Below are 275,801 nucleotides of genomic sequence, written 5' to 3'. Positions count from 1 at the left end.
TAGCCCAGGAACAATATAATAGCTCTCAGATCCCTGTGGCCACCTTCTGTGTTATTTACTGGAATTCACATTTAATAAAGTTATTAATACAATCACAATATCTCAGAGCCCACAGTGGGGAAAAAATCTCCTAACATTCTGGCAGGTTGAAGCTCTTGGCCTTAAATTAGATTTTGTGTATTTCCAACAAACTCTGGCTTTCTTCATTCCCCTTTTGTCAGGAAAGACTATACAACATGTGCCTTCCTGACTGACCACAGGTTTCTTTACGTATGAGGCAAAATCAAGATACAGGAAGTGCTTAAATAAAAGAATTGGGAAGACTATATAACAGTACCTGTTGATGGAAAGAGATGCGGAGGGTAAGTTGAAGAAAGAGTAGACCTTTCCGAATTTCTCTGAGTACTTGGAGAAGGGATTCATTAGTTCAGACCAAGTTATGTGTTCTGAGATGTCTGCAGGGACTCAATGACTCACCTTCATCTCCTCTCTCTCTCTCTCTCTCTCTCTCTCTCTCTCTCTCTCTCTCACACACACACACACACACACACACACACACATTCAGAGTGGGGCTGGAGCTCAAACATCTGGGAATCTCAGGAAGGGTCTCATTGGGAAAGAAATTGAACCTTGAAGGAAACTACAAATTCCAGTAGGTAGAGATGAAAGGAGGGTAGATGGGACCTGGACTGGAAGCTGATTGATCTTGAAAACCTTAATAACCTGCTTGACTTCCTTTACTCTCAGCTCTCTAAGCACTATAGCTAGTTCAGCCCAGTTTAGGATGAAGCCTGGTCTTAGATGGTGGTAAGCTATAAAAACCCTAAGCTGCAAAACCCTCTCATTTTACAGATGAAAAGACAGAGGCCCAGAAGACTTACCCACAGTGGTATAGGTGATTAGAGGCAGATTCTGAAGTCATAATCATGCATGTCTAACTGCCCAGTATAAATCCTGCCCATATCCTTCTGTTAAACAGCCACTGACATACTGGAGGCTTTCCTCCAGACCTTTTGACATTGTAGGGATACCAACAGAATACATGGGCTATCCAGCATGCCTTGCCAGGCTAAGAAGCCTCTACTGGTATTCACATGGCATTGTCCTGAGGCCCCTCACCAGATTGAATACTCTCCAACTTATGACTATCCTCCCTAAAATGTGGCCCCCAGTCCTGAATACAGTTCTCTCTATGTAGTGTGACCAAGAATGAGCTAAGGTATGCTGTCCCCTACCCAATCCTAAATGCTAAGTGTTCCTTAAAAGAGACTAAGTTCCCACAAGCTTCTTGGCTGCCATTTTAGGGAAGAAGATACAGTTCCATTCTAAAGATTAACAACGAGTTAACTGTGTGTGATGACTAACTTTCATAGACTTGGCTCTGCTCAGCAACGTAAGGATCAAAGACACCTCCACATGCAGAGAAAGAACTTTGGAGTCTGAATGCACATGGAAGCAGACTATTTGTTCTCTCTTTTTGTTGTTTTGTTTCTTCTTTCTCATGGTTCGCCCCATGGGTTCTAAATCTTATTTACAATATGACTAACGTAAAAATTATTTAAAAAAACAGTAGGTTAACTGGTGGGAAATGGGTTAGATGAGGGGAAGGAGGGAAAAGATAATGATAAGAAAGAACTGTAGCGGGCTAAGAGATTAAAGGCAAGGAGGACTAGATGGAGTGATAAAGGTAACTTTAGCCCAGAGACAGAAGGAGAGGCTGGGCTTTCCTGCTGATGTTTTTAATGGCTTCATACGGAGAGTCAACAACAAGGAAGGTGAAACATTTGGGACCCATGACAACTATTAGCTCTGTAGTTCAAGATGACTTACTACCTATAATAGCTACTAGGGATACTTGGACTATGCATCTCCACAAAGTCCATTCCCCCTAACTTTACAGCAGAGCTACGTAGGCTCAATAAGGCACTTAGGTGACTGGGTTTGATCCACGTTGCTCTTTGGGGAGGCCACAGTGAAAGGAGATCAAATGTCCTGAACTAGGCTCATCTTTCCCCCTCAACTTACCTCTCCTCTCAATTTGTCTATTGCTTTTGAAGACCCCCATCATCCTGCCAGTCACCCAGACTCAGAACTTTGGAGTTCCTGACTCCTCCTTCGGTCTCATTTTCTCACCCCTAATTCAACTATGGTGCAGTCTACCTTCCCAACACTGCTGTGTCCAGTCTTGACCCATACTCCCACTACCCTCATCTAGCCCCTCATCACCCTTCTGGACTATCAAACTGGTCTTCCTTGTCTAGTTTCCTCTGTCTAATCCACTCACTGGACAATTGCCAAGATGGTCTTCATGGTACCCTTCTGCTTAAAAGCCTTTTGTGCCTCCTAATTGTCTATGGAATAAAGTAAAACTCCTCAGCCTGTGGGTTCTACAGGCTTCCCTTGATCTTTCCAGCTATATTTCACATGACTTCACCTCATGTATTTCATGTTCTAACTGAAATGGATACTCTTAAATTTCTCAGTAAAGTCAGAGACAAAGCCATTTACTTAGAAGGGGTTGGTGGTGAGAATTTTAGGAATGAGGAAGTTTTTTAACAGCTACTACAGAGACCTGGGTAGATAATCAATGAAAGAAAAATAAAATAATTTCCCTACAGCAATGTGGATCTAGTTGAAATGAGATCACATTCATTGGTAGTGAATTCAGTTGTCATGGTTGCATTTCTTCTGGAAGCATAAGCATAGGAATAAGAGAAGAGAAAGTGGGCGTAAAGGAGGGTTAAGCATTGGGAACTTGTCACCCACAAAATGACAAAGTTCAAGACTGAAGGCAGAAAAGTGAGGCCCGAGTGGGGACAATGGCCTGGGAGGACAGATAGGGATCGCAGGTTGTAGCAGGGACAAAGGAAGCAAAGAATAAGCATTTATTAAGTGCCTGCTATTAAGTGCCAGGCTCTTTACAAATGTGATTTCATTTGATGTCCACAACAACCCTGTAAGGTAGGTACTGTTACGATCTCCGTTTTATGGTGAAGAAAACTGAGGCAGACAGAGGTTAAGCAACTTTGTCCAGGATTGTAAAGCAAGTGTTTGAGGTCATATTTGAACTCAGGTCTTCCTTACTCCAGGTCATGTGCTCTATCCACTGTGATACCCAGCTGCCCTCATGAAAATTTGGATTTAGGCAAAATAAGGCAAAGAAAGAGATGAAAAGACAGGTGATTACAATCAAAGAGGGGAATTTCAGAGTTGAAAATCATGGAGGTGGTACAGTTATGGATGATGGTTTGATATCAATTTAGCCCTGCCCAGTGGTACTGGAAGGTATCTGGCACCTGTCTCGATCCATTGTCCACTCATCTCAAGTCTTCATTTTCCCTCAGAATCTCAACTCGCCAGACTTACACACATGACAACAATTTATGCAGCAGGATATTTACTTAAAACGGACATACATGGAAACAATAAGAAAATGATAGCTAACATTTATATAGTGTGTACTATGTGCCAAGCAATGAGCTAACTACTTTACAATTATCTCCTTGATGCTGACAACAACCATGAGGGGAAGGTACTATTATTATCCCAATTATGTAGTGGAGGAAACTGAGACAGAGATTAAGCGACTTGCCCAGGGTCATTGAGATCACATCTGAACTCAGATGCAATGCCTCATAAACAAAGGACTGGAAAAATAGCAGAGGATTTCACATTCAACATGCCTGACACAGAATTAATCATGTGTCTTCTTCAATGTCCCTATTTCTTTTGAAAGAATATCTTATTTTCATACATATATCCCCCAGTAGAATTTAAGATCCTTGGGGGAAGGTACTATTTTATTTTTGTCTTTGTACGCTTGATGCCTGGCACAGTACCTTGCACATGGTAGGCATCTAATCAATATTTATTAAACTGAATTGAAGAAGCAATGTGGTACAGTAAAAAGAGCACTAGATCTGGAGCCAATGACCTGTGTTTGAATCCTGTCTCTGGCAAATCCCCGTATGTTTCCAACTTCAGTCTCTCTCATCTGTAGAATGAGGGGTTCAGCTGGATAACCTTTGAGGTCCCTGGCACCTCTAGATCTAGGCTCCTCTGACCCTATGAAGGAAGGCTCTGAATGGAGTCATTATAGATAGAGCATAAGGCTGCAAGGTAAAAGATGTGCAGAATATGTTACACCAGAGGGCACTATCGGTGTATATATAGATGCTTAGGAAAACACCTTTGCCGTATAATTACAGTTCATGCTATGTGCTGCAGCTAATGGACAAGATATTTCTGGGGACTGATTAAACTTCATATAAACATTTCCCACTGAGGGAGCTAGGGGAAATCCAATGGCCAAGGTCTACCCCAAAGCTGTAGACAACATAATTCCTTGGGAAAGGTTAGGTTCTCATCTTCCCCTCTTTCTAGCTTCCTCCTCCCTACTCCCCCCCCCCCCCAAGACAATCAACAGAGTTAGACTTAGACTAGAAGATTTCCCTCAACACCCCGGCCAGTCCTTTCTGTAATAGATTCTGATTCATCCTGGATATACAGAAAAATAAAATAAAATTGAATTTCACCAGTCACATCATTAAAATGCTGCTGAAGGTCAACAGCAAAGTTAATAAAGTGAGGATTATTAATGTCTACTTCTAGATACCAAGAAATTGACCTAAGTGGGAAAATACTGAGTATAAATGTGTCATTCATTCATTCATTTATTCAACTGGTAGACTGTGATAACAAAAAATAAGCATCATCCCTAACATTACTTCTTAGAAATATTCAGAAAGCATTTTTTTCAATATCCTAATTGAAAACCTTTGGATTAACCTGAATCAGAAACTTTATCAGTCCTTCTTTAACTATCAGTTCAGAAACACTGCCAGGCACTAAAATATTTACATCACTAGTTTCTAAATCCACTCCTAAACTTCACTTTCCTCATCAGCTCAGGAAAAATTCCTCCTCAAAGTGATTAGCAATGAATGATCTGTCTGTTGTTCAGCTGTGTCTGACTATTTGTGACCCCATTTGGGGTTTTCTTGGAGGAGACACTGGGGTGGTTTGCCATGTCCTCCTTCAGCTCATTATACAGGTAAGGAAATGGAGGCAAGCAAAGTTAAGTGACTTGCCCAGGGTCACACAGTAAATGTCTGAGTCTGGATTTAAATTCAGGAAGAGTCTTCCTGATTCCAGGCCTCGCACCCTATCCACTGAACCATGTAACCACCTCCAGAAATTTATCAATGACCCATAAAAAAGGATAGGAACCTAATAAGAATGGCAGGACAATTTTATTCAAGTGAAATGGTTAAGAAATATCTAAATACTACAAAAATTGCAGCAGCATCTCTAGTCTCAGGTATTGGATCTGCACCCAGGCCCCCATGGAGCACACACAGGCAGCCTCAGGACACAAGTCTGGCACATCTGGGTGGCTTGTCTGGGTGTGGGACAGCCCTTCTCTCCTTAAAACTCTTACTCTACCAGAAGAGAGACAATAAATAATATTTAACCTTGAAAAAACCCCTGAAGTTTGCTTGTGGAAGTGGGCTTTGGTGGGTTGAAGCTTGTGGGTTCACACCGTGAAGTGATGCAATTTTCAGCATCTTTATTTTTTCGAAAGACAAAATCAAGCATAAGTGCATTAGTAACATATCAATCGTGTTGGCACAAATGTGAATTTTCAAAGTAAGCATGGTAACAAACACAGGGGTATCTCCACTCTCACAGAAAATCTGGCCCAGGCTAAAAGTACTCTGGCTGTATACTCCCACTCCAAAGCCTGGCTCAGGAGTCACTATCAGTGTGTTCAACTTTACTAGTCAGACAGAGAAAGAATTAGATCAAAGCAAAGTCATTAAATCACAGAGAACAGTAAGAAAAAGTGTCAAGATCACCCCTCCCCCGTAAACTTGGGGCTTACTCTCCCACAAATACACATTCCATAAGTGGGAAGAGGGAACAATCATACGGAAGAACAACTATGGGGGAGGGGAAGGGAGAGCCTGGTGTCAGGATCATGTGCGGCCAAGGCACCCAAGGGAAAGAACCACTCATTTCGGATTCTGGAACCCAGCATTTTCATCGGTTCCCAAAGTGGGTGATACCGCCCCCTGGGAGGTGATGGAATGATGGGGGGGTAGTAGCCTCAGGTGCAATTGGAGGGCATTGAACAAAAATAAGGGGGCAGTGGAAGCATAAGGAAAGAAGAGACGAAAATTTTGAAAAAATGTACATTTCATCTATTGTGTAACAGTTAAAGTCATAGTGATTGCATTATTTTCCAAATAAACACACAAAATACAAGTTATAACTGACCAGTGGTCAAGTGCCCCGACAGGTCAAGTATTGGCAGGTGAGTCAGCTGCACACTGTCCAGAAGTCCATCATGCACGGGCAGGAAAATGTATATGGAATGGCTTATTTACAATATGATACTATGAGGTTGAATGACACTATTGCATCATTAAAATTTCAATGCAGGAAAAAGACCACATATTTACAATAAACTGTTAAATTTAAGATGCATCATTGGAGATAAACCTGATTTGAGAGACACTGGATGAAGACTCAGAACCTATCTCTCCTGTGCACTACCAGTGCGAATATTGGTTATTTAGCCTCCTAGGACTCAGTTTCCTCATCTGTAAAATGGTCTTGGACTAGAAAGCCTCTGAAGTTCCTTTTTAGCTCTACAGGACAGCTAAGGTTCCATGATAATTCTACTGAAGCGACTCCCATTTACTAGAAGGTTCAAAGTCTCTGTCTTGAACTAAGAAAGTCCCTAGCTAGGGGCTGACTAGGGTTAGAAAGGTCTCTTTAACACCAATCAGTTACTGAATATCAATTTGCTTTTTCCCACAAGCCATTTTTGGGGAGCTCTATTCTAACACCAATAAAAGTTTGTTTTAACACAAACAAGCATTTGTAAGTGTAAAGCATTAGACAGCTGAGTAGCTCAGTAGATAGAGCACCAGGTCTGGAGTTAGGAAGACTCATACTCCTGAGTGCAAATCCAGCCTAAGACACCTACTAACTGTATGACCTGGACAAGTCACCTTGAATGTTTCAGCAACTCCTCTGTAAAATGAGCTGGAGAAGGAAGTGGTGAACCACTGCAGTATCTCTGCCACAACTAAGTGGCTACAACAGCAAAGTACCAGAGCTTCCCCTAGACTCTAAATCCTCAGGGTATGCCATGCAAATGAACTAGCTGGAGGAGGCAAGCTGGAATTGCTGTGAGCTATAATACTCCACCCCAAATCCTTTGTCCTAAATTCTTGCTTTTCACATGCAAATGTGGTTTGCTGTTTGCTACAGATCTCTGGCTTTCTGCTGTCCTGAAAAAGCATGCAGAACGTTTATTTAAGAAGTCAAACACCTAGGGATTTAAAAACCAGAGAGGACATTGCAAAATTACAATTTGTAGGTCTGTATCCCTGGTTTTCCTTGAAAGGACATTAGACCTCTTAATCATCAGCTCCTAAGAACTGAAACAAAATTTGGTTTTTCCTTCTTGTTCCTGTTTCTGCCCTGTCCCTGTTCTGTTCTGTCCCTGCCTGAAATGAATGTTAAAACCAAGCTCTGGGATTTAATACCCAGTATAGAGTCCAAGGGGCACATCTGCTCCTTTGGGTGGGATCCCCAATCCTTTATAGAATCTGTTTTCTAGGTGTCTAACCAAGTATCATAGGCAGTTAGCCAATTCAGTGGATAAAGCTCTGGGCCTGGAGTCAGGAAGACCTGTATTCAAATTTGATCGCATACATTTAGTAGCTGTGTGACCTTGGACAAGTCACTTACCTCTGCTTGCCTCAGATACTTCATCTGTAAAATGAGCTGGAGAAGGAAATGGCAAACCACTCCAGTATCTGCCAAGAAAACCTCAAATGAGGCCACAAAGAGTTACACACAAATGAAATAAGACTTGACATCTGTCCTATCCATCTTCAATTTCATCGTATTAGGTTCATTCAGCCCGTCAAGATCTTTGGATCCTAACTCTGTCATCTACTGTGTTAGTTATCTCTCTAAGCTCTTGATTATCTGCATATTTGTTGGACATACCATAAATGCCTTTATTCAAGTCATTGATAAAATCATCTAACAAATCTTTCCAGCAAATTTCTCTGATAAAGATCTCATTTCTAAGATATATAAAGAACATACTACAATTTATAAAAGAGCCCTTCTCCAACTGATAGTCAAATGATAAAAATAAGTAGTTTTTAGAAGAAATCTAAGCTTATCAATAGCCATATGAAAAAATACTTTTAAGTTACTAATAATTAGAAAAATGCAAATCAAAAAAGTTTCAGCTACAAAGCGTGGAATCCAAAACTGACTCCATTGTGTTTGTTTTTTCCATTTTTCTATTTTGTGAGCAAGGTTTTGCTTTGTTGTACATAACATAATTATGGGGAAATTAGGGGCAGCTAGATGGTGCTGTGGATAGTGCTGGGGCTGGAGTTAGGAAGACTTCTCTTCTTAAGTTCAAATCTGGTCTCAGACACTTCCTACTTGTGCAACCCTGGGCAAGTCACTTAACCCTGTTTACTTCAGTTTCATTATCCATAAAATGAGCTGGAGAAGGAAATATCAAAGCAATATAGTATCTTTGCCAAGAAAATTCCAAAAGAGTTGGACAGTACTGAACAACAACAAACGAGGTGTTGATTTAATTCTGGGAAATTGGGGTAGTAGGAGCTGACCACAAGATGGTCCATACATCGTGTGGTATGTTTTTGTAATAACCACAGAATGTACCAGAACATTCTTGAAATAACCACAAAATTTGTAAAATTCTGGCCAATCAGAGAGAATGCCTACATTACTCAAGACTATGTAAATTGATTGGCTCATCATTATTGACTATAAGAAAGCTTCCTTAAGTGCCAAATGATGTCCTTGTGCCTACTGAAGGGCCTTGGATCCAATTTATTATGCAACTGGAAGCCTTGCTAATGATATGCTTCAGTCCTGATCAGTTTCACTCTCAACAAAAGAAAATGACAAATGCTGGATGGGCTGTTGGAAAACAGGGACATTAATGAATTGTTGGCGGAGCTATGAACTAGTTCAACCATGCTAGAAAGCAATTTGCATCTATGTTTCAAAAGCTATTAAATTGTGCATACTCTTTCACCCAGTGATGCTATTTATAGGTTTTTACCCCAAAGAGATCAAAGAAAGAGGAAAAGATCTCATATGTACAAAAATATTTATAGCAGTTCTTTTCATGGTAGTAAAGAATTGATGAATGCACATTAATTGGGGAATGGCTGAACAAGTTATGGTATATGAATGACAGGACACTCTTTTGCTATAAGAAATGATGAGGCAATCATTTCTAGAATATATAGAGAACTGACCCAAATGTATAATCATACAAGTCATTCCCCAATTGATAAATGGTCAAAGGATATGAACAGGCAATTTTCAGAGGAAGAAATTAAAGCTATCTATAATCATATGAAAAAATGCTCTAAATCACTATTGGTTAGAGAGATGCAAATCAAAACAACTCTGAGGTACCACATCACACCTATAAGATTGGCAAACATGACAGAACAAGAAAATGATAAATGCTGGAGAGGATGTGGGAGAGTTGGAACACTAATTCATTGTTGGTGGAGCTGTGAGCGCATCCAACCATTCTGGAGAGCAATTTGGAACTATGCCCAAAGGGCTACAAAAATGTGCATACCCTTTGACCCAGCAATATCGCTACTAGGACTATATCCCCAAGAGATCATAAAAATGGGAAAGGGTCCCACATGTACAAAAATATTTATAGCAGCACTCTATGTAGTTGCCAAAAACTGGAAGTCAAGGGGATGTCCATCAATTGGGGAATGGCTGAATAAATTATGGTATATGAATGTAATGGAGTACTATTGTGCCATAAGAAATGATGAACAAGAAGACTTCAGAGAGGCCTGGAAGGACTTATATGACCTGATGCTGAGTGAAAGGAGCAGAACCAGGAGAACTTTATGCACAGCAACAACCACAGTGTGTGAGAGCTTTTTCTGGTAGACTTAGATTTTTGTAATAACACAAGAACTTCTGAAAAAAAAAAAAATCCCAATGGTGGACCTCAAGGCAAAATGCCTTCCACACTCAGAGAGAGAAATATGGAAGTCACTCACATAATGTAGCAGATCATGTTTGTGTATGTGTATCTGTTTGTGTATCGTGTTCTGATTTGTTATACGGATTCTTTCATTTATCTTAGTCTGACTACATAGCATGACTATAGTGAAAATATACTCAATAGGAAAGTATATGTAGAATCTATACAGAATTGTATGCAGTCGTGGGGAGGGAGGGAGGTAGTGGGGGGTGGGTGGGGAGGGATAAAATCGCAATTGTATGGCAGTGATTGTTAAACATTAAAAAAAAAAAAAAAAAAAAAAAAAAGAAATGATGAGGCAGATGGTTTCAGAGAAACCTGGGAGGACATATGAACTGATGCAATGTAAAGTGAACAAAACCAGGAGAACAATTTCTACAATAATAATATTGTGTTGCAAATTTTGTAAAACTTAGGAGCTCTGATTAACACAAGCACTGACCACAATTTCAGAGGATGGAATTGATAAATGGTCATGGGATATGAATAAGTGGATGTGAATCCAACAATCAATAGCCATGTGAAAATAAATGCTCCAAAACCGAATGAGAGAAATGTGAATCAAAACAATTTTCTGGTACTATCTCTTAGATAGTTAAGGTTGATAAAAAATGAAAATGATAAATGCTAGTGAGGGATGAGGGAGAGATGTGGGAAACAGGTCCTTCATTACATGATGAAACATGCTACCCACATCCAGATAGAGAAGTAATCTACTCAGTGAGTGTGTGTGTGTGTGTGTGTGTGTGTGTGTGTGTGTGTGAGAGAGAGAGAGAGAGAGAGAGAGAGAGAGAGAGAGAGAGAGAGAGAGAGTGAGAGAGAGAGAGATGGCTAACATAAGACTGTTTTGCTTGACTGTACATGATTGTAATGGGTTTCATATTTCTTGCTTTCTCAGTTGGAAGGGGCATGGAGAAAAAGGTGAGAGGGAAAAACAAGAAGCTGAACATAAAATTTAATTTAAATGATAAAATAAAATTGTTTAAGAGCACAAATCCCCAGGATTCTTTGCCAGAGACTTCCTTTCAAGGCAGCTAAGTGGTGCCATGGATAGAAGACTAAGCTTAAAGTGAGGAAGACGTGGGTTCAAATCCCACCTCAGGCTTGGGGGGGGGGGGTCGCTCTCTTAGTCATTGCTGGCAAAATTCTTCTAGAGCCCTCCTTAATTGGTTGATCCTTCACCTGGAAGATGGTCATATACCTGAGAGTCAGTGTGGCTTCAGAAAGGGTTGAGGAACAATTGATATGGTGCTTGTGGTCCAACAACTGCAGGAGAAATTCCAGGAGCAGAGCAGAGGTCTGTACACAATGTTTGTAGATCTGACTAAGGCCATTGACAGTTAATTGTGAGGGCTTATGGAAAATTATGTCAAAATTTGGTTGCGCAGAGAAGTTCATCAGCATTGTATGTCAATTTCAGGATGGCATGTTTGCCTGGGTTCTGGATAGTGGACAATGCTCTCGTGCCTTCCCAATCACCAATGGAGTGAAACAGGGCTGTGTGCTTGCTCCCATGCTTTTTAGCATGATGTTTTCAGCCATGCTGACAAATGCTTTCAATGAGGATGAATATGGCATCAAGGTCAACTACTGTACTGATGGTTAGTTCTTCAATTTGAAAAGGCTACAAGCCAAGACCAAAGTGGAGGGAGTGTTGGTGCATGATTTTCTGTTTGCAGATGATTGTACAATCAATGCAGCCTCTGAAGCTGAGATGCAACAAAGTATGGATCAATTCTCTGCTGCCTGTGCTAATTTTGGCCTAATAATTAACACCAATAAAACACAGGTGCTCCATCAATCACTACCACACCATCCATACATGGAACCATAGGTTACAACAAATGGAGAAGTTTTGAATGTTGTGGATAAGTTCATTTACCCTGGTAGTGTACTTTCCAGGGATGTACACATTGACAATGAGGTTGATGCATGCATTGCCAGAGCTAGCTCAGTGTTTGAGAGGCTCTGAAGAAAATTTTGGGAGAGAAGAGATATTAGAAGATATTAGAGATATTAGAAGAGATATTAGACTGACTACCAAACTGAAGGTCTACAGAGCTCATTGTTGTACGCCTGTGAAACATGGACAGTCTACCAGTGCCATGCCAGGAAACTGAATAGTTTCCATTTGAACTGTCTTAGGAAGATCCTGAGGATCACCTGGCAGGAGAAGGTACCAGACACAGAAGTCCTTGCTTGAGCTGAACTGTCAAGCATTTAAACTATGCTTCAGAGAGTGCAACTCTGATGGGTTGGACATGTTGTTGGAATGCAAAACGTACACTTGCCAAGAAGATTATTTTATGGAGAAGTCGCATCGGGTAGGTGATCACATGGAGATCAGAAGAAGAGATACAAGGACACTCTCAAGGTCTCTCTCAAGAACTTTGGATTTGACTGTGCAACACAGGAGACACTGGCACAGGACCACTAAGCATGGTGTGCCCGCATCAGAAAAGGTGCTGTGCTCTATGAGCAAAGCAGAATTGAAATAGCACAAAGTAAATGCAGGATGTGCATATTTAGGATATCCACCCCAAATGTTCACAGGGACTATCCGTGCCCAACCTAGAGCATTCTGAGCTCTTATTGGTCTGATCGGCTACAGTCTGAAACACTGAAACTTCACTTTATCATGGTGATGTCATTTTGGTCCTCTTTGAGAATGAAGTGACAACAACCAATTAGCATTTTACTCATCTCTAACCCCATATTATCAACTTTTTTATCTTGTTACTATTAACCTGTTTATCTCATCCTGGAGGCTTCCTTTCCCAGGGCTTCAAGTCCTCCTCTTCAAATCCTTTGCCTTTTTCTGACTGTCTGCATGAGTAGCCCCCTCTCCTTCCCTTTGAGACCTTCTCTTTCTCCTTTTGTTCTTTTATCTATTTCTCAGGTCTTTTCCACATTCATCTCTGACCTTCACAACTCTAAAATACTTTATATTTCTTCACAAATCTTTTTTCTTCTTCTTTCAGCCCTTCTGCTCCCTTATCCACACAACTTTCTCTCATTAAAGATAGTCTTAGAAGATCATCAGCAGCAGTGAAACTCAGGCTAGTATAATTATGTGGTCCTTTCAATTACTGCCCTGAGGAAGCAGTTGAAGGCAGCTGGATTTCAACTAGATGCTGTATTCCTTCACCTTGATTTCTATGTTCACAGATTTTCTTTTCTTTCATGGGGGACTTGACCATCCCTGTCCCCATTCAGTTTTGTTTCTTAGTGCTATTCAAGTTAATAAACATTAATTATGTACCAGGCAAAGCACTATCCCTGGGAAGCCAAAGAAAGGCACATAGTGATCCCTGCTCTCAAAGAGTTCAGGGTGTAATGAGAAGACATCATGCAAACAACTGGGCATAGAGAAGGCAGATGGGCCAAGAGAGTTATTGAGTAGATGCACATCATCTCTGGAGCCTTTCAATTGTATATTACTTCTATCCAGCCACTAGGAGGAGTCTTCAGCTTCTTTCTGATTTGAAACTACATGGTACCTACCAGAATTCCCCAGGAATTCCTGGTTCCAGCCTACAGCAGGACTGCTTGGAATGACTTTCTCTATCAACAAGCATCCTGGCACCCAGGAGGGCCTGCCGCATAGGTTCTTAGATCTGCTTTTTTAAAAGGAAAGCAGCTACACCCATTCCTATTGAAAACACTGGAGAGCATAGGAATAAATGGAGCCTTCCATAAAATAATGAGCAGTATCTACCTAAAACCATCAGCAAGCACTATATGTAATGGAGATAAGCTAGATGTATTTCCAATAAGATCAGGGGTGAAACAAGGATGTCCATTATCACTACTGTTATTCAATATGGTACTAGAAATGTTACCTTTAGCAATAAAAGAAGAAAAGAAATTGAAGGAATTGGAATAGGCAAAAAAGAAGCTAAGTTATCACTCTTTGCAGACGATATGAAGATATACTTAGAGAATCCCAGAAAATCAAGTAAAAAACTACTTGAAATAATGGACAACTTTGGCAAAGTTGCAGGTTACAAAATAAACCCACATAAATCATCTGCATTTCTATAAATTACTAACAAAGTCCAACAGCAAGAGGTAGAAAGAGAAATCCCATTTAAAGCTAGGGTAGACACTATAAAATATCTAGGAGTCTACCTGCCAAAACAAACCCAGAGACTCTATGAATGCAATTACAAAACACTTTTTTGCACAAATAAAGTCATAGATCTAAGTAAGTGGAAAAACATCAGCTGTTCGTGGGTAGGCTGAGCTAATATAACAAAAATGACAATTCTACCTAAATTAATTTACTTATTCAGTGCCATACCAATCAAACCACCAGATAATTATTTTCTAGAGCTAGAAAAAAATAATATCAAAATTCATCTGGAAAAACAAAAGGTCCAGAATATCAAGGGAACTAATGAAAAGAAATGCTAGGGAAAGTGGCTTAGCCCTACCAGATCTCAAATTGTATTATAAAGTAGCAATCATTAAAACCACTTGGTACTGGCTAAGAAATACAGGGGTAGACCAGTGGAACATGTTAGGTACTCAAGGCACAGTAGTCAATGAATATTAGTAATCTACTGAAGATGGCGGAGTAGAAAGACGCACATACACATACCTCTGAACCCACAACCCATAGAACATCTGTAAATAGCAACTCACTGCGAATTCTGCAGGACCAGAGGCCACAGAACATTGGAGCGAAGGAGATTTCTGTTCCAGAGGGACCTGCAAACCTCTCGCAAAAGGTTCTTTGCGCCGCGGACTGGGAGCCAAGTACAGCCCTGCCACGGCCACAGCACCGAGAGGAACAGATCCGAGCAGGCTTCAGGGACAGAATCTCCAGCAGCCGCGCGGGTCCCTCCACCCACAGGTGACGGGGGGTCGGTGAGAGGGTCTCTTTGGCGTGTTGAGAGGGGAGTGGGGTGCCCCCATAACTCAGGCCCCCTCGGGAGGCAGAAGCGGAGGTGGGAGCAGACAGGGGCTCCCAAAGCAGGCAGGAGCCTGGATCCATTGTTGAAGGTCTCTGCATAAACCCCCTGAGGGAACGGAGCCTGTGAGGCGGCTCTGCCCTGACCTGAGCACCTGAACTTAATCTCACACTGAATAGCAGCCCTGCCCCCGCCAAAAGCCCTGAGGCTGGAAGCAGTATTTGAATCTCAGACCCCAAACGCTGGCTGGGAGGACCAGGAGGCGAGGTGGGTGTGAGGAGAATATTCAGAGGTCAAGCCACTGGCTGGGAAAATGCCCAGAAAAGGGAAAAGAAATAAGACTATAGAAGGTTACTTTCTTGGTGAACAGGCATTTCCTCCCTTTCTTTCTGATGAGGAAGAACAATGCTTACCATCAGGCAAAGACACAGAAGTCAAGGCTTCTATATCCCAGCCCACTCAATGGGCGCAGGCCATGGAAGAGCTCAAAAAGGATTTTGAAAATCAAGTTAGAGAGGTGGAGGAAAAACTGGGAAGAGAAATGAGAGACATGCAGTCAAAGCATGAACAGCAGGTCAGCACCCTGCTAAAGGAGACCCAAAAAAATGCTGAAGAAAATAACACCTTGAAAAATAGGCTAACTCAATTGGCAAAAGAGGTTCAAAAAGCCAATGAGGAGAAGAATGCTTTCAAAAGCAGAATTAGCCAAATGGAAAAGGAGATTAAAAAGCTCACTGAAGAAAACAGTTCTTTCAAAATTAGAATGGAACAGATGGAGGCTAATGACTTTATGAGAAACCAAGAAATCACAAAACAAAACCAAAAGAATGAAAAAATGGAAGATAATGTGAAATATCTCATTGGAAAAACAACTGACCTGGAAAATAGATCCAGGAGAGACAATTTAAAAATTATGGGACTACCTGAAAGCCATGATCCAAAAAAGAGCCTAGACATCATCTTTCATGAAATTATCAAGGAAAACTGCCCTGAGATTCTAGAACCAGAGGGCAAAATAAATATTCAAGGAATCCACAGAACACCGCCTGAAAGAGATCCAAAAAGAGAAACTCCTAGGAACATTGTGGCCAAATTCCAGAGTTCCCAGGTCAAGGAGAAAATATTGCAAGCAGCTAGAAGGAAACAATTCAAGTATTGTGGAAATACAATCAGGATAACACAAGATCTAGCAGCTTCTACATTAAGGGATCGAAGGGCATGGAATAGGATATTCCAGAAGTCAAAGGAACTAGGACTAAAACCAAGAATCACCTACCCAGCAAAACTGAGTAGAATACTTCAAGGGAAAAATTGGTCTTTCAATGAAATAGAGGACTTTCAAGCATTCTTGATGAAAAGACCAGAGCTGAAAAGAAAATTTGACTTTCTAACACAAGAATGAAGAGAAGCATGAAAAGGTGAACAGCAAAGAGAAGTCATAAGGGACTTATAAAAGTTGAACTGTTTACATTCCTACATGGAAAGACAATATTTGTAACTCTTGAAACTTTTCAGTATCTGGGTACTGGGTGGGATTACACACACACACATGCACACACGCACACACACATAGAGACAGAGTGCACAGAGGGAACTGAAGAGGATGGGCTCATATCTTTTTTTTTTTTTTAATGTTTAACAATCACTGCCATACAATTGAGATTTTATCCCCCCCATATCTACCTCCCACTACCCCCCTCCCTCCCCACAACTACATACAATTCTGTATAGGTTCTACATATACTTTCCTATTGAGTACATTTTCACTATAGTCATGCTATGTAGTCAGACTAAAATAAATGGAAGAAATCATATAACAAATCAAAACATGATACACAAAAACATACAGATACACAAACATGATCTGCTACATTCTGCGAATGACTTCCATATTTCTTTCTCTGAGTGCGGAAGGCATTTTGCCTTAGAAAACCACCATTGGGATTTTTTTTGGGGGGAAGTTCTTGTGTTATTACGAAATTCCAAGTCTACCAGAAAAAACTTTCGCACACTGTGGTCGTTGCTGTGCACAAAGTTCTCCTGGTTCTGCTCCTTTCACTCAGCATCAGGTCATATAAGTCCTTCCAGGCCTCTCTGAAGTCTTCTTGTTCATCATTTCTTATGGCACAATTGTACTCCATTACATTCATATACCATAATTTATTCAGCCATTCCCCAATTGATGGACATCCCCTTGACTTCCAGTTTTTGGCAACTACAAAGAGTGCTGCTATAAATATTTTTGTACATGTGGGACCCTTTCCCATTTTTATGATCTCTTGGGGATACAGTCCTAGTAGTGATACTGCTGGGTCAAAGGGTATGCACATGTTTGTAGCCCTTTGGGCATAGTTCCAAATTGCTCTCCAGAATGGTTGGATGCGCTCACAGCTCCACCAACAATGAATTAGTGTTCCAACTCTCCCACATCCTCTCCAGCATTTATCATTTTCTTGTTCTGTCATGTTTGCCAATCTTATAGGTGTGATGTGGTACCTCAGAGTTGTTTTGATTTGCATCTCTCTAATCAATAGTGATTTAGAGCATTTTTTCATATGATTATAGATACCTTTAATTTCTTCTTCTGAAAATTGCCTGTTCATATCCTTTGACCATTTATCAATTGGGGAATGACTTGTATGATTATACATTTGAGTCAGTTCTCTATATATTCTAGAAATGAGGCCTTTATCCCCAAGCTTAGCTGTAAAAATTCTTTCCCAATTTACTACATCCCTCCGGATTTTGGTTGCATTGGGTTTGGTTGTGCAAAAACAATGTAATCAAAATTATCCATTTTGCATTTCATAATGCTTTCTATCTCTTCTTTGGTAAAAAATTCTTCCCTTCTCCATAAATCTGATAAATACACTATTCCTTGCTTCTCCAGTTTATTCATGGTATCAATCTTTATACCTAAATCATGTACCCATTTGGACTTTATTCTTGTGTACAGTGTCAGGTATGGGTCTATGCCTAATTTCTGCCACACTGTTATCCAGTTTTCCCAGCAATTTTTGTCAAACAGTGAGTTCTTATCCCAGAAGCTGGGGTCCTTGGGTTTATCAAACAGAAGGTTGCTATATTCCTTGCCTACTGTGTCTTGAGTGTTGGGCTCATATCTTAAAAAAATGAAATCAAGCAGTGAGAGAGAAATATATTGGGAGGAGAAAGGGAGAAATGGAATGGGGCAAATTCTCTCTCATAAAAGAGGCAAGCAAAAGACTTATTAGTGGAGGGATAAAGAGAGGAGGTGAGAGAAAAACATGAAGCTTACTCTCATCACATTTCACTAAAGGAAGGAATAAAATGCACACTCATTTTGGTATGAAAACCTATCTTACAATACAGGAAAGTGGGGGATAAGGGGATAAGCAGGGTTGGGGGGATGATGGATGGGGGGACATGGGGAGGAGGGAGCAATTTGAGGTCGACACTCATGGGGAGGGACAGGATCAAAAGAGAATAGAAGTAATGGGGGACAGGATAGGATGGAGGGAAATATAGTTAGTCTTATACAACACAACTATTATGGAAGTCATTTGCAAAACTACACAGATTTGGCCTATATTGAATTGTTTGCCTTCCAAAGGGAAGGGGTGGGGAGGGAGGGAGGTAAAGAAGTTGGAACTCAAAGTGTTAGGATCAACTGTCGAGTAATGTTCTTGCCACTAGGAAATAAGAAATACAGATAAAGGGGTACAGAAAGTTATCTGGCCCTACAGGACAAAAGAGAAGACGGAGACAAGGGCAGAGAGGGATGATAGAAGAGAGAGCAGACTGGTCATAGGGGCAATTAGAATGCTTGGTGTTTGGGGGGGAGGGGACAAAAGGGGAGAAAATTTGGAACCCAAAATTTTGTTAAAATGAATGTTAAAAGTTAACTAAATAAATTAATTTAAAAAAAAATTAGTAATCTACTGTTTGATAAATCCAAGGGCCCCAGCTTCTGGGATAAGAGCTCACTCTTTGACAAAAGCTGCTGAAAAACTGGATAATAGTGTGGCAGAAACTGGGCATAGATAGACTAATGCCTGATACAAGAACAAAGTCCAAATGGTTATATGATCTAGGTATAAAGATTGATACTATATATAAATTAGGGGAGCAAGGAATAGTATATTTGTCAGATTTATGGAGAATGGAGAAATTTTTGACCAAAGAAGAGATAGAGAACATTATGAAGTACAAAATGGATAATTTTGATTACATTAAATTGAAAAGTTTTTGCACAAACAAACCTAATGCAGTCAAGATTAGGAGGGAAGCAGAAAACTGGGGAAAATTTTTTTGCAACCAGTCTGTGATAAAGGCTTCATTTTTAAAATATACAGAGAACTGAGTCAAATGTACAAGAATACAAGTCATTCCCCAATTGATAAATGGTCAAAGGATACGAAAAGGCAGTTTTCAGAGGAAGAAATTAAAGCTATCTATAGTCACATGAAAAAATGCTCTAAATTGATTAGAGATGGAAATCAAAACAACTCTCAGGTACCACATCACAGTTATCAGACTGGCTAACATGACAAAACAGGAAGATGATAAATGTTGGAGAAGATGCGGGAGAGGTGGAACACTAATTCATTGTTGGTGGAGCTGTGAGCTGATTCAGCCATTTTGGAGAGCAATTTGAAACTATGCCCAAAGGACTACAAAAATGTGCATACTCTTTGACCCAGTAATATCGCTTCTGGGACTCTATCCCCAAGAGATCATAGAAATGGAAAAGGGTCCCACATGTACAAAAATATTTATAGCAGCACTCTTTTTGGTGGCCAAAAACTGGAAATCAAGTGGATGCCCGTTAATTGGGGAATGGATGAACAAGTTGTGGGATATGAATGTAATGGAATACTATTGTGCTATAAGAAATGATGAACAGGAAGACTTCAGAGAGGCCTGGAAAGACTTATATGACCTGATGCTGAGTGAAAGAAACAGAACCAGGAGAACTTTGTACACAGCAACAACCCCAGTGTGGAAGGAATTTTCCCGGTGGACTTAGCCCTTCACAGCAAGGTAAGGACCTAAAAAATTCCCAATGGACTTTTGAGGCAAAATGCAACTCACATCCAGAGAAAGAACTATGGAATTGGATCACAGAATGAAGCAGACTATTTTCTCTTGTGTTTTGTTTTGTTCTGGTTTTCTCATGATTTCTCCCATTCTTCCATGCAACATGACTAAGGTGAAAATGTATTTAGTAAAAATGTATGTGTAGAACCCATATAAGATTGTATGCCATCTCAGGGAGAGAGGAGGGAAGGAGTGGCGAGAGAGGGGAGAAAATCTAAGATTTATGGGAGTGATTTTAGAAAACTGAAAACAAATTAATTAAAAAAGCAAAAAAAAAAGCAATAAAGCATTTTTTGAATTAAAAAAAAAGAGAGCAACTTTTGAGGGGTCAGCAATCACTTTAATCAAACACATATACCAACAGAGAAAATACAAGCAGGACCAACAGACAGGGCTTCCAACTGTCTGATCATAAGCAATACATACATCATTACCAGAGAGAAGCACCAACATCTAGGTTTTCAAAGTCAGGGAGCTTCTTAAAACAACTGCCCAGAGTCTCATTCTGGCACACAGACCTTCCCAAAAACTAAGTCCCAAAGCAAAACCTCACCTCAAAGTGTATATATTCTTTTCAGAGCTGGAGGGCAGGAGACCTTGAGACCCAGTGCCTCACTAGCAATCAGCAAAATGTGTGGGCCTTCATACACGATCAAGCTTCCTTAATAAACCCACCTGAGGCTTATTAATGGGTGAGGAAGATTTTAAACTCCTCCTAAACTTTCCAAATACCTGTTGTAGTCACCTCTCCCTCCTGCAAAAAAAAAAAATCAACCCTTAAGTTTTTCTCAGTCTCCTAGAGATCCATAGAGCTCATTTGTGACAAGCTGCCTCTGCTCTAGACATCCCTCTTTCCTCCTCCCCACTCCTATCCTTTCCCTTTTATATCTGAAATTTGTCATGCTACATTTATCTGTGCTAGAAAATTTCCCTGAAAAAATCTCCTAGATAATCCCCAGTGTCATGCTTTAGAGATAAGAGTCAGGAAGCCAATCAGATGTGACTGAATGAGATTCCACTGCTTCTTATAAAACCCCTGGCCAGGAGGACAGACCCCAGAGGGTGACAGAACTGGGAGTAACGATCCATCAATCAACAGGTATTGACCGAATCCTTCTTAAGTGCCAGGTCCTGGGCATACAGAGACAGAAATGAAGCAATCCTTGCTCTCAAGGAGCTGATGTTCTGTACAGAGAGGTAGCCTGTACTCAGATGAGAATATACAGGATGGATACATAATAAATTCAAGGGGGCATGTGAGAGAGGGCTTGCACAAAGTGGCAGGAGCAGAGTTTGGAGGAAACAAGGGCTTCTAAGAAAGGAGATGGGATGGGAGTGATCCTAGGCATGAGAGACAGCCAATGCAAAGACCTGCAGATGGGAAACAGCATGTTGTATGTGAGGAGCAGTCAGAAGGCTAGTTGGGTTAGAGTAGAGAGGCCAAGAAGGGGAGTAATGTGGAATAAGGTTGAAAAGGGGAGTTGGGACCAGTAAGGAGCTCTTGGAGTTTGCTGAATAGGGGTATGAGGTGCTCACAGCTGCGTCTCGGGAGAATCACTTTGGCTGCTGTGTGAAAGCCAGACTGGAGAAGGAAAAGGATTGATGCAGGGAGATCAGCTGGCAAGAGCCTTGCATAAGTCAGTGTGCCAGGTCCAGAGGGCAGCCTCTAGCATGGTCAGCAATTCTCCTCTCTTCTTGCTATGATTTGAAGAGCATGGCACTACCTGCCCCGGCCCCCCGATGACTGTAGTGACTGAGATCTGATCCAAGGGTATTTTGGATCCCTCCCTCTCTTTATCACCACCCCACATGCTCCTGGTTGTCACAAATTAGGCTTTATGCCCTTCCCTTGTGTGAGTTCAAATGGGCCCATAGTAAAGATCGACTGCTTTTTAGCATCACTGTGAAAGTTTTTAAGCCTCCAAGCAGCTGCAGCAGAATAGGACACCTGTCATAGCAGCTTTTCAATAGGCACAATTTACATACTCATAATAAGAGACAGTTCTGACCCAAAGTAAAAGGGCAGGGATACTCATTCTCTTACCATGTGAAAGAAGTCATATATATAATAGCTGCTTTTGTTGAGGGAAAGAGAAGATTGATCCAAGCTGGGATGATAAGGCAAAGGTTCAGCTTGTTTGGAAAGACTGGGCCACGGGTGCCTCCTGCTATATATATAAGCTGAGACTCTTTGGCGTGGGGGAGCCCGGAGAGAATCCTTAACACGGCTGAACAGTTTTCTCCTCCTATTTCCCCAGCTGATCCTAGGAATCCTGTCTCTCTTCCTTTGTTATCTTGGAAGCTGAGCTACAAGGCCACATTCCAAGGGTGACCTATATGCAAGAAGTGGTAGAAGGAATTTCACCCGGGAAATGTGGGCTGGGATAAAGATATGACCTGGTCACCAAACAAAAGTAGGGGGAAGGTGAATGGAAAGCCCAAAGACTGCAAAGATACCAAAAGAGTCACAAGACTTGTGGCACACAGAGAGGATCCTGGAGGAGAATATGGACAAGGGCAGCACAGGATGAGAAGGCATAGATGGGTTAAGATCAGCACTCACAGATGAAATAACAGTACTGCTGAGATATTGTCTCATTTGATCCTTGTAACAACCCTGGGAGGTAGGTCCTATTTTATTACAGACATTTTACAGATAAGGAAACTGAGGCTGGAAGAGAACTGACTCATCCAGGGTCACACAGGCATAATTTGAATTCAGTTCTTTCTGAGTCCAAGTCTGAACTCTACCCATTATTGGCTATATCTGCCTATATTAGAGATATATTAAAATGTTAAAGTATTATTTATAATGGTAATAGCTAACATTTATCTAGTGCTGTATGGCTTTCAAATGCTTTACCTATATTAGCTCATTCGATTTAATTCTCACAACAACCCTAGAAGGTAGATAGTTATTATAATACCCAATTTATAGATGAGGGAATTGAGGCTCAGAGAGGTTGTGATATTATTTCTCTCATTCTGCTCATATAGAAAAGTCCTAGGACAAATTGCTATCACATGATTATTCTTCTACTGTTTTTCTTATGTAGACCGTTACCCAGTTAGGTTAAATGTTGTTAAGTCATTTTGCAGTTGTGTGCAAGTCACCGTGACACCATCTGCAAATACACTGGTTTGCCATTGCCTTCTCCAGCTCATTTAACAGATGAAGAAACCGAGGCAAACAGGGTTAGGTGACTTGCCCAGGGTCACAGAGCTAGTAAGTGTTTGAGACCAGACTTGAACTCAAGAAGACTCCAGGCCAGTCGCTCTGTGCACTGGTGACACCTATTTGCTGTTAGGTCAAATAATAGTGGTTTTTTGTCATTGAGTAAAAAGGTTGAAGAAGCAGATTTCTGGCATCTAGGGAGTACCACAGGATCCAAAGTGGTGGCTTGGGTTCACATGGATCCTCAGACACTCACCAACTGGGTGTCCCTATGCAAATCATTTCCCCTCTGTCTGCCTCAGTTTTCCAAAGGGTTGATGTGAGGCTCATTTAATACATCTTATTTCCTTCCTTCCCTTAATGGAAGTCTTCAAGCAGAGGCTAGATAACCACTAGTCAGGTAGATCATAGTGGGGATTCTTTTCAAGTGTGGGCTGAACTGGAGGACTGCTGGACTCATTCTGTGAGTCTGTGAAGAAGGAAATTGAGTTAAGTAGAGAACCTACAGGGAGAGGGAGAGAGAGAGAATAGAGAGAGAGAAGAGGGGGGGAGAAAGAGAAAGAAAGAGCAGAGAGGGAGAGAAGAGAGGAAAAGAAAAAGAGGGAAAGAGAGGAGAGGAGAGAGAGAGGAGAGAATACGCCCACCAGCAGATATCTGAATCCATGAAGTCCCTTTCACCACAGTGTGCCAGCTGGACTCATATACTGCCCTCTTCTGCCCAGGTGATCTGGTACATATTCCCACACCAGTCTCATTTCTGTTTTTCTCCCTTTGTTGTTCCTCACTCAATTGCTCTCTGTCTCTGCACAGGTTATTGAATTTCTTCATCAGTATGTCTAACATACACGGCTCCACATTTCCCACATTCATCAATACTAAGATAGACTCTTGTAACCCAGGTGTCATACTGTGGTCATGAGTGTCATTTCACAAAGTTTCACACCCATGAGGTTAAATTTGCTTCCTTATATCAGGATCCTTTATTCATTTCTTAGTACTTGTATACAGACATCTGTGACCACAAACTTAGGTGCTGGTGTCTTCTTGATATGTTTTCCTATGAATGTCAAACTTGCCAGAAAAAGAAGGAATAAGAGGCGGGCTTAAGTATCTTCCTGAGCACCTCACATAGGGACTTATAGCACAGAAAGGACCTCGGAGGCCACTGAGACCAAGCCCCTCATTTTGCAGGTGAGGAGGTTTGGTGCTGTTCAGTCATTTCTTTGTGTCATTCAACTAGTATGTCTGAGGCAGGATTCATGACCTGAAAACCTATCGCTCTAACCATTATATCATGCTTTTTTTTACTGCTTTCTCTAACACTGTAGGAAAGAATGGGTAGAGACACAGATGAATTAGTGTTAAAAGGAAGCTTGGTGGCCCAGTGGTTAGAGTCCAGGGGGGCTTGGAGCCAGGAAGACCTGAGTTCAAATCCAGCCTCGGAAACCTGTGACCTTGGGCAAGTTACTTAACTTCTGATATTTGTAAAATGCTTAGCACAGTTCTTGGCACATAACAGATGATTAAAAAATCCTTGTTTTCTTTCTTCCTTTAAAAGGAAGTATGGTCTTGTCCAATGTCTGCCTTGCACAGAGTCACAATAAATGTTTGTCAAAATGTCAGTAAAGCAGAGAGTTCAGTTGGGACTGGAGACTTGAAAGCATGTAAAGGATTTGGAACAGTTACTAGGGAGAGTGTCCAAGGCAATCAATGGGAGGTTAGTAAAAGGAAGGAACCACACATTACAATAAGGGTATAGCTAGATGGTATAGAGACAGGACCTGGAGGCAAATAAGCTCAAATCCAGCCTCAGTCATTTACCAGCTATACGACCCTGGACAAGACACAACTGTCTGCCTTGGTTTCCTTATCTGTGAAATGAGGATAATATTAGCAGCTGCCTCCCAGAATTGTTGGGAGGATCAAATGAGATAATACATGTAAAGTGCTTTGCAAACTCTAAAGTACCATGTAGATGCTAGGTCAGGAAAATGTTCATACCCTTTCATTCTGCTTTCCCATTATTAACTTATTTTTTTTTTCAGGATGAAAAGACCTATTTTTTACAAAAAAATATTTATAGCAACACCATTTGTAATAGCAGCAAGCTAGAAACAAAATGTGCTCAACAATTGGGGATGGCTGAACAAACTGTGCCACATGAACATTTTAGAATAAGAATGCACCCTAAGAATTTGCAATCACAAAGAATTAAGATGTATGGGAAAACCTGTATGAAGTGATTCAGAGCTGAGAGAGCTGGACCAGAAGGGTATCTCTACACTGATGACAACAGTATTGGTGAAAACAACGTCAAACACCAGCAATGTTACCCTAATGGGAACAATGATGTTACATTGTAAAAGCAAAAGCCCAGACTTCCTCTTTATAACCCAAGTGTGTGGTTGTAGTGGTAACTGTTGGGATCACTTTTTCTCATCTTCCTTAACTCTTTTCCAGGAGTAAATGTCTCTTTTTTTGTTTCTTCTTCCCCCTTTGATACTGTTTTGTTGAAACAAAATTTATCAAAAAGAAACTGGTTATAATGTTGCAAAGAAATATCAGTTAGTGTTTATAGAATAAAACTTTATGCTCCCATAACTTTAAAAAGCAGCAGAATCTAACATTTTATATGTTTCCTTATGAAGGAAATAAATTTCCCATTTACTGAAGGACTTAATTTTTCTCTAATCATTTTCTATTTCTGTCTTGATAATAACTGTTTCTATTATAATGAGGCTTTAAAATTTGCAAAATGCTTTATGTTCCATTATCATCCCTACTTTAGATCATGGAGGGTGGCTGTTTGGAGTACGAATGAGCTGAAATTTTAACTATGAGGAAAGCAGACAGATACCTAATTGTTGTACACAAAAACTGCAGAACTTCCTTTTCCCAAGCAATTTAACAATTAATTAACCAAACTTCCCCTTTATTCCTGGTAATCTGTGTAAATAGGGTGGTCTGTTCCAAGGAGAGATTCTACATGTCCAAACTACAAAGGATAAAACAATGGGGAAGGGATTAAAGGCCTGAGGACAGCTAAAAGTGAACTGAACTGATCATTTAAAAGTTACCAGATACAGATTAAGTACTTCGCTTGAAGTAACGATTTAGCTTTTAACTTTATTATCCCACTTCCTGTGTAAGTCATGGGCTACTTACAGCACTTACTTGCCCTTGTGTGGGCTGGTTCTGTAGCCAAAGGACCTGGGCTCCATGCAGACCTGGCTGCTTACTATCTCTACATCTTTGGGCAAATCACTTTATTTCTCTAGACCTCAGTTTCTCCATCTGTAAAAAGAGAGAGTTAAACTAGATGGGCTCTGAGGTACCTTGCAGCTCCAAATTTATAATTAATAACTGAGACAGTGGCATTCTAAAAATGCCACCTACCCTCTTTTGTTCTTTATATTCTTAACGTTTTATCGTATATGGAGCTATCGACACATTGTTAGCTAACTTAGATCCCCCTTAACAAGGTGTTGTTACATTCATCACTGTCATGAAAGCTGACCACGTCTTGAATACTTGGTTTATTCATTCATTCAGTCAGCATTGATCTTATGCAATGCAGTACATGAGGGAGAAAATAAAAAGAGACAGGACGAGGCCTCTGCCTTCAGAAAGATTACAGTTTAGTAGGCCTGATAAAACAGGTACACAAATACCTGATGTAAGTATGATAGGAGCATTTGAGAAATTAAAAGTATTTTAAAAATCTTAACATTGAACATCAACAAAATAATTGGGAACATTTCTATAATGACTTAAGATTTGGAAAATGCTTCACAGATATTATCTCATTCAACCTTCACTACAACCCTGAGAGGTGGGTACTATTTTTAGTCCATTTTATAAATGAGGAATCTGAGGTAGACAGAGGTTAGATGGCTTGCCCAGAATTTACTGTTAAATGCAGCTCCTTAGATGGTACTGTGGAAGGCTGGACCTGAATCAAGACTTGAGTTCATATTCTGTCTCAAGCACTTATACCATGCTTGCCTCAGTTTCCTCATCTGTAAAAATGGGGATGATATGGGTATCACTATCTGTTTAAAAAGGGGGGGGGGAATCAGAGGTCTATAGCTTCCCAGAGCTGTAGTGAGGATCAAAGGAGATAATATTTGTAAGGTTTTTTGCAAACAGCGCACTAGAGAAAAGCCTGCTAGTATTATCATTAAATAAGGATGATGTGCTGATTGGTTTTGCAGAACCTATCTCCCATTCCTGTTCCTTCCCATCTTGGCTTTCAGAACTCCTATTTCCTTTAAAGATTTGGCTCAAGGGTCACTTTCCTTAAAAAAAAATCCTTCCTGGCTCTATAAATTATTATTGCTTCTTCCAAATCATTCTGTATTTATTTTATATTGATCCTATGTTTACTTATCTGTGAACCTAACATGTTGTATCACCTTCATACAGAAGTCCTTACCTTCTTTTTGTGTAGTGAATTTCTCTGACTTCCTGGTGAAACCAATGGATTCCTTTTCACAATCATGTTTTTTTTTTTTTACCTGACTTTAACATGGAAGGAAATGCTAAATTTCAGTTATAAAATAAATTTATGAAATACAATTTTTCCCCCATTCAAGTTCATAGACCTCCTGAAATCTATCCATGGATCCCTGAGACATCCTTGGGCCTCCGGTTAAGAATCTCAGACTTAGCTGAAGGTATGTTCCTTGAGAGTAGAGATGCCTTTGTATACTCAATATCTGGCACACAGTAGGTGCTCAATAAATGCTTGTTGAGAATAACCTGAAAAGACCTACATGAACTGATGCTGAGTGAAGTGAGCAGAACCAGGAGGACATTGCACACATTAACAGCCACATTGTTCGATGATCAGCTTCAATAGACTCAGCTCTTTTCAGCAAGGATCTAAGACAACTCCAAAAGACTTATGATGGAAAATGCTATCTTCATCCAGAGAAAGAACTATGGAGCCTGAATGCAGATCGGAGTCTACTATTTCCACTTCTTTGTGTTTTTTCTTTCTCATGATTTTTCCCTTTTGTTCTGATTCTTCTTCTACAACCAATGTGGACCAATGTGGAAATATGATTAATATGATTATACAGGTATAAACTATATCAGATTGTTTGCTGTCTTGGGGAAGGAGAAAAATTTGGAACTCAAAATCTTATAAAAGTGGACGTTGCAAACTATCTTCACTATCATTACGTAATGTAATTGGGAAAAAAATACTATTAAATGCAATGAAATATATGCTTGTTGATTGATAGCTGACCTGGATGTAGTGTTTTATAGTTCATATGCATCATTTTATTTTATCTAGCCTTCCTGGGAAGCAGGTATGCAGGATGTTTTAAGTACTTAATAAATGCTTAATTGATTTTAGAGGAGGAAGAGCCTGGAGGCAAGAACACTGGTTAGATTATTCTGGTAGTTCAGATTTGTGCAAGAAGTCGCCTTCTCTCCCTCTACCCCCAGCTATTTTCATCTTGTCTCCTCCATTAGACTAGGGTCCCAGAGAGCAGGGACTGCCTCAGCTTTCTTTGCATCCTCAGCACTTCGCATGCTGTCCAGCACAAAGTGGGAACTTAATGTTTGTTGACTGGTGGTAGTGAGAATGATTAAGGAGACAGATTTATGAAACACCATGGAGAAGGAATCACCAGGAGTTAAACATTGACCGAAAGTCTGTAAGGAGGGATAAGGGTTCTGAAAGAACCTCTCAGCTTCTAAGCACTCACCAGTGACCAGGGAAATGATAGTGCAACCAGCAGGGCAAGGAGCAGGTTTTGGAGAAAAGATGATAAATTCAGTTCAAAAGGAATTGAGCTTCAGGTTTTATGGGTGGCCGTAGCCAAAGACCTCACTGCTTAGTGGCCAGTTGATGGGTAACAATGCTCTCCGTCCTTAGCTGGGTTGGTCACAGGAAAGCTGTCTATTGCCAAGCTTTTAAGATGGAGCCTGCCATATTTGTGCACAGGACCTACTGTCAGAATTTCCCAAACCCTGCATTAAAATGGGGGATTTAAGTACTTACTGGCTGTGATAATGTCCAGCTGGACATCTTTAGTACTGTACTATTGAGGCAGTTGGGAGGTCAGCAAGCATTCATTAAATGCCTATTGGGCCTCAAGCACTGCTGATACAGAAAGACAAAAGACACCTGGCCCTCCAGGAGTTTATAATCTAATGGGAGAGACAATATGCAAATAATTGAGGGAAGACTGACATTAAGAGAGGTTGGGAAAGGCTTCCTGGAGAAGTAGGATTTTAGTTAGGACTTAAAGCCAGGAAAGCTAGGAGGTGGAAATGGGGAAGGAGAGCATTCCAGAAATGGGAGACAGGCAGAGAAAATGCCAGAAGCCAAGGGAAAGAAGCCTTTCAGTCAGTGGGAAAGTCACTCTTCTCATCTATAACTCACAGAAGATCAAGCAAAGTCATTCCCAGGCCTTTGCTACCTTCCCTCTTGGTTCCCAGTTAGCAAAAGATGGAATGCTCTGGGTCAGATGGAGTAGAAATGGCCTTTAGGTAGCCAGTTGAAAAACGTGGTTCTGCAATTGAGGAGAAAGATTTAAGATCTGGAAGCTAGATAATGCTGCTAATGCACAACTCCCTCTTTCTTTCTTTCTTAAGCTAATGTACTTCTCTCCTCCCTCCAACCCTCCCAGCTAGCCTCTCAATTAACTGTTCTTGTACCACGGTTTGTGGAGTCTTTCCCCAATCACTGGGCACAGACTTTGTTTCCAATTCTTTCCTATCACAGAAAGTGTTGCTACAAAGAGTCTGGTGTGTCTGGGGTTTTTCTTCTTATCAATCCTCTCCTTGGAGTGTAAGCCTAAAGTCAAAGGGTAGGGACAATTTATTAATTTTATTTGCAAAATTCTAAATTGCTTTCCAAAATAGTTGTACTGATTCACAGCCCCAACAACAATGCCCTGGTGTGCCTATTTTCCCACAATGCCACCAAAATTGGGTTCTTACCTTTCTTTTCTTATCTTTGTCAATTTGCCCGGTATGAGGTAAAACCTCAGGGTTATTTGGCTGTGCTCTTTGGCTCTTATTAATTCAATAAATGCTTGTTGACTGACTGATTAACCACAGGATGTGAAGCCTTAGAGATGATTTAGTCCAAACTCCTCCTTTCGGATGGAGGCAGCAGCAGAGTTTTGGATAGGGACCTTGACTTGGAGCCATGTTCAACTTTCTGTTGGAGACTACCTGTCAGTTTATGTTAAGTCAGCAAGCACTGTAGAAAGTGCTTAGGGTACATCAGGCCCTGGGGTAAGTGCTGGGAATATAGATAGGAGCAGAATGAGAATTCCTCCCCTCTAGGAACTTACTTTCAATGGGGACATTTTAAAAAAAATAATAATGATAATGATAAGGCCAGGCATCCTCTGATTGGAGGTCCAGTGTTCTTCATTTCATGCTACTCTTTTAAAAAGTAGGGAAGTAACAAAAGTGAGGAGGGAGGAGAAGCATGAAGAGGGGGGTGAGGTAGGGAAGGAGAGAGAGAGGGAGGGACAGAGAGGGAGGGATGAAGAGAGAGAGAGGGAGAGAGACAGAGAGAGAGAGACAGAGAGACAGAGAGAGAAGGATGGAGGGAGGGAGGGAGAGAAGGAGGAGGAGAGAAAAGAGTGAGTTTAAGAGTAGTATGTTCCAGGAAGGTTATTTATTTTCTTTCTATATGGGAGATCTGATGGTATTTGTAGGCAGAGAGGAAATAATGAGTGTAGAAAAGGGGAGACTGAAAACTGTAACAAAGGAGGTGTGATTGAAACAGATCCTGAGGAAGGCAGCTGGCAATGGCATCAAGAGCACAGGCACAGCAAAGGACAGGAAATATGTTCCCTCCCTTCCCTCTTCATAGTCAGAAAGAAGACACAAGGAAGTTCTGAGATGAGGGCTCTAGATTTTGATCTGGAAGAGCCCTATAGAGCTACTGAGTCCTGCTCTCTTTATTGTACTGATCAGGAAAGTGAGATGCAGAGAGATTACCTAAGCAGTTTGTATAGAGAGAGTCAGCATTTGAACTGAGGTCCCTTGCTCCCAGTCTGCTGCTGCATGACACTGCTCAGTCCTCTTAATAAGTTAATAAATAAAGAAAACAAATTTTATATAATGCTTTTAAGGTGCGCTATACTCACAACTCAGGTGCTCTTGTTGTCCCTGTTTTATGCATGAGGAAATTGTGGCAGTTAAGAGGTTAAGTGCCTTGCTAGAATCACACAGTTAGTGTCTGAGACAGAATTTGAACTCAGGTCTTCCAGACTTCAGGTCCATCATTCTACTACCTAACTGCCAATAAATGCTTGTGGTTTTTTAAAAAGTGTTTATTGATGCCTTAAAAAAAATCACTATAGTTTTCCCCAGTATTCCTCCTTCTCCCCCTCACAGAGAGCCAGTCTATATAACAGATAGTACTTTTTTATAGGCCAAAAAAGAGAGAAACAAATCAGCATAATTGATCAATACATGGGAAAAAATCTGAAAACATGTGCAATGCCTAACAGCTCTGCAAAGGATTGGGGTGGAAGTGTCTTTTCATCTCTATTTTCCAAGACATGCTCATTCTTTATAATTTTACAGCATTGATTTTTTTGGTGCCTGGGCTTTCCATTTATATCATTATGGTGCTTATGTATCTTGTTTTTGCGATTCTACTTCCCTTCATCTGAAGTAGCTCATGTAGACCTTCCCTTGCTTCTCCATACTCATCAAATTCACCATTTCTTATAATAGTTATGTTCCATTACTTTCACTCCATGATTGGTTTAGCTATTCTATCAATGGAGATCCACTTTGTTTCCAATTCTGTGTAGTCATAAAAAGTGTTGCTATAAAAGATGAATGGTCTCCTTGGGTTATGAGCCTGTAAGGTCAAGGGGTAGGGATATTTTATTCACTTTATTTGCAAAATTCCAAATTGTTTTCCAAAATGGTTATACTGATTCACAGCTTCAACAACAATGCAGTGAACTATGATTCCTCTTTCCTCTGATACTTGTAGGCTGTGGCAAGTCCAGAAGTCAACAAGCACTGTAGCAAGTACAAGGTTCTAAGTGTTAAAAATACAAATACAAATGTCCATGAGGAACTTCTATGCATTGGGGACAGATACTACATAAAAGGGAGCTTAGAAACTAGCAAAGGGTATCTGGCTGGGGGCATGGTGGAGAAAGTCTGGTGAGGTAGCAGCACAACATGGGGAGGAAAAAAGGCTGGATGACTTGGGTCTCCCCCTTAAAATGGAGATTTCAGTAGGAACCAGTCACATGGAAGGAGAGGCTGCTGAGGGCAGCAGTGCCTCCAACAGGGCTAGAGGGCACTTCCAAGTAGAGGGATAGAGATGTCACTTCTATAAACCTCTCTGGGATAACAAGTGGCAAAGAATGTGCTGCTGACCTGCACGGGGAAAAGGAAGTAGTGAGTATCAGTGAAATCTCAGGTCTGGTCCCTAAAGCGCAGAGAAGACTGAGACTAGCCTAGCAATTACACAATTTGTAGATGGCCATTTCCTAGAAAAGTGACTCATGATAAGGTCTGAAAGAAGAAAAACAGTAATAGAAGCATTTGGGACTTTAATAGAGTGATGGATTAATTCCTAAAAACACTGCCATCAGCAGCCATAGGGGCTCCTGAGATTATCAGCATAAATTTATAATAGATAAAACTATAACCCTTAGATAGGAACTTCTCTTCAAGTTTCTTTAGATCCTTCCATTTGAATGAATAGAATGAATGAATGAAAAAAATATTTTCTATCTGCTGAGTACAGAGACTATAAATTAAAAAATAGAGACAGTCTCTGCCTTCAAGGAACATATTTTACTGGGTGGAAGTGATTCATATGGATGGGTGGGGGATGTCCAAGGAAGAGAGTTTTGGTATGGAGCATCACGAGGATGGTGAGTGGATCCATTGAACACTCAACTGACATGCCTTTTCCAGATTTGATGGTAGTACTAATTTGATTGTTCAAGCAAACCACAGAAAGGGGGGAGGCCAGTATTCACAGTAGGCAAATGGCATGTGTGGGTGTCTAGATGAAATATGATAGGAAAATGAGGCCCCTGTTGACCTTCTGGTTCATCTGAGTTGTATTTTATTTAGGTTGCAATTGCCATCTGTATCTGAAAGCTTTGGGGCAATTTCATCCCCACACCCACTACAACTGTCAAGTCAGGCCCTTAGCTTCTAGATATATCTCCCCTCCCCCCCACCCCCACATTAGGGTTCCAGGGTAATTCTCTAAGGCCAAGATTTTGATCCCTCACCTGTGTGCCTCCTTCTAAGATTATCAGCTGAGAATCAATCTAGTAAGTCAGCCTTACTGTGGTGGTACAAGAGTACAAGGTACATCATCCCAAACATCTGCTGCACACTCTCCCACAAGTACTGAGGAGTTTAGGGGAGAGTGGGCTCAAGCTTAGAGAACTAAAGGGTAATTCACAGCTGAAAATCCCTTTGTATTGTTTATGGAGTGCTCATTAAACATGGTGAGTGTGTGGGGTCTTCGTCCTTGCCTCCCAGTGCAGACGCTACTAACGGCTGACCCTGAAGTGACATTTAAGACATTGATGGGAAGTATCTAAAATTCCTCCTCTGATCCAAGTTCACAGGGAATGGGGGGGAAAGGAGGAAGGAAGGAAAATTGGCTGAAACCAATGTCTCTTCTCTGATCTCCACTTCCCATGGAAGTTCTTCCTTGGTGGTGTGCTAGAAAGGCATACATATTTCTATTTCTAGGTAGCCTCCCATTCCATCGATCTTGATTCATTCTTTTATACAGGATCCAGAGGGTATAATTAAATACCATAGTCATCAATTGCAACACAAGTTTTTCTTATGCCATTTCACCTGAAGTAACTTTTAAAGATGTTTCAAGTTTAGTCTAAGGTCTTCTCTTTGATGTAGTGAAAGCATCAAGCTAAAATGCGGTGGCTGCTTCAACCCCAATCTTACACATCTATCCACTTACTTTAGATTTTTTTTTCTATTCTTAGACCTGATTATTGTCCCTAAATTTGGGGTATTTTAGTACTTAAGCTGGAAGGCTCTATTTACCTGGATACTGTAAGTTTCCTCAGGGAGGGAAAACCCCTTACTTCTGAGGTATAAGGTATAAGACATCTATATTAGGGAGTCACAAGAGATGTTAACGTTGTTATTTGCTCATGAGTCTATTTTTATCATACTTTTAGAATAATTAAAGTGAGACAACTTTCAATTTGCTGACTTAATGCTTAAGAGAAACAGATGATAAAATTTAACATCTAAGTGGGAGCTTAAGTTAACTATATTTTCTATATATTTCAAGTTAATGTCTTCCTCCCTGAATATTCCAGATTCTACCCACTATGACCTATAGATTTTACCTTATCAGTAGACCTTGCCTTCCTTTGAAATCCTATAGCAATTGATACATTGGCAAGAACTGTGGACAGAGTCAGGATATAGGTGGGGATCTAAATCTATCTCTGTTACTCAACAGCTATGTGACAAATCACCTCTTTAAGCCAATAACTACTTTTCTCAGGCAAATTACCTATCCTTAGTCATCTTTGTCAATTTTCTGGTTGTTTGGTAAAACTTTGGTAATGTTCTAGTTTACATATTCCTTATTATTAGTGATTTGAAACAGTTTTTCACATGACTGATAATAGTTTGCAATTCTTCTTTTGAGAACTGTTTGCATCCTATTTATCCACTGTAGAATGCTTTTTTTGTTTTGTTTTGTTCTCTTTGGGTCATCAGTATGGGATCCTTTGCAGAGACATTTGTTTCCAAATTATTTTTCCTGAAGGAACAGCTTTTCACTGTTCAAAAAGTCTATAATTATATATAACTGAAATGATCTGTTTTATCTTTTTATGATCATTTGGCCAAGAACTCTTCTCCCAGCTATAGATTTAAAAGGAAATTTATCAAGTTCTCTTTTAATTTTAATGGTGTGACTTTGGGTATTCAGTAATATTAATTTACAGCTTATCATGGTATATGGTATAAAATGTAGGTCTACACTTAAGTTTCTGCCAGATTCTATAACATTTTCCTAGCAGTTTGTCAAATAGGGAGTTTTCCCCAAGTAATCTGTGCTCTTGGGTTTATTCAACATTAGGCTATTTTTTTATGCTTCTTCTCTTGGTCTGTTGCCCTAATCAGCTTTTTAATTCTTTTTTTGCCAGAACCCCATAGTCTGGCTGATTCGTGCTTTCTACTTAATTAGACACCAGGTCTTCCAGTAAAGCAGGGCCTCCACGGCGGGCCAGCTGGGAGCGGGGCCATGCCTCTTGGCTTTGTCCTTCAAAGTCAACTCCTTCCCAAGTTGGCTTCCATTTCATCATCCACCTGCTCCTGCATCCCTTCACTTCTGCTACCCAATGCAAGTCTGCCGAGGATCTCGCCTTTCTGCGTCCGCTACACGGATAGGACCCAAGTCGACACGACCCTGCCCTTCAAATAATGCGAGGCCCACCAGGGCTTGGCCATTCTTCATTTCGCCCAAGATGGCGGTCCGTACACGTTCCAAGACTAGAAGGCTCCGTCTGCGCCTGCGCCCCCGGACGCCACCTGGCTCAGCGGCCTCCGCTCGCGTCCCAGCCCCGCCCCCACGAGCCGGGTGCCCTTGCGTTGGGCCCGCCCCTCCCGAGTCGACTCGCTCCGCCCCCTCTCTGAGTACGCCTGGAACCGCACGTAGAACTCTTTCCTCCGGCAGCTTTCCTCTCTCCCCCCCCCGAGATCCTTCCGCCCTCTGAGGCGAGTCCTCGATCCTAAAGAGCAAAAAGGGATTAGCCCCTAAAACTTTACAGGTGATTCTTCCCAGGGGGTAACCACGACTTCCTTTTCTGCTTTCCACAAAGTTGAGAGCTTCTGTGGGGGGAACTCTTTTACATAGTCCGCGGGCCCCCCGTGGAGAAAGAATAGGCCGCCGGCGGAGGGATCTTTCTGACTCCGCGCAGTCAGTCTGACGGGGGAGGGGGGGGTCGTACTGGAGTTGGGAAGGGAGGGGGCGGGAGGGACGCGAAAGGGGGGTGGGGGAGCCAAGGAATTGTTTTCCCCTTCGCCACGCCTCTTAGTTCGCAACCAGTATCGGGAGCCGACTCTCCTCGAGGCCCCGCCTACCCCCCTGGCGCTGACCAATCAGCGGCGGCAGCGGCTGGAGGGGCGGGCACGGGCTCTGTGCGTGTCTGGCTAGAGCGTTTGGAGCGAGCCGGAGGGAGCTCACGGTCGGAGGCGCCGCCGTTCGCGGAGCAAGAGCGCCGACTGAGCGGCCCGGCCTCGGGCGCCGGGGGCGGCTGGGAGCGCACGGCCCGCGGAGGCCGCCGAGGAGGACGAGAGTGCGGGACTCCGGCCGGTAAATCCCCGGCGGGGCCCGGGCTCGGCCGGGACCGGGTGGGGCGGGAGGGGACTGCCTGGAAAGGGCGGGGTGCGAGGGCGGGGCGGTTGGGCCGCCTCCCCGAGGCCAAGGGGCAGCGCCGCAGCTCGGCCGGAGCGGTTTTAAAGCCCGGCGCGGCGAGAGGGGCCCGCGTGCGTAGGGCGGCGCCCGGGGCGGGGGCGGCGCCGCCTCCCCTCCCCCTGTCCCCGTCGTCGGCCGCCCCTCCCTGCGCCGGCTCGGGCCCTCCCCTCCCCTCCCCTCCCCCGGGCGCCCGCCGCCCCCGCGCCCGTCCGCCCGCTCCCCCTTGTTTTCCTTTAAAGGGCGGCGGCGGCTGAGCCGGCGCCGAGCCCGCCCCCCGCACGCGCCCGCCCTCCGCCGACATGGTGCTCACGCTCGGAGAAAGTTGGCCGGTGCTGGTCGGGAAGAGGTTCCTGAGCGTGTCGGCCTCCAAGGAGTGCGGGGGCAGCGGCCACAGCTTCGACGTGGAGCGCGTGGACGAGTGGCCCTGGGTGTCGGGCACCATCCGGGCCGTGTCCCACATCGACGTGACCAAGAAAGACCTGAAGGTGAGCGGGGGGCGCGGGGCCCCGGCCGCCTGTCCGAATGGCCGTTTGTTGGTCGGTCCTTGCCGAGCCGCGGGCCCCGACTCTGCGCAAAGGCGGCCCCTTGAAAGGCGTTTAAGGACGTTTTCCTGCAGCGTTTTTTTGGGGGGGCTTATAAAGTGGTAAACTTCGGAGGCGTGTTCGCGATTAAGCATGACTTTTAGGGGGCGGAGCCTGCCTGTGCTCCGTGTCTCGGGGTGGGCGTTTGTCCATATATGGTGGGTCAGGGGTGGGGGCCTGACTGCATAGGTTGAGTCTATAGGTGGGTGGGGAATTTGCCCACATATGGTGGAGTAGGGGTGGAGCTGCCTGGTGACTGAGGAGCTGCAGAATGGGCTTTGAAGTGCCCTACTTTGAGATCTCCCGGCTGGGGCCCCGGGGGAAAGGGGAGCACCAAGTGCCCGTGGGATTTACCGGAACCAAGCTAGGACCCTTTTATCAGTTAGAACTCTCCCAAGACGAGCGGGTTCTGGCATTCGCTGATGGAATCATTGGTGTGAAAGGATTCTCTGGAACACAACGGAGTCGAAGCCTTTGTACCAACAAAGAATCCTTTGTGCAAAAGTAGCTGGCAATAAGTGCCTATTACAAGCTTTCCAAAATGATAACTTGGGAAGAAGCTTCTTTCGAAAGGGAGGATCTATTAACTTTCTCCTCACTTCGACGTCTAATCTTAATTTTTAGAATTGTGGTAACGATGGACTTTTCAATATGTTTACATGGTAGACTAATGAGAAGATAACTTTCTGTTATGTCAAACCAATATTCAAAGAAAAAGTCTTGATAGTTTTAGCGTCCATCGATTCCTAGATGCTATATTAATCAAACATTTATTAAGTTCCTACTTTGTGTGAGGCATTGTGCTAGGCACTGGGAATAGGAAGACAAAAATTTAAAGTTTATCCTGAAGAAACTTATATTCTGTTGGGCAAAAGAGTCAACATATACTAAGTGCCTACTACAACTATAAGCTAGGCGCTGTGCTAGGTTCTGAAGATGCAAAGAAGGAAATAGTCCCTACTCACAAGGAATTTGTATTCAAATGAAATAATTGTAAAATGTTTTGCAAACCTTAAAGTATTCTTCAAATGCTCTAGCCATTATTTCGTGGGGTATACCACACTCACATATACATATATTTACAGCATCAAGACAGAGCAGTTCAGTATAAGGCTGTTTTGGGAGGGAATAGGCACTAGTGCTTGGGGGATCCGCAAAGGTTTCCCTGGGAAGATGGTGCTTGAGCTGCTTATCTTGAAGAGGAACCTCTGAATTGAAGAGGGGGATGGAGTGTCCTTCTGAATAACAAAGAAGTGCATTTGCTTGAGAACCCAAGTACTGGAGCCCAAGTCTTGACTTAGGAGATGGGAAGGTAGATTGGGGCTGGGTTGTGAAGGAAAGGCTTTAAAGGTAAAAGAGTACTTGATATCTTATCCTAGAGGCCATAGGGAGCTAGTAGGGAAGTAACCCTAGATGTGACTGCAATGGGGAAGGTGGACTTGGGTGGGGAGGGTCATAAAGTGGGAGACCAGGCTGTTGGCTAGAGGTAATAGGAGTTTGTGGTAACTGAATTTAATAAGGGCTCAGATAGATGGAAGGGATGTTTTGAAGTTTGACTGAAAGTTTGTGTATACTGATTGGCAAAAGTTAGAAGCCTAGGAGATTGGAAATGTGGTAGTGCCATTGACAGAAATAATGAAGTTAAGACGAGAGGAGGGTTTTTGAGGAAAGATAACGAATTTGGTTTTGGACCTCTTGAGTTTTAGGTTTCTCCAGGATCATCCAGTTTGAAATATCCGCTAGGCAAAGACTAAACTTAGGGGGGAACCAAGGAGGAAGAGTCTTACAGTCAGGGTATGATGTGGATGATGAATTACCAAAAAAGACACAGAAGAGGTAGGAAAGAGCAGAACTAGGAGAGAAGGGTGTTAGGAAAACCTGGGGAAGCGGAGAGGGTTTAACAGTGTCAGTTGTGGTAGGAAGAATGGGGATTTAAGTTGCCTGTTAGGAGGCTATTGATTACTTTGGAGAGAGCAGTTTTATTTGAAGTTTGAAGAGATTACAAAGGATTGAGGAGTATGATAAGAGAGGAATCAAAGGCAGCAAGTATAAGACATCCTTTTCAAGGAGTTTGAGAGGAGAGGTATAAAACAATATTAAGTATATAGTATATAATAGAAATTATTGTAATATTAAATGACAGTTTGAAGGAATGGTAGCATCCAAGAAAGGTTTTATAAGAATGGGGGAGACTTGTACATGTTTGGGGTTAGTAAGGAAGGGACCAATAGATTAGAAGAGGTTGAAGATTTGAGAGGGTGGATAGGTGTTTGAGGATGCATTTTGTTGCAGAAATTGAAAGGAATGGGATCAAGGACACATGAAAGTGACTGAAGGGCAATCTCTGGAGTAATTTGAAGGTGAGTGTAGGGCTTTGGAGCTGAAGAGAATGAGGGGAAGAGTTCTGATCAAGTGTTCTCTTGTCTTCTCAGTAAAGTTAGAAGGTCCTTATCTAGGGGATTGGGGGGGGTAGAAAGGTGTTGGAGGCTTAAGGGTTGAAAAGGTTTGTAATAATAGTCTTAGTGGGGAGTGAGATAGGGAATGTATTTGGGTGGAATAAAAGGTTTACTTGCTGTATATGCATATGTAATATGCAAACTTGGGGGTGGAACCAGGAAGGGCTTCTTGTGTGTAGGAGATGGCATTTGAGCTCAACCTTGAAAAGAAGCTAATGATTTCAAGAGGTAAAGTTGAGGTATGGGGGACAGCCCACAGGGAATAGCCTTTAGTGCCAAACTGAGGTGCTTGTGTTGGACCCTAGAGGTAATAGGGAGCCATTGGAACCTTCTGATCAGGGGATTGGTCCGGAAAGTCACCTGTGCATTAGGAATGCCTTTGGCCAGTTGGTTGGAGGATGAATTTTAAAGATGAGACCACATAGCCCTTGTCGTCAAGGGGTTAGATTGTATCAATTACATGCCTTGAACCTTACTTCATTTTATTTTTTTTCTCTTTTTTTATGCTTATGTATCTGCCCCCTCCTAAAACCATTTTCTTCTTATTCTGGCGTGGAAGGTAAGTTGAAGATCTCTTCCCAAAGTTATAGTATTTAGTGTAAACAGATGGGCTCAGCACTGTCTTGATATTTAGCTGTGGGGCCGTTGTCTTTGAAATTTAGCAGTGGCTACCATACGTCTTAGAAGTTTGCATCTGTTTGAATCAAATGGATTTGATTACAGTTGATTAAATATTGTCAATATTCTAAGTGTAGGGATCCTTTGGATACCAGTTCAGATGGAGAAGGAGCCTTGTGTTTTGGTGAGTTGCATGTGCTGGAGGGGCTCTTCGTTGTTCATAGGTTTTCATTTGTTAGTGACTGGAAGTGGATGGAACAACTAAGGGAGTTGTTGTAGTTGACTTAAGTTAGAAGTTTACCAAACAAATTTATTGGGTTGAGTATGGAGATGACCAGTTTTGATCTGTATATCTGTTGTAATTTTACACGATAAAAGTGTTTCATACTTACATAACATACGCAATGACCTTGTCAAGACCACCGTGTTACACTGGGGGGGCCTGGTGAGGATGAAGTTGGACTAGCAGCATAATCACTACTAAAAAAAACAACTGAACAGCTAGCGTTTATGTATATATGTATATAGCTAGCAAATCTTACAGATTTGTTCATTTGACTGTCAGAACAACTTTGGGAGGTAGGTGCTGTTGTTCAAGGCCCATTTTCAAGGCCCTCCAACAAGGAGACTGAGACAGACTGGTTAAATGAGTTGCCCTTCATCACAAAGCTGGTGCTAAGGTGAGATTTCAGTTCTGCCTTCCTGACTCCAAACCCCTTTCTCTATCCACTGCACCATCTAACTACCTTAAAATTCTGAATCATACCTCTCCGATCTCATTTCCTATCCTAATAGAGGAAAAGAACATTAGGTTTGGAGACAGGACCTTGCTTCAAGTACTGTTCTTGCTGTTTGCTAACATTGTTTGTGACTGTGGGTAAGTCACTTGAATTCTTTAAACCCCGATTTACTCATTTGTAAAATAGAGATAATTATGTTTGCAAGATTACAGATATCCAGGGAATTGAAAGAAATTGGGCTGTTTGGTGGCATTATACCCCTATAGCATTAGCTGTCAGGAGCTACATCGCATGCAAGGGCCTTTGAACAACTGGAAACAAGTCATAGTGCACAGGGCAATGAAGAGGCACGTGATGAGGGGGTGCAGGAAGGTAACCTAGAAATCAAGGAATTGAGTGTTAGCAGGAGAAGATGGACTGGTGAGGAAGGGTGAGGGCTGAAGTCTCCACAAGCATCCTCAAAATGTCAGGAGAAATTGAAGTCCCATGCCCACATGGATGACCTCTGAGGGGTTGGCTTTTGGGAGGACTTGGACTCACAGAATGGGTTTTGGTGATCTGCAGGGTTAGAGGCAACTTCTGAAATGATGAGATCGTAGACTTAGAGTTGGGACGGCCCTCAGAGCCCATCTTGTCCAACTTCCTCATTTAACAGATGAAGAATTTGGGGCTAAAGAATGATATGACTTGAGACTAGGGTAATGGGGCTGGTGTCAGAGGTAATATTGCATCAGAAACCTCAACTCTAACAGCTTTACATTGCTTCTGGAAAAACTATAGCTTTGACTATATGAATCTTTGTTAGCAAGGTGTTGTTTTGCGTTTTAGTGTACCATCCAGATTTGTGATAGCTTTTTTTCCAAGGAACAAGTGTCTAATTTTATGGCTGTAGTTGCTGTCCACGGTAATCGTTGAGCCCTGAAATATAAAATCTTACGCTGCTTCCATTTCTTCTTTGTTTGCTAGGAAGTGAAGAGACCAGTTGCCAAAAATCTGATGGTTTGTTTTGTTTTTGTTTTTAAGCTTCAAGCCAACTTTTACGCTCTCTTTCACCTTCATTAAGAGGTTTTTAATTCTTTACTTTGTGACGTAAATGTGGTATTGTCTTCTTGTCTGAGATTGTTGATATTTCTCATGGTAGCCTTAATTTGGACTTTTGATTTGTCCAACCTGGCATTTTGATTGTTGTACTCTGCATGTAAGTTCATAGCCTTGTCCTACTCCTTTTCCAATCTTAAAACAATCAGTTGTTCCATGTTCAGTGCTGTTTCTTGGCCAGTAAATAGGTTCCTCAGGAGACAAGTAAGATGATCTGATAATCTCATCTTTTTGGGAACTTGCCACATTTTGTTGTGATCTACACAGTCAGAGGCTTTAGTGTGATTAATCAATGAAGCAGAAGGCTGTTTGCTTTTTCCATAGCCCAGAAAATGTTGGCAATTTGGTCTTTAGTTCCTCTGCCTCTTCAAAAACCAACCTGCTCTTCTGGTAATTCTTGGTTCACATATTGTTGAAGCCTAGCTTGTAGAATCTTAAGCATAACTCTTTTGGCAGATGAAATGAGTGGTGTGTTGCCTTTCTTTGGAATGTTGTTATAAAAATCAGTGAGAAATTGAGGCACAAAATCCAAATATGATTGCCAGTAAGTGAGATCCTGAGCCCATCAGTGGCCAGGGATGCAGTCAAGCAGACAGAGTAGAGTGGTCTTTTATATGATTGGTATATGTGTACAGTGGGTTTACATTCAGTCTGATTTATAGGACTGGATTTTCAAAACTCATGACAATGGAGAAAACAGTTAATCATCCTACTCTGGATAGGGTGTTAAGAATCTGGTGACTTTCAGGTTGGCCAGGTAGACCCATTTTAAAACTCCAGGGATTCATCCCTCTCTTCCTCCTGTTCAAGCCCAAGGAAATGGAGAATTTACTCTTATTAAGAAGTCAGACTTTCTCATGTTAAATAGTCAAACTGTCCTTTAAACCAAAATAATTCCTAAGTCTAAATAACTAATACAGAATAAAGTGAGGTATCAGTTTTCCTTTTCACAAGGATTCGGACATAAACTGATCTTTTTTAATCTAGTGGCCACTGTGAAGTTTTCCAAACTGGGTAGTATATTGAATGCAGCAGTTTAACAGCATCATCTTTCAGAATTTGAAATAGCTCAGCTGGAATTCTATCACCTCCACTATCGTTATTGTTGGCAATGCTTCCTAAGCCCTACTGGACTTCATTCTTTAGGATGTCTGACTCTAGATCAGTAATCACAGCATCGTGGATATCGGTGTTGTTAAGGACTATCTTGTATAATTCTTCTGAATAGTCTTGACTACCTCTTCTTAATCTCTTCTATTTCTGTTGCCCCTGCTATTTTTATCTTTTATCATGGCCATTTTTACATGAAACTTGCCTGTGGTATCTCTAATTTTCTTGAAGAGATCTCATCTTCTACATTCTGTTGTTTTCTTATTTCTTTGCATTGCTTCTTTAAGAAAACCTTAAAAACCTTTGTCCTTGCTATTCTTTGGAATTTTGCGTTCCCTTGGGTATATCTTTCCCTTTCTCCTTTATGTTTTACTTTTCTTTTTGCTTCAACTATTTATAAAGCCTCATCAGACAGCCAGTTTGCTTTCTTCATCTTCTTTTACTTTAGAATGGTTTCTGTTGCTGCCTTCTGTACAGTATTGCTGATCTTTGTCCATAGTAAGTCATACCTATTTGATCTGATGGTTTTCTCTACTTTCTTCAATTTAAGTCTGAGTTTTGCAATAAGAAGCTCATGACCTGAGCCACCGTCAGCTCCAGGTCTTGTTTTAAGTGACTATATGGAGCCTCTTCATGTTTGGCTGCAAAGTATATAATCGTTGTGATTTCAGTATTGACCATCTGATGATGTCCATATGTAGAGTCATCTTTTAGGTTGCTGAAAAAGAGTGTTTATTATGACTAGTGAGTTACCTTGACAGAACTTTATTATTCTTTGCCATGCTTCATTTTTGTACTCCCAAGGCCAAACTTGCCTGTTATTCTAATTATCTTTTGATTTCCTACTTTAGCATTCCAATCCCCAAGACATCTTTTTTTTATTTATGGAAATTGTAGATTTTCATAGAACTGATCGATTTTTGGCCTCTTCAGCATCAGTGGTTGCAGAATAGACTTGTATTGATGTGATGCTGAATAGCCTTGGATTTGAACAGATATTCTGTCATTTTTGAGCCCCAGTACTGCTTTTCATATCCTTTTATTGACTTGAGGGCTGTTCCATTTCTTCTAAGGGTTTTTTGCACATAGAATCTGTAATGATCATTACTCACTCATTCCCTATCCATTTAAGTTTGCTGACAGTCAAGATCTTTCCATCTCCTTTTTGACCACATCCAGCTTACCTTGGTCTTCCAGGTTCCAATGCAATATTGATCCTTGTAGCATCGGACTTTTGTCACTAGGCACATCCACAGCTGAACTTCCTTTTGGCTTTTGGCCCAGTCACTTTTTTCTTTCTGGAGCTACTTGTAGTTGTCCTCTGCTCTTCCCTACTAGCATTTTGGACACTTTCTGTCCTGAGAGACTCATCTTCCGAGGTCATATCTATTATCATTTTAATACTGTGTATGGAGTTTTCCTGGCAAAGATTTCCTGAGTGGTTTACCATTTCCTTCTCCAGTAGATCACCTTTTATCAGAACTCTCCACTATGAACTGTCCATCTTGGGTAACCCTACATAGCTCATGGTTTCTTTGAGCTACTCAAGTCCTTTGACCATGACAAGGCATTGATCTAGGAGGGGCTGTGTACCATTAGAGCTTGTGAGATTGCATGTCAGTTATGCCTTGCTTCCTACTTGACCAGCCTTCCTTCAGTTCCCATTATGAGCTCTTCTCATTTGCCTTACACTGCTTTTCTTGAACAGTACTTTGGCAAGCTGCTTATAGTCACCATTGCCAGCCCCCTACTGCATCAGTGGAAGAATATTGATATTAAATTTGGGCCTTTGAGGGAGAAGCTTGGGACCATTTAAAGCACTGTGATGTTTCCCCAAAGGTCAGCCTAGTCCTCCTCCTGGTTAGTTTTAGGCTCAACTCATTTTTCATCTTGATGGAGAGAGTGAGTGTGTGCACACACACTTTTGTAGACATAGCTCACTGTCTCTGTGTACTGCTGGAGGAACTCAAAGGGTTGTCCACCCCAGTTGCTTATCACAATTTATATAATAAACATTCTTTATCCATTTTTCCCCTTCATGAGCATCTAGGTCAAACAAGAGTTGTAAGTTATTGTAGATCTTCTTTATTCTTTTGGAGGCCCTGTAATATTCTTGGACTTGATACACCTAGCTAAAAGTCATCTACAAACAATCTGGACTAGCAGTGGGAGTTAGGAGGTATGCAACCTAACCATCCCACACAGGGAAACTTTCTTTGACTTTGTGGCTCTATGTGTGTGACTGATAGACAGATATATGTATCTGATAGGGGAGCAGTTTCACCTTCTTTCGTCTGTTACGAGGTCTCCCTGCAGCTTCCTGGCTGTCCCCCACCCCCAACCCCTCCCAGTTCCCCTTTGTCTTCCCTCATTAGAATATAAGCTCTTTGAGGGCTGAGGCTGTCTTGCTTATTTTGTGTCTCCAGAGCTGGCTTGTAGGGAGCATTTGATATATGAATTATCTATTCATATATCTCCCACATGTTCTTGTTTTACATCTTGCTATTAATAATTAAGGGCTGTCAGAAGCTGTCTCAGCTCCATCTTTTTAGGCCTTTTGTATGATTCTGACATGTTCATGGGAGACAGCTTATTTGAGGAGAGTCTTGCTCTACCAAATCAAATACATGTTTGTAATAAGCAAGCACAAAGGGATCAGGTGTTCTCTCAGCCAGGCAGCCAAGTATTGTTGAATCAGATGTGGTTTGCTGTAAAATATTGTTGGGAAAAACCTGCCTGTTCTTTTCTCTAAACATGATCGAAGATACCTCCTCCACTCATGTATCAATTTTGTAAAGTCTTTTCTAGGGAGAGGCATGTCATCAAACTGCATATTTCCTCTAATCGTTGCAGGGCTACGTTCTGACCAGCTTTTGTCCATATCCTTCCATAATGTTAGTGGAAGCTTTCCTCCCTTTCTTGAATTTACTATGGGATCAGCTCATCTTTTAATTTTTTTAATCATACATTGCCTTAATTTTATTTTAGACTCCTACTTTTTGAAGTTGTTTATTAAATGCCGCTGCCTGTTCACATCCATTGTATGCTTTATACCCTTTGAGTAACCATTCACATTTCTCCCTAGTTGGAGGTTGGTGGGTTCCATGTCTGTTTCCTGACATTTGTCTGGTCATCCTTTTTTTGGTGGGAATTCTTTAATAAAATAATGTAAAAGTAATATTTTACATGCTATATGTAATTTCTAGTTCGATTCCTTCATTTTACAGGTCTACAGTCCAGACAAATGTCATGTGACTTTGGGCAAATAGTTTATAGTTAGAAGTAGAACTAAGCGTGGAATCCAGGTCTCCTGACTCCTGTTCTAGTGTTCTTTCTGCTGTCCTTTCCATGCTCCATTCTAGTAAATTCAAATTTGGCTAGATCCAAAGAGAAATCTAAAGGCTGTTGACCTTATAGACACTGCTGCTGAGGAATCTTTAATTGTAGCTTCTTAATACTATTGTGATTTTTTGGTTTTTCTTAGTACCTTAAAATATTTTTTCTCTGAACTCAATAGGTATCCTGGAATTGTATTGCATATCTGTATCACTTTAAGACAGAATTATTCTCATACTACAAAGATAGAGACTGGACCTAGAATTTCATTGGTATAAGGAAGCTTCTGCTGGTGGACAGCCAGTACACTCTAGAGAGTTGCCTGGACACAGAAAGGCTAACTGATTTGCCCCCAGGTCACATGGACATTGTGTCAGTGTGGACCAAGCTCCCAGGCCACGTTTTCAGCCACTGTGCCCTGTTTCCTCTCTAGTTAGAAAAAGAATCATTCCCTTATTTTTCAGAGAATGAAACTGGTCCAGAAAGGCTGAGGGCTCAAGCTCCTACATGTGGTTTCAAAGCCTAGGGCTCTGCATTGTAAGCTTTTTTTCCTTTGTATTTCTGAAGTCTTTGTCATAATGCTTGTTTGTGACTTGATTTTTATCTACAGGTCTAATAACTTCATTCTTTTCCCACCTACCTGCAGGATACTTCTGTTGGGCTCAGCTATATGCCTACTGATTTAGACTGTCCTTGTCCACTTCCGCTTGTCTTTTAATGGAATCAGCAGCCTCTCAGACTGGATGTGTTGGCATGAGTGCGTTGAGCATCACATTTCCAATGTTTCTTACATTTAATCAGTCTAAAGTCTGGTGTTTTTCCTTTTAAGACAGGCCTTTTTTCCTTAGATGCACTGCTCCAACCATATTTTGGCTCTAGAGCATTAATAGATTCCTGTAACAGCCTTAATTAAAGACTCTCGGGATTGGAAATTTCTTAGAGGCCATATTGTCCATCTCATTTATCAGCAAGCATTTACTGATGAAGTACTTGTTTGTGGTGCTAATAGAAGTACTGGGATGAAACTAGATCAGTCCTTGCCCTCAAGAAGCTTATGTTTTAACTAGGGAGAACAACATTCCCACAAATAAGTCCTTGCAGAATGTGTACAATATAAATACACAGTGATTTGGAGGGGCTTGGAAGGTAGGGAGATGGATTCAGGAAAAGTATTTAGGAGGAAAAGGTATTTATCTCTTGCCTTACTTGAAAAACTTAGTGCCAGGGGACGACGACTTCAGAAGGTAAACTACTTTGGGTATTTCAAATTGTGAGAAGCTTTTATGGCAAGCCTACGAAGCCGCACTCTACCCTTTGATCAGAATTTGAGGGACTGTGTTGGGCAATTCTAATTCAGCTTCCGGGTGATGACAGCTTTTGGATGAATTTGGACTAGATGCTCCCTAAGGTTCCTTCCAACTCCCAAATTTCCTGTTACCCATGCTTGGCAAGTTTTCTCACCCTCCCCTCTTCAGCCTGATTGCTCCTGAATGATTGAAAAACTGTATTAGTGAGTAAGGTTTACTAAGCACCTCTATGTCCCAAATGCTGCTATACTGTGGGAATGCAAAGGCAAAAGGCAGGCCTACTCTTGAGGGGTTCACTGTCTAATGAGGGAAGAAAACACTTTAAAAAAGCAGTTGAAAGGGGGATATGGAGAAGGAGAGGAGGAGGAAGGGTGAGAGGGAATGAAGGCACCTTGCAAGGGCCTGTAATCAGGTGGGAAAAGCTCTATCTAATGTCTGCTCACTCAGAAGGAGTAAGGGGGCCCAGGGCACCGGGTACTGCTCCGTGCAGATGCACTGGGTTAAACACTAACAATACAAGCAGGCAAGCCCCTCCCGCCAAGGTGCTCACATTGAATGGGGAAGACAATAATGTGTATAGAAGAGTTAGACTAGAAGAGTGTGTGTGGGAGTCCCCAAAATGTAGAGCTTTGCACTGAACACAGTATTCTTGCTATGCTCCAGTTAAGGCAGACTATAGCAGGTCACCTTCCTGGACTGTGTTGGAGACAGTTCAAGATGGCTTTAGCTTTTTTTGGCTGCCTTGACACATTGTTGTTACTAAATTGCCAAGTGCACACAGACGACAGCCGAAGCCAATACATATTTAGACTACCAACTTGCTTTTGAATTCTTGTGAAGGATGGTGGATAATGCACAGTATTGTCCCATAAAACAGAGAGATACATTAGTGAGTGAAAGTAGCTTTTTAAGTTTGGCAACATCTCCAAGGTGACTAAGGGTGAAAATGGAAGTCCAGCAAGCAAAGAAAAATAGAAAAGATATGTAAAGTATTGTAACAGTTTAATCATCAAGCACCAAACAGTGAAACTACCACACTGGATGGAAGAAACAACTATAGCAGCCAGATGGAACAATTCCTGTGTAGAGAAAGGAGGAGACACAACTGTGAGACATGACTAAAGCATTGAGGGATTGATGTGCAAGATATCCTAAGGAGGGGAAGCTAGCAGAGGCATAGAAAACATCTTGGACCTTCCTAATATAAAAAAAAAGTGATATGAGAAAACATCAGTAAATAGTCATATGTGCCAATTCTCTAGGACATGAAAATATCAGAATAATCTGTACATAAATTGAGCATATCCTTGATTCACATATCAGGGGAAAATCAGCTTTTGTAATATGGATTGAAAAGTGGACCACATCTTTACAGTTGATTGAAAGATAAAGAGACTATAAGGTCTCATTTGTGTTTATTGTTGATTGTGAGGAAAAACATTTAATTTGTTATAATGAAATACTGCCTTAAGGACTTTTTTCTGAGGTATCTCCCATTTGCATATCAAAATCATTCAAGATTCCTTGAATGATATAGCAGAAATAATCCTGTTCGGTGCCTGTACATAAACGGATACTGAGATGTGTGCTCACCAAAGGTGTGAAGGAGGAGAGCCAAAGGTCCACCAAATTCCCATTTATAGGTAATATTTGTACTTGTTGCATGAAGCCCCAGCATCTTGCAGAACATTCTGGAAGAGAGCTGTGACCGCTGGTATGTAGCCTGACCACCTACACAGAACAGAATAAATTGTTGAAGGACATCTGTTGCCACACTGTGCAGTTTGTTTGGGTGGACAGCCTGTTGGGATTGTCCTTCTGTGCAAGTGGAGGTGAGGTCTGTGTGGGGGGCAGAGAGAACAGGGGACAGTGCTTACCTAGGTCCACAACTGAGGAAGAGGAGTCTGGATCTCTGTCAAGAAATTACAAAGTTGGCTTTTCCAGTGATTCAGAAACAAAATACTAACATTCCTTCGTGTGTTGCTGTATGGCAATGAGCCATAGAATAATGCAGTATTCTTTGAAGAGTTAAAATGAATGTCATACAGTGGAATATTGGGGAGGCATATGGTGGGAGTGAGTAGGCTGTAAAACAGAAGTGAAAGTTCATCAGGAAAATATGATAGGATGATGGGGTGATTGTACACCAAGGGGGAGAGCATCTATCTACATTCTGCCCCTTTACTGTGGTTAATACAAAGCATTGTGCTGGACCATCTTCTCTTTCTGTTCTCTATCTTAGTGATCTCATCAACTCTTAGGGGTTTATTTTTAGTATCTATGAAATCGATTCATCTATATATCTAGCCTTTCTTTTCCTAGTTTCAGGCAGGGCAGCTAGGTGATACAGTGGATAGAGCACCAGTACAGGAGTCAAGAGGACCTGAGTTCAAATCTCACCTCAGACACTTGACACTAGCTATGTGACCGTGGGCAAGTCACTTATCCCCACTTACCTCATCTTGGGTCATCTCCAGTCATTCTGATGGCTCTGGAGGAGAAGTGAGGCTGATGCATAGCCCTCACTCAAAACAAAGTCAAGTGCAAGTCATGTCATCATTTCTCTGATGGCATGGTCTTTTTCAGCAATGAAGGATGAACACACCTAGTTTCAGGCCCATTTCACCAGTTGAATGTTTCAAACTGGATGTGTCATAGGGACAACTACAAAACAGTTCATTATTTCATCTTATCACCAAACTTTACTATTGTCTGTTGAAGACATGACCCATCCTATGGTCAAAAAGGTTCACAACCTCTGAGTCATCCTTGACTCATTTCTCCTACCCTACATAATCAGTTTGCGAAACCTTATTGATTCTACCTCTCCAGTAGATCTGAGATCTGTTTCCTCTCTGCTCACATTACCTACATTGTAGTTGAAGTCAGTTTTTGCCTTGTAAGCTTCCTAAGCTTCTTTGTTCCAGACTCTCCCCTTTTCAGTCCATCTTCCATTAGCTGACAAAGTGAGTCTAAAAGCACAGGCCTGGCTTTGTTGTAGAATTTCTTTTTTTAATTAAATTTTTTTTTCTCAATTACATGTAAATAAACAATTTTAACATTTTTGACATTCTTTTTAAAAATTAACTTCTAAATTGCTTCCCCGCTCCTTGAGAAGGCAATCAATTTGATGTAAATTATAAGTGTGCAGTCATGCAAAAGATTTACATATCAGCCATGTTGCAAAAGAAAATGCAAACCAAAAAAATCTTCAGGGTTCAGTCTTCATTCAGATTCCATCAGTTTTTCTCTGTGGGTGGGTAGCATTTTTCATCACAAGTCCTCTGGAATTGTCTTAGGTCACTGAATACTGAGAAAAGTCATTCACAGTTGATCATTGTACATGATTGCTGTTGTTGTGTGCAATGTTCTCTTCATTCTGCTCAGTTCATGTAAGCCTTCCCAGGTTTTTCTGAGAGCATCCTGCTTATCTTAGAACACAGTAGTCTTATCACAATCATCTATCCCAACTTGTTCAACCATTCCCCAGTTGTTGGATATCTTACTTTACAATTCTTTGCCACCAGAAAACAGCTATTATAAATATTTTTGTACATATAGGTTCTATTTCTTTTATTTCATTCAGTATAGACCTAGTAGTGGTATTGCTGGGGCAAAGGGTATGCACAGTTTTATAGTTGTTTGGGCATAGTTCCCCATTGCTTTCCAGATTTGTTGGATCAGTTCACAACTTTACCAGCAATGCATTAGTGTCCATATTTTTCCACATCTCTTCCAAGATATGTCATTTTCTTTTTCTGTCATATTAGCCAGTCTGATAGGAGTTAGATAGTACCTCATTTGTTTAATTTGCATTTCTTTAATCAGTAAGGTTTTGGCTCAGAGCATTTTTTCAGATGTCTATAGATAGCTTTGATTTCTTTGTCTGAAAACTGCCTGTTCATATCCTTTGACCATTTATTAATTGAGGAATGAATTGTATTCTCATAAAATTGACTCATTTCTCTCCACATTTGAGAAATGAGGCCTTTTTTTGAGAAATTTGCTGTAAAATTTTTTCCGTTTCTTATTTTTCTTCTAATCTTGGCTGGATTTGTTTTGTTTGTGCAAAAATTTTTAAGTTGGACATAATTAAAATTATCCATTTTATATCCCATAATGCTGTCATCTCTTTGGTCATAAATTCTTCCCTTATCCATCAGTCTGATGGGTAGAAATGCCCATGCTTCTCTAATTTGCCTGTTGCGTCACCCTTCATGTATAAATCATGTACCCATTTTGACCATATCTCAAGTATAAAGTGTGAGATGTGAGTTTCTGCCTTACTACCTTCCAGTTTTCCCAGCAATTTTTGTCAGATTTGTTCCAAAATCTTGGATCTTTAGGTTTGTCAAACTACTAAATGAATTTTACCCTGCTAAATGAATTTTAATGAGTCATACCTTTGTCATACATACATATATATGTATGTATCTGGCAGTTAACCCTTCACAATCTGCTTCCAACTTACCTCCCCAGGTTTATTGTACATTGTTGCCCTTCATACATCCATTACAGTCATCCTGATCTATTTGAATAGATTTTTCTATCTCCCATTTCACTGCCTTCAAGCTCCTATATTTATTAAGCCCCAAATTTATTTGATGTTCTGCTCGGTGTCGGGGATATAAAAACAAGCATGCAGTCATCTCTGCATTTAATGTTACAGTCTAGTTGGGAGATGAGGGTTGTTTATATATAAAAATACAAAACAGAGAAGCTGTGGAATAGTTCACACGTGTAGACTAGCTATAGTCCTGTAAGAAGAGCAGTAAGCAGGCCTTTTTAAGTGGAATATAGGGTGTGTCAAAGGGAATAAGGCTCAAAAGCTAGGCTGGGATCAGCTTCTGAAAGGCTCCAAATGCCAAAGGCATTCATATTTGATCCTACAGGTAATTGGAGAGCCTGGAGTTTGGGTAGATGGGGCGACCATTGGCAGACTTGCATTTTAGGAAAATCACTTTGGCCCTGGAGTGCAGAGGTGGCCTGGCACCTAGTAGGGGTTTAAATTAATGCCTGATTGATTTGATTGGGCTGTGTGCCTCAGTAGTGGAATGCCTAAGTTCAGGTATATGGATAGTTTCTTTTTAGTGGCTTTCCTTACTTCCAAATCTGGAATAGTTGAATCATTTCAGTTTCACCAATAGTGTTAATGTGCTTATCTTCCCACAACCCTTTTTAATCATCATTTCTGTTTGTTGTTTTTTTGTTATTATTTGCTTTTCTCATTGCTGTTTTGTAACATTTTCTCCATACTATTGTTGATGAACAATACCAGTGTGTTTAAGAACTAGATTAAGTCTTCCTTTCTTTAGTTACTTGCTGATCGCCATTGTGACTTTTTTCACTTTGTCCCTTGTACAATTATAAGACTGCTTGTAGTAAAGAGGTCAGTTTTTGTACTGTCCCACACACTGTTGGGTTGACCTGGGTGGCTAAATCGTACCTACAGTGCATAGGGTTTTTTAAACTTTGAAATAAGGGGATTTGGTGAGGTGGTTTTTGAGGTCTTTCCCAGCTCTAAAATTCTCTCATTTTTGTCATGCATCCTAAACTAATGAGGAGAGAAGCCCATTAGGGATTGGAGACAATCCACAGTGTCAGAGCTGGAGCTGGGGTCAGGAAGACATGGTATCAGATCCTGCCTCAGTTACTTCCTAACTTTGTAGTCCCATCATTTCCTTTAATTTTTCTGAGCCTCAGTTACTCATATGGAAAATGAGTGAGTTTGCCTCTGATATCCTTTCCAACTCTCAATCTGTAATCATATGACTTCTACTTTGAAGTCTGTCTGGGGTTCATAAATGAGTGTTTAGGAAGTGTTTGATTCAAAAGTACCATCCCAGATTTAGAGTTGGAAGGAACTTGACAGGTCATTTCATCCAGTACCTTTTTACAGAGGAGGAAATTGTGGTACAGAGGTACAGTGACTTCCCTAAGTTACATGATAAATAACTAGTGCTTTAGAAATAATAACTAACATTTATATAGGGCTTCAGTTTTTATGAGGCATTTTATTACCTACATTTGGTTTGATCTTCACAGTAACCTGCTATAAGATAATAATAAATAGCTCACATGTTTTTCAGCACTTTACTCACAACAAGACAACCCTCTTAGGTACAAGTATTTTATTCAAAAAAATTTTTAAATCAAAACCAATCTACTTCTTCCCCCATATCTTCCCAGAGAGCCATCTTGTAAACAAAAATGAGAAAAACAGTTCAGCGAAAGTAACCAGTCAGTGGCGATAGAGGCAAATTTCCATACCTCCTTTCATTATATGCAAGTCTTTTATTAGTCCCCTTACAGGAAACTCAAGCCCCTACTTGGCTTGGACCCTCCTGACTCATATTTTCTTGCACTGTGGCTCACATTGAGGTTGGTACTATTTCACTTTTTCCAGATGAGGGAACTGAGGCCCAAATCAATTACCAAAGAGACTCCTCACTTAGGGTAAGGCTTAGGAAGTGATTTGTCCACAGTCACAGGTAGGAACTGGTAAAGAGAGGTTCAGAGCCAGCGCTTTCTCCGTCCTCAGGTCACTAAAATTAAACAGAAGAAGATTCTGAAAATCGTTGGCCGTTAGTGTTAAGATTTGCAGGTTTGCTTCAGTAGTATTTGCCAAAACCTGTCATATGCCATGTGATTATACTTGGCCTAATGGAGAAAGAAAGGTGATATTGGCCAGTAGCCTCAAAGAGTGTAGAATACCCTAGGAAATTCTCCTGGTACATGTCACTTGGAGCCCTATGGACCATACTTTGTTTTTGGGTTTTTTTTAAATTTGATTGACTGTGAAGTGAACTGGAGTTTTTTTTCCTGATTTGAAGGTTTTGCAGACCAGAAATCCTGGTTTACTTTCCTTATTCATCATGATCAGGGAGATATGGTGTAATAGTAAATAGTGGGGAAAGAACAAGGAAAAATAAAGGGAGAAATATGTATTTGAGGGTGTATCTAGGGCCAGTAACCAGGGAGTCTTTTTCTATACTGTTGACTGGTTTGTGTTTTACTGTTTCAATTAAGTTTTCTCTTCCCTCTTCCCCCTCTTTCCTAGGTATGTGTGGAATTTGATGGAGAATCATGGAAGAAGAGAAGATGGATTGAAGTATATAGCCTTCAAAGGAAGGCATTTTTAGTAGAACATAACCTGGTTTTGGCTGAGCGGAAGTCTGCTGAGATTGTGCAGTGGCCTGCAATAGTGAGTAGAAACCTTAGGAACTTGTAACAAATGATGTCGTCATTGTATTGATTTTGGAGGAGAGAATAGATATTTGACAGTGGCTTAGCCTAAGGCCCTACTTGACTGCTGAGCATACCTCTATCTTGAATATTAGTGAAAATAACTCAAGGTACGTTTCTTTCTTGTTGACAGTAAATGAAATTCGGGAATCAGGTTCAAAATCATTAGGAAATGTTTTAATTAGGATTTTCACTAACTTTTCTTCCTTTTCCAAAATAACTTATTTTAACTTCATATATAGCTTCTTAAAATCTAGGATTTTAGTTTGATAGTTTCTTGATACCTTGTAGATCTTCATTACAGTATTCTGCTCTCTAAAATACGAAACCTATGCTGGTTTATGGAGCCTCAAAATTTGGTTGGGCTTCTATGGCTCATGCTCAGGTATGTCATTGCTCCATGTAGGTATTTGCTCATCTTGTATACCCTAGCCTTCTCTGGACAGGGGTGTGGAGGCATATAGAATACAAGGCCCATTCTGAGCTTTGGAATGATTGCCTTTCCAGGGAGTTCTGTGTTTCTGCCACATTTGAAGTGACTGAAGGAAGTTCATGTGTGATTTCAGAGGAAGGAAGAATTACCAGGGGTCAGATAGTCAGATCCTAATTATCAAAATTTATAGAATTTCAGAGGTCATCTTGTCCATAGCTGTCTCTTCTCTACTGTCTAGTTAGTCATCTCTGCATGATCTGAGTGGTGAAATTTGTGCTAGACCTTGAGGGATAAATAGAATTTAGATAAATAAAAAATAGAATTGGTATGTATGGGGATGGCCCTGGAGAATAATGAGCCAATACAATATTACTAGTGTGTGTGTGTGTCAGTGTGTCCGTCCGTGTGTCTGTGTCTGTGTCTGTGTCTGGAGTGGGAGATTTATTGCAGTCTTAGGTATTGGATTTGTATTTCAGTAGGTGTTTAATATAGTGCTGCAGAGGCTAGATTGAGGCTAGGTTGTAGAGGACTGTAAAGGTGGGGTAGAGATTACAAAAGCAGATTCCATAGGAGCCAGTTAAGGACTGGGAGAAAGGGAAGGAAGGGCTTACAGAACCAGGAGGATGGACTATTAGACCAGCTCTTCTGTGACATAGAAGGAGCTCCGCTTTCTTTGGGCCTTTGTTTCCTCACCTACAAAATGAGAATGCACTAAATCTAAATGAAGGCTCTTCTAAATCCTGCAAATGTAATAGGAAGATAGACCAAAAAATCAGCAGAAAAGAAAAGGGGGAAACAGCTAATGGTTCTGTTTTAGAGGGTAGAATGTAGAGGTCTCCTTCGAAGTTTGGAGACCAAGGATGGGAGCTCCATGAGGACATGTCCCCAGGGCCTCTCAAGGTGGCCCCAAACTGTTTGACCTGAACAAAAGGAAGCTGGGGATGAATGTTCAGGTAGTATAACTTTTCTGATGGGAGACAGTCAATAACTGTGTGTGGCATTGTGGAAGGAGAGGTAGGGATATGGTACCAGAGCAAGCAGCCAGCTATCTGCTACATGTTGAAGAGACTGAAGTTAAGTGGAAGAAATGAAATGAGATAGAAAGTGCTTCATTACACTAGGTGAACTGTGGTAGAGAAAGGAGAATGGGAGAGATGGTTAAGTGGAAGCCATGTGGGCCTGGGTATAATTGATTGTGGGGCCCTCCTAACTCCTTTTTGCACCCCTTCTTGTTTTTCTTTTTTTGAAACCATTTTCAGTACAGATCTGCACAGAAGCTTTAACTTGCTCTTGTGTTCTGACCTGGGCCAGTGTCACCCTTTTGTGTTGTTAGCCTTTTACTCCTGTTCCTGGGGACTCACCATATTTGTGCCAGGCTTGGTGCTGACATATTTATCAGCTTTAGCCCCACTGCAGCTCAGGACTCTCCAACTCCAGATATATACCCCCAGCCTCCATCTTCTCTAATCTCCTCCCCGGTACTCGTCATCTTGGGTTTTGCATCTTTGATGCTTTCTCCTGTCACCTAGGTGTGCCATTCCCTGTTAGTACCCAAATTCTAAAGCTCTGTCTCCAGGGTAACTATCAGCTGGTTTGTTATTTGGCCACTGAATGAAATAGGTGTAGTAATTGAATCTGAGATATGAACAAATAGACTTCACTATCCCTCAATATATTTTTAAATGATACCGACCCAAGTGAGTCTTGAAGAATATTTGGGATATATTTGTAGCTGGTGGAATGGGAAATTCTTGGTAGAGAGAGGCTCTTGAATAAATTCCTTTGCTTCACTCCTAGATTGCCATACATTTTTAGACCCCTTCCTTAGAGAAGGTGCTAACTGAAAAAGTTCCCAGAGCAGGTAGGAAGGAGTTTGTAAGACTGGTGAAAGGTAGAGGTACCCACCTACCCCCCCCCTTTTTTTTTTTTTTTTTGGACAAATTAAGATGTGAGGTCATCCTCCAGACAGAAAAGATGAGGGGATGAAATAGGGTGCTTAGTGACAGTTGGGAGCAATATCTAGGGAATCCACATGAGAGAAATCAAAGGATTTATACACGGTAGACACTTAATATTTGTTTTAATTAATTGGAAGGACTGCTAAGCAGCAGTTTTTAGACCCAGCAAAGTTGGAAAGCCTGATGCTGCCTTCCCTTCCCCCCCCCACTTTTTGGTGACTATGCTCTATAATTTTGTTACTGAGTTCTAGCAAGCCTCTTGAGGAATTGAAATAAAAATGGGCACTAGGGCTGATAATCTCCTTTCGGATGTATGAAGTAGACGTGGCAGAAAGTTGTAGTCTAAAAGGGACCTTTAGAATTTTTTCCCATCCTTTTATTTTACGCAGGAGGAAATTGAAGTATGGAGAGGTTAGATGAGTGCCCCAGGGCCATATGAAAAGGGCAGGATGCAGCAAAGCTGGTATTTGAACCAAGCCACATCTTCTGTTTCTTTTCATTGGGAGTGTAAATTGAGGTGCCCAGTAAAGGCTGGGGGAGGGGGGAAAGTGAAGGTGATTAATCAGGTTCAGAGCATGGGGGAGGTAAGGAGGAAAAGGTAACAGGTAAAGGTAGGCAAAGAAAGGAAGTATCACATTAGAGACCACCTGTTGGTGTGATGACTCTTCCAAATGTAAGGCTGCTGCTGGTGGATGCACAGAATAGCAGTGGGGGCCAAAGACTGAATGTATGGTGAAGTGACTGATGCTATATCAGGAGATGGAAGTGGAGAGGAAGGAGGAGCCAAATGCCACCCAGAAAGATGGCAGAGCACTTGGATTGGTGAACTTGAAAGCTTTCTACAAAATGATTGGCATGCAAGTTGAAAATTTGAAGCAGTCAGTTCATAGGTTTGTTTTAAATGTGCTGATTGACATGGCATGGTCATAGGAAAATCTAACTGTTATGTGACCGTTTGCTTCATAGGTATTTGAATCTAATAAAGTTGGCTGCAAGAAGGAAAATATATTGTGGACTAGTTTTGCTTTAAAAAAAAATTCTTCCTGTTTTCTGTGATTATAGGCACAGTAAAATATTAGTTTTCTTTTCTCTTATAATTTATATAAAAAAGCTGTAATTATGCTTTGAGCCTCATAGTGTCTCTCCTAAGTACAAAGCTCAAGTGTTAATTGTCACCCTCATTTTTCAAATGGGGAAACTAATTCAGAGAAACAGATTCATTTGATTCAACATATTCAAATTCACATGACTAGAGTGACTGACTGAACTTGGGTCATCTGTACTTTTTCATATCTTGTTGCTCATTAGTAATTAGTGACATCTTAAGTCACCTTTGCCTGATGATTTTGTGTAGGTCCTTTGAACCCCACCTTGGGTAATAATTTTTATTTTCACTTCTCTGGACATGTCTGTCATTCATGTGTATGAACATAAGGACAAAAGAAAAGGGATGAAGAGGGGAAAAAATGCATTTTTAAAGTGATTGTGCATTTAACTTTAGGAAACATTTCCATTTCTCTATCATGTGATTCTTTGTTCTTTCCTGCATTTCCATAACTACTGCATCAGTTTTTCTGTTCATGAGGATCACAGATTCAGAGCTGCAAGAGATCTTGGCCCTCATCTAGTCTAACTCCTCATTTTTATCTAGAAAGATCACTCAGCATTGTCCAGGTAGCCCAGAGCAGAGCCAGGATTCTGGTTCAGAGGCTGTGCCCTCTCCCACGACTTTCATTAGAACTTGTCCTGAGTCTTTTTTTTTTTCTTTAGAGAGAGCTACACTCATGCTGTCCTTGTTCCCTTTCTTTTAAAGAAACACTGTTGACTTTTAGGGCAGTCTTTTCAGATGGATTTTTCTTGGTTTTCTAGATACAGTTGAGGGAATTGACATTTTTAGATATTAGAAAAGAAGACTTTAAGGAGAACATGATCACTGTCTTCAGATATTTCAAGGGCTATTTTTTACACCTGCAGGAAGGCAGGTTTTTGACTCTATATAAGAATTTCCCCAAAATTATATCTAAATAAAAATAGACTAGACTGTCTTTTGATACGAGAATTCTTAGTTGCTGGCAAATGCACATTAGTGTTGTCTGTATTGAGAATGATCATTGTTTTAGAAGTGGAAGGGGATACTTCAGTCTTCCATATTTTAAAGATGAGGCCTAGGGAAATGAAGTAACTTGATTAAGGTCACACAGCTTGTTAATGTTAATAGAATGAACTCCTCCTGATCTCCTTTTAAGTCTATTATAATATTAAATCAACACCTAATTTTTCAATTCTAGCATATTCCTGTTTTTCTTTAGAATTTGACTTCATTGATTCTAGGTTCTTTGAACTAACAGTAATTGTGTCTTAAGACAAGACCTTTCAATTTCATGTAGTCAGTAAAAGAATAAATATTTAGTAAGCCCCTACCAGTTTCAGGCTCTGTGGAGATACAAGAAGAGGCAAGAACGTCCCTGCTGTCAAAGGGCTTACAGTCTTACCCTTCTAATGTCTCTCACACAGAGGCCTTTCTTGCCCCTGCCACTGCCACTACACCTCGTGCCTGGATTACTGCAGTAGCAACTGCTGGATCGCCCATTCAGCGCCTTTCTCCATCCTTATCTTGTCCTGCATTCAGCTGCTAATACAATTTTCCTAAAATGCAGGTCCAAACATTTCACCCCCTTGCTCTCTCAGTAAGCTCCAGTGGCTGCCTGGTGCCTCCAGGATCAGATACAAATTGCTCTGTTTGGCGTTCAAAGCCTTTCGTAATCCAGCCTCCTTCCTATCTTTCTAGTTTTCTTATACCTTATTCCCTGACTTGTATTCTTCAATCTGGTGTCACTGATCTCCTGGCTGTTTGACAAACAAAACCCTCCTTTCTGCTTTGGGCATTTTCTCTGAGTGTTTCTCATGCTCTTACCTCATTTTTTGCTTCCTTGGCTCAAATCCCATTATCTATAGGAAGCTTTTCCCAACCCCTCTTGATTCTAGGCTTTCCTCTTTCAAATATATCCTATTTTCTTGTAGTTCATTTGTACGTACATGTTTCTTGTCTCCCCCACTAGATTGTGAGTTCCTTGAGGGTAGGAATTGTTTTTTTATTTTTGTGGGTTTTGAGGGGTTTTGTTGTTGCCTCTTTTTGTATCCCTGGTACTTAGCATAATGCCTGGCACACAGAAGATGCACAGTGTTTATTGACCGACTCTATCCTGAACTCTTTTCTCTATCTCTTCCAAGCGACCTTTGTTATTAATCCCTCTCAGATCTGTGCTGCCTGCCTATGGAACATTTCAAACTAGATGTCCTGTAGACATTTCAGACTCTATGTGTATAAAGAAAAACTCACTGTTTCCCTCTTCAGCCACTTGTTTTCTGAACTTCCCTCCTACGACTGAGGGCTCGACCATCCTTCTAGTCATATGGGTCCTTCTCCTTGGTATAATCATCTTCTCCTTACTCATGTTCATTCCTTGCTGGGGTATCGCCAGATCTTGTTGGTGCTTTGGCCAGGTTTCTCTCCTGTGTCCCTTCCTGTGCACTCAACATACTTCATCCCTCTTTGATTTGTTGCCTAGACTGTTAGGAGAGCCTTCCAACTGAGCTCCCTTTGTCCATCTTCTGCTCCATTTTCCACACCACCACCAAAGTGCAGGTCTGATGGATTCTCTGCCCCTACTGAACAAACATGAGTAGTTTGTTTTTGCATCAAAGATGAAATAAATAGAAACTTTTCTGTTTGCCATATAAATAAAGGTCTTCCTATCTTGTCCATCTCTGCCTGTTCGTTTTTTTACACTTGACTCTGGGTCCCAACCATATTGACCTATTGGTTCTTCTGCACAAATAACATTTTACTCTTCTCTGTTCTGCTTTTCTGGCTTTTCCCCTTACCTGGAATACCTTACCTCCTCATCTTGAAATCCCTAGCTTCTCCAAGAGGCAGTTTAAAGTGCTACCTTCTTCATGAACGCCCAACTACCTTAAATTTATTTTATATGTTTTCCTTATATACTACTGTGAGATTCATATCCTCATTATAATGGAAGCTTCTTTATAAAATTAATTGATTTATTTAATTAATTTATTTAATTTCAACATGCATTTCTACAAGATTTTGAGTTCCAAATTTTCTCCCCATCTCTCCCCTCTGCCCACCCCAAGACAGTGCATTCTGATTACCCCTTCCCCCAATCTGCCCTCCCTTCTGTCACACCCTTCCTCTCTCTTATCCCCATCCCCTCTATTTTCTTGGGGGGGCAAGAAATTTCTGTACCCCGTATAATGGAAACTTCTTAAAACTCTTTCACTTGAATTTTTATAGCCAGAGCACTTCAAACATATGATCAATTGACTGTATCAATAAAATTATCCAGAAGCAACTTGGTATTGTGGAGTTAGGAAACATTGAGTTCTGATTCAGGTTCTTGTAAGTAGTTGTGATGCTTTAATAAAAATCAGTGTCTGTGATTATACAATGATATTGTAGTTTAAAGTTTGCAGAGTGCTTTTCTTAATAAAATTGAGTAAGAATTGAAGGTTTGTAAAAAAAAAAAAAAAAAAAAAAAAAAAAAAGCTTTTCTGAATTGAATGTCACAGCCACACTGTGGTGGTGTTATGACCATTCTAGAGGCTAAGAAAGCAGTGTGATATAATTGCAAAGAGAGGCTGGTCTCAAGGGGGCAAGTCAAGTCACTTAACCTCTCAGTGCCTTAGAGCATTGGGGTCAAACTCAAACAGAAACAGATCCCTGCAGGCCACATATTGACTTAGAAACACAAGTTAGCATTAGGTTGTAATGCCTTTTTATTTTTGTTAAACATTTCCCTGTTAACATTTTAATCTGGTCAAAGCAGGTAAGTTTGACACCTTTAAGACTATTAAGTTGCAGAGAAAGTGCAGGCCTGCATTGGTAGAAGGAGAACCCTCATTTTAGACCAACAGAAATATAAGTCTGTTCCCTATCCCTTATTCTACAGAAGAAAAAAAATCAAGGCTCATCTAAGTGGCTTGTCCATTATCACAAAGCTAGGTGAGGTGGAATTTGGGCCCCCTTCTCCTTAAACACTCATGACATCACACCACACTGCATTCTGGTTCCAAAAGTCTGACTTTTACTTACTGGTTTAAATTTTATTTTAAAGGCCATAATGTTTCCTTTAACCAGTCTTATTCTGGTTTGGAATCCATGTGCACATATGCACATTCATTGTTTGTTCCTTTTGGTTTTGAAGACATTTATTGCTTTTGCAGTATATAAATTTGCAATTAATAAAGCTATATTATGATTTTCTTTTAGTAGTGGAGAATTGCCACTTCCTGATTTTCAGAATGCTAATGTTATTTATAGTGATACCCAAATCAAGAAGCGTGTGTAAATTTAGCTTTATTTTTGTGTGGTTTAGCTGTACAAATCTCTGTTGGACAAGGCTGGTTTGGGATCCATTACCTCTATTCGTTTTCTTGGAGAAGACAGAAGAGTATTCATTGCTAAAGACCTTCTGAAGCCTATACAGGTAAACTTCAAACAAACTATGACAGTTATTAAAAAGTTGATCTTAACTACTAGGTTCTAAGCAGTGATTTATTATAATTAGTTTATAATGAGTCAGAGCCATCCTTAAGCTTTAAGGCTTTATAAGTTGAGACTTTGCTTTTGGGTTCTTCCCCTCTGCTGCTGATATTATTTTGGGAGCGAGCAGATGGCAATTATGAGAGCTAGTTTCCCCAGCGTGTAAAGACCACAGGCTCATTTACATAGAATATATAGAATTCCACAAACCTCCCTTTCTCCCAATAAAATGGAGTGTGAGGATTATTTTTTCCTTTTTTTGTGCATCTTTTTTGTTACATGCTGCCATTTTACATCTTTTTCCTAAGATTGTCATTTTCATTTTTATTTGACTTTACCTATATGCTAATATTGGAAGAATTACTGATTTGTCAGGCCTTGGGAAAAGTTTCTTCGTTTACAAAGTTAATTAGTTTATTCTCTTGTTTCTGGCAGTTCAGTCAATTTGAATGTCAAACTACATTAACTATTTACTTTTGGGGGCTAAAGAACACTAAATAAACATCAAACATATAAAATCTACCCAAACTTATGAGCCTTTAACATGGCAGAAACAAAGGAATCATGAAGGAACAGACAAGCACACAAGATGCTTGCTTTTGTCCTTTGTCTGTTTTCCGTGATGGTTGAAAATTTTAAAAACTCCCACCCTCCACCCACCCCTGCCCTTCTTTCACTTCTTCCTCCCCTCTCTTTGCTGCTTACTTCTCATACCTTCTTTTTGTCCACACCTGAGTTTGAAAGCTCCCAATAATCTTGTTTACACCTTCTCTCATTACTAGCTCTTGGTTTTGGACCCTGGAACAGGACCCTTTGCCTTTTTCCATCTAAGCTGATTGGCAACTCATCTGTCATTTCCAGTCTTAGGGAGTGGTAGAGACACTAACTGATAAAGGAACTGATCCATGGTCACAAATAGTATATTTCAGGGAAAGAACTTGAACCCGGGTCTTTTGGTAACTTAGTTCTACTATACTGTATTCTGCCTATTCTTTCTCACGTTACTTTGGCTTCCAGGCCAGTTGGGCCTCCCTGGTAGTATGCCCCCATCCCCCACCCTGGCCTTTGTTCATATCGTTTCCTTGAATAGAATTTTTCCTTCCCTCTTCCTAGCTCTTTAGATAGCTCTCTGTTATCCTCCTAAGTTTCTAATGATCTTTTCTGTTCAGATCTTTTTTATTTAAAATTGTTTTATTTGAAACTTAATAATTCCCAGTACCAGCATTCAAATGAAAAGAAGGTCATTCCTGATACCATAAGTCCCAAATTAAAGGTTTTTTAAAAAGGAAGATATGTGTGTGCACACACATATATACATATTTAACAAACCTGGCCCATTTACACCCCTGCTTCCCGCTGATCTTTGGTGAGCCTTCCTCCCTTTGGCTTTCCACACTTTGCTTGTATATCTTAGTTGTATTCCTGTTTGTATTCTCCTCCCAGCTCAGAAGCTCCACAGATGGAGCCAGCATGTCTTGTGCCTTCATTTCACAGTAGCGTTATCACCTGTCCAGCACTCAGCTGCTTAATTTTAAAGGGCATTGATTTTGTAAGTTGAGGAAAAGATAGATGAACATGCTGCGTGTGCTGTGCCTTGGCAAGGTTGATAGTACAAGTCCCTGAGCAGTCTTGTCCTACGCTTTAATGTTGGGACCAGACCTGTCACCAATTTAACACTGCCTTAGATTTGAATTGAACTAGGCCTGGATTGGGCAACTGGCGGCCTTAAGGCCACGTTTGTTCTGTAAAATGTGGATTCAGTCAAAAGGCCACACTTAAGGATCTAGAAGGCCACAGGTTCCCCACCCCTGAACTAGACTTTGAGTATCTTTTTTAGTCACGTTTCAGTTTCATTATCTCTTGCTACCACATTTTCCAGTCTCAGCCTTTCCATATTGTCAAAAGCTGTCAGCTGCCCTGGAACAACTCCTCCTTTTGGCTTCGGCATTCCTAATTTAGGAATTTGATGTCATCTATTCCGTTTGCTATTAATTTCTTTAGTTTGTTTACTTCATCATTTTGATGTTAGCAGACATTGTTTCTATTAGTCTGCCTAAGAAACATGCAAATATTCATTGGAAAGTGAACTTTATTCTCTTGGGCTCAGTGCTTGGTTTGAAAATAGTTTAGCTATAGGAAGTAGGTATTAACCATATTTACTAAAGAAATCTCTCTCGTCAGGATGTAAATGGCCTTCGACTTTCTCTTATGGATCATCAGAATATCAGTAAAGAATTTCAAGCCTTGATTGTGAAACATTTAGATGAAAGCCATTTATTACAAGGTATGTATCTGTATGACTTGGATATTGAGATTCTGAGGTTCAGTCCAAGCTAATTTTTTGTGGTTTTGTGGTTGACCTCTCTCTTCATGATAGACTTAACAAAAATTACATCGTAGCCCACATCTCCTTTCTTCTTATGCTTGATTTGTCCAACATTATTTAGAAATTCTTCACCTGTTTTTTTGATTGCAAACTTAAGTACTCTGTGGTAAAAACCTCAGTAATTCATTATTACTAGGAAGGAAATTGAGAGCATCTGAAATTGTCAAATTTAAGTAGTTAGAAGATGAACATGTAGCTCATCTTGACTGTAGAGCAGCAGGATGAACCTCAAAATGCCAGTCTCGTGAACTTAATTTAATGGTAAGAAGTTTGGTGTGCGTGCTACAAAGCATGACTGTCTTGTTGTAGCAGTTTGATAATAAAAATAAGTTGACTGAACCCACTAAGATCCCTAGACTAGGATTCCTCAATCAACCCAACCAGTCTGATTTGCTAATTTGAACAGTGCTTCAGATGTATTAAAACAATCAAATCAGATGTGTTTTGGCAACTCTTTAGGAAGTCTGTGGGAAAAGGGAAATCAATAAAAATCCTGTGTAACATTGACTACCTTCGTTAGAACACACCTCTTCATTCCATAGATCCCACATCTGGGGGGATTTGTATTTCACTCCATTTTTTCTACACTTAAGGACAGTCTCTAATATGATAACTAAAAGCAATTTCTCTTATAGTCTAGATGTTGTTAGATTAAGAATCATACCATTTTTATTTGATTGTTTTTAAAGAAAAGAATGAATGGGCTAGGAAGCTGTTAGCTCCTTCTGTCAGCCCTGCTATGATCGTGTGTTGTGCCGTTCTGAAGGTTCTGTAACTTAAGAAATTATAAACTTGCAAGTTTTGTCGGTATTTAAAAGGAAGTTCACGTAAGCTCATTTGGCTGTTACTTAGGAAAATGATGAGATTGTTAACAAAGCTATTTGGAGTTATTATTTTAATTAAGTATTTACATAGGTATTTTTAAAAGGGAAAATTGGTAATTATACAAAGAAAAGATCTTGTAACATCTCCTTTGTTAACAGAAGTCTTCTTATGAGCCCTGGAGGAAGCCAAGGAAAAGGTTGTAGTGAGAAATTGGTGTTCATGGAATAAATAGGCAAACTTTAAGATTCAGTTTTTCTTTTTTTCTTTTTAAGGTGACAAAAACTTAGTTGGTTCAGAAGTAAAAATTTATAGTTTGGATCCATCCACACAATGGTTTTCAGCAACAGTTGTAAATGGCAACGCGACCTCAAAAACACTTGAAGTGCGCTGTGAAGAGGTAACCTGCCGTTCCCAGGATTGGGGGTGGCCCTCATCTGGAGCATTGAGAAAAATGCAGAGCCCTCATGGTGGGGGCAAGCATTTGAGTCTCCTGCTATGCTGTGTCCTGCTAGCAGCATCAGGAATGATCTTGGAGCTGCTGGCCAGATCTTGTGTCTGCCTTGCTGACACTTCTCTCTGTTCTGAGTCACTGGCTTCTTTTAGTCCCTTGTCACTCCTCTCTTGGACCTATTTTTAAAAAGAACCTCTGACTTGTGCCCAGCCATCCAGGTGGTTTCTCTAAAGCAGAGAGATTGGAGCTCAGGAGACAAATCCTGATCTTAGAGCAAAGACAGGCGCTCCCAGGCATGATTGAAAGCCCTTTACAGCCTGACCTTTCTTTGCCTGCCCAGCCTCACGTCCCTCATCCAGCTGTACTTCCCCTCTGCATCTGCTGTTGCAGGTTTCTTGGAGACCCAGCCCAAATGCCACTTTCCACATAAAACCCTTCCTGGCCCACTCCTCTTCCTACAGGCCTTCCTTCCAAGTCACCTTGATGCCCATTGTCCCCTTGAGAGATGGTGTTTCTTGGGCAGGGCCTGTTTCCCTTTTGTCTCTGCATCATTGGTGCTTAGCTAGCACCTGCTACTTAATTAATGCTCCTTGGAAGGCTGAGACTTCAGCTTGAGGATTTCAGTAACAGGCAGTTTCCTAACAATCCAAGGATGCTTCATTGTGGTCCACAAGTTTCAAGATGGTTACTGACCCCTGGGAGAGTTCCAACTTGTATTGTGACCTTTAAGTTCCTCCACAATTGGCTTTTGCTCAGTAAACTAAAAACATTTCCCCAGTGTAAAAGAACTCATTTAAACTTTATACTTACTCACTCTTTTTGTTCCTTGTTTAAAGATTCCAGCTCTAAAAATTGTTGATCCAGCACTGATTCATGTTGAAGTTGTACATGACAGTCTTGGGAATTGTGGTAAGAGTTAATTGCTTGGTTCTTCTCATGCATGCCTTGCCTTTATTTGGATATTAGAAAAGAAAAAGGAGACTGAAAAAAGTTTTTAAATAATACTTTATTTTTTCCCCAGTTACATTAAAAAAAATTTTAACATTTGTTTTTTAAAATTTTGCATCCCAGATTCTCTACATCCCTCTTCCCTCTCCCCTCCTGAGACCATAAGCAATCTGACAGAAAGTCTTGACTTTTTCAGCAAAAGCTAAAAGAGTGAATGCTGTAAAACGAAAGTCTTCTGAGAACAAAGGAGGCCTTGTGTCAAAGCATCCAAGATCTTGCTCTGAGGTAAGCCAGAATTTCTTTTACTAAGAGATTTTAAAAATGACAAGTGACTAGGTTCAACTAGCAGAAGCTAATTATTGGTTAATGTTTGAGGACTTCTCTTTTGCCATGGATCGTGGCTATAATTCTTCCATATCAACAGGTAGTGATAAAACAAATTTCTGTTTCTTTTTATGAAAAGGTCTTTTTGCTGGCAGCCCTCGGTAGGCTTGATCTTCAGTATTTCGAGGTGTTTTCTATGAAGATTGATCTAGAGATATGCTTTTGGGATCTGATATGAGGAAAGGTCCTTAGCTGGAACGGACTAGTAAAAGGAGGTCTAGTATTATATAACACATTCCTGTCTTCAAAAAGCCTGCTAACATTCAAGCTTTAATAGCTTAAAAGTACACTATGCCTTTAGGAATGCCCTGTGTATTAAATGATTTGCCCTGTGCCTTGTTCCCAATAGCAGTATAAGGCCTGTATCTGAAGGTTCCTTCATTGAGTATATTCTAAATAGTAGTGGTGATCTTGAGCCATGAAATCTGATGAGAACTGTGGTCAAATCCAATTGGAGAATCACTTTCACAAAGTTACAAACTAATTTTGTGATTAACCTGTACCAGGACTCAAAATTCTCTTTTGTGTTCAACTAGTTTTTTGTTTCAGCTCATTCTTTTTTTTTAAACAAGAAATATTCTAATGCCAGGATTTTAAAAAAGTTACCCAAATATATATATTAACTATACAATGTAGGTAATCGCTTATAAAGTCATTATCAGAAGCACTTTAGTGCTTGATCCCACCCTGTAGGAACTTTGAGCTACAACTAGCTACACTAATACAATTCGGACAGTTCCTTGGGTAACAGCCAGGGTTTGAATGAAGGGCAAGGAGCAGTGTCCCAGGCAGAGCCTAAAGGAAATGGTTACATGTGGAAAGCAGGGGGATAGCCACAGCTCAGACTTGAGTGTGAACCTAGGGCTTTTCAGAGGGTGGAGTGCACACTGGTAACAGAAACTAGAACCAGAAAGTAGTGGGATCAGTTTGGCTATTCAGAACTAGACAGACACCAGGAATGCAGGACCCTAGATGCTCAGTCAGGAAGAGAGCTGACTGAGCCAGGAATTCCTAATTTATTGGGTAAACTTGGGGGTAAAATGATGGGGTGAACAGGATAGTTCCAGCTGATAATGACACAATAGGAAGATAATCAAGAACTATTCAAAAGTCTAAGCAAGCAGTTGATAGAAGGGAAGATGGTGTGCCCCTCGTAATTAGAGGATTTTCCTATACTTTTATATATTCTAATAAGTGCTTACATCAAGCACATACTATTATCTTTATTTGGTAAGAAAACCAGGATCAGAGGAGGTTGTGTCTTGAAAGATCCCACCGGGAATGGAAGAAGCATTGACAGCCAGCTTCTGAAGAGATAATGACATACTTCCTAGGAAGAGGAACCAACTCTCCCAGGAGCCAAGCTCAGAAAGTCCATTTGGAGCAGTGTCTAATTCATTGTGTCAGGAACAGTGGCACTAATGTCATTAGGTGTCCTAGTGAGTGTGGTTTTTGTGGGAGTAAGTGGCATCATTGGTATAATCTAGTTGCCTGTGTATGTGTAGGGAAAGGAGTTGGTGGAAAGCAATTTCATCGAAGCTTAAGTTGAGTGAATATGGTAGTCTTCTCAGTGTGGTGTTTTTATTTTATTTTGATGTGTTAAGTTGCAAAATGAGATCTCTACCTGAGGTAAGGTTGATAGCATGAAGAGGTTTTAGTTAGGGATTACAGTGTCTTTGGCAAAGGAGATCATGAAGAAAGTGTCATTTGGGTCTTAGATTATAAAATTCAGTGAAGAGGCTGTAGACTGTCAGTGAATCCACTACTATTTTCGGGATAAGCTATGTAAAATGTAGAACTAAATCAGCTTGAGTTTGTTCTGTGCCATAAAACAAGCCTCTGCCCCCCTCTTTCCTCTGCTCTAAAACAAGGAGCTTAGACTAGGTGTCTGATATCATTAACATAGGTCAGTGGCAGGCTTGTGGTCCCACAGTGGGAATGACGGACATTCAGCTTAGGTTGAAATAGTGCAAATCTTTTCATTGTAAAGGTGTGTCAGAAGTGCACATATGGTGAGTGTGCAGTTAAGAGTCTGTCATTTTCTGTGAAACAGGTTTTGTTGAGAGAGGACTAAGTGGGGAGGAATCACAGAGGTTAATTTGATGGCATTTGTTGATAGATTACAGTCCCATACTTTGTATACTTTAGAGAAATTTGTTGGAAGCTCCTTCCTCTAAGATTTCTTTTGGTTTTCTTTTGTACTATCTTGAGAAATTTCAGTGCTAACTATTTCCTGAAGGTCTCCTGCTAGACTAGACTATTCCTCAAATGGATCAAGTTTGCTTGGTTAGTGGGGAAAGAATCTGCTGAGGAATGTGAGTCAACAATTTCCCATTTTTAAAAGTGAGATCATTTACTCACATTGTCTCTGTCTGCTGGCAGGGCAGAACATGAATAGTATAGAAGACCACCAAGAAAAAAGTTCAGGTAAGAAATAGTAAGCCCTTCACTAACTAGACACGTGCTTAGGTTCTTGTTAAGTATATGTGAAAAATGAATTCAGGGATTTGCCTACCTGTCATTGTTGATAAGCCTGTGGAAATGTGAATATTAGTTTGCTCATCTTCTGTCTAAGTGAAAATCATTCGGTTTGGTTGGGTCTGGTCTATTAGCAGAATGATGACATTTTTCCTGCCTTTTCTTGTCCTTGAATCCAGTTCTTGGTCATTTGACTCTTTGCTTAGAAACAGCTGAGCTCAGTGGATGTGTGTCTCTTAAATTTTTCAGGAAGAGATTATCCACAATTGTTTCTCAGTATTGGCCACTGACGATAGTTAGCTCTTTATAAGGAACAAGACTCAGTTTAGGTTTGCACTTAATTTGCTAGAGGATTGGAAAAAGAGAAAGCACTGGAACAGATGAATGGCAGTGCCATACCCTAGACAGGGTTCCAAAGAGGATCATCCTCTAGGATGTTTGAACTAAGTAACATTGGGAGTGACTCGAGATCATCATTAGGTGGCTAATACAGGAATAAGTAGCATCCTACGATCATTGCATCTTAGAGCAGAAATAGTTTAGATCTGGTCCATTGAATACTGTCTTTTTATAGGTGAGCACCCTTGAGGCCAGAGGAGGTGAGAGACTGACTCGAGAAGCACACAGCTAGCTAGATATTGACCTGAGACTTGAGTTCAGATTTTGTGGCTCCCAGTCAGTTCAGTATTCCTTCCCCTTAGGAGAATAACTGAGAAGTGCTAAGAGATAAAACATGCAGCAGTGGTAAGAGTGGGCCACCTCCAAGACATAAAAGGATTTGATTCCCTAACAGTGTCACATGAACAAATGCTTTCAATTATGAGCAAAAATTTGATGATTGTTTTTAAAAAAATCAGGTGTAAAAAACTTTACATACTTCTGTGCAATAGCAATATACCTAAGGTACTGTGCAGCTCCCAGGGGGCATTTCTTCTTAGGACTGGAACAGATGATGCCAATGAAATATTTATTGTCTGCTTAGTCAGCGTTTGTTCTGAATTCAAGATCTTCTTTAGTACTTTAAACTTTTCTTATTATAACCTTATAGTTAGAAATAGTGAGCTCCCTGAAGAGTCTTGGAATTTTTTCTTCTTTAAATTTATTCTATAACAAAAATGGCACATTGATGGGGTGGGGATAGAGAGCTAAGTCAAAGTGGTGGGAAGAGAGGTTTGTAAGATTTCTGATCATTTAAGGCAGGCAAAGGTGGAGGTGGAGCAGTTTATGCGTTAGCCCCATGTCACTTAGCTGGGAATTCGGCTTCAGTTTATCCTCCCACTACTAAGTCCTTTGGTGCTGGGGAATACTTAGAAGTGTGAGTTCATTGCTAAGTTTAGAATGCTTTTGGGAAGCTGAGTCTATCCTGCTTTTGGGTTGGGCAGCTGTCACTATCCTTGTTGACTCTAGACCACTGAGGACTCTCATCTCTACCAGCCTACCCTGTCTTTTGTGAACCAAGGTTCTTTAAGGCTGTGTCCATGTCTGTTAACCCTTTGTGGAATCTGTTCTAAACAGTATCTTCTCTCTGCCTTCTATTATTATCTAATTTTTATAACATAGGAGTTAATCAACACATGATTGCTTTTTTTCCAGAAGCCCAGAGGGAAATCATAATGCATCATGATGCATGTTGTTGGAAGATTCAGATGTTGTAACAATCTGATAGAATTTTGAAAACTTCTGGGCAAAGATGCTTGCCATCAGATAAAAGAACTTGATTGGTTCACAGTCTTGTAGCGTGTGCTACTTTCAGTTACATTGTAGTTTCTGTTGTAACAACTTCTGGTGGTTAGTGTTTTTGTCCAATTTTGGGGATCATTTTCAGAAAAGTCTCGCTAGCATGATGGTTTGGTGTTGGTGTCTTTCAGGCATCTTCCAGTCCAGGTCCTGTGCAGTCCGTTCCCATGGCAGGTCTTAGAGAGGTACTCCCTGCATGCAGTGCCACAACTCCAACTAGTAAGAACCTCAGGCAAAGCACTCCTCAAGCAGCTAATTCTCCACCAAATGTTGGAGCAAAGTCTCCTCAAGGGTAAGTTGGTTAAACATAAAAATTTCAAAGAGAGTGGAGGCCAGAGAGGATAATATACAATAAAACGTCTAGCCTTCCTAAGATAAGGGAGACGAGAATAGCACTTGAGACATGCTCATCTTTGGCTCTGGAATCTATAGCAGTTCCCTGAACTGCCTTAGAAGAACAGTGTTCTTGGTTTGAGGAGTTGTTTTAGGAGCGGCACTTCCACTTATTCCTTCTCTGTTCCTCTTCTGTTTATATCCTTCAGAGATCATGCACAGAGTTTACCCGAAGGATTTTCTTCCTGTCTAAACACACAGACAGAGACACCAAGAAAGAGTGCAGACCTGGAGGTGCTTTGTCAGCAGCCAGCTAAAGCAGAAACAGAGGACTTAAAAAACCCAAGCGAACCCAAAGTGAACTATACTCAGCTGAAGACCTTGAGCCGACTTCCCTTGCCCAGCACACAGAATTATAATGAAAGTGACAAGAAAAACACCGTTGAGTCACCAGTCAAATCCTCTGCGGGTTTTCCTTTGGAGGACTTACCACCGCTTACCCAGCAGCTACCGGAGCCTTCTCAGGAAGTATTGGAGGACCTGGAGACTTGTGAATCACAGAAGCACCTGGACTGTAAACCTTCCACGTCAGATGTTTGTGCTGCCCTGGCCACCAAGCCTTTGGCCCAAGCACCTCTGAGCAGCCAAACTGACATCTCTGAGGGCAGGAATCCTGAAAACTCTTCCTTTGTATGTCCTTCCCTCTGGGGGACTGCGAAAGAGACTGCCCCTGCTGTGAGACATGAAAACGATAGCTGGCATGCAGGGAGTGGCAGCAAAGTCCAGAGTGGTGAGTCCTTCTCCGCTTCTTGGGTGATAGGTGTATCTATTTAACTATGACCTCTTCATCTTCCTGAGCTGAGCTACGAGCTCTTTTAGGTCAGACTGTCTTACTCATCCTGTTCATTTTTGTGTTTCCTCTTCATGCCCCATGCCTTGGATATGGTAAACACCAGAATGCCATTGAGTTCAGCACATTGAGCACTATGCTAGGATTGTCAGAGTTGAGAGATAACAAGAGGAATATCCTTAAATAATAAAATCAGAACAGCCTGGAATAGTGAGAAAGGATACCATTTGGGATCAGAGGGCATGACTTCATGTTTCAGCTCAGTACTGTGGGCTCTTGCATATTCACTTCTCTTTGGGTTTTCAAAACCCCCTCATCTCTTATTTCTGTCTAAAATTTCCCAGGTCAGTCTCCTTTGTTGATTCATCAAGCGCAGCATGCCCCCCAACTATGTTACCCAAGGCTTAGTTCGAGGCTCCTTCCTCACTCTACAGGCCTGTCCTTAGCAGGTTTTAAGGTACATAAAATTCAGTTGTAAAAATATTTATAAAGCTATTTATAGACCCTAGGTTTAGAACCATTGTTCTGTCCTCTCTATGGGGGCATGACCTCATCAGCTCCCATGGGTGTAATTATCTGTATGCAGACAGTTCCTAGCTCTAGACTTCCCTCTTGCCCCTTGGCCATTTTAAAGTCAATGTCCCAGAGACTCACCATGTCTCCTAGTGAATTTTTTATCCCCTCTGCTGCTGCCAGCCTTCTCAGGCTTCTGTGACATGGGAGTTACCCTCCTACTTGGACTCCTGCATTTCTCTTCTCCAGGCCTGCCCACCCCCACCTCACCCCCTTAGGGGAAGCTTGTTTGGTTTAGTGGAAGACTAGTGGTGCTATAAATGCAGGAGGAGAGGGAGGGAGCACTAGCATCTGATGCCCCATAGGTGAGGAGGCTTTGGTGGTAGAGAGCCCTCCAGTCACTTTGAAGAGAGAGCAGTTTTAGTGCCATGATGAACATGGAAGACACAAAGGGGAAGGGGTGGATGCAGTGTGTGTGGACAGCTTTTTCAGAGATTAGCTGAGGAAATGAAAAGAGTCAACTCAGCTAGCATTTGTGAAGTGCCTACTATGTGCCAGGCACTGTGCTCAGCACTGAGGATCCAAAGAAAGATGTTCACAATCTAATGGGAGGAGATCAAGCCCTGTGTCCAGACAAGGGATAGACAGGATAAAATGAAGGGAGAAGGCATTGCCACTGAGATGAGCCAGGAGAACATGGGGGCTCCAGCTGGGCCTTAAAGGAAGCCGGGAGGCAGAGACAAGGAGGGAAGAGACTCCTGAGTGGGCCTGGGGCTTCCGGGAAGGGGGACGGCCAGTGAGAATACAGAGACTTTGGGCAGTCAGGGGAGATCAGAGAAGACCAGAAAAGTAGGTGCCATAGAAGGCCAGTTTGCTGAAGGGTTTTTGAGGATGGGAAGGCGTGATCATCTTTGGAGGCAGTAAGGAAGGAGCCAGGAGCTTGGGAGAGGTGGAAGATATCTGGAAAATGGGGAGTGGTTGAGGCTGCCGTCTGTTAAACTGAATGAGTTGGGATAAGGGATTAATCAGATTTGGTGTTGTCAGAAAGCAGGATTGGGGGTTGGTGGGGGGGAGTTGTTGATAGTAGCAGACGATGCCAGAGATTTTGGAGAGAGACAGAGAGATTGTGTTCAGATATGGGAATGGAGAATTTGTAATCAGGGAAGGAGGGAGAACTCTTGTGAGTAATGGTGAAATGTGGTGTGTGACTGTCCCTAGATGGGGCCAGGGTACAGTGAAGGATAGTCATTGAGTCTAAGGAGGTGCCAGTATTGGAGGTGAGCATGCCAAATGTTCTAGTCCCCTAGTACAAGGACCAGCATAGGGAGGAGAGGATGATGGGGAGCCTGCTGCTGATCTCCTTAACCAAAAGGGGAGAGTGACATGGGTCAGCTGCAGTTTGGACTGAGTGGCCTTCAGAGGAGTAGAGTTTTCCGAGGATCGGTCTTAGAAGTGAGCTATACAATAAGGAAGTGGAAAACCATGGTGCACCCTCCTTAGTCCTGTGCAGGGGGGAGGAGGAAATCTCACCTCTAAAATTGTTATTCAAAACCATTTTGAAATTAGCTTTATGAAAAATCCTTCGATTTCAGTTTTTAGTAGAGTTTTTTGAAAAGCGTGAGTGTACATGTTTTTTCTTGAGGTCTTCTCTGCTGCATCAACTGAGAAATTATAATGAAAAATTCAGCTCCTCAGTTGTCCTTTAATTTCCCAGACATACCTGTGGAGCCATGGGTGAATATCTTTTAGCTGTATTAGAGAGAGAGAGACAGAGAGAGAGAGAGTGTATGTGTGTGTGGTTTATAACTTTTCAGACTTTAATTCTAAGTTTTCAAACTTACACCATACTTTCTATAGCCTGCTAGCTTTCCCTACATTTATAGTCACTCTATGTCCCTTGAAGGTGGTAGGGTGCGGGTCGAGGGGTGCAGGAATCTTCTTGAGTGCTTGGGCAGGAGGCGGGGGGCCGGGCATTAATGACTTGTGCTATCCTTCTGAGTTTCCTCTCTTTGTTACCTATTTCCTGTTTTTTTTCAAGCTGTAAATTGTGCATCATAATCCATTTTTCCTTTTTGTTGTGTACATCACAATCTCCCTTTTCTCATTTCAGGTTTATATACATTGGAGTTCTTTTTGAAAAATTAAATTTGCTAATGGTTTATCAGCCTTAATTGGTTTCTTAAAAATAATTCTTAACTTTTAATTATTTCAATTATTTTGTTTTCGGTCCCGTTAATTTCATCTTTCTTTATAATTGGCACTCACTGCCCTTTTCTCTTTAGGTTATTTTGCTCTTTTCCTAGTTTACATGTAGACTGAGTTAATTCACTTTACCTCAGAATGCAGGCATTCCCTGCTTAGAAATTTGTTTCTGAAAATGACCAAGAACTCCTTATCTTGGATCTTGGTTTGTAATATTCGTTGTAATTGTTTTTTCTGTCTAATTCAGATGTTGAATCATGTTTTTCTATTCCATGTGCCTCTTTATTATTGATTTTAATGTATTGTGGGCTGGCAACAAAGTTTGTAAATTTAAAATTTACTTAAGAGTTTTTTTTAATATTCTGTATATTTGAAAAGAGTAAATATTCCTTTCTTTAAGTTTTCTATATGGCTCTAAGTCTAGCTTGTTGATCAATTCAAGTCTTATGTAGCTTGCAAAATTGTAAATTTGCCTGTTATTATTTAGTAGGTAGAAACTTAAAATAGAACTTTTTATCATTTCATCATAATATCCTTGAGCTATTAATGTACTCTGATTTGAATTCATGAGACTTAGGCTTTTATTATTTCCATCTCTGAGGCTGCAGGATTCATTTCAGACCAGTTTTTCAATTGAAATATTTTGGAAGCTTCTTGTCTCAGCTTGCTTCCTGCTGCCAGCAAATAGTTGTATTCTGTTTTAATCAGTCTCCTCACTGTTTCTTCCTGTGGGTGAATTCACTTCACATTCAGTGTTAAAATCGGTAGGATTCAGTGTGTCTAACCATTATTTTCTTAAAAGAGATTGTATGTGCATTTCTTTTATTTAAAAAAATAACTAAACTTAAAAATAAACACAATTCCTATACTTTATGCTGTTATATTTTAAGTTTGACACTTCCTCTCTCTCCCATCCCTAGTTAATTGGCCAGTTATTTCCACTTTCTTAACACGCTTTCTTTTATTTTTTTTAAAAACTGGACTTTGAAATTGTTGTCATTTTATTATTGTCTTTTGTCTGTCTTGGTTCATCTCTCCTTCCCTCATCACATCTGATGTTTTGTAGTTTTAATCATGTAACATTCTTGGCTTATTTCTAATCTTCAGGGACTTGGATCTCAGTAGTTATGTTAACAGATACTAAAGAGTTTTGTACAAAAGTTCTTATCTCTTGGGATGGATTTTTAAGATGAATGACTTTTAAGTATAGATCTGAATGCTTAGTTTTGCAGGGGGACAATCTGGAATCAGTCGTTAATGATGTGTTATATATATTTCATCTTGTCCTTTTTCTGCTTTAGTGTAGAATTGCTTTCTTGTGACTTGAAGGATTTTTTTCTTTCTCGCTATGGTTTTAAAGTGTGATCACAGCTGACATAGCACCACAGGGCTTATATGCTTTGCCAGGATTAGTTGAATTGTAAATTTCTTATTTGATGTTTAGTGGCTTATTCTGTTTGCAGTGTGTTCTACATGAGTCTGGGAAATTTTCTTAATTTTTTGAAATAGATTATTTGCCTTTTCTCTGTGTTCTAAGACACTGGTAATTCTAAGATTCCATATTTTAGCTGTGACTCTTGTATGTTACTAGAAGGCCAGTTCAGTAAATTTCTACACTTGTCCATCTTTTTGGATTTTATTGGAGTCTGCTCCTTTTGGCTACCTGAAGGTCAGCTGTTTTAAATCTTCCTGAAGAGTGAGTGAGAGAGAGAGAGAGAGAGAGAGAGAGAGAGAGAGAGTGTGTGTGTGTGTGTGTGTGTGTGTCAATTCTTATGTAGTTGACCATGTCTTTAAAAACATTACATTATTGTACATTTGTCTATGAGATATTAGAAGTTTTCTTGAGTTTTTTGTTTTTGTTGACATTTTCAGGAAATTTTATTTTTGATGGTCTGTTGGCTTAATTTTGCAGAGCAGTGTTTCCTTGGCTTCCTTTTTGACCTGGGGCCTTCATCTTTCTGGAAATTCAGAATAAGAATCTTTTTTTTTTATTGGTACCAGGTCAATTGTTTCATTCGTATAATTTATATTTTGTCACATGTTGACAATTCACATGTTAAAAAATTGCATATTCTTATATTTTTGAGGGACTTGTGTTGAGCATCATGAACATTAATACGTAGACTCCCAGTTTTAAATAGCTTCAGTAAAGGTTGAACAATTATGAATCTTAATGTTAAGTTTAGCTTTCCTTAAACCACTATAGATTGAGAGAAAACAACACACCTCTACCATCAGAGGAGTAGTCGTCTCTTGAAGCTGCGCTGTCTTTCCACTTGGCCAGCATATGAGAAGTCGGGAATGGCAGAGGGCTGGCAAGCAAAGTTGGGCATTCAGAAAATAGACAGAAGAAAGGAAATGTTTGCCTTCTGCCCTCTCCAACTCACTGGTCTTTGACATTCAACATGGCGTGGACATTCATTTTCCTAAACTTTCTACTTTCTTTGGAATATTTACTGAATTAGCTCTTGATTGTGTGGAACCCTAAGCCTCAGTGCCTGCTTGATAGGACTTTGTGAAGTTTTCATCAGTTTAACTTCTCTTAAACAACCCTGCCTGGCCTAGGCTGGTGCCTATCTTAACAGAGGTGGGCATAACCTCTAACCCAGGTTCTTTTTAAGTGAGGTTTTGAAATGCACAGGGCTACTTTGATTCAGAGTGAAAGCTCAGAATTATAGGCATATATGATGGAGGTCCAGTGGGACTGTATTTAGGTTAAAAGAAATTAGTGAAATTGGCAGAAATCATTTTGTTGGAGTCCATCTCACTATTTCCGTCTCTCCCTTCTTCCTCTGTTCATAATAAATAAGTAGACACTCAGAGTAGGGAAGTGACTTGCCCAGCCTAGTTTCTCTTGCTTCCTGTTCCTCAAGTCTATGTTAACTTGTTTGTTTGCCCAGTTAATCTATCCCTTCTCTAGATAGAATTCCTAGAAACAAGGTTTTTCCAGGTCTTGGTTTCCAGGTCTTGCCCTTTAGAACTCAACCCAAAAGGGTCAAACTTTCTGGGTCCTCAGTCAGAAATAGAACCAAACTAGGTTGGGTTGTAAATTTTCTAGTTTCTTCATTTCTAAATAGGCCTTTTCCTATATTTGGCCTGAATTATTCTGAATTTTTCTCTCTTTCTTTTTATGTCCTTCTGTAAAAAAATCTCATTTCATCCTTTCTTCCCAGTTTGAATCTATTGTTATCTTTCTTCAGAGGAAACCCGTTAAACACTTAATGCAAACAGCTATAATATGTGAAGGAGGAGAGTCATGGACCTATAGAGCACTTTTTTTAAAAGAGCAGTTTTGCGTTTCATTGTTAATTTTTGTTTAAATATGTTTAATTTATGTTTAAATACCTATAGAATAAATGTTGTGGTTTTTTTCTATGGGAATAATGTGGTACTTGGAAAGTGCTTTAGAAAGTACAGGTTCTTAATTTGAAGAGTTTGGTCTGTAGTTTACAAACAGATTAGGCAAACTCTCATAGGATTATGTCATTTCTGGCTGATGAGAACTTTAGGTGTAGTTTAGCTCCCTCATTTAATAGAAGAGACTAAGGTTTGGAGGGAAGTGACTTGCCTTAAGATTACCCCAGTGATAGGAGTCAGAGCCTATGACCCAGTGTTTTCTGCATGATGCCTGCTTTCTGTGACATACCTGATCTTCTGCCATGCCATTTTTGTCCTAGAATGTCACCCTGAGGCATCTTTCCTGAGCTGTGAAACACTCAGTAATATTCTAGTGCTTTGTATAAGCAGCATTGATTTTCTGATAGTATTGGATAGTGATGATTGGTGGATTTGGCTCCATAAATGAATCAGAAAGAGGCAACAACATCGTTTCAATAATTAGGCTCCCATGGATCATTAAAAAGATTTTTAAAGCTGGATTGATGCACAACATCTGAAACTTCGTTGTGAGGAGCCATCTGTCTCAAGATAGTACTTAGCTGAGTTGTCAATCACGGGTCCTTCATTCTTTGTCTTTGTTTTCATAGTCACTGCTCGGAAATCAGTGTTGATGGACCCAGCCAAGGTCAAGAAACTGCAGCAAAGTGGTGAGGCCTTTGTACAGGACGGTGCCTGTGCAGCTATTACTGCGAATCTGTCCAAGTGCCGTGAGTGCCGTCTGGATAGCTACCGGAAGGACAAGGACTCCCCTGTCTTTTGCAGATTCTTTCACTTCAGGAGGTGAGCCCTGTTGGGAAGTGGGCAGAGCAGCCTGATCTCTGTGGTACAAAAGACTTCATTTTCTGCTGCTTTTTGGAAGATAGAATTCTAAAAATTAAAATTCAGCTTTTATCTGGGGAATTTAATATTTGGCTCTATATTCTTTTTCCTCTTTCCATTTCTGTTTTTAAAATTTTTAATTCCTGAGTGTAGAAAAAAATGACTTCCTTGTTTATTATTGACAGGAATTTTCTAAGGCCACTTCTTTCTCTGAACTCCTATGGGTGTGTGTGTGTGTGTGTGTGTGTGTGTGTGTGTGTGTGTGTGTGTGTGTGTGTGTGTGTGTGTGTGTGTGTAAAATATATATGTATTTATAAGACAATCCTTTATGTTGGTGCATTTGACAAGCAGAATTCTTTTTACTAATTATTTTTTCCTATCATTAAAGCACACAATGATTTTATCTGTGAAATAGTGGCACTGAAGGTTTTAGCTGAGAAATTATTCCATTTTAATGAGGATAGCAAGTTTGGACAAAGATTCATTGCAATTTTCTTTTCTGAGAATCTGTATAATAGTTTTTGATCATTGTTACTATTATACCACCTGGAAATTTATCTATGTAATATTAACAGGTGAGTGTAGGGGCTTTAAATTTTTCATTTTTCCTCTTCTAGGAGGAAAAAGTACAATCTGTTGCCTTTTTAATGGCAATCAAAGTGGCTAGATAAGAGTAGGAGCCAGAAGTCATAGAAGTCATCATTGTCACTTACCAAAGGATCATGGTGCATGTTTCCAAAGTAACTATTTTGGCTGGTCAGAGTGATGATTGAGTCTGCTGTCTTGAGCTTTTTTGTTTCCTTTTCATATCAAAATATCTCTCTCATTAGGCATCCTTTTCTCCTCCATTCATAAAGTAACATTCCTCTTTTTAAGACCAAATCTTCTGTTTTCTTCACACCATCACCCATACCCTGGAATCTTGTCCTGTTAATTTATACCTCCACCTTCTAGCAGCATTAATAATCTACTCTTCTATTATCAACTCCTTTCCTCTCTGCTTTTAGATAGGTTTAGGTCTCTGAGCATCAGAGGAATCTTAGCTTCACTCAGCTCTCCATGGTCAGCCTCCTGTTTCTCTTTCCTTTCGGTGAGGGGTTATTCCTCAGCATTTGTATCCCCTCAGATGTCATCCTCATCCAACTTTCATCTCTGACAGTTTAGTCACACAAAGTTCTATGTCCCTCTTGCTGAACCTTGCCATCTTGGATCACTGAAAGATTCAGCACATCTGGGACAAGGGCTGTCACCTCTTCTCCCCAATCAGACCAGTGCCTGTCTTAACTTAGCTGTTTACTTTCAGCCATCCTCATTGCTCCTCTTCTAGCCATCCTCCCAGAAACATGGACTACACCTTAGCAGTTCATTTCTGCAGAATGTCTTTCACCTTCTTTCATTTGTAATTTTAGCTTCTTTGGTCCTCAGACCTTCAAAACCTTTATCCATCCCACTTTACTGAGAAAATAAAGGAAGGAAAATGAGACCCTTTTCATAGTCAGAGCTAGCCCCTCCATCTGGACCTTGAGGAGTTTGCCTGTCTTTCTCTGCTGCCTATAAAGATGCTTGTGTGGCCTTGACAATCCCCTCAGAGTCCTCGGAAGAATCTTTTCCCCTCTCCTGCCCGTCCTTCTTTATCACCCACTTATGAGTTCTGTCTCCAGCACTTGACTAAAATAGTTCCGAGGTCAACAGCATCTTTGAACCTTAAGCTTCCCTGACCTCGGTCACTTGGATATTGCTAAGCTCTTGCCTCCTCTCCACTTCTCCTCTTCTCTGAATTCCCTCTTTGGTTGGGAAGCATCATCTGTCCCTTTTCACTTATGTTACTATCTCCTATGGATTTGAGGATTATTTCTCTTTTACTGTCTGTCGAATGGAGCTCCTGCTCCATGTGTCTTGGGCCCTGAAATTGAGCACCTCCAGTAGAGAGCCTCTCTCTTCCCTAACTCAATCCAGACTGTTGAGTACTGCCCTCGACCCATAGTGCCTGCTCTCCGTGAGATGTTGCCCAAGGCCAGTCCTCTCTCTTCTGCTTCTGTGCAGAAGCATGCTAGAGCATGCTTTCTCCCCTTCCTCCTCCCTAAAAAAATTCTATGTTTTGTTGTATTTTTATCGATTTTGTTAAATATTTCCCAGTTACATTTTAATCTGGTTTGGGAGTGTTGTGGGCCACATCGGCTGCCTTTTGGACACCTGTGGTCTACAGAGCAAATGAGAAAAAGAAAATATTCTCTCTCCCCTCCCCCAACACATTCATGGTGCTGCACAACATCCACTAACATAAGCAGATTTTCTACCTCTTGAATTCATTTGAAACCTTTAGTAGTGAAGCGTCTTGACGCTTTTATGTTCTCATTGCTTACTGCATTGGCTGTAATTACCTGCTAATTGAATAGATGTTGAATAAATCACATTAGAACCTTTTGTTTTATGCTCTGTTCAAGGACTCTAAAGAGGTAGGGGTGACTATCCCTGGAATAGACCTTTTCACTGTTATTGTCATGGGCTACCAGCTCTGCCCCAAAGTGATCTACAGATGTCCTTTGGTTTCTTTTCCACTTTCTTTCTTTGATAATTTTAATTCTTTGCTAGCATCCTACTTGAAATCTAATCAGAAAATCTTAACTTTTCCTGCAAAATTGCATGATTATCTCATTTGACTTTATGTGAATTCCGTAGAATAATGAGATGTATGAAATACAATATAAAAGAACACAACGTAAACAAGTTATATAGAAATCATTATTAAAATATTTTTCAAAAACCAACTCTCAGACAGTATCTGTTTTTAACCCCTTTCAATTTAAGTTGCCAAAGAACTATAAATTGTAACTATCAAAGGTTAGGAAACAGTGAGATATTGGAGTGTGTTGCAAAGAAGGAAGGCAGAAATGTGAACCAAGATGGTGAACAGTCTTAATGTAACTGCTTTCAGGTATTTAATTCTGTACTTAAATAGTTATAAAAAGCTATGAATGTGCTCATTTTGTCATCTTTCCCCATAGGTTACAATTTAATAAACATGGTGTGTTGCGGGTAGAAGGCTTCTTGACCCCAAACAAGTATGATATGGAAGCCATTGGCCTGTGGTTGCCTTTGGCCAAAAATGTGGTGGGTACTGATTTGGATACTGCAAAATACATCCTCGCCAACATTGGAGACCACTTCTGTCAAATGGTGATATCCGAAAAGGAGGCGATGTCAACCATTGAGCCGCACAGTAAGAGCATCTTTTACGGAGTGGGGGGCATTTTGAGATGCCTTGAGCCCTCATTTCACTGTTTGCTTTTTAATTATAGTTTATCAGAGTTGTAAGGAGAAAATGATTTTTCCATTGTGTGTTGCTTCTTGCTTGGACAAGTCGGTTTGGCCGGTCAGTTTCCAGTGCCCTAATACCAGTCAGCTGCATATAATTGCTTTGTTAGGTACCAGCAAAGGACAGTAGTTCTGTTTTCCTGAGGAAAGGTACTGTTACATAAAGAACAGAGGACTGGACATAGTTAGGTATCTGGATAAGAATCCCATCTCAGCATCCCAAGAGCTTTGTGGATTTGGGCAAATCCTCATCCTCTGACCTTTAGTTCCTCATCTCTGAGATGGGAATAAAGGTACCTGCCCTCCTCATCTCTTTGGGGTTTATTGTGAAGATCAAGCGAGTCCTATATGTGAGAGTGTTTTATAAAATGTACAGCATTATACCAATAGAAGTAGCTGGTTTTATTCCTCTTTTACAGGGAGAACATTTTTAATTTGAGATAGCCAGTGTCTGGTTTCTCCAGTTGCACAGAGATTCAGGCTGGGGGAGAAACCTTCAGATTCAGATCTCAAGGGAAAGTTTCTTCAGAACATTGTTTCTTTTTTACTTTGCTGTTTTTAATCCACCTGACTTTTATGAATGGGAGAAGTGATATCAGACAAATGGAAGGTTGGCTCCAGAACTGCGTGAGACATTTAGGGAGATTGTGAACTCATCAAAAAACCCAACAAAAGAATAGAAATAGCAGCCTGAAGGAAGCAGCCTTGGCTAGATTGCTCTTATTAAATTAGTAGGCCAGAATTGGACAGGAAGAATGGGAATGGCTGACAAGTGATGTGGTTCAGTCATTTCAGTCACATCCAACTCTTGATGACCCCATTTGGGGTTTTCTTGGCAGAGATACTGGTATGGTTTGCCATCTCCTTCTCCAGCTCATTTGACAGGAGAATACTGAGGCAAACTGGGGTAAGTGACTTGCTGAAGGTCACACAGCTAGGAAGTATCTGAGACTGCATTTGAAGTCTGGGCCTAGTGCTCTCTGTACTGCACTACCCAGGTACCCCCAACACAGCAAGTACTAGGATCTAAAAAGATCTTGACAGGCTAGAAAGATGGGCCAAAATTCAAAACTGAGATTAATAGGGGTAATTGTAAGAGCCTATACTTGGGTTTTTAAAGGAGATATAAGTGATATGTGTACACACACACACACACACACACACACACACACACACACACAGAGTCAAGGATTGCAAGCTCAGTAACAAGAGTCAGTAGTATAACTAATAGCACGATGCCTTGCACATCTGTTGTTATTGAGTCATTTTAGTTGTTTCCAACTCTTTGTGACCCCAGATCCAGAACATAGTAGGAGCTTAATAAATGGCTGGCTAGTATGACATAATGATAGTCAACTAATACCCACATGATGTTAGGCTTTAATTGAGGTCTGTTGATTAGAATGCGAGCAGCTAGGTGGCACAACAGATAGAATGCTGGCCTTAGAGTCAGAAGGACCTGAGTTCAAATCTGGCCTCAGACATTTATTAGCTGTGCAACCCTAAGCAAGTCAGTTAACCCTGTTTGCCTCAGTTTCCTTATATTCAAATGAGCTGGAGAAGGAAATGGCAAACTACTCCAGTACCTTTGCCAAGAAAACCCCACACAAGGTCAAGAGTCGGACAGAACTGAAATGATGAAACAACATTGATCAGAAAGAGGTGATCATTGTTCCCCAGTTAGATACATCAGGAATACTGTGTTCAGCTCTGGGTGTTGTGTTTTAGGAAGGACATTGACAGGTGGAGCATGCCAGAGGAAAGTAACCTGAAGAGAAGACCATCTCCTTGAGCATAGGCACAGGTCTCATTTCCATCCTTCCATCACTGGCACAGCCCTTGGCATGTGAATGCTTAATATTAACATGAAGCTTGTTGGCTTGTGGTCCATGCCGTGTATGGCTCACTTAAAGGAGTCATTAGCCTGCAATGGAGAAGGCTTTGGTTAGAGGCCAGAACTTGGAGCAGAGAGGACGATTGTGATTGGTGTAATGAAAGATGTTGCTGCGGTGACCATAGGATGGGCTACTTGGCAATGGATCCTGTTTGGCAGCACAGGAGTTCTCAAGATGTTAAATCACTTGCCCAGAATCAAAAAAATGGAAGGTAGCAGAATTAGGATCTGAACCCAGGGCCTCTTATCAAACCATGGGGTTTTTCACTGCCTGAGACTGGGGATTTGCAGGGAAGATTAGCTGGTTGATAATTTGCCTTGGTAGAAGGTTCAGGTGTAGTTTAGATTATGTATTCTCTGAGGTCTTCAATGGGAGTCACTTTGTGTTGAGCACCTGATTTATTTTGTCGGTTCAGTGAGCCTTTATTAAGTGCCTACTATGTGCCACGCATAGTCCTAAGCACTGAGGATGCAAAGAAAGGCAGAAGCAGGCCTTGCTCTCAAGTCGTCCCAGTCTGATGAATGAAACAACATGCAGACGGGACACACATCCAAGGTGAATCGGAAAGCATCTTAGAGTTAAGGATGAAACTATAGGGAATGTTAGAACTTCAAAGAACAATGATTGTGTCCTGAAATCACTGACTCTTAATTGAGCTTTTTTTAGCACGTTGCTTGTTTACTCTCCTTTTCCATTTTTTCTTAAATCCTCGATGTGCCCGCTGTGCCATAAAATGTTCTTATTGATGTTAATCTTTTGATAAATGTGGAAACCTGCTTTATGTCAGGCAGTTACATTATTTGTCTGAATGAATATTTCTAGATGTCCTTTATCTTCCTGTATTCTTTAGTCTTTAGTAACTGGAAATTTAAAGAAAATCTAAAATAAGGCCAGTACAGTGTGTGTTACCATGCACTAGTGTGGCTGCCTGGCTGCTTCCTGAGAACCCTGAAAGTGAAAAGGAAGGGGAGACTAGGGTGGAGGAGTCAGCCTCAGATAGAAACAGCTCCCTGTACACTGACTTAGAAAACCACAGATGAACACTCTGTGTTGTCTTCTATTTTTGTTTATTCTGTTAAACATTTTCCAGTGACATTTGAGTCTGCTTTAGGTCCCAGGGGAAGAGCTCAAAATCACTTACTTGTCGGGATTGAACTGAGATGAAGGATATCCGTGTTTCCTCTAGCTGGCCCTTGCCTTGGGTTTCTAGTAGGGGTTCAGATTAGTTGCAAGATTTTGGAAGATAACCCTGCTCTTATTTGCTGAGTCATTGTCTATAGCATTGATGATTAGATCCCTGAACCTCAATTTAAAACATGTGCACACACATGCACACATGACCTGCTCAGTTAGTGTCACAGAGTTGCAGTCCTGAATTTCAGCAAGCCTTGACCAGTCAACATGCTAGGTACTTGATTGATTGGAGGCTTGGACTGAATAGATGATAAGGGAAAGTAATGCTTGCTCTCAGTACATTGGACTTGCAGTCAGGAATGACCTGGGTTCAGATCCTACCTCAAACAATTAAGACTATGTGACCTTAAGCTAGTCTCTTGACCTCTCTGTGCCTTAGTTTATGAGAAAGTTAGACTTGATGAACTTTTTAGGATTTCTTCTAACTCTGAATCTGGGTGTTGATTATCTCATGTATAACAATATGAAGAAAACTGGATTATGATAAAAGAATTGATCTTAGGTGATGGGTGAGGGTCACTCACATTATTAATATTCTGTGATGGACATAAAAATTTGGTTCTAGTTCTGACTCACTGCATTTGAGCAAGGCACTTTTCCACATCTGTTATTCATTCATTCATTCATTGGCTTGTTTTAGGGGAATTTGGAAATTCCCTGAGTTTTTCCATGAACAAAAGAAAACTGAGACCTAATTAAAAGATAGGGTGTCCCTTTCCCGTCTGCCATAGATCCTTTTCCTTCTTTTAATCTTAATTCTAATACCTATTCTCAATTTGAGAGGTTCAAAGGGAGGACTGCAAGGCATCATTTTGAATTTTGATAAACTCATCAGCCTAAAGTAGTATTAGAAAAGCCTTAAAAATGTTTTGGTTTAACCTAAATGAGAACATTAGTATTGCTGTTGACAGTTTACACATGTTCTGAGAAGTCAGTGTCCGTTTTGGAAAACGTAAAGACCAAACACTAGCCCCGTCCCAGCCTCTGAACCTAAGGAAGGCGTGCTTTTTTTCCCCTTGTCAGGACAAGTTGCTTGGAAGCGTGCTGTTCGAGGCGTTCGGGAAATGTGTGATGTGTGTGACACTACAATCTTTAACTTGCATTGGGTATGCCCTCGCTGTGGGTTTGGGGTGTGTGTGGACTGCTTCAGGATGAAGAAAAAAAATGTTCAGCAAGGTAAGGAAGAGCTTGTTTTTTTTCCATTTCCCCTTTCAAACTTGATCGAGTCTCATAGTTTTTCATTTTCTGAGAACCTTCACTGTTATTTGAGGAGAGGTTTTGAGATGGTGGTGCACAATTGCAGTCATATGCCTTATCAGACTTGATCACCTGCAGGTGGCACATACAAGACATTCTCCTGGCTGAAGTGTGTAAAGAGTCAAAGCCATGAACCAGAAAACCTCCTGCCCACGCAGATCATCCCTGGGAAAGGTACCAAGTGCATTCCTTCCCTGTGGTGGGCAGTGACTGACTGGGGTGGGTTGGGTTTGTTTGGCTCCAGTAGCACAAGTGAGTTAGTCATGTCTGAAATGATTGGGTTCTAGGTTAGACATATTTTAGCACATCTTAACAGTGATGTGTGGATGTGTGTGTGGGTGTATGTAACATAACTGAACCTATAGGAAAGATGCATTCCACAAGATTAAGATAGAAATGCCAGCTTCTGTTTGCAGTGGCACCCTCTCTGATCTCATTACTTATCGTCTTGTCTGACTTTCTATGTAGCTCTGTATGATGTGGGAGATATTGTTCACTCTGTAAGAGCAAAGTGGGGAATAAAGGCAAACTGTCCTTGTTCGAATCGGCAAATCAAGCTCCTCTCAAAGCCAGCCCCGAAGGAGGACACAAGACAGGTATGGCTGCTGTTCCAGCCTCCCCTCTGCCTTCTTGTTTTGCTGCCAGATGTGTTCTGAAAGGAACTCAGGCAAAGAAGGGTCATAATGTTTTCATGTAAAAAAGTTGTTACACACACAGGGCCCAGGAGGAAAGCAGAGCTTTCCAAGCCAGAAAATTAGTTGTCTAAATGTAGTGACTTGCTTTGGAGATAAGTCATTCTCTTTGAAGTAATAATGTAAGCCAGTAGTGTGTAAATAAATGAATGAAAAGACATTTATTAAACTTTTGCTGAGTACTGTGTTAAACGCCTGGCATATCACAAAGCACAATGTCTTCTGCCATAAGGGAGCACATGATCTAGGAAAGGTCAGCTGCATGGGAGCTAGAGAGAACTGGACTGGACTCGGTGATCACCAGAAGGGTCCTTTGGGTGTATCACTTGGTAACATGACAGTCCTGGAGTACTCTTGGGCATAGAGAAGGACAGATGCCAGTGCCTGGAGGGTGACCAACCTCTTCTAGGCCCTATTGAGCCCTCAGGAAGTCTAGGTGGGTTCTGGACCCTGAAGGAAGAGGACATTTCCCCCCCAACCCCTGCACCCAGTGGCTCTTCCCACTGACTGCTTTTTGTCCAGAATGAGTTCTGGGACAGATGGGGGAAAGGGGAAGGATAAGGAGTGTCCCTGGGTGTGGGTTTTCCCACCGTTTGGCTGTCTGCTATTCCAAGTTGATATCAACTACTTGTCAGTTTCTCTGCGTGCTCCAGTGTGGGTTGGGGTCTTGGGCTTCACCCCAAAACAGTCCCTAATGATTGATTGTGATTTGGGAGGCAGGTTCTACTGGTATTTTGCACAGAGTAGGTGTTGAATGAATAAATGAACACTGTCGAGATATCTGTGCTCACCTCTGTGTTGTTGAACTTTTTTATGGATGGCATGCTCGTTAAATTTTCAGACAACACTAACACACATTTTAGCCAGAGTCAGGTCAGAAAAGACTCGACAGACCAGAACGTAGGGCCAAATTGAGTAAGATGAAAGCCAATACGAGTAAATGTAACGCCTTAGTCTCCAAAAATCAACTTCACCTTGTGAGTGGGCCACGTGTGGCTTAAAAGCAGGCTCTCTCCAAGAGCTGGTGCCTTAGAACCTTCATGGAAGCAAAAATAAGGTGCTGGAGGGAGGGAGGGATGGCATCTTCTGTTGAGCGGCAGTTTAGTGTCTGTGCGTAGGAATGTGATTGTTGTGCTGTACTCTGCTGTAGTGAGATATCAGGAAAATTATGGTGAGTTGTAGGTCCTATATTTTGGGAAGGACAGACCCTGACAGAACCAGAAGAGTGTCCAGAGAAGGTGTTATTAATAAAGTCCATCACTTATGTAGCACTTAAACATTTGAAAGGTGCCTTTAAAGCAGGTGCCGCAGCTGTGAAGACAGGAGTCCAGGGAAGGTGCCTCTTGTTCATAGTTTCCCAGCTGTATTAAGTGTTAGAGATGTTGTATGAACCCAAGGCTTCTACGTGGGAGGTACCTGCATAGGGCAGGGTTAGGAGGAATGGGTGGGAATTGCTGGCGTAGATTTAGGTTTGCTGTGAAGGAGAGATTGATGACGTTGCAAACCGTGGTAAAGGGCAGTGGCTCTCTCGACAGATCATGGCGTGTTTCTTCTCCCTAAAAACTCTTACAGCAAAGGTTGGGGTATCGTTGTTTGGAGATGAGGTTCTGAGGTTCATTCCAGGTCTATCATTCTGAGTCTCACCATCCCTTTCCACGGTCCTTAGTTTTTCCTCACTCACCTAACTTCATTTTGTCTCAAATTGCCGTGGTATAGGTAGGCTCCAATTTTACAGACTGAACTAAACATTTGCCTGTATGTCAGCTGTTTGCTGTAAAAACAGGGCTTTAAAATATGAATAGTGGAGAGTGGAGGTGGGCAAGCTTTTTTAAGGAGAGTGGAATTTATAGCATTATTTGATTAAATTAAAGATTTGGTTTCAAGTCCTGTTTTTCCCCCTGTATTGATTTTTCTTGGAAGCTGAAATTAATTCCTCACTACTTTTTGCTTATGATGTTCATACTATATAGGTTTGCTCACTTTTCTTGCATTAACCAGCACTATAGGATTGCTTGTTGGATTAGTTTGAGGAGATGGGGAGAAGAAAAACCTTGTTTTAAAATTTACTTTCAAATATTTTTTGCTTTTTTCTTAACAGAATTCTTTAGCTGGGGAAAAGCTTAATCTAGGAACAGCCCTCCAGCGCAATAACTGTGTGTTAGACCCAGCAAATGGGAGCTGTGACCCCACCACAAAGCCAAGCTGCGGCACCAAGCCTCTCTGTCCAGTCAGTTCTTCTCCATTAAACTGGCTAGCTGACCTAACCAGCGGAAATGTTAACAAAGAAAATAAGGGTGAGTAGAATCCTCTCATCTAGGACTTAGAAAACACTTTAGAGCTGATTACGCTTCAGCATCCTTATTTTGCTGGTGAATTTTGAAGTCCAGAGAGATCAAGTGCTTTGCCCGAGGATCCTCTTGCCTTTGTTTCATGCTGTTGAATGTGTCCGTGGACAATTCGGGCTGTTTTTGCCATGCACCTGAAAATCCCTGTTGAAGGCAGAAATAGACTTGTTGCAAGAGAAATCATTATTTTGTATGGAACGGAGCACAGACTGATCATCTTTATTGTGGTGGAGGGCCAAGGGGAAAACTGCTGTGGTGGTGAAGTTGGCTGCTGGCCCAACACATTTTCTCCCTTTCTTTCCAACTTTACTGATGCAAATCTCACTGAATGTAATTAGCATTGTGTTAGTCTGAATGGTTGTCCTAAAATCTGTGGGATGATCCTTGGTATGTTTTTAAAATTTGGTTTAAATTCTTGAACTTTTACTTTACTAACCTGAAGTAAAATAGTTGAGGTTATTTTACTTTGCCCTAGTATCTCTTTCCCTCTGCATTTAAAACATTAATTTAATATGTTATAGTTAACTTTGTTCCCCAACAGTCCTCCTTTGTTTAATCTGGAATAACCCCAGCCCTTCAACCCTAGAAGCTATTCTCTGAGGGGCCTTAAAGTGTTGCAGCTCTGATTGGGGAGTGCAGGTGCAGCTGCTGCTCAGCAGCTACATAATAGACGTTGGACTTTAACTCACTGTGGAGAGTGAAAAGTAAAATCCCCAGGCACCATGATAAGGGGATTGGGCATGGAGTGAGAACCTCACTCTCCTCCTTAGCTCTTCCCCTTCCTTCTTAACCCTATAAAACAGAAAAATCATGAGGAATTGGACTATGAATTCATAGTGCCTGTCCATTGTCTGAGAGGTATGGGAGAAATTATCTTTTGAGGAAGAAAAAAAATACTAAGGTGTATTACCAGTTTGAGAATCACAGAACTCTTTAAATTCTGCCATTTTGGTTTTTCCTGTGCGTTTTGAGACAGAGAACTTAAATAGTGTGTGGGAGGATTTTTGGTTCTTAAAATGTATTTGTTTTGGGCAAGGTTTTTATTTTGAGTACATTCTTCACACTTTTTATTTCAGTCTCTTAAAGCTTTACATTACAAAGTCTATTATTAGGAGATTGGTATACTTTTTTATAGTTTACTCTCTAATTTAGGTTTTTCTCTTTGTTTTTAGAGAAACCACTCACAATGCCAACTTTAAAAAGTGAAAACAAATCTCTCCAGTCTTTGCCCACCTTGACTAAACTTCCTACTGTTCTGCACACCTTTAACAGCACAATATTAACACCTGTAAGCAACAACAGTTCTGGTTTTCTTAGGAATCTGCTGAACTCTTCTGGAGGGAAGGTATGCCTAAATTTTAGTCAGTGGGAAGAAGTAACGGAAATTACAGAGCATGTAACAGTGGTCATTGGCTGATTTTTAAAGCTTCTTAGGTCCTGAGCAGTGCAGATAATCCTATGAAGTGGTCCCATCAGTTGAATTACGTTTCCATTGGACTAGAACTAGTTATGACGTTTTACATCGTAATCTCAAATAGTGTGGATTTTAGTACATGCAGCTACTTCCTGAGATTTTGTTGTTCATACTAGCTGTATACCTTTGAGAGTGCAACTGGGGATACTTAAGGATGGGGAGAGTGATGGATGGTAGGCCTTTTCAGATGAGTCTGTAGTTATCCCTTCCACATTGCCCTCATTTGGGAAATCTACATTAATTTTTTTGGCCCTCCCTTGGGTCTATAGAAAAGAAGTCTTCCAGCTTCACAGATTTTCATCTCTGTTTTCCTGATTTATACAATACTAAGCATATATTTTATGCATTTCTTGAGTTTCTAAACTTTATCTGTGATATCTGCTGGCTTTTGTGTGTTGTCTGTAGCTTACACGAAACTCCCCTAAAATTCCCATTTAATTTTACATATCTACATATGTAACATATCAACCCACAACATATCAAAACTGCTGTGGGGAAAGTTGCGAAGTGGAAGAGATAACTGTAGCTTTCTGGCCAATGGCATCAGAGTGAGATATATCTCCTCCTGTGATAGCTTTTCCCTTTCTGTGGTCTTTATCACCCTTTCCTAACCTTGACCTCTAGCTTTTGGTCTTAATGTCCATGTTGGACAGTGTGCACTTGACTTACAATACACTAAGCTTTTTTGGTGGCAGAGGGCTACATCTTTTTAATACCTTTTTTTTCTTCCTGTAAGTTTAGACTGAAAATGGCCTCAAGAACACACCAAAAATTTTGGATGACATCTTCGCTTCATTGGTTCAAAATAAGACTTCATGTGACATCCCTAAGAAACCTCAGGGATTGGTTATCAAGCCCAGCATTTTGGGATTTGATACTCCTCACTACTGGTTGTGTGACAACCGCTTGCTGTGTCTGCAGGATCCTAACCATAAGAATAACTGGAATGTCTTCAGGGAGTGTTGGAAGCAGGGACAGGTAGGCCGGCCTTCACCCTTCCCCTTTTCATTTCTTTTGTTTGACTGAATCCTCTTCCTTGAGCCATCCCTTAATAGCCCTATTTCTTTTAATAGGAGATCTTTGGTACCATTATTTTTACACTTGGCTATACGAAATACATATAATTGATGAGCTTTTGTTTTTCTTTTTGTGTTAAGTGGTAGGATTTAGACTTGCAAGTGAACACTGTTCCCTTTAGACTAATAACTTTGGGCGGTTTTATACTTAATACAACAGGATCACTTCACCAGTGTACAAATCATTCTTGGAATATCTTTCTTAAGAATTTCCTTTTCTTGATAGCCTTTGGTTGGCACTTTAGAATATCATTAGTGATGACAAATCTTTTGTTCTAAAGCACAAATTTACTTTTAATAAACAGTCAGAAGTCTTACTGAGGCTAAGTGTTTAGTTGACCAACTCTGCAACACCCTTTTGAAGGGGTCCTGAGTGAGTGGGAAGTAAAATGGAACATGACTTTATGCCTCATTGGCTGACTTTTAAGGAATGTATGCAAAGGCAGCCCTCTTTGACTATCCGGATAACACTCATTTAAAATAGAAATTTTTCAATGCTCAAAAAAGTAAGTTTGAAGACAAAAAACCCCATTATTTACATAGGGTTTACACAGTTGTTCATGGACATCTCTCAGTATCTTCTTCCCTATACCCCAGTAGGCTCCCAATGAAGATTTATTGAAATAAATGGGTAAAACGGTTTCTACTAAATTGAACTTCTTGAAGTTTTTTTTTTCCTATTGATTTATAGAAAGCTAAACACACTAAGATTATTTTGATGGAACTTACTTTTGAATTTGTTTATGGTCAGAGTTGTAAATACCAAATTAATTATACATAATAACTGAAGAGAAAGCCTTAGTAAACATTGGATTTTGGTAGTCTTCTTATAGCAAAATTTCTTTTGTGCTGAATAAAGGTTTAGTTTTTTGAATAGGGTTGTGTCATAAAAGTAGCTTTCTCACAATTACTCGAAAGCAAATTTCATTGTGATTAACTTTTACTTCCTTTGCTCACGACTGGTATTCTTGAGAAGATAGCAGTGAACATATGAAATGAATAGGATACCCAATATTTTGGTATGAGTATCTCCAGCAGACATGCCAGTTTAGTGATTCCCATGGATAACAGAGCTCACAGGAGAGATTACTCTGGTAGAGAAAAATGTTTTGAAGAGAAGATTATTGAACACTCCTTTCTTTTCTCCTTCCAGCCTGTAATGGTGTCTGGAGTACATCACAGACTGAATGCGGAGCTGTGGAAACCTGACTCCTTCAGGAGGGAGTTTGGAGAGCAGGAAGTAGATCTAGTCAATTGCAGAACTAATGAGATCATCACGGGAGCCACCGTAGGAGATTTCTGGGATGGATTTGAAGATATCCCAAGTGGGTACCACAGGGTCCAGATATTAAGGAAGATGATGATGATGATGTGCTGGGTATTCGGTGCCCACAAGGCTGTCTTGGCCTGAAGGGAAATTGAGTCATACAAAAAGCAGCTGCCTTTGTGACCTTATATCGGGTGTGTTGTTATTGTCAAGTTTCAGTTTAGGGCACGTAGCTGCTCTCCTGCTGTGTAAAGAGGAATTTTCAATACAACTGATGAATTTTTAAAAATAAAAATGATTTCTTTGTATTAGATTCTGCATTGATAGTACTTAATTGATGTCAAGAAGAAATACAGATCTAAATGAGCAATACCATCCCATTCAGTTAAATACAACACGTTTCAGTTATAAGTTAGACACTTAGTAACTTAAAGCAGGAAATTTGGAGGAGGAGCTGCATAATTCTTCCAGTTGTTAAAAGTAAGCAATTAAAAGATAATAGACTATTAAAGGAAAAGTTCTTTATAAAACTGATACGGAGTCAGAAGGTAACGTATTGCTATGCTTTTGTGAAAAACCCCAGCAGAATATAAGCTCCCTGAGGATAAGGGAATGTTTTAGGGGCTTTCCCCCCCTTATACCCTTTGTGTGTGAGCATATGCCTTGGTACATAGTAAGCAGTTAATAAATACTTGTTGATTTGGATTATCTTGTGCCAGAAAGGGTTGATTCACACTCTAATCAAGAAAAATAAAGTGAAATAAAATTATAACAAAGATAGGACTGTGAAAATTTATATCAGTCAATTAATAAACATTTATTAAATGCATCTGCCCTGCAAATGAAACAGAAGAAAGTGACAGCTTTGTTTATTAAGGGTCATTTGACCTGTCTACAGAAGCCATTTTCATTTCGGAGATGAAGCTATTATAAAATATAAGTGGATAAGGACCTCATTTTCCACAGACAAAAATGAAACACTTGGCTTCATTCCATTTGAACAAGTATAGTTGTTTAAAATTGACTAGTTTTGTGATAGTTCTTGAACCAAGAATTTGAAGCTGCAAATTAATTATGGCATGGCAAAGGCCGAATCAAGAGTCCTCTGATTTATGACACGGTGACACAGACTTTCTTCCTGTTGATGACATTTATTCGTGTGAAATGGAGCTAAAAAAGAATCCTGAATAGTAATATCAGTGGTAGAGGTAGCATGCCGTAGTAGTGCTGGGGGACCCTGGACTAGTCACTGGGAACCAGACTAGCTATTCCTTCTGACATTACCTGATCAAAGCGAGGGCCTTTTTTTCTGCTAATCTCAGGTGACCAGAGCCCTGACTTCCTGTTTCATTGCACCAAGAAGAGCTAATGTCCTGGTGATTCTATAGTACCAAGTGGGGCTTGGTTTCAAGGAACATCAGAATGAAGAACAGATGGGATCTGAATAGGAGAATCTGTTTTAATACAACTTCTTTAATTGCTCAAAGTAGCAGGTGAAATAAAAATGTGAAATAATTAGTAGTTTTTTCGAGAAAATTTTGAAGATAAAAACATTCTTAAGACAGTTTATAAGAGGTCATATGCCAGGCTGTCACATTAAAGTGTTAAGAAGGAAGAGCAGGGATTGGACAAAATCAACTTTTAAAAATTGTGTTTCTTCGAGTGTTTGATAGTCAGAGGAGGTAATTGTGTGAATAAGCTTGGTGTTCATGAAATTCTAGAAGGTTAAAGAATACAGCAACAGCCGATTACTGCTTTTATTTCCTTTAAGGTCGCCTGAAAAATGATGATGAACCAATGGTGCTGAAACTGAAGGACTGGCCTCCAGGAGAAGATTTCAGGGATATGATGCCTTCTCGGTATGATTAGGGCAGCAGTTCTGTCAGTGTGTTTGGAGGATGGGGGAGACACAGGAGTCTCTGCTGAAAGTGTCAGCTTCACAAGCATTCTTAAATAAGCACCTGCTACGTGCCAGGCACTAAACAGAAGTGCTGAGGCAACAGACAAACACTGACCCTCCCCTCAAGGAGCTTACAAATCCAATGCAGGAGACAACATACAAACAATACTATACAGGATAAAATGGAGATCATCTCAGAAGGAAGGCACTAGCAATAAGGGGAAACAGGAAGGGCTTCTTGCAAATGATGGGGTTTTAACTGAGACTTGAAGGAAGCAAGAAGGTGGAGACAAAGGAAAGAATGCTAGGCATGGCAAGGGGAACAAACAGTGAAAATGCAAAGTGGAATGGGAGTGTGTTGTGTGAGCAACAGCAGGGAGAAGCCAGCTCACTGGATAGGAAGGTGGGATGGTAGGGTCGAAGGAAAAGTTTATGGGGAGACTGGTCATCTTTGGAGGCCTTGGGAAAGAGCTAGCAGAGGGGAAGAGGATATAGATTAGAGTGGGTGCTCGATCTGAGGTTTCAGTCTGCTGGAGAAACCAAGAAAGGAATGAATGAGACCAAGGGCACCACATCATCAGAGACCAGGGGAGAGAGTGCTGGCTGATGTCAGTGGGGTTTAAGATGGAGGAGATTAGGGAGAAGGGAGGGAAGGTCACATTAAATGGCCTCACTTTTATAAGTGAGGTAGAGAAGCATTTCACAAGGACCAGAGAATGCATGCCCTGTGGCATGACATGGCTGACTCCAGCTTCCCGACTAGAGAGAGCCTAGGAGAGTGAGCAGGACATGGCCTGGGGTGGGGGTGGGGGGCCCATCCTGAGGGGAAGGGGGACTGCAAGTGTTGGGTGAGAGATTAAGGATGAGGTGTAGTGAGAGATGGAATTGGTTGAAGGTCACAACTTATAATTTGGAAGATGAAACACTTCTAGCTAATAGAGAGATCCTGTGGAGAGTGACAGAAAAGATCCTGGCATGTAAGAAAAGCAAGCAGTTGGGAGGTTAGAGATAAGTTTGAGGAAGTGTCTGAATATTAATATCCTATAGTGGAAAGGCAGGTGCTGGGAAGGAGAGGAAGAATAGGAATGACTGCTACGTCTCCTTCAGAAAGAAAGAAGGAAAAAGCTCCTCACAACTAACATGAGAAAGAAAGAAAGAAAATCCCATTGTCCAGGCCCCTTCTTTGCTAGCTATTTGTTGGCATTCTCCCTTCTAGTCAGTTGAATCAAATGTGTAAGACAGAATCCCCCAACTTTCATAGGAAATACTTTTGTTAATTTTACAAGAAAATCAGTGTCTCAGTTCAGAAATTCACAGTTGTCTGACACTAGGTTTGAAGATTTGATGACAAACATCCCCCTGCCAGAGTATACCAGGAGAGATGGCAAACTGAATTTGGCCTCCAGACTGCCAAATTATTTTGTTCGTCCAGATCTGGGTCCCAAGATGTATAATGCTTATGGTGAGTAACAATCTGCTGCTTTTTCCATCACATTAACCAAGGTTTAATAATGTAGATTTTAAGTTAATAACAGCGACTTTAAAAGGACAATTGATGATGCCTCTAAGTGGTTTTTTTAATTGCATTGTTCAGAATAGGGTCACATGACCCCGCTGCTCTTTGCAGAGTAAAGGTAATTGTTTTTACAAATTAAACCACGCTCAGGTTTTTTAATCTTTTATTATCTTAGCCAGAAACAATCAAACCAAAAAACCCATAAATTACACTTAAAAGAATTCTATTAATTTAATGGCAGTTCTTTGCTAAGTACTAGTAAATAGTAAATATTTCATGAAAAAAAGACTTCCCTTTCTACAGATTAAATATGTTCTTCTTGAATTGATCAACTGAAAACAAAGGATCTTATGTATTGAAAATGAGTTTTTAGGATAATGTTACTCAGCTTCCCTTCAATGAAAATTGCTTTCCTAACATCCAACGTATTTTTTCAGCTAAGGAGAGCAGTTAGGGTCATTAATGGGCAGGCAGGGTTTGTGATTGGCTTGTTTTGTACAGAAGAACCCCTGTGCAAGGCTACCACTTTGGAAAAAACTCCCAGTGGAAAGTACTCCCAAACACCCCCCAGTTTGGGGCACTAGGGACCAGGCAGGCCTGGGAGGGGCTGCTTGTTCTGGCTTTCCCTCAGTCTAGGTTCTGCTCCCTTGGAGGAGGTAAAGCTGAGGTCCCTGAGGGGATGCTGTAAAGTTCTTCATGGCTGTAGTACTGTAAGAAGGCCCCTTGAGCTCATGAACACTTACATTTTCTTTCTTTTGTGCCCTCAGGCCATATGCCCTGTATAGCAGGGACTTGGGTTGGATTTAGGGGCAAATTTGAATTGGATGGAGGACCAGCAGGCCTCACATCTGCCTTTGTGCTCTGCTGACCACCTCCTCCCCTGCCCAGGATCTCCTGATGTCATCTGTAACCCCTGGGCATTGCCATGTGCCCCAACTCTGCATCCTTAGGACTTTCCAGGCTTTCTGGTCATCTGACAACCGAACTTTTCTTTGTAGTCTCTTCTAGTTTGAACGTGAGCTCCTTGAGAGTGGGAACTAGCTGCCTGTCCTTTTTTCTGTTTGTGTGCCCAGCACATAGAATAAGCCTTTAATGAATGCTTTTTTATTCATTGTCCTGTGACATCAAATTATTGACGTTTGGGATCTGGACATTTAATCAGTTTGGGTCCACCCAATATTTCTCTAGCTTTTCTACAACAAAGGCCTCCTTAATATCAAAAGATTATAGCGATAAGAGCTGGAAGGGATATAAAGGCCAGCTCATCTAACCTTGTCCTGTAATAGTAAAAGAAACTGAGTCGGGGCACTTTAGCTATGGTGATCCAGACATTAATTGCCAAAGGCGCAGGAAGAGCCCAAATGTTCTTGCAATGCCCTCACCACCATAGTACACTTTCCTCAATGTTTTGTCAAGGTATTGGTCTTGACTACCTGTCAAAAACCAAAATGCGTTTCGCTGAGCTGCACATGGATGTTCCTTCCTGGCAGATGACACAGCAGCCACATGAGAATGTAGCACCTGCTCTTCACTCTCTTGTCCAGCATCCTCCCATCTTCTAGGCAGTATCCTGAATTCCAGTTACTTCACTATAGCTTTGAAAAAAGCAAAACACTCTGTTCGTCCTTTGCTTTCTCTATCAGCTTCAGGGCATTGTGAGTTCTAGCATTCCTAAGAAAATCCAGAGCTTGTAGAGGCTGCAAGTAAAAAAGATATTTTGTGGGAAAGGAGAGAGTTCACTAGGTCAGAATTTCCCTGCACTCATGGGAGAAGGGACCAGACAGATTTTCGTACATAGATCAATCAACCAACATTAAGTGCTTACTATATAGATTATTATTACTTACTCTATAGATTTTCTTCTGTTATCTACACTTCCTGTCCCCACAATACCTGGTGAAACTACTCCGAAAGTAAAAATGTACTCAAATGTAACTGTATATGGTCACTATTCAATGATTTATTAATACAGAATTTGGTTTGCTCATGAACTTAATCATTAATGTCCAGCTGTTCAGGGAATACCCCTCAGTTTTAACAATTCAAATTCAGTGTCTATAAGAAGTTGTCATACTTCTGTTACTACAAACAGCGTTTATTAGATCAACAACTGATCAGTCCTTTAAAAACTCCACCTACTGGGAAACTAAGGAGCCAGATTTTGTAAACTCCTGTAAGATAGACAGCTACGGCTTGTGTGATCAGAGGGTATCGCCCTCTGCTGGTTGGGAGCTGGGAGACACATCCAGGCCCAGTGGGGCTCAGAAAGAAGGCCGCAGGGCAAAGTGAGAGAGTCCAGTCTTGTTCCTGTCCTTGTCTGATGCCCACACACATCCTGAGGGTGAGGATGTGTAAGAGCAGAGGCAGGACCATCGGCCGTCCTGGGTCACAACTGAATTGAGAAGTGTACAGTGTAGAGCCTGCAGTTCCCTCCCAAAAGCATTATTTCTTTGTGTCCTCTTCTTCTCAAGTACACCCCTTTCCATCTCTCTTTTCCTCCTTTGTCCTATTTCATAATTTCCCAGGTTTGTCTTGGTTGCAAAAGAAGCCTGTGAAGGGCAGTGGGCAGAACCAACGTTTGTGCCATTTACAGATAAGGAAATGGTGTCAGAAGGTCCATGGGGGTCACACAGGGAGACAGTGCATAGTTAGGATTTGAACCCAAATTTCTGATCTCCTCTCACTGATGATTTTTCACATGACTTTTCACTACCTACCAATAGTAGAAAACAAATGTTGTTTCCTTTGAATTTGTTGAATGAATCTTGAAAGGCCAAGTGAGTTGAAAATTGTTAGAAATTTCTAGAAGAATACAACTTGTGTGTGACTGAGTAGCTTTCAGGAGAATCAGGCTTGCCAGCTGCTCTTGTAAGGTAGGCACATCCCTAGAATCCAGCAGAGGGTGTAAACATTTCACTGTACTTGTAGCTGGCCCCAGGCTTAGAGCTGCTTGTTTTGGGAGTGACTTGGTGGGTCCCTGTCCACCCAGTGGAGTAAAACATCAGTTAACAAAGATGTTGAGGTTGTGGGAGGCTGGTTAATTTGATTTACTTTTTCCTAGGAAGTTTGAGTCCACACAGCTTGGTTGTGGTAGATGGCTTGTCCCCAGGGAGCTTCATTTTTACATGGACATAAGTATGGACAAGACAGACACGAGGTAGATAATATGTATACGCATATACACAGTACAAGGTAAAAGAGCTACCTAGGGAAGAAAGCACTAGGAGCTCAGATGAGGAAAGGCTTTCCGTAGAAGGTCCAGCTCAGGTACATTTTGAAGGAGACAAGCGATGGTGAGAGGTAGAGGGGAGGGGAATGCACTGGCAGTACAGGGACAGCCCATACACGCTGAGCATTGTTCAGCATGGGAGAAGGCTGAGATCACCCAAGGGACAGGAGTCAAAAAGTGAGCATTAGGAGAGGGAAGGGATATATATCTACCAAAGATCTCAGGAGGAAGAAAAGTAAATTAATAAACTAAGGAAGAGGGCAGAGGACCCTACGGATGTTGAGGAAAGCATGGACCTACAGTATGCTGTTACTAAATAGTTTAAAAGAGAAATAAGAATTGTGAGAAGAAATAATGGGCAGAATAAAACTTGGATCTGTGGTGGAAAACCTCGCCAAAGAAACGAATAGGAAAGTAACTGACCCTCACTTCTGTGTATTCCCACTTGGAAGAAAAGAAGCCAGAAGCAGTGAAATTCAAAGAAAGCTTGGAATTCAATATTATGATGGCTCAGGGAAGCATGAGGCAAGGTCCTTAGCCTAAAGCCTGAGAAAGAGGGTGGTATGGGAAGCTGGATGGAAGGGATGGTCTTTAGGAAGCAAAGAGGCCTTTTTTAGGCTCTGTGATATGTTAGCTCAGTCCTGTGATTTTCTCCAGCTGTATTGAGCAGCCCCCAAGTAGGAGTGGGAGAGGTAGGAGAGTTGGATGATTTCTTCTGCTAGAGTCTGCCAGGAATGATGCCTCTGGGCTTGGGTCCTCTGCAAGCCTTGATGGCAGAGCAGACGCAGCCTTGAACTGGTTTAGGAGCAAGGACGTAGACCCTGCCATGCTTCGGGACAGAGAGGTTGATGTCTGAGTGTCCTCAGGACGAGTGAGGTGTGTGGAAAGATGGCAGAATGCCAGGCTGTGATCTGATGAGGGATTTCCGTTTGATCACTGAGGGCAGAATCCTTGTGGGTAATGAGGACTGCTGCTCTGAATCCCTGCTGTTGGATGGAGGATCATGGGAAAGACAGAAAGAAGTAAGCACTTATTAAGCTCTTCCATGTCTCAAGGAGTATGCTGTGTGCTTTTACCAGATAGCCTGTTTGATCCCCACACCCACCTTGGGAGGTAGGCATTATTATGAACCCCCATTTTACCACTGAAGACCCTCCGTCAAAGAGAGGTGAAATGACAGCTGGGAAGTGTCTGAGCCTGGAATTGACCTCAGGCTGTCCCAGACTACAGGCCCCTATCTGAGGAGCTAGGAAGCCAAGGTTTTCCAGGAGATGTGAACATGATTGTAGCAGTCACTTAGTATGTTTTTTTTTTTTATTAATTTTTAACATTTATTTTCACACAATTTTGGGTTACAAATTTTCTCCCCTTTTATCCCCTCCCCCCCCTCAAACCCGAGCTTTCTAATTGCCCCTGTGACCTATCTGCTCTCTCCTCTATCCTCCCTCCCTGCCCTTGTCTCCGTCTTCTCTTTTGTCCTGTAGGACCAGATAGCTTTCTTGACCCCTTAACCTGTATTTCTTGTTACCCAGTGGTAAGAACATTACATTTGGTCCTAACACTTTGAGTTCCAACCTCCTTAGCTCCCTCTCCACCCCTTCCCCTTGAAAGACAGGCAGTTCAATATAGGCCATATCTGTTTAGTTTTGCAAATGATTTCCATACTAGTTGTGTTGTATAGGACTAATTATATTTCCCTCCATCCTATCCTGTCCCCCTTTACTTCTATTTTCTTATGGTCCTTTCCCTCCCCATGAGTGTCGACCTCGGATTGCATTCTCCTCCCCATGCCCTCCCCTCCATCCTCCCCCCCACCCTGCTTGTGCCCCTGTCCCCCACTCTCCTGTATTATGAGATAGGTTTTCCTATCAAAATGAGTGTGCATTTTATTCTTTCCTTTAGTGGAATGTGATGAGAGTAGACCTCATGTTTTTCTCTTGCCTCCCCTCTTTATCCCACCACTAATAAGTCTTTTGCTTGCCTCTTTTATGAGAGATAATTTGCCCCATATAACTTCTCCCTTTCTCCTCCCAATATTTCTCTCTCACTGCTTGATTTCATTTTTTTTTTAAGATATGATCCCATCCTCTTCAATTCACTCTGTGCACTCTGTCTCTATGTATGTGTGTGTGTGTGCATGTGTGTGTGTGTGTACTCCCACCCAGTGCCCAGATACTGAAATGTTTCAAGAGTTATAAATATTGTCTTTCCATGTAGGAATGTAAACAGTTCAACTTTAGTGAGTCCCTTATGATTTCTCTTTGCTGTTCGCCTTTTCATGGTTCTCTTCTTTCTTGTGTTAGAAAGTCAAATTTTCTTTCCAGCTCTGGTCTTTTCATCAGGAAAATTTGAAAGTCTTCTATTTCATTGAAAGACCATTTTTTCTCCTGAAGTATTATACTCAGTTTTGCTGGGTAGGTGATTCTTGGCTTCAGTCCTAGTTCCTTTGACTTCTGGAATATCCTATTCCATTCCCTTCTATCCCTCAATGTAGAGGGTGCCAGATCTTGTGCTATCCTGATTGTATTTCCACAATACTTGAATTGTTTCTTTCTAGCTGCTTGCAATATTTTCTCTTTCACCTGGGAATTCTGGAATTTGGCCACAATGCTCCTAGGAGTTTCTCTTTTTGGATCTCTTTCATGCGGTGTTCTGCGGATTCCTTGAATATTTATTTTGCCTTCTGGTTCTAGAATCTCAGGGCAGTTTTCCTTGATAATTTCATGGAAGATGATGTCTAGGCTCTTCTTTTGATCATGGTTTTCAGGTATTCCCAGAATTTTTACATTGTCTCTCCTGATTCTATTTTCCAGGTCAGTTGTTTTTCCAATAAGATATTTCACATTATCTTCCATTTTTCGAATCTTCACACTATGTTCTGAGATATCTGTCTTTCTCAAAAAGTCCTTAGCGTCCATCCGTACCATTCCAGTTTTGAAAGATCTATTTTCTTCAGTGAGCTTTTGAATCTCCTTTTCCATTTGGTTAATTCTGCTTTTGAAAGCATTCTTCTCCTCATTGGCCCCTTGCACCTCCCTTGCCAGCTGAGTTAGGCTAGTTCTCAAGGTGCCAATTTCTTCAAGATTTTTTTGGTTCTCCTTTACAAGGGAGCTGATCTGCTTTTCATGCTTCTCCCTCATCCCTCTCATTTCCCTTCCCAGTCTTTCCTCCACCTCTCTAACTTGATTTTCAAAATTCATCTTGAGCTCTTCCATGGCCCGAGCCCATTGGGTGGGCTGGCACACAGAATCCTTGATTTCTGTGTCTTTGCCTAATGGTAAGCATTGTTCTTCCTCGTCAGAAAGGAAGGGAGGAGGTGTCTTTTCTCCGATAAAGTACCCTTCAATAGTTTTATTTCTTTTCCCTTTTCTTGGCATTTTCTCCAACCAGTGGCCTGACCTCTGAATGTTCTCCTCACACCCACCTCGTCTCCTGGTCCTCCCAGCCAGCGTTTGGGGACTGAGATTCAAATGCTGCTTCCCGCCTTAGGATTTTTGGCGGGGGCAGGGCTGCTATTCAGTGTGAGAATTAAGTTCAGGTGGTCAGGGGCAGGGGCGCCTCTCAGGCTCAATTCCCTCAGGAGGTTTATGCACAGACCTTCCACAATGGATCCAGGCTCCCGCCTGCTTGGGGAGCCCCTGTCCACAGCCGCCTCTCAGCCCCCACCTCCCGGGGGGGCCTGAGCCATGGGGGCACCCCACTCCCCTCTCAACCCGCCAAAGAGACTCTCTCACCCACCCCCGTCAGTCACCTGTTGGTGGGGGGGGCCCGTGCCACCGCTGAAGATCCCGCCTCCGGAGCCCTCTCAGATCTGTACCTCTCGGAGCCGCGGCCACCACAGGTCCAGGCTGGGCACCGCGTCTGCAGCGCGATGGACCTTTTGCGAGAGGTTTGCAGGTCCCTCTGTGGGTGGGGGGACCTGCGTGGCCGCTGGAGATCCCGTCCCCGTAGCCCTCTCGGATCTTTTCCTCTCGGTGTCGTGGCCGCAGCAGGGCTGCACTCTTCTCCCTGTCCCGGTGCCCAGTCCGCGGCGCGAAGGACTCCCCGCGAGAGGTTTGGCGGTCTCTCCAGAGCAGAAATCTCCCTCGCTCCAATACTCCGTGGTCTCTGGGTGCAGAATTCGCCCTGGCTTGGTCCCCTCTAGCCGTTCTGTGGTTTGTGTGTTCGGAGCTATGTGTATGTGCGTCTTTCTACTTCGCCATCTTGGCTCCGCCCCTCCACTTAGTATTTTAATGGGAGTTAGAGCGAAGAGGATGAACCAGTCCTGAATTCTTTGAGAAAATGTCGTGGGTGCCAAGGGAGAGCTTGGGCAGTAAATTTGAATGGCGCAAACCTCTAAAAAGGTGCAGTAAATTAAAGCATGGCAGTGAGAAAGGGGAGAGTGGCACATGTGACTCTGGAGGGCGAAAGGAGGAGCAGGAACTTGGGCTGAGGCTGTGCTGAGCCGGAACACAGGACGAGGAGAGCCTGGAGTGTGTTTCCAGAATGTGCCACCTCCACCTCAGAGCAGGGACCTAACTCCCAGTGTCCTCTTTTAAGTGTAGCAATTAAAAACAGTTTCTCTCATACAGGGTTAATCACACCAGAAGATAGGAAGTATGGAACAACCAACCTTCACTTAGATATATCTGATGCAGCTAATGTAATGGTCTACGTGGGCATCCCCACAGGGCAGCTTGACCAGGAAGATGGTAAGATAAGAGTTAGATGAACACGTGTGCTGAAGTTTTTCGGGGTTGGGGGGAGCACAGTGTTCCTTTTTACATCTGTTTTTCATCTCTTCCCCCTCCAACAGAAGTCCTTAAAACTATCCAAGATGGCGACTGTGATGAGCTCACAATAAAGCGGTTTATTGAAGGAAAAGAGAAACCAGGAGCTCTTTGGCATATTTTTGCTGCTAAAGACACAGAGAAGATCCGATCCTTCCTTAAAAAGGTATTCTTTAATTGTCATCATAAGCCTAAGGCCAGGTTTACCATGGTTTTAGAAAAGCTGTTTGGCTTTCTTCAAGTCCCTGGTAGAAACAGGCCCAACAGTCTCTGCTGCTGCAGTCACTGCATGATGCCTCGCATCCTGACCTAACTTTGGGAGTGGAGCAGGGGAGAAAGGATGGAGATGAAGCTAGCCTACAGAATGTGTCAAGAAAATGGACTGCTTTGCCAAGGCGGTTTTCTAAGATATGCTCTCAGTAAAGCTAGCTTCAGCTTAGGAAGCAAAAAATCTAAGAAGGATGAGTGATGTTGGTCAATATTTATCAAGTTACCATTTAGTTAAAATAATCATATGTTCTGGGGAAGGCACTGTTGGGTAGTGGGTAGAGAACTGGCTTTAGAACCAAGGAGTCCTGAGTTCAAGTTGTGCTCTCTCTGATCCTGAGCAGGTCTTTCTACCTCTCAGTGTTCTAGACAACTCTGAAGTCTCTGGTTGGAGAGAAAGGTTCAAGCTGTTGACTCACCTGGCAGGGGAGGTCCCTCCATCAATGAAATCACAGGTTTCATTCCTGTCCCCATCACTGTATCTTGTAGTCAAGAGTCCTCTTAGCCTTGGCCCACCAAGTTCCATAGAAACACCACTGATCAGGTCCATCGTGATCTCTCTGTTACCTCTGTGAGATTTCACTGAGTCAGTTTATTTGAAGCTGATGTTAGTAAGACATGATGGTAAAAAGTCCTCAGACCTGTGGAAAGGAGCCCACATGGTCGTGTTGTACTTCTGTTACACGGATTCCCTCTGGGTAGCAGGCCAGCTGGGAAGACTGGATAGTGAGTGGGTGTGAGCGATGTCTTTCTGACAAACCAGACAGTACCTTCTGCCACTATGTGTGTATCTTCTCTCCCCACCCCCGGCCCCCAGGGGCCTCATGGAAACAGTCTGGTTGAGAATCCTTCCCTGGGGGAGATCCACAGTGGCTGCAGTCCGACTCCTTAGAGGAAGCCATGCTTGGACCACAGTTAAACCAGACTCCTCATTTTGAAGGACACGGAGGAGAAATCATAGTGGACAGAAGTCAAACTGTTTTGCTTTTCTTGTCCTTTTAGAGCATTAAGTTTTGGATAAACCTTGTCCTGATCACAAGCCTAAGAAACGAAGTTTAAAGTGATCCATTCTATAAAGGGCTCTGTGTTGTTGTTAAGTACATTTGCAAGCTTTTAGGTATTGCCATTCCGTGAAACCAGACTGACCCGTTTCCTTTTAATTTATTGAACAAAATGAAGTGTGTGATTGATACAAAGCACCAGTAGTCAAGATCCATTTCCCTACATCCCAGGCCAATAAGATAAGGGAAGGCTTTACTTAAATCAGAGTGTGGATCTCATTGATTTTAAATGTTTGGATTTGGTTTTGGAGAATATTGCTTATGGTCAGGTATTTTGTTGAAAGGTATTCTGTTCTGTGTTCCAGGTCTCAGAAGAACAAGGTCAAGAAAACCCTGCTGATCATGACCCTATTCATGACCAGAGCTGGTACTTGGACCGCCCGCTCAGAAGACGTCTTCATCAGGAGTATGGCGTCCAGGGCTGGGCTATCGTGCAGTTTCTGGGGGATGTTGTCTTCATCCCAGCAGGTGCCCCACATCAGGCAAGGGCCAGCATGTCTTTGTGTCTGTGCTTTCTCTCTTGGCCTTTGACTTGGTGACTGACTTTCCTTGTTGTCCCTCAGGTTCATAACTTGTACAGTTGCATAAAAGTGGCAGAAGATTTTGTTTCTCCAGAGCATGTCAAACACTGCTTCTGGCTCACTCAGGAATTTCGCTATTTGTCTCAGACACACACTAACCATGAAGATAAGCTACAGGTAAATTTGTAAGATGGGGGATGCTTCAGACACGTTTGGCATGGGACCTAAACAGTCATTTGGGGTCTGTGAATGTAGCTTTGTTTTCCACTTAAGTTAAACTGTTATGTACAACCACAAGAACTCAGATAATCAAATTAATAATTAGCCATCAAGACCAAGATGATGGATAGTTACTGGGGACTCCTTACCTTATCCATTCTCATTCTTATATAGTGTTTTGTGGATTGGGAACTTAGGTAAAGGGAGTTGTGGCACTTGAGGTTCAGTAGTCCATTATCTCCTAGGATTTGAACCAGGAATGAGCTGGATTTATTTATTAGCTCAAGAATCTTCAAAGTTGGAAGGTAGCTTAGAGCACCTTCAGTCTAGCCTGTACGAGGTATCCACCATCACCTCTAGCATGTTTCTGTGAAATTATCTTGACATGGGGGCTTCACTCTGCACCCCTGCCCCTTCTGTTCCCACTTCTGCCCTTTGGGGCCCACAAAACAGGTCGATGACCTCTGCAGATCCTGTCCTTGGACTTCCCATTGTTCTTGCAGGCCTTTCTCCATCCTGGCCCACCCTTGACTGGGCGATCTCCAGCTTTTCAGTGTCACATTAAAATGCAGCATCCTAACCCAAACCTAGAGGGTTCATGTGTAGGCAGTCAGCCACAGTTCAAGCTCACACAAATTTGGGTAGGAGGAAACGTCCTCTTGCAATAATACCCTGGGTCTTACAGGTCAGCAGGGGATAAGAAATGCATTAAAAAATATTTGGAGGGACCAAGCCAGGCCATAATTTTTTTTATCCACACAGTATAGAAAAGAATTTTTATTTCATTTTACAATTTTTTCATCAATTGAAGGGCTTCATCTTTCTAGTTTTAACATAATTTTAAAGAAATGAATTACAGAAATGCAAAATGGAGTGGAATCTTAAGGTGAGAGTGGAATTGGAACAGGTTGCTCTGAATGAAACAGCACAAGCTAAGGTGTGGAGTCAGGTAGACACAGTATGTTTGCTAGAGGAGGGCAAGGTCGTATTTCCTGAAATTGGTGAGGGCCTTAAACATCAACCCAAGGAATCTGAATTTTACTCCTTGGCTAATGAGGAGCCACTAATGTTTTGAACAGGAGAGGAAATAGACCAGGTGTGTGCGTCAGGAAGCTGATTCTGTCAGTGTGTTGAGGATGGATGGGAGGTTCAAGCTGAAGAACTCAGACCCATGATCACGGTCCATTTCTGGTGGTGATGTAAGCCCTGTAAGCTTAACAGGACCTGGAAATAAAGGGGAGACATAGGAAGTAGGTATGATTTGTTAACTGCTTGGCTTTTCCAGACTTTTCTTGTAGATAGATTCAGGAGATAGTCATGAAGGTTTTTTAAGTATGGAGAGACCTGGACATGTTAGAGAGCAGGGAATGGATTGAGGAGAATCTGCTGACACAGTCGGGGTCGAGGGTACAGAGCTTCCCCTTCTTCTCATTGAAGTCCTGGAGTAAAGGAGAAAGAGAACCAGTGGGGCCACTCTAGAATCTTAACACTTCAGAGACCATCTCTGCCTCTTGATCCACTCTTTCCTCTCCCTACAAGTGTACCATGAGTGGTCTGATTGGACCTATGCTCATTCTGCTCCTAGATAGCAGTAGTAGCCTAGTAGGTAGGGAGGTGCTGTAAAGCCCGAATGTCTGGGGGGGGCAGGTCACTCGGGGGGCTCATTCTGCCAGTGAAATATGTACCAGTGAAATGACAGGCCCTCCCCCATACCCTGTCTTAATCATCAAGAAAACTTGCTTTCTGGGGCCAGGTAGGCAAAGTTCAGTCGTTTTCTCCTGTTTATAAAAATTATGACATAAATAACAATGATGTCTTCCCAAGTTCTCTTCTCTAGGCTTATGGCCTCCCTTTCTTCCACTGGTATGAAAATATTACATGTAGAACTTCACCCCAGGCTGTGTGAGAGGCGAACACTAAGGTCTGTGCCCAGCTCCGTAAAGAGAGCAAGAGCTGAGGCAAGCCATGTCGGGAGCAAGGACAAGCACATTGTGGAGCAGCAAGGGCCTCTTCCCAGCCGTTACCGTTCTCTAGCCTGGCCATGTGGCATCACTGGCATCGCTGGCCATCCTGGGAGGAGCCACATGCTGTGGTAGTGGATTGGCACCTTGAGCAGCTCCAGGCTTGGGCACTGGTCATGTGCCTCAGTATGGCTGAGGCAGGGCTTGAACCCAGGGCTTCCTAACTCCAAGGCCATTTGTTGTCCACTGTTCCCTTCTGTCTCATTATTTATTGAGTAATGAAAATACTTTCCAACTGGACGTCCATAGGAATCACATTCCAGCCATCAGGAAGCTCAGCTCCTCTCTCTCCAGACAATGTCCCTCTTATGGCCAAGGGCCCCCAGATTTCTAGTCACTCACTTCCAGAATCTCAGCATCTTCCTTGACTCCTCACTTGCCCTCGGCCTCAGCAGTTGCCAAATCTTGTCTTTTCTACCTCCCTAGCCCCTCTTGCCTTCCCCTTCTCTCTACCCCCAGAGCCCTAGACCAGGCCCTCATCACTTTGTGCCTGGATTAGTATGATGATACCCTCATTGGTCTTCTGCTTCACGTGGCCACTTGTGATATTTTGCTCCTGTTTTGGAGGGTCACAGACAGGACTTTAACCTTTCATAACTTGTCTCCACTCTGCCCATACTTTTTCCCCTTGGTGCAGTATGTGCTCTTCAGCTCCATATCCCATGCCCCCTTTACCTCTGCTATTTAGAATCCCAGCTTCCCTGCCCCCCCCCCCCCCCCCCATCTGATCCTTCAGCTGCTCTTCCCCCAACCCCCCAATCTCATACAGAGGCCTAAGGAGAAAGACAAGAATTAGGCTCAGAGGGAGAGTCAGGTGAAAGGCTGGTAGAGGAAGGAAGCAGCCTCCAATTCTGGTCAGCCTCCACCACCTGGCTGACCCTGGGAACAGAAGCCATTCTGGTTTCAGGTTCCCAGCATGGAGTTTTGAGTTCTTGGGCCAGGTGCTTTACCCTGGGTATGTCTCACTTTCCTTACTTGGACTGAGTGGTACCCAGCTCCCTCCTCTGAAGCCTCCCATCTGTGTTGACAGTTGGTATGATCATCACCTTTCTGGCAGGAGATGAGTCCTCTGGTGGACTCAGGTTTATCATTGCTGTACTCAGAGTTCTAAAGTTTTTCAAAGCTTTGTTTTTTTTTTTTTTTAAATAATGGTCATTTTCCAATTCTGTCCACTTAACTCTGCTTCAGTACCTAGAGATTTTCCTATTTTTTTCTGTGTTCATTTCATCATCCTGAATAGGTTGGTGTGACCACCTTAGTTTAGCATTTTTTGGCTACTACAAAAAGCTGCTTCAAACATTTCTCCTCAGTATGGGTCCTTTCTTTGCTCACAGTGGTGTCACCGGGTCCAAAGGCATGCACATTGCAAACTTCTCTCTAGAATGGCTGCCCCACCCATAGTGCCTGGCCATCTGACAACTTGCCAGACCTCATAGTGGGAGTTGCCACTCTCAAGAAACTTCCACTCTTTCAGGAGATAAAGAACTTGGCAGAGAAGCAAAGATGCCAAGGCACAGAGAGAATGGGGAGGGTCAGGAGAAACAGCTCACAGGCCATTTGGACTGAACTAGAGCATGAATGTGCAAGGGGGCAGCAGTGTGTGGAATCAGATGGGGAAGGGCTTTAAAATTGGCATTCATTCTGCAGGCCAGAGGGTTATTACGGCTTCTCAAGCATGGGGATCGCAGTCAGACTTGAGCTTTGGGGGCATCTGTTTGGCAGCCCCAGGGAGGATGGATTGGAGGGAGGCTGACTCCCCAACCATAGCATGATCACCTCTTTGTGGCTGGGCTGGGCACAGGGCTTTCACAAACAGAGCAGGGACTCCATGGTGCATTCTCCTCATCTCCAGTTCTATTAGTTTGGTATATAAGCTATTTCTTTGTTTCACATCATCAGGGACCATGAAATTATTTTGAAAACCAAACTTTGAAATACTTAGTACTGTCATGTCACAAGCTGAAATAGAACATAATTCCCAAGTCACCAAACTGAGGCTAAAAATCCCAGCCACATTGGGAACTAGGGGAAAAGTACAGGTGGGGAAGGAAGGAAGCAGAGCATCGTAGGAAGGAGACAGTATACTGTGAATGTGATAAAGGTGGAAAATATTTATTATGGCTGTCAGGTGCCCCTGAGACAGAACACCTGCACAGCCAGACTTGTTGCCTCTGATTTATGCAGTATGTTTGTGGAAAACCATTCCCTAAGAAGTGAGCTCCCTTAGCTTAGGCTGTCTTTGTTTTTATCAGTTTTTAAAAATACCAGTAGGGGGGGATAAGATTAAAGAATGTAGCTTCCTGTCACTCAGGAGAAGAAAGTGTGTGTGTGCATGAGCACGCACGCACACACTGAAATCTGTTGCTGATCTTTAAGTGCCTGTGACACATCATACATCTAACAGATTTTATTAAGCTGATCTTGGGAACCATGACCTAGAACAAAAACAAATAGGAACCAAGAGAAGACTGTTGTCCTTAATTTAACATAGAGAATTAACATGCTGGAAGTGAATCCCTAATTGTTCCCAAAGGCTTGCTGAGGCCCAGAAAACTCAGCGCTTTGTGGAGGTCACAGCCGGGGCAGCAGGTGACAGTGACAGTGCCTGATGATCCTGCGTGTGTCACAGACAGCTGCTTGATGCACTTCACTTCCTGGGCCTCAGGAGCGAGCGAGGATGAAGTGTTTTCTAGCTTCACCTTTAAAATGTATGTCCTCTTGTTTTTAAATGCGTGTGCCTTCACTATTAGAGAATCAGATTGCAGAGTGCTGAAAAATGGTTCGATGTTTTGTATTAGTGGGAGGCAAGGAAACCCTTCTGTCCACTTTAGGTGACAGAACTGGTCATTGTTCTCTAGCAGGAGTTTTGAGGGGAACGAAGCGCCTCTCGCTGTCTCACTGAGCCTGCTGTCCTCGAAGGCCCAGGACCTTTCCAGAGCACCTGTCTATCCACACCTCCCCTCACTATTTAGGAAGTTGGGTTTTTTTGGAAGGAGGGGTATTTTTTCCAAGTATGAGACTTACCATCAGGATCTGTTGGGATCTTGACTTAGTAGTTACTTCCAGCTTTTGTCACCTGCAAATCGTTTGTTTTGAGGTTCTTTGACCCTTTAAATTCAGACTTGAGCCAAAAAGTGGATGGAAATGTTTTTTATTACAGTGAGTGGCTCTTAACTTGCTATTTGTTGTTCAGGTGAAGAATGTGATCTACCATGCAGTGAAAGATGCGGTCGCAATATTAAAAGCCAACGAGTCTGGCTACAGCAAACCTTAGAATCCAGAACCTAACTGGAACTGAACTACTGGCAGCTGTTGGGAGTCGGCCTTCTGAATTTCTGTGGGCTTGGAATTCACGTTACCTCATCCTCCTTTTTAAGTAGTGCCTGACTGAGAAGGTACTTTGTCTAATGTACATTTCTAGTGTTTACAAACACTCGCTGTGTATATGTAGTGACTATTCACTGATCCCTTGGCATCCTCAAATTGGGACTCACCTGCTACAGAGTTTTAAACCAAACTGTCAGAAGATTACCTCTTATTGAGCTCTGGAAACCACCTACAACTGGGCCCCACCTGTCTGTCCAGCCCACTGTCAAAATGGATTTGTAACTACTGTTAGAAATCTTTCTGGGGGGGAGGGGAATGTATTTTGTTTTTATGAATGTTTGGGGATTTTCCCCCAGAGTCCAGAGGAAGAGCCAGGAACACAGTGGCTGATGCGGTTCTTAATGCATTACCATAGGACTTGCATTAAGCAACAATAAAAAAAAATCTACTGTACAATTCATGGGATTAACCATCTTTAAGCAAATGAAATCTAATTTAATTGAGGCTTTGCTAATTTCTAAGTGTTAAGCATTTTACATTAAACAATATTCATTTAATACTTAGTGCTGTCGTCTCTGGGCGATAAAACTGTTCCATCTTTGTCTAGTCACCGTCTCATCAAATAAGGAAGAGCATACACATCAGACTCTGATGCTTTGGTTAGTCATAGAGGTGTAACCAGTGCTTCATGGAGTCCAGGTTCAGCCTCCTGGACAGGTGTTAAGCAGGCAGGTAGAACTGAAGTGACACAGCCTGACAAAAGAAGCTATTTCTAGAGATGACTCATCGCTCTGAGCTCACTTAACATGCTACCCACAGCTTAACTTTTTTTTAACTATAACTATTAATGAAAGGAACTTGATGATAGAAACAAACACAACTGGCTCGGTCTCTGGACTTTGGAGAACAGGGTTATGACAAGCACAGGTGATTTGTAAATGTTATTTAGTGAGATTCCCAACTGCCTGTTCTCCCAGAAGATGAGTCCAAGAAAATGAGCCAACTGAGAAAAAAAAAAAAATCTTCATTTTTGTCCAGTACTTAGAGAGCCTGACTTGTATTAATTACCACAAGGATCCTTTGGTTAAATGTCAGTTTAACCAAAATACAACTAACTGATAGGATTTGCCTCTTAAAACTCAGATTAGTAAAAGAACAAATCTAGAGAGGACATCTGGCCAACCTCTTCCCCCTCATTTTACAACTGAGTCCTAAGAACGTGAACTAACCTAAGGTCACACAGTAAATAGAGGGTGCAGAGCTGAGGATGATAAAGGAATTCAAAGCATTTTATTCTGGGAACATGATGCTAACTTGATCCTATTTAGAAACTGAATCCTACCTACTCAAACATAGAAATAGCAAATGGAAAAAATACATGGAAAGCCTTTTGTAGATGGAGAGAGACAACTTCAAAAATGTTATCTTGTGCCAACTAGTGGGGAGGGGGGAGCCAAGATGGATACCCAAGTGTGATGCTTACATACCACCCTACTTCCCGAGAAGCCCCAGCACCATCATCCTAGTCCTCCAAAGAAAACCATTGTAGTAAGTATTTGTACGAATACCGTGTAACTATAATTGTCCTAGCTGGAGTTAATGTGGAACATTTGAGCATTTTCTGTCTCAGAGCTACATTTTTAAAAGCTGCATGGCCTATGAGATAAGAGGGCCCAATTAGCCCAAATGTAGATATTGTTATTTGGGAGGTAAAGGAAGGCTTATCTTAAGATCAGTTCCTTTAAGCAATTGTTTCTATTGGATTGTAAAAATCTGATATTCTGTGCAAGTCTTTAGGAGGAAACAACCAAAAAGATGTGTGTGTATATATTAACTAGCATTTATATAGCACATAAGGGATGCCAAGCACTGTACAAATCTCATTTATCCTTACAATAATGCTTGGAGGTAGCTGCTGTTTATCCCTATTTTAAAGATGAAGAAACTGAAACCAGCAGAAGTTAAGTGGCTTGCCCAAGGTCCCACTTCTACTTGGGTTTTCTTGAGGCAGATTTGGTGCCTCTCTGGGGCTCATCCATAGCACCTTTCGATGCCACACATACGTATACATATACATAAACACATGGCATTGAGGGAGTGCTGTGGATCATCCCTATCACCTTTGCAAAAGGGAAAGGTCCCTTTGGCTTCAGGAATGGGGGAAAAATAAACAGGATTAAAAAGGAGAGACTGAGAACACAGCTTACATGGGGTGGGGAGTTCTGAACAGCTGGAGTAGGGCTCAAGCCAACTGGGTGTGTGTCCACTCTTCTTCCACATCAAGATGACCCAGGTTGTATATGGGACAGGTCAGAGTTCTGCCCATCTTGCAAGGAGAGACATAGGGCTGCCTGACCCAGGCAGAATGCGGCACTGGGCTGGAACTGGGGGTGGTTCCTGTCACTGGGAAGAGCCCTATTCGGAGGCCTATGATTCATTGAGGCCAGCCAGGCCCCAGTGGCTTTCTGTCATGCATGGAATTCTCTCATTTCTGCCTCCTGTCTCAGATAAAATCCCCATCCCTTAGAGATCTCCAGTAATCCTACAAATACCTTGTTTGCACAATTGCCTGCATGCCTGTCTCCCTGCATGTGTCAGCTCCCTGAAAGTGGGCCTGGTTTTGTCTTTCTTTTACTGCCAGTGAGGGCATCCCAGTAGCCCTGGCACTCAGCAGGCAAGCCACCTCTCTGGGGGAGGGGGGCCAAGCTAAGAGAGGGTATGGCTGGGATGAGAAAAGAAAAGTCCTAAGCCTCAAGTTGCACACAGATGCAGAGTCCCAGACAGCCTTAAAGGCTAGCCCTGCCTCATTTAACAAATAAACCAAGACTCACACAGGTATCGCATCAGAAGCAGGATTGGAACCCAGAAAGTCCTTGCTCCAAGGCCTGCACTCTTCCCATTGTGCCTGCCTGGTCTCTTAGGAAGGTGCCTCCTATTAAAATGTCATTTGTTACTGTAAACCTTCATGGCTCCTGATAACGGGGCCTGCACATAAAACAGTTGGATAAATGAACCAGTCATAAGCCAAGTCAGCAGGTTTCCTTTGGAAGGTGGGGGCAGAAGAGAGGGTGGGGAACCCCTTGACCACTGTACATGGGTATTTCACCCTCATTCTGAGTTGCTCTAAGAAGACCAGAGGGAGTCTGACACCTTCAATTCTGAGAAATGCCCAGGCATGGTCAAAATGGGAGGTCACTAGCATGGCACCTTGGTTTCCAAGGGCTCAAACACAAGGTAACCCAGCCACGTCAAGAAGAAAAATGGAGCCTAACAAATCTGATTTCAGAGACTACAAGACTGGAGAGGGGACCTAAACACGCTGGCAAAATGCCTGGTCCCTAGTTTTGCCCTGGCTTAGTCGCTTTGAGGTGTGAAACCATATTCCACTTTGTAACAGTAAGGGAAGGGGCTTTTGGACCTGAGGGTCACGGGTTAGTGGGTCAGCCAGCAACTCCAGTGATGTACAAAACAAGCTGGTGGGAAGACAGTCAAGGATCCTGGGAAGCCTGGGTCTTCCTTATCTCTTCACGTACTAATAAACCAAATTCCTCCTGTGATTGATTTCTAGCTGTATTCTCAGAACTCTGTTCACAGTAGCTACTCAGAATGGATGACTGCATGTCACCTACCAGCTGGCGAGCCCATAAGGAAGCAATGACCAGCAGCAAGTGGAATTCTCTCCCTCTTCTGCTGGGGACTGCAGGCATGGCAGGGAGAGAATGCAAAGCAGAAGGCAAGCCACCTATCCCAGATCACTCAGTAAGTTCCAGTGAAACAGCAAAGCTCAGCTCACATGCTGCCTCATCTTTGGCCCCACCCACCCAGGTGCTAGGAAAGGAATGCTTCAGCAGGCACCTGAGGGTGTGGCAATCCCGCTGCCAGCTCCAGTAGGCACAACCAGACTGGGCTTCATTAGCAGCAGCAGGGGAGACCTCACAAGAACCAAACCTGTAGCCCAGCCTTCCCACAAGGCCATCACCTATAGGATAAACTGGCCTGAGGAAATAGCTTGGTGGCATTTAACAGAACAGAAGAGACCATGGGGCTAGGCTTAGAGCAGAAATTTATTAAAATCCATTTATAGTGTTTTTCAGAAAAATGTACAGAATACTTAACATTCAGGCAGCAGAATATTTAAAAGTGCTTTGTGGGAAAATTCTACCTGCTTCAAGGGATTTTTCTCCACTCTAAAACACTCTTACATCTGGAAATTAAACACTAACATGACAACAATCATCTCAGGTGAATTATCCCTTTTCACACCTGTGGCAGACCCATCCCCTCTGTAGGGAGTTCAAGAGAAATCAGTAGAAAGAACCTTCTGTAATGTGACAATGAATGCCAAAAGTATTTTACAGGAGACACGTAAGAAGTTCTTAGTCAGGGGTCCACCTCGCGTACCCACCTAGCTTCGGAGGGTGGCTAATCGGGACTGCATAGCTTCAAGATCGTCGTCCTCCTCTTCCTCCTCCACCTCGGCGGCAGCTGTCGCCCCTGCAGATTCTGGCTCTGGCAGAGCATCCGTAACTTTGCTGGGTGCTTTGCCTAAGGCCCCTGGAAAGGAAAGAGGTGGTGAAGGAAAAGGGAAAAAAAACCCTGGCCTGGGAACTAAATTAGGCCCAAGATGGCAGAAATGGGCAGTGGTCAGCAGGCTAAGCAAAGTCTCCACGGAGCCTTACCTGCTGTGATCTCAAAGAGAATCTTGTCAATCTCCATTTCTGCTTCTTCCTCCATTTCTTCCTGATCGTCCATGCTTTCAAAAGTGTCTTCCAACATCTCCTCTATGATCCCCGCCTAAATACCAAAGGAAGCATGTTTCTGACCTTCTTTGTCATAGATCTGCCCAACAGCTCAGGAGAAGGGTCCTGGCACTGAGTTCAAATAAAGTCTGGCTTATCCTGCTTCCCCTCTGGGGGGCTCGGTATCTTCACATATAAAATGAGATCCTTGAGACCACGGTAGTTCTTACATTCCATGGTCGCCTATACCACATATCACAAAGGGCCCAAAAAGAGAAGTGGTGTCCCACTGAGACTACATTTCATCTTACGTGCTAGTAATCTGATAGAAATCCACTGTTCCCATGTCTATCCCAACAAGCCCATATCAAGATATACCTGGTACCCTTTATAATCCTAATACTCAGCTTTTGTATAGCTCCTTAAGATTTGCAAAGAACTATATATTTTCTCATTTGATCCTCACAGAACTAGAAGGTAGGTGCTGTCTCCATTTTACAGATGCAAACGCTGAGGCTGAAAGAGTAGAAATGACTTGCCCAGGGCTGCACAGCCAAGAAATGAGGTATGAGTCAAAGTAGAGGAAGGCTGGAAGAAAAATGAGTCCCACCACAGAAAGCCATCCATGTGACAGAAGTGCTTCAAGATACCAACAGAGGAGAATGCAACAACTCCCAAACATCTAGAATCAAAGCCCATGTTCAACTACAATTTATAGAAGAGATGAAGAACTTTAAAATGTTTTTATAAAAAAAATTAGAATATTAGAGAAAAAAACTGGAAAAGGAAAGCTATGTAAGAAAGAATTGGAGAGTTAACTTAGGGATTAAAAAAAGGGAATTAAATTAACAGCTCGGCACACAAACCTTATCCAAGCAACAAACTCCTTGAAAATTAGAGTGAACCAAAGAGAAACCAATGACTCCAAGAGAAAAAGAAATATTAAAACAAAGTTAAAACTGAAAAAAAAAAAAAAAGAAAATGTAAGGTTACCTACTAGCAGAAACAAAATAACCTGAAAGATTAGGGAGAAAAAATTTTTTAAATCATTGGACTGCCTAGGGAAAACATTTAAATTAAGCCTGGGCATCACTTATCTTAAAAGTGGGTGTACATGCCAAGTCTAGACACTGGACTACAATCCTCTATGCACAATAAGCACCAGGAATACAAAAAAAAAAATGCAAGGGAACCATGTCCAAAAAGCTATAACAAGGTGCACACCCTTTGGCCCAGAAATATTGCTTTTAGGATTCTATCACAAAGACGTCACAAAAATGGGAAAAGGACCCACATGTACAAAAATATTGATAGCAGCTCTTTCTGTGGTGGCCAAGAACTGGAAATCGAGGGGATGCCCATCAACTGGGGAATGACTGAACAAGGTGTGGTATATGAATGTTATGGAATACTACTGTGCTATAAGAAATGATGAACAGGCAAACTTAGAAAACCTGGACAGACTTGAACTGATGCTGAGTGAAATGAGCAGAACCAGGAGAACACTGTACACAGTAAAAACCAGTGTGCAAGGACTATTTCTGCCAGACTTAGCCTTTCACAGCAATGCAAGGACCTAAATATTCCCAAAAGACTCATGATGCAAAATGCCATCCACATCCAGAAGAAAGAACTATGGAATCAGAACATAGAATGAAGCAGACTATTTTCTCTTTTGTTATGTTTTGGTTTGGTTTTTCTCATGGTTTCTCCCATTTGTTTTAATTCCTCTATGCAACATGACTAATGTGAAAATGTGTTTAATAAGAATGTATAAGATAGCATATAATCATATAAAACTGCATGCCATCTTGGGGAGGGAGCGGGGAGAGAGGGGGAGCAAATTTAAAACTTAAGGCAGTGATTGTTGAAAACTGAAAACAAATTAATTAAATTTTTCAAAAAAAAATGCAAGAGACAAGCCCTGCCCTCAAAGAGCTCAGTCTAATGAGGGAGACAACTGTGTGTGTGTGTGTGTGTGTGTGTGTTCATCCTTCACTGCCATCAGAGAAATGGTGACGTGACTTGCACTTGACTTTGTTTTTTTTGAGTGAGGGAGACAACAAAGACGACGGTACAGACGAGAGCTGTAAGACTGGGGAGAATCCACAGAGGGAAGGACTTGGTGTTAAGGGCTACAGGTGAAGGTGGGATTTGGGCTAAGCCTTAAAGGAAGCCAGAAGGCAAGTGGAAATAGAAGGGATTCACCAGTCACCTCCTAGCAACATTACAGCCCAAACCTAGAGCTTGCACATTAAAGTAAAAACAGTTCAAGCAGCCAAAATGCAAGAATTCAAAGCCTGAGGAACCACAGTTAGAACCACCACCATCATGAAGGAACAGACAGTCTGGATACAATGCTCCATAAAGGCAAAGGACAAACTTATCAGCAAAATTGAGGATTGTCTTACAGAGGAAAAAAAATTTTTCATCAAACAGAGGTCTTTCGAGCATTCCTGATGAAAAGACCAGAGCTATGGAGAAACTCTGAAGTTGAAACACAGAAGTGGAAAGATATATTAAAAAGATAAACATAAGGGAACACTGAGAAGGGACTAGACAAGGATAAGCTGCTTTCATCAAAATATGGAGAGATGACATGTCAGCTGGAAATCCTGTCATCAGCAGGGATCACAGAGGGAGTCTAGTTAGACAAGGCCTGTTAGGTCTTGATGATCTCAGAAGAGAAAGACAAGGGAGGAGGAAAGAAACTGAAAGGGAAAGAAAGGTTACAGAAAATGATCTCGCATAACCCATGTGTTCAAGTAGATGTGTATCCAAACAAGGAGGAAGAGGGAGAAGGAGCAGAAGATCTGCACTAGTCAGTGGAAGAAACAAAAACATACACGCACACACACACAGAGACAGACACAGACACACAGACACACACACAGACACACACACACACAGACACACACACACACAGACACACACACACAGACACACACACACACACACACACACACACACACACACACACACACACACACACACACACACACACACACACACACACACACACACACACACACACACACACACCCCCCCCCCCCCAGCAGATTAAGGGAGAAATTAGTGCTAAGGAAAACAACTTCTAACTTAAGGATGTACAAAAATATTTACAGCTCTTTTTGAGATGGCAAAGAATGGCCATCTGAGGGGTGAGGGAGTGCCTACCAGTTGGGGAATGGCTGAACAAGTTCTACATGTGATGGCATACTACTGGACAGATGCAAGAAATGATGATGATGATGATGCCATCCTTCTTGATCTCTCTCTCTCTGACTCTCCATGACTATCCTGAACCCTCTTTTCTCCTTTCTTCCAGTGATCTCATCAGCTCGCATGGACTGAATTGCAGACTGCCTTTCAGTTACTGGACAATGAATGTTCATGGACACCTTAAACTCAACACATCCAAAACACAACTCCTCCCCTTTCAGCCCAAACCCTTGCCTCTTCCCCACTTCCCTGTCATTGTCAAAAGCACCACCATCCATTCAGTCCCAGGCTCATGACCCGGGGGTCGTCCTTGACTCCTCATCTCTCCCCTCTCCCTATATCCAAGGTCTGTTGATGTCACATCCGACACATGTGACCTTCTCTCCTCTGACCCTGCCAGCCCTCACCTCACTGCAGGGCCATCGCAGCAGCTGCTGGGGGTCTCCCTGGCCGTGCCTCTCTCCACTGCTATCCATTCTGCCACTAAAGTGACTTTCCGAAGTGCTGGTCTGAACATGTCATTGACCCCACCCTTCAGTTAAACTTCTATGGTTCCTCTTCACCACCAGGACCAAATACAAATCCCCTCTGGTGATCAGAGCTCTGGAGGACTGAGCTCCACCCCTTGCCAGTCCCCACCAATCCAACTGCCTCCTGGCTGTTCCTCTAATGAGACTCTCCCATCTGCCAAATCTGGGCGTGGTCTCTGGCAGTCTCCAGTCCACCTAAAATCCCAACTGGAGGAAGCCATCCCCCATTCTCAATTCTAGTGCCTTCCTTCGTTATTTCCAGTTTATCATATATACATATACGTATATGTATGTATATAGCTTGTTTGGACATAGCTGTCTCCTCCATCAGACCATGAACTTGAGGACAGGGACTGTCTTTTGACTTGTTTTTATTCCAGCACAGGGCCTGGCACACAGTAGGTGCTTAACACTTACTGATCTGCTGATGACTGCAAAAAGGTTACACAATATTGGGATGTTCTTTGAACACAGACATTCTTATATTCACGTGTAAATGTTTGGTCCTGGAATTTTTCCTTCTGAAGTTCATTCACGACTTGTTCAACTTTTTTTCCTGATATTAGGTTATCTAAACAACCTAAACAGTCTGCTTCTTCTTGTGCTGATCTAGGTATTTTATATCTTTATTTATTTCCTCTAAGTTAATGGTTTTGTCAGCATATTTTGCCACTAAAACAGTTTCTAATAGTTTCCTTTATTGCCTCTTCAGCTGCTCCCAATTCGCCTTTGTCATTTTTGATATAACTAATTTGGTTTCCCCCTTTCTTTATAAAAATCATATGTATTTTTAAAGTATTTTTTCCTCCCAAAAACTCAGCTCCTACTTTTATTTTTGAATTCATGAATGCTTTCAATGTTTTAAATCTCTTAAATAATTTTCAGAATTTCTCCTTTGTTGCTAAGTTGAGAAGTTTTGATTGGTTGCTCACTTTTTTTTAGTTGTGTATCTAATTCATTGATTGATTATTTCTTCTGTTGATGACAGCATTCAGAGTTACAAAATTTCCCTTGGGAACTGATTTAGCTGCATTCCATAAGTTTTGGTATGCTGATTCATTAACCCAATTTTCACTGATGAAAATTTAAAACTGGTCATGTAATTTGTTCTAGCCCTCTCAGTTCCTAAGAAGTTATTTTAGATCTAAATTGGTGATCCTGTGAATCAAGCTTCACCTTTCCTTAACACATATCCCTAGATGTTTCCTGGCACTATGCCCATATTGATGTATCTATTTCTAGGACATCCCATGGAATTTCTCTCAAGATCATCCTGCAGTCTACAATGTAAAAAATCACTATGTGATTTTATAACCAAGCATCTCACCTTCATCATCTCTTTGGACAGATCCCTCATGGTTGCCTGGATCTCTGGGATCTTCACTAGGCTTTGCATGGCTCTCATCACTTCTGTACTCTTCTGTAAGGAGCCAGCCACTCGAAGGACAGCTGAAGGGGAAAGTGTTTTTGCCATGAGTGCTACAGCATACCTTGCCAAGGACAAATAAATCCAGTAATACAGGGGTGCAGCCAAACCTTAAGCACACTAATGGAAAGTCAAAGTTACTTCCACGTCTCTGGAGTAAGTCTGAGCCCTGAGGGGCCTTGATCAGAAGTCCCTGCTTGTTGTGTCCCAGAGTCATTCCCAAGGACATTGAGAGGAAGAGTACCTGCTCTTCCCCTCATGGTTGCTGTTCCTTTGTGACCTTTGTTCCCAGGGAACAGTTTCCTTCCTTTTTGCATTAAGGGAGAAGAATCAGTCAGTCAGTCAAGACAGAGAACTAGGAGAGAGCAGTGTCATGAAAACCTGGAAAGTAACCAAGTTACAGGCTACAGAGAGGTCAGGAAGGAGGATGAATGAGAAAAAAGTCAGTGGATTTGGCAATTAAGAGACTATCAGTAACTCTGCAGAGAGAAGTTCCAGCGGAATGATGATGTTGGAAACCAGACTATACGGTTTAGAAGCCAGTGAGAGGAAAGGAAATGAAAAGGGGAGGTTGTGAGCACTGATGAAATACAGGATAGTGTCTATGACAATAAAAAAGAGGGCTGGAAGAGGGATGGGTTTGGGATGAAAGTCTACATAATGAGATCTGTAACACTAATCACAACCATTTGGGTCTGTTCATGCGGTGAGACTCTCTCTGTCCTTTCCCAAAGGAGGAGGTGCAGCTTTGACAAGTCACTGCCTAGAGTGTAGAGCCAGGTCTTCAGGAGCCTTGCCAAAGCCACATGGGGATGGGGGAAGGTGCGAGTGTGCTGGACAGCAGCTGGAGGTGCCCCAGGTGACTAGGTAGCTGAAATCTAAGTTCCAAGGGACATATACCCAACTCAGAAAGAAGCTAGGAAAAGATAGAAAGGTGGTAGAATGGGGGATAAAGTGGGTCCAGAAGACGTGTGGCTGTATTAGAGACAAGCCCCATTACTGGCCATTACCAGGAGTGGGATTCAACTAGATTTCCATCCTCAGATTGATTGATCAAACACTCTTTAGAGTCAGGCCACAAACTGCAAGGCAAAGTCTGCATCTTGCAGACTATTGCCTTAAAGTATACCGTTTCTTCTCAAAAAAAGGATAAAGAAGCAAAACCTCTCTCTAGCCACTAAATTTAAAAATCCTTTGAAAATTAAAATAACTGTAGACTATGTTACTGTGACATAAGAAGGATGCTGATATTAATATAATAAAGTTTCTATTGATAAAGGGGGGAGGAAATAGAACAATAAATCACATAAATATAAAATTATTAATAAGAACAAGAAAAAACATGAAGACAAACATTTAGGTAAATACAGAACAATCTGCATTTATTAATTATAGAGTGCTAGCAGATTTTAAATAAGTCTATTGATAGAAGTAAGAGAAGGAAGATTTGGTAAGAGAGAAAAGAAAAAGGAACAAAAGACATAAAGATCTACCATTAAATGTAAAAGCATCTCATTTCATAGTTTTTTAGCCAAGATGGGAGAATTTAGTCCTTAAAAATGTGTACTTCATAACATCAACAGCCTGTGATCTAACTGGTGCGGGCACTGCTCCCACCACTGCCCATCACGGTCTCTGCTTAGACTCAATAAAGAGTTTCAAGAGTCCCTGTGGCAAAAAAACCTAGTATCATTCTACAATGGATTTTCACAAATGACAAGTACCAAGATATATCTGAATTAAATCAAATACTAGAAAATTTTAATTAACAGAATCAAGTTAACATTTCTATAGTGTTTTATAAGGTTTGTGAAATGCTTTACAAATGTTATCTCCTTTGATCTTCACCTGCAAGCTAGGTGCAATTATGCCCATTTTACAGATGAGGACACTGAAGCAACAGAGGTTAAGTGTGGCCACAATTTACACAGCTAGTAAGTATCTGAGACTGAATTTGAACACAGATCTTCCTGACTCCAGGTCCAGCACTCTCATCCCACTGTGCCATCTAGAAGCCTGTTGGATGTTTTCCCCTCCAAAACACATAACTTTTTCTTAAAAGTTCTTATTATCCTAGAGAAAACAACACTTGTGTTCACAGACAATATGCTGGTACTTCACAGATTACCACAGTGAAGCAGAGAGACAGGCAGCCCGCACACTTCAGGGAGACTAAGGCTACTAAACCCCATAATTAAGCAAGGAAAAAGACACTGAAGGAACACTGGGGACACGTGATTTGCCAGCAATGAGACCAAACACTAGGATTGAAATAAGGAAGGCAAGTGCCAAGTGGCAAATATCTTGCCACTGAATACGTGAGAAAGAAAAGGGAAAAAAGACTGAGCATTTAACCAGAGGATTAGAGTAGAAAGTCAACAAAATATCTTGAACTTTACATAAGATTTAAACGATAAAAAAGAAGAAATAAAATACAAACAGAAAGCTGAGTAGCTACAAGAATGACCACGACTAATGTGTTCTCCTCAGTGTTGACCTGGCGGGGGTGGGGGTGGGGGGTGGTGGTAACTTGAATGATTTATGCAAAAACACCTGAGTAACAAGCGGAAGAGACAAGATTAAAACCCAGGCCTGAGACTCGACTCTAAGACCAACATATCTTACGAAGGTTGTTGGCACATGAAAGGGAACATACGGACTTCCTGCCCAGTCTAACCAGGACTGTATGGGAGCAAAGAAAAAGAAGCAATAATTTTCAGGGCTAAAGAACAACAGCAAAGAAACCGTTTTCATCCTTATAAATCATTACGGGCAAGATTAAAAAATGAGACTGAAAATTTCTTCAGAAATCTCATTTGCTAAAAATTGGTGAATTAGCTATAAAAGAATTAAATAGCCTGAGAGAAATTGAAGAAATCAAGACAATCAAACAGCGCAAACAAACCCTCAGCAGTCAGAGGATCGAACCGTCCCAAGCCCATTCAGAAATAATAATTCCAAGTGTCTTTGAAAGTTCTGAAAGTATTTTTAAGACAAAAAATATCTTTGCACATTTTGAAAGAAAAATAGAATACAGAGATGATAATGATTCTAAACTAAAATCCTAATACAAAAGAAAATTACTGCCCCATATTCCTAATGCATATGGATAACTCAAAACAAAACATTAAAATATGAAAAACTTTCACAGATTATATTAACGTATACAAAAATAAATTCAATTAGGGAGCAGATAAATGTAATTTGGGAATCTGCACAATGCTTTCAATAATCAGAGGGCTGCATAGGTGAGCGGACAGGCTGCCAGGCCTACAGTCAGAAAGACTCATCTTGAATTCAAATTCAGCCTCAAACACTCACTAGCTGGGTGATCCTGGGCAAGTCATTTCACCCTATTTGCCTGTTTCTTCATCTGTAAAATGAACTGGAGAAAGAAATGGCAAACCACTCCAGTATCTTTGTCAGGAAAACCCCAAAGCGGGTTACAAAGAGTTGGACACAACTGAAATGACTGAATTCAATGATCAGAAGCTTTTATATATTACAACAGCCATTTCTGAATATCTGAACAGAAGCCTCAGCAACAAGAGTGAAAGTCTGCACAAAGCACATGCACCTCTGAGCCTCCCAACACCCAATCCTGTGGGCTCAGGCTGCTTGCTCACATGCTGTGAGAGTCTGGGCACATTACTTCCCCCACCCCCACCCACCGCAACACCCAGCTCCCCACACTTGTTTGTGTGCTGTTTCCTCCATTTTGCCCTCCTTTGTATCCCCAGCATTTACCCCAACGCTTGGCATATCATTGGTCCATCGTTAGCACTAAATAAATGCTTTCTGATGAGTCACAGGTGCTGACCTGAATCAAGCAGGAGATTCTTCAGGAGTCTAGTCCCTATTCTTATCCATCCATATGTACTTGTTTCCACATTTAGAGTATAAGCTCCTGGAGAACTTTGTCACTGGATCATGAGTACCTTACTCAGTGCCCAGAATACAGCAGGTACTTACTAAGTACTTACTGAATGGCTGTTAGGCCGATGACTCCTTGTGGTAGATAACTAGCCCGAGAGTCACTCCTGATCACTGATGTTCTAAACTGACTATTCCAGCAGTATCTCAAACTCATTAGCTTTCTTTCTCCTCCAATCTACACTCTTCAGACTTTACCCCAAGGGCACCGCCATGCCGCCCTTGTAGTCACCCACGTACACAACTTCAGAGTCATCCAAGAAGTTGCCAAACCTTGTCAGTTACAGCCTTGAATCATTACTGGTTTCTAATCCTTCCCCCCCTCACTTGGTCGTTATGCCCCTCTACTGTAAGAGCCACTAACCATCAGAATACTTGAATCATCTCCAAATGAAATTAAGAATCCCAATTAAATATTGAAAGAAAAAGGGGGTTGATTATACAACCAACAAAGATGAAATAAAAGCAATTATTAGGAGCTATTATGCCCAACTATTTGCCAACAAAACTGGCAATCTTAATGAAACGGATGAATATTTACAAAAATGAAAATTGCCCCAATTAACAGAAGAGGAAACAGAATACTTAAATAACGCTATCTTAGAAAAAAAAAATTGAACAAATGATAAATGAGCTCCCTAAGAAAAAAAAAAACAAAACCAGGACCAGAGGGATTACAAGAAAATTCTACCATACATTTAAAGAACAATTGATTCCATTGCTAAACTATCTGAAAAAACAAAGGCGAAGGAGTCCAAAGAAACTCTTTCTATGACAAAAATACAGTTTTGCTACCTAAACCAAGGAGCAAAAAGAAAAAAAAAACTATAGACCAATTTCCCTAATGAATATCAATGCAAAAATGTAAATAAAATATTAAGAAGGCAATTACAATATATGACAAAGATGATACACTTTGACAGGCCAGATTCATATAAAAAATGCAGAGCTGGTTCAATGTTAGGAAAACTATAAGCGTAACTAACTACATCAACAAAAAAACAACAAAGATTATAATATTACCTCAAGAGATGCAGAAAAAGCTTTTCACAAAATACAACATTCATTCCCATTAAAAACACTAGAAAGCATAGGAATAAGTGGAATTTTTTTAAAAAATAGGGATATCTATCTAAAGCCAAGAGCAAATATTATCTGTAATGGAAATAAACTAGAAGCCTTCCCAATAAAATCAGGGGTGAAGCAAGGATGTCCATTATCATCATTATTATTCAATATACTAGAACTGCTAGCTATAGCAATAAGACAATAAAAATAGGCAATAAGGAAACAAAACTAACACTTTTCAGAAGATATGATGGTATACTTTGAGAACCCTAGACATTCAACTAAATACTAGTCGAAACAATAACTTCAGCAAAGTTTCAGGATATAAAAATAAATCCACATAAATCTCCATTTTTACATATTACCAACAAAACACAGTAGAAAGAGACAGAAATAGAAATTCTATTCAAAACAGCTGCAAACAACATGAAATACTTGGGAGTCTCCCTGCCAAGACAAAGAAACTATATGAACACAATTACAAAATAGTTTTCACACAAATAAAGACCAATGCAAATAACCGGAGAAATATTAATTGCTCAAAGGCAAGTCAAGCTAAAATAATAAAAATGATAATACTATTTAATTTACTTAATTAATATCATACCAATCAAACTACCAAAGAGTTACTTTTTGGAGCTAGAAAAAAATAACAAAATTCATCTTGAGGAACAAATATCAAGAGAATCAATGAAAAAAATGAGAAAGCAGGCCTGGCAGTACAAGATCTCCAACTATACTGCAAAGCTATAATCAAAACAATGTGGTACTAGATAACAAATAGAGTGGTTGATCAATGGAACAGATTATGTACCTAATATAACAGGAGCAAATGATCTCAGCAACCTAGTATCTGATAAACCCAAAGATCCCAACTAATGACCCAAGAACTCATTTATGTGACAAGAACTGCTAGGACAACTGGAAAGCAGTCTGGTAGAAACTAGGCAGGGACCAACATCTCACACCACATATCAAGATAAACTCAAAATGGGTACTTGATTTCGATATGAAGGGTGACATCACAAGCAAATTAGTGGAACATGGAAGAAATTATCCATCAGATCTATGGATAGCAGAAGAGTTCACAACAAAACAAGAGACAGAAAGATTCACAGGAAATAAAATGGATAATATGGATTATATAAAATTAAAAATTTTTTCACAAACAAAACCAATGCAGCCAATATTAGAAGGAAAGCAGGAAACTGGGTGGGGGGAGGGGGGAAATCTTTGCAGCAAGTTGCTTAGACAAAAATCTCATTTCTCAATTATATAGGCAACTAAGTCAAATTTTTAACAGGAATCATTCCCCACATAATAAATGGTCAAGGGACATGAACAGACAGTTTTCTGAGGAAGAAATCAAAGCTATCAATAGTCACATGAAAAAATGCTCTAAATCACTGTAATTACAGAAATGCAAATTAAAACAATTCTGAGATACCAGCTTATACCTATAATATTGGGAAACATGACCGAAGAGGAAAATGGCAAATGCTGGAGGGAGTGTAGAAAAATAAGGACATCAATGTACTATAGATGGAGTTGTGAACTGGTCCAACCTTTGAGGAGCCATACCATTATTAGGTTTGTATCCCAAAGAGATAAATTAAAGAAAGAAAAGAATGGAAAAAAAAGAAAAGGACCCACATGTACAAAAATACTTAGAGCAGCTCTTTTAGTAGTAGTGGCAAAGAATTGAAAATTGAGATGATGCCCATCAACTGGGGAATGGTGAACAAGTTATGTTATATGACTGGGATGATGTAAGAAATGATGAAGGCGGTGGTCTCAGAAAAGCATGGGAAGACTTATATGAAATTGATAAAAACAAAGTAAAGCAAAACCAGGAGAACAATTCACCCGGTAACATCAATACTGTAAAAATAATCAACTGGGAAAAGACTTAGTGATTCTCATAAAGACAATGATCCACCACAAAGGATTCCAAAGTAATCATGATGAAAAATGCTAGCTACTTCCAGATAAAGAGCTGATGAATTCATAGCGCAGATCGAAGTATAACTTTCCCCCTTTTTTCTTTTTTTTTTCTTGGGGGGGGGGAGATGTTGAAGAATATGCCTGAAGTGAAAACATGTTTTGCGTGACTTTATACATGGAACAATTATTGTATTTCTTGCCTTCTGAATGGGTGGGGGAGGAGATGAAAGGAGGGAGAGAATTTGGAATTCAAAATAAAATTTAAAAATAAAAAGCTAGTTCCACTATGCTACCTAAGTCTTGCTTTATTCACCACAGCCATTTGAAAGAGTCTGGCTTACCATATACAGAAAGAAAAAAAACTGCATGAAGAATACCTACTATCCAGAATAGGATATGTAATTAATTTGACAACCTATTTATTCACCAGGATCAATATCTTGGATAAATGCTGCAAATGGTGATTGAGTTGGGCCCACACTGAACTGGAGAAAGAGAACTAACTATACTGCCTTTAAGAAATTATAGTTATAAAATTACAAGAAATTGCAGAGTTCCTTTAATGACCCAGACCTTCTTCATGAAAGAGAGGTCCATCTTTTTACTACTAAGAATGCCAGTATTTCCATAAATGACCAGAGTCATGGAACAACAGGTACAGTCCCTGAAGAATTAAATACAAGGACTACACAAGAGGGCAATGGAAAGGTATATAGTGGACAGGAACACACTGCAACATATTAAACAAAAAATTTCTTGGTTTTACTTAGAATCTAAGTAAAGGATGTCATCAGAGGATGATCAAACAAGAAGATGGGCTGGGATCTATGTGATATGAAGAGAAACTGAGACAGGTTTCCAGCTGGGCCCCCTATGACAGAAAAGAGTCACACAAGAGGGGCAGGAAGACTGATCTGCATTGACTGAGACCACACAGATACTGATCAGCTCAGAGATCTAGCTGAGTATTTGAGTATTGAGTAACTTGATTTATTTGAGATAAAATTCCATAAGTCTAGTTTTCAGACAAACTTTTTATCCACGTCATTCATACAATATACTTACAGGGTTCATTTTCTCAATCCAAATTTAAGAGTTTATGTTAATTTTTAGTGAATTCTATCTTATAGATTCAGGGCAATGCTCTAGCCCTTTTAAGGACCCCATTGTTTTAGCTTAGTCTCTTAGTTTTGTATCATTTGAAAATCGTCCAAGCATGACTTAGGAGACCAGAGTTCAAATGATGAAAATGAGATATGTATACAGCACTTTGAAAAACTTAAAGTGCTATTTAAATGCTAGCTACTATTATTATTACTTACTAGCTGTGTCATCAGGGGCAAATCATTTAATCACTCAGTGTCTCAGTTTCCTCATCTGTAAAAGAGAGAACACAGGTTTGGTCTCTTGGCAAGCCAAGCAATGATGAAAAATCTGTGGTAGAATCTCTCATAAAAGTCTGCTTATTTTCTCCTAATTCCCTCAAAAAGAACACGTTTGCACAATCAGAACTACACCCCAAAGAGATAAAAGGAAAAGGAAAAAGAAACCATATGTACAAAAATATTTATAGCAGCTCTTTTTGTGGTGGTAAAGTACTGAAAATGGAGGGGATGCTGACAACTGGGGAATGCTTGAACAAGTTGTGGTATGTGATTGTGATGCAATAGTATTGTGGTGTAAAAAATGATGAAAGGGGATGGTTTCAAAAAGAACCTGGCAATTCTTTTATCAACTGATGCAAAGTGAAGTAAGCCTAACTATTACAATCGCCAACGAAAGACTTAGTAATTCTGATCAATACCAATGATCTACCACAATTCCAAAGGGCTCATGAAAAATGCTGTCTACCTTCAGGGAGAACTGATAGGCTAAAAGTACAGATTCAAGATTTTTTTTATGTTTCTTGCCTTTTTTTTTTTTTTTGGAACATGGTTAATGCAAAAATGTTTTGCATCACTTCATATGTATAATGGGAAATGAAAAAAATTATTTTAAAAAATAAAACATAAGGACACATTGGATGTATGTGTAAATCATTCACTTAGAAACTTTGCAAAGAATGGAAAGTAGACACGTGGATAAGTTCTTACTGTTATTATCTTGGTCATCTTTTTTGGTTATCTTCCTCTCTTTTGAATATCTTCAGAACAGATCTTCAATATCCTCAAAACTGTTCTTGTCTAGCACAGGCTCTTTTTGCTCCAAGCTCATCAAGTCCAGCTACTCTAGCCATCTTTGTCTTTTTTAGTGCATATCTATTTCCTCATGTAGCACTTCAAGGGCTGGAGTGACAGAACCTAAAGGCTCCACTTAGTCTGATGGAGAAAAGTTGGCCATAGATATCTTTATTAATCTTTTCTTACCTTTTATTGCATGTTGTCTGGTTTTATCACTATAGTACTTCAAATTTACTTACAGTCAGTTTCAAAATAACAAAAAAAGAAGAAACTTGAAACATTCTGAATCTTATTTCTGTTAACATCCGAAGTGCCTTATAATATGTCATGATTGCTTAGTAAAATTACAAAAGGGTTAAACTCCTTAGGAAAGACCTAAAGATAAACATCAAGAATTGGTATTAATACCATTTTCCTTTACTACAGCACCAGACATTTTATATTTTCTGTATAAAGTGCAAAGGACTAATTTACAAATTTAATTGCTAAAATATTTTCAATTATCTTAAATACAAAGTTAGGTTTTTTTTTTTTTTAAATGAAGTGAACAATTTTCCTGTTGACTTATCTCACTATAGTTAGGGTTTATATCCATTTATTTCTTCAATTCTTCAATATTATTTCTTCAATTGCTGGGGCTCCTTTAGCTCTCTACACCTTGGGCAAGTCTCTTCAGTATAATGGGACAGCTACTAAGGCTTCTTCCACTTCTCAAAAGATCATCACAGGAAAATAGATTTAGATTTAGGAAGACCTCAGAGGTCATCAAATCCAACCCTCTGAAGGCTGGCTTCTGAACTCATTGTTCAATGGAAACTGCCCTGTCTAAAGCTACCAGGGGGCTCAAACGCCAAACCTAAGGTACTACCTCTCATCATTCTTGACATCTCTGAAGCCTCTGACACTCAAGAATCCTCTTTTCTCCAGGATCCTCTCTTCTTTCTAGGTCTTTATGACACAGCTTTTTCCTGATTCTCCTCCTTCCTACCTAATTTTTGGCTGTACTTTCACCCAGGTCATGCCCACTAACAATGGGTGTTTCCATAGGGTTCTCCCTGGCTCTCTCTCTTCTCCCTCTGTAGATCTCAGTATTATATCCATTCCTACTGGTTCAATTATCATCTCTACAGATGATTCCCAAATTCATTTATCTGGCCCTTTATCTCTCTGCTGACCTCCAGTTTCTACCCGCCTATTGGACATCCCAAACTCATTATCTTTCCCTATTACTGTTTTTAAATTAAATATTATTTTTTTAATTATCAAAATTCCCACCTCCCCACTCTATTGGGAAAAGAAAAAGAAAAAAACTGCAAACAAATATACAGAATCAGGCAAATCAAATTCCATTTTGTTTAATACGAATGTATAAGTACAGCCAATATCAGACTGTATGCAATCTTAGGGAAGGGGAAAAATTTAAAACTCAAAATCTTATGGAAGCAAATGCTGAAAAACAAAAATAATTAATTATAAGAAATAAAATAAAACTTAGACTCAGGCAAAAGGTCACACCCCATGTGGCCTTGAGGCTACAAGTGCCCCATCCCTGTCATCAGACAATGTGGCAAGATAAACAGTCTCTACCTTCAAGGAGATTACAATACATTTATCTGGGGAAATAGAGTATATATAACATGTTCAGAGAAAGGCAAATATAAAATTTGGATAGGATTATGCCATATTCTTATACTCATCTCACACCAATCTTATATTAATTTCAGATTCTTATTTTCAATCCTATAATCACCTAGAGGCAGCAGCTCAGTGGTGGACCAAATCCTGCACCTGGAGTCAAGAAGATCTCAATTCAAATCCAGCCACACACATTTATCAGATATGTGACTGGGGCAAGTCACTTCACCTCTGCCTGCCTCAATTTCTTAGCACCTACTTCACAGGACTGATGTGAGGATCAAATGAGATAAAATTTGTAAAGTGCTTAACACAGCACCTAGCATATAAGGTGCTTAATAATGCTTATTCCATTTCTTCTTCTGTTAATTCATCCTCATGTTCATCTTCTGTATGCTGCCTCTTAAAATCTAGGCAGATTGTTTCCTGTGCAGCCACATCAGTCTCTTAGGCAAATCCCATTTTCCCTCTTCCCTTCTTGAGCATCTCCCAACCCTCCTGGGCAGACTTCCCCTGAAGATTTTGGTTGAGGGGATTCTCCCTGCCTTTCCTCTGACCCTGTGAACTCTGCTTTCCCAAAATTTAGGGTAACTGTCATTCTAAGAGATTTCCTCTCCTTCTCTATGAGAAACTCTAGGATAGCAGAATTCTGTTTCTCCAACAGTCCCATCATTTCCACCCCACTAATTAGTTCCTCTTTTTTAGTGAAATGCAGAACAGAATTTATCCTTGTTGGTCCCACCACCTTCTGAAGGATGAAATCATGAAGTCAAAACATAATTAGTCTCTAGGCCTAAAGGCACTATATATAAAAGCTTATCCTCCTTTTTTCACCTTCCCCTTCCTCTTCTCTGGCAGAAGGAGAGCTCTAGTCATTAACATATTAGTGTCAATTAATTCAGTACAACAGCTTTTTTACTATCTGACACTAACTCCACTGAGGAAACAAGTTGTGTTGACAAGCTGAAGGGAAAGGCACATAGGAAACCTGGGGCACAATGATCCGGAAGGATCACCCCAGTGAGGAGATAAAGGCCACATTAAGCCACAGGCTATATGCCACATAGTATGTACGACAGGGGGTGAGAGAGTATAAAAAACAAGTATTCTGCCTATTTCCAAATTCTGTCTAATGTTGGCTTTGATCTCATAAAAAGTGGGAGAAACTTTCTCCTTCTTTCTCTCCCAGGGCCTTCCTGAATTGGTTCTACTACTACTATTATAATGCAATTAAATCAAAGGTTGAATGAGATGCTGAGGGCTAGTTTAGGACTCTCACTGTAATCTAGAACAATGCTCCTAACAGTTAAATATACTTGGAGTACTAAACAAATTTAGAGATGAACTTTTGAAATGCAAATCGTTTATAAACATCAGATTGGCAAAAATGACCAAAAAAAGGGAAAATGACAGCTACTGCAGGTGAAAAAAGCACATTAATGCACTGTTAGTTAGCATGGTTAATTCTTAAAGTCTTCTTGGAAAACAATTTAGAACTACTTCCAAAAAGTCACTTAACTGTGACTTTGAACCACTGATACCTCTACTAAGCTGATACCCTAAAAAGATCAAAAAAGAGGAAAAAGATCCATATATACAAAATTATTTATAGTAGCCCTTTTAGTAGTAGCAAAGAACAGGAATCTAAGGAGGTGCCCAACAACTGAGGAATGGTTGAGAAAATTATGGTATACATCATGATATGTTATTGTAGCCCAAGAAATGGGCTACAAGAAATGACAAGAGATGGGTTCAGAGAATCCTGGGAAGACCTCCATGGGCTGATACAGAATGAAGTGGGCAGACCAGAAAAACAACTTATATAATAATGATAATATTTTTAAAGACCAAAGAACAACGACCAACCACAATTCCAGAGACTGATTATGAAGCCTGCCACCCATCTCCTGACAGAGAGGAGATGGAATCAAGATGCATCATGAGAGACACAGTTTTACATGTGGAAGATGTGGGTTTTATTTTGCTTGGATTTGCTTTTTCTTTTTTTTTTCTTTTAAGTTTAGTGGGGAGGATGTATCATGGAGAGAAAATAAATGCTTGTTAAATGAAAAATAAAAATAACTAGGAATGCTCATACTTCAAAAACATTAGCAAAAACTAAAACAAAAGAGAAAAGAAAGAAAAGCCACTGGTGAAAATTCCAGCAGGAATCTCAGGGGCCTTAGTCCAGTGGTGTGGTTCTTACCCAGCTGGTTCTTCATGCCCATGAGCACAGAATTCATATGTGCCTTGGATGCATACAGCTTGCTCACAGCCTTCCTCGATCTGATCATCTCCTTGGCTAGAATGACACAGGCATCCTTCTGGCCCTTTTTTGCTGCATCCTTCACAGATCGCTTCACTTTTTCTTCTTCTCTCTGGATATCTGAATTTTGAACAAGACAGAAACACTACAATCAGAGGCTAACTGTAAAGGACACTGCTGACATTGAAATCCATAATTTCTTATTGTGGTTTCTTATTTTCAGAATCAGTACATAAAGAGAAAAGTATAAAAGAAATATAGTCCACACCATAACATAGAAGGTATAAAGTTATTTTTTCTAATCCTACTATCAGTCTTTGACAATTTTCAGCCTTTATGTATCCTACACCAATGGTTTTGATACCAATTCCAAAGAATATAAAAACTACGAAAATTTCCCAACTACTTTAAACTACTGTATTCTTAATAGAAAGACAATGTAATGTCAGTAACTGTGAAGCTCAATGCTTTAGAGAGACTTTATATATTCCTCCATTTCAACCTATGTATAATCCTAGGCTGTTAGAGCTGCAAGGGACCTTAGCAATCAGATGTTCCCAGAATTTTAGGGTCTGAAGGGACCTCAGCAGCCACCTGATTCAAACTGTAGTCAAAATGAATCTCTGTTATAACACAGCAGACAAGTCTTGGAAAGCTCCAAGGCAGGGGAGTCTTGTTAAGGCAGGAGGCCTCTCACCATACTGGCTGCTCCTCAGATGCTCTTGAACTTAGATCAATGTCCTTCTTACACTGTGGCACCCAGAACTAATTTCAAACTCCAAATACAGCCTGACCAATGCACAAGTGATTTGATCTAACCCTGTAATTTTGCAGATGAGGAAATTGAGATTCAGAAGTCAAGTGACTTGGCTATAAGTCACATGACTATAAATGGCAGGATCAGGACATGAACCCAGGTCTTCTAACTTCAAGTTCAATGGCCTTTCTAGAAAAAAACAACATCTGGTAACATCTGAGCACCAGGGACAGTTTATGTGAGGGACTACATCTATTTTAATTTCTAGCATTTATACAGCACTTGAAGGTTTACAAAAGTACTTTATATGTTACCTCATTTGATCCTCACTTTAGGACCTCATTTGAAGTAGCAGCTATTATTATCACCCTCCTTTTACAGATGAAGAAACTGAGGCAAATAGGGGTTAAATGACTTGCCCAGGGTCACATAGCCAGTAACAGTACCTCAGGCAGGATTCAAACTCAGTTCTTCCTGACTCCAAGGACTGCACTTTACCCACTACACCAGCTTGCCATCCTATTTTCTGACCAAGATTATGGTAGCAAGGCTGTTGGGACAGCTTAGAAACCTTGAGTTCAGGGCCCTATCTCTATGCACCTATGCTCCTTAATGAAGGAACCAGCATTTAAAATGGGCCTCACTGAATGATGCTTTACTGCTGTACAAAAACAGTATAATCAAGACAGAAAGAAAAATGATCAGAAAAGTATCTGTGCAAATACAATAAAAATTAATAACTAAAATTTACCTGGGCTATACCCAAGTATTCACTGGATAAATGGCCAAAGGATGAAGCCAATTTACAAAAGCAGACACATTAATGGGCTAAATAAGTTGAGAAAATAATCAATTTCATTAGATACCAGAAACGAAATTTCTTTTAAAAACAACCCTGACATAGTATACATCATTGCACCCAAGCTGGCAAAAATAACTAAGTGACACTCAGAGAGAGAAATATGGAAGTCACTCACATATTGTAGCAGATCATGTTTGTGTATGAGTATGTGTTTGTGTATCATGTTCTGATTTGTTATACGATTTCTTTCATTTATCTTGGTCTGACTACATAGCATGACTATAGTGAAAATATACTCAATAGGAAAGTATATGTAGAATCTATACAGAATTGTATGCAGTCGTGGGGAGGGAGGGGGGTAGTGGGGAGTAGGTGGGGAGGGATAAAATCGCAATTGTATGGCAGTGATTGTTAAACATTACAAAATAAAAAAAAAAATAAAAAATAAAAAAAATAAAATAAAAAAAAAAATAACTAAGTGGCAAAACTCAACTGTAGTGAAAATATACAGAAAAAAATATATCCAAATGTTGAAAATATGTCAGTTATAAAAAATATTTCTGGAGGACAATCAGATAACACGAGTTGTACAAGTCATAAAAATGACCATACCCATCATTGACTAATCCTTGCATTACTGGAAATACGCCAAGCATTTTAAAGTCTTATAAAGAAAAAAAATTATATCCATTTGAAAATATATTAACGAGCAACATTTGTCATTGCAGAGAACTGGGAAAAAACCATGAATGAGTCATAGTTGATAAATGGCTGAAATAACTATGGTATGTCAATATAACATAATAAACCACCATCAAAAATGCAAAATGAGGGATACCCGGCAGTCAGAAAGACACATGAAATAATGAGAAATAAAGTAAGAGAAAACAAGTGTATACAATGACTCCAACTACATACATGCTAATTTAAGGAGGAGCAGGCGTGTGGAGAGAAGAGGGTGAGTGTGCTTGTCTGACCAAGGCAAAGTCCTCCCCAACAACTGTAAACAAAACTCAAAGGATGTGACAGTCTGATGATGAATTAGGAGTATCTATCATCTTGATAGTGGAGACATGATCCCACAGTATACAGGAGGTATTATACAGTATTTGACAACATAACAAATCTCTCTCTTGCCAACCATGTGTACATACAAAGGAATAAACATACAAAGGAAGAAAACAGAAAGGAAGAAATCAAATTATTTTTCTTTTTTTGTTGGTTTTGGGGTTTTTTTTGGAAGCATCTGGGGCTAAGTGACTTGGCCAGGGTCACATAGCTATTAAGTGTTTGAGGCTGGATTTGTCTCCTGATTCCACCACCTAGCTGCCGCGGTTAAATAATTTTTCTCATGTACATTGAAGAGATCTGGCTATTCATGGAGAAAATATAATGTGGGAAGGCTGCAGCTGGGGGCATGCAATGTAGTGGAAGGAACACCACCATCTTTGTAGGCAAATATCTGTTACTATCTACCTGTGTGACCTTTGGCAAATCCCTTAACCTCTAAGCACTATTTCTTCATGTAAAATGAGAGAATTAGATTAAATAATCCTTAGAGAAAGGAAAATGGCAAATGTCAGAGGGAATGTAGGAAAAAAGGACACTAATGCACTGTTGGAGTTGTGAACTGATCCAACCATTCTGGAGAACAATCTGGATCTATGCCCCAAAAAGTATAAAACTGTGCACACCCTTTGATCCAGTAATATCATTACTAGGTCTGTATCACAAAGAAATACCAAAAAAAGGGGGAAAGGACCTATATGTACAAAAATACATCTAGCAGCTCTTTATGTGGTAGCAAAGAGCTGGAAACTGTGGGGATGCCCAAACAAGCTGTAATATAGGATTAAGATGAAATGCTCTAAGAAATAATAAACAGAACGCTTTCAGAAAAACATGACAAGATCTATATGAATTCACGCATAGTGAAATGAGAAGAACCAGGAGCCCATCGTACACAGCAGCAGCAACACTGCATGGACAGTGATCAGCTGTGAATGACTTAGCTCTTCTCAGTAATACAATGATCCAAGTCAATTCTGAAGGACTCATGATGAAAAACGCTATACGCCTCCAGAGAAAGAACTGATGGACTCTGAAAGCTGTTCTCAAAGCATACTCTTTTTTAAAACTTAATTTTTCTTGGGGATTTTTTTTTTGGACTGTGCTTTCTTTCACAATATGAAAACATGGCTAATATGGAAATATGTTCTGCATGACTACACATGTAGAATCTATATCAAACTTCTTGCATTCTCAATGGATCAGAGGAGAAGGAGGGAGAAAGAGAATTTAAAACAAAAATTTTTTAAAATGAAAGCTAAAACACTTTTAAATGTAATTGGAAAAAAATAAAATATTTGGGGAAAAGAAATCTTTGTAGTCCTTTCTAGTCATAAATCTCTGATCCTATGATATAGGTGCCCATCAGACTGTAGTATGTCTGAGGTCCTGTATAATTATTACATGAGTCTCCAACTCTTGTCCATTACACACGAATCACAGTGGAGAGAAAGGATCTAAGAGTTTAAAGATACAAAAGGAAAACTGATACTCATTCTCTCCTAAGATTTTTTTTTAAGGACTAAAGTCTCTAACCATCTTCTAATATCTGTGAAAGAAACAATGTAACAACATACAATAAAGGCTAGGTGAGACAGACATTTGCCATTCTGAAAGCATTCAGGAGTATGTAATTTTCATTTTCTTCAATCATTTCTAGCCTAGTTCTATTTCAGTTGTGGCTGCTTTACAGAAACAGCGAGCTGTTTGTAATAACGGCTCAATAAAAGGCCATTTCTTTGGATTTAAACTATCTGGAAAAAGTGGTAACAATTTCTACTGGACAGAGAACCACTTATGGTCTGAAAAGCTCTTTGGGGTTGCTCAGTTCTGTCTTGTCTGGACATTATTTTCCCTCTACTCAAACAGTGGTAGGTTCTTACTGTCTGTAGAATCAAATAGAAACTTGTTTACCTTTGATTTTTTTCAAGTGTATAAGAAATCCAACATCTAACATTTTAGGCCATTTGAATTTCAGAATTACATTTACAGCACTAGAAAGTAATAATCTGATAATTTAACTGGCATGGAACTAAGTGAATTAATTTCAATATTATTGTAATTTTTGTTACATTACCTTGGCCTACCCATAAGTAGTTAATATTTTCCCAATTATTTAGGTATGTCAATTCCTGAAAGGAAGTTTCTATTTGCATTTATATAGTTTACAAACTACAGTTTATGTACCTTGGTACATCAATTCCCTAATATTTCATACCATATATAGTTATTTGGAAAGGAATTTATGATTTCTTGATGGGTTCTATAGGTAATACACACAATAATGCTGGTGCTTTATGTGGATTTTTTATCCCAAAAGTCTGATGTTACTATTTCAATTAATTTTTAGCTAACCCTCTAGTATTCTATATGTATGACATAATATCATATGCAAAAGTGATAAATGTGTTTCCTCCTGGACAATGCTTATTGCCTTATTAGCCACAGCTAACATTTCTGACACGACACCAAAATGGAAATAATGTACAACCTTGCTTTATCCCTGATATTATAGAAGAGATCTCTATTTTATCCTCATTACATTAACGGTGGCTCTTTTAGATACTATTGACCATATCAGGGAAAAGCTGTTTATCCCTATGCTTTTTTGTATTTTTAACAAAAATAGGTGTTGTATTCTGTCAAAAGCTTTTGCTGACTCTACTGACATAGTTGTAACTTTTATTGTTTTTATTATTAATATAGTCTGTTATGTTCATAGCTTTTCTAATACTGAACCAACACCGAATTGCTGATATAAGCCCAACAGGGGTGGGGAACCTGCAACTTGGAGGCCAAGTGCGGCCCTTTGACTGAATCCAAACTTCATGGAACACATTCCCATGAAAGGACTTGTTCCATTTCTACCACCGTTCAAGTAGTCTCTGTTTTGCTAAGTAAGTGATTCTCTGTTACAAGCCTCTACCTCTTGCCTCCTGTAATGCTGTATTCTAAGCTCTTCCCTCCTATGGTGACAATTGCCAAATCTCATGAATGTTGACTATGGCTCCTTGGTACTTTGAACTTTCTTTCTTGCTGCTTGTAATTCTTTTTCTTTGACCTGGAATTTCTCAGCTTGGGCTAGGAAATTCCTGGGAATTTTCATTTTAAAGTTTCTTTTAGAAAATGAATGATGCTTCTGAGGTAGTTTTCGTTAAAATTTGTTGAAATGTGATATTTGGGCACTTTTTTCTCTTTTTTTGGTGACAGTTTTTCAGTAGGAAAGAAGGAAGAAAACAAGCATTATGCTAGCGCTTTTACAAACAGTATCTCATTTGATCCTCATAACAATCCTAGGAGGCAGGTACTATTCTTATAGCCATTTTGCAGATGAGAAAACCGAGGCTGAGAGCAGTTAAGTGACTTGTCCTGGGTCACATAGCTAGGAAGTGTCTGAGGCAGGACTTGAACTCAGGTCCAGTATTCTAGCCCATCTGCTTAGCTAGCAGACCAATCATTCTCTTTTTTTGTCTAACCTGTTTTTCAGGTTGTTTGATTTTTATGAGATGCCTTATATTTTCTTCTGGGGTTTTTTTTTGGGGGGGGGGGGTATTTTTTGTTTTAATATTTCTTGCTACCTCATGGAATTATTAAGTTGTTTGGCCCGTTTGAATTTTTAGGGCATCTATTACTTAGACCAGGCTTTCTACCTCTTAAGCTAAACTGTTAATTCTCCTTCCAAGTCTTTTCTTAGAATCCTCATTTCAGCTGTCATATTCTTCTAAAACTCTTGTTTCATTTCTTCCAGGAACTTTAGCTGACCTGCTGGCCACGGTTTTGTTTGTAGACCTTTCAGATTCCTTCTCTTCTTTCGGGTTTGTGCCTCAGCCATCTGCTACTTATTAAGACTGACAGCTTTCTTCTTTGTTTAAATAGTTGTTTAAGTGGTAGAAAAAGAGTTTATTAACCACTCACTATGTGTCAGGCATTGTGCTGGGGATACGAATACAATAAAGCTTGAGAGTAGCTAGATGACACACTGGATAAAGAGCCAGGCCTGGAGTCAGGAATACTCATCTCTCTAGTTCAAATTTGACCAAAGAAGCTTAATAGCTGTGTGACTCTGGGCAAGTCACTTCACCCTGTCTGTGTCAGTTTCATCTGTAATGACACAGAGAAGGGAATGTCAAACCTCCTGTATCTTTGCAAAGAAAACCCCAAATGGGGTCACGGATAGTTGGAAATGTCTGAACAATAACTGTGTGTTCGTTGCCAAAAAAGACCACGCCATCAGAGACATGGTGACATGACTTGCACTTGACTCTGTTTTGAGTGAGGGAGGACTCTGCAGGTCACCAGCCTCACTTCTCCAGAGCCATCTGAATCCAGTGACCAGATATTCATCAGGGTGACTGGAGAGGACCTAGGATGAGGCAATTGGGGTTAAGTGACTTGCCCAAGGTCACACAGCTAGTGAGTGTCAAATGTCTGAGGTGAGATTTGAACTCAGGTCCTCCTGACTCCTGCACTGGTGCTCTATCCACTGCACCACCTAGCTGCCCCAACAACAATAACTAATGCCTGAGGAGTTTCTGTGATATGGGAAGAAGATAAATGTAAAGAGCTGGAAAGCTGGGGGGAAGAGGAGGGAAGGAAGGAGGAGGACAAGGAAAGAATGGAGAAGGGGAACAAGGGGGAAGAAGGGTGCCCTCACATTAAGGCTGGCGCTGCACAGTGAGCTGAGCTAGAGTCAAGGGAGCATGGCTGGGTCCCTGACAAAAGATCAGGCCTTGAGGTAAGTCTGAAATCCAAGGCAGGTAAGACTGAGTGAAGAGGGGGCACAGTTCAGAGTGAGTGGAGATGATAGTGTTTACAGGACTCCTTCAGGCTGAACAGAGTCTGAAAGGTGGCAGCTCTCTGGTCAGCCACCTCTGAGATCCTGAGATTCTCAGCCTGAGCCCAATCTAGCTTTCCCCTCTCACTGCACATCAATTCCTTCCCACACTCTTCAAACTGGTCAAGCTGGATTTCCCTCCTTCCTCATACATGCCAACCCATCTCCAGTCTCTGCTTTTATCTTGGTTGTGCCCCTGCAAGTGTCCTCCTTTCTAAACTACTTTTTGTTTATTCTGTATCCAGTCTAGTCATACTTATATATGTCACACTGTCTCCTCCATTCAAATGTGAGCTCATTGGGAATAGGGCTCCTTTCATTCGTCACATCTGCGTTCCAGGCATCAACACAATAGAGTTTCTTACTGGCTCACTGGAACTCCTTCAACAAGGCATATGAGTGGAGCTGGAGTAGAAGCTTTCCTGGCTTACTTGGCCCTATAGGAGTCTGTGCCCCACTGACATGGCTTAGGAGAGTCCAGGGTCATACTTATCACAAAATGAAAACTGGAATCATTACTTTATAGTCACAGGTTAGTCTGCCTTGATCTACTTTTTCACCCTCTAGTCATCCCTTCCTTGGCTTAGCTTAGCTCTAATTCCCAGTTCCTGCCCCAATGCCAGTGAACTTGAGAAGGAAAACCAGTAAAAGGCTCTGTTAGTCTGGAGCCAAGAGAGCTTCGAGCAACTAACCATGGAGCCCAACTAAGGCTAGAAAGCCTGATCTCAGCTCATCTGCAGGGCTGGTCTAATACAAGTGCCCTAAGTGGGACGGTTTGAGGGCCATCAGAACAAAACCCTGCAGCTGGGATCACCACAACTCCATGCCTGCCATACTTCTATCCTCTATGGGAGCTGGCCAATCCAGCCTTCCTGAAAAGTACTGCTCCGTTACGTTTCCCTATCATCACAGCTCCATGGCTTCCAAGAGGCACAAAGGAAAACTGGTCTCACTGCCTAATAAGGGGCGAATTGTGTGGCACAAGTAAGTACAGGAGTCAGGAAAATAAAGCAGATCACAGGCTAGCAACAACAGAAGGGGAAGGCAACAAGCATTTACATAGTGCCTACTACGTGCCAGATGCTTTACCAGTATCATCTCATGCGATCCTCCCAACAATCCTGAGGGATAGGTGGGTGCTGTGACAAGTGAGGAAGCTTCCTAGAACAGGAAAGGCATGAAGAGTGGGAGAACAGAGCAGGTCATTCCTAAGAGGGGGAACAGTATGAACACAGAGTACAGGCCTGTATTCACCCCACTGCCCAAAAGCCTCCAGGCTCTTCCCATGGTTTTCGGCATGAGCTACAGACCTGCAGCCCCCTCCAGTCTAAGTCGCTCTCAGACACTCAACATTCTAGCCAAAATGGACTACTTTCTGGTCCCCAAACTCCATGCTCCTAATGTCTGAAATCCTTAGAAAGTGAAATGGCTACGTCCATTATGGATGTATAGCACTTTTACTTCTGCCTCTATTCAAGTGAATATGTAAGGAATACTGACATTGAAGATCAATAATAATCTACTGTGCTATGGATTAGGGACTTTTGCTGCAAATAGGATTATTTTTATTGGATTTTCTTTTCAACCTTTACTATTATACATTGCTTTAAGGTTGACAGAAAAAACTTTCCTCACACCAGCCGTGTGAGCTATGTGACAGATGAGGAAACTGAGGTATCACAGAGATTACTGTAGGAACATTACTGAAAGACTAGAAGGATGACTTCACCGACACCATCTCACTCACCATGTGGTGCCTCAGCGGTAGCACCACATACAGGGCTATTTCTGTAGATGGATGAGAATTCAGCACCTGACAATCTTGTTCCAGTAGCTCTGACTTTATAGTATAATAACCCTTCTATTTTCATGCCCTGCCCAAGAATACATACAATGTTCTAATTAATCAATAGACTTAAGGGTGATTAAGCTTTTTTGTGAATTGTATTAGAAAACTCTCTCTCACCAAGCTTTTAAAGAGTGGCTTCAAAAGCCCTCCCCGCAAGAAGCCTGAATACTGGGCACCCTTCGATGAAAGGTCGCTCCCAGCCCAAGGCACATGTCAGACCCCCTGAACACGCCCAGTCACTGCATTTTTTAAGGGGACACTTAGGAATATCTTGCCTGAATTATTCAAGCCATTTCTTATCCCAAGATTTCTACAACCATGAGTATGATAACATCAGCTTCACAAGCACAGGAGAGGGAAGGTCACTCAATAAGTGAGAACTCAAAACAGTCAATGCCACCTTGGGCTAGGAGAAGCATCAGCTCCTGGAAGGAGGTGACAGTTCCTCCACAAGCTGCTGGGTCAGATCTCTGCAGAACTATAGTTTAAGGACAATGATCCAGAGGGAATGAGGGATGCTTCGTCTGGAGAAAAGAGAAGATGCAGGGCAAACATGCTATCCGACTTGCACTGAAGGGCTGTCCGGTGAAGGAGGGATTAGGCTTGTTTGGTTTAGCTCCTACTGGTCACACCAGGGGGAAATGGAGGGAAGGAGCTGAGAGGTGAACTGAGGTCTGATGTCAACAAGAGTTTCCTCATGAGAGTTGTCCAGAAGTAGATGTAGCTGCCTCAGAAGGGGTCTCCTGGGATGGGCTCAAGACTTGTCAGGTGGACGGGAGGGATTCCATCTCAAAAAATCTGTGAGACTGTTAATATCACTCTTCAAGTCACCGCAATATCTAACATCTTCAGTATTGAAACATAATATGCTCAAATTATAACCAAGCTACCTACAATAAATAATTTAGGTGCAAATAACTGTGTGGCATTCTTTTTTTACTCATATATATAAATTTTTTTCATTTAAATTCTACAAAAGGCTTACATCTTAACAAAGTTTCCTTTTTTCTTCTTTTTACGCGTTAGACAAAATTCAAAGCTTCTCTGAATTTATTTTTCATTTTTCTAATAGCCCATCATAAAATAAACAAGAAAAGTTAACAAAATGCATTGCCAAGTACACTAGCAAGAAATTTTTGTTATGTTATTATCATACCAAAATAAAGGGCATGAATCAAGGTAAAGAATAGGTAAAAAGGCAAGATCGTTTACCTCTTATTTGCCTGTCAACTACTCTCATTTCTTTTCTGATCTTCAACGACCATTCATTGACCTGAAGAGGGAAAAAAACTACCATGAGATGCTAACTCTAGGCAATTCATTAATTTTTAAAAATTGAATATGAACATTAAATTATTTTGCATGAAGATGACCCTATGGGTGGCACATGCATAAGACCATTTTCAAAGTAAAGGCTTTAATAACAAACTAAAACTCTTCTCCTGGTACCCTCTTTTTTATTCACCTGATAGGCACAAACCCCAAAATGGATTAAAGGGGCATTTAACATAGAGACATAATACTTTGACTCAATCCTGGAAAACTGCTCCTTTTTAAGTAACACAAAAATTTTTCAAGCAATCTTGAACTCAGAGCTAGAGGGAATCTACTAAGTCATCTAGTCCCTCATTTTACAGATAAATAAACTGAGGCACAGAGAGATTTTTTTTTTTTCCCCAAGGTTAGACAAGTGATAAAGTGGCAGACAGGGACTCAAATCTAGGCTTTCTGACTTAAAGCAGTAGGTCACTGTGAGAAAATCCCCAATTTTAGGATTGTTCTTTATTCAGTAATACTAAAAGACATGAAAATCAAAAGGGCTCTGATATTTTGTCACATTCCACAAAATGACCAACATGACAAAAGAATGGAACCACCTTTGCTGGACCATGACAATGGCATTCGGCTCCCTCACCGCCCTGCCCAGAGCTGGGGATGTGGCCCTCCTCAACACTGTTCCAGGACAGCCCAGTCAGGCTTCCGTACCCAGCCTGTGTACAGGCATCTGGCCACCAATCTTAGGGTCTGTGATCAAAACCAATTCTACTAGGGGTAAAAATAGGACACGTCATGAGACCCAACTGTGCACCCGCACCCCACCTCTCCAGTTTTCTAACCCAAACTGCCCCTCCTTTTATGGGCTCAAGGAAAGGAAGGAGACACACATTTTTGGACAAGCCAAGTATCTTTGTTTTCCTTGACTGGGTTTGTATATTACAAAGAAGGAAAAAGACAAAGTGCTCCTTCCTGCTCACCACTCCCCTATTTGTGTGGATGTAAGCTCCTCAAGTGCAGAAATGCCCCTTGCTTTTGTATTTGTATCCCCAGCTCGTTGTTTAGTTGTGTCCAACTCTTCATGACCCCATTTGGGGTTTCCTTGACAGAAATAATAGAGTGTTTGTCATTTCCTTCTCCAAGTGATTTTACAGATGTGGAAACTGAAGGAAACAGGATTAAGTGACTTGCCCGGGGTCACACAGGTAGTAAATGTCTGAGATGAAATTTGAACTCAGGTCTTCCTGACTCCAAGTCAGGTCAGGGCCTCTATCCACTATGCCACCTAGCTGCCCATATCCCTAGCACAGCAGACAAAAAAGGTTTAATAAATTCTTTTCCATTCATTCATTCTGGAAAGCAATTTGGAATTATGCTAAGAAAATGGCTAAAACGTCCTTATGCTCTGACTTAAGACAGAAAGAAAGGTGCCTGCATTCCAAAGTATTCACAACAGCACTTTTGCGGAGGCAAAGAAATGGAAACAAAGCAGGTACCCACTGAGTGGGATAGGTTTAGTGAAGACTTCTCAGATTGTAATTCTTCTCCCAGGGGTGAGGTAAGGCCTAAAGGCTCAAGGTTACAATATTTTTAGAATAGAATAGTTCCATATAAGGATATAAAACTGTGTAGTACATTAGGGTCTCAATGATTGGATAAAGTTTACCTAATTCTTCAATGTCCTCATTTCAAACGGGATTGGTTAGATTTTGTGTCTAGAATGTAAGACCATATTCTCAGCTAATGAGGAAAATGGTCAGTGAGGGGAGGAGGGACTTGCGTTAGGGTCTATATAAATCACTGCCCTTTTCTTTGTCTTCGGCTTTCCTACTCCTACAGGTGAGCCCAGCTTCTCGAGAATCGAATAAATCTCTTTTCTGTCATCACTTTGAGAGGCCTCTGAGTAATTGATTTATGTAGGGACCTGAGCCATCCCACACACCCACTGTGGAACAAGACACCAAATTATGGTACATGAATATAATGGAATATGATTGTGCCAAGGAACAATGAATGTGAAGAATTGAGAGAAGGATGGGAAGACATCTACAAACTAATGAAGAGGGAGGGAAACAAAGGCGGGAAAACCACACATACAAAAAGGACATTTTGTGGAGCTGGGAATACTGTATATGTGACTCGTGTCAGCTGGTGCTGCCAGTCTCACTTTCTTTTTAATTTTTGGTCCCTTGGGCATGAGAAGAGGAAAGGATTTATTGAGAAGGGGATGCAAAAATTGAAAAGATTAATATGAATTTTACACAAATTTTTAATGATTCTTAGTTCAAATTTGAAGCATTCAGATAGCAGAGACTGAGGAGCAGCTTAGGTCAGCAGCAAACTGGGCTGTCCCCTGCCACCAGTGCTTGGCTGGGGAAGGAGCCTTCCTTAGCTGGCATCTCTGACTGCTCCTTCTTATTTCAGACCTACATCTGACACCTCACCTGACATCCTCACATACCTCCTCTCCAGGCCAGACCTCATTATTTTCCTTTCTCATCACTGAACTCAGGGCTGCTTATGATGGGGTGCTTGGATGCATGTGCTTGGGCCCCAATTCTAAAATCATATTTCTCTTTAAAAATCACATTTCTCCCTAGCCTCAAAACCCTATCCCAGGCAGTTTCTCTCCAGCCCAAGAACATGGCCTGTACAAGCAAAAACTATTATCTCCCGTGCTGCTATAGTAGCCAGTTGCACCTATAGAACTTATTAGTCTGAACCAACTGTGTACTGGCTAAATGAGCTGTGCACTGGGTCATAACAACATTTACTACTCACTGACCAATCACATGAATCTTACACTTAGACGTACGTATACTCCCTTACATTTATCTTGTCTAACAAAACACTGATGAGAGCAACCTGGTATTTCTGGGCCAGCCCTGACCACTGGTTGACTTAGTGATGGTTCAGGCCTAAAACCACAACTCCATGTAGCACCCCCGCTTGGTCTATTTCCCAATGAATTTGGGGTAAAATATCTGTGCAGTAGATACCAAAAGTACATGTTCCTTTAAGAACTGACCTCTCTATAACCACTCCCTAATCCCACCCCAAAACACCTCGTTAGCATATTTGGCACGTTTCCTATAGAATATCCTATATAAACTTTACCTGTACCCCTCTAAGGTTGCAGGTTTCCTAAGAACTCCTACCTGCTGAAAAGCATAATAAATCTTTACCTTGACCTAAACAAAGCTTGAGTTCAAGAATTCCTTCCAGGCAGCCTGCCCCTGGTACTCTGGTCTTTGTTGAGGTCTCACCACTTACAATTTCTCTGAAACTGTCCTGCCTTTTTCTGACTCTTGAATACATGGCCACCATGCCTGGAATAGTCTTTCCCCCAAATCTCTGTCAAGGCAAGCCCTTCCCTTCCTGAGAGATCCCCCTGAAGTCCCCCCAAGTCTATGAAGTCTTCTCTCATCTCTCCGCAAGTACTAGTGATCTCTTTTGTCCTCTCCTACACATGTGTAATATGGAGTGTTCTGTCTGTGGTACTAGACCCCGTCCTTGAGAGAAGGCAGGGGCTTATGTCTCCTTTTATCTGTGTGCCTACTACTACAACTACTGCAGAGAAAACCTTAATAAATGCTTACTGAATTCTGCAACTTCCTGCCTTAAAAATTTTCAATGGCTTCCAAATGAATAATTTCCAAACTCAGTATACTCAAGTCCTTCCAAATTCTGACACCAGCTCTCTTTTTATCCTTCCCTCTAAGTCCCCAGAACTGCTCTACATAAGCTACTTACTGTAATAACCAAACAAAAGTGCAATGGCATCCCCCAAAATTCCTTTTTATCCAATTCAAACTATTCCTTCCACTTTTCAAAGTCTCCCAATATCTCTCTACAGACAGGCATGGTAACTCAGAGATTCTCAACCATTTTCACACCTCATACCTCTTGGCTTTAGAGTAAACTTCCCATACTCCCAATTCAACAGAAAAGTAAAGAAATTCTGGAGTTTATTAACAATAATAACTAGCAAGTATATAGCACTTTAAAGTTTGTAAAATGCTTTCTCTGTGCCACTTGATTTTCACAACTATCCTTTGTGGTAAGTGCCAGGGTTATTTCCACTTTATAAATATGAATATTCGGCTGTGAGAAGTTAAATTAACTTGTTCTGGGTCACATAGCTAGTAAAAAGGGATTATACTAGCTCAGCCCTTCCTGCTTCCAAATTCAGTCCTCTATCCATAGTGGCCACTATAGGGAGGCCTGGTTGAAAACTTTGGTCTTAACTATTCTCAAGTTTAAATATGACCTCATCCCAGTATCTGACCTGCCCCCTTCTTTGAATTCCTATAATGACAGAAGTCTCAATTATCTCCCCTAACTCTCCACCTGTTGTATTTGTCCTAAACCTTTAAAGTCTAACTGAAAGTCACCTCTCCCAGGAAGCTTTCCTTGACTGTACCAGTAAATAATGATTTTTTTCTTTCCTGAAACTTTACATATTGCTCTGCTTGCACCTCACAAGTATTTCATGTTACAGTGAGTGTCCCAAAAGTCTTAGTGTGGTTTTAAGCTGTGATATGTGAGTGTGTGTCCAATAAACCCACATCCCTTCTGATGGATGCGCAAGATCCACAGGGGAAGGAAGGGAGACTCCTTTCAGGGCTGTTCCATCCTTGGAACCTCAGCAGAGTGCTCGTTCTCCTTCTGTTCCCTTTTAAAGAGTCCGGGTCAGTGCTTGCCCATATACAGCCACCTATCTGGTGAAGGGAAGAACAAGTAACTTGGACAGGGTCCCTTGTTCAGACATGGTCACCAGGTAGCTTCTCAATCTTAATCAGGTTCCCAAGGAGACTTTCCTGCTGCCAAGAGAAGGTATAGGCCAGAAATGGGGAATTGGCAGTCTCCCCTTAAGGTCCTCCAGGAAAAAGGATCCTCAATAAAAGGCTCCTTTTATTAAGAGGATTTGTTCTGTGAAGTTTGGATTCAGTCAAAGGGTCTCACTTGAGGACCAGGAGGGCTACATGTGGCTTCAAGCGCACAGGTTCCCTAGCCCTGGGATAGGCCATGTTCTCTGGAGAGATCCGAAAGTTACATTCTTAGATGTAAATTATGAAATTAACTTTCTGGTACAACAGCCTCACATGAGCAGAACAGGATGAGCCAGTTTTCCTAGGGGCTGACCACTGAGCTCTAAGAGAGCTGAATTACCAAAGCTTGGCCTAGCACAGTATTTTTCGAATAGTGGACATTTGGGAAATGTCAGTCAACAAGCCTTTATTAAGTGCCTACTCTAAGCCAAGCACGTGCTAAGCACTGGGGATACAAATGTTCTCAGGAGTTCATATTTGAATGGCAGCAACAATACTTTGTAAATAACAAGGCATAAACAAGACAGACACAGAGTAGAAGACGAGCTAGGGATAGCAACTGGGGGTACCAGGGAAGGCCTCCTGAGGAACGTGAGGCTTAAGCTGAGGTTGGAAATTAAGAAGGGGAGGTGAAGGGCATGAGGTCAGCCAAAGGTCCTGATCCAGGAGACAGAATGGTAGGTGAAGACTAAGAAGACAGAAAGGCTTGGTAAAGAGCAATCCTTTTTTTGTCTAACTACAGTTAGCCAAAGCCCCTTCTATTTGATCCTTTAAAGGGCCCTGGGCAGGGGTGGCTGGGGGCGGGGAGAGGGCACTCTCCACAAATGGGATGAGGGAGGTCTGCAGGGCTGGGGGGAATGGTAGGGCCCTCAGCAACAAAGGGGAAGCTGGGAGTCCTGAGTGGGGTCTGAGAGTCTACAAGAGATCAAAAAGTCCAAAGGGGGCAAAGAGATCACCAAGTGAGATAAGGAGGGAGGACACACAGAGCCCAGGGGCTTGTGACCTGGACCAGGAAAGAAGACTGAGAAACAGATGACAGATGGGAGAGAGCAGGGTCAGGAAAACCTAGAACAAACTTTAAAAAAAAACCCAAACCCTGCAGCCTTTCCTGCCCATCAACGGGAGAAGATATCTTTCCAGATGAAGGCCCTGACAGTGTTACTGATTAGTAAGCAGCATCCACTCTGCTAAGTGGTTCAATAAGCCTCCATTTAGCACAGAGCTATGTTACACACAAAGCCAGCACTACGGACAGCGTTGGACTTGGCATCAGAAAGAGCAGAGTTCAGGTCCCGTCTCAGACACTAACTAGCTGGGTAACTCTGGACAAGTCATTTCAATCTCTAGCCTTGGTTTCCTCATCTATAAAATGGAATGCTAGCGCCTCAATTTCATAGGATTGTTGTGAGGATGAAATGAGATAATAAGTGTAAAGCACTTTGCCAACCTTACAATCCTACCTACATAAAAGCCAGGTATTATTATCAGACAGGAAGCAGCCCAAGTCATCACGGAGCTTCCAGCTTCATGAAGAACAAGACCCCACTTGTTACAAGCTGCCAGATAGCTCCCCAGGAAGAAGCTACGAGCCATCCCTGGGCCCCACCTGGGCTCCTTCTAGAACAGGGCCCACCGGAGTTTGAGTACGGGGGGCTGTGGTCATGGTCAAGCCAGAAGAAGAAACACAAGAAAGGGAGTGTTGTCACGCAGGGCCAGACCCTCTTATGGGGTAGGGACTTGGGGGAAAGGGGCTGGGAACCAACAAAATCCCATCACAAGCACCAAGGAGTATTGGAAAGGAAGGGAAGGGAAAAGGCATCACAGGAGCTTACAGTTTGGAGCAAGAAACATCCTTTGAGGCTCTCCCATTCATCCTTTGCATTTTATGGGCTTGAGAACTAACTGACACTTTATGCAGCACTTTATGGTTTGGAAAATGTTCAGTACAGTCAGCACACTGGCAAACACTCCTGCTCTAGGGCGTGAGGGCCTGCATTCCTGTCTGACCTCCAACACCTCAGCCTGCCTCCAGTCTTCTAGCCCCAGATCTAGGACCCTCTGGGCCGCTCACAAGCCTGTGAGACAAGTCCTGCAGGGATTATCATCACAGACGAGGAAACCACAGCAGGGAGGGGTTCTATGACTCCCCAAGGTCACACATCTAACAGGTGTGGAGGGCAGAAGAGGGCCTGGGGTGGGGAGAAGGCAAGAGAACTGGGCAATCCTTACTTTAGGTTTTGGCACCTCGTTGGATCCTTACACCAATCCCATAGGGTACTGTAGCTTAGCACCAGGCCAGACCCAGAATAATGAGGTATTCTTATGTCCATCTGACAGATGAGAAAACTGAGGCTCAGAGCTATTCAAATGACCCAGAGTCATGAGGTGACCAGGTGGCAGTCTCTGGATGGAGCACTGGCTCTGGAAGCAGGAAGACCTTGAACTCAAACAAGTGCCAGCTGTGGAGTACTGGGCAAGTCACTTCATTGAGGCTCAGTTTCCTCTCCTGTAGAATTGGGGCAGGCACCCATGGGCCGGGACTGTAGTAAGGCTCAAAGGAGACACTGTCGTAAGGAGCGAGCTCAGCCCAAGAGGCCCCCTCCTCCCCGTCCAGGCCCCGCCCCCGCCCAGGCCCCGCCCCCATCCGGGCACAGCCCCTCCCCCCGTTCCAGCCCCGGGGGACCCGAGCGGGGAGGGTAAATGGAGGTCGAGCCATCCCAACTCCGAGGAGGGAGTGGGGAAGGGGAGCGCGGAGCCGGGAAGCCCGCGCCGGGGCCCGCGGCGCGAGGCGGGGAGGCGGCCTCGCTCCGCCCGGGGCGACCCGGGAGCGCCCCCTGAGCGCCCCCTGAGCGGCTGAGGACGCGTCCCTCCGCCCCCGCCGCCGCCTACCCCAACTCGACTTCGGTAGCCCGGCCGGGACCGCCCCGGAGGCGGGGGAACAGGGTCCAACCGCCGCCGCCCCTCTTACCAGCTCTTTGGGAGGCTTCTCTTGCGTCTTGCCGAAGAGCCCCATGGCGAACTCTGCTATCCCGGCCCCTTCCGCCTTCTTGTCACCGGCGCCGCGGCCGCCTGGGCGGGGCCCCCGGAACGGGGCCGAGGAGCCGGGCCCAGAAGAAGGAAGCGGCTGCGGCGGCGGCAAGGACTGGGCGCAGGCGCAAGGGGCAGTGTGTGGCCAAGGGGCGGGGTCGTACCAGGGCTTTCCGGCAGGCCCCCCGAGATTGTTCTGCGCATGCGCTGGCGTGGTGCTTGGCGGGGCTGCGGGATTGGGTAAAGCTCGAAGCGGCTGTCCAGTCACAACGCCGTCTGGCAGAAAATAGCGTTAGAGCTGCAGCTTACACTCCAGCCGGGGGCGTGCTGCGGCCGGCTCTCACCCCTGGCAGTTCGGTCATAGGTGTGAATATTCACACCCTTGAATGACCAAGCCGGTGACGGAGAGAATGTCAGTTCTGCTGGTGGCACGTGGTGCATCTTGGCACGGTCCGAATGTGCTCCTAGGCTAACATTTGTGCTGTTGGCACCCCCAGCTGTAAAATGGGAACGATGAGAGCATCTATTTCCCAGGGTTGTTGTGGGACTCCAATGAGATAACACTGGGTACAGGATCTGGCATGGAGAAGGCACTTAAATCTTTGCTTCTCTCCCTTCCTCCTGTTAGAGAGCAAGGACTCTGTAGCAGTGCGTTGGGGGAGGAGTTCAGATTGCAGACCTGTGCTGGGCAAGGTCTCCCTTGCCTCTGGCTTCTAGGGCTGTTTCGATGAATAGAGAGACACTAGGAAGCCAGGATGCTCTGAATTGCAATTATTTATGGAAAATGAGTTCAATTCAGTCTTACCAATTTTTTTTTAAAGTACACAATTAGAAATGTATGCTAGTCACATCCAGATGCAGTAAGGCAAGTGTGGAGATAAGGTCCCTAGTTTCTCCTGTTTCTCTCTCTGGACACTCCAATTACCAGAGTTAGCACACACACACACACACACAATCACGCATTTCTCCACTTGTCCATTTAAAGACCACCTCTCTTGGTCTATTGGAATTTGGATTTGAAGAAGGAAACTATAGATTTTACTGCTACCAGCAGCTGCCAGAGTCATGATGCTGCTTCACTGGGGGGATGGAGTGACAGAAAGACCAGCCACCTCCTTCTTGAGATCTTTACCTTCTTTTCCCGTTGTCCTCAACTCTTTCACTCTTTGGAGTCAAGGCACAATTTGCATGGAGTCAGGGATCAGGCTATTACACCCACTGCTAGAACAGGTGCTTTGCCCATGGGTTATACTGCCCATATGGGTGAGGGCTTAGTGCAACACTGTCCTATGGTTCTGATCATTCATTAACTTCCTCTCTTTCCAAGCTGGAAAAAATGCAACAACATCCAGGGTCCTTGTGTCCAGCCTAAGCCTCTTGGTAAAACTGTTATATTACAATGGGAAAACTGTTATACTACTTGTTATACTATACTCATTGAATCATGAGAAAAATGTTTTGCAAACCAGAAAACACTAAGGAAATGAGAGCAATTATCAATACATACAGCTGTATGTATGTTTAATTTGGCAAACATTAAATAAGTGCTGTATAGCTAACACTATGCAAGATGCTGAATGTTACAAGGCAGCCCCTTCTGAGTGTTAAATTCCTATGGGTCAGAGTGGGACTTGAAGGTTGGTAAATGATAACCAGCAAGGGCCCCACCTGACTCTGGAGCCCCTTGCTAACTCAGCTTCAGTATGAAGCATTATGCAAATATATTCCATACATAGAAAGAGTTATCTACAGACCCACCAAGATAAGCATTGTAATCCATGGGCATGGCATCTGCCCATAAAATATCTGTGACAGGAGCAATATTCTAATTCCTGACTCCATGCACAAATTTTTAATTCCAAAGGTACTGAAGAGGTAGGGGAGGAGTGGTAGATACCTAAATCTTAATCCTCAGATAGATAAATGGATTGTTTATGGAGTGTCTTTCCTGTTTTTGATTACATGAACACAAATCACCCATTTAGGGAGCATTTACTGGGTGTTGACCTGAAAACTTGGTTAAAGAAAAGGCAACAGGTTAAATGCATACATTTTATAATTTAATTAATTAATCAATTCCCCATAAAGGAAACAGTTACATAGCGCTATGGAGCCAGGATCAGAACTGGCTGCCTTAGTACAGAAATTGACTGTCTTAAGTACATTTTGCCATGAGGAAGGAGTTCTCTTAGATAAACACATTGTAAACAAAGTGGCGTCAGTTGGGTTTTATGATCCCAAGCCATGGGCATCTTCTTTCTGTAGCATATCCCTGTGATTTAAGATAAGGAAAAGGTCCCATCACCCAGATAACAGACATCCTGTCCTAAACAGGTCTTTGAAGTTGTTATCTTAACAGAGTTTGACAAAAGCTGAAGTTACAACCCAAGGTATCTGTGTATCATGACATAGTAGCTTGGTGGATATGTTTCCCAAAGCGCTGGGCATTTGTTTCTGAACTTGAGAATTTACTGGACACGTGGAAGAAGATGGTGTTTTCACCAGCAATCATATAAGAAACCCCGTACCCATCATCAGCTACTGGGCCAAAGCCCCCTCCAGCTGCCAGGTGGTTGGGATACTTCTCTGGGTCAAACATGCGGATTTGGAACTGGGCAGTCTGGCTGGTGGAGAGTCGCCAGGGCTCTGAGAGGACCTGGGCCAGGAAAGGGGAGTGGAGGCCCAGGTACTTGGAGACTACATACAGGCAGAAGAGGTGTCGGTCAATGCCAGCTCCGGTCATTGCCAGGCGGTACATGTTTTGGTGCTTTTCGGCGGCTTTGCGGAAGAGATCCTGAAGGTCTGGCTTCATGTAACCAGGGTCCATCATGGCCCGGACAAAGGCTGTGGCTTCAGCGGTGCAGGATCGCACAGTTTCTGTCCTGCCATCCAGAAACATCCGTGTCATTGAGGCCTCGTAGGTCAGGCAGAACTTGCCTTTGTCCTGGAAATGGGCCAGCTGCAGGGCGATCTGCACAAAGGCATCCGGACTTGAGCGGCACTTCTTAATGAGACCCTTGCCAAAGGGCAGGAATTGGAAGCAGTACAATTCCACGTCATCAGCCAGAGCCTTGGCCACCTGGTAGGAGCTCTCGATGATCTTCTGGCACTCCTCAGGGATTTCCCACTGCAGCCTCTGAGGTGGCGCCAGGGCATGGTTAGGCTTGCCCTGGCAGTGGCCAGAGTCAGTGTAGTCCAGGTGGAAGGCGTCTGTGGCTAACACAAACTCCCAAAGGTGCCCAACAATAGGAGCGTCTGCCCAGGCGTGCTCAGTGTTGAGGCCCAGCTTACCATTCTTGAAAGCAATGAGGGTGAAGGACTTATCGAACCATCTGTTACAGCAGTTGCCATGCAGCAGAGCCTTCCCATAGAGGCTGAGGCTGGCCTCGTTCTCAGGGTCATAGCCGTGGGCCTCCTCATCCAAGGCCACAAAGAAGGCCGCCTTCTCGATGGCCTCCAAGGAGGCCTTATTCTTTCCTGTGCTGAAGTAGGTCTGCCGCGCCTCAGCCCATGGCACCCTGCCCCCAGCTGTGAGGGCTGCTAACTTCTCCTCGCCAGGCAGGGAGGGACAAGTATCATCCAGGATCCTCTGGAACTGCATCTCCAAATCCCGAGGCTTGAGCAGCTGGGAGCCCTGGTAGAGCCAGACCTTATAGAAGTGGCCTTTGTGGTAGACAGCCACATGCCTGCTGTTGAGGTGGAGTTGTAACACATCTGAATCTTTGCCAGGGATTCGAATGGTGTTGAACATCCTCTCCATCTGATACGAACACATGGGCACAATACCGAGAGCCATCACAGGCTTGATCTCCTCGCGGTCCAGCTTTCGCCGATACATGATCATGGCGTGAACCACGTTGCCCAGTCGAGCTGCCTGAATGTTGGTGTGCTGGGTCAGTATAAAATCCATGACATAGTAGAATCTGTGTTTTCCTCTCTTCACTAGGATGCTAGAAGAAGGGTCTGATAAGGGAGTCCCATTTGCTTGACATCAAAAGGCACCCTCTAAACAAAGGAGACTATTAGGTCCAGACTCTTCTCAATTCAAACTTTGGCCCTTATTAAAGTCTAAAATTTATATTAAATATTATCATGGGAAAGGGTGGGGGAAGTGAGCAGGGTAATCGGATCACCTACACTATATGCAAAAAGGTGTGAAACTCTCCAACACAATGCTATTTTTATCTAAATTCCAAATGATATGTTTCTTGAGGTCAGAGACTATCATAGCTGTTGTTCTATTAAATTTCTTCATATTCTTAGTACTTAGTGTAATCCCTGCTAAATAATAATTTATATTTAATATATTATTTATTTTCTATATTTATATAAAATTTAATATAATTTAATAAATGCTGAATTTTTTAAAAGGGGGTATTAAAACCATCCTCAAAACTTAATTGGCCCAGAGTCTCAAAGACTCAAGCTGTTGATTTGACTTCCTGGTCACCAGAGTAGGAAATGTCCACAAGGAGCCCCAGGAACTCTCTGATGCTTGCCTAGTGGGAAAAGAATGGGCAGCTTAGTGGAAGGAGCATCACTCAACTGAATCAACTTAAGGTATCTTCAGTACATGTTCTTGTTGCTTATCAATGCATATCCTTTCTTGCTAATGCTAACTAAATCTTTTTTGTTGTTGTTGTTGTTGACTGTTTTCTTGCCAGGCTATAAATCAGAGGCTACTCACTGGTCTAGTCCTGTCTTGATTGGTAATGGGGTTCAGATTCTAGAAACTTCCTTGAATTCTTCTTGTATCTCCCCACAGAACCTGGCTTTTTAATACTCAAATCTGTGGCCATTGTCTGTTACCTCTTGATTGCCCCACCTGCTTCCCATTTAGGCACTCCCTAGTCTGATGTCTCTTGATTGCCTCCAGCTGTTTCCAGCCTCTGATCCTCCCTAGACCCTTTCTCCCATCACTCTAGACTACCAGACCCCCCTCCTATAGTCTTTTCTGTATTTAAGTTCCATCTGGCCTCCATGAAGGCACTCAGATTCATTCCAGCTCAGACTCCGTCTAGCTGGGATTCTATCTGGCCCGCTTGTGAATACAAGCGTTACAAATGCTTAGGTTCCTTAAGAGCCAACCCAAGATGGCGAATCTTTAATAAACTTTGTTTTCTTTGGCTTTAAGAAGGCTTGCGTCGAATTCATTCGAGCACGACCTGGACTGTTGGTATTTTGGGGTCCCCATTACCCCTAAACTTCATCAATTGGCATGGCAGCCTTGACCTGCTCCATTTCTGACCTGGGCTGGGTCTGCCCCTCCTTAGGCAATCTGGTGCCTGCCCCCTCAGTTGCCCTCAGGAGACGCATTATCACTGTGGAACTTAATTTAGACACCTGGTTAGCTTAGTCCACTGAAGCCCAGAACTACAAAGTTCAAGAGATCCATCAGCCCCATCCTCTCTAGTATCAGAGATTAGAGGCATGCAAGAAATTTCCAAGTCACTATTAACTTTTTTTTCTTTTTTAAAATAAATTTTATTGATATTTTCTGTTTCTTTCATCACAGAGTATCCTATGTATCCCTTCTGGAGAGCCAGCCCATGGTGACAAATATCATTTTTTGGAGCGGAAAAAAAAATTTGCATAACTGACTAATACACACACACACACACACACACACACACACACACACACACACACACACACACACACACACACACACACACACACACACACACACACACACACACACACACACACACACACACACACACACACACACACACACACACACACACACACACACACACACACACACACACACACACCCCCCAAACCAAGAGCTTCAAGGAAGTAAACACTCCACCACACACTCCTTGATCCCCAGCACCTGCACCCCTAGAAACTACTAAGGACAAATTTACCTGGTAAATTCATTCTCTTCTTGGTCTATGCTGAGATTTTATCTTACTCCCGAGTAAAAGAGCTCATTTGCTTTTATATATTCTATCATTTAATCTGTATAACTTCCACAATTTCTGTCCACTGTTTGTTTGGATAAATATGTTCTCCTTTGCCACTAGCATTTGATGGGCGGGAGCTAAGCTGGCTGAGTGTAAGCTAACCATTGGGCTTCCCTTGAGAGTGACCAGGAAAAATGGCTTTATTCTAACTCTCTTAATAGACATCATAACCTCCACCCAAATGTCTGAAGTATTTTTAGTGTATATGTGTATCTATCTATGTAGATACGCAAATAAATAGATATGCAAATATCTCTTCATTCGGTCTCTGTATGTTACCAGCCTCTGGTATGCATCATTTACCAATCTGAATGGCTTTTTGACTACAAGTAGAAGAAAGTATGCCTCATAGATGTTGGGGAAAATGTTTTTGCCTTTGTCCTTTTGTGAAAGAAAAAAGAAAAGTCAACTCCTTCAGGGCAGGGATCGTTTCTGCTTTGTTTGCAGCTAGGTTGCACAGTGAATAAAGTCCTGACTAGAACTCCAAGCCCAAGAACATTTTGGAAGATCTGGGGGAGAGGTCCCAAGAGTTAGGCTTTATTTGTTTTACTAGGTGACTTTATTTATTTCTGGTTGGAAGATGCAGCAGGTAGGCACCCATTGGATACAGGACTGAGAGAGTTGGGAAAAACTGAGTTGGAAGCCTTAGACATTTAATGGCTGGGTGATCCTGGGCAAGTCACTTAATCTCTCAGCATCTGTTTCCCCCTTGGGGAATAATTATAGCACTTCTTATAAGGATGAAGTAAGTAAACATATGTAAAGTTCTTTGCAAACCTTAAAGGGCTGTATAAATGCTAGCTTTATTCTTATTATTATTTTGTATTTGTACCTCCAGTGCTTAGCAAAGCGCTTAAGATTAGTACTTGCTTAATAAATGCTTTTTCATTCATTTCTCCCTTCATGATAGAGCATAGTGATGTCATTTTGGTCCTCTTTGAGAACAAAGGACAGCAACCAAATCAAAGGTGCTAGAATGGAAAGCTAGGTAATTCCAACTGTAAGGCTAATGCAAATAGAAACTCGCCATTGTTCTTTAGGATTCCAAGGACTTTTCAAGCCCTGGTTTCAGGGAGAGAAAGTGAATGATTTCCTAAAAGAGCTGCCTGGGTCTTTTGTATTTCTTTAATAAAGGTATTCTGGGCTGCTTACGAGTAGGACCTTGGTCACAACATGATGAAATAGTCCAGGCAAGGAATGAGGAGGTTCTGCTCTAGAGTAGTAGCCATATGAAAGGAGAGAAGATGCAAAGGATAGAAAGGTAGAACTGTTTCATTTTGACAACTGACCGGTTGAGGGAGAGAGAGGGAGGGAGAGAGGGAATAGTCAAGAATGACTCCAAGGTTGTGGGTCTAGATGACTGGAAAGAGGATAGTGCTTACGACAACAATGGGAAGTTTGGAAGAGAAGAAAGTTTAGAGGGAGAAATAAACTGAGTTCTGTCTTGGACATAATGAGTTTGAGTTGACTTTGAGAAGGGAGAAGAATCTTATTAAACACCTATGATGTGCCAGACATTGTGCTAAGCAAGTTTACAAATTTTATCTCATTTTACCCCCACAACAGCCCTGTGAGTTATGTACTATTATTATCCCCATTTTACAGTTGAAGAAACTGAGGTAGATAATTAAGTGACTTGCCCAGGGTCACACAACTAATAAATGTTTGAGGCTAGATTTGAATCCAGGTCTTTCTGATTCTAGGCCAACACTTTATCCACTGTGCTTCCTAATTTCTAAGTTACATCAAGGTGGAAATGCCCAATAGGTAGTTGGTGATGTGGAACAGGAGAAAGCATAGGAGAAAGATTTGAGCTGGTTATACAGATCTGAGAGTCAGCAGTATAGAAATGAGAATTAAGTCCATGGGAACTGATGAGAGTAAAGAAAGAAAAGAGGGCCTATGTTTGTAACCTGTGAAGGAGCCAGTAGCTAGGGAGAGACTGAAAGTGAGACAGAGTATGATGGACAAGGTAAATTACAAGAGAAGGTATGATAGTTTTTGAACCAGAGGGGTTGCTTTTGGTGAAAAAGGACTAGAAAAAAGAAAAAGATGGGGGAAGATGTAGAGGGATTTGGGTGCTGAGTAGGGGAGAAGAGAGAGTTCATACTATAAACTAGTTTGCCCCCTCAAACTGTTGACCTGAAAACTTGGTTAGAGAAAAGGCAACAGGCTAAATGCATGCATTTTATGATTTAATTAATTAATCAATTCCCTATTAAAGAAAACGGTAACATAATGCATTATGGAGCCAGAAATGTTCTGGCTACCCAGTGCAGAAATCTTCTGGCTTATATACATTTTGCCATGAGAAAGAAACTCTCCTAGTTGAACAAATCATAAATTTAGTAAGACAAGACAATTAACAAAGTAATGTTGGTCAGGCCTTGCGATTCCAGCTGGGTAAACATATGTCTCAGTGACAAGAAAGGAAATCCCACCACTAGTGAGTGGCAGGCTTCCTGCCCTAAACAGATAACTGACATAGGAAAAGGCTAAACAAAGTTCAATAGAAATTACGACCTAAGATGTCTATATTTTCTTTACCATTAACATGCCATAACATAGTATATGTCTATAGATAATAAGATACAAAGGAAAGCCTCATTATTCAAGATATAGTGTCTTAGGTTAAAGGTCTTCTTAAGGAGTGTAGTCGGCCTTGGCTGGCTTTTGCTGACATAGGAAGAGGCACTCTCTGAGTTTACTTCAGAGAGAACAAAGAGATTATTCCAAAATTTTATATTAAACATTATCAAAACCAACTTGAGCCCCCATCACTAATCAGAAAAGGCATCCTCCTTGGCATAACAGAAGTGCTTTGCTCTGCTATGAGTGAACCCAAGCTCTCCTCCTGGATTTTGCTGATTGGGAATATTCTTCTGCCAAGGACCTGACCCACCAGACATTTCACTTATCTTATGGTTTATGACTCCTCCTTGTTAACCAGGATCTTGAGTAATGGTATCCCTTTTACCTGTTGTTTATGATCAGCGTTATGTTATGTCATGTCATGTCATGGCATATTCATGACAGAAGAAACACGGACATCCTAGAACTATAATTTCAATTGACCTCTCTTATCGTACTGTTTTTATGAACCTATACTATACTATTAAGAAATTCCTTTCTCATATTATGGTTCACACATAAGGAGACTGTAATTTTGGCTGACGCAGGCATCCTGAGTCAGGAAGGGAAGGAGGAAAACACCTTCTTACATAATCTCCCTCGACTAGCCTTTCTTCGAGGTCATTTTTCTAATGAACTCCCATGTATGGACCCCATACATATCTCCAACTTTGAGAGAAATAAATATGCGCATGCAACATATTTCTGTTTGTTCTTTTGAACCATCTTCCGCCTAAGGCGGAACCTGATTCTGTTTGTTTCTTTAGATCAAACCTCTGGTATAGATTGACAATACTTTTAATTTTCTTATTAAAATGGGAAGTAAGGGTCCTCTGCTGAAGGAGATAGGGTTGGGGTGATTCAAGGATCATATGGAATTAGGAGCTTTGGAAGAACTGCTTCAGAGAGTATGATTAAAAAGTCACCAAGATTTGCACAAACTTCTCTCATAAAGATCTCATTTCTAAGGCATAAAAGGAATTGAATTCAAATTTACAAGAATAAGACCCATTCTTCCACTTGGTAAATGATCAAAGACTTTTAGTAGACAGTTCTCAAAGGAAGACGTACAAATTATCAACAGTCATATGAAAAAATGCACCAAATACCTAAAGAAATGTAAATTAAAACAACCCTGAGGTTCTGCCTCACACCTATCAGATTGACAAAGATGACAAAAAAGGGAAAATGACAAATTCAAATGGTGGAGACAACACATAGAGAAGATTTCAGGTGTAAGTAGGTCAAAAAGTCCTTAGATAACAGCAGCAAAACAAATGCTACTATTTCTTCTTTACTGTCATTTCCACTGATAAAGTATGTCAGGTGCTCATTCAGAACCATACGGCAGTACCAAGGACTTTAATGGCAAGAACTTTCTTTTCTGGGTGTTCAGTAGATATGGTGGTAGTACCAGAAGGAATAGTTGCCAGGCTGGATCTCCACAGAGGTTGCCCCCAAGGATGATGGCTGTGGACACTGAGCTGGAAGTACTACCATTCCCTTTAAGGCTTCTGGGTTCAGAGTCTTAGGCTGTTTCTTCAGGGTCTGAGGGGAGATGACTCTCAACCCAAGGTGATGATGGTGGTCTGACTTGCCTGGCAGACCTTGCTGCCTCCTGTTTTTCCCTTAAGGCACGTTGTTGTGATCATTGTGCCAAAAGAAATGAGAAAAGGGTTGTTTTCAGAAAAGGAAGACTTATATGAAGTGATGCAGAGTGCTGTGAGTAGAACCAGGAAAATGATCTTTACAATAATAACAATCATGTAAACTTTGAAAGACTTAAGTACTCTGATCACTGCAGTGACCGACTGTAACTCTGGAGGACTCATGATGGAGTCCTGGCAGGAGGACCATGGACTCAAGGGACAGAATAAGGGATGCCTCTTTAGACATGGATAGTGTGGGAATTTGTTTTGCTAAACTAGGCATATTTGTTACAAGATTTTTTTATTTTTATTTATTATAAATTTAATAAATAAATTTATTTATTTATTATTTTTTTTAAGTGTGGGGTCTGTGGGAGGTAGAGAGAATAAAGACTTATTAATTGAAAAATAAAAGGAAATTTTAAAAAGTCAATACAAGAAGACTAAAATGAATGTTGTTGAACAACATTCAAGTCCAGTTGAGATTAGATAGCATGACTCTGTAGCAGACTGCCTCCTGCTGAGTTAACTGGCTCAGAAGTAGGAACAGAGAAGCAGGACAGAGCTGAGGGCTGGTAGGTACAGTGTGAAGGAAGGAAGGATAAAAGAGCATAGGTATCAAGAGGGGAAGGCAATGCATTGCTGACCTAGAGTTAAGACTGCAAAGGAAGGAAACTGAGGCCAGAACAAGTTTGTCCTGTTGGGAGAACAAGGAGACACAGAAGGACTGGAGTTCATGGTGAAGACAAAGAATAGGTTTAGGGGGATGGAAGGAGAGGAAATGATAAATAGAAGAGAATTTCAGAGTTCAAGATCACAGAAGAGGCAATTATGAATGAGTGAGATCTAAGGTGGGTGACTGAGGCAGAGTGGAGATGGAGGTCACGGGAGTTGAAGAAGCTCATGAATTTGGAGGGTGAGATATTCAAAAAAATTTCAAAAAAGGACAATAACAATAGTAATAAAATCAACATGCATGAGAGTAGGGGTTCAAATAGTGCAAGTGGTCAGGTGGTGCAGTGGATAGAGCTCTGCACATGGAGTCAGGAACAGCTGAGCTCAAATCCAACCTCAGATACTTCCTAGCTTTGTGACCTTGGGCAAGTGACTTAACCTTGGCCAGCCTCAGTTTCTTCATCTTAGAATAGGGACCATAATAATAGCACCTATCTCCCAAGGTTGTTGTGAGGATTGAATGAAATAATGTTTGTAAAGTGCTTTGCATGCTTTAAGGCATTATGTAAATGCTAGTTATTGTTATCGCTACTATGACCCAAGGACCAAATTCACGGAGATGGTAAATCAGTCTGGATGAGGGGAGGTGACAGCAGCAAGGAGCTGAACTGTTAAGCTTTATTTTAATGACGCTGCCTGGGTGTAATTACATTGTTTTCTTACCAGAATATGAATTTTTATTGAGGATATCTAATTTTAGATTTTAGGATTATTGAAATAAGTAGCTTTTTTAATCTTTCAAGAAAAATCACCAGTCAAATGTCATCTTTGGAAGACAGTTTGGTGATGGATGTTCTTCAGGGGACTCCAAGGTAAAACTTTCTTCACACGATGTGTCTTTCTTACAGTTGCTTGGCATAACTGCGTCCTCTCTTCTAGATCCACCCCACTGAGTCACTCCCAGAACAATTAAGTGGCAATGATGAAGGCTCCAGGCCAGAGCAGAGATAACTTGGTTTATTGATCCTCCCAATCGGTATCAGTCAAGGCTTAAAAGAGAATACAGGGCCAAGGGGGTTCTGGCCTATCACAGCAGAAGTACGGTGTAGACAGATTCCAAATAAACCAGGGATTCTCTATCAATGACAAAGTTCCCCCTGATGTTCCTGTTGACACTGTCTCAAGGCCCAAATTTCCTTGATGAAATCAGAAACCATTTAAAAAAACCTTCAGCCTAGCCATCCAAGTGGGAGAGTGGATAAAGAACCAGCCTTAGAGTCAAGAAGATCTGAATTCAAGTCTCACCTCTGACATCTCCTGGCTGTATGACCCTAAGTAAGTCACTTAATCAGCCTTTCCATGCCCCTGTAATCCTCAAAAATTTTCATATGTAGAAGAGTTGACTGTGTGCATTGGGAGAGGGAGATTCCATGGCAGTCTCCAACCAGCGGTGTTTTCTCCATTTTCATTCTCCTTAACCTCTCCACAGCCTTTGACCCTGTTGGTCACTCTCTCTTCCTTGATACTGCCCCCTCTCAAGGCTTTCAGGACACCAATCTCTCCGGTTCTCTGACTGCTCCTTCCCTGCTTTGCTGGATCCTCTTCCAGATCACACCCTTTGATGGTAGGTGTCCCTCAGGGTTCTGGTCTTGGATTCTCTTCTCTTCTCCCTCTATACTACTGTCTTTGGTGATCTCATTAGCTCCCATGAATTTAATGACCATCTTTGCTAATGATTCTCAAATCCACCTTTCCTGTCCTAATCTCTCCGCTGACCTCCTATCTCACACCTTCCAACTACCTCTTAGACACTTCAACCTGAATGTCCATCCAGTAGATGTCTTTAACTCAATATGTGCAAAACAGAACTCATCTTTCCCCTTCAACCCTGCCTCCTCCTATCTTCCCTGTGACTGTCAAGGGCAGCACCATCCTCCCAGTCCCTCAGGCTCCCCACCTAGGAGACCTCCTGGACTCTTCCTTCTTATCCTGCCCCCTTGTTTTCTCCAGTCATCCTGATGAATATCTGGTCACTGAATTCAGATGGCTCTGGAGGAGAAGTGAGGTTGGTGACCTGCACAGCCCTCCCTCACTCAAAACAAAGTCAAATGCAAGTCATGCATCATTTCTCTGATGGCATGGTCTTCTTTAACAATGAAGGTCAAACGCAACACAACCCCAATATTTTAACTGTTTTTGTATCCCCAATGCTTAGCACAGTGCTTGACCCATGATAGGCTCTTTATAAATGTTGATTGATTGTGTAATTATTGATTTTACTGATTGCTGGATGTCCCTGTGACTCCACAGACCAAAATTATCTTCCCTAGCCAGTGATCCCCTAGATGTATCATTCCCCCATTAGATTATAAGCAACCTGAGGGCAAGGACTGTTTCATTTTTGTCTTTCTATCCCCAGGATCTAGCACATAATAGGAAATGATGATAATTTTAAAAACAAAAAATAATAACTAGAACTCATAGAGCATATTAAAGTTTGCAAGGCTCTTTACAAATACTTTATCATTTTATACTTAAAAAAGTCCTGCGATGTTGGCATTATGATCATAGTACTTCATTTTACAGATGAGGAAACTGAGGCAGACAGCCCTTAAGCGACTTACCCTGGGTCACCCAGCTAGAAATTATCTGAGTTAAGTCATTGGGACTCTAGGTCTACTAGCATTTTGTCCACTGAATCATCTAGCATGCATTCATTCACTCATTCATGAAATCTGTTGTCCTGATTCTAATGTATATTTGAATGGTCTGTCCTAGAGACAGTGGAATATATTGTTAGAATTGAAGTCAGGAAATCTCCATACTCCAACTCAGACATTTACTAGCTGGGACCCTGACAAGTCATTTAACCTCTCTGTACCTCAGTTTTCTCATCCATAAAAAGGGGAGGTTGGATTTAATGGCCTCTGAGTTCCCTGCTGGCTCTAAATCCATGAAGGGAAGAAGGAGGGAGTAAGCATTTATATAGCCCTACTATGCGCCAGGCACTGTGCTAAGCGCTTTACAAATATCACCTCATTTGATCCTCAAAACAACTCTGGGCTGGGGGTAATGTATGCTATTATTATCCCCACTTTACAGGCAAGGAAACTGAGGCAAACAGAGGTTAAGTGACTTACCCAGGTCACACAGCTCATGATCTATGATCCAATGAGAGACATCATTGTGCTGAAGATAAAATGTGGACCTGGAGGCAGGAAAAACCTGGGTGCTTGTGACTGCAGGTCCACCTCTCTGTGAGCCAGGTTTCTCACTAGTATAAAGAAGAAAGTAATAACTGTAGGACCTACCTCCCAAGTGATTTTGACAATGGGATGCTTCATGTGTGTGAAGCACTTTGCTAACCCTCCCCTGCCATACAAATGTCATCGGTTCTTATTGTTAGTTCATCCATGTTGGACAATGAGCTGGGCCCACAACTGAATGGGAGGAAGGGAGGGGGCAGCTTTGCATTTTGGAAACTCTGTGGGACTTTCAACAATACCAAGCTTTGGTCCCAAACAAAAACTAGTCATTTCTACCTCAATAACCAACCAGGGAAGTAAGGGTGTGCAATCATCTTGGGGCCTTCCCTAGTGGGTGGGTGGGTCAAGGTCAAGACTCTTTGTTCTACATTCCAGCCAGAAACTGACAAGGTCACTGTTCTCTCAACACTTACTGTGTGACCCAAAGAAGGTACTTATCGTCTCTTGGGCCTCAGCTTCCAGTTAGCAAAACAGAGCAGCATTTGGAATCAGAAAATCCAAACTCACTTCCTGGCTCTTGCTACTTGTTTCCTGGAAAGTCCCTTAACTTTTCTGAGACCCAGCTTCTTTTTCTGTAAAATGAGAGTGAATTTAACAAGTATTTATCAAGTACTTACTATGTGCCAGGCACTGGGATAAACCTTGGAGATAAAGGGAAAGGCAAAAGTAGACTTTAGCTAAGACCTGAAGGAAGTCAGGGAAACCAGGAGATGGAAATGAAGAGGGAGAAAATTCCAGGCATGGGACACAGCCAATGCAAATGCCTAGAGGTGGGAAATGGAGTGTCTTGTGTAAGAAACAGCTTGAAGGTCAGTGTCACTAGAAAACAGTAGGGGAAGTAAAGTGTAAGAAGACTAGAAAAATAGAAAGGGGCCACGTTATGAATAGGATTTTATGATTAATTCTAGAGGTAATAGGGAACCACAAGAACCACTTACTCCAAATCACCTGGGGAGGGAGAAGCAGAACTGGAATTCCAGCTCAAGTCCTTTGATTCCAATCTTTTGCTTCTTTTTTTTTTTGTTTAAAATTAATTTTTTTTCAGTCAATAAAAATCTATCTCTTCTCCCTCCCCATCCTAATTTTGAATGAAACAAAAATAAAACCTCTATTACAAAAATATATGTTTCTTCATTGGCTATGTATGAAAGGAAAAATTATACTGTATGTGTATATATGATATATATATATACATTTGTGTGGATTTGTGCATATGTATAAAACATATATACATGTATACACATGTATAAAGACACACTTTATATGTTTATGTGCATATATATTTCCTTTCACATATATACATATCATAGATATAGAGAGAGAGACAGAGACAGTGTGTGTGTGTGTGTGTGTGTGTGTGATTTTGTACTTTAAAACCTTCACTTATCTCTCAGGAGATGGGTAGCATGAACTCTACAGTCTTCCAAAGCTGTTTGTTTCTACAGTGACCTTGGGCAAGTCACTTAACCACAATTGTCTCATCCTGGGTCATCTCCAGTCATCCTGATGAATATCTGGTCACTGGATTCAGATGGCTCTGGAGGAGAAATAAGGCTGGTGACCTGCACAGCCCTCCCTCACTCAAAACAAAGTCAAGTGCAAGTCATGTCATCATTTCTCTAATGGCATGGTCTTCGTCAATGAAGGATGAACACACATTGTTATCATGATTGTTATACTGGTTCTGCCCACTTCACTCTGCATCAGTTCATATAAATCTTCCAAGGTTTCTCTGACATCATCCCCTTCCTAATTTCTTATAGCCCAGTTGTATTCCATCACATTCTTATATCATAACTTGTTCAGTTATTCTCCAGTTAATGGGCACTGCTCTCTCCCCTTCAATTCAGATTCTTTGCCACCTCAAAAAGCTATAAATATTTTTATACATTGTTAGGTCAAATTTATTTTGCCAAGGACTAATCCCCTTCTTAATTTATCCTCCCTCTAATTCTCCTTTTACCCCTCCCTCCAAACTCTGTATAAGTGTGCAAATATATTCTTCCCCTCCTTTGACCAGTTCAAATGAGAGTGAGGCCCAAATTTCACCCACTTCCTCCCACTCCTTCCTCTTTTTCATATAGACCTCTACTTCCATATCTCAATTATTTGAGATAATTTTCCCTAATCTCTCCTTTCCATTCTTCTTTTAAGATAAGCAAGACATAACAGAATCCCTCCCAGACCTTCTGGGACAGAGTTTTGAGATCCTCTGGCCATATTAGGATGCAAATAGTTGATCCTTATTGTTAATGATTGATCTCATTGATCCATAAATCCTTTATGATTGTTCACTTACATTAACCTTTTTATATTTCTCTGGCCCCTTGTGTATGCTCTTCAGTCTCTTTGAAGCTCTGGTCTTTTCATCAGGAATACCTGGAAGCCCTCTATTTCATTAATGGTTCATTTTTCCCCCCTCTATACTCAGTTTTGCTGGGTAGGTTATTCTTGGCTATAAGTCTGCATATTTTGCCTCCTAAAAAATCTATTTCAAGTTCTCCTTTTGTTTTTTGATGGCAGCTGCTAAATCACATGTGATCCTGTTTGTGGCTCCTTAACATTTGAATTTCCCTCTTTTTAGCTGCTTGTATTTTTCCTTTGACCTGGAAGCCCTGAACTTTGGCTATAATGTTCCTGGGAGTTCTAATTTGAGGGTTTTTTCAGGCGATGACTGGTGGATTCTTTTCATTTCTATTTTGCCCTGTGATCCTAAGAGATTTGATTGACTCAATGAGTGATGACTTCTTGAAAAATCAATATCTAGGCTCTTTTTTTTGGTCATTTCTCTGATCCAGTGATTTTTAATTAGCCCTACTTGATCTATTTTTCAGGTCAGTTGTTTTTGCTATGTAATATCTTACATTATCTTCTATATTTCAATAATATTTCATTTTTTTAATGTTTTAATGTTTCTTGTTGCCTCATGGAGTCACTGGCTTTTAGACAGGTTTCTTTTTGTAAGCTTCTCTTTGGTCTGAGATTCTTGCCCTAACTATTTGTCTTCAGGCTTCAAACTGGGCTAGAAGCTATAACTGAAATCCTGCTCTGCTTCTGGGGTGCAAGCCAATTAACTGTTGTTTGCTATTCAGCCTCATCAGTACACAGTCTAGTGTCTATGACCAGACCTCACCCTGGTATGCCACCCTTCAGTGTAGGTCCCCTTCATGGTCTGCCTTGAATCTATGACTTGTCAATTGGCATTCCAAATATACACTTGCCTAAAAGACTGTTTTATGGAGAACTCATACATGACAAATGTTCACTTGGTGGTCAGAAGAAGTGATACAAGGATACTCTCAAGGTCTCTCTGAAAAACTTTGGAATTGATTATATGACATGGAAGACACTGGCAAAGGGCCACCCATGCTGTGCCTTCATCAGAGAAGTGGCCGTGCTGGGCTGTATGAGAAAAGCAGAATTGCAATCATCTTTTTAAAAATTATACTGTGTTATGAAAATGCTTGTCTTAGCCATCCACATCCAGAGAAAGAACTATGGAGTTGGAATGCAGAATGAAGCAGACTATTTTCTCTTTTGTTATATTTTGTTTTGTTTTTCTCATGGTTTTCTCCCATTCGTTTTAATTCTTCTATGCAACACGACCTATGTGAAAATAAGAATGTATTTGTAGAACCCATATAAGATTGCAGACCATCTTGGGGGGGGGGAATTTAAAATTTATGGAAGTGATTGTTGAAAACTGAAAACAAATAAATTAATTTATAGAAAAATGTTTATTTTATTCCATAAATTAAAAAGAAAATAAGTTAAAATTTAAAACTCCCAAATCTAATGGTTTTTTTTCAAGTCTTGTCCTTCTTGACCTCTCTGCAGCTCTTGACTGAATCGATTACCCTTCTCTCCTTCCTACTCTGATGGTTTTCTTGATGATGCTTTCTTCTGGTTCTCTTTCTACTTGTCTAATTACTTCTCAGCTCCTTTGTTGGATCTTTATCCAGTTTGTACCCCTTGGGTTGTCCCTATGGCCTGTCCCCTGCCCTCTTCTCTCCCCCCTCCAGAATATTTCTCTTGGTAATCTCATCAGCTCCCATGGATTCAATTTTTATCTCTATGCAGATTATTTTTAGAACTGTTTATACGACCCTACCTAACCTCTGCCAAGAAAACCACAGTGGGATCACAAAGAGTCAGACACAACTGAAATGACTCAACAGTAACAACACCTAACCCATCTCCTGATCTCCAGTCTTGGATTTCCAACATCCTTTTGGATATCTCAAACTGGATATCCCATAATTATCTTAAGTCAACACGTTCAAGACTGAACTCATTCTTTCCCCCCAAAATTCTCCAATTTTCATAACTTTCCTATTAGTGCCAAGGGTACCATCAGTCCCAATGACCCAGGCCAGCCATGTTCATTCTTTGGTTAATTTCTGCGCTCTGCTCCTGTCTCTCTAGACTTATTTCTTTACTATGTTCCAGATTCCTTCTCATTCTGTACAGTCACTCCACCTCACTCTGCAAGATTACTTTGACCTTGTGGCTTCTTCCTTTGATTGATATGCTCCTCTTGAAACCTCCATTCTAATGAAAGTACTCAAGCCATTCTCTCCTTGGTCCTTCTCTGGGTTCCATTCCTTACTTCCTAGACTTCTTATGCCACTGTTTAGTTACCTTCCCCCTGCACCTTTTTTCAGTTCCTGGATATCCTTTATCCTTTGCCATCTTACAGTGAAATTCTTAAATGGGCTGGGAGTATGAGTTCTGCCTAGCCCTCATGGATTCTATCTTCATTGGACACCAGAGTCTTAGTACTGTAAGAGATATAATTCTCTGGAATTCAGAGGCAATGAGGATCTGCACTGACTGTGTTTATGTATCTTGGAACCTTAGAGGGTAGGGCTCATTCCCCATCCAAATGGCTAGCAAATAAATACCCATCTCCCACTCTCCTTATCCTCATGCTTCAGAGTCAATGTCCACTGAGATGTCCAATGTCTTCCCTCATCCCTTTGCATGCCTCCATTTCTCTCCACCCCAGCCCCAATATACCCTCTATACTTCTCCGGAATCCTTGCTCATTGTTTACAAACTTCTCTTTATCCTTGATCTTATCACTTTTTCTTCTTCATTGTTATAAATACCACCCCCACCACCCCCAATTCCCTTCCCATCTAGAGTAAGGCTCACACCCGGCCCAATAACAAAACTAAAGTCCAGAGTGAAAGAAGAATTATGGTCCTTACAAGAAGAGGGCATAGTCCTACCATGAGCAAAGCGCTCACCTTAAGAAAAGAACAATATTTGTTGTGAAAGCGTTAAAGGTTTTATGAATTTTTATGTTCATTCCCCCTGAATGAGTTGATAGCTCCCAAGGAAGGCCACAGGAAGACTAAATTTGTTCAGATCAATACAAGCTCTTTATATTGTTCTAGGTTTGAACTTCCCTCCACACCATCTATTGGCCATGTGACTTCATGTTCTCCTCTCTGATAGACTTTCCCTCAAACAGCTCATCAAGCTGTGACCTAGCATGGTCAGGTAAAAGGTCAGAAACTTGTGCCTGACCATGCTAGGTCACAACTTTGATTAACTGCGATCACTTAAAGCTGGGAAGAGTTTTAACTATGTGGAAACACAATTCCTTCTTTGTTTCCCACATTCATCTTATGCCAACAGAAACCATCTATCTAGAAGACGCGGTATCCTTGGTCACATTCTCCAGCTCTGGATGCCCCCAAAACACTAGACCAGGAAGAGAAGTAGGCATATGGCAGGATCCTAACTGCCCCTACCCAAGCCATTTCTTTGCCACCAAGAACAGGGTAGTGGAGAAGGTCATCATCACTTGACAACTTCTTTTCTTGAAGATTCATTTGGTTCCTCTTTATCATATAGTCTAACTCTGCCATATTCAATTACCAACCTCCTTTAGGAAGGAGGTCACCTTGCTTCCAGTCTTTCTTTACCAACTAATGGTCTCATACCTAAGGACCTTAACCTGCATTTCAGTGTCCCCTTGAACCAGGAGTCTTTTGGAGCCAGCTGGTTGGAGTGGGTAGTGGATTGTCCAATTTTCAACAGGAGTGTTTACATCTTGGAAATTGGCCAATATTACAAGTCAGGGTTTGATTATTTTACTGATTGTCTAGACTTAAGAAAGTGGTAATAATGCAGATTAAACTTCAAAGTATGTCCCTCAAATTTTTCCCCGCCACGAGAGCTTATTGTTAAATAATTAACCGCATAGTACTACCTTGAACAGGTCTATTTGTTAGGACTGATATCCACTTGGGTTTTCCTTTCATATAGGGTAAGCTCATCCTCCCCCTAAAAGGCAAGAAAATTGTTACCAAGACTTGATTAGGTGAGGAGGCTAAGATTCATAAGCCAAACCTCTGTTGATGCTGATCCCTTGGCTTCCAGGCCTTCCCCAATCCCTCTTAATTCCAGTGCCTTCCTTCTGTTAATTATTTCCGACTTATTCTGTGTATAACTTGCTTTGTATATATTTGTTTGCATATTGTCTCCCTTCTAAAATTAAAGCTTCTTCAGGGGAGGGACTGTCTTTTGCCTCTTTTTAAACCCCTCGCACTTAACAGTGTCCAGCACATGGAGCTCAATAAATGCTTATTGATTAATTGGTGCAGCTCCTTGGTGGGCTTGGACCATATGTTTGTTCCTTGTCACCTAAAGGTAAGGCCTGCCTACATGGAGTCAGACCCTTCAGAGTTGGCAGATTTCCTAAGGCTCAGCAAGTTACTACACCTCATCTAGCTCTAAATCCATGAAAGGAACAGAAAAGGAGTAAGAATGTATATGGCAACTACTCTGTGCCAGGAACTGTGCTAAGTGGCTTTAATAAATATTATCTCATTTGATCTTCATCACATCTTAGGAGGGAGGTACTATTATTATCCCCACTTTACAGGAAACTGAGGCAGACAGAGGTTAAATGATTTGCCCAAAGTCACATAGTTAGTAAATAGCTGGGGGTGGACTTGAACTCAAGTCAGATTAGTGAGAGATCATGACAGGAATTTGTCTCCCTTGACTCTTGAATGTAGCCAGAATATACCAGTGTTGGGATCCAGCAGACATAATCAGGGTATGGGGTGGAGGGAGGGTGAAAAGAATGGGCCAGGGATAGTAATGGAATGGTTAAGGTACCATTGGGAGTGACAGCCTAAGGCCACTGGAGGGAGGTGCAGGTCACAGCTAGCTTCAGTGTAGGGGCAGTGTACCTGCTGATGAAATGCCCTCAGCTACCTTGATATCACTGGACAAAGCCCTAGGTACCTGTCTCTAGAAGGCTTGGGGCATTAAATGAACAGTGCAGTAATACCATCAATCTGCACTGTCTGAAGGGTAAGCAGTGGTTCTTCAGCACAGCCTGCAAGCTGGGGGCTCTGAGCTATCTTTCTCCACTAACAGGATAATAGGAGTCAGCACACCATCCTCCTGTCTGCCAAGATGTGCAGAATCCCGGGCAGCAGAAGTGCTAAATGAGCAGGAATTCCAGCTCTTTGTTCTTGCCAAACACAGCAAGTGTTTTGTATTTTCACTCACCCCGCCATATGCTCCCTGAGCTTATCCTGACACATTTTGGAAGGTTTTGTATGTATTCTTCCCATCCTCCAAAGAAAAAACACCTCAAAGTTTTAAATAGATGCTTATGTTTTCAAGGACTAATTTAGCAATGCAATGACAATTGTGTCCCCCAAACCTGCAGGAGCAGAAATGCGAAAAAATTCATTTCTCACTTATACTCCCTTAGCACTAAATTTTCTAGGTGCATGCTAGCCCCTAGCTGCTTCTAGGTTACCAAGGAAATGGCCAGTATTTTATATTAATGTGTCATACAGAGGCCTCACCTTCTTTCTTTATGCTATATATGACAAAATAATATTAGGATACTACTTTAGTCAAATATAGAGGCAGCTAGGTGTCAAAGTGGGGCAGCTAGGTGGCTCAGTAGAGTGCTGGGCCTGGAGTCAGGAAGACCTGAGTTCAAGACCTGCCTCAGACACTAGCTTTGTGACCCTGGGCAAGTCATTTGACTCTTTGCCTGTGTTTCCTTATCTGTCAATGAACTGGAGAAGGACATGGCAAATCATTCTAGTATTTCTGCTGAGAAAACCCCAAATGGGGTCATGAAGAGTTGAACACAACAGAAATGACTGAATGACTACAGGATATCACAGGATCGAGTATTGGTCTTGGGATCAGGGAAACCTGAGATCAAATCGAGCCATAGATATTGACTAGTTAACTGTGTGACTCTCGGCAAGTCACATAAACTAATTGCCTCAGTTGCCTTATCTGTAAAATGGGGATAATATCTGACCTACATCACAGTGTTGTTGTGAGAATCAAATGAAATATTCGTAAAGCACTTAGAAGAGTGGGTGCTACATAAGAGTGGAGCATGACTGAGCAACAAGACTTTATTTTCTTCTTCTGAATCTAAAGCAGAAGACTTATTGATATGGAAATACCCAAAGATTAGCTGGTGAGGGACTGCTACCAGTTATACTTATCACAAGCAGAAATATTTTAATAGCCAGTTTATTATATATACTTGCAACACTGGCTCATGGTATCTAAATGACCAGTGAGCCACAATTATATAATCTTTAGTCGCAAAAACAAGAAGGATATGAGTGGAATTTTATAGGAGCCGAAAGGAAAAGTAAAGGTTTATATTTCAAAGATAAATGTGTAAATTGTATAGCAGACAGAGAGCAAAGAGGTTCCATATCAAAGAAGGCAGGGGATTTTCATCAGGTGAAATAATAACCTGATAGGCAAATACAAAAGAATTTTCTCTGGAATTTACAAACTAATCAGGAAATTAATAGAGTTCATCATCAATAAATAGAGTAAGTAAAACTGAACCAGAAATTCTTTTAGCCTTAACCAGTTAATCACCTGAATAAACTTTTGGAGGTCTGGGCTAAATTCCAAAAAGCGTCTGTTAAGTGTGTGATCTACTTTCTTGAGTAAAATATCAGCTAATTCTAAAAATTCTCATATAACATTATTACTTCTTCATTAACAGTTCTAAAAAATGTCTTGCACTGAAATGTTTTTACATCATTCTTATCAAAGACCTAATCCATTTCTTTTTTTAATTAAATTTTATTTTATTTTTAAACAAAAATCAGGCTTTTCTTTCTCTCACTTCCCCTCTCCCTTTGCCCCACTGAGAAAGCAAGAGAAAGCAGATGCCTGTTACAAACATGTATAGTAAGGAAAATAAAAGTTATCACTGGTTATATCTAAAAATATATGTATACAGCTGTATATAACTATCTCTCTATATATCTTAATCTATACTGAGAATCCATCACCTCTGTCGGGAGGTGGGCAACATGTTTCATCATGAGTCCTCAGGAATTGTGGTTGGTCTTTGTGTTGACTACAGGTCTCAAATTTTTTTTAAATTGTTTTTTGTTTTGTTTTGTTTTTTCCAATTTACTTATTTATTTTTAGTTTTCAACATTCATTTCCACAAGATTTTGAGTTTCAAATTTTCTCCCCATCTCTCCCCTCCCTCCACCCCAAAGCACCATGCATTCTGATTACCCCTTCCCCCAATCTACCCTCCCTTCTGTCATACCCCTCCCTTCCCTTATCCCCATCTTTCTCTCTTTTCTTGAAGGGAAAGACAGATAACACATTACCTGAATTTTTTATTTCCCAGTTACATGCAAAAACAATTCTCTACATTCATTCCTAAAACTTTGAGTTCTAACTTCTCTCCCTTTCTCCCTCCCCACCCATCCCCACTGAGAAGGCAAGCAATTCAATATAGGCTATATATGTGTAGTTTTGCTAAAGACTTCCATAATAGCCATGTTGTGAAAAACCACCTATATTTCCCTCCATCCTATCCTGCCCCCCCCATTTATTCTATTCTCTCTTTTGACTTTATCCCTCCCCAAAAGTGTTTACTTCTAATTACCCCCCTCCTCTCATTTGCCCTCCCTTATATCATCTCCCCCCACCCCACTTATCCCTTCTCCCCTACTTTCCTGTAGTGTAAGATAGATTTTCATACCAAATTGAGTGTGCATGTTATTCCCTCCTTAAGTCAAATGTGATGAGAGTAAACTTCACTTTTTCTGTCTCACCTCTCCCTTTTCCCCTCCATTGAAAAAGCTTTTTCTTACCTTTTTTATGAGAGATAATTTGCCCCATTCCATTTCTCCTTTTCTCCTCCCAATATATTCCTCTCTCACTCCTTAATTTTATTTATTTAGATATCATCCCTTCTTATTCAACTCACTCTGTGCCCTCTGTCTATATATGTAGATATAGATATGCATATATATGTATGTATGTATGTATAATCCCTCCAACTACTCAAAACTGAGAAAAGTTTCAAGAGTTACAAATGTTATCTTTCCATGTAGGAATGTAAACAGTTCAGCTTTAGTAAGTCCCTTATGATTTCTCTTTCCTCTTTACCTTTTCATGCTTCTCTTGATTCTTGTGTTTCAAAGTCAAATTTTCTACTCAGCTCTGGTCTTTTTATCAAGAATGCTTGAAAGTCCTCTATTTCACTGAATGACCATTTTTTCCCTTGAAGTATTATGCTTAGTTTTGTTGGGTAGGTGGTTCTTGGTTTTAGTCCTAGCTCCTTTGACTTCTGGAATATCATATTCCAAGTCCTTTGATCCCTTAATGTAGAAGCTGCCAGATTCTGTATTGTCCTGATTGTATTTCCACAATACTCGAACTGTTTCTTTCTGGCTGTTTGCAATATTTTCTTCTTGACCTGGGAACTCTGGAATTTGGCTACAATTTTCCTAGGAGTTTTTCTTTTTGGATCTCTTTCAGGAGGTGATCAGTGAATTCTTTCAATATTTATTTTACTCTCTGGTTCCAGAATATCAGGGCAGTTTTCCTTGATAATTTCAAGAAAGATGATATCTAGGCGCTTTTTTTTATTATGATTTTCAGGTAGTCCCATAATTTTTAAATTGTCTCTCCTGGATCTATTTTCCAGGTCAGTTGTTTTTCCAATGAGATATTCCATGTTGTCTTCTATTTTTTTATTCTTTTGATTTTGTTTTGTAATTTCTTGGTTTCTCATAAATTCATTAGCTTCCACCTGCTCCATTCTAATTTATAAAGAACTATTTTCTTCAGTGAGCTTTTGAACCTCCTTTTCCATTTGGCTAATTTTGCTCTTTAGTGCATTCTTCTCCTCATTGGGTTTTTGGACCTCTGTTGACATTTGGGTTAGTCTATTTTTAAAGGTGTTCACTTCTTCAGCATTTTTTTTTTGAGTCTCCTTTAGCAAGCCGTTGACTTGATTTTCATGATTTTCTTTCATCATTCTTATTTCTCTTCCCAGTTTTTCCTCCACCTCTCTTACTTGATTTTCAAAATCCTTTTTGAGCTCTTCCATGGCCTGAGACCATTGCATATTTATTTTGGAGGTTTTGGATGCAGAAACCTTGACTTTTAGATCTTCCTCTGATGGTATGTATTGTTCTTCCTCATTTGAAAGGATGGAAGAAAATACCTGCTCACCAAGAAAGTAACTTTCTATTGTTTTATTCTTTTTCCCTTTGGGGGGTATTTTCCCAGCCAGTTACTTGACTTTTGAGTCTTTTGTCAAGGGGAGGATATTCTCTGGGGACCTCTACGTTCTCAATTCTTCCAACATGGCACAATCGCCTGCACTCTGGTCTGGGAGCAGCTACAAGCATTTTTTCTGCCCAGGATCTGCCAGTAGAATTCCCTCTCCAGAGTTTTCACCAGTTCCACCATGCCAGCCAGAGCTCCTCCTCCTCACCCCAAGGCCACCACTTAGGGCTGAGATCCAGATAAGCTGCTCAATTCCCCCTAGGGTCTTTAGGCCAAGGCTCCAACAACAGAAGCTGCTGCTGCCTGGGGCTGTGGCTAGACTGCTGAGTTCTCTTCTCACCCAAGTGAAAGAGCTTTCTCACTGACTTTTGAAGCTGTCTTTGGCACTTGTGAGTTGAGGAATCTGGGACCCAAAGCTGCGATAGACCTTTTCTGTTGGCCTTCCAGACTGCTGTGGGCTGGAAATCTCTTTCACTCTGTTGTTTTGTGGCTTCTGTTGCTCTAGAATTTGTTTAGAGTCATTTTTTACAGGTATTTTATGGGATGTGAGAGGAGAGCTTCTAGAGGTGCGTCCTTCTACTCCACCATCTTGACTCTGCCCCCCCTCAAATTTTCTTTAAAAAAAAATTTTAACCAGTCAAAATCCACCTTCTCACCCTCCACTCCACTATTGTACTCCCCAGTTTAGAATACAGAAAACAAAACTGATTACACACACAAATAGTCAATCAGATCCAATGTCCACATTGGCTATGTCCTAAAAAAATCTATCTGATGCTGTATTCTTAGTATTTCTTCTATCAGGTGATGAGCAAGCAGCATGATTCATCCTTAGTCCTCTGGAACCTTGACTGGTCATTACACCAATAAAAGATCAGCACAATAGTATTCTAACACACTTATGTACCATAACTTGTCTTTCCATTCCTCAATTTGTGAGCACTCCCTCAGATTTCCATTCTTATCTGCCTCAAAAAGAGCCAGAAATATTTTTGTACATCCTTAGAATTTGTTTTGCTAAGGACTAATCCCTTTTTTAATACACCTTTTCTTTGATTCTGCTCCTCCTTCTCTTTCCCTCCCTACTTTACTGTTAAGGGAAATATATTTCTGTACCCAACTTTGTGTGTGTGCTTTCTTCCTTGTTTTGATCAATTCAGATGAGAATGAAGTTCAAACTGCCCCTATTCCTTCCTTATTTGTTTAGATGTTTACTTGTGCATCCTGGTTATCCAATCCCTAACTTTCCTTTCCCTTCTCCCCTATCCCACACTCTCTTTACATTTTTTTCTTAAAATCATCAAGAATATAATAGAACCACTCCCAAGGTCTTAGCTAATTGGACTCCCCTCTATGACTCCTGATGATTATAGGAATCAGAAGCAACATATGTATCATCTCCCTCTTTACTAAAATATAAGATTTTATTCCCTCCTCCATTACATGTAAAAACAATTTTTAACATTTGTAGTTTTATTTAAGTTTTGAGTTCCAAATTCTCTCCTTCTCTCCCTTTCCTCCCCCTTCCCAGAGATGGTAAGCAATTTGATATAGATTTTACATGTGTAATCATATAGATGTATTTCCATATTAGTCATTTTGTATCATCTCTTTTTAATTTTAAGCAATTTATCCTTGTTAGTCTTTTATCATTCTTTATGCATGTTTGCCTTTTTATATTTCTCTTCACTCCTGTGTTTGAACTTCAAAATTTCTCCACAGCTCTAGTCTTTTCATCAGGAATGCTTGGAAGCACCTTGTTTCAATAAAAACTCATTTTTTTCTCTTGTAGGATTATACTTATTTTTCTAGGTAAGTTATTCTTTAGGCAATTAGATGGTGCAGTAGATAGGGTGCCAGACCTGAAGTCAGGAAGTTTCCAATCTGGCCTCATACGCTTACTAGTTGTATGACCTTAGACAAGTTACTTCATGCTATTTGCCTCAGTTTCCTCATCCATAAAATGAACTGGAGAGGGAAATGGCAAACCATTCTTGCATCTCTGCCAAAAAAATCCCAAATGAAGTTACTAAGAGTTGCACACAACTGAACAACAGAATTATTGTTGACTATGAGCCCACATCCTTTGTCTTCTGGAATATCATATTCCAAGCTCTCCCCTTCATGCTGAATCATGTGTGATCCTGACTGTGGCTCCTTAGTATCTGAATTCACTCTTTTTGGCTTTTTCTTATATTTTGTCTTTAACCTAGGAGCTCTGAATTTTGGCTATAATGTTCTTGGGAATTTTCATTTTGAGATTTCTTTTAGGAGGTGTCTAGTGAATTCCTTCCATTTCCACTTTGCCTTCTTATTCTCAGGGCTTTGATTAATTCACTGACTGATGATTTCTGATGATTTCTTGAAATATGATGTCTAGGCTCTTTTTTTTGGTCATTGCTTTATGGTAGTCCAGAGATTCTTAAATTAGTTCTCCAGGTCAGTTGTTTTTGCTATGTGGTGCCTTATATTTTCTTCCATTATTTCAGTCTTTTAACTTTCTTTTAATATTTCTCGTTGTCTCCTGGAATCATTGGTTTCTGTTTGGCACATTCCAATTTTCAGAGAATTTGTTTCTTGGACATAGTCCTTATTTCTTTTCCAGTTTTTTCCTCTAACACTCTTGATCTATTTAGAAAATCATTTTTAAACTCTTGTTTCATCTCTTCTAGGAATCCTAGTTGAGTTTGTGACTAATCTATGTTTTTCTTTGGTGTGTTGAAGTCATTCTCATCTTCTATGTTTGTGTCTTGAGCATCTCTGACACTCTAATAGGTTTTTATAGGGCAATTCCATTTTCTGTTTGCTCATTCTTCAAACTTGTTTCTTGACTTTGGACCTAATGTTAGGGCTGGACTCTGCCAGACTTCTGGAGGGTGGGTCTAGGCTGGCCCTGTTGCTTTCTTAGAGTATTGAGTATTATATCATTATCATTCCAGGATCTCAGGAAGAGGCTGGGGACCTGAAAGCTTTACTCATTCTCACGGTGACCTGATCCAGGGCAAAAATTGATCACTGTCCTTCTGATCTGGGCTTGGGTCTGAATACCCATGGCCTACTGCTGGACTTTGCCTTTATCAGCCAACTGTAAAGCTCTGTTAGCTCAAAGCAGTTGAACTGTAGGTTACCGTTTGTCTGGGATTCTGCCTCAGTTATTCCTTCACACTCTGAGTTAGACTTTGGAAGGGAGACACTGCTTTGTGCCTAAGGTTTTAGTCACACCACTGATGCTGCAGGTTTCTGAATTCCCTCTTTTCTCTGTACCCCACTCCATTCATGGCCTCTCTATATGGAACTCCACTATCCTGCACAGGCCCCTGTCTCACTCTATGTTGAACCTGTGACCCAGAACTGAGAAGGGAGACAAAGCTGCCAGTTGTGGCACCTGTCCTCCTAGTGTGCACCAGTGTGGGTCTAGGTATGTCCTGGTAAAGGCCTGGGACCTCCTCTTGTCCTGATACACAATGTCTCTGGCCACTAGATTGTTTCACTCTCAAGGTGCTCTTGACTTGACCTCACGTCTAGTATCCACAGACCTCTCTGTCTCCCTATACCAGACTGGGGTAGAAAAATGATTTATTGTGAATTTCTTTGGATTTCCCCATCAGAATTTGGTCTGGCACATTTTCTAGATCTATTTGGAGGGTTATTTTTGGAGAGGAGTTCACTGAATTGTTTCCTATCATTCTGCCATCTTGGTTTCACCTCCATTTCCTAATTAGTTTCTAAAGAGAGATATATCTCCTTATCCTAGGTAAAACTCATTCCCGAAGTGATTAGAATAATGGCCAACCTGTAAGATGAATCTTTGGAAAAAGCAGTTATAGGAAGACTAAATTGAAAATGATTAAGTAAATAATTCTTTAGATATCCAACATTTTAAGTGATTCTTGTTTTATTTGATGAATGAATACTGTTAATACCATTAAATTCTCCAAGTGTATTTTATCTTATTATGGAACCATGTCTTTGTTTGACAATACTTTTGTTGTGTTTGACTCTCTCTGTGGATTGCAGCATGCCAATACTGGCCATGGGGTTTTCTTGTCAAAGATTCTGGAGTGAATGACCATTTCCTTCTTCAGTGAAAAACAGAGGTGACTTTCCCAGGATCATAAAGCCAGATTTGTCTGAGGCCAGATTTGAACTGAGGTCTTCCTCACTCTGGACCCAAAGTTCTATCCACTGAGCCACCTCCCTGCCTCCTTTGAGAGGCACTATAGCTCTCCTTTGAAAACACTATAAATTGTAATTCTAAGATGGGTCTGAAAGATTTCCAAACACATGGAGAAACTCTGCTGATTTGAACTTTTCTGCCTCTAAGCAGAAATGCTTAGAATTATAGTAGTTTAATTAATAAGTTGTCTCTGGCTGGCTTGTGCCCAAAACATATAGTACAGAATTTTTTTCCTTATTGATAAAGTGTGTGCTTTTGCAGATGAAACACAATTGAATTCTTGGCATAAATTTTGGTCTTACGTATCACAGATGTAACTGATTTTACATAGTAAACGTGCTCCTGGAAATTTCAATATGAAATGAATGTGTGGAGGACACATATCAAAATCTCATTGTGGGTCCCTTAGAGAACACTTTTTCAGGTTCAAGGTACACCAAGTGTCCCCCACAAAAGCAGAGCTCATGTTTCCTCATTGATGTGTTTCAGGCAGCTAGAGGACACAATTAGTTCAAGCAAAAGCATTTAACAAAACAGCATAGTAAGGAAAGTAGTAATAAATCATTTCCCCCATTAACCCAGGGTATACTCTCTGCCAAAGGTGTTAAGCTTGAAGGGCAAAACATCTGAAATAGATTAAAATGTAATTTGGGGAAGTGCTTAACAAAATACAACCTAAATCCTTTTAATTTGTGGTTTTCCAAGTCAATATGCAAGTGCATTTCTATTTGAATTTGATGCCACTTCTCTACACCAGTATGCACAGCCATTAGGGGAAAGAGTGAACACCTGGAGGGGCGCACACTTGGATCATGTGTTTTTACATATGTGATGGAGCAACTCATAGCTCTGGTGATAAAGGGTTCCCGCCATCTCCTGGTGAAGCCTTTTCATTGTTCCCATTAGGCCTAACCCTCTTGCAGACCTTTCAAGGTAGACAGTCTTTCCTGGTTGTGTCATCTTTTCATAGCATGTGGGTGTGGTGTGAAGTATTTACAGAATATGACTCAGCTGGTTCTATTGTCATGTGTAGTTACTGCCAAGCCCAGCCCCACTGGGCACACGAAGCTGTGGACAGAATGACTGACTGCTTCTAGCTTTTGCCTTTAGCTAGAGTCCTCAGAAGAGGAAGACAAATAAACACAATAAAATCAGATCTAAGTAAGTGGAAAAACATCAGTTGCTTGTGGGTAGGCTGAGCCAGTATATAATAAAAATGACAATTCTACCTAAATTAATTTACTTGTTCAGTGCTATACCAATCAAACTACCAGATAATTATTTTCTAGAGCTAGAAAAAATAATATCAAAATTCATCTGGAAGAACAAAAGGTCCAGAATATCAAGGGAACTAATGAAAAGAAATGCTAGGGAAGGTGGCCTAGCCCTACAAATCTCAAATTGTATGATAAAACAGCAATCATCAAAAACACTTGGTACTGGCTAAGAAACAGAAGGGTAGACAAGTGGAATAGGCTAGGTACTCAAGACACAGTAGGTAATGAATACAGCAATCTACTGTTTGATAAACCCAAAGACCCCAGCTTCTGGGATAAGAACTCATTGTTTGACAAAAATTGCTGGGAAAACTGGATAACAGCATAGTGGAAACTAGGCATAAACCAATGCCTGACATTGTACACAAGAATTAAAGTCCAAATGGATACATGATCTAGGTATCAAGATTGATACTGAAAACAAATTATGGGAGCAAGGAATAGTGTATTTGTCAGATTTATGAAGAATGGAGAAATTTATTACCCAACAAGAGATAGAGAACATTATGAAGTGCAAAATGGATAATTTTGATTTCATTAAATTGAGAAGTTTTTGCACAAACAAACCCAATGCAACCAAGATTAGGAGGGAAGCAGAAAACTAGGAAAGAATTTTTGCAACTAGTGTCTGTGATAAAGGCCTCATTTCTAAAATATATAGAGAACTGAGTCAAATGTACAAGAATACAAGTCATTCCCCAATTGATAAATGGTCAAAAGATATGAACAGGGAATTTTCAGAGGAAGAAATTAAAGCTATCTATAATCATGTGAAAAAATGCTCTAAATCACTATTAACTAGAGAGATACAAATCAAAATAACTCTGAGGTACCACATCACACCTATCAGATTAGCTAACATGACAAAATAGGAAAGTGATAAACGTTAGAGAAGATATGAGAGAGATGGAAGACTAATTCATTGTTGGTGGAGCTGCAAGCTGATCCAACCATTCTGGAGAGCAATTTGGAACTATGCCCAAAAGGCTACAAAAATGTGCCTACCCTTTTACCCAGCAATACCACTTCTAGGACTGTATCCCCAAGAGATCATAAAAATGGGAAAGGGTACCACATGTACAAAAATATTTACAGCAGCACTCTTTGTGGTGGCCAAAAACGGGAAATCAAGGGAATGCCCATCAATTGGGGAATGGCTGAATAAGTTATGATATATGAATGTAATGGAATTCTATTGTGCTATGAGAAATGATGAACAGGAAGACTTCAGAGAAGCCTGGAAAGACTTATATGACCTGATGCTGAGCAAAAGGAGCAGAACCAGGAGAACTTTGTATACAGCAATGACCACAGTGTGTGAGGAATTTTTCTGGTAGACTTAGTACTTCACTAAAATGCCTGGACTTAAAAAATTTCCAATGGACTCTGTAGGTAAAACACCTTCCATATCCAGAGAAAGAACTACGGAATTGGATCACACACAGAAACAGACCATTTTCTTATGTATTATGTTATGTTTTGTTTTATGGTTTCCTCCATTCATTTTAATTTTTCTATGCAACATGCATTTAATAGGAATGTACATGTCAAATCTATATAAGATTGTATGCTGTCTCAGGGAGGGAGTGGGGAGAGAAGGAGGAATAAGGGGGAGGGAGTGGAAAAAAATCTAAGATATATGGAAGTGATTGTTGAACACTGAAAACAAATAAAATAATTCAATTTAAAAAAAATAAGAGGAAAAGGAGAAAGAGATGAAGAAGAAGGAGGAAAAAGAAAGAGGAGGAGGAGGAGAAGGAGTGGATTACTCTCTTGCTTTCTGAACTTAAAACTCAGATGTCTTTATGCTTCAGTTCTTTTAAAGAGGCCAGAATCCTAATATACACAGTCATGGGACTAGAGAAAACCCAAACCCTTGACTAGAAGCAGCTGTTTTCTTTCCAAAAGGAGTTTGCATGCTCTGGAACACAGAGCAGAGCTACACCATTTAACTAGAGCCTTCAGGTTAAAACTTGTTTTCTTTAATGCTATTTCCTGATCACCAAGGACTTTGTCTCTTTAGGAGTCTTTCTCTGACTTGGGATCAGAAAGACCATGTGGGTCTTTGCTAAACTGTTCCCAGTCATCATCTATTTAGTTGGTACTATATGCACACAGACGTACATAGAAATATGTGTTTGTGTATCTGTAGGGCATCCCAAAAGTCTTAGTATGATTTAAGAGCTTAAAACTGCACTAAGATTTTGGTACATACAAACACATACATATGTGTACACATATATGTAAAAAGGGTTTGAGAACTGACTGGCATGTTGATATCTGTAGTTCAAAGGGACAAACACTTCTGTTTTCATCCCCAAGAGTTATTTGGGCTATCCCAATCTTTGAGCCAGTGGGCAGACTTGAATTATGCCTGGAAGATTTTTTCATGCAAATAAGTGAAAGAATAGACTGAGAGGAAGGAATGAGGGTTATATGAACTAAGAAGCAGTAGTCAGGGAAATGATGATGTCAGCTCTGTTTGGAACAGTGATCCAGCTTGGTGAGAAATAGCAATATTGAGTCAGCAGAGATAGAAGTGGGGGCAGGAGGAGAGAGAGAGAGAGAGAGAGAGAGAGAGAGAGAGAGAGAGAGAGAGAGAGAGAGAGAGAGAGAGAGAAAGAGGGGCAGAGACAGACAGGGAGAGACACTGAGAAACGAAAGGAGAGACATACAGAGAAACTGAGAAAGGGAGGGAGAGACAGAGAGAGATAGAAACAGAAAGATGGAAAGAGACAGAGAATCAGAGAGAAACTGAGTCAGAGAGAAAGGAGAGGCAGAAGTGGGTTTAGGTAGCTTCCAACAAAGAACTCTGACCAAAGCTGGTTGTAATCTAGGTGCAGTGACAGGGATCAGGAGAACCTAAGTTCAAATGTGACCTCAGACACATACTAGGTGTGTGACCCTGGACAAGTCACTTAACCTCATTGTCTCAAAAAAAAAAAAAAGGCTTTAATCACCTTCGAGGACTGAGGGAGGATCCAAAAAGTCTACTTTTTCCCCAACTTCCTTTCCCCACACTTGTCCAAGATCAGGTACTGTTCTATATCCTTCCTTCTTGTTTTGTGTAAATATTTCCTGTATCTTGATTTTGTGTCATATATAAAGAAACATAGGTTTCATCATGAAAACTTATATTATACATTTAGTAAATGCTAAGAAAAAGCAAATAGGAAAGAAGCCAGTGCTAAGTGGGAAACACATAACATTTAAATTTGGGCAGAAAGACAAACTTGCCTGAATGTTAGAAGTTTTCCGAACTAGGGGCTCTGAGCTACTATGTCTATATTAATGATTACCTGTGAAGATAAAAATAAAAAAAACTACCTGTTATAAACTTCATGAAATCACAGAAAACCACTGTATTGCCCGTGGGCTAAAAATGAGCTAATTAGCTAAAACAGAGATCATTAAATTAAAGATCATTACATCTCAGGGAAGGAAGAGAGGACCAGGGAGGAGGTCACACCATAAATCATCCTCCAGGGAGGATAGATATAAATGAGGTCTGGGAAGACCATGTTCTGCTCTTTTTCCATACTTTAAAAAGTATCAGATGCCAGTCAGCCAACTCTCCTTTTCACAGTGAAACTTGTCAGTGTTACTTAGACATAGCCATTAAGAAACATTCCTCATAGGTTTTTTTCAAATTAAAATTTTTCCTGATGATATTTAAAATCACTTCAAAGATTTTATCTTCATTTCCATTTCATCATCAGCCACCAGGGGCTCTAACTTCTCTAGTTTGGGGTTTGAAGTAATGAAGGAAAATTGTAATGGTTGTCACCTTCTTTCTTTTCTCTGTTCCTGTTGTGTTTTTCCAACACAACCTTTATTTCTGTCCTTCCTCACTTTGGATTTGGGGGAAAAAAGAAAGAGTGGAGAGAGGGAAAGAAAATCAGGAAAGCAAAGAAAAAAATGAATATTTTCAGGCAGTTTGTACTTACTCAGAAGTAAGGCATCAGACAACCTGACTAATGTGGAAATATGTTTAATATGATCATACATGTACAGCCCATGCTAGATTGCATGCCATCTTGGGGAGTTGGGAGTGAGGGGAGGAAATTTAGAACTCAAAATATTATGAAAGCAAATGTTGAAAACTAAAAGTTAATTAATTACTTTTTTTAAAAAAAGGAGGGATCAGATTTAAAGAACCCTTCCCAACTCCTCAATGCTAGTTCAGTTTTACCTTTGTGCAGTGACATTTTTTGACTAAAGAGGTCAAACTGTTGGCACAAAATTTTGGTTATTACCAATAAATATTGGTTTATTTTGGGTTATCACTCAAAAAAATTTGGTTATTATGTTACAACATATTATTATATTATTACAATTATATACAATATAATATTACATATAATATGCAATAATTACAACATATTGTTATGTTATATAATATTTTGATATATTTATTTAGTTTAGGTGATTGAGTGCCAAACTTGTGTTAGAACAGGGGTTCTTACCCATGTTTATCCTGGATCTCTGATGAAACCTACGGATCCCAGTTTATAATCATGTTTTTAAATAAATGAAGAAAATAAGCTAAGTTTCAGGAAAAGGTTAGGGAAAATAAAAATGTATTTTTTTTTCCTCATCCAAGTTCACAGATCCCATCCTGAGATCAATCCCTAGACTAAGAGCCCTTACTTTAGAGAGAGGGTTTGGGATTGAAGCACTATTGAGTTCTCTTCCATTCCTGCAGCCCTTACATAAGGGAATTCTGATGAATGCTAGCAGAATTCTCCCCAGAGCTGTCTTTTCTCACATTGACACGTAAAAACCATTCTGTGCTGCTGTGCATTGCCTCTGTCCTCTCCAGAGCCTTGTAAATTAGCAGGTTTTTGGGAGATCAACATGTTTCTGCTGATGGAGGGCATAAATCTTTGGCTGGGAGACAGAGAGAGCCATTCCCAAATCTTTACGTGTTTCCAATCAGGAGAAGGTGCTGGGTGAAAGACTGGTATATAAAAAGACAGTTGGATTTAAGTTTGGGAGAGACTTTGGAGAGGTAGTTCATAGCTTTCTCACAAAAGCAAAATACTGGATAAACACATCATAATATAATACATCTGATAAAATAATACTTGATTATTCAGCATATGTATTCCTGATTGATTTGTTTTCCCAGAGTCAGAGACATAGGAGATATCCAAAAACTCATGCTACTTTTTTGGTCTCTGGAATTTGCTGGGGTAAGACCTCCTACATGGTTTTCTGTAGATGCTCATCCTGGAATGTGCACACTGGTCAGAAAGTTTTGAAAATGTAGTGGACCTGTGGTCTTGGGAAGGCCAGTGAATGATCACCACAAGGGTCAAACATCTACCCTTGGGAGGAGGTTTGGAGGGGAACTCTTATGTTGCTCCCAACTCCTAAACAAGAGCATTCATTTAATGTGTTAGGAATGAGTAGTTTTAATTTCCAAACAAAAGGGTTCTCACACATTTTTTTAAATCACTGAGATACATCAGGGTTGAGGTTGGGCAATGTGAAATGGTGGAGGAAGGTCAAGGTTCCTTGTGGGAAACACATAGAAACTAGTAGGACATAGCCAGGGTGGGGCTGGCTATTGTTATAAAAGCCTCCACTGTGGCTATATTTAGCATTTTTAGAGGACTCCTCCTGCCTAGATCTCTGCCACTATGGTCTGGCCAACTAGAGACATCGTTTGCTATTTTAACTACTTAGCTTGAGATTTGAGGGAAAATTTACAGGAAGGGCCTACTTGACAGAAGGGAAACCATTTTTCTTCTCTTCTTTCAGAAAAACAAGCAGGACCACTGTAAATAATGGAGCTATTTACCAGATGTACACTGAGGCCACAATAACTTGTCTCCATGAAAGCCAGGAAACACTGCAAAATTCCAAAATAAATCAGCCATGTGATCCATGATATTTCAACTTGACTCCATTTTCCTTTAGATGACCAGATCTAGTTTTCCTGTATACTTTCGCATGTGAAAAGACAGCTCATCACCCCGTAGGTAAGAGCAGAGCTCCTTCACGTCTTCCAGATTTTTGGCATCAAATGCGGCCAAATTACCTTGTTTTTGCTAGTATCCTGCTATGGATGTCAGTCGGGTGCATTAGGCCTGTTGCATAGTTAGGCTTATTCATCTAGATATAGAGGGTGAGGGATGGTAAGAAGGGAAAGGAATGAGCTATCAGATATGAATTTTCCTAATAATATGTTTGCCACTTTCAGGACTGCCTATTAAAAAAGAAAAACAAGACAAAACAAACCAACCCCCAAACCATCATTTTGCAATGTTATTCCCATGAAATTGTGTGTTCATCCTTCATTGCCCAAGAAGACCATGTCATCAGAGAAATGATGACATGACTTGCACTTGACTTTGTTTTGAGTGAGGGAGGGCTGTGCAGGTCACCTGCTTCACTTCTCCTCCACAGCCATCTAAATCCAGTGACCAGATATTCATCAGGATGACTGGAGATGACCCAGGATGAGGCAATTGGGGGTAAGTGACTTGCCCAATGTCACACAGCTAGTGAGTGTCAAGTGTCTGAGGTGAGATTTGAACTCAGGTCTTCCTGACTCCTACATTGGTGCTCTATCCACTGTACCACCTAGCTGTCCCCACTATGAAATTATTGGGCTGTCAAAGAAAGAGGGATGCATTTGGAATAAGAGAACCTGGGTTCAAAACCTAGCTCTACCTCTCAACCTCAAGGTATGACCTTGGAAATGACATAACCTCTCTGGGCCACAGCTTCCTCACCTCTAAGTAAACTGTGGAGACTGGATTCTAGGGTCTCTTTTAGCTCTGAATCGATGCTCACATGCATTGGTTTCCTACATCAGGTGAGCTATTCCTGTGGTGATGACAGATATAAAGGTGGTAGGGACCTCAGAGGCGATTGAATCTTTTCCTGACAATTGGAGCAGTCTTTATTACGACTGTCCATTATTGTACTATGATGTCCAACATCGATGCCCTCAGGGGATGTTAAGGAGGGGTGAGCTATTTGGCCCTTTAACCAACGACTATAGAATCCTATTTTTTAAAAAAAATAGTTTATCTCCCTCTTACCTGAATTTAGGCTGTAATATCTTGCTGCTCTCAACATATCTACCACACTCTGGAAATTTGCTTCTCTGAGCAGCCCATGAGCAGGATAGGCAACTGGTTTTAGGGACAAAGTAGTGGACTTGAAGTCAGGAGACACCCGGATTCAGATCCTGCTTCTAATTATGACCAGCTGTGTGACCTTGGGCAAATCACTTCCTTCTGTCTCAGTTTGCTTATCTCTAAAATGGGCCTAGGAAAGCTAATTCATGGGATTGCAAAGAGCAAATGAAATTAAGTAGAAATGCTAACATATAGCAAGAATGCCTTACAAATCATTGATGTTATCTCTAACTCAGAAACCAGCTAATTCTAACAAAGAATGAGGGTGCAGCCTCACTAAGTTGATGGGAGAATCAAATGAGACAATGAATGGCTGCTGCTTTGTAAAATTTAAAAGGCTAAATACAAGTCAATTGTTACATTCTAATGAGGAAATAGGCTCTAGATAAGGGCCTGTCCTATGAATAGAATGAGTGACCTTCTATGCATGATTTTGGGGACCTCTGTCTGTCATTCAGATCTTTTTACCCACAATTCCATTTTCTCTATTTCTAGATAGCTGGGGGGGGGGGGGGGGGGGGGAAATTACCTGTGGATGACTGAGGCGATACTGTATATTTAATTCAGTTATCTGTATTTCTCTACTGAAGGCTATTTTAGGGGGCAGATGCAACTAAGGGAAAAGAACTATTTCTGTCTTGCCTAAAGGTTCTAAAGAAAAAAGCAGCAAAATCCCTTACGTCTGCAGGGGAGATATTTTAGTAACAAAATGCAGGTTTTAATCTAAAGCCAAGAGGGTCTCTCAGGTCCTTTCCCGTTGATGTTCTGTGATTCTATGGCTGTTCATGAGGGGGTCAATTTAACAGCTGCACAGATGGGATCCTTTTCTAATGAAATGGTCTATGGGCATGATTAAACAGAGAGAGTTTCTATAGCTGTCTGCCATATGTGGGGTATCCCCACATTTTAATAGAAAGCACACTAAGACTTTTGAGACTTTGGAACTCAATTTTTTTTAAATGCTAAAGGCAAATAATAAAATTGTAAAACATTAGAGGAAAAAAAAGACTTTTGGGACACCCTGTGTAATTTTGGTAAGGGAGGCAACATGGGAGAGTCCTGTTTAAAAGGAGGGAGGCTCCTAGTCTGAATCATATCTTTGACTAACATGGTCATCCTGGCTCTTCCTTAATTGGCCCATTTGTTCATTCATTCATTCATTCACCAAAACCAAACAATTCTACAGGAGGGGTGGGATAGGGAAGAAAACAGAAGGAACAAAGACCAAGTAAGTAATTGATTCGATACATGCAGAGGAGATATTAGCGACTAGAGTATCATTGTTGGTGGTAGCGTATGGAAGGATTAGACTGGAGACAAACTATAGAGGGCCTTGAATACCACGTTAAATTTTGTCACACATGGCATTCAAGATGTTTATTCCAGAGTTACGTTTGTAGTCACCATAAACTAAAAGAGCCCTGTGACAACTGTCTATCCAACAGTTAGTATTTGTACAGCACTCTACATGTTATCTCATTTGATCACACAACTTTTATGATTATGACTTGGATTTTACTGAGGTGGAAACTAAAACTGAGGTTAAAAAGATTTGCCCAGGGTAATACACCTAAGAAATATCTACAAGATCTGAATTCATGTCTTCCTGATTCCAGGTCTACTATGCCATCTCAGGAGCAGCCTTAGGGTATCCATGTCTAAAACAGAAAATGAAGGTTTTGAAGGAGCCCATGCAAGAACCATAGGTTCTTAACCTGAGGGAATTAAAAAAAAATTGGACAACTGAATTTCACCATAATTGGTTTCCTTTGGAATCTCAAGTATTTTAATTTTATGCATTTAAGACCTTATTCTGAAAAGCAGTCCAGGACACATATAAGGTCAAGGAGCTTTGTCCTGAAGTAAAAGTCAGTATCTTTATGGCAGACAATGGGAAGTCACTGGGGTTTATGACAAAGGAGACATAATCCGAGTGCGGTATTGTGGATAGAAGACAGGAAGTCAGGAAGAGCAGAGTTCTAATTCTGTTTCTGCTGTAGTCAAATGAGGGGGTTGGACTCAATGACTTCTAATATCCTTTCTGGGTCTAAACTGATGCTCCTGCCATGAATAACCTGGTTATTCAGTTATGAAATAAAGATCCCTTCCCTCTGATTGGTTCTAAGAGGGATGCTATCAAGATGAATGATTTATATGAATATGGTTCAGAATAATTTATTTTTTAACCTTTTCAAAAACTTTGAATTCTGAAGTCCCAAATTAGAGAGAGAAAAACCAAAATTTGAAGTATGAGAGGGAATCTTATTAGTTAAAAAAAAAAAATGCCAACAGTACTCATTGTAGGAAAAAAAAGGCAACATGGATAACTGAAGTTCTGATAATCAAGAGATCGGATTAAATTATCCTTTGAATGTTTCAACTCTCTTCCCCTTCCCCCCAATAACCTTTTATTAGGAGCAAACAGAAAGAAAAGTAGACTGGAATCTCTCCTGTCCACATTATAGCCCTTCTTCTGGTGGAGGTTGGAAGCAGATCAGAAATAAGGTTACCTGAATAATTCACAAACTTGATATCTTACCAATGACCTGAGATAGCTCCAAAAGATCAAAGAATCTCCAGAGAAGTCAAGCTGGAGGGAACTGGAGCCAGGTGAGGCTCTGAGGCTGGCCATAACTCCTTTCACCCTCTTGCCATTAGCCAGTACTCAAAGCTTAATTGCTAGACTCCCTTTTGGGGCCTGGGACCAATGGATGAGTAGCAGGGACTTATTAAAGTGGATTCTCCACAAAGGAGAGGCTTTTAAAGAGGATCCTAAGGTATCAGAGAGTTGTACATCCAATTAAAAATAACTTACTGGAGATCCTTCCAAGTACCCAGAATCATGGTACAGACAAGAGAAGTGACAGTCTGTCTCAATGGAAGAGCCTCTACCTTTTCGAAGGAGACTAAAGTCACTGAATGCCACCATGTGCAGAACAGTAATCAGGAGAGTCTGAAACTGACTGAAAATGATTATTTTAACAAAGGGGTATCTGATTTCTTTGGAGTTCACTTTGTCAATCCTGAATGTTCTCTTTCAACTCTCCACCCCCAGTAGAATCTGACAAAAGTCTTATTAATTCTCACCCTGACAAGAGTTGAGGGATGACTCAGGCTCCCGGAGAGTCAAACTTCACAGAGTTGGTATTTTTCCAACAAAGATCAGCTCTGTTCATGTGACATTTCTAGTTTGTTATATCACTGCAACCCAACTGCTGCTTCTCCTAAAAGAAAGCTAAGGAACTGTTTCTTTGAAAGGACTGCATGGTCCCATCAAAGCACATGAGTTGCTCTAATTTTGTTTCAAAAAAGAATTTAATGCTAATAAGAACTTAGTAATTTGAAGTCCTTCAAAACAGCACTCATTTAACAGTTGGGCACAAACCACCCTGAAAAGGAAGGATTTCAGCCTTTATGTACCTCTAAGTTAGTCATTAAGAACGGGACAATTCTACCATCCAACGGTTTTTATTGAAAAGTAGGCAATGAGAACTGGGAAAATCTATTATGAGATTCTTCCCAGATAAAACTAATTGAAAACTGATGGCAAATTGGCATAGCACTATTTCTCAGCCAACCAGACTTCAATGATTTATGTTATTCTTTTGTAAAAGAGACCAAAATTATATTTTATTAGTTTTTACAGATAAATCAAATATTCAGACATCTATATCTATGTTTACTTACTTTATCCAAAATGATTGTGTTTTGGAAAGTCTGCAGCCTTCTGGGTTTAAAATAATTTATTTCATAGATTTTCTTAAATTTCATGTCTCAGAGATACATTATTCAACCAAAGGTGCTAAACAGAGACTGTAAAAAGGGAGGAAACATTTAGGATAAGCAACTGTCAATTTCATTAGAATTTGAACCCTAACTTGTCAACTCTTGCTAGGATAAATTTGTCTCACTTTTTTGTGCTTACAAAAAACATCAACTGCTCAGCTTCCAATTCAGTTGTAAATAAAAGTTTGTACAATTAAGTATGCATTCCATTTTGACACACAAGGCAACCAAATAATTCTGCCATTAACGTTAGCATAATGTATATTTCTGGTCACGGCACTAACATTAAACTAAACTTCAAACCACGAAAACATTGTGACTAACATTGATGAGGCGAGCCCTACGTGAGTCAAAGTTACAAAGGACAGTGCTGCATGTTAGGACGGGGCGTCGTTCAACAAGGGCGGCTGGTGTCCGCGTGGCTGCTTTTTCTTGTAAGAAGGCCACCGGCAGACAGGGCAGCAGTGCCGGCCCCCGGCCAGCCACATGACGATGCAATTCTGATGGAACACGTGGCCGCAGGGCAAGCCTGTTAACAAACAGCCATGGTCAAAGTTCTCTAGACAGACCACACATTCAGTACAGTGCAACATGGCAGCGGGCCAGGACAGCCAGTCGGGCTCCCCATCTTCCCCCGCGTCATATGACCCATACGACCCACGTCGTCCCCTTTCCTGGGGGCCAGTCTGACAGTATCTGCCGGCACACGAGCAAGCTTTGTTCTCACGGTGACTTCCTTCTGGAGGGGGGCTGGAGGGGCTGGGCCCTTCTGTCTCCCTGGGGAAAGTGTCACTGTTCTCACCATCTGAGTCATTTTCAGGCTCTTGAGACCCCTCTGACACGTCCTCTTCCGAAGGCGCTCCAAGACACTTGAAACGCCACATTGGCAAGTTTTTAATATAATCAGTTGGTATCAGAGGGTGCAGCCACAGGTCTGGGAAAGCCAGGCGCTCGAGGAACAGGTCGGGGTCCTCGTCCCAATCTGAGTCCACGGGAAAGTTCTGGAAAGAAGCAATGGGGTGGAAGAGGTAGCTGGTGTACCAGTCCCACAGGCTGGACAGCCACTCCAGGTTGTTGGCATTCACCTCCTCGGCATTGTGGTGGCGGCGCCGCTTCTTCTCAAAGTAATCGATCAGTAAGCCATGTCCAAGATACGTACTGAGGAAGAGGGCAGGGTGGGATGAATAAAACATCCAGTCAGCCCTCACCCAGGAAGCCAGTGTTGTGGTATTGGAATACCTTAGTAATTTTAAGCTGTACTCATAAAAGCTGTCTAAGTAAGGGAGCTGTAGGAAGCCCAGCACTGGCAGCCAGGAAATGATGAGGAGAGAATTGTACGTCCCCAAAGTGCTGATGAGGACAACAAACCGCTTGATGGTTGCACCCTGGGTGATAAACAGGTCCATCCAGGCCATAAGGTTGACCAGTACCAAGCTTAAGACAAACAAATCATTGACTTCAGGCTGCAAGGAGCGCAGGAAGGAATCCATGGCCCGAAGGGACAGAAATTCACCTGTGTTGTTGCCATATCTATAGATCCCCTCAGGTGTTCTCAGTATGTAGGATGGCATGCTGTAGATGCCAATGTCAGTCATTGAGCTCCGATTCTGCCAATTTTCCACATTGACAAAGATGAACTCAACTCGTCCGGTGAACTTGATGCTGAGAGCGGAGAAGAAGGCTGGCGGCTGGTCGAGGTTGGCAAACAGGTAGATCTTCACCCAGTACTGGTCACTCCGGTTCCACTCCTCTTTCAAGTGCTCTGCGTTATAAATGGTCTTAATGCGAGATGCTGCATGCGCAGTTATCCACTTAAAAATATGCTCCGCTTCCATCCTGCGCCCACTGTACTCCTTGAGCATCACCTTTCCTTTGGAAGTACTGGTTTGAGGCACAGACATAATGAGGGTTGAGCGTATCCAGCCTCTCCTCCGGCAGTACCTACAAAAAAAGTACAGAAATGAGCCAAGAACAATGGGTCCCCCAGCCTCAGCCATGTGCAAACATCTTACTGGGCAGCTCTAAACATGCCCCATCTATCCAGCTCCCCAGTGACCAAGGTTATCATAAAGACACACAAAGAACAGAAAATGAGCTGCCAATCTCTGGCTTAAATTCGCATTCCCAGTCTTTAGCCCATAGATATTTCTAGCACCTAACAGAGGGATGGGCCACAGCAGGAGCTTAGTAAGTACTTGTTTTCAATATCAATAAATGAAGTACAAGCTGGCATTGTAGAGTGTGTAGCCAAAGTTCAGACAAAGGTGAGATGGGGGGAATGGAGGAGATGGGATTTAAAGGATGAGCAGAAATTGGAAATGCAGAGGGGAAAAAAATACTTGCTCTTTTAAAGAAAATTTTTATTTTTAGTTTCAAATTCTCTCTCTCCACCTCTTCCCCCATACAATGTCATGAAAAACATATTTCCACATTAGACATGTTGAAAAAAAAAACCATCAAAAAATGTAAAGAAAGTGAAAAAATATACTTCACTCTGCACTCAGAGAGTTCCTCGCTGCTCTCTCTGCAGCTGGAGAGCACTGTTCATCCCGGATCCTTTGGGATGGTCAGGGTTGCTAAGTCTTTGACAGGTGATCACTGTTATACTATTGCCATTACCATATGTGAAATGTTTTCCTGGTTCTGCTCACTACATTCCACATCAGTCTTAGGTGACTTCCCTGTTTTTTCTGTCATTGTTTCTTACAGCACAATGGTATTCTACCACATTCAAATACCATAATTTGTCCAGTTATTCCCCCATTGATTAGCATCCCTTGGGTGCCCCAAAAGAGGTGCTGTAAATATTGTTTTGTACATATGGCTCCTTCTCCCTTTCCTTTGATGTCTTTGGGATACAGAACCAGCAGTGGTATTTCTGGGTGCAAGGGGTAGGCACAGTTTTATAACCCTTTGGGCATTGTTCCAGATTGTTCTCCAGAATGGTTGGGCCAGTTCACAACTCCACCAACAGTACTCCACATTCCTTCCAGCATTTGTCATTTTCCTTTTCTGTCAGGTTAGCCAATCTGGGCACAAGGTGGTACCTGAGAGGTGTTTTAATTTGCATTTCTCTACTTATTAGTGATTTACAGCATTTTTTCATATGACTTGATAGCTTTCATATCCTTTGACCATTTATCATTTTGAGGAATGGCTCTTATTTTTATAATTTTGGTTCAGTCCTCCATGTATCTGAGAAATGAGATATTTGTCTGAGAAATTTGCTATGAAATCCCACCCCTTCCACCCTCCCCCCACCATTTCCTGCTAGAGGGTTCATCTCTTGCCCATTTGTTCTCTATGCCTGGGATGCTTTTCTTTCTCATCCTCTCTTCAAGGCTCAGCTCAAGAGCCGCCACCTTCAACAGGCTTCATTGGGTTCTGGAGGTATCATTCCCATGACCACATAATAAATGTGTAATTATTCTATCTGTCAGCATCTTTATCTATGCATTCACGTGTCTGTCTTGTCTTGAGGGCAGGGACTTTCTGTTTTGCTTTTACACTTATGTCACCAGAACCTCCTCCCATGCAGCGTAGGCATCTAAGAATGTTTGTTGACTGACTGAACAAATACAAGTCCCTACAATGGATATGACAAGCACAGAGAAGAATGTGAGAACTTCAATAAACTGATGCAAAGGGCAATAAGCAGAGCCAGGAAAATGACACAAATGAGGATGACAAGAACACAACACGAGGCAATGCAGTGAGAGTCCAAGAGGACAGATGCAGAGAGCGCCTTCTGTCATGCGGCTTCCCACACTGTCTGTGTACCTGATATAGGCAAGAAGAAAGCAGAGTCTGATCATCACTGATGGCTTCTTAGAAGTGTGTCTTATAGGGTTAGAAAAGCTAATCCTCATCAAACATCGAGAAACTGACACTTTTCATGAAAAGATTTCATTCATTTCATTCATTCAAAGATGTTTAAAAGAAATCCTACCCAGTATCCATTTTAAAAGTCTCTCTTGTTGAATAAAAGTGAGAACAAGCTCTTTGGGTAATTCTCACCCCAAAATAAATGTACACACAGTGGAGAACCCAAGAGAACAGCAGAAATGGACTCTGTTTACTTTCTTCTACATTCTATGAGCAGAGGATCTATGACCAATAAACAGATCTTGACACAGTTACAAGCTTGGAATAGGATCCCTGAATCTTGGGGGGATGTCCCTATGACCCTTCCAGTTTACTCAGAACAATGATTTGGAGGCAGTCTTCCAAGAGGCAGAGATTTTACTTAAAGGAATAAGGTTTTCAGAAGTACCTCCCACAGCATGGTGGCAAAGAGCCTGTGATCACCAATTCTGATCCCCAAATCAGGACATGTGGCTTTTCTTAAAGTACGCTTTCCATGAAATCAAGACTGTTTCCCAAAACCCAAGGTGTGGGACAAAACAGAGCACCCACCATCCTCAAGCTTACCATCCAATTACAGAAATAATATGAACACATAAAATAAGCAGAGAACAAGGAAGGGCCAAGTGGTAAGGCACCACAAAGAGAGAGGAATGTAGCCTGAGCAGGAAGAAAAGCTTCCTTGGAAGAAAGCCAACTTTAGCGCCATCTTAGAGGGTTCAAAAGGCAGGAGTGCGGAGATGGTGGCAGGCTGAGAAGTACAGGCTGTCCTAGTATGCTCAGGAAAAAGTGAGGAGACCATCTGGACTGATCAGAGCCAAAGGATGAAATGTCAGGAAAGGGAAGTCAGTCAGGTGCAGGCTCGGGGCTAAGCTCACCAGGTCAAGGACTTCTAACTCTAAAACCCAGGGCTACCTAGCAACCTTTGTAATCATCATTGACTTCTGGGTGTCTTCAACAGTCAGGACTATGTGATTGCCAAGGCCTCTACTTTCTGTTTTAGAAGTCCCAGAATCCCATAGATCTCTAGAGCCAAGAATCTGAACCTTCCCCTTGTAGGTTATGGAAAACCACTGAAGATTTATGGTCAGGCAGTGAGATAAAGAATATGGTGCTTCAGGATGATTAAACTGGCAGCAGAGTGCATCAGGCCAGAGGATGGATACATGAAAAATTTGAATGTGTTCCTTTTGTAATATTCTAGCTCTGAGATTATGAAGAAAGGGGTGGGAAGGGGGATGTCCTGACTGACTGTGGTGGTGCCAAGTGAAAAGAGATGGAGAAGACACAGCTAGAGGAGGTGGGAACAAATAACCTGACCTTACTGGGCCTGCAGCACCACTCATCTCTCCAGCTCCCACCTCATGCCTGCTGGGTCGATTGGGGAGATCATACCCTCAGTAATCTCAAAGTGCTAGGGAAGTGACAGGCTTGAGGTGTCCAAAGGGCAGTCAAGAACCTTAGCTGGGAAGGTGCACTTGGACAGAAGGCAGTCAGAGCTAGAGAGGTAGCTTCAGAATTCATCAACACACAAGGGGTCCAGAGGGGGAGGGGTTCTCTGAGGGATAAGGTACACAGAGAAAAGAACTGGAGGCAGAAGGCTTTATCACTAAGAGCTGAAGCAAAAAGGAAACCCATAGCTCTTATCTTTTGATCAAAAGAGAAATGCTGAATTCAAGAAGGAAGATAAAGCATCTGCACTGAAAGGATTCTGAGTCACAGAGGGCACGGAGTTTGTGAAAGACACAGAAACATTCTCTGGGTGGATTCTCCTCCTCTCAGCCTGCAGCATTAGGATGACCAGGCAGGTGCTAGCAGCTGCACTAGGCTCAGCATGGCCATCGGCTTTGGGCTTACAAGTCCCCTTGTGTTTATTACCATTTTGATAAAGTCACTCTCTGTAAGACCTATAGAATACAGAAGTCCAGAACAGTCCGAAGGGCTCACCTGGGGTCGCTGGAGCAATTGAAGGTTCCTGTGCGTATTCCAAATCTGGATACCTTTTTCACCATTTTCTCCCAGTGCACCTTCCCCACTAGCGGGCTTCTGTCACTTGCTATGACCTAAGGCCAGAAGGAAAAAGACAGGTGTCAACTTCCAAAATTAGAATCAAGCCTACTTTGCAGTAGCTTATTAATTCAGTTTCTGAAAATAAGCGATTCTTATCCCCAGTGTCTAGTTCCTATGCCACGTCATCACTTCCCCTTAAAATGCTAACCTGATAAAATGAACAGCAGAAAAAGCAGAAACATGGACTCCTCCTTCATTGCTACAGGGTCTACATGGAGCCAGAAAGTAGCCCCACTGAGTCAAAGAGCAAGCTGGCTTCTTTTACCTGAGGAATAACTCCGAAGTCAGATATTACATGGAAAGAAGCAAACCTTGACCATTCATCAGACCACAAGGTCACTCTTTCACCAAGTTACTGTGTCTGATCGCTCATTTTGGGACATACTCAGGAAGAAGGGCTTTCTGGGAAAGTTCCAAACTGCCGCTCAGAGTCTGAGCCTCAATTTGTCACAGCCAATTCTCAACTGGGGTTCAAGTCATAACAAGCATGACAGCCTTTTCCTAGATCAAATTCTCATATGTCTTCATCAGGGAGGAAAGAGAAGGATCTGCCCTGGGGCCAGATACTCATTAAATGCTTTAAACGATGCGGATATCAAAGAAATAATCTAAAAAACCATCTATAATGTTGGCTGCTTGGAAAAGGAGATTTTGAAATGTTAAAACAATAAATTATAAATTGTGTTTAAAGACCCAATTATCCACAATGACAAATGACAGCCAATCCTCATTTCTAACTTCATGCAGAGGCTTGCAGCCTGCTCAAATAAAACACACAGAAAGACTATACAGTGCTTCATTTTTCACAGCACCTGAATTTGGAAGAAAAGTTTCCCACTAATCAAGCTGATTCTGAAATACAATTATTGAAAAAGGTTTAACGAGTTCTCTAACTTTTTGGTCTCAGGACTCTATCATGTTCCATCTGACTACTCTTCTGGAATTCATGATCTTCAGAAACTCACCATTCTGCAAGATGAATCCACCTCTCTAACTCACACCTCCTCGGCAATGCCCTCACCCCCAGCCCCATCGGATCAGGGAGGGTGTAGGTGGGACGATGGAGAGATCCAAAGCACTAGAAATTCATCTTATCATTCCTTCCCCTGCCTGAATTTCATGACCTCCAGAAACTCATCACTGCAAGAAGAATTCCTTCTGGATTCAACTCCCACCAAGTCAGGTCATTTCCCATCCTAGCTGTGGGTTTTCAGCATTCCGCTAGCTGGGTACAAACCTGGTGCCCACCCCTCCCCACCTCTATATGCTGGCTTCCCTCATTAGACTGTGAGCTCCTTGGAGCCAGCATCTGTCCTGTGCCTTTCTCGTGCCTCTGGGGTTTAGCACAATGTCTGCTGCTCTTCAGCTGTTTCCATCATGGCTGACTCTTCATGACCTCATTTGGGTTTTCTTGGCAGAGATATTAGAGTGGTCTGCCTTTTCCTTCTTTGGCTCATTTTACAGATGAGGAAACAAGGCAAACGGGGTTAAGTGACTTTCTTGGAGTCACACAGCTAGTAAGTGTCTGAGGCTGGATTTGAACTTGGGAGATGAAGCTTCCTGACTCCAGGCCTGATGCCCTATCCACTGCATCATTGCAACTCTAAAACACCTTAGTATTCTGAACACAGTTCTGACCTTGAGGACACCCTGAACCAGCCCAGAGGACTCCCACAGGTCTTGTGAGGCAACATGGCAAACCCCTGTCCTTCCTCCAAACTCCCGTGCTACTGTTGGTCTCCCCCCTCCCACTTGCCATGGTCTAATGAGTCTCTAAGGCCTGGTGACCTTACCTATGCTACATCTTTCCTCACTATAGGCCCTCATCATCTCAGGCCTACACTACTGAAATGGCCTCTGATGGGTGTCCCCACCCCTACTCTCTCCCCACTCCAGCCCACCCTCTGCTCAGCTGCCAAAGGGACCTTCCTAAGGAGCAGGTCTGGTTCCCTCCATAGCACTTCAGTGGTTCCCTGCTGCCTTCAGGACCAATCAATGAGCAAACGTTTATGAAGTACCTGCTGGGTGCCAGGCACTGTGCTTAAGTGCTGGGGATACAAAAGAGACAAAAGACAGTCCCTCTCCTCAAGTTCACCATCTAATGGGGGAGGCAACATGAAAACAAATATACACAAAGCAAATTATATACAGGACCAATCAAAAACAACTTGCAGAGTGAACTCACTGGGATGAAGGGGCCTGGGGACATCTTCTGGTAGGAGGTGAGGTTTTAGATGGAGCTTAAAGGAAGCTAGGAAGGTCGGCAGTCAGGGGGACATTCCTATGGGGGACAGCCAGAGAGATGGCGTGTCTTGTTGAGGGAACAACTGGAGGCCAGAACACAACGTGGTGTAAGGTGTGTGTGGAGAGGCTAGGTTATGAGAGACTCTGAATGCTGAAGACAGAATTTTGTATTTGTTCCTGGAGGCAACAAGGGGTAACCACTGGAGTTTGTGGAGTAGGGGGAGATGATGTGGCTGGACCTTTAGGAAATCACTTTGGTGACTGAATGGAGGATAGATGGACTGGAGTGGGGGGGAACTTGAGGCAGGCAGGTCCCCCAACCCCCACCCCAGCAGCTACTGCAACAGTCCACGTGTAAGGTGATGAGGACAGCGTCAGAGGAGAGAAGGGGGCACATTGGAGAAATGTTGCAAAGGGGAAAGCGGACTAGCCTTGAAAACAGACTAGATATGGGCAGGGTGAGAGATAGTGAGGAGTCTAAGATGACTCAGGTTGTGAGCCAGAGGGCCTGGAAGGATGGTGCTACCCTTGACAGTCACAGGATAAGTAGGAGGGGAGAGGGCTGAGGAAGAAGGAATATAACTTCTCTTAAACACAGTGTGTTTAAGATGCCTGCTATTGTAGACGTTTGTCACCAATGGATCCCAGGTCCAGCTCCTTTCCTCATCCCTACCCTATTCCTAAACCAGAGTGTAAGTTTCAACATGACCACCTTTATTTCTGTGGCTTTTTCTGGAGAATCACCAGGCCATTTTAAAGGATGAAAAGACGTTAGAAACAGATATCTCACAGGCTCTCCCTAGTTTGCAAGAGGAGAAAACGAGCCCCAAAAGTTATATGGCATTTCTAAATTTACCCAGCTAGGTAGTACCACACAAAAACTAGCACCCACACCCCAGACTTCTTCATTCAATTATCAAATATTTATTTGCAAGGTACCTACTATGTGCAAAACACTCTATAGGTACTAGAAGATAAGCCAGACCTGATTCTACAGGAACTGACCTTCCATTAGGAAGAAAAGATACCCAAATACTAAAATAAAACAGAGGGAGAGCTGGATGCAGAGATGACCAGCTGTTAGGAGAACCAGAGGAGAGCTGACTTCCCCCAGGGAGGATGGGGATTGGCACCAGCTACGTGGAAGAGGGCATGGCCTCTGAGCTGAGTCTCAAAAGCAGAATGACACTGGAACTGCTGGGCTGGGGAAAAGGGTGGAAGGTTCCATCTGGTAAGGTGGAATGCATTAGGTGAACACATCTGTTGAATCCAGATACAGGAGGAGTAGAACTTGGTACAGAGAAAATGCTGCAGTCTGGCTAGAGTGTAGACTATGACACATGGCTGAAGGAGTAGGTTGGAATCATTCTGGGGAGGTTCACACTTGAATCCTATTTTATTTGGCAGCAACAGAGAGCTCTGAAAGGATCCTGAATAGAAGAGCGCCATGGCCTCGGAAGTCCATTAGGGCTTGGGCACTGATCACTGTTAGTCCAGACAAGAACAAGATTCTTCTGTAGCAAGACTGACTCCCTGTTGCTCCCTCTCCTATGGCAGCGTAGCTTGTACTTGTACAGTTGATCTTCTAAACCCAAGCATGAATCTGTCCATTTACTCCCTCTTCAGTTTCATTGTATTCTCTGATCAAGGCAATGACAAACCGTGGTTCTAGGGGACTGATGACAAAGTCTGCCACCCGCCTCCTGACAGGGAGGTGAGGGTCTGAGATGCATTTCTGGGCATGGTCAGTGCCTGGGTTTGGTTTTTTTTGACTATGCATGTTTGTTACAAAGGGTTTGGCTTTCTTTCTCAACTGGGATGGGGGGAAGGAGGAAAAAAATTCCTATTAAATGAAAAAAATTAAATTTCATCTTATTAGATTCACTCTACCAATAACAATCCGTCAAGTTCCTTCTGCAACCTGACTTTCATCCAGTATCATCTGCAGACCACCTCTGTTTCCATCTGTCACTGACAGAAACAAGGGCAAGCACGGATTCCTAAGGCATTCCACTGGCGACTTGTTTCTGGGACCTAGTCATTCACCTGGCTCCACGCTTACTCAACTGTACTATCATTTAACCCAAGGATGCTTAAACTTTGTCCGCTTGAGACCCCCACAGTCTAAGAAACACTGAAATTTAACCTACATCTTTCCCTCTCAACTCTAGGCAAAAGCTCGTATGCTTTTAGCATCCTTTGCTCAGCTCCCTAGGATGAGCAGTGTTTGATGAAGCCAGGCTTGTTGGGATAACTAACTGTTTCCTTTTGGAGATGTTTATTGACCATCCCTTTAATCCTTACTACCTTCCAGAATCAAGCTGGGGATGGAAGTCAGGTTCCCTGGCCTATGGTGTGTTCTCTTCCTGGCCACATTCACTTTCCTCCAGCCTGCTCCCACTTCTCACAGCTTGTAAGTTATTACTGGCTGTGGTTTGATAGTCTTAACGCCCAGCTCTGCTGATGCCTGAGTCATCAGGGCAGCCAAGAGTTCTCTAGCTACCGCCACACTTGTAACCTGGGTGTCAGTCTCATGAGGTACCTTTGTTCTGTTGTACCTTTGGCAGAGAACACGCAAGTGAACAGAGCTGAGCAGCCTGCCCCACGCTTTCCTCCAGCTTCTCTTCCTTGGTGCAGCCACATGAGAATTAGCTCAATCCCTCCTGACATCCTCCTCTTTCCCTCAATGTGACCAAATGCTGTGGTTGATCTACCTGACAAGTGGTCCCCCAGCTCTGACTGCCAGTGGGTGCAAATTGTGATGCCTGGCCCATGAAGCTGCTACAACCTGCCATTCACAGCACAAGACACCATCTTGTCCCATTTATCCATGAACAAGAATCCCTGTGGTGAGATACTTATCAGTAGCCACCCAACTTTTGTTAGAAGAGTCTGAGTGAGAAGAAAGGAAAGAAATAAGCATTTATAAAGGACCTACTATGTGCCAGGCACTGAGCTTTGCTAATATCATCCCATTTGATCCTCACAACCACCCTGGGAGGGAGAGGCTATTATTATCCCCATGGTACAGCTGAAACAACTGAGGCAGGCAGAGGTGAAGTGACTTGCCCAGGGTCACACAGCTAGGAGGTGTCTGGGGCCAGATTTGAACTCAGCTCCTCCTGCCTCCAGGCCCAGTGCACCACCTCACGCCACTCTCGGACATTTGTCTTTATACCAAGCCTTCATTTGTTCCCTTGTTCCTCACTCTCTCTCAGTGGCCAAACAAAACAAACTGAGTTCCCCTTTCACCACAAAAGCCTCCATATCCACTTGGATATGACGATCATCCCCTCATTCCCAACCTTCTATTCTGTAGGTTTAGCACGGCCAGTTATCAATCAAACCTTCATAGCCATGAACCTGAGATCTCCATCAGGCTGGAGACCTACCTCTGCACCCTAACCCATAGGCCCCGGCTGCTCCCCCCCACAACCAGGGCCAACCTCAGTGGTGCCCCAGCCTATCCCTGGACATATCACACCTCCTCAGGAGCTCTTAGTCTGTCATTGGTGGCACAGTGGGCAGAGCACCAGACCTGCATTGACAAAGACCTGAGTTCTAATCTGGCCTCAGACACGAGCTGTGTGAACCTGGGCAAGTCACACAACCTTTCTGACCTCCGTTTCCTCATTCCTAAAAATCGAGATAACAAGAACATCCACCTCTCAGGGTTGTCGTAAAAGCGCCTGGCACAGTGCCTGACACATGGCAGTGCTATACCAATATCAGTCATGGTTATTATCGTCACTTTTGTTACCTCTTTCAGATGAACTTGTACCTATCCTTACTTAGAATTTCTCAAGTCAATTTCTTAAATCTGAGGGTAAGATTTCACATTTTCCCTGGGAAGTCTGTCCCACATTCTAGACCCACCCACATCTTTTCATAGGCCAGCTCCATCCTTCCCAGCTCTGTGTCATCCACAAACCTATTAAGGGTGAGCCGAGTCACTGGGTGGTGGAAGGACCAAAGAGGGACGAAGATCAATTAGAAGGGGAATACAAAACTCTTAGGGAGAAGAGACGGGGTCCTGAACAATAAAGCTGCAGCAGGAAGTGAGAGTTCAGGGCCACAGCCCCTTGCAGATGCCCAACCACAAGAAGCCAGCGAGTGGACAGACCCTCCATCTCTCCACAAAGCCAGGAGGACACTGGTGTTTATATCAAGAAAAGGAGACTGTGGGGCTGGGGCAGGGATCAAAGAAGTGTTCTGAACTCCGCAGAGGGCTAGTGCCCATCCAGGTGAGAATTCCTAGCAAACAATGGAAATAATGGCCTACAACTGTGGGATGAGCTAGAGACATGGAAGTCACCTGCAGAGGTACAACAGATGAGGCCACTGGAGGAAACAATGTATAGAGAAGTGGCCGTGGGTGGCATCCTTGTTTACAGGACAGGAGGATGAGGAGGGGCCAGAGGTGACAGGAAACCGAGCACCAGGATGGGAAAACAACCTGGAGTTCAGTGTCCTCAAAGTGAGGGGGGTGAGGGCACCCATCCAGCGTGGAAACTCCCATTTGGATGTATTTTGGTAGAAGATTCTCTATCCACATAAGTCACACACAAAAATGGAAATGTGGAATCCCAAAGAGAGCTATTTCTCTCCCTAGCCCACAGCAAAGTGTGACAAAGCCCTGTTCCTGAATCCTTCCACACCATCTCTCTCCCACCTGCTCCTCAGTCAAGGGCTTCAAAAAGGAAACAAAAACAACTCTTCTCCTGTTTTTCCTCTTCCCCTCTTCCTGCCTTCGGTAATAAAACCAAACAAAGCCCAAAGGTAGCAGGAAGGAGAGGAGGACCCTCCATTCCTCCCGAGCAGATGCCTCATGCACTTTGGTCCTTGGGCATCTCTTGGGGTCAGGGGCTATTTTCACAGCTGCTCTAAGTTCTCCTACCACTCGATTAAAAGTTAGATAAGTAGAACAGGCATCTCTGCCATCTTTTTTTTGGAGAAAACAAACCTAGTTTCATTTTTCATGATCCCTGAGATGGGCATGGCGCTAGCGTTGGGTGGAGGGGTGTGTGAGTACAGCTGATGGTGCAGTTCCTCCGGGTCTCACAGAGAGGGAAACTCGAACAGAGAAGGGAGGGAGCCATCCTGCTGACCCAGCAGCTGGGTGGCAAAGGATCACATGATCAGAGAGGGGTGGAATGGGAGAGGTAATCAAGTCCAAACTTTCATTTCACAGGTGAGGAAACAGGATCAGAAAGGTCACCCAGCCAGTAAGTGTCTGGGGCAAGATTCAAACCCAGGTCTTTCTGACTCCAGGTCCAGTACTCTGCTCATCACCTCACAATGCCTCTTCTTTTCCTTAGTGTTCCCAGTAAATGCTGGGGAGAGCATCGAAGGGGTGAGGTGTTGTGGCAAAGCCAATTTCTTTATTTACCCAACCCAGCTCTGAGATCTATTGGTAGCCACCCCCCAATTGGTAAATGGTCAAAGGATATGAAGCAGCAGCTTTCAGGGGAAATAAAATCCAAGCTACTATTAGTCATGCAAAAGAAAAAACAAAAAACTGCTCCAAATCACTACTGATTAGAGAAATGCATATTAAAACAACTCTGTGCGGCACCACCTCAGACCTATTAGATTGGCTAACATGACAGAAAAGGAAAAAGACAAATGCTACAGGGGATGTGGGAAAATAAGTACACTAATGCATTGTTGGTAGAACTGTTAATGATCCAACCATTCTAGATACTTTGGAACCATGCACACACTCTCTGACTCTGCCATATCACTACTAGGTCTGTATCCCAAGGATATCAAGGGAAAAGGACTCATATGTCCAAATATCTATAGCAACCCTTTTGTGGTGTGGAAATGGAAACTGAGGGGATGCCCATCAGTTGTGGAATGGCTGAACAAGTTGGGGTGTATGAATGCAATGGAATACAACTGTGCTGTAAGAAATGACGAAGAAAGTGGTTTCAGAAAAACCTGGGAAGATCCATATGAACTGATGCAAAGTGAAGGGAGCAGAACCAGGAGAACAACATATACAGTAATGGCAACATTATAATAGTAACAATTGTGAAAGACTTAGCTTCTCTGATAAACACAACGATCTTATGTTTGTCCTTCGTGGCTGAAGAAGACCATGCCATCAGAGAAAGGATGACGTGACTTGCACTTGACTTTGTGTTGAGTGAGGGAGGGCTGTGTAGGTCACCAGCCTCTCTTCTCCTCCAGAGCCACCTGAATCCAGTGACTAGATATTCATCAGGATGACTGGAGATGACCCAGGATGCACTGAACTAGCACAGTATCAAAGGACTCATGATGAAAAAAGCTATCCACTTCCACAGAGAGAACTGATGAACTCCTAGGACAGACTGAAACATATTCTTTTCCTCTTTTTTTTTTGAATACAGTTAATGAAGAATTTGTTTTGCATGACTATAACAATTTTTAATGAATTTTGGTTTTTTTGCTTTCTCAATAGGTAGAGAAGAGAGGGAGGGAGAGAATTTGGAACTAAAAATAAAACTGAATTTAAAAAAATTTTTTAGAAGATTTTTCTTTTACAGATCTCTACCTACTGAGTAAGAATCCATACAACTTCTTATGTGGGTTACACGTGGCAATATGGACAATCTTGTGTTCACAACTTGGGATAATTGTGTACACTGAGATTATAGTATGACAACTTTGGAACTAAAAAGATCAAATAGACATTTACTAAAAAGCTTTGGGCATGAAATGAGCACAATTCCAACATCTGAGGGCTATTCTTAAGCCTCCAGAAAATCAATATAAGAGAGGTTATTTTAACCGTTACCTGAAAGCATATTATAACTGCAACGGATACTTAACACAGCTGCAAAGTGCTTTGTCCACAGCCTGACAGGAAGTCTTACGGTTTTTGAAAAGGACTTTCTATACGAAAACTGAGTTTTCTTAAAGTCTGATTCAGACAATTAATTACCTGCTCCCTCACCTAAAAGGGGGTGTTGTTGTCATCTAACAGACTACTTTTTCTTCCCTCCCTCCCTCTCTCATCAGCTCCCATGGATAGAAATACTACCTCTGTGTAGATGACTTCGAAATCAATACATCCAACCTTCATCTCTCACTGAGCTCCACACTGACATTTTATCAATTCACTTTTATTAAGTACCTACTAGGTGCCAGACACATCTCTAACCATCTGCTGGATATATCCACTTGAATGTCTCATAGGCATTTCAAATTAAACATAAAACAGAACTTGGTTTCTTTCCTCCTAAACTCAGGCAGCTAGGTGGTGCAGGGAGGAGAGGGTTGGGTCCAGAATCAGGAAGAATTCAGTCCAATCTGGCCTCAGATACTTATAAGCTGTGTGACCGTGGGCAAGTCACTTAACTCTGCAGTCTCAGTTTCCTCATCTGTAAGATGGTAATTATAACAGTAACTACCTCACAGGGCAGTTTGAAGGGCCAAATGAAATCAGATATGTAAGACACTTTGCAAACCTTCAAGTGCTACGTACATTGCCATTAGAAAACTCACCCCCTTTCCTAACCTGCTTATTTCTGTTGCAATGACCTCCATTCTTCAAATTCTCCAGGTAGACAACGGAGGAGTCACCTCCAATCTTTACTCTTACTCACCTCCTTCAGCTTCACAGGCTCTACAATAATACTGCTGCCCGTCCCTGACTTAGACTTTGGCAAATCCTAGTCCTGGCCTACCACCCCAGCCTCCTACTGGGGCTCCCCAAAGCTTGTCTCTCCTCTTACCAATACATCTTTCACAGTTCTAAAGCACAAGCCCACCCCCGGCACTGTCCTCCACAAGAAGCTTTACCAGGTGCTCCATGTCTTCAAGGTAAAGCACAGACCTCTGTCAAAGCCCTTTGCAATTTGGCTGGCTCCACCTTTCCAAGTGGATTCAGCCTTAGACCTCCTCATACACTCCCTGCTCTGCCCCAGGCTATTTCCTTTGGGGGCTGCAAGGTCCCCTTCCCCTCACTGTGTTGCCTGGGCACATGTCCTGTATTGAAGGCTGGGGAACTGCAAGCCCTGCGCTTAGCAAAGTCTCTAGCACACAGAAGGTGCTTAATAAAATGCTTCTTGATTGAGGCCACCGGAGCTATGGTAGTCTCTGATTTTAGTAGCCTAGCCAGAACAGCCTGCTACACACAGAGGGGTGCCCAAGATGGAAGACAAGACGGCCTGAAGGTTTGTGCTGGGCCAGGTCTGAAGCAGCAGTCACACGCTGTGAGGAAGGGGCTCTCAGAACCCGGCAAAGAACAACCATAAGCATCTCATGGCTGAAAAAAAGGTCATCAACCCCACAAGGAAAGAAGGAAAGCTTCACTCTTCTTTCAAACCATCTATCCTTTCACCACTGAGCACAGAGAGTCTATAAAAGCACCCATATCTCCCAATTCATTTTCCCTTTTTCCCACTCTTGGTGGGCATCTCTTCTCAAGAAGTCTAAGTAAGCCTCAGGTCTCCTAACTCCAGCCAGTAACAAGTTCCCCAACCACCATTACCAGAGCAGGCAAGGAGGGGAGAAAGACACTGAAGGCCTGGGGCAGAAGTATCCCTCCTTTCATCGGTGAAACTTGGATTGAGAATTCACACATATCTTGGGGGCACCATTTTGGAAATGTTATCACTCCTATATTACAATACAGAGTCACCCCAGAGTGGTAGAGTAGAAAAGCCCCCCAGATTGTTGAACATGTTCGCCGATTTACAGATGACATAAAGCTCGAATGATGACGATCCAGAGAAAGTGTGAGGGACACTGCCTGTTGGGGTGTGGACTGAACAGGGTGGCTATGGACACGCCTTCTGTGTCCAAGGGCAGTGGCCTGGCCATGGGTCAAGATACCTAAGTTCTGATCCTTTCTCTGCCAAGAATTCTTTGGGCCTGTTTTCTCACCTGTAAAATGAAAGGGATGGATCAGGTAGGTAGGGTGTCCTTCAGCTCAGACACACTATGATTTTATAAGCTGGTATCAGATCAAGGGCAACTTGACTGCAAATGTCTTCAATCAGGCCAGTCAGACTTAAAGTCAATAATGGTTTCCATTGTCTATAGGTCAGCATTTCATCATGACGGTATTTTTTCAATTAAGTTTCAAAATCTACATTCCAGCCAAATAGCAGCATTAAAGAAGGGCTCAAGCAAATTTAAGGACATTTTGCCATTGCGCTGGTCACAGTCCCAGGTTAGGTTGGCATGGGAGGACACCAGCCTATGCATCAACTATTCCCTGGGAATAAAAATTATGAACTTTTGAAAGCACCATTAACTCTTCAGGTAGTCAATGGATGAACACAATAGTTGTAACAAACATTGTGATCTCCTGTCCCGAAAGGCTTAGAACAGCCACACCCTCCCTTCCTTCCCGGCTGTTAACAAGCACGTTCCATAAATCTGGCTCCCTACTATTGATGCTGCCTTGGCCCCTCAGTTCTTCTATTAATTCTCCAACACCCCAGTTGAGAGCAGTTAGTACTCAGACTATCCCTAGCCGAATCAGCAGAAAGGTTAAGAACTATTTAGCTGAGGCAAAGCCAGTGGAATGAAGAAAAAACTGGGCACTGAACTTGGTGTGGGCCAAGACTCAGGGTTATGTGGTGACAAGGAATCTACAGTGCTTAGAAAAAAGGTACCAGGGAGGCCCTGGACCAGGAATGACTGCCATGAGTAAACAATTGCTACTGATCAATGTGGAAAATAGTGGTGCTATAAATGGAAACTAGTAAAGATGCTACATTAGTAAGGAGACAGTACTCATAACTCACACTGACATACTACTTAAAGGTTTACCCAGCACTTTGTGAGAAGTTCAGGTAGGTAGCATGCATGTTCCTCGCACTCCTGGGAGCCCACGAGGGGGCCGGTGTAGTATTAGCAGCCCCATTTTACAGATGAGCAAACAAACTGGAGAGACTTGGGTCGTGCCTAGTTCAGTGGCAGAGTCAATGTCAAAGCCACTCTGCCCATGAGCTGGAGAAAAAACATCAAGCATTCCAGCTTGTTGCCAATGGCACAGCGTGGCCTCATCTTGAATACTCAAGTCTGTTTGGTACTTTCCAAGTTGTAGAGGACACAAAAGCAAAGCCAGGGACTAGAGCATCTTAGGAGAGGGATGCTGTGTCACCCAGCTGATTCAACAGGATGGTAAGTTAATGAAGCCCACGGTAACTCAGAAAAAAGAGAAGGAGAAGAAAGCCACACATGATGATGGTTCAGAAAAGAAGCGTGTCCCCAGCTCCAAGGCAGAGGGAAGTACTAGGCATCACGGGTGGGCAAATCTCCTTTCTTGGGAAGCACTGTGCTCAGGACCAGGAGGAGCCCCCAAGCGCTGGCAGAGGGCTCTCTCTCTTAGCTTGGGCCCCTTCCCATAATCACCTCTCTCCAAGCCCGTTGCATGCTCCTGTCTGACACCTTTTCACCAGGTAGTTTATCAGTGGCAACTTGATTTATTTATTTATTTTAAAGCACAGAGCATACACAAAGATGTGTGGAGAGTCAATAGCAGCAGTGCAGTACTTCCCCAAATGCTTTCTCAATGTCACAGAAAAAACCCAACTGGAGAGAAGACTGCCACTAACCCAAGTCAGAAAATGGAGATTATGGGAGAACAAGCATACACTTGGACTTGGGGACAGTGAGGCAGTCTGGAAGCCAAGAGGGCTGGGTTCAAGTCCCAGTCCTGACACACAGCAGGCACACATCAGTCAACCTCTGGATGCCCCAGACAACTCTCTCAAATTGGGCCTTTCAGAAATGGGGCCAAGCTGTGTGGACTTTCCTCCACCAATGGCATCATAAGCCTATCCCATCTGAACAGGGAACTCTGAGGAAACCTGACTTTTTTGATATGAAAAGAGAGTTGAAATACATCCCGCAGACAGAGAAGAACCAGTCCCCTGATAAATCACTGACATTTTGAAAAACAGAGCCCCTTCAAGCTAATGGCTCTCAGGCTACCTGAAGATAACAGTTCACTTAAAAATCTTTGGAGGAAAAAATAAGAGAGTAGTGGCCTAAAGAATTATTTCTATTTCCTCAACACCAAATACCCTCAATTTCAATTATGACTTAAAAAAACCCATAACCCCTGCTGCTGTGCACCAGGTGCTGAGGAATCTGCCAGGCCCTGACCTCTGAGGATCCCTTCTATACAGGGAAACAATGCACACATACTAAGTACAAAGTCAATACAAGAAAGTTTGGAAGAGGAGAGGGCCCAGCCCCTCAGATCACAAAGAAAGGTCCTTGGGCCTCTGTTTGAAGTGAGCTAGATATTGCTGAGATGGAACCAAGTCTCAAGAACATCCTCAGACCCTTCCTTAGCCGGCTGACCCTGACACTTAACCTCTCCTGACCTCAGTTTCTTCTTTTATAAAGTAGGGATAATCCCAAGGTTTCAAGGAGGATGCAAAGTGCCAGGCAGACATAAAGTCTCTCCAGAAATGCTCACTATCACTATGATACTGCTGAAGTACAGAGGGTAAGGGACATGGCTCAGGGTCATGGAGCAATTCAATGGTGCCACCAATGGCCTCCATATCCAGGTCTCTTGACTGCCTGCCCAGGCCTCTTTCTATTCTACCTGGCTCCCTCCAGGCTCCAGGGAAAAGAAAAAGGAAAAAAATGTACTAAACTGGATTTCCAAATCCTGAGATATGCACAACCAGCTCTATGACCTTACAAGCTATTCACCATGAAAATGAAGGCGCTGGGTTTAATTATCTGTAAAGTTCCTATCAAATCTAAAATACCATGATTTTATTGAACTTGATTTAACTTTGAAGGGAAAAACTCTAATTTAGTCAATGTCTCCAACTGTGTTGAATATATTTTTACCTCCACATACACAGTTAAAAGTTTGTCCCAACAGTTTCTCTTGAAACTTGCTTGCTTGTTTTTAAAGGACTTGAAAAGCAGATGGAACAACCCAATCGAATACTCATCCAATCCATTCTGGGGGATGGGAAGGGAAAAAGACAATGGTGGAGACAACTGAATAAAGGCAATGGGTCTTCCTTTTCATTCCCTTGGGACTCAATAGCCAACAGTTGATGCACAAAAGCTGCCTGCTGCCCGCCATCACTACCCACCATCATTGCCTGGGAAAGCTGGCTCAGATGACCTCCTACACAGAAGTCCTGGTGACTAATGTCTTCTCTGCAAAGATCACCTCTCCTGCCTGAGTTCTGAAATGAGTATGAATGAACTACCCATCCAAATACCTGAACCAGCCAAATGCCATCTTTGGTGTCTTCCACGAGCTCATAAAAGTGCATTTCACCACTGAAGTTGGTGCTAGAAGCAGACTCTGATGCTTCTTCTTCCTTGAGCGCAGAATAAAGCTCACCCTCCATCAGGTCTCCTAAAGAAGAAAAAAGAGTTAGAGGAACAAAACTTCAAAGGGTAAACATTCACCTCTAAATCTACTTTTCCACAATTTTTGAAATTAGCTTTATATAGCTAAACACTCTATCACCCTGCTGTAGAAACATAAAAATGCTGTTGAGTTTCTATCAATAGCTAAAAGTAGATCACAATAACCACAAGAATTTGCATAGTGTATCTTTTTGCTTAGGCTGCACATAACTTTATAAATAGTCCACTGTTAAATAACTCAGTCAGTTTAAAGATTTAGTTCCTGGGATGCAGAAGGACTTGCCCAAGATCATGTAGCAAATGAGTAACGGAGCCTGTGATGTGATTAAGGGTCAAAAACTTGACCTCTCAGAACAATGGAAAAACAACTATGAATTTTCACCATCAACTGAACTCTAAAGAACACTCAACTCAAAGTACAGACTTTGACTTAGCTTTAAGTGGGATGGGAATAAAACCATCCTCAGGTAATATCAGCTGAGGTTTTAAAGGATGCCTGCAACAACCTAGTTGTCTAGTTTTTAGACAACTTTAATTTCATCTGACTAGGCCTAAAATTATAATACTATATTTCTAGGGCAAATCATTTCTATAAGACAGGTTTCATTTCTGTTATCACTAGTGCACATTTATTAATATGGGTATTATGAGCCTTTGACTTTGGTTACTTCACTGTATTCTTTATGAGAAAAAAAAAATCTAAAATAAACCTTTAAAGTAAAGGAGAAAAAAGGAAAGGAAGGGGAAAAAAAGAAGGAAAAGAAAAAAGGAAAGGAACTTTTAAGGAAAAAAAGAAAGGAAAAAAAGAACTTTTTTGGTAGAGAGATAATATGGGTCACGTATGGGCTTAATAACACTGTCACCTTAAATGGTAACTAATAAATTCTCTGAAAGAGTTAATATTCATATCTAACACATTACATAGCTATAGGGAAGTGCTGTAGGAAATAATTAGCCTTGCAAACGCAGAGCAGACAACGCTAGAAACAAAAGTTTCAACAGTCACCTAGAGAAACCCAGCCTACCATTCACTACAGCACATTCCCGGTCCAGGAAGGAAAATTTGAAAGCAAATATACATTTCTTTGTGTGCATGTGTGTACATGGAGGGGGGTGAGGACAGGAAGGAACAGGGAGGAAACCTTTTAAACAAATACAGTAATACTCCTCCAGTACAGAAAATGAACATTTTTCTTGGCTCTTACAAAATGTATATTTCAGAGTTCAGTGGGAAAAAGTTAAGGTTACTGTTGTCATTGACACTGTGTCAAAAATGTATCTTTCAGCCAGTCAATTGTCTGTAAGAGTTTCAAATCGGGTTCCTGTGTGTTACATTTGGTTTCATTTTCTGGTGTTTTAATCCATTAACCTACGGCTGTCAGTGGCAAGGATTAACAATGCAGGAAAAATGGAAACCCAAACCAAAATGAGAAAGGGTGGTCAAAGAAAAACATTCTCCCAAAGCTCCTTTTCAAAAAAAGGAAGGATGCCTTAAACTTTCACCCAACCTTCTAGAGTCTTTTCTAGAGTACAGACTTCATTCTTTGTACAAAGTACTCTTCTCTATGAAAAACCTATCACTACAGAAGCATGCTCCTCCCTGTAAATTTCAAGCCTTGGGCCTAACTAAGAATCTTCACAATCTCAGTGATTAACCAAGAGTTCTAACAAGGTAAACAAAGGACAAGCTGCCTTGATATTATACACACAGGGTATACATGTGCATAAAACAAAAATTTACATATACACACGAAAATCATGAGAATATATAAATTCCATATACATATGTGTATATATTTCAATTTATAAATGGAGTGAACACATATGTATATACATAAACATGAATGTATGTAAATACATACAGATACACACTTCCATTTATAAATTGAAATTTTAGAATGATACATTCACCATAAGCATGTTTTCTATTTGTTTATGACCAAAGTCTGAGTTGCTGGGAAATAACGCCAGGTTAAGGAGGCCTCCTGCTGAAAGGGTTATTTACTTCCTACAAACTTTCCAAAAAAACCACACAAATCACACAAAGTGAAGGAATCTCACATTTTCTTTTAGAGGACCAGAAAACCAATACAATTGCTTAGAACTTCACAAGACCGCTAACTTAAAACCCTCTATTCTATTCTATTTATGAAGGAAAAACCCCCAGGATATGAAAAATCCACAGCTGCAGTGCCCAGCTCCATCATCAGGATAATCGCTGTTTCTTACATACACACCACCATGAGGTTTTAATAGGTAGCTTGGCACGATGGAGAAAGGGATGCCCTCAAAGCATGGCCTCACACACTGAGTGGTGTGACCCTGGGTCAGTCGTGTGACCTCAAGGTTCTAGGCAGCTGCAGCTAGAAAGAGTTGGGCAGGAGGCAGGCTGCATTGGTAGAAGCGAGTTTTCTATACCAATCAGAGGTAGAGTTCCCGTCCCCCTAGGGTTTTGCAAAGCTCTCACTGTCTCTGCTGGAGAGAAGCCGGTCTCAGGTCCTGCCTAAGACCCACAGGAGGAGCCGAGTCTTCGGACCTCCGGGAAGGAGAGCTCCAGCTCCCACAGCGAAGTGGCGCCGGGTGCAGCTCCCGGCCCCGGGCCTCCGGGGGTCCTGGGGGGCTCCTTACCGGACTTCTCCACCAGCTCGCGGACATCCTTCTTCTCGGGCAGCCCGGAGTAGCCCAAACCCCGGCACTCCAGGATAGTCTTGAGCTTTTTGAAACTGAGCGCCACGGGGTCCACCAGCTGGGTGGCCAGGATGCCAGTCTCGTACCAGACAATGGCCTCGAAGAACCTGGCCAGCACGAACAGGACCAGGAAATAGAGCAGCAAGAAGAAGAGCTTGAGCCACATCTTGGCGCCCGGGGCGGCCGCCGCTGGGAAGGGGGCCCGGCCCGGCTCAGCGGGGGAGGGGGTCGCGGAGGCGGAGCGCGCTGCTGGAGCCCAAGGACTCGGCCCGCATCCCCCGGTCACTCGGGGCTCACAGGGGCACGCGGGGGACCCCCATCAATCGGAGGCGGGGGCCAAGGTCAGCTTAGGGGAGGGGAGGCGTCCCCGCAGGGCAGGATGGGGGGTCGCCTGAAGGAGAAGAAGGCTCGGAAGGGGGCTGCAGGAGGGGGCCGAGGCCTGAGCTCCGGGTGCAAGCGGGGGGAGGGGGGGCAGGCCGGGAGCGGGCAGGCCCCGGGCGGGGCAGGGGCGCCGCGGGCTCCCGGGCTCGGTCACTCCCCGAGGCCTCCGGGGCTGGCCTCCAAGGGCTAGCAGGAGGCGCGGGCCGCGCAGCCGATGAGGGCGAGGGCGGACTCCGCTGCTGCCGCAGGCTGGTGCCGGGCTGCCAGGCCCCGGCGGGCACGGGCTCGGTGTCCCCCGCGGGCGGCCGGCGGCTCCAGGGCGCGCTCACCCGGCCCCGGCCCCGGCCCCGACCCCGGCCTGGCGGCTGCGTCGGAAAAGGCGAGCCGCGGGGGGCACACGCCACCTGGCCCCGGACTGCTCGCGGGTTCCCCGCGCGGCGTCGGGCCTACGCGCTCCCGGTCCGGGATTCCCCGCCGACCCGCGACCCTGAGCGCCGAGCGCCCACCACGGAGACGGAGACCAAGACGCCGCCGACGCCGCCGACGCCTCCTGCCCAGCGGCGGATCAGCTGCGGCCGAGCCCGAGACATAACAACTGACGTCAGCGGAGGGCGGGGCCTGGACTGAGGGCGGAGCCCGAGCCTGGAGGCGGGGCGGGGCCTGGGGAGCCGGGCCGGGGTGCTCTCGCTGGGAATACGGGAAAGAAGGGAAAGAGGAAAGGAGAAAGGAGGGAGAGCAGGAGGAGGCCCTCATGGGCTGGCTCTTCCCAGGATTTCGTTTTTAGAAGGCCCCCCCTTCTTCCTCGCTTCCCCCACCCCCTTCTCAGCGTTGGGTGGGTCTTCCCCCTCATTTAGAGGCCTCTCTCAGGGCAGGGGCTGCTTTGCTTTCTCCAGCCCACGCCCCAGCACATATCAGGCGCTTAATAAATGCTTGTTGCCTTGATTCTCACTTGGACTCTACTTGTGAGAGGGTCTGGATTATCTTTATGTGGATGCAAAGGGAAGCGCCCTGGTGTGTGGCACGGGTGCCCACATTTCTATTACGCGGATTGTAATCTACAGCTCCGTGCTGGTCTCAGTCTGCCTCCGGCTCTATGCACTGCCCTCTCTCACCCACGAGGCAAAGTCTGTTTTCCCTTTGAGGAAAACTGCCCCCCCCCCCCCCCCCCCCCCCCCCCGGCTTCTCTACTGGAGATGGGGAGGCTCCCTTATCTCTTCTGGTTTCTCTAGTTTTGACGGTCCTCTGAGCAACCCAGGCAAAGGTCCCCTGAGTGTTTATGTATTTAAGGCAAGTGCAAAGTCCTGTGTACCAACTTTCCTCTATCCAAAGTGACACACCCTTACTGGGTGGCAGTGTGTAAAATAAATACAATAGACTGACTCTGGCTTTGGGACACTGGAGAACCCTTTCCCTTAAAGGACCCCTAACACTGTGTCCACAGTCAGGAACCAAAGTTCAGTCTTGGGGGACCCTGGACCCCAAAGAGATGACTTGGGCTCTTTGTTTCATACTCTGTAGCTCTTTATACCTTCAAGTCAGGGCAGAGGAGAACATAGCTTAAAGAAAGCTAAAATTTACCCCAAAGGGAGTAGGAATAGAGCAGTTTGGTGGCTCACTGGGTAGAACAGAGTGCCTGGAGTCAGGAAGATGAGTTCAGACCTTTACTAACTTGTGTAACCCTGGCCAAGTCACCTAAGCAATATTTGCCTCAGTTTATTCATCTGTAAAATGGGGATAATAACAGTACCTACCTCCCAGGATTGTGAGGATTTAGTGAGCTAATAATTGGAAAGCCCTTAGCACAGTGTTCGGCACAGAATAATTGTTATATAAATGTTAGATATGTAAATATATAAATTGTTATATAAATGTTAAGTTATATATAACTATATGAACATAACTGTGTTATATAAATATTATTAGAAAAATATTCAATGTTTTAGACAGATCAAATATCAGACAACTATTTCTTTCCTCCACTACAAAAGAAATGCCTAAACACAAAAGGCTCAAATGCACTTACTGACAGACTTCAAATATGAAATCAAATCTTTAATTCCTTTTATACCCTCTGGGAGAGCAGGGGAGGCTGTTTATTTAAAACATTAAAGCTCAGAGCATTTAGCTGTTGTTGTTCAGTCCTGTCTGACTCTCCCATTTAGGTTTGGTTGTTTTTTGTTTTTTTTTGGCAAAGATACTGAAGTTATTTGCTCTTACCTTCTCTAGCTTGTTTTACAGATAAGGAAACTGAGATAAACAAGGTTAAGTGACTTGCCCAGGGTCTCACAGATAGTAAGTGTTTGAGGCTGGATTTTAACTCAGGTCTTCCTGACTCCAGGCCTAAAGCTCTATTCATTGTGCCCAAGAACATTTATTAGGTCTCTTTAATAGGCATTTTACTTTCATCTCACCCCCACATTTTTTAAATAATTCCCTCAGGGTCTATGACTTCTGGAAAGTCAGGTGAAGATTTGAGTTTACCCCCTTTCCCCAAGAAAAGGGTTCCAGATGAAGGACTCAGGGACTTCTCATTTTTCGGCTTCATGAGGTGGCTGCCTACTAAGATGTAAAATGTCCATTTTAGGATCACTATTTAGTCATCTATGTTCAAGAAAGCGCAAAGTATAGGAAGTAGCCAGGACCCTAAAATTCTGTTTCACACTTGCATAGATGAGCACATGCCTTATTAAAAGTGGGGTCTTTTATTAGTACTAAGTATTAGTGTTAGAATTAGTAGTATTTATTGATAAATCATGTGCCTTATTAAAGGTACACACATGAGTATCTACTATAAGTACAAGGACAGAGAGAAGAGCCCTTTGCCCCTGTCTCACAATCAGACCTTAATCTTATGGATTTGTGTCAATTCTCTATAGATCTTAGATCAGACTTTTATCAAAGGCTCTTCAGTGGCAAATTTTTTCCTGCTCCATTTCTTTTTTTAAAAAAAAAAAGTTATGCAAAAACACATAATTGCAATAATTTTATCTTTTTGTCTATTTTGTCTTTTATAACTTCTTCTGTATCATGTCTGGTTAACAGTTTTTTCCTTTGCTATGACCATGAAAAATACCTTCCATTTTCCTCTTAATTTTTTTTTATGGAATCACTTTTTATATTTAGATTATGCAATTTGAATTTTTTTGTAATATGTAGTGCAAGATGCGAGTCTAAATCCATTCTTTACCAAACTATTATGTTGTTTTCCTAGCTATTTTTGTTACATAAAGAATACTTTCTCAGTGGTTTGTATTCTTGAGTTCATCAATCACTAACTTGTTCTACTTACTCATTTGTAAATTTTGCTTGTGTTATCATTATTCCAATGATCAACTTTTCTATTTTTTGTCCAGTTCCCAGACATTTTGGACAATTTTGGTTTTGTGATCTAATTTGAAATTTGATAATGCCAAAAGGTCCTCTATACTACTTATAGTTTTAAAAATATTTTATTTGTTTCCTAATTACATGTAAAGACAATTTTAAAAATTCATTTAAAAAAACTTTTAGTCCCAAATTCTCTCTCTCTCTCTCTCCCCTCTGTTCCCTACACTCTCCCCAAGATGGTAAGCAGTTTGATAAAGGTTATACATGTACAATCATGCAAAACATTTCCATATTAGTCATGTTGTGGAAAAAGACATAGATAAAACCCACCAAAAAAAGGAAAGTGAGAAAAACTGTGCTTTGATCTGCATTCAGACTCTATTAGTTCTTTACTTCTATTAGTTCTATTTAGTTCTGGAGACAGATAGCATTTTTCATCATGAGTCCTTCAGAATTATCTTGGATCTTTTTATTGCTGAGAATAGCTAAGTCATTCACAGTTGATCATCCTTAAGATGTTGTTACTATGTGCAATGTTCTGGTTCTGCTCACTTCACTTTGTGTCAGTTTATGTAAGTTTTTCCAGGTTTTTCTGAAATCATCCTGCTCCATTATATTTCATAGCACAGTAATATTCCATCATAATCGTATACTACAACTTGTTCAGCCTTTCTCCAACTGATGGGTCTTCCCTCCATTTCTAATTCTTAGCCACCACAAAAAGAGCTACTCTAAATATTTTTGTATATATACAAAATTTCCTTTTCCTTTTTAAAAAATCTCTGTGATACAAACCTAGTAGTGGTATCAATGGGTCAAAGGGTATGCAGTTTTACAGCCCTTTGCGCATAGTTCCAAATTGTTCTCCAGAATAGTTGGATCAGTTCACAACTCCGCCAACAGTGTATTAGTACCTCAATTTTCCCACATCGCCTCCAACATTTGTCATTTTCCTTTTCTTTCACATTAGCCAATCTGAGAGGTATGAAGTGGTACCTCACAGTTCTTTTAATTTTCATTTCTTCAATCAATAGTGATTTAGAGCATTTTTTCATATGACAGAAAACTGTCTCTTCATATCTTTTGACCACTTCCCAAATATTCATATAGACTATTTGTGCCCAATCTGTGGTAGAGCCTACCAAGCTTGTATTGGTCTGAATAGCCACAGCTGGACACACTGTGTCCCTTGACCCCAACATAGTAACATCATTTTGGTCCTCTTCGAGAACAAAAGACAACAACCAGTCATCAATTGGGGAATGACTCATATTCTTATAGATTTGATTCATTTTTTATGTATTTGAAAAATGAGGCCTTTATCAGAGAAACTTGATATAAAAAATTTCCCCCCAGTTTTCTGCTTTCCTTCTAAACTTGCCTGCATTGATTTTGTTTGTGCAAAACCTTTTTAATTTAATTTAATGTAATCAATTATTCATTTTACTTCCCATAATGCTTTTTCTCTCTTGTTTTATCATAAATTCTTTTCTTATCCATAGATCTGACAGGTAAGCAAGCTTTAATGTCATTTGGTTCATTCAGGAACATCTGCACCACACAAAGCTGCTTCTCTGCTATTTGCTTCTCTCCTAGTCTCTAGCTGGGCAAATCCTCTTCTATTCTCAGGCCAAGGAAACAGTGACAGCTTATTTTTTTTTAGTTTACAGTTATTCTTAAAAGGACATTGGAAAGGCATGAAACCATTGACCTGGTTAGCAGTCACCTTTAAGCTAGAGAAGAGCAAAACTCATTAGGCTGGTTTTCTCTGAGCAATACAGAAAAGCCTACAAAACAGCTAGCTACATAACTCTTTTCCCTTTATGCCTTTTTCTCTCCAACCTGAGAGGATGATAGAGAGCAATGAGCAATTCTGAAAGGCTTCAGTCTCTCAAAGTGTGCTGGTGATAAGGAGAAAGCAAGAAGGGATCAAGAATTAATTAAATACTTCCTATGTACTAGACACATCTAAAAACGCCTTTCAGGCATCTTGAACCAGACGTCCAGTAGATATCAATCTTAAACTCAATATGTCCAAAACACAACTCACTATCTTTCCCCTTAAACTCTGCTCCTCTGCCCCCCCCTTCCCTGTGACTATAGAGGACAACACCATCCTTCAGTCTCTCAGGCTTGGAGCCTAGGAGTCATCCTAGACTCCTTACCATATCCTCATCCTCCCCATCCTCACCCCATCCAACCAGTATCCAATCTGTTACCCCTGCAGCATCTTTCCTATATGTTCCCTTCTCTCCTCTGCCACTGCCCCTACCCAGGTATAGACCCTCATTACCAGTCCATCCTGCACTCAGTTGTCAAATGATCTTCTTAAAACACAGGTCTGACCACGTAACTCTCCCCCCCATCTCAATAAACTCCAGTGCTCCCCATCACCTTTAGGGTCAAACACAAAATTCTCTGTCATTCATAACCTGCCTCTTCCTACTTTTCCAATCTTATTCCCTGACATGTACTCTTTGACCCAGGGACCCTGGCCTCCTATCTGTTTCATGACCAAGACACTCCATGTCTGGATTTCAGACATTTTTCTCTATTTCCCATTCCTCCAATGCTTTCTTTCCTCAAATCTACCTACTGACTCTCCTGGCTTCTTTTAAGTCTCAACTAAAATCGCATCTTTTACAGGAAGCCTTTTCCAACTTTTCTTAATTCTAGTGCTTTCTCTCAGTTAATTATTTCCTATTTATCCTGTCTATAGTTTGCTTTGTACATTTCCATTTGCCTGTTTCCCTCATTAGATTGTAAGCTCTTTGAAGGCAGAGATTGTTTTTTTTTATCTCTTTTTGTGTCCCCAGTGAATGGTACACAATAGGTGCATAATAAAGGCTTGATGATTCGTTGGTATCATCATACATCTTTCTTTTTTATGTTATACATGTAAAATCACATTAGACATATTTCCACATTAGTCATGTTGTGAAAGAAGAATAAGAACAAAAGAGAAAAAACACAAAAAAGAGAAAAACAAAAAGGTGAAACTAGTATGCTTAGATCTGCATTCAGATTCCATAATTCTTTCTCTGGATGCTTTCCATCTCTCTCATTCTGTCATGATTTCCATCATGAGTCTTTTGGAATTGTCTCAGATCACTGTATTGCTGAGAACAGCTAAGGCTATCAAAGTTGATCATTTCAGAATGTTGTTGTTACTGTATACAGTGTTTTCCTGATTCTGTTCACTTCACTCAGCATCAGTTCATGTAAATCTTTCCAGGTTTTTCTGAGATCTGCTGCTCATCATTTATTTGGTTTTTTTTTTACTTTTTAATAATTTTATTTTTAATTTGTGCAATAAAACAAGCATTTCCATAACATAGTACAATAAAAGAAATGATTGCACATTAAACTGCAAAACTACTATGTATGACTTGCTACTCCTTTCAAATATATAATAAAACTATCATGCAAATTTTTTCCCCTTCTTGCTCTCCTGCCCCACCCTAGAAATGGCTACCATTAGACACAATAGATATATATTTGTAAAATTGTTCTATACATATTTCTATTTATCATATCTTTCTCTGGATGCAGATAGGGCTTTTTTCATATGTCTTTTTTAGTTAATTTGGATATCTGTAACACAAAAAAAACTCATTTGTTCAAAGCTGTTCTTTTTCTTCTTTTTTTAATATATAATTAATTTATTTTTAGTTTTCAACATTCACTTCCATAAGATTTTGGGTTTTAAATTTTCTCTCCCTCTCCGCCCTCCCCAAGATGGCATGCAATCTGATAGACTCTATTTATACATTCATATTAAATATATTTTCACATTATAAAGATGAATTAGAACTAATGGGAGGAACCACGAGAAAGAAGAAACAAACAAAACAACAAAAGAAAAGGAGAGCAAATAGTATATTTCAATCCGCATTCAGACTCCAAAGTTCCTTCTCTGGATGTGGATAACATTTTCCATCATTGGTCTTTTGGAGTTGTCTTAGATTTTTACATTGCTGAAAAGAGCTAAGACTATCAAAGTCAGTCATCACATTTAGGGTTAATGTGGCTATTACTGTGTACAATGTTCTCCTGGTTCTGCTCCTTCCACTCAGCGTCAATTCATGTAAGCCTTTCTAGGCTTTTCTGACATCTGCTGTTCATCATTCCTTATAGCACAATAGTATTCCATTACATTCCTATACCACAACTTGTTCAGCCATTCCCCAACTGATGGGCATCCTTCCAATGTCCAATTCTTGGCTGCCACAAAACAAGCTGCTATAAATATTTTTGTACATGTGGGTCCTTTTCCTATTTTTATGATCTCTTTGGGATACAGACCTAGAAGTGCTATTGCTGGATCAAAGGGTATACACAATTTTATAGCTCTTTGGGCATAGTTCCAAATTGCTCTCCAGAATGGTTCACAGTTCCACCAACATCACATACTTTCTCTACTTTTCCTTGTTCACCTGTGGAGGTGTGAGTCCAAGTCCTAACATGGGATTTCATCACAAGGACCTAGTTTGGAGCAGTTGCTCTAGTTTTGGTGGGTTACTTCTCTTTCCACCTTACTACATCTTTGAGTGCCTCTTGTTAAACCTCATGACCTTCCTTTAAATATGCAAAAGAAAATAGTTCTTTTGCTTTCACCATTGGTTCATCTGGTGCTTTGATGAAATCCCTTAACCTTAGCAACAGAGTTCAATGATTGCTACTCCCTGTTTTGTGAGGCAATACTGTTCAGGAATCCATCAGTCTCCTGGGTAAATGGTTTCAAAACGAACTTGTATTTTAAACCACTGTTGACTTAGCTTCCATACTTTTCAATTTTGTAAGGAAGTTAATTTTTGCTGGTTGAGGAATTTCTGAGCTCTTTAGATCTTCACTTTATGGTGTCTGTTTTGCCTTGGTTTAACTTCATACCAACCCACAATTCCCTAGAAACATTAACATTTCTAAAGCAAATTCTTAGGCGTAATTAGCTTCCTTACTAAATCCTGTCATCAGTTTACTCTAATCCTTATTTGAATTTATGGATTTATTTCTTGATTATATTATAGAATATATAATTTTAAGATATTTATTAATCATTATGTAATGCTTATATGTTAATATAGTTATAGATTTAAAGAATAAAATAATGTATTATTTTAAAATTATAGATTTATACTTCGTTTTACAGACATAAATTATTCTATTTCTTTCCAATAAACTGTAAACTTTTCTTAAGAAAATTGGCAAGGTTATAGGGTAGTCTCACATGATGTCAAAGCATCTATAGACCCTCATTTTCTTCAGAGGGGATCTTTTCTTTGGCCATCTCAGTCTAAACAGAGGAAAGATATTTACTAATCTTTTTGATTAATTACTAATTACTAATGTGATCTTGGGATAAGTTACTTAAATTTTCTAAAACCCAGTTTCCTTATCTACAAGATGAGGGAGTTGGATTAAATGACTTTCAATGTTTCTTTAATTTCTAGTTCCAATAACCCATATCTCCAAAACCAAGCTCAAGGTACATGGAATGGGTTCTATCTTGGGGCCCTCTCAAGAATCACTTTTTGAAATTTTTTATTCATAGTTCCAAGATTTTCCCTGGGAACTTCTAAATTTGGCTCACTTTGTTCCCAATCAGGTTTTCCCAAAAGCATATCATGTCTAGTTTTCTATACATATGGCTAAAAAGGATCATCAGTTTACATGTAAGTGTTTAATATGATATGTTGGATATAGGAAAGAGTTTATCTCATCTCACAGAAAAAAATGGAAAAAATAACCCAAAGGACTCAAAGAGTCAAATACGACTGTCCTCTTTCCCATGGGTCCCACCTTCTCCACAGGGACCCATTCCATCCTCTAGATTCATGGGACTACCTTGTGATTGAGAAGCCCAGGTGGCAGGTGGCACCAGAGACAGACCCCTGGATCTGGAATTAGGAAGCTCCCACTTTAAATCTAGCCCGAGATACTTACTAGCTATGCAACTCTAAGAAAGTCACCTACTCTGTATCAGTTTTCTCATTTGTCAAATGGGGATCATAATAGCACCTACCTTCCAGGACTGTTGTGAGGATCAGATAAAATAAAATTTGTAATATGCTTAGCACATCACCCGACACATGATAGATGTTTAATAAAGGCTTGTTTTCTTCCTTGCTTTCTTTCTGTCCTTTCCTTCCTTCCTTCCTTCCTTCCTTCCTTCCTTCCTTCCTTCCTTCCTTCCTTCCTTCCTTCCTTCCTTCCTTCCTTCTTTTCTTCCTTCCTTCCATTTAATCTGCACAAATAATTACACAACATATTGAATCTCCAGATAATTCTCTATACTAGTTTAGGAAAAAGTCCAGGTTGTGTTCTCTGTTCCTTACTGCTCCTCCACCTGCTGGGGCCGCCTGCTTTGTCCTCTTCTTGCCAAGAAGCTTGATTCAGGCACTCTAGTCAAACAACTCCTTTTTCTTTGCAAAAGAAAGAAATTATGATTTTTCTATTTAAGTTTATTATTTTCTCAACTAACAAGCATTTTTTTCTTCCTTTTCCCTCTCCCTCACAATTGAATGACAAGAAAAAAAGAAAAAGAAAATCCTCATAACAAATATCTATAGTAAAACAAAACAGATTCCTTCATTGGCTGTGACCAAAAATGGATATCTCATTTTGCCCCTTGAATCCATCCATTCTCTTCTTCTCTGTCAGGAGATGGGTAATGTATATTCCCTCTTTAGTTCTCTATAAGCAAGGTGGGTCATTATAGTGAACAGAGCTGTCAAGACTTTCAAAGTTGTTTATCTTTTTGATGTTACTGTATCATTATTCTGATTCTGTTTACTTCACTTTGTATCAGTTCATACAGATCTTCCCAGTTTTTATTTCTTATGATGTAAAAATATTCCATTACATTCATATACCTTCATTTATTTAACTATTCCCAAAGATGAGTACCCCCTCAGTTTCCATTTTTTTTGTACTATAAAAGCATTGCTAAAATATTTTTGTACCTATGTGTCTTTTTCCTCATGAAATTAGGTAGTTCTTATGGCTCCACCATTGTTTCCACTGATCTCATCTCTGTAACATGTGGTTCTTCCTTTTGGAAGCCAATCTACCACTACTTCCCCTCAGCTGTCATCTCTGGGATTGAGGGCTGACTCCAAGGGAGCTGCATGGATAAACTGAGGTGCTCATTTCTGAGGAATCTAAATCTGCTCTCAGGTCCCTCCCTCCCTTACATACCTGCTCCTGCTCCCTCTCTGTGTCTCTTTTCTCCACTTCTCTACTTTGATTACTTCTACTCTATCTTTTCCCTCTTATAGAGTTGAGTCCAGGTTGAAGGTCAGATCTGCAATCCTGACTCAATCACTAACTCCCCACCACCACCATTATGACTCAGTTACACATTCTTTCCTGTGAAGCATCAATTGACCAACAAGTACTCAGATGTGTGGACCAGTGATATTCTTGAGGACATCAAGAAGATATCATTCATTATCTCAACATGATATCACCGAGGAGACAATCAAAATTCTCCCCAAAGGGGTGTTGAAGTTAAGCCTTGCTAAGTTATTCAGGTTTATCCTGGTCATACCTTTTACATTCCTAATTGGTCTTTACTTTCCTTTCTGTATCTTCCCTCCAAGGAAAAGTCATTCAACCTCCTCGTGCCTCAGTTTCCTTTTGCCTTTTTTAAATTAATTTTTATTTGTGTCTTTTTTCACTTCAGAATAATTTTCAGATATGCCCTCCCACATTGAATATGTTTTGTGACAAAGAAAAATTAAAGCAGAAACCACCCAACAACAGATAAACTTCGCCTGACAATATGCAGGCACAACTCATTTTATTCTGCTTCACTTGATTGCACTTCACAGATTATTGTGCTTTCTACATATTTGTTGAAGGTTTGTGGTGACTCTGCATCAAGCACGTCTATCAGTGGCATTTTTCCAATGATATGTGCTCACCATGTGTCTCTGTATCATAGTCAATTCTCTCAGTATTTCACGCTCTTTCATCATGCGTATTCTATCTGTTACGGTGATCTGTGATCAGTGATCTTTGATGTTACTATTATAATTGTTTTCAGACATCACGAACCAGACCTATGTAAGACTAAGAACTTAATTGATAAATGTTGTGTGTGTTCTGACTGCTTCACCAACTGTCCATTCCCGTCTCTCTCTTTTTCCTCAGACCCCTATTCCCTGAGACAAAACAACATTGAAGTTAGACCAGTTGATAACCCTACAATGGCCTCTTAGTGTTCAAGTGAAAGGAAGGCTCAGCTGATGCGGCAAACTTTGCTGTCGAAACCTTCAGCAACCACCATTCTGATCAGTCAGAAAATATCAACATTGAGGCAAGACCCTCCACCAGCAAAAAAATTGTGGCTCGCTGAAGGCTCAAGTGATGGTTAGCAATTTTCAGCAAGAAATTATTGATTTTTTTGCATAATGCTATTGCACATTTCATATTCTGGTTGGTTGGTTGTTGTCCTTTGTTTTTGAAGAGGACCAAAATGATATTACCACGATAAAGTGAATTTCAACGTGTCTGACTGTGTCTGATCAAACCAATGTGAGCTCAGAATGCTTTACCACGGGTTGGGCACAGATAGTCCATGTGAATATTTGGGATGTCTACTCCAAATTTGTGCATCCTACGTTTCCTTTGTACTGTCTCAATTCTGCTTTGCTCATAGAGCACAGCACGTTTTTCTTATGTGGGGGTGCCATGTTGAGCAGGCTTGTGCCAGTGTCTCCTATGTTGCACAGTTGAATCCAAAGTTCTTGAGAGAGACCTTGAGAGTGTCCTTGTATCATTTCTTCTGACCACCATGTGATTGCCTGCCCCATGTGAATTCTCCATAAAATAAAATAAAATGTTTGCTTTTTGACAAACATACAGTTTGCATTCGAACAATGTGGCCAGCCCATCGTAGTTGTGCTCTCTGAAGCATAGTTTGAATGCTTGGCAATTCAATTCAAGCAAGGACTTCAGTGTCTGGTACTTCTCATGCCAGGTGATCCTCAGAATCTTCCTAAGACAGTTCAAATGGAAGCGATTCAGTTTCCTGGAATGGCACTGGTAGGCTGTCCATGTTTCACAGGCATACAACAGTGAGGTCACCACAACAGCTCTGTAGACCTTCAGTTTGGTAGTCAGTCTAATACCTCTTCTCTCCTAAAATTTTCTTCAGAGCCTCCCAAACACTGAGCTAGTTTTGTCAATGTGTGCATCCCTGGAAAGTATACTACCAAGGTAAGTGAACTAATCCACAGCATTCAAAACTTCTCCATTTGTTGTAACACATGTAACCATGTGTTGTATGAAACTGATCCATACTTTGTTGCATCTCAGCTTCAGAGGCTGCACTGAATGTACAATCATTTGTAAACATAAAATCATGCACCAGCACTCCCACCACTTTGGTCTTGGCTTGTAGCCTTTTCAAATTGAGGAACTTGCCATCAGTACAATAGTTGACCTTGATGCCATGTTCATCCTCGTTGAAAGCATTTGACAACATGGCTGAAAACATCATGCTAAAAAGCATGGGAGCAAGCACACAGCCCTGTTTCACTTCATTGGTGACTGGGAAGGCATGAGAGTATTGTCCATTATCCAGAACCTGGGCAAACATGTTATCATAAAATTGACGTATAATACTGATGAACTTCTCTGGGCAGCCAAATTTTGACATAATTTTCCGTAAGCCCTCACGACTAACAGAGTCAAAGGCTTTGGTCAGATCTACAAATGTTGTGCACAGACCTCTGTTCTGCTCCTGGCATTTCTCCACTTAATATTCTACAATAAAGTATAAGCATAGCTCTTATGGGAAACCAAAAAAAGTTGTGTGACCCGCTTCACTGCAGTAATCTGGAACTGGACCCACAATAACTCTAAGGTATGTTTGTATGCATGACTCTGCACCCATAGATTCCCCACTTTATATCCAGAGAAGAGAGGCTTGTTTCTTCCCATTTTCTCTGAAATGAAGACCGATCATTGCGATTAATTGAGTTTGGCAGCATGTTGCTGCTGTTACTGAAACATTGTAGTCACTGTCTTTACCATTCCCTTGGTTCTGTTCTCTTGAGGCAGCTGGGTGTATAGAATGTAGTCGTGGAGGATCTGAGTTCAAATTCTGTCTCAGACACTTGCTAGCTGTGTGACACTGGACAGATTCACTTAGCGTCTGAAACTCAGTTTCATCACCTGTAAAATGACAGGATTGAATTCAATGGCTTCTAAAGATTCTTTGAGATCTAAATCTATGATCTTTCCTCTGGATCAGTTCATACAAATCTTCCAATGATTTTGTGAATTCTTGATATCCATCATTTCTCAGGGCACCATAAAATTCCATTACATTCATATATCACATGATATCGTATTCATATAAAATTCCATTACATTCATATATATTACCATTTCTTTGGTCATTTTCCAACTCACTGCCTTCTTCTTTTTCTTCTTGCATGCAGCAGAAGCCAAAAGACTTCTTATGTTACTTATGAGGGGCTTTGTGGTGCATGAACGTACTCCTTCTATAACTAAGCATAGGTTTCCCCAGAAGATTTTTTTTGTCAGAAAAATGAATACTTACTACTGTGCCCTACAAATAAGTTAATTGTAAAGTGCTTTGCACTTAGAGCTTTACACTTAAAGCATTACGTAAATGCTTTTGTTGTTGTTCAGTCATTTCAATGTCCAACTTTTTAATAGCCCCATTTGGGGTTTTCTTGGCAAAGATCCTGGAGTGGTTTGCTATTTCCTTCTCTAGCTCATTTTCAGATGAGGAAAATGAGGTAAACAGGGTTAAGTGACTTGCCCAAGGTCATTCAGCTAGTAAGTGCCCAAGGTCAGATTTGAACTCAGGAAGAGAAATTTTCCTGACTGCAAACCCAGCACTCTATCTGCTGCCGCACCACCGAGCTGCCCCATATACATATAAAAATGCTAGTGATTGCTAATTATTATTTACTATTGTTATAGTAGGTCTTCAATAAAACTTTTTTTTGATGATTATGTAAATGAAGCATCCTTCCACCCCTTAGTTCTTTACCATCTATGACTAGAGTGTCTGTAAACTAAAATGTAGCAAGGTTTATAGCTTTAGCACTTTTCAACCAATGCTCTTAGCGATCAATTGCTTTAAGTACAGAACCAATTTCCCTTAGAGCAAAGGAGTTCTTTGATTTCTGTTCTTACCAGAGCAAAATATTTTTAAATGACTTTTTTTTTTTTTTAAGAAAAGGAATTTAACAAGGGTTTTGAATAGGAGCTTTAAAGTAGTTCATAAGAATGTTAGCTAACCTTAAGTTCAAGAATAGCTCGTACTGCCTGTCTTATGTTGAAATGACACTTTGGCTTCACTGTCAGATAAATCTTTGTACTGAGTTGTGTCTCAGAGAAAGACAGCTCAGGGAAGAGCTGTCATTGTCCACAAGAAGAAGGAATGCCTAGAGGCTGAGGTATTTGGCACCAGAGATGATGCCTCCAAATGGGGAAATCCCTTCATTCTAAGGGAAAGTTTTCAGATAGTGAGTTTAAATGAAGCTAAAGTAAATGAGCCTTGGGGCAGATTTGCTTCATCAATTACTGTCCTTCGAACAAGTAGCTCTTCTCTCTCCCCTAGGCTTCTCCAAGATTAGAAATTTCAATGAGCATTTGTTGGAATGAGGAACATAGAGTCTCAGAGCAGGAAGTTCAAGAGAATCCCTTCCCCTATGGGTGGCAGAGACGTCCAGCACATGTCACATTGTTTGGATAGCCTCATCTTATTCATTTCTTAGCTGCCTTATCCAATTTTTCCCTCTTAGCCTCAGCTCATGGTCAATAACACCCCCCCAGAAGGCTCAAGATTCCTATCAACGATGTCATCTTCTGACAGAAGGAACATCAATGTGGAGTTACATGTATAAATGCACTGGAGATAAAGAAGTGTAGGATATCCAAACAATAAATTACTTTTCCTGATTTAAGGGGTGCTTGTCAGAGAGTATTCTCTCCTAGTCACTCAGAGATGCATTTTGCTTATACTTTTCTTCTCCTGATGTTATATAGTACTTGGTTTATGTCTCTGAGATGACACTTACCTTAGACTGTTTGTTAGTGTATGGAAGTGTTAGGTAGTGGAAAGAGTGCTGGACGTACAGTCCTGCATTCTAATCTTACCTTTGACACTAATAGTGTGATCATGGCACATCATTTACCCTCTCTGAGCCTCAGTTTCCTCATCTGTAAAATGAGGATAATGATAACTTAGGGCACTTCAGTTTTGTTATAAAGATTAAATGAAATAATGTATATAAAAATGCTTTATAAACCTTAAAAGACTAATTAGTTAAGATGTACATTTTTTATCTCCTCTACTAGACTATATGCTTCTTGAGGGTCGGAATTGTGCCTTGTATAGTTGTTGCTGGTATAGTGGAAAGAATACAACTTATAGACAAGACAGACCTTGGTTTGAATTATGATTATGCAAATTATTAGATGTGAGATCCTGGGTACTTTGCCTCTTGGGTTAGTTGTCTGTGCTTTCCTTCTTTTTGATAGCAAAACTAGAAAAAAAAAAAGCTGTCTATACTTATTGCTTTCATTTACTCTCCATCCAGTTGCTTCTTAACCCCTTGCAATATGGTTTCTGAACGTATCACCCAAATGAAATTCATTAATGGTAAAACACTAGCTTTCCTGATAAATACAGGAATCAAACAGGAATGATTCCTTTCCCTTCTCATTTGGTGGACTCATCAGCTCATGATTCAATGATCATCTCTTGGCAGGTGACTCCTAGATATATAGATATATCCAGCTTCGTATCTCTCCTGAGCTTCAGTCCCTCATTACCAACTTCCTTTTGGACATCTTGAACTGTATGTCCCCATGGCATCTCAGACTCAACATCTTTCTCCAATCCCACTCCTCATCTGAATTTTCTTCTTTCTGTTGAAAGCACTAGGGTCCTTCAGGTGGCATGGTAGATAGAGCCCTGGACTTCAAATTAGGAAGACCTGGTTTCAAATCTTTCCTCTGACACTTACTAACCGTGTGATCCCAGGAAAGACTCTTGACTTCAGTTTTATCATCTGTAAAACAGGGATAATAACAGTACCTAACTTACAGTATTGTTGTTGTGAGGACGAAATGAGATTACATTCATCAAGTGCTTTACGCACCTTAGAGCATTTTCATAAAAATTAGATAAAATCCTCCAGCTTCATAACCTTGACATCACCCTCAATTCCTCACTCACTCCTGTCAAATCTTGTTGTTTCCCTGCCTTTACTATGTCTCCGTTCCCTTCTGACCAGTCATACAGGAAGCCACTTCCAGTCAGGCCCTCGTCTCCTCTCATCTGAACTATCTATCACAAAAGAGTGATTCCCTCTTACTTTTTGTGAATGAATTGGGCTTTCTCTTAGTCAACATCCCATTTCCCATCTCTGTACCTTTCCTCAGTGTATCACACAGGTCTCTAATGATCTCTGCCTCTTCTCACCTCTGCCTCAGAAAATCATTAGTACTTTTAAAAGCTCAATTCAAAGACCACCTTCTACATGGAGCCTTTTCTTATTTCCCCAGCTGCAAACTCTCCTCCTTACCCCCAGCAAAATTGCTCTATATTCATTTCATAAAAAATACACGAAAGGAATAAGTATTTCTATAGTACCTACTATGTGCTAGGCATTGTGCTAAGCACATTTTACAAATATTATTTAATTTGATTCTCACAACAATCCTGCAAGGTAGATGTTGTTATTATCCCCATTTTACAGTTGAGGAAATTGAAACAAACAGAGGTTAAGTGACTTGCCCAGGGTCACACAGCTAGGAAGTATCTGAGGTTGGATTTGAACTCAGGTCTTCCTGCCTCCAGGCCCCGCTCTCATGAAAGAGTGGATCACATACATAGGGCAGCTAGGTGGCACCATGGATAGAGCCCTGGACTTAGAATCAGGAAGACACATCTTCATGAGTTCAAATTCGAACTTAGACACTTATTAGCTATGATATGAGCAAGTTACTTAACCTGTTTGCCTCCATTTCCTCATCTGTAAAATGAGCTGGAGAAGAAAACAACAAATCACTCCAGTATCTTTGCCAAGAAAACTCCAAATGAGTCGCAAAGAATCTCATGTGACTAAAAAACAACTGAACAAATAATGAAGAGGCAGACAGAGTCAGGATGGGTTCAAATCTTACCTCTGACAGAGACTGGCTGTAAGACCCTGGACAAGTCATTTAACTTCTCTTGCTGCCACGGGCCACACTTTAAGACTGGAAGTTACAAAGAGGTTTAGATGTGCAGTGAGAAAGAGAATTTTCTCTTTGGGAGTTCTTCGGTTATCAAGGAAATCTCAGGTTCAGACCCCTCCCCACCAATAGTAATTGGGCAAATATCCCCCAGAAGTGAACAGTCAGGTTAAAAATAGAAATTGGAAAGTGAAAAAAGATGCTCTCCTGAAACAAAAATGCTCTTAATTGTAGATAAATTTAGAGAACAAGTTCACATTTAAAAGGGAGGTGGGGGCATTGAAAAGCGTCCTGGGAAGAGGGATTACTTGGATTAAAGGGATGGCCTGGAACTGGGTCCTGGGAGGAAAGATGAAAGGACCTGACTTTGCTTAGCTTGTAAAAAAGAGGACTCTCCTCAGTAATATGAAGGACATTTGGCAGAGAAACCTGACCAGTTGTTCTTTTTAAAAGGAATCAAAATAAAAAATTTATTGTTATCTGTTTTTTCATCATCATTTCTAAGTATATCCTTCCCCTCCTACCCTTCAGAGAGCGATTCCTTAGAATAAAAAAAATTAAAGAATTACAAAAGTGGGGGGAAAAATTCAGCAAAACCCAACACATCAGAAAAAGTCTGTGTGTAGTGCTCCACACCCAATGACCCCAAATCTTCAAAGGAAGGAATGAGGGGAGAAAGCTATCTTTTCCTGTCTTTTATTAGGCAGTGAGGGTGGACAGAGTATTGAGTCTGGAGTCAGGAAGACCTGAGTTCAAATGTGGCCTCATTTACCATCTGGGTGACCCTGGATGAGTCATTTAACCTGTTTGCTTCAGTTTCCTCATTTTTGAAATAGAGATAAAGCATCTATTTCACAGGACTGTTTCCTGGAGAACACAAATACTATTAGTATTATAATTTGACAGTGTTGTTTCTATTAGTTTATTGCTATTATTTTCCATTTATATTGTTATAGTCATGTGTATGGTTCTTTTGCTTTATTCTGCATCAGTTTCTGTAAATCTTCCAATGCTTCTCTGTATTCATCATACTAATCATTTCTACTAGCACAGTAACGCTCTGTTACTTTCATGTACCATGGCTTGTTTAGCCATTCCCAATCAATGGGAATTGGTTTTGTCTCCAGGTCTTTGCTACCATGAAAAGTACTGCTGTAAATATTTTGATGTATTTGGACTTCTCTTTTAATCATTGACCTTTTTGGGATATATTGGGATATACGTGCAGTGGTGGAATCTTCTGAAGATAGAATAAGAAAGAATACATTTAAATGAAAGCTTCTGATAGCACATTAGAAATAATTTCTTAATCAGTATTTTTTTTTTAATCTGAAGTGTCTACTACATGAAATCCCTATCCCTGGGAATCTTTTGGAAAAGACTAGAAAACCAAGTGTCCTGGATGGGATGCGAAGGGAAGGGAGGAATGAACCAAAGGGCATCTCAAGGTCATGTTTACTCTTACTGTTCCATGATTCTAAGGAGTCCAGATCCGGAAGATGAGTAGGGGAAAGACTTTGAGCTCTTCTGATCTGGCTTGCATTTCTCTCTAACCTTTGCCTCATTTAGACAAATGAGGCTCTCCAAAATTTGTTGATTCAGCAAATGAATTTGAAAAGGACAAAACCCAGGTCTGCAACCTTAGGGGCCCTCAAAGCTAACTGCCTTATTTTACGGGTGAGATAGAGTAATCCCAGAGAGATGAAGAGAGATTAGCTCAGCATCACTCAGGGGAGTGCCAGGGCTAGGATTGGGATCGTCTCCTATGATGTGCCCATGGCCACAGCAGTGACCATGCAGGACAGCCCAGGCATCCTGGGCTCTAAGTCCATGGCTCACTCCAGTACATTGAGCAGAGATGGGATAATTGGGCTGAGTTCTTTACACAGTACTCAGTTGGAGTTGTTGTTGTTCAGTCATTTCAGTTGTGTCTAATTCTCCGTGACCCCATTTGGGGTTTTCTCTGCAAAGATACAGTAGTGGTCTTCCATTTCCTTCTCCAGCTCATTTTACGATGAGGAAACTGAGACAAACAAGGTTAAGTTACTTACCCAGGGTCACACAGCTAGTAAATGTCTGAGGCTGGATTTGAACTCAGGTCTTCTTGACTCCAGGCCAGTACTCTATCCATTGTGCCACCTAGCTGCCCTGTTCCCAAATAACAGAATTATAGAAAACATACTCAGTGGTTTATAATCTGCTCTGTGATAGGCAAACACCAATTCTCTGATTCTGCTTAATTGTATTGAATGAGCTAACTTGTAATAATCTATTGATCACATATACCCTGCTATTTCTATACATGCAATATACAAATATATTCAATTTGTCCAGTGGAGGACAATTCTTTCCCCCTCATCTACATCCCCACTCCCTCATACACACACCTCAGCTCTAAAATTCTATGATCAGCTGCCCTGGGAACATGATACATGACTGCTTAGACCACAATTCCTATTACAGCTGCTCTTTTCAAACACACACATGCACACACACACAAATATTCTCTTTTTGCTTGCATCCATCAACACTGAAAGGAAATGGATTTTTTGCTAATGATTTAGTTTCTGATTCTATTTAATTTAAACAAAGGTACATCTGTCTTAATACATTGATTGTCTTTTCTCAATTTATAAACCCCAGTGGATGACTCTAGTATCTATATCTCAGAGACAGCTTCTGCAAAGAGTCAGAAAGAAAGCAGGATCAAAGGTCCAAGAAAGTTTCAAGGTCAGACCACAAGTTTTGTCACAATATCTAAGGTAATTTTAGGGGTAGAGATGAAATTTATAAATAGCCTTTGAGAGGATCTGATCCTGGACTTAGAGAATTCTTATTTTGAGATCCCTGAAGAAATTCGAGGAGAGAAAGCTGAGCAAAGTAAAAAAATTTGTAGTCAGAAAAATCTGAATTCAATTCCCATGATAGACATTTAGTGGTATTACCCTGGAGAAGTCATTTAACCTCTCAGCCTCTGTTTCCTCATCTGTGAAAAAGGAATAATAATAGTGACTATCTCTTATGTTTATTGTAAGGATCAATACTTAAAAGTATAAAGTGCTTTGTAAATCTTATCCGCTATGTAAATGCTGGCTATTATTATTACTATAGCTTGATATGGGATAGCAGAAGAACCATATTATACCTTAGTTTTAAGAAATTAAATCTGGGAACCTTACTTCACTTATCTGGGGTTCAGTTTCCTTTCCTGGAAATTGAGGGGTTTCAGAATGATCTGGGGGGATGTATATGGCTGCAGGTGACTTTTTTAAAAAAATATTCATCTAAACAAACACAAAGAGGTAGATTTTGTGAAAACAAAGAATATATTTGTTATTTTTTCTGAGATTTTGTGTAGCTTCACTTTTTAATTGTCATTATAGTGGTTGTAATATAGTTATAAAAAGTCAGCAAAAATGCTCTATTGTTTAAAATGACTTTCATGAAATATATGGGCATTTTTGAAAATTAATATTTCATATGTCAGGCAGCTAGGTAACTCAGTGGATAGAGTGCTGGGTCTGGAGTCAAGAAGACTCGAGTTCAAATTCAGCCTCAGACTCTTACTAGCTATGTGACTCTGGGCAAGTCATTTAACCTCTGTTTACCCTAATCCACTAGAAAAGGAAATGGCAAACTACACAGTATCTTTGCTGAGAGAAGTCCCTGGATAGTATGGTCCATGGGGTCACAAACAGTTGGCCAAGTTTCTTCCCCAGAGTTTAGCTGATGGTTTGTGAAAAATCCCAGATGCAACTGAAAACAGTTCTGATGGATCAATCAATCCATAAGCATCTATTAAATGTTCATCATGAATCAGGCACCATGCTAAGTGCTGGGGATACACAGAAAAGGTCTAGTCACACAACTAGTAAGTGTTTGAGTTTGGATTCGAACTTGTCTTCTTACTTCAAGGCTAGCACCCTATCACATAACAGAGTTATGGATAATCTAAATGCTGTTTCCTGGATCCCATCCTTCTCCTAATATGACCCTATTTCAAGAATACTTTGACATAATCCTAATGTACATTGTTCTTGCTCAGACTACAAAGACCCAGCCCCTTGAGAGGCAATAAAGATATATGTCTCAGGTTTTTGGGTTGTTTTGCAAAAAATAAGTGAAACCTATTTGTCACTAGGGTTCTATTGGTCAGCCCAACAGGACATTCTACATCTTCATTCTTCATTGTTACTACTTTTTGCAGGGGGTGGGGGGGGCTCTATGAGTTCCTTGAATTAGCCCTTGAGTTTGTCAAGGGCTGATTCTTTAGTCATCTAGAGTAATTTCTATTTCTCTTTCTTGACTGGCTTTGGAAAACCAATACCAGATCTCTTGGTTAAATGTATCCCGTGCCCCACTGTTGTTGCTCACTGTTGTAGGAGCATGGTTCACGTTCATTGCTGTTGAGTCATTTCAGTCATATCTGACTCTCTGAGACCCCATTTGAGGTTTTCTTGGCAAAGATACAGGAGAGGTTTGCCATTTTCTTCTCCAACCCATTTTATATATGAGGAGACTGAGGCAAACAGAGTTAAGTGACTTGCTCAGGGTCACACAGCTAGTAAGTGTCTGAGGCCAGGTTTGAACTCAGATCCTCCTGACTCCAGGCCTGGCATTCTTTGCCCCCATGGTTTACTTGAGTGTGTTCGTTTAGTACCATTCAGGAAAAAAAACAAACATTGACCTCTGAAGTAGACTCCTTGGCCTGTTTGGAAAAATGTTTAAAAGTGATCTAGAAAATGGCAGGCCTGTGTCAAATACTGTAGAGAGATTGAAAAAAATGAAAATTGAGGAAAAAAATCCAGCAGATATGGCAATTGAGTTCACTGGTCATTTCAGAGAGCTATTTGAATAGAATGATAAGGGTGGAAACCAGATTGCAGAAGGTTTAGAAGAGAGTGAGAGAAGAAAAGAGGCTATGAGCATAGATAGCTTTTTCAGGGAATTTATCTGAGAAGGAGTTGAGAAATCAAAGATGACAGCTTGCTGGGATGATATGAGCCAGTGCCTGTGGTTTTTTGGTTTGGTTTGGTTTGGTTTTTAAGATTTGAGATTGTTTGTAAGCAATAGGGAAGGAACAGACAGCCTGGTGAGTGGGACAGAGTATCAGTCAGGGAGTACTAGAAAGGGTGCCCTGCTATATACAGTGAGGGCCTGGGAGAGTTAGAAAACATAAATTGGTAGCAGATCTGATCAGAGGGGTTTGGGACTCTGCAGATCTATCCTACATCATGTGAATGGAAGCAGGTAAGTGAGACTGTAGGAGTAACCATGAATGGGGCTTAGCAGAGTGCGAGTAGTGATGATCAGACTTGACCCAGACTGAAGGCCTGTAGACATGTCAAAATACACCAAAGGTACATGAACCTTAAAGTGATGTATAAATTAAATTAGTGTTATTAATATTGCAACCTATGGTGGGGGAAAGGAGAGCTTGGGTAGCATAAATCCTCAAGTAGTGACTCAAGCCTGCTCATTTCAGGTTCCTTCCACCTTAAATCTTCTACCTTAAGAGCTAAGTACTCAAACTTACCTTCAAGTTTTATCTTTTCTTTTGAAATGTTTCATATGGAGGTTCTAAAAAGCAAATAAATCAGTAGAAATGGGGCATCAAGAGGAAGAAGAAGAAGAAATTTGGGGTTCTGGATCATTAATTCTTGAATAACTGAGGTGATTTTTGATTGTGAAGATAGCGAGGTGGTACAGTGGATTGCATATCAGCCTCGGAGTCAGGAAGACCTGAATTCAAATGTGACTTCAGACATTTACTAGCTGTGTAACCTTGGGCAAGTCACTCTCAGCTTGCCTCAGTTTCTTCATCTATAAAATGGTGGTAATAACTGCACCTCCTTCCCAAAGTTGTTGTACGGAACAAATGAGATTATAATTCATTATAAAGCATTTAGCACAGTGCCTGGTCCGTAATAAGTCCTACATAAATGTTAGCTCTTATTTTTTTAAAAAACAGTATATATAATCACTCATTGTATTTGACAGTACTAATTGGTTTATTGCCCATGTACATAAACATGGTTGGCAAAACTAACGTGTGCCTGGCTTGCCCTTTCCATTCTGGATCCACATACTGCTGTGTAGAATCTGTCCTTTGGAAGCAGAAGTGAATGCCAGAAGAGCCTCAGGCTGCTCACAGTACTACATCTTGGCTCAGCACTCCCTTACTGCCGTCCAGATTGGTTGTTGGTGAAGAACAGAGGTCTTTCTGTTAATCTATAACTTTATTTTTACTTTCTCATTTTTCATTATAGAAATAACTGTAAATGCTGTTCTATTCCTTTGGAAATGGATGTCCTGTGTGGAATGATGTCCTGTGATTGGTGTGAGAAATCTACATGGAGTAAATTTGTTTGGGATTCTGAATAAATGTATTCAATGATTTTATATTCCTGTGAGGGTACAGGCATGCTCTTTGGTGTCTCAAGGAAGATGGGGCTTAGTGACTGGAGGTAATTTGACTGGGTCTCTTTTTGTTTCTTTCTTTCTTTTTCTCCCTTTTAAATTTAATCATCTATTTTCTTTCCTCCACCTTCCCTTCTCTCACTGGCAAAAGAAAAAGAAAAATCAAACGCTTGTAACAAGTATACATTGCCGAGCAAAACAAATTTCCACATTGGTCATTTCCAAAGAAGGTTGTCTCATTCTGCGTTTTGAATCTATCACTCGTCCGTTTTGGAGGAATTTTTAGCTTGCTTCATCATCAGTCCTCTAGAATTGTGATTGGACATTGTATTGATCAGAGTTCTTAACTCCTTCAAAGTTATCTATCTTTATAGGGCTGTTGTTACTTTATAAATTGATTTCCAGGTTCTGCTTGTGTCACTTTGCATCAGTTCATACAAGTCTTTCCAGGTTTTTCTGAAACCATCACTTTTATAATTTTTTATGACAGAATAGTATTCCATCATATTCATAAATCATTATTTGTTCAGACATTTCCCAATTGATGGACATGCCCTCTGATTTCCAGTTCTATGTCACTACTAAGAAAGCTGTTACAATTTTTTCCCCCTTTTTTCATATGGCTGTATATAGTTTTTATTTCTTCATCAAAAAACTGCCTGGTCATAGACTGACTTTTTTAATGCTAAAGTTGATCTCTGCTCAATTGGGGGTGGGGAGAAAATCTCTTAAGCTTCAGGCTTTTTCTGTGTGTTGTTTTCAGAGCTAGTTCTGGGGGAGGGAGGAGGGGATCTGCAAATTTTTGGTGCTTCCAAGGTGGTGTGATCTTGGGAGAGGTGTGGTCTGTGCTATCCTGGTCTGCACTCTGGTCTTTACCCAGGAAAGGCTCCTGGCCTCCTGCAACCAAAAGTGCTAGCACTCTTCTTGACCCTGGAATTTTGACCAGGGTCCCTGCTCCCTTGTGACCAACCACCAGCACTCCTCTCTGCCCTGGAACTATGACCCAGAACTATGCATGGGCAATAAAGCTGCCAATCAGTGCCTGCAAAGAGGCACCTGTATTCTCTTTCTAAATAGTTGTTCAGCCTCCTCACTGTCTCTGGGCTGAGAGCACTGAAGCTGCTGTTGATGTTGCTTCCACCATATGTGTAAAGAGACCTTCACCAGACCTCCACCTAGGTGTTACAGACTTCTTTTGCCTATCTCTTAAATTTTCGTGGGACAAAGAAGATCTCACCTCTTTTTTTGTTGCCTTTACTGCTCCAAAATTTGATTTGAAGTATTTTAAAGTTGTTTGGAGGGAGATGTTGGGAGAGTTCAGCTGAGTGGCCCTCCCTAACCTGCCATCTTGAACTTCACTTTTTATTAAAAGTTTTTTATTTCTTAAAATTTGATTTTTTTCAGCTCTGAATTCTCTCCCTCCCATCTTCCTCCACATTTCTCTCCCCCCCCCACTGAGAAAGCAAGAAAAACAAAACCTGTTTATTTCATTGTTTTAAATTCAGTTTTTGTTGTTACCTCAAAATCCTCTGATCCATAAACTTTGTCTGACTATCTATCAGAAAGGTTAAGAATCTTGTCTCAATGTTTGATTTTGCAAGGGAAATTATTTTATGGTTTAAGCTTATGAGAACAATTTTATACAAACTGTTTATTTCCTTATGGGTACTATGCCAACTTGTGGGTAGCTACTGCTAGTGGAATGGTGAGATCTACAAGAGCTCACCAGGGGAGCTTTCCCCAGATGTCAGTAACTGAGAAGAAGCAGGAATAACCTAGCCCAGGGATTCTTAAGCTTTTTGGTCTCAGAACCCCTTTATAGTCTTACAATTTATTAAGTACCCCAAAGAGCTTTTACTTACATAGGTCATATCTATCAATATTTACCATTTTAGAAATTGAAATGTCTTGGTATTATTATAAAAACATTTTTGATCTAATAGACTCCTTGAAAGGGATTTGGGAGTCTGTGGATCACACTTTGAGAACCACTGGCCTAATTAATTTACCTCAAAACTTTAAAATTATTGTCCCTTTCCTTTACTTTGCCCAATCCACCATCCCCATAACCAGTCAATCACCAAACACTGTCAATGACTCAGAACATTTACACCTTGGAAATCTGTAAATGTTACAAATCAGAACTTGACTGATTGTTTTGTTGATTGTCTAGACTTAAGAAAGTGATGGAGAAAAAGTTAATGCTGCATGATAAAAATTTAGAATGTGTCGTGGGTACATTTCTTTCCCCCATTCCCTAGGGGGCTGGTTGCAAAATGTTCTCAATTTAATTTACATCCTTCTTTCTCTCTGTTTTATTCTCACCGCTAGTGCAGACCTACTGCTGTTGGGATCTGCCCTTTCTCACATCCAGCAGCAGATGGGAGCTGTCCGTAGCTGAAGCCCTTTCATAGAAACAAGGGAGGGAGATGGTTATCTTCACAAGCATGGCATAAAAGGCCATAGGTACGCTCATTAGGTTGGGCGTGACAAATTATCTATGAGGTCTTTGCTCAAACTCAAACTGTGTTGGACACCTGGTTTCATCGCGCTCTGGCCTGACTTTAGACTTTTTCCTGTTTGCTCTCTGGCATGATTATTCGCTTCACTGCTAAGTCACTCCTCTGATCCCTGAATGCACCTTCTGCCCCAAGTCTCTGGTCTAATGTTTTACAATTTGCTCTTCTAGTAACTGACCCTCCCGTTGTGTACAACCTGCCTCTTATTTCTGACCCCCTACAGTCCAGCCTTTATTACCTCATACTTAGACTGCTATCATGATCTCTTTGTTCCAATTAATCCTACATTTCTGTGTTTGAAATTTATGTAGAAAATGTAAAAAGCATTTATATGCATTTAAATCCTGATTTTATAGAATTTTGTAAGTGTGCCAGTCATTATTTAGTGCTAAATAAATTGGGTCAAAATGTGTTATGACTTCATAATAACAAGAACAACTTAAATTTATTTAGCACTTTACTATTTAGAAAATATTTTCTTTATAAGATAAGAATTTAGCAGATGAGGAGACTGAGGTTCAGAAGGAAAGTCACACAACTCAATCTATTACAGTCCACTGGAATAATTAATTTATGTACCACGTTTTCCTTTTCTGTTCATCATCTCCCTTCCTTTCTCTCTCTCTCTCTCTCCCTCCCTCTCTTTCTCTCTGCATAATAGGTAGGATATTTATTTCATATTATTTGGGAAAATGCATTTTAAAAAATTCAGTTCTCATTACATGTCCTGATTCTAGGCTTTCTCAAATTTATTTTTTTTATAATTGTCATTGTATTACTATAAATACAGTAACTGTATTTTCTAAATACTGTTGTTTCTTCATGATTTTGCAAATCCTCATATTCTAAAAATAAAAATAGAACAATATGAATAGTTTATTTTATTCTATTCAGTCTTAGGATATAAATAAAATATCAAAATAGCTTATAAATAAAATAATAGAATGATAAATATATTTCCATTTATAATATGTTGATTTTTTATAAAGATATTTTTCAGTATGATGTGTTGAAATTTTTTTTCAAAATCATTACAAACTAGGATAAAAGATCCCTAATATCTTTCTTCCTAAGATTTTAATCTACCTCTTATAGAGTCTAAGAACAGAGGTAAAACAAGTTACTTGCCTAAGAGAAAATTTCCATTTGATTTCATCCTTGGCCACCGACTTACTGGTTGCTCCATTCAGTCAGAACCAGGCCATGATTCCTTCTGATTGCCATATAAAATCCAGCAGCGTTCCATGAAGGTCCTTCTGGCTATGCAGAAGAAATGGCACACCTATTAGTGGGGCTCCTATTAGTGGGGCACACCATAGGGCAGCTGCCTCAGTCACATAGCAGAGCACAGCAGGAAGGAAAGATGGGATCGCCAGACACTGGAGTAGAGAGTCTCATGGCATGGAGTCCTACATGTCTATACCTGAGGCTGTGATCTCAGCAATAACAGTACACACTGAAGGTGGGCTGGTGCAGATAACCAGTGAAGGGTAAGGTTCTGGTTCTAATTCCTTGTCTCTACCTTGCATGTATCACGATCTGCAGAGATGGAGTTGGGCTTCCAACCTACAGTCTTTGGAAGCTAGAGCAGCATCACCTGGGGATTTGTTTACCTGAAGGACACAGGCTTCTGACACCCAGGAGCTCAACTTGGCCATCAGCCAAAGGCCTGAGGTATTCTTGTGGTCTCCATCTCGTGGCAAGTGACCTGCCTGAGGGCTGTGGCTGTTTCATTACCCACACACTAAATGCAGGAACTGGACGGGACTCCAAGAATCATTTAGTTCAACCCACACTGGAAAGAAATCCCTTGCATACCATATCCCTGAAATGATCTTCTGACCCTTACTTGAAGATATCCAAGGAAGGCAAATCTACCACCTTTCAGGGCTGCCCTTTCACTTTTGGACAGCTTTCTGGCTAGAAAGTTTTTTCCTGAAGTCAAGCCTAAATCTGTCTCTCTAAAAATCACCCCCATTATTTCTGGTTCTGTCCTTTGTGGCCAAAGATACTGAAGGTCCCTCCTCCATATCACAACCCTTTAAAGCCTTGAGAGTTATCACATCTCCTTTACGTCTTCTCTTCTCTGGGCTAAGTACATGCTTGCTTTTCCCTTTGCTTCTCCTCATATGTTATAGACTGAAAGTCTTTCACAGTCCTGATTGTTGTCCTTTAAATTTGTCCAGGATCACATAGCTAAAAAATAACAGAGGCTAGATTTAACTCAGGTCTTCCAAGTTCAATTTCACCTCATCTTACAGATGAGGAAACTGAAGCAAAAAGGGTTAAGTGACATGCCCAGGGTCACACAGCTAATCAATGTCTGAGGCCAGATTTGAACTCTGGTCTTCCTGATTCCAGGTCTGACACTTTATCCAGTGTACCACCTAGCTCAAATACCACTAACAAGTCTGTATTCCAAAGAGGTCAAAGAAAAGGGAAAAGGACCTATGTGTATAAAAATATTTATAGTGACTCTTTTTGTGGTGACAAAGAATTGGAAATTGAGGGGAAGTCTATCAACTGGGGAATGACTAAACAAGTTGTAATATATGATCGTGATAGAATACTATTGTGCTATAAGAAATGATGAGCAGGGTGTTTTCAGAAAAACCTGGGAAGAATTATATGAGCTCATGCAAAGTGAAGTGAGTAGAACCAGAAGAACATTGTATATAGTAACAGCAGTATTGTAAGGATGATCAATTGTGAAAGACTTAGCAACTCTGATCAAGACAGTGACCCAACAATTAGAGGACCCATAATGAGCAATGCTATCCATCTCCACAGAGAAATGATTAATTCTGAGAACAGATTGAAGCATACTTTTATTTCCTTTATTTTAGGAAGAGTAGAATGTGTTTTTTAAATTTTCACTTTGGACATATTAAGTTTGTGATATCTACAGCTCCATCATTTGAAGATGTCTAATAGATAATTTTCTCCAGATTTATTCAGTAACATGAATAAGAGCAAAGGTAGTTAATGGTGGGAGTAATTCAAAGCTGATACTTGGCAGGGAAGAATTTGAATGCAGGTCTTCTTGAAGGAAGAGATCAAGGAAGACTCTTGGGCTCCTATAAGTAACATGATAAAAGTCTGTGATAAAGAAAAACTGAGGCACAAATTTCTGAACAAGATCAATTTATTAGCAAAGCCAAGCAATTTCCAATAAATAGTCTCCTCAGTAGTCATGGATGTATCTGACAGGTCAAGTAACTCTTTTCTAAAGTTGGTTATATAAGACACTAGTGATACAAACTACATGAGACTGTGATTGGTCTGACACTGAGATAGAAAGTGGGCTTACATTTGACTTGACTGGGGGCATTTCCAGAATCTGTGGCAATAGGAAAACCATAAAGTTGGCTGCCCTCCTTTGGAAAGTCTCATGAATCTTTGGGATCAGACTGTAGCCCATAGAAATAGGGAAGTTAAACTCTTATAAACTCTACCACTGAGATCTATACAATGAAATCTAAGTCTGACCCATAATCATTGATTCTAGTGATTAGATAAAATTCTTAACCAATAATTAATAAATAATGCAAAAAAGTGGGGTAACAATTTTCAGTTTCATATAAGCATCTCTGAGCAAATAATTTTGGCTAAAGCTACTCACCTCTTCTGGAACTGAGGGTGGTTCTAAAAAAATATCTACTCTTTTTTCAACTTTTCCTCCCTATGCCTGTCTAGTAATAAAAAATTGCTTATTGTTTTATTTGTATTTTATATGGAGCACATTATTAATGTACTCTATTTCCTTCTTTTTCCTAAATATGTATACTGATTTTGCCTCAAGCATAAAGAGATTGTGAATTAGCTAAACAGACATTTAAATTAGAGCTCAGAGCCAAAATTCTGCCTGAATGTTAGGAATTTTTCTAACTAGGAGCTCTGAGATATTGTGACTAGACTATTAATATTTCATCTGCTATCCCATGGAGGAGATAGGAGCTACCTGAGAAATTCAGCTCTGTCTAATTCAGCAGAAATGAGGAAATAGATAGGATAGGGTACCAGCTGACCAACTTTATATGCCACAACATCTAATGATATTACATGTGGGGATTGATTGAGCATGCTTTTTTGCCTTTATTTGTTCTTAGGAGTTTAAACAATGTGCTAGTTTAAAAATTTTTTGCTTCTTTTAAATATAATTTCCAACATTATTATTGCTAATTTGTATGTTTGGAGTTTGAGGCAAAGTTGTTTGATCAATTAGTAAATTACTTTTTAGTGACTGGTTACATATTGGTTCAACATTGTGAAGACATGAGAATTGTTGTTGTTATTTGGTTGTGTCTGATTCTTCGTGACCCCATTTGGGGTTTTCTTGGCAGAGATACTGTAATAGTTTCCCATTCCCTTCTCCAGTTCATGTTACAGATGAGGAAACTGAGGCAGACAAGGTTAAGTGACTTTCTCAGGGTTACACAACTAGAAAGTGTTTGAAGCCACATTTGAACTCATGAAGATGAGTCTTCCTTATTCCAAACCCAGTGCTCTACCCACCTAGCTGCCCTCAATACTGTCTACTCATGAATATTAGCTTTCATAGAATTTATATGACTGATAACTTGGGGCTGATCCTATGTGTAAGAGTGAGGATATTATAAAAGACTTGAAAGACAAAATATAAGAATTAGGTACTATAAGATACCATATGCCAGGACAAGACCAAGAATTTCTATTAAGGATGCTCTCTGTGAATTGTCAGATTTATTTGACCATTACAAAATACCCAACAAAATTCAGATAGAGGATAGTCCTGGGAAGTGAACTTACAATTCCTTTTCTCTGATGGGCAGGCTCTGTACTAACCTTGTGGCCACACTGAGTGTTGAAGATGGCAGCAGGACAACTGAAATACAAGCTCAGAGGTACATTAGGGTTATCACCTTTATAGTAAGCTAAACCAAGATTCTTGCTACTGTAATCAGACTGTTCATGTGAGAATAATGCTGATTCCATCAAGAAAGGCTTTACTTATGCCCAGACATCAAGCAAGAGTGAGCTTCCTTAAATCAGATGGTGTTGTGTCAATGGGGAGAAGGTCTAAAGCTGACTCTACCATGTTGGACACAGTTAACCAGAATTTCATAGGAGGCCTAGGCCCCTGAGTGAAACAGAGGATCACCCACCAACTGTAGGCAAGATTGAAATTAGATATATTATAGCAAAGGGATCTCGAGGGATCTTTCTCTGGGATAGTACCCTGTTTCTCTGGAGAACAGACAAGGGAGGTTTGGGTCAGCAAGCTGAGAGGAACACTATGGAAATGGTAGGCATCTGAGTTAGAAAATGTGTGTTCGTCCTTCATTGCCAAAGAAGACCATACCATCAGAGAAATAATGACATGACTTGCACTTGACTTTGTTTTGAGTGAGGGAGGGCTGTGCAAGGTCACCAGCCTCACTTCTCCTCCAGAGCCATCTGAATCCAGTGACCAGATTTTACTGGAGATGACCCAGGATGAGGCAATTGGGGTTAAGTGACTTGCCCAAAGTCACACAACTAGTGAGCGTCAGGTGAGACTTGAACTCAGGTCCTCCTGACTCCTGCACTGGTGCTCTATCCACTGTACCACCTAGCTGCCCCTGAATTAGAAAAGATGTATAGGTGAATGGAGTGCCTTAAAAGGTCAGCCTTTGGACTTGCAAAGAGCCCAAAGGACACTCAGCCTGGACTCACATGATAAGCCTACACACAAAATCTAGGGAGATGATAGCAAGCACAGGATTTCTTTGCTAAGTCTACTGTTTAGTACAAAGAAGAGCCTACTAAAAGGAAGCTAGGTGGCACCATGGATAGAATAGTAGTCACAGAATCAAGGATCCCTAAGTTCAAATCTTGTCACAGACACTAATTGGATGACCCTGGATCATCCACTTAACTCTCTTCCTGCCTTAGTTTCCTCATTTATAAAATATAAAATTTACCCACAGGTATGTGATAGCTATACATACATACATACATACATACATACATATATATATATATATATATATATATATATATATCCCAGTGATATAATGACTTCTAGTTGACTTTAATCGCCACAAATTTTGAAAAGCTGATGGACACAGTATTTAGGGTAGAGAGTGAGTGCAAAGATGTCAAAGGGCAATTGCCTTGGAAAGACTCAACCTTATATGGACGTAGAGCACCTTCTCATATATGGAGCATAGATAAAAGATAAAAATGTTATACTTCTGGTATAGATTCAAAGGTTGCATGATGGATTAAACTCTGCTACCTGGAAAAACAATGGGACAAAGAAAAGGAGACTATAGAGAAAGTCAAAGAAGAAGAGAAACATTTTCTTTCCCCAAATGAGTTCTAGACTTGGATTCAGGAAGACCTCAGTTCAAATCCTGCCTCAGATACTTATTAGCTGGGCAAGTCATTTCACCTCTATCTTTCTCAATTTCCTCATCTGTAAAATAGGGATAATAAAAGCACTTACCTCTGATTGTTGTTGTGAGGCACAAATGAGATAAAATCTGTAAAGGTCTTTGTAAACATGAAAGCAATATCTAAATGCTATCTACTATTATTAAGGGTGACCAAGTGCATGCCACATACTTTGAGATTCAGATGTTAGTGTAGTAGAAAATTAAAGCTGTAAGATTAACTCTAAGAAAAAGAGATGGTCCAAGGAAGGGGTTGACTTCATCTCTGCAGGCAACGAACAAGACCACATTAACAATTTCTTAAATGAATGAATGAATGAAAAAACATTTATTAAACACTTGTATACAAATTGAAAAGTAGAGACAGTCTGTTCTTATGGAACTCACATTTTAATGGGGAGACAACATGCTCAGGAGCCTTAAGCTTTGGAAAGTTCCCATGGTACTTTGGGTAAAATAGAAAACCATGTGGCAACATATCTTCTATAACATCATTTCCACTGACAATGCTATATTTGTTTCTGATTTTGAGCCATTTATAGGACCAAAATGGTCTTTTCCAGGTGTGCAGTAAATGTAACTGCTAAGGAGGTAGGTACTATATATCCTACCCTTTGGGGGTGGTTAGTTAGTAGTTGAAAGTAGTGGTTGAGGTTGTGACACTTACTTGGCTCACTTGCCACACGATGCTTCTTTTATCTCCCTCAGATGCCTTTCTGCTTCAGCTAGACAGGCTTGTCTGCCCCAAAGTTAGCAGCTGATTTGGTGGCTGGTTCCATCTCTGTGGGGATTGCTTCAGTAGTCTTTTCCACATAGACTCATTGGATCTCATCAGGAGATGACTGTAAAAATGGAGGCTGAGAACCTTTCTGCTGCCATAGATACTGGAGAATGTGACCATCTTGATCCAGTCAACTCACAAGAGATGTTTGAAGAAAATATTTTCTGTAGCCTCAGACAGTGACAAAAACAACCCATACTTGGGATATATTGTTGATGAGACTTGGGATTGCTTGAAGAAAGTGATGGTGTTAACAAGACAGTGGATCTCCTGGCTCTGGGTGTTCAGATCCAGTACAATAGGTGGCAATGAAGTGCCAGTCCCTATTTGGAGCCAGTTCCAGTCCCTTTGGGATATTAGCAAAACAGTATCCATAACAAGCTGGGGCATGGTGCCTGCATACTTCAGCTAGCCATGCAGCCCCATGGGGGTATGGAGGAAGATAATGTCAAGGAGTGACAATGAATATCATAAGGACCCAGATTCTTCAACGTCTGGAAAGGATGCAGAGAAATTTGACTTCCAGCTCCAGAGGAATAGAAGGAGTAGTTGAGTGGTAACTGAGTAAGAAGACAACGTGGTAAATCTTCTCACTGCATGAGCAAGATGTGGGATGTACCCTGGGAGAAACTCACAAGATCTAGCTTGCCAAATCCAGACCATTCTGAGAAAGATCTACAAAAGTTCCTTTGTATGTGATGAATGACCTCAGAAAGGACACCTCAAGAATCCCGTAGGGTCATCAAAGTCTAAGAGGCTCAGGGTTAGTACCAGAGAAGGATAGAAAGGGGGTTTGCAAACTTTGTACAGCTTGCCTGCTAAGAATGTGGATTTTTAAAAAAATATTTTAAAATGAAGTTTTATTGTACTTTAAAATGTAAAACAAAGCAAAGCAAAAAAAAAAAAAAAAACAAACCAAAAACATCCTAACTCACAGGCCACATAAAAACAGTGGGTTAGATTTGACTTCCATAGTTTGTCCAACCCCTGGACTAGAGTGGACCAGTACCTCATACCAAGAGTCTAAGTTGTCCTAGATAAGCCAGGGGTTTCATATTGGACTTGTGTGGTGGCTCTTACTAACATCCAATGGAAGACAAAGATGACAGATAAAAAGAATATTGCTTTCATCTGTCTAGGTGGATTATGTCATTTGAGCATAGTCCCCAAGGCACCTTGGAGGCACCTGCCACTTTCCAAGGACTGATTCCCCCATTAGATCATAAGCTCCTTGAGGGCAGAAACTATCTTTTGTCTTTTTGTATCCCCAATATTTAGCAGGATGCCTGACATATAGTAAGCACTTAATAAACCTGTTAGTGTTAGTGTAGCATGATGACTTCACTGTCTTGAAGAAGACCCTAGAAGACCATGAAGAAAGATTGATGAAAGTGTTGGATTGACTAGACAAGAGGTTCTTTAACTGGGGTCTGTGAACTTGACTTAAAAATATAAATATTTTGATAACTGTATTTCAATATAATTAATTTCTTTCATAATCCATTTTGCATATTTAAAAACATTAAGAATAATGTTCTCAGACTGCCCAAGAGGTCCATCACACAAAGAAGGTTAAGAAAACTCTGTCCTGGAAGAAAATGGTCTAAAGTTTTCAGTGGATAAGTATGGATCTTACAGAGTTTCTATCAAGTATGTGGCTAAGGATGTTTCATCCTGTCATATCTGGCATGTCCCTGCTTTTTCCATTTATGGCAAATTTCTGTAATTAGAGCAAGTGGTCAGTAAGAGATATGAGTACAATGCAAGTATGTGAAATCTTGCTGTTTCAATCTGAAAGTATAACCATTCCATATTCCAAACAACTGGATAAATTAATATTCAGGCTTGTCATCTACCTGCCTGCATAGTCAAGTGAAAGGAAAAACTTGGAATAGAACATTGTTTCTGAATGATACGGGAACAATTAGACAAAGGGAAAAGAAGTTTGTGAAACAAACGTACAAATACGTTGTTAATCATTGTCCCATAGACTAAGGCTGGGATGCATCTGAGCTACTATAACAAAACGCGTGTTAGATCTGAGATATTCCGAAATGGATACTTGACCGAGGCAACTGCCTGTTACTAAATATAAATAAGTTCCTTAAATGTTTCAAAATGATGTAAGAATAATTGGGTATTGATGCAACTGATTGAGGGATCTAGCTGTTATTCCATTAATCACTAAAACTAAATCAGAAACATCTTCAGTTTGGTTTGAGAAAATGAATTTCGGTGCAACCAATTTTCTTAAAGGAAGCAACTTTTGGAATAAAACTGAATTTTATTACAAACATGTTTTATTATAAACAACTTGTTGATATATATTGTTTTAGAATTAATTACTTAAAGTATCCTCACAAGTCTAATTGCAGTAAAGTTAACCTCTTATAAGCAAATTCATTTGTATAACTATTGAACCCAAGAATAGAAAGCTTCTACCTGCAAAAAGGTTACTCCTAGTCCCTCAAAAGTATTTGACTCTCCTAAAGGTATTGGAATCAGAGTGGAAATTTTGGGCAAAGTAATAAGATCAGATAATTCTGTATGTCAAAATTAGATAATAGCATTGTGAGGCTCTTGGTTTCTTTTTCCTTACACCCGAGGCCTTGCTTATTCAACTTGTTTGTCAGATTTGTGTCTCCCAGACTACAGGCCAATTCACCTACTATTGGCAGCAAGCAACCCATACTCACCCATCATCTCCTGGATGTGACCTATGCTCCAATCCAGTCAACCTTCTCCTCATGACCCATCAAGACAGGGACAACTCCTTTTCAGTCTGAACAAGTTACAGAAGCTGAGACCTCTGTCCCTTTTCCCAAATGAATTTGGGCCCCAGCTTTTTGAGGAGGGGGGGGAATGATGGAATCCTAATAAATCTGCCCCAAGTCCCAATATCCCTTATAGGCCCCACTGAACAGCAGACCCACTGCCCCTAACTAGCCCCCATCAAGCAATATCCTAAGTTCTTCATATATATCTCACTGCTTACTAGAATAATAGGTGTGTCCATAAAGTCATATATCTCACAGAAATAGAAGGAGTGTCCATGCGATGGGATTTCAGCCACTGCCTCCAGACCCATTTCCACATATCTCTCACAGAAACAGTAGGTGTGTTTGTGTACTCAATCACAACCACATCCATCTAGTCTCAGACAGGACCACAATATTCAGCCAATCAGAAAGCAGCACCACCAGGAGGCCCAAGAAGAATGTATACCCCAAGACAATAACAGTGACTTTCCCTAAGTAGGCACCTGCACAGTAATAGTAAAGAATTAACCTAGAGTAAACTTATGACATAAAGAGGCTTATTATAAAATCATTATCATACATACTTCCTCAAATGAGTTATTCTATATGCATTGTGGGTAATCACATGCGCAGTTCCACTGCGGCTAGGATCCGTACCCTATTCCCTAATCCCTTAACCTCTCCTGCCTTTTTAATATTCGTAATTTCTGTTATGTAATTGTATCTTTACCCTACAAAAATCCATCTTGCTTTCTCTGAAGTTGCTGGTTCTTCATGGAACTTAGCCCGCTTCATGAGAGGCAGCAATCTCAATTAATGCTTATCTTTGGATTAGAAGTGATCTGACTTGGAATTCTTTGAGATGGTTCCACCACAACACATCATGAAACCACAACAGTTTTTGGCATCCCTAGGTGGGCTTGAATCTAAACTGCCACAACAGGGTATCATAACAAGGCATAAACACTGACCCAGACTAGATAGATAGATAGACAGACAGACAGAGACAAAAAGTTCAGAGAATCAGGAACAGAGCCCAGAGGAGTAAACATGGCTGGCTTGGGCACTTCTTAAATGGAAGTTCTAAGCAGAAATTCATCAATGAGAGGAGAGGGCAGAGACATCTTCCAGGGTGAGAAGACTACTTGGAAAGAGGTAAGAGAGAAGTGGTTCTGACTTGACCATGTCCAAAGAAGCTTTGAGAACTAAGGATTTTGCTAGAATTGGGAAGTTATTCCAAATTCGGTAAGAATTTGAATGACCTCCTTCAAACATCTATGACTGAAAAAGCACAGAAACAGAACGACAAGAAACATAGACATAGACTTGTCTGTTGAAAACCTTAGGACTGGTCACAGGAAACCAGTGATGAAACCAAAAATTTGTTAGCAGAGGCCTGAGCAACAGTAATACCCACTGTCCATAAACAAGCTATAGCTTCTAGTTTTAACTTGAGTGGTCACTGAGAAATTCAAAGACCATGTGTATGGGGTGAATGTGCAGATTTGGTTGTTCAGTCGTTTCTGTCATATCTGACTTTCTGTGACCCCATTTGGGGTTTTCTTGGCAAAGATACTGAAGTAGTTTGCCATTTCCTTTTCCAGCTGATTTTGCAGACAAGGAAACTGAGACAAACAGGGTTGACCCTGGATTACCCAGGGTCACACAGCTAGTGTGAATGTCTGAGGCCGGATTTGAATTCAGGAAGAGCCATCTACCTGCTATTTACAAAGAGTCGGACAAAAATCCACAGAGATTCTGAAAGTGCTAAGGTGGATGCTGTTTTTCCAGATGGATGACAGCGCTGATCAACTATAAATTCAGCATACATGATCAGGCAGGAGAGACTCTAAAAGGTCATGGGACACCCAAACCAGGACAATACCTGAAGAAGGAGTAAAAGCAGCAGGTAACAGTGAAGGAGCTGGATTGCACACAATTGAGATCACAGTTGAAGCTTAGCACTTTCCCCAGGGAGATGCCAGCAGCCTATGTGAACCTCATTTCATTGAACCAATCTTCTTTACCTCTCCTGTCTATAGGTAACTCCATGAGGTAATGCAAGCCAAGGAGTGAAGAGGTGATATCAAAGAACTCAAGTGCCAGTCTCTTAAATGTGTTTTACTTTTGAGACAATGGTGGAAATTGGAGAGAAGAGAGAAGAGTACCAGACTGTCACTGATCCTACATGTGGTACCACAAAGTAGTTGGTGCTTCTTAGAGCATGTTGCTCTCTGGCCATGAAAGCTCTACATGATGACTTTGGACATAGTATTCAAGAAAGGACTCCAGAGCTAATAAGAAATTGGTTTTATTGACCTATGGTGGCAGCAGATGTTGACTTACAAGTGTAAGGCTTGGGCTTTGGTGTGTGCAAAGAAAAATATTGCCAATGCATGCTACATATTTAGAGAACATAAGTTTCAATAAATCTTTAAAATGTCTGCATTGAATTTTATGTCTGTAAGGAAATAGAGAGTACATGTCTATATGGGTAATAACATTTTATAAGGCATGCTCCCAATCAGGAACAAGAAAACTTCCCTGGTTGCTAAAGTATTGTGGAAGAGAAAGCAATTCAATTTTTTAAAAAGTCTGAACCTCTAAAAGAGAATCATGCCCCTAGACCAGGGGTGGTGAATCTACTGCCTCAAGGCCACGTGTGGCCCTCTAGGTCCTTAAGTGCAGCCCTTTGACCAAATCCAAACTTCACAGAACAAATCCCCTTTATAAAAATGATTTGTTCTGTAAAACTTGGACTCAGTCAAAAGGCTGCACCCAAGCACCTAGAAGGCCACATGTGGCCTCAAGGTCTCAGGTTCCCCACCTCTGCCCTAAACCATCAATATTTAATATGTGGTAGATAGTTAACCCTTGGCCCATATTCCTCTTGAAGAAAACAGAAGAAATTGTCTAGCCAAGGCTATCTTAGATGCTACCTGCCTCTTTCCTGGAGGTCTTTGGTGGTATAAGCATGACCACCTCCTACTCTCCACAAAGGCAGAAACAAAGTCTCCCTTGGAGACAGGGTAGAATAGATCCCAGATTAGATATCTATCCAGGTCACACATAGGCTAGCTGGTCTATATGAGATGTTCCATCCACACATCTTTCTCCATTTATTCATTTATATACATTTACTGATAGGTATGCCTGATCAAAAAAATTTGGAGGCCACTCTTCTAGGATATTGAGATTCTTTGAGATACTCAGTCTGTCATCTGATATATTAGCTCCCAGATAGATGCACTTGAAAATTTATGAGCATGCCAGCTAAGTTCAACATCAATAAAAGTATTAAATAGTATGGGGCCAATCATAGATCTCTGGGGTACTGACCTCCTGTCACAGACATTGAACCATTAACAACTACCCTTTGAGTCTGACTATCCAATTAATTCTTAATTCATCTAACAGTATTATTGTTTAGTTCATGTCTCTCCATCTTCACAAAAATAGTATGAAATACTTTACCAAAAGCTTTGCTAAAATCTACATGAACTACATCCATAGCATTCCCTTCATGTATTAATTTAGTAATCCTGTCAAAAAGGAAATGAATGAAGTCTAGCTTGATCTGTCTTTGATGAAGCCATACTGGTTCTTTATAATCATTGCCCCCCTTTCTAGCTGTGTGCCAATCATCTCTTTAATGAACATTTCTAGAGTTTTTCCAAGAATCAGAGTCAGACTCATTGGCCTATAGTTTGAGTACTGTTTGTTCTCTTTCCTTTTTTGAAAATCTGGATATTTACTCTTCCCCAATTTGGGGGTACCTGTCTTGTTTTCCATGATCTTTCAAATATCACTGATGGTGGTTCAACCATATCTGCCAGTTTTTTTTTCAGGACCTGAGTATATAATTCATCTGGACCAGGTGACTTGAATTCATCAAGGGTAGGAAAGACTGTCTTATTATCTTGTAACTCACAATTCCCAGTTACCATTTCTGCTCTGTTTTTCTCCTTTGCAGAGAAAAAATAGCAGTGAAATAAGAATTGGGCACCTTTGCCTTCTCTCGGCTATTCACTATTATTGTCCCATCAATAGACAGAGCAAAGGCTCTATCCATTCTTTGGTCATCCTTTTTGCCTCCCAGCACAGCTAAATAAATTCTTTTTTCTTTTCCTTAGCTTCCCTCACCAGCTTGAAAGCTCATTATGTACTATAGCATCCTGTCACTATATTTTATAGGACCACGACATGCTTTTATATTCATTCTCCACTGTTTGGTCTTGCTTTCATCTTCTGTGCATTTCTTTTTTAACATATTAGTTGTTGGTAAGTTACTTGCTAACCCACACCAGTCTTTTCAAACAAATCACATTTATCTTCTGTATTGAAATTTTTTCCCTTTGTTTCTTCACAATTTTATTCTTGAGCATCAACCATCCATCCTGGATTAACTTCCCCTGTACCATTTAAATCCACTGAGCTCCTATCTCTCTTTTCTCTGAACCCTGTGAAATTTGTTTCCCACAAACCTAGGATACATGTCAGACTATATTGGGATTCCTCTCATTTGACATAAACAGTAGGACGTAATTTCTACTCAAGCAATTAGTTTTTTCCTGCTAGTGAGAATCACATCCAGAAAAAATTTCCACTTTTTAGTTCCTCCTAGTTAACTGTGTGTGTGTTTGTCCTTCATTGCCAAAGAAGACTATGTTGTCAGAGAAATAATGAAATGACTTGCACTTGACTTTGTTTTGAGTGAGGGAGGGCTGTGCAGGTCACTAGCATCACTTCTCCTCTCCTCCTCCTCCTCTGAATGCAGTGACCAGATATTCCTCAGGATGACTGGAGATGACCCAGGATGAGGCAATTGGGGTTAAATGATTTGCCCAAGGTCACACAGCTAGTGAGTGTCAAGTGTCTGAGGTGAGATTTGAACTCAGGTCTTCCTGACTCCTGCACTGGTGCTCTATCCACTGCACCACCAAGCTACCCTTTGGTTCTCTTGGTCCACTTTTGAAGTATAACCCCAAATCCAAATCTTATGGGTGTGGGATTCTGTCCTCATTGGAGGAAATCAATGCCCTGTGCTGGCCTGAGGTCTGGGGTAGAGTTGGGGAGAATGGGAGAGATCCAGGCTTTTCAGGTTCTTCTAATTTCCAGCTCCAAGACAGAAGATGGATGGCACTAACCTTATTTCAGGTTGTTGAAGGGAGAAAAAGATTCTAGGGAAAAAACAACATGGGAGGAGCTGGCAGTCCTCATCATGTCTCTATCCCCGATTTCCTTCATGAGAGACTTTGGGGGAATTTCCTCTCTGGATAAGATCTGAGACTTTCTTGATTCAGCTGAGTTATTTTGCTCCCAGTGGGAGGGCTTTTTTCCATTCTATATCAACTAGTATATATGCTCATATGTATACTTTGTCTGATTTCTGTGTGTAAAGTCTCAGTGACCTCATGTTTTAACTTTGATCCATCTTCAAGTCCATGAACATCCAACCTGTACGAAATGACAGTGCACCTACTCTTTAATCTCATCTCCCTATGAAATTGTAATGAGGGAGATGCTGAGATGGCACCGATCCCTCTCATTATTACGTGTACCAATCAAAATACTTTAAAATATTTTGGTCAGGGCATGTTTTCCCTATAAATGGGAGGGGCACTGTAAGAGAATTAACAAGACTCTCCAGCAGGACAAGATCTTTGGCAGAAGGTTACATCCACGAAGTTATCAAAAGGGGAGGAGGGCCATGAAGAATAAGCCACCATGTGGAGCCTCTCCTCCACCTTTTCCTTGGCAAGTGCAATTGCCAAGAACATCAAACCCAGCTGTTGGTGGTATTAAACAGGAATTTCCTTTCATTGAATTTTGATTAGACCTTTGGTGGGAGACAAGAGGAGAACTACAACATCCTTTCTTTCTCTCTGCCTTTACAACCCTAGACAGGTTAGAGATTGTAGAGATAAAGACACATAAGAAAAGGAAAGATATTTTCTTTCTTTTTCTGCTGGTTTGTAAAAATTTGTGGCATTATGAACTAATTAGACTCTAAAATTTGAAACTCACATGTAATATTGTTACTGTGAACTTGGAAATTATGGTTTATTTTTTCTAACGGCTAAAACATCTTTGTGGAAGGTTTTGACTCCATCGAGATAAAAAAAATTGAGAAACTTTTTAGAGAAATGCCTGTTAGCAATTTCATATGGAAAGTATTTTATCAAGTTATAATGTTTGCCAAATAGAAACTCTTAGAAGCAAATTAGTGACATGAAATTATGTGAGTATAGGGTACTAGCATTCTGTCTTTGAAGGATCATTCAAAGGGCATGTCCCAATCCTTAGGACCTCTTTTACTGCAAAAAGAGGGAAATAAGAAGGAGACACCACCATAAATCTTTGAAAGAGAGCTAACTGAAAGCAGTGGTGGATTCTAAAATTCGAGATGCTGGCAGCTTCTGGCCTTTGGGAAAACTGATATTTTGAATGCTACCATTAATAATTGTACATTGAGATTTTATTTGATTTGGATGAAGTTTGTTCTGAAACTAAATTATAATGAAGGTCCCATTTAAAGTGAGATGTATTCTCCTGGTAGGATAATTGTGGTAAATCAGAATTTGATGGAAATACATTTGATATTTGTTACTAAGACGATTTACTTGGAAACTACAGGGATCAGAAAAACCTGAGTTCAAATTCAGTCTCAGACATTTATTGGCTGTGTGAACCTGAGCAAGTCATGTCACTTCTGTTTGCCTCAGTTTCCTCATCTATAAAATGGGATAATAATAGCACTTACTTCCCAGGCTTGCTGTGAGAATCAAATGAGATGATAATTACAAAGTGCTTAGCATGGTGCCTGGTACATAGTAAACATTATATAAATGTTATGAATTATGAATTTTATTAAATGTAAGTACTCTATGCTAGGTTTTGAATATTATTGATGCAGAATGCCAAATTGATAGATAGTGATTTACTGTGGAAGAAGATTTGGAATTGTATTCAAATAAATTGATATTATTCAAATAAATTGATATTATTTGACTGGAAAAAATGTTTTGTGTTATATTTTAAAAATCCATAATATTATTTATGTTATTTCTAGCCTTCTAATTTTTCTTATATTGTGAAATTTTTGAAACCATTGTATAAGAAATGCTGTTTACTTGAAAAATGACATCCAGAAAGTTTTGCAATTGTGTCATTAGAAAGTAATTTCCCTTTAATCTGGATACTTTTAGATTATGAATTGAGCTGTTAAAGAATACAGACACAATGTTTGAAAACTGTTAAATATTTAATTGGGTATATTTTGCTTTAAAATGGATAGCAAGAACTTAGTGTTTTGGGAAAATAGTAGCAAAACCTCTTAAGTTGTCTTTATGTGAAGCTTTTAGGACTTTCTTTTTGGACACAAGATTCTATCAGGTCTGTTGACAGTGTGCTGTTAAATGCTAAAAAAATTGAAATTTAAAAACTAGAACCACTTCCAGTTGAAGTGGGGAGACTTACAAGTTTTCTTATAGGAAAAAGTGATTTTTATCTGGGATTATTTGATCATCACTTATAAAAATTATTAGATAGTAATCTATTAATAAATAGTATGTGTTGCAGTTACATATTTGAACCAACTTAACAATAATAGACCTCAGATTCAAAAATTTCACTTTTTCTCAGAGGGTTAATAAGCAGTACAGATTGGGAGCTTATTGTAGCCAGCATTTTTCTGTGGTTTTGAGTCAACTATCCTATATTCATTGTACAAATGAAGCTATAGAATGTGATTATGCTTAATTTGTAAAGGAAAAGGAAATAAGATTGTCCTTATTTGTGCTCATTGTTAACTGCTATTGCAACTTGGTAAAAAAGAATAATAGTTTATCCCTAAGCTGTGGTTGAGAATGTAATTTGATACTATTCCAAGTTTTGATTTCAGGCATAATTGCATTATCATTAAGCCAGCCGTCTGAGATTCTGAGAAGATGGCAGAGTAGGTCAGAAAATCCCAAGCAAAATAGTGCCTCAGGGTGGAGGGAGAGTGGCAAGAGGAAACAAGAATTGGGGCAGAGCAGTGGTCTGCCAGGGACAACTGGAGAAGACCTGAGGAAAGACCCCAGAAAGACCCCAGGACTAAGGTTTGGCCTGAGTGAAATACAAGCATTATCTGGCTGTCTCCATGGTAACAACAAACAACAAGCCCTGGGGAGCAGCTGAACTGGGATGTAGCCTCAACCTCAGTCACAAGAATTCTCACCTCATAGACAGTGTATGAGGTTAGACATCTGAGGATGGAAAGACCCTCTGCTGTCTGCTGAGGGACAGCAGGCCCAGCCCTGCTGTAGCTGAAGATGAGAAGGAGCTAACACATTCTGATAAGTGCAGAAGCAGTGAGGCAGAAATGCTTCTAGCTATAGGCACTTGCAGGAAAGCTGAGTTCTTGGTTCTGGTTCCAGGCCAGAGAGGAGAACTAGAGGTTACAGCTATTGGAGGATACTCAGGGAGCAAGAACATTTTCAGCGTAGTGTGTTGGGGGTCCCTAACTGTGGCTTAGAGGTAAAAAAGAGTGTTGAGGTTGAATCCTGGACAAAGCTCAAAAAGTTACAGTAAGAAGGACCTGGGTCAAGAGGCAACATTCCTAATACCCCAGAACTGGAAGTGATGACAAGATCAAGCTGCTAAAAAAAATTTTTTTTAAATGAACAAGCAAAGGAGAAGAGACCCAACCATGGACAGCTACTATGGAAATAGAAAAGACCAGGGTTCCTTTTCAGAGGAGGATACTGAAGCAAAAAAAAAGCCTCTCTTACCCCAAAGAGTAATGTCAAATGGTCACCTGTCCAAAAAAGATATATTGGAAGAACATAAAAAGGACTTTAAAAATAAAATAAGAGAGAATGAGGAAAAATGAGAATAAACCAAGGAAACCAAGAAAATTATGAAAAGAAAGTCAGCTAACTGGAAAAGGAGGTCTAGAATCTTAAGGAAGAAAACAACTCCTTGAAAACTAGAATTGGGCAAGGGAAAGCTAATGACATTATAAGAGACCATGAGATAATAAAACAAAATAAAAAGATTGAAAAAATAAAAGAGAATGTGAAACATCTCATAAGAAAAACAACTGATATGGAAAACAGATCAAGAAGAGAAAACTTAAGAATAATTGGACTACCTGAAACCTATGATCAGAAAAAGAATGTTACAATAATACAAGAAATAATTAAAGAAAATTGCCCTGAAATTTTAGAGCAGGAGGAGAAAGTAGAAATAGAAAAAATCTATTGATCACTACTTGAAAGAGATCCCAGGATTATAATCTACAGGAATATCATAGCCAAATTCCAAAACCTCCAGATAAAGGAGAAAATATTATGAGCAACAAGGAAAAAAAAATCAAATACTGCAGAGCCCCAATTAGAATTACACAAGACCTAACAGTTGCTACACTAAAGAACTGTAGATCTTGGGACAGTATATATGGAAGAGCAAAAGAACTGGGATTGTGACCAAAAGTAACTTACCCAGAAAAGTTAGGTTATAATCCTGAATGAAAAAATGAATATTCAGTGAATTGACAGAGTTTCAGGATTTTACTGCAAAAAATACAGAACTTAATAGAAAGTTTGACATGGAAGATCCAGGAAAAATACAAGGTAAACATCAAAGATCAACTAGAAAGGATTCAATAAGCACAAATTACTTTTTATATATGGAAATGTAAACTGTATGCTTAAGATTGTCATTAGCAATTGAGTAGTTCAAAAGAAAGATTGGGAAAGAGCTAAGTATGATGTGGTGATTCTAAAAAGCAAAATCATGTAGGAAAAGGTACAAAGATAATTACAAAGAGTAATTATCTCATACAGATGAGGTGTGAGAGGAAGAACTGATATAGGGGAATCAGTGGGGTATGGAGGGCTAGTAGTACTGGAACCCCACTCTCATCAGATCTGGGTTAAAGAGTACATCTAGAAGATTATAAAAGTCTATTAAATTTATAAAGAAATAAGAGGATGAGGGAATACAACAAAGGGTATGTGTAGAAGGATATGTGGATTAAGATTTTGGAGGGGGAGAGAAGGGAGAGATCCTTAGAAGAGTGAGCATAACAAGGAAAAGGAGGATAAAGAGAAAGGATAAGGGAGAGATTCTTTAAAAAGGTGTAGAATAGAGAGGGAGTAGTTAGAAATAAACTAGAAAAGGAATAAGGTAAGAGAGGCTGAGAAGGAAAATAATGAGGCAAAATAGAATGGAAAGAAATACACAAATAGTCATTATAACTCTAAATGTGAATGGGGTGAATTCAACCATAAAACAGAAATGGATAGCAGAATGCATGAAAAACCAGAATCAAAACAACATGCTGCTTACAAGAAACACAATTAAAAATGAGAGATACACACAGTTAAAATGAAGGGTTGGAATAGAATGTATTATTCCTCAGTCAATGCAAAAATAGCAGGGGTAGCAATTATGATATCAGACAAAGTCAAAGCTAAAATAAATTTAAAGAGATGAACATGGGAACTACACTATAATAAAAGGTACCATAGATAAGGAAGCAATATTGATATGAAACGTAAAGGCACCAAATACCATCACATCTAAATTTTTAAAAGAAAAGTTAAATGAATTGAAGGTGGAAATAGATAGTAGTACTATGGTAGTGGGGGACTTTAATCTTGCACTCTCAGAACTAGAGAAATCTAACCAAAAAATAAATAAGAAAAAAGTCAAGGAAGTGAATAGAATTTTAGATAACTAAATATGATAGATATCTGAAGAGAATTGAATGGAAAAGAAAAGAATACACCTTTTTCTCAGTGGCACATGATACCTTTACAAAGACTGACTGTATATTAGGGCAAAAAAATTATAGTTAAAAGCAAAAATATTAAATACTTTCTTTACAAACCACAGTGCAACAAAAATTATATTTAATAAGGGACCGTGGAAACAGAAAAACCCCAACTAATTGAAGACTAAACAACCTAATCTTAAAGTATGTATGGGTTAAAGAACAAATAATAGAAGCAATCAGTACATTTATTAAAGAAAATGACAATAATGAAACAACATATCAAAACCTATGAGATATAGAAAAAGTAGTAATCAGAGGAAAATTTTTATCTCTAAGTGCTTGTATTGATAAAAAAGAGAAAGATCAGACCAAAGAAGTGGGTATGCAGTTTAAAAAAACTAGAAAAAGAACAAATTAAAACCTCTCAATTAAACATTAAGCTAGAAATCCTAAAAATTAAAGGTGAAATTAATAAAATTATTATAAGAAAACCATTGAATTGATAAATAAAACTGGGAGCTTATGTTACAAAAAAAATCAATAAAATCAATAAACCATTGGCTAATGTGCTTTTTTAATTTTTTATTTATTTTTAACACAGTTTGTAACAGATGGAGCAAATCAGACTTTTGGTTAGGCAATACATCTTTTTAACGCATTTACAATGTGGACCATGAAAGAATTTTTTTTAAAACATTAACCAAGTGAGACACAGATAATATTTATGTTGTTAACTTCACAAGATCTTGACCTAATTGTCTCCACAGTATTACTAAAAATTAAAGGACCCTAACAATGTTGTTGGTCTAAAGTCCTATGCCTAATAGCTTAATTTTAGACAACCTCAAATGTTCCCCTATCTGTGATCTATAATTGAATGGATCTGGTATTAAGCTTACAAACCTTTTGACTATAGGAAATTGCCACCAATAGTAAGGACATTGCAGGGATACAATATCTCCCCAACTTCATGTCAGTTCCTAGCAGGATTAGATTATCCACTTGCATTCAGTCAGGCTTGAAGTCTATCAGGTGTCAGTGGAGAAATTGAGTCAGGAGAATCCCACCTCAGCCCATGCTGAACAGCCACTCTCCCACCCTTCCCTTGGATCACCTATGCAGTTCATACCAGCATCTCATCAGCTTACTGGCATCATGTATTGGAGGCTCAGATCCCCTTTCTTGCTACCCATACCTGGAGTTAGACTCAGAAGAACATTCATTTACTAGTCCCATAGCATCTAAAAATGGCAAGTTCCAATAACCAGGTTTCAAATATGATTATAGTTTCACTTTGACTAAGGAACATCTTTTGAGGCAAGTCTTAAGTGGCTTACATGTCTTTCTATACATGTTCTAGTTCCTGGTTAAATGGCAATCATAAAATCAAATTTACCATTAAAACCTTGACTTTTCCATCAATGCCAAATTTTACCCAAGGTTATCTTCCTCTAGGAAATTTAGACTGAAATTCTTTTCTCCAAACTAAAGATGTCATTGATTTATTCTCAGTAATTAATTCAGTCTATTGTTTTAATACTAATTGCTTTTACCTCACTATGTAACATGTCCAATTTTTCTCCCCATCACTCCCCTCCCCCTGTTTCCTAATACCTTGCATTCTGATTACTCCTTCCCTCAATGTACCCTCCCCTCCAACACACCCCACCCCTCTCCTATCCCCATCTTCTCTCTTTTCTTGTAGGGCAAGATGCATTTTCATACCCCTATCCCTGTAGTTCTTATTTCCCAATTATATGCAATAAAAATTCTCAACATTCGTTTCCAATACTTTGAATTCCAACTTCTCTCCCTCCCCTCCTCCCTCCCCAGCCCCACTGAGAAGGGAAGCAATTCAATACAGACTAAATATGTGTTGTTTTGCAAAAGACTTCCATAGTAATCATGTTGTGTAATACTAATTATATTGCCCTCTGACCTACGCTATCCACCCTTATTTTTCCCCCCTACAATTGACCTTGTCCCTTCTTGAAAGCGTTTATTTCTAGTGACTCCCTTCTCCCATTTGCCCTCCCTTCTAACATTCCCCTCGCTCCACTTGTCGCCCCCTCTCCTACTTTATTGTGGTGTATATAGATTTTCATATCAAATTTAGTGAGCATGTTATTCCCTCCTTCAGCCACACATGGGGAGAGTAGCTTTATTTTTCCCCCTCTCCCGTTCTCCCTTATCTCCTCCATTGAATAAGATTTTTCTTATCTCTTTTATGGGTTATAGTCTGCCCCATTCCACTACTCCCTTTCTCTTCCCGGAATTTTCCTCCTTCACCCCTTAATTTTTATTTTATTTTATTGTGTGTGTGTGTGTGTGTGTGTATATGGATATCATCTCTTCTGATATAACACACCCTATACTCTCTATCTAGCTATGTGTGTGTGTGTGTGTGTTTGTGTGTGTGTGTGTGTGTACAATCTCTCCAACTACCCAAATACTGAGAAAAGATTCAAGAGTTAAAAATATTTTCTTTCCATGTAGTGATGTAAACAATTCAGCTTTAGAGAGTCTTTTATCATTTTTCTTTTCTGTTTACCTTTTCATGCTTCTCTTGATTCTTGTCTTGGGAAGTCAAATTTTTAAATACAGATCCGGTCTTTTTCTCAACATGAAATCTTGAAACTTGTCTATATCACTGAATGACCATTTCTTCCCTTGAAGTATTGTATTCAGATTTGCTGGGTAGGTGATTCTTGGCTTCAATCCCAGCTCCTTTGACTTCTGAAATATCCCACTCCAAGCCCTTCAATCGCTTAATGTTGAAGCTGCCAGATCCTGTGTTATCCTGATTGTATTTCCACAGTACTCACCTTGTTTCTTTCTAGCTGCTTGCAGTATCTTCTCCTTGATCTGGGAACTCTGAAATTTGGCCACAATATTCCTAGGAGTTTCTGTTTGGGTTGCTTTCAGGAGGCGAATGATGAATTCTTTCAATATCCATTTTGCCCTCTGATTCTATGTATATATATATATATATATATATATATATATATATATATATATATATATATATATATATTCTATATTATATGTATATATTCTATATATTCAGGGCAGTCTTCCTTGATAATTTCATGGAAGATAATGTCTAGGCTCTTTTTTTGATCATGGCTTCCAGGTAGTCCAATAATTTTTAAATTATTTCTCCTGCACCTATTTTCCAGGTCAGTTGTTTTTCTAAGGAGTTGTTTCACTTTATCTTCTATTTTTTCAAATTTTTGGTTTTGTTTACTAACTTCTTGGTTTAACTCATAGTCATTTGTTTCCCTGGACTCAATTCTCTCTTTCAACGAATTATTTTGTTCAGTGAGCTTTTGAACCTTCTCCTCCATTTGGCTAATTCTGCTTTTTAAAACCTCCTTCTCCTTGTTGGCTTTTTGGACCTCTTTTTCCAACTGAGTTAGCCTCTTTTTAAAGCTGCTATTTTCCTCAGCATTTTTTTGGTTCTCCTTTAGTAAGCTGCTGACTTGTTTTTTAAGGTCTTCTATTGCCTGAGGCAAGTTTAAGTCCCCTTTGCAGGCAGGGCCCTTGAGGTCCTCTGACAATATGTCTTGTTCTTCCTCATTGGAAAGAATGGGGGGAGACACCTGTTCCCCAAGAAAGTAACCTTCTATGGTCTTATTTTTTTCCCCTTTTCTGGGCATTTTCCCAGCCAGATACTTGACTTCTGAATTTCCTCTCCACAACCACCTCACCTCCAGTTCTGCCCAGCCAGCGCTTGGGGGCTGACATTCAAATGCTGCTCTGAAGCTTCTGGGGCTTTTGGTTGGGGTGGGGCTGCTATTCAGTGTGAGATTAAGTGCAGCTGCTCAGGTGGGGGCAGGGCCACCACACAGAGTTCAGTTCTCTCAGGGGGTTTACAAGGAGACCTTCAATAATGGATGCGGGCCACTGCCTGCTTTGGGAGCCCATCTGCTGTTGCCTCTGCTGCTGCCTCCCGAGGGGGCCTGAGTTATGGGGACACCCCACCTCCCTCTTGGCCAGCCAAAAAGACCCTCTCACTGACCTTTGGTGCCTGTGGGTTGAGGGACCTGCGCTGCTGCTGGAGATTCTGTCCCTGTAGCCTACTCAGATCTGCTCCTCTTGGTGCTGCATGACCTAGGCAGGGCTGGGCTCTGCTCCACATCTGGAGTGCGACAGACCTTTCCCTTCAGTTTTTCAGGTCTCTCTGGAACAGAGATCTCCTTCTCTCTGTTGTTCTGTGGCTTCTGCTGCTCTAGAATTTGTTGAGAATTCTTCTTTACAGGTATTTCATGGGCTGTGGGGTAGGAGCTAAGCATCTGTGTATCTTTCTACTCCACCATCTTGGCTCCTCCCCCCAGCTAATGTGTTTTTTAAGAGAGAGAAGAAAACCAAATTACTAGTATCAAAAATTAAAAGGGCTAATATATCACCGACAAAGATGAAATCAAAGTAATTATAAGGAGTTATTTTGCCCAATTATATGCCCACAAATTTAACAACTTAAGTGAAATGGAAGAATATTTACAAAAATACAAACTGCCCAAATTAGCAGAAGAGGAAATAGAATATCTAACACCTATTTTAGAAAAAGAAACAAATGAGCTTCCCAAGAAAAAAGTAACAGGACCAGATGGATTTGCAAGTGAATTTTATGAAACATTTAAAGACCAACTAATTCCAATATTAAATAAATTATTTGGAATAATAAGCAAAGAAGGGGGCCAACCAAATTCATTTTATGAAACAAATATGATACTGATACCTAAACCAGGAAAAATAAAAATGGAGAAAGAAAACTATAGACTAATTTCATTAATGAATATGAATGCAAAAATCTTAAATAAAATATTAGTTAAAAGACCACAATAACATCTTCTAAGGATTATACATTATGACCAAGTGGGATTCATACCAGGAACACAGGAATGGTTTAATATAAGAAAAACTATTAGTATAATTAATTATATCAATAATAAAAGTAACAAAAATCATATAATAACAATAGATGCAGAAAAAGCATTGACAAAATGCAACACTCATTTCTATTAAAAAACACTTGAATGTATAGTCACAAATGGACTTTTCCTTAAATTGATAAGAAACATTTACCTAATATCATTAGCAAACATTATTTGTAGTGGGGATAAGCTAGAAGCCTTCCCAGTAAGATCAGGTATGAAACAAGGATATCTATTCTCATCAATATTATTCAACATTGTATTGGAAATCCTAGCAGTAGCAATAACAGAAAAAAAGAAATTAAATTAGAATAGGGAATGAGATAATAAAACTATTTCTTTTTGCAGATGATAAGATGATATATTTTAAAAATCCTAAAGATTGACTAAAAAGTTAATTGAAATAATTAATAATCTTGGCAAAGTAGCAGGATGTAAAGTAAACCCACATAAATCATCAGCATTACTCTACATTACAAAGAGGATCCTGTAGGAAGAGATAGAGATACCTCAATAAAAATAACTAGATAGTATAAAATACCTGGAAATACACTTGCCAAAACAAACCCAGGATCTATATAAACAAAACCATAAAAAATTTGTATGCAAATAAAATCAGATTTAAATTAATGGAAAAATATTAATTGTTCATGGATAGGCAAGGTCAATATAATAAAAAATGACAATTTTACCAAAATTAATCTATATACTCAATCCTATCCCAATTAAACTGCCAAAGATTATTTTATGGAACTAGAAAAAAATACAGTAGGACTTTGGTTTACAAACTTAATTAGTTCTGCGATTGTGTTCATCATGTGATTTGTTCATATTGCAAAGTTAATTTTCAAATAGGAAATAATGTAAAGTCAGATGATTGGTACTACATCCCCCAAAATATTCATATAAAATAATTATTTATAATTTTAAGTAACTTTTTATTCCTGAAATACAATAGTGATGATTAGTACACAATATAAACCAAAAATAAAATAAATTAACCTGCACTTTACCTTTGAGAAGAGTTGTGGCTGGCGTGAGGGAGATGAGAGAGAGGAGGAGGAAGGGTTATTGCTTGGAAGAAGAATCTCCTTCTATGAGAACATCAAGGATTTCAACATCAGGAGTGTTCTCTCTTATGCTACTTTCACCAAAAATAAGACTAACACTATTGACTTCACTTATTTTTCAGTTTTTAGAATCACTTTCTTGTTTTGACTCAATGATTTTTTTCCTTCTGACTAGGAATCTATCTAACAACATTTGTTTTTGACTTTTTAAAAAATTAATTTATTTGTTTCCAATTTTCAACAATCACTTCCATAAGTTTTACATTTTCTCTTCCTCCCTTCTCCTCCCTCCCTGAGATGGCATGCAATCTTATATAGGTTCAAAAAAAACCCATTGCCCTAGTTGAGCATCATCCCTGCCTAAGCTGTTCCAGTCCAAACATGATGTTAGTACTGCAAATTTTTGTTTGACCCATAAGACAAATTTGGTGAAAAAATTTACATATGCAAAGCATATGTAAACCAGATAATTCATAAACTGAGGTTTCACTGTAATAATAAAATCCATTTGGAGGAACAAAAGATGAAGCTTCAAAATCAAAAGGACCAATGGAAAAAATGTAGAGGAAGGAAGTTTAGCAGTACTAGATCTTAAATTATATTATGAGGCAGTAATTATCAAAACCATCTGGTTTTGGCTAAGAAAATAGATCAGTGGGACAAAGTAGATGCACAATCTATGGCAGCAAACAAATATAGTTACCTTGACAAATATCAAGACTTAAGTTTTGGGGATAAAAATTCATTATTTGGTAAAAATTGTTGGGAAAGCTGGAAAGCAATCTGTTAGAAACTGGGCATAGACTAATATCTACACCTTTTACCAAGATGAGGTCCAAATAGACACATGACTTAGATATAAAGGGATGTTACAAGAAAATTTGAAGAACATGGAACATATTACCTATCAGACTTATGGATAGGTGGTCAATTTATGAACAAACATGAGATAAAGAGTGTTGTGAGATATAAAATGGATAATTTTGATTACATTAAATTAAATTTGTACAAATAAAAAATATAGTCAAGATCAGAAGGAAAGCAGATAATTGGAGGAAAATTTATAGACAGTTCCTAAGATAAAAGTCCCTATAAAGAACTTTGTCAAATCAATAAGAATATGAGTCATTCCCCAACTGAAAAATGGTCAAAGGATAAAAACAGGCAGTTCTCCAATGAAGCAATCAAAACAATTTATAGTCATAAGAAAAAATGCACTAAATCATTATTGATTAGAGAAATGCAAATTAAAACAACCTTGAGATATTTTGCACTTATCAGATTGACTAAAATGAAAGGAGGGAAAAGTGACAAATGGTGGGAGGCTGGAAAAAAATAAAAAATTAACTCATTTTTGGTGGATCTGTGAGCTACATCCAAATATTGTGGAGAGAGATTTGGAATTATGGCCAGTGTTATTTTCTTTAGCATTTTTTGGGTCCCCTTTAGCAAGCAGTTGACTTATTTTTCTTGATTTTCTTGCATCCTTCTGATTTCTCTTCCCAATTTTTGCTCTACCTCTCTTACTTGATTTTCAAAATCCTTTTTGAGCTCTTCCATGGCCTGAGACCAATTCATATTTTTCTTGGAGGCTTTGGATGCAGGAGCTTTGA

General features: G+C 40.9%; 3 protein-coding genes and 1 pseudogene across 5 annotated transcripts; 1 reads left to right on the top strand and 3 right to left on the bottom strand.

Annotated features, from left to right (window-relative positions):
- The first annotated feature begins 36,472 nt into the window (after nt 1–36,472).
- KDM3A (lysine demethylase 3A) lies at nt 36,473–114,376 on the top strand. Of its 3 annotated transcripts, XM_072636931.1 has the most exons (26): nt 36,485–36,602; nt 36,944–37,189; nt 55,011–55,154; nt 62,983–63,093; nt 65,331–65,433; nt 66,633–66,757; nt 67,648–67,720; nt 67,956–68,044; nt 72,490–72,650; nt 72,901–73,481; nt 80,243–80,435; nt 83,480–83,694; nt 87,902–88,054; nt 88,214–88,309; nt 88,604–88,731; nt 90,926–91,121; nt 92,345–92,517; nt 93,388–93,624; nt 94,876–95,047; nt 96,761–96,848; nt 98,221–98,351; nt 106,206–106,325; nt 106,430–106,569; nt 108,037–108,213; nt 108,295–108,429; nt 113,686–114,376. In XM_072636931.1, exons 2-26 carry the CDS (start codon nt 37,004–37,006, stop codon nt 113,764–113,766), a joined length of 4,008 nt encoding a protein of 1,335 aa, XP_072493032.1. In that variant the 5' UTR covers nt 36,485–36,602; nt 36,944–37,003; the 3' UTR covers nt 113,767–114,376. The 3 variants fall into 3 exon arrangements, with proteins under 3 accessions (XP_072493034.1, XP_072493032.1, XP_072493033.1); XM_072636933.1 differs by lacking the exon at nt 36,944–37,189 and having other exon boundaries at nt 36,473–36,602; XM_072636932.1 differs by lacking the exons at nt 36,485–36,602; nt 36,944–37,189 and adding an exon at nt 37,812–37,916.
- Nucleotides 114,377–117,865: 3,489 nt separating this feature from the next.
- Nucleotides 117,866–155,399, bottom strand: CHMP3 (charged multivesicular body protein 3). Its single transcript, XM_072636936.1, has 6 exons — nt 155,148–155,399; nt 147,285–147,345; nt 136,703–136,882; nt 123,638–123,759; nt 118,499–118,613; nt 117,866–118,373 (listed from the first exon to the last, which is right to left on the bottom strand). The coding sequence occupies exons 1-6, from the start codon at nt 155,190–155,192 to the stop codon at nt 118,225–118,227; spliced, it is 672 nt and encodes a 223-aa protein (XP_072493037.1). The 5' UTR covers nt 155,193–155,399; the 3' UTR covers nt 117,866–118,224.
- A 1,439-nt stretch (nt 155,400–156,838) lies between these two features.
- LOC140521674 (carnitine O-palmitoyltransferase 1, muscle isoform pseudogene) lies at nt 156,839–159,120 on the bottom strand (annotated as a pseudogene).
- A 38,058-nt stretch (nt 159,121–197,178) lies between these two features.
- On the bottom strand, nt 197,179–220,903 carry RNF103 (ring finger protein 103). Its single transcript, XM_072636934.1, has 4 exons — nt 220,525–220,903; nt 217,743–217,882; nt 203,173–203,288; nt 197,179–199,302 (listed from the first exon to the last, which is right to left on the bottom strand). Exons 1-4 carry the CDS (start codon nt 220,748–220,750, stop codon nt 197,739–197,741), a joined length of 2,046 nt encoding a protein of 681 aa, XP_072493035.1. The 5' UTR covers nt 220,751–220,903; the 3' UTR covers nt 197,179–197,738.
- Nucleotides 220,904–275,801: the final 54,898 nt, after the last annotated feature.

This window comes from Notamacropus eugenii, chromosome 1, assembly GCF_028372415.1.
Source record: "Notamacropus eugenii isolate mMacEug1 chromosome 1, mMacEug1.pri_v2, whole genome shotgun sequence".
Taxonomy (NCBI): Eukaryota; Metazoa; Chordata; class Mammalia; order Diprotodontia; family Macropodidae; genus Notamacropus; species Notamacropus eugenii.
The sequence above is the reverse complement of the archived record's forward strand: the minus strand, read 5'-3'. Positions and strand labels throughout refer to the sequence as shown.

What these genes read in the sequence shown, in the direction of transcription:
- KDM3A (XM_072636931.1), top strand. Translation starts at nt 37,004, where the DNA reads ATGGTGCTCACGCTCGGAGAAAGTTGGCCGGTGCTGGTCGGGAAGAGG. An exon ending in ACCTTCTGAAGCCTATACAG is followed by an intron (nt 63,094 to 65,330) that starts GTAAACTTCAAA and finishes CTCTCTCGTCAG; the next exon opens with GATGTAAATGGCCTTCGACT. An exon ending in GCAGCTTGACCAGGAAGATG is followed by an intron (nt 106,326 to 106,429) that starts GTAAGATAAGAG and finishes CCCCTCCAACAG; the next exon opens with AAGTCCTTAAAACTATCCAA.
- CHMP3 (XM_072636936.1), bottom strand. Translation starts at nt 155,192, where the DNA reads ATGGGGCTCTTCGGCAAGACGCAAGAGAAGCCTCCCAAAGAGCTG. An exon ending in AGTTGACAGGCAAATAAGAG is followed by an intron (nt 136,883 to 147,284) that starts GTAAACGATCTT and finishes TTCAAAATTCAG; the next exon opens with ATATCCAGAGAGAAGAAGAA. An exon ending in TCTCTTTGAGATCACAGCAG is followed by an intron (nt 118,374 to 118,498) that starts GTAAGGCTCCGT and finishes TTTCCTTTCCAG; the next exon opens with GGGCCTTAGGCAAAGCACCC.
- RNF103 (XM_072636934.1), bottom strand. Translation starts at nt 220,750, where the DNA reads ATGTGGCTCAAGCTCTTCTTCTTGCTGCTCTATTTCCTGGTCCTGTTC. An exon ending in CGAGCTGGTGGAGAAGTCCG is followed by an intron (nt 217,883 to 220,524) that starts GTAAGGAGCCCC and finishes TTTCTTCTTTAG; the next exon opens with GAGACCTGATGGAGGGTGAG. An exon ending in ATGGCATTTGGCTGGTTCAG is followed by an intron (nt 203,289 to 217,742) that starts GTATTTGGATGG and finishes TTCTGGCCTTAG; the next exon opens with GTCATAGCAAGTGACAGAAG.